Below are 208,630 nucleotides of genomic sequence, written 5' to 3' on the forward strand. Positions count from 1 at the left end.
GTCTCTGAAAGTCTTTTCTCAGATGTCCTCTAGGTGTAGTCGTAGAATGGAAGTCTTTTCAGGGGTTGATGTGTGGATGCTGGTAATCAGCCAGGAAAATTTCCTACAAAATTGAGCTTAACACAACTTTAAAATAGCTTTGTCAATAATCAAATCAAACAATGAAAGTTCTCAAAAACATGTCTAAGGGAATTCAGAATCTTAGTTGTTACACATGAAACATATAATAAAACAAAAATTGAACCATTCTTTAAAATTATAATATTACTATAGTCCCCCCCTTATGGAGGGTAATTGAGAAGACAATTGCTGCGATATTAATTATTAAAAATAATTTTTTATCTTTGTTTCATCACTTTTTGCATCATCTGCCTAATTATCCTCATGCCATTATGAGAAATTACAAATCTAATATAATTGGTAACAGATGTCAAGGCCAAATTCAACACTGTTATTTTTCATGACACCTGAGATAATTATGGGGGTTACCATAAAAGAACAGAGAAATGATGGGATATGAGCATTCCCACACTTAAGCAATATATACTGCCCATGCAGTATGCCAGGTTTAAAATAGGTGGATGGAATATATGTCCATGCCACCGAACATATTGGAGGAAACTGAGTCAGACTTAATCAGATGCATGGGATTGAGATGTCCATGGCATCAGGCATATAGGAGGGAGCATAGAAGCCAGGTGTAGAAGTGAGATGGGTGGGATGAATACTTCCAGCCATCTGTACAATATTGTGGGGAAAAAGAGAATAAAATATTAAACCAAGAGAATCCAACCTCAACATTTGTCAAAAGCCGTTCCCTCGGCCATACCTTGACTTCATGCATGTCTCCCCTCATGTGACAGTTCAGTGTCTGCTCTTGCATGTATTCCTCTTGTGATTGGATGGCATCTTGGCCAACTGGCATCTGATAACTCAGAATAAAGGCAATTAATGTCTTAAATGATAAGTTCCCATAATCCAAGTCTCATATGGATTTAAAATTGAGGATAATAAATGATTGCAAAAAATGTGAATACATCTTGACTCAAAATATAATATATAATTATGCAACAATTTCAAATAATACCCTTTTTTTTAACTTAGTATACAATTACTTTTTTGAAAAATCTGAACATATTTAAATACAAGTTAAAGCACAACACAATCTCAAAGAAAACTTTTACAAATGTTCCCCTCTTTTTTTTTTTGGAATATGCTTATCAAAAATAATACTTCTAGAATCAATTTACACTTGCCATGGCAACCAATTTGCCAGGGAAATGCTTTAAAGAGTTTGATCAAATAATCAGTTGAGAAAAAATAACAAAAACAAACAACTCAGAATATGGGAGCACAATACTCCTAGAATTAACATTGTATTATGAAATCAAAACCATGTTTCAAAATTAGATAGATGAATGAATAGAAGAAAATACACGTGGAATAATAAGACAATGAAATTCAAACTAGGGAAATCTAAATGAATATGAACTTAATATTAATAAGAGTATTATAAAATATAAACTTGATCACATGACTATAAAAAGCTTTTACAAATATTCTCCTTGTTTTAGAAACTAAGTATAAGACACAATCTCAAAAGCATGAAAATCTCTATGAAAATAAACCCATACCATTAATTTCAAAATGTATATATAATAGCATAGAAATCCTATGTAACCTCTGAACTGATACTAATACTCTGAGTGAATTCAGAACACTTTTGATTCCGATATCTAAAATCCCCAATACTCATATCAATACCTTGCTGCTTACTTCTACATTTCTGTAAAATATATACCCTTCCATGGCAAAAGAAGCAGAGTCTTGAACTATGTTGATTGTCATTCTTATTCAGCTTAAGTTTTTCTTCTTTAACCCCTCTATATTGTCTGTCGGGCTTTTCACCATACAAATGCTTTATAAGATTACTAATTAAAGACAAAAGCAGGTTAGCAAAATTATGAACAAAACGAGCATATCTGGAATTTAAAGAGTTTTCTAAGATTGTCTCAAAAGCACAGCCAGGCCAGGGAAGGGCTGAGCCTGAAGCTGCAAATGCAGGTAGAAAAAGTTGAGCATGCGCATCAGATCTCTGGACTTCCCAGGCAGGGGAAGCTATGGGCTTGGCCATAGGAGGAGTAGAGGGTGGGGTCTGGAGAGGAGGGGAGGGACCAGAGCAATTTGAATCAGACTTGATTTTGAACTCAGGCCTGGATTCCTCTTCCCCCACTTTGCCTCCAGGTGCTAGGGGATTAAAAGCTTCTAGAGGGTGGGTCATTGCCTCCAGGCATGCAAAATTAGAGCAACAATTAGTGTTGGAACTGGGAAAAGCAGCAGGAATCTCTTCAGGTTTCTCTGAAAAAGCATGGTTGGGAGAGGGAGAGATATTTCCTTGTGTGAGTAAGTTGCTGGCTCTTTTAACAAAAATAAAAAGAAAAATAGAAAATCCAGAAAAACAAAGCATTAACATGATCTTATCTCCCATTTGTCTGGTTAAACAGACTAAAATCAAAAATAGGGTAATTAGGGAGTTTAAAAGGTCCATTCGAAAAAATTTAAAGGGAAAACACAGCCAGTACGCCAGTACTTAGCAGTTAAAGGGAGAGCTTAGGGGAAATTTCTTACTCAACCAGATCAGAAGACTGAGGTTTAGCTTTCCTCTTTGTGGTCAGCCATCTGTTAAGGGCTAAAATTCTAGCTAAACTGTCTAAAATATCTAATGAGTGGTCGCCAATAAATTATAAGCTTTAGCAAGAGTTAGACTTTTAAGCATTTATTAAGGAGAATAAGAATTTGGTAAAGAGAGAGAAAAAGGCCTAGATTTCTATCTATTAAAGGGAGAGCACATTTCTAGCTCCCTTCTCCACCAGAGTCCAGAGGAAAAGAGAGTGAGACCGAGCGCCAGTCTCTTCCTTCCTCCTCCCACTCATCCGCGTCACTTCCTGATGCCTGGTCTTGCCCTCAAAGACCTTCGCTTCATGGGCAGAACTCTTCTACAGTAAGTATCCAGCAGGTGGCGTTATTCCAATCGTTACACTAGCTGTGTGACCCTGGGCAAGTCACTTAACCCCATTGCCCCCCCCACACAAAAAAATTCTACACAAGGGATTTGGGGGGCCCAGGTCAAAAATACCACTTTTCTAGATGTGAAGGGTGTGGGAGTTTTGCATCAGAGCCAAAGACTTGGGGAGATGGAGGGGGCACTGGCAGGGCCACTTTTTCTACTGCAAACACCCCAGACTATGGTTTTCAGACTTGGCCACTAACTTATCTTCAGCTCTCCTTTATTGCCAAACTTCTAGGAATAGTCACTACATTCCCTGATGCTTCTTCACTGCTCACTCACCACTCATTGCTGACCCTACCCCTTTACCAATACTGTTTTGGGGTTTTTTTGGTGGGGCAATGAGGGTTAAGTGACGTGCCCAGGGTCACACAGCTAGTAAGTGTCAAGTGTCTGAGGCTGGATTTGAACTCAGATCCTCCTGAATCCAGGGCCAGTACCTTTATCCACTGCACCACCTAACTGTCCCTATACTGTTCTTTTTTTAAAAAATTTTTAATATTGTATTTTTCCTCAATTGCCCAACAATGTTCTAAGTTAACCTATTACCTAATTCCAAAACCCATCTCTTCCCTGTCCTCATCCTCCATGATTTCTCGGCTTCACTGGACACTATTGACTCCCCTCCCCCTTTCTAGGTATTTTCATTTTCGTTTTCTCCTGAGACATGACTTTGTCTTAGTTCCGTTCCATCCTATCTGACTACTCCTCAGACCCCTTGTCCTCCCATCCCACCCCCACCCCTAATTGTGAGCAACCTCTGAGGTTCTCTCCTTGGCCTTCTCTTTTCTCTCTCCACTCTCTCCCTTGACAACTTCATTTATTTTGTATATAGGGAAGCTTGACCTTCCCCACCTAAGCCCCTCCCCCAACCAAAAAGAGACACAGACTAACCCTTACCCAGAGGTCCACACAGAACCCTGACCCTGGTCAGACAAGACCTTGATCCTGGCTGTGGACAAAGCTCCCTGCTCACAGTCAAAGGCTTAGCCCTGATCCCAAATGCTGAATAAGCCTTAAAAAGTACAAAATGAGATTAGCACTGCAAGAAGTAAAGGTGGTGAGTGAGAAAGAACAGTCAGTACATCAAACAGTGCTTTTGGTCACAGATCCAACCCCTCCCTATTGAACCCTATTGAAAAGACCAGTGCTGGACACTATGAGGAGATTCAGAGGAGAAGGCGGGCCCAAGGCCATCAGAGGAAGGGAGTGTATGGGAAAGGCACAGAAAGAAAGGGAACAGCCCCTGGAAGCTCTCAGAGGATCCAGGAAAAAAGAGAATTGTCTCTCATGATGGATGAGACTCTTTTTGGCACTGGGGAAATGGGAGGGGCAAGGAGGGAGCATGAGGGAATGGCAGAGCAGGGTCAGGGACGCATTAAGGAGAGGCTGAGGCGTTCGAGAGATTTGTCCCCTCTGGAGGAACCATTGCTGGACCTGCTGCCACAAGCAACTGCTACCCTCTACTGGCCAATGACCGCCTGTCCAGAAAAGCCAGTTCCAAGGTATGCCTGGGTGTCCACGGACACCCAATCCCACACTCCTCAGAGGCACGGAGGGGCTCGCAAGCCTTGTCAGCTAAGAACTCAGCCCGAGGAGGAGACATGGTACCTCTAAAGGAGCCGGCTGGAAAAGTGATTTGATTTAATCCTCATGCAGAATGCAACATGTGAAAGTAGGTGTGGGGAGGGGGCAGATACAGAGTCTTCATAGTACAGAGTCTCCAGCTTTTGGAGCTCAGTCTTTTTTTTTTTCTTTTGTGAGGCAATGAGGGTTAAGTGACTTGCCCAGGGTCCCACAGCTAGTAAGTGTTAAGTGTCTGAGGCTGGATTTGAACTCAGGTACTCCTGACTCCAGGGCCAGTGCTCTATCCACTTCGCCACCTAGCTGCCCCTCACATGTGGTTTAACGACACCCCCAGCAGCACCTTAGGTGACCCACTCACTTCCCTGCCAGCTGCTCGTTGCCTTGTGTGTCCCAGACTCTGCAGATGTAACTACAGGGCATCATGCATTTATAAGCTGGGGCTCAGAACCAAAACTCCAGGTTTACAGAATTGGTTTGATGTCAGGAACTCCTCAAAAATAATTTTAATCTGCACTGGGGGGAAGAAGAGTCCTCATCCAGGAGCTCCTGATACCGATGAAATCACAGGTCAATTTCTTATCAAATACTTGAAGACATCTATCAGGTCCTTCCTGAGGCTTCACCAAACTAAACATAATGATGATAACAGATTCTTTCATCACACTTTAAAGATCTACAAAGTGCTTTATGTGGATTGTTTCATTTTATCCTTACAACAGCCCTGTGAAGTAGGGACTACAGGTATTATTTTACAGATGAGGAAACTGAGGCTCAGAGAGGTTATAAGTGACTTGCCCAAGGTCACACAGCCTACCGTAAGTTCTGGAGGAAGGATTTGAACCATGTCTTCCTGATTGAGTCTAGCCTGCTAATACACAGGACTGCACCTCAGTTGCAACTTATCTTCAGGTAGCATGATCTCAAGGTCCCTCACCATCCTGGTCAACGTTCTTTCTAAAATGTAGTGCTTGACAAATCACACCTTCTGATTCCATGTTTGACCATCAGTGATCTAACCACTTCCTTGACCACTGCCTTTGTCTTGTTTGACCCAAATTCTGCAGCTGTGGCTTTGGAGGTAGGGTCAAAAGCCCTGAATTTGTCATTAGAGCTCTAGACTTTCACAGAGTAAATTTAATTTTGGGAACTTCTCAACAAAATCTCCTATTCTCTTATTTTGGCTTAAGGTTTTCCTAAGAATATCAAACATTTGGCTCATCTTCACAAAAAGAAAAGGACTCAGCAAGCACACAAACTAATAAAACATGGACTATAAGATAAGCTTTATTTAATAAATAGGAAAGGCAAAGGATTCACACCTAAGTCCACAAACAGTCAAAATAACTGGGATTTCCTCTCCAAAATCCTGCCTCTCCAGAGAGCTCTCCCTGACTGACTTGGGTGGGCACCCCTGCAAATGGGAAATGATTCCAGTTGCTTAAGAGTCAAGTAATACTCCCCCTGGTGAGTCCCACTTCTCCCAAGGATCTATTCGGGTTTTATAGACATAGAATACTACCCTAGGGCATACCCCACTCCCCAGGGGAAAAGCACTTAGAGTCATCTCCCTTCCCTGAATCTACAAAGTCCACATTAATTCACAATCCCAGTGGAAGACACAATGTAGGTTTGTGCCTCCCTACTGGGGCACTCCGTTGGAGCTCCCTCCTTCCTCATTGCTGGCTGATGTTCCTACCGTTTCCCTATCAACCCAGCAACTGCTCAGCACTCAGCCACTACCTCTGTTAACCATCCCTGAAACATATGGCTACTGGATGACCATGAGTCCTTAGAGTACTTGACTCCCTGAAGAGTTAGGGTGTGGCTATGCAGACTTCCTCCCCTCCTCCAGGAAACAGTCTATGTATCCAAATAGCTTTTCTTCTAGCTTTCCCTTTTAAAGACCAATTCCAAAGGTGCAGCCCATGTGTATAAAGTTGCAGAGCCATCTTCAATTGGGCAACCCAAGAACAAAGCAAGAAATTCCCATCTTGGGGGCAGCTAGGTGGTGCAGTGGATAAAGCACTGGCCCTGGATTCAGGAGGACCTGAGTTCAAATCTAGCCTCAGACACTTGACACTGTGTGACCCTGGGCAAGTCACTTAACCCTCATTGCCCCGCCCCCCCCAAAAAAAGAAATTCACATCTTGTCAAGGAAATTTCATACTGTATTAAGGAGATAGCATCAATGCCAAACTAAAGTCCTTATCATTTGGAAGCAATGAGGATTTTTGTGCTATTTATTGGGAGATAATGTCACCATTGCCAGAACTGCGTGACAAGCAGTGAGGGAGGGACCAGAACAATCACCCCTATGCGTGTGTTAAAATGAGGAACCATTCCCTTGTGGCCCTGGGGCAGAGAGCAGAACTCGGGGCAGAAGTGAGAGGAGAGGAAGATTCCACATAATACAAGTAACAACTTCCTGATAATAAGCACTGGCCAAAAGCGGAGTAGGCTACCTTGAGAAGTTATGAATTCCCCGTCACTGGAGACTTCCAAATGGAGACTGGATAGAGTCACTTTCCTGGAGTATTTTAGAGGAAATTCCTGCTCAGCTAAGGGATGGAATAGAAACATTCTGAGATTTCTTCTATCTCTGAGGTTTTGTGAAGAAACTATGTCCACATAAAGAATTAGAAATTGGGGGCACCTAGATGGCACAGTGTATAAAGCACCAGCCCTGGATTCAGGAAGACCTGAGTTCAGATCTGGCCTCAGACACTTGACACTTACTAGCTGTGTGACCCTGGGCAAGTCACTTAACCCTCATTGCCCCACCCCCCCAAAAAAAGAATTGAAACTGAGGGGATGCCCATCCATTGGGGAATGGCTGAACGAGTCATGGTATATGTTTGTGATGGAATACTATTGTACTAGAAGATGACAAGCAGGATGCTCTCAGAAAACCCTGGAAAGACTTACATGAATTGATGATGCAAAGTGAAGTGAGCAGGGTGTGGCTATGCAGAACAATGTACACAGGGCAAATTCACTGTCAGTGCCAGTCTGATGGCAGTTTATGCTTAACTGTTTTTCTTTATTACAAGGGAAAGTTCAGGGGTATGGAGCCTATTGGAAAGTAACTATGCTGTAAAAAACAAAAAGCATCACTAAAGTGTCTTTTAACCGGACACAAGACAAAAATAAACCGAGTGAGACAACAAAACTGTTTTTGCCTCAGTGGCCCTTGGTGGTCGGTACTTAGAGAGAGACTAGAGCAGGAATCTAAGGAACTGCGTCCCAGAGGTGCTGATGAAGCAAAATCCTGAGCCCACTTCTGCTTATCAGTGAGAGATAAGGAAGCCCATGGGAATTCCTGCTAGAACAAGAGCTGCCACCCCAGCTTCTGTGGCCCTCATATTTCCTTCCTCCTGGGCCTTCTACATATCCCATCTCAGCCTCCCCAGCCCTGCCCTCTGTCAGCCCCCACAAACATCCCTTGGTCTAGTCCCCAGCCAGACATCACACATCTCACCCTAGACTAAACAAGCCCCTCATTACCACCATTAACTCTTCATTCTAGGCCCAGTGAATCCCTGATACCAGACAAATACAAGTCTCCTGCCAGCCCCAAGATGTTCCCCGGCCCCTCCATGCTGTCCTACCCCACCTCCCACTCCCAATGTTCCCCCACCCTACCCCACACAGACATAAAGCAGGATATCCGGACAGCTAGATGGCACAGTGGATAAAGCACCAGGCATGGATTCAGGAGGACCTGAGTTCAAATCTGGCCTCAGACACTTGATACTTACTAGCTGTGTGACCCTGTGCAAGTCACTTAACCTCACTGCCCCGCCAAAAAAAAAAATCAAATAAAGCAGGATACCCTTGAAAACAGCAGCTTTAATGATTCCCAAACATACCCCAATCTGGGACCAAAGAGGCGGAGTGGAGCCAATGGGAGAGCTACCCCTTCCCCATGTCCCCTTGTCCTTGACCCGGGTCAGCACCATCAGAGCCAGCAGTGAAGCAGGGGCCAGACACCCAGACAGTCCATTGGAGGTCAGCTCTGTTAGCACCACCTGCCCTTGTCCCCTAAATCATCTGGACCTGGAGGACAGGGGCAGGAACTGAGGGGGGAGGCAGAATTCTGGAAGGAGGGGCACCAGGCAGACCCCTCGGCCCTTTTGCTGGATACAATTTCATGAAAATTGACAAACACACACACACACACACCCGTGTAGCACCAAGTTCCCATCCGGCCCCATCTGAGGGAGATACAGGGTCGGGGAGACGAGGAAGGGGAGGGGGAGGGTCCCAAGCCCTTCTGCAGCCCCCAGTGACTCCTCCAGGGGTCAGCACTCACTCCCCCTCAGCAGAGGGGCAGGCACTCTGTCCATTCTGACACCTCAACTCTGAGAGGCACGGGGAGCACCTAGGGAAGATGAGAATGAGGGTGACTGAGCTGTCCTCCCAAAATGCTCTGACACCTTCCTCTGTGTCAGGGAGCATCTCTCTGAAAACCCACCTCCTCTCCCAGAAAACTCCCTAAACAACCCCATCCAGCCACAACTAGGTCTTTACAGCTTGAAGATGGTCTCGCCCTACCTCCTGCCTCAGGCCAGGGCTCTGTGAGGTGAGGCAAGGGGCCCTGCCTGCCCTGACTCAGTCAAACATTTATTAATGTGCATAGTTGTTTGCCTGTGGTCTCCCCTGCCCCTCCATTGTCAGCCCTTAGGGGCAGGCACTGGCTTTTTTTTGGTTTTGTTTTTTTAATTTTTGCAGGGCAATGAGGGTTAAGTGACTTGCCCAGGGTCACACAGCTAGTAAGTGTCAAGTGTCTGAGGCCGGATTTGAACTCAGGTCGTTCTGAATCCTGGGCCAGTGCTTTAGCCACTGCGCCACCTAGCTGCCCCGGCACTGGCTTTTTAAAATCTTATTTGTCTTTTTTTGTATGCCCTGGGCTTAGTGCAGAGCTGGCACACAGTAGGAACTTAGTATTTATTAACTGACTCCTCCCTCAGAGTGGAGACTCCCCCAAAGTCAGGAAACATCACCCCCACAGGCCAGGGGCTCCCAAGGGCAGGGGCCAAGTCACCCCCTCAGATCATGGGCTCCCCTAGGGCAGGGGCCTTGGGGTAGAGCATACAGACATACCTGGGCCTCCATGGGGTAGACATTGTCGTTCACAGTCCTCACGGGAACTGAAGCGGTTGGCATTGCCCTCACAGCCACCAAATACAAAGGGATGACAGCCCCTGCCAGGGCGGTGATACCAGCGTAGGGTGTAGTTGGAGCAAGAGCCTTCATCCATTGGCAGAGAACACAAACCTGGGATGGAGGCCAGGGAGGAGGCGTTCAGGCACGGGGAGAGGAGGGGGTGCCTCTCAAGCAGGGGCTCTCCAGTGGATCTGGGAACGGTGTGGGTAGGGGGCAGGACAGGGGGAGAGGTCTCACCATCTCCATGAGTCCAGGGCTCCTCAGTAAGATCACCCTCCATGTCCTCATAATCTTCCAGGGAGTACTCATCATCTTCTGGAGGCCCCGGCCCTGGGGCAAGGAGGACCCAGAGCCAGACTTTAGGTCCTGGCTTCACCCAGCCCCCTCCAGAGCCCTGGCCACCTCCACTGACCATCCTGCACCTTTGGTCCCCCTGCTCCCACCCTGGGCCCAGGCCGGATGTGGCTCCTTGGCTCCTTCCTGAAGACTCACCTTCCTCTTCCGCGTGGGAGAGCCTCAGCACAGGTACCGGGTGGGGCCAGTGGCCAGCGGCTGGGGTGTCGGCAGAGTAACTGGGAAGGGGTCCTAGGAAGGAAGGCCACCAAGCCATCGTGGGCACAGGGACCCCGCCGGCCACTCTTCTGCCTTGGACAAAGGGTGAGGCCAGGGGCTCAAAGTGTTTGTGGGCTTTGGGGTCCTGGGCCAGAGCCAGGCTAGAGGGGAGAGCCAAGTTCAGAGGGAAGGCTGGTGTTAGAAGGTAAACAATGAGATGGGGGGAGTGAGGGGAAAAGGTTAAAAGTCAAAAGGAATGGCCAGGGGTTAGAAGTGAGGGATGAACCCAGACATGAGGCTTACTTGATCCTGATGAGATAAACTGACCCCCACAGGCTGGAGAAGAGAAAAAGAAGGCCACATGTTGGCTCCCGGAGGCAGGCCTTAGCTCCTAGCCCCCCACCCGACACATAGAGAACCCTGAGCTCCTGACCGGGGTTGGGGGCCCTCGTCACACCACCTGAGGGTTCCCCCCTTCTTCCTCTCCCTGCTCCTCCTCACCACAATGCTGACTCATCTCCTGCCGAATGAAGCTCCGGATGTCAGATTCCTGGAGGGACACAGAGGGAACACTGACTGTACCTCAAGGTGGGAGAGGCCCTGCCCTGCCCCCCTAGTTTCATCCTCTTGTCCCTCTCCCTCATGCCTCTCCTCCCCAAGTCTCTGAGAGTAGGGGGCTGCCGCTCACCGTCATAGATGCCTCCCCCTTCTCTCCTCGGGGGCCCACAGGACCTGCATTCCCCTGTGAGAGACAGGAATTCAATTCAGCTCTCCAGGCACTTAAGTGCTTACTGTATACAGAGCCCTCTGCTCAGCTGGGTGAGGCACCAAGCTTAGCTAGGTCCCCGCCCTCATGGAGTTTCAAGCCTTCTGATGCTATAATAAGACACCAACACATACACCCAATACAACCAAGTGCTCCAAGGACTGAGGGGGAAGGCTATTGACAAGAGGGGACAAATCAGTGCAGGCTTCCTGGAGAAGGTGGCACTTGAGGTGAGCCTTCAAGAGTGGCGAGCAATGTAGCAATTGTACAGGAGGAAGGAACGGGTCATGAAGGAGTGTCAGAGTGAGGGCAGAGAGGACAGAGAGGAGGGGGCACAGCTGAGATATCCTAGGAGATGGAAACCACAGGACTTAAAAACTGTCTGGGGGCAGCTAGGTGGCACAGTGGATAGAGCACCGGCCCTGGAGTCAGGAGGACCTGAGTTCAAATCAGACCTCAGACACTTAACACTTACTAGCTGTGTGACTAGCAAGTTACTTAACCCCAACTGACCCGCAAAAACAAAACAAAAACAAAAAAAAACCTGTCTGGAAGGGAGAGGGCACAGTCAAAGGTGACCCCAGGGTTCCAGACATGAGGAAATGGATAAATGAAGGGGCCGTATGCAAGAAAGAGCAAGTCTGGAAGGAAGCCCCTCCTTCCCTGGGTGCCCCAACAGGCCTGGCAGTCCCATGTTCCCCCGAGAAAGAATGAGATAGGAGTCTGACCCCACTCACCCCTGTGACCCAGATGCGGGCACCCCCCCCAGACTTGAGCAAGGCCCCTCCCCAGAGGGGAGCAAAGCCCCCTGGATGTAGTATGAATAATAAGTGGGCCACCCTTCCACTCCCAAGGAGATGCAGACCCAGGGACCACCCCAGGCCTTTGGGTGCCCCTGAAACTTTCCCAGCAACCCACAGCATTCCCTCAGAAGCCCAGACTCACCTGCTCCCCTCGCTCTCCTGGAATTCCGGGGGCCCCTCGGGCACCAACCACACTCTCCCCGGGGGGACCCCTCTCCCCCTGCAGGAGACAATGAAGGGGACAATGATGAGCCAGAGGCTCCACACCCCCTTCCTCCCTTCAAAAAGAAATGTCCCTTTCCTTTTACTGAGAGAAGAGGCCCTGCTAAGGGCAAGGCTGGTGTGCCCACAGCCAGGAACACCAAGATGGAGGGTAATTACTGAGGATTAGGGACACTGCCAAAGGCCCCCACAGGGTGATAAGAGGGACTGGGGAGTCACTCACCTTTTGCCCCTGAATACCTTCAGGACCTTTAGGGCCGATGCTGCCTGGAGGCCCAGGGGGTCCAGAGGCTCCATCATTGCCTCTGGGGCCTTGCATCCCCCCAACACCGGGAGCCCCCTGGGGGAGAAAGGGGTAATGACGATGAAGATGATGAAGATGAAGAATAATAACGACAGCAATTGACAACACTTGGAGAAGGTGGAGAACTGCCCCATGGGTCTGGAAGTCCAGGATTCAAATCCAGCCTCTGACACATACTGACTGTGTGGATGTGGACAAGTCACTTGATATCTTGGCGAACCAGGCACCTCTCCAAGACTAAAGTATAGAACAGTTGGCCAGCTGCACCAATGAAGTTAACAATCCCCCACTGGAGTGTAAGCTCCTTGAGGGCAAGGACTATCATTTCCTCCTTTTATATCCTGAATGCTTACCGCAATGGCTGGCACATAGTAGATACTTCAAAAATGTTTACAGATCAGGGGCAGCCAGGTGGTGCAGTGGATGAGCACTGGCCCTGGATTCAGGAGGACCTGAGTTCAAATCCAGCCTCAGACACTTAACACTTACTAGCTGTGTGACGCTGGGCAAGTCACTTAACCCCAATCGCCTCCCCCCCCCAAAAAAAATGTTTACAGATCACCATGGCTGGCACATAGTAGGTGCTTCAAAAATGTTTACAGATCGAATGGGGCAGCTAGCTGGCGCAGTGGATAGAACACTGGCCTTGGAGTCAGGAGGACCTGAGTTCAAATCCAGCCTCAGACACTTGACACTTACTAGCTATGTGACCCTGGGCAAGTCACTTAACCCCAATTGCCTCACAAAAAAAAAATAGTTTACAGATCTATTGAAGTCAAGATGAAAACAGAGACTGATACTTACATACCAAGGAAAAGTTTGCAAAGCCCTCAACATAAATTATCTCTAAGTTTCTCAATGACCCTGTCCCCATTTTACAGATGAGAAAAGACCTTGCCCAAAGTCCCACAGCTAGTGTCAGGGATGGGATTTGAACTCAGGGCTTCCAGAATCCCTCCCAAGCTCTATTAGGCCACACACATGTTAGACAAAGTAATAAGAGCACATTTCTATCACCCTTGAAAGTTGATGGAGTGTATCATCTCACCTGATTCTCACCCCCACCCTGTGAGGGAGATGCTATTATTAATCCCCATTTTAAAGTTGAGTAACTAGGCTCAGAAAGGTCAAGGTCAAGGCCAGCTAGAATCCCTTGCACTCATAATTGGGGGAATATATTATTTTTTTTAAAGAGAATCCCTTGCACCAGCTTTATCCAGAAGGTATATGGGCTGCTTTAATATGGAACTGCAACCTCTTCTCTTACTTACCCGCTCCCCTTTCTCACCCTGATCACCCTTGGGTCCTTGCTGGCCATCAAATCCTCGGTCACCCTAGGGGAGGGAATGGGAAGTCTCAGGGGGTCCCTATCCTCCTCTCTCCCCACTCCCAGACTCCTCCAGCTCCACCCACATCTCCTGCATCTCATCAGACTCCCACGCGCTCCAGTCCCCTCATTCCATCCCACTGCCCACCCACCCCACACACAGCAGCCTGGTGGGGTTTAGACTCAGATTCTAGCACCAAAGAGGGCAGAGAGGATCCCCCCTCCAACTTCATACCTTGGGGCCGATCAAACCCTCCTTTCCTGGGTGCCCCGACAGGCCTGGCAGCCCCATCTCCCCCTGAGAAAGAATGAGATATGAGACTAGTCCCATTCGCCCCCATGACCCAGATGTGAGCCCCCAGATGTGAGACTAGAGCAAGGCCCCTCCCCAGACAAAGGCAAACCCCCCAGATGTCTTGACTTTTCCCTTTAAATGTGTGCCCACTTCCTCCAGAGGTGACAGAGGGCCCTACCCCAGCTGTATTTGTCCCTGACTACTGCCATACCCCTCACCATGTCTCCTTTCCGTCCAGGGAGCCCAGGCCGTCCATGGAGACCTGCTTCCCCCTAAAGGTGGAAAAAGAACAAAGGGGGGAAAAAAGATGGAGGAGGAGAAGGTAATTCAATCAAAATCCATCACCCCATCCCCCAGTCCCTTCCCCAGGATGTCCCTTACCTTGTCTCCCTTCTCCCCGTCTTGGCCACAGGCCCCTTTCAGGCCCCGCTCTCCCTGCAGGACAGATGCTGATGAGACTCCAATCTTGATTCCCCTCATCATCAATCCCATCTCTCACCACCTCAACCCTGACCCACTAAATCATATCCTTTCCACCCCCTCCCAGGGCAATGAGGGCTAAGTGACTTGCCCAGGGTCACACAGCGAGTATCAAGTTTCTGAGGCTGGATTTGAACTCAGGTCCTCCTGAATCCAGGGCTAGTGCTTTTTCCACTGCACCACCTAGCTGCTCCTCAACCATATCCTTTTTGAGCTAAAAAGGACCCTAGACACTCATCTAGTTCCACACCCTTATTGGTCTGGGGAAAAAACTGAGGGCAAGAAGGAGGAAGTCACTAACCTGTAACCACAAAGCAAATTAATGGTGGAACCACAGGGCAGGTCTCCTAATTCTGGAGTTAGGGCCCTTTCCACCCAACTCGCTCCCATCACCTTGACCCACAACCCTAACTGCAAGCCCCTGCCCCCATCCTTCCTGGACACATCTCCCATGCCCTGTACCCACCTTGAGACCTCGGGGGCCCATAAAGCCTGGCTCCCCCTTCTCTCCGTGGGCACCAGGAATACCATCTTTTCCAGAGAGACCCTGAGGGGAGGACAGGAGGACCTCAAAGAGGGAAATGGAGGACAAAGAGGATGTGCATGGAGGGGCACTAGCAATCATATGGAAGGAGGGAGGTTGAGAACAGGGAAGGGTCATGGGTGGCATGAGCTATGGATGGGGGAGACATATAAAGAGGCTCAGAGGAAAGAATGTCTCACCGATGCCCCAGGGATCCCTGGCTCACCAGCCTCGCCCTGTGGGAGAAAGTCAATTAGAGTTGGGGGGAAGATTGGAGGGGGGTAGAAGCCCAGGAAGTTTCTGGGAATCAATACTGGGTATACAAGAAGCCATGGCACCACCCGCACTTGGCATATGGAAGCTATGAAGTTGGGGGCAATCAGGGTAAGACCACTGTGCCACACTCTACTACCATCTGCTAGGGATAGCCCAGAAAGGACGTTCATGTAACCCACACAGAGAGACACACACGATACACGCAGTTATGTGTAAAGGTGGCTCCCGTGAAGATGTAACAAACGCATAAGGCCAGTGGAACATTGACAAATACATGTGACCAAGAGGTGCCTTTGGGCTGTGTCCTCACCTTCTGCCCTATGGGGCCTCGAACACCCTGTGATCCAGGAGAGCCTTTGTCTCCTAGTTCTCCCTTCATGCCCTGCAGAGATTGGGGTAGAGAGAGTATCAGGAGAATACCGTCCTCAAGTCCAACCATCTTCCTCATCTTACAGATGAGGAAACTGAGGTACTTGCCTAGGGTCACTGAATTTGAAGACCAGAGGGTCTTCCTAAGGACAGTTCAGCATTCCATCCATTACACCAAGATGTTTATGGAGAATAGCACCATTCAGAGCAACTTGGAACCATAACCAAAAGGCTATGGGATTGTGCACACCGTTTAACCCAGCAATACCACTACTAGGTCTATATCCCAAAGAGATCACAAAAAAAGGCGAAAGGATCCATATGTACAAAAATATTTATAGCTACTCTTTTTTGTGGTGGCAAAGAATTGGAAATCAAGGGGAAGCCCATCAATTGGGGAATGACTGAACAAGTTGTGGTATATGAATGTAATGGAATACTATTGTGCTATAAGAAATGATGAGCAGGCAGATTTCAGAGAAACCTGGAAAAACTTAAGTGGACTGATGCTGAGTGAAATGAGCAGAACCAAGAGAACATTGTACACAGTATCAACAACATTGTGCAATGATCAACTGTGATAGATTTAACTCTTCTCAGCAATACAATGATCTAAGACAATGCCAAAAGACTCATGCTGGAAAATGCTCTCCACATTCAGAAAAAGAAGTAGGAATGCAGATTGAAGCATACTATTTTTAATTGTTTTGTTGTTGTTTCTACTTTCTTGGGTTTTTTCCCCTTTCGTTCTGATTCTTCTCTCACAACATGACTCATGTGGAAATATGTTTAACATGATTGTACTGTATAATCTATATCATATTGCTTTCTGGCTTCAGGAGCAGGGAGGGAAGGGAGGGTGGGACAAACATTTGGAACTCAAAGTCTTACAAAAATGAATGTTGAAAACTATCTTTACATATAATTGGGAAAAAATAAAATAAAATACTATTTTTTTTAAAGGGAGAGAGAATAGCATCATTCTACCCCCTGGGCTCCCATCCCACCTTCTGCACAACTTTCCATCCGAAACACTGTCCTCACCTTTTCCCCAGGAAGGCCAATGTCTCCTCTGGCACCTTTGTCACCATCTAAGCCTCTCAGGCCTCGGTCACCCTGAATTGGGAAAAGGAAGGGATAGTAATAGAAAAAAATATGTTTTTCCACTTGGGAAATGTTATTTTTCCCTAACTCTCTAGGTTCAATCCCAACAAATGGACAATTACTAAGTCCTTCCTTCTTGACCCAGAATGATAAGTTGGAACATTTGCTGCTTTCTTCATTCCTTAAATTCTCCAATAGGAGTTGGTCAGACCCTACCACTCACGAGTCCAACACCCTCCTTAGGGGACCCAGGTATCTGGGGACCACGGGGGGTTGGGGATAGGGCAGGGGTCTTCTAGGAAGCCTGCAACACAGAGAATCCCCTCCTCAGAGCCGCCCAAGCCTCTGCCACGCCATCTCTCCCCTTCCCAACTCACTGTCTCTCCCTTGGGGCCTCGAGGCCCAGGAGGTCCCTCGATCACAGCTGTATCACCCTAAGAGGGAAGGAGAGGGAGAGGGAGCTGTGAGTCACGGGTATCCCCCCACTTCCAGCCATGCTCCCCTTCCTTCCCCCACGGCCTCCTCCTTCCATACTCCCCTCCTCCCTTCCCCAACTTACCTTGTCACCCTTCAGTCCAGGGATTCCTGCGTCACCCTGACAGAGGAAAGGGAAAAAGGAGGGATGGGGGGGGGTGGCGCTGTTCACTCAGTCCAGGACCATTGACTTTCATGAAATCATAGCATTTGAAGCTGGACAAAAGCTTAGAGATCACCTAGTCTGACCCCTTCATTTTTCAATTGAGGAAATGAGAAATCTCCCCAAGATAACACAACTCTGGGAGGGAGGAGTGGGGTAGAGATCTCTCTTCCTTAGCACCCTGCACTGTCATACACCTCCCCACTTCACGGTCTCTAGACCCCAACCCTCATACACAGGTGCTCATGCAACACACATACATGTACATGTATACACACACGTACACATACATGCGCGCACACGTGCATGCATGTATACATGGTTATGATCCTCAGGGCCTGGTCCCGCCCTATCACAGACACTCACCTTGTCCCCTCGTTCCCCCCGATTCCCTGGAGGGCCCTATGAGAGGGGGAAAGGGAAGAAGAATTAATGAAGCCATCTGGGAAAGGGACCAGGGGTAATTCCTGGGGAAGAGGGGTGGAGGTACCCAGCCTGGGCTCTCTTGGAGACACGGGTGAACCACTTTAGTTCTCATGTCCCAGGGAAAACACTACATAAACAGTCCTGGGTGTGGCCACCGGAACCCACCAGTGGCACTAACCCAGACAGACCCTGCTTTCAAAGAGCTGCCGATCTAAGGAGAGAAAGGACAAGGACAGAGATAACTGAGGCCAGCCGGCGAGGCAAGGGAGGCTCAAGCGAAATGCTATGAGAACACAGAGCAAGAAATCCCTTCCATGGGATGTGTGCCGGCATCAAGGATGGGTCTCTACTCACTCTCCCCCAGCCCCCCACACAGCACTTATCTTGTAATATCGTGCATCATCTCCCTGCTAAACAGCAAGTTCTATGAAGGCAGAGACTGTGTCTGAGCCCCGCCCCTGCACTTAGTGCTGGATTCTGCACACAGCAGGTGCCTAATAAATGCTGAATAATGGAATGAAATATGCGCTAGGGTTCACAGCAGAACACTTACCGCGGGGCCTCTGTCTCCCTCCAGACCAGGACGGCCATTTTCACCCTGTAGGAGAAGTCGGGTCTCACGGGAAGGCAGGGGTCTCAGAGACAGGGCAGCAAGAGTTTGGGGGAATAAGGACTTGGAGTGCATGGAGTGACCTTCCCCACCTCCCAGGCCTGGTCAGTGCTATGGAGTGTCTCCCATAGCCAAAGGAATACATACCCGGATGCCTGGATCCCCTCTCTCTCCACGGGCTCCTGGCTGCCCCACTCCAGGATCTCCCTGATAAAGAGGCAGAGGATGCTAGGGAGGGGCTGGAGACCGGGGCTTCCCCCTCCTCCACACCGCTCTTCCCTACTTTCTCCAAGTCTCTCCCTCATCCTTCTCCTCCTACCTTGTCTCCTTTGGGTCCAAAGGCCCCAGGAGGTCCCTGTGAACAGACAGATAATGGAATTTGTTGGGGGGGGAGGGTTAGCCCTCCTGCCCTCTGGGGAAGGGTAATGTCCCTCAGCTGGTCAGCAAGGTCAGGAGGACCCCGAGAGATGACAGGGCCACACAGATGCTCTGAGCATTCAGACACGGACATGCAGATACATCGATGCTAGGACTCACCGCTGCCCCAGTCTGTCCTGGCAACCCAGAAGGCCCTGGGGCCCCTTCTTTCCCAGGGGGACCCATCAAACCCTGCAGGAAAAATGAGAGGGTGAGGGAGGGAGGTCCCCATAGAGAATAACATAAGGTTGGGGGGAGGTGAGAATCTCACCCTATTAGAAATTAGAATTTCCAGAGAGCCCTCTTATAAGCCCTCACATCCTTCCTAACCTGGCTTCCCCTCCTCCAGCAGCCACCATCTTCCTAATCACTCAGGATCCAAACCTCAATGTTATCTTTAGATACAGGGAGAGGAGAAGGAATAAAGTACTGGGGACAAAGTCCTGTCCATCCCACCTGCATTATCCATCTGAGTTCAAGCTCTAGTCACTTTTCATCTGAACTATTATAATAGATTCATATTTAATTTCAGACCATGGTTTCCAAGGAAGAGGCCTTAGAGATCAACTCCTTTATTTTACAAAAAGAAACTGAGGCCTAGGGATAGAAAAAGACTTGCCCAAGGCCATGAAAGCAGCAAAAAGCAAAGACAGAGTGGCACAGTAGAAAGGGTACTGGCTTTGGAGTCCAAAGATCTGGGTTCAAATCTTGCTCTGACATTGACTACCTGTGTGACCTTAGGTTTACTTAATCTCTCTCTGGACCTCAGTTTTTTCTATTCACAAAATGATAGAGTTGGCCTAGACATCCTCCAAGTTGCCGTCCAGCTGTAAAACTATCATATGCTATGATCTCCCAATACCCAAACCAATGGTACCAGTACTACACAACAGTTAATGCCGTGCTGCCCCAACTCAATAATCTGCAGTGGCTCCCTATTACCTCTGGGATAAATTCATCTCTTCTGTTTGGCTTTGAGAGCCCCCACCTATCTTTCTAAGCTCACTACACATCATCACTCCCCTAGCTGAACTTCATACAGAGCCTGTACAAACCAGCCTTCTCTCTGCTCCTCACACTCAACACTCCAGCTCCCTGCCTCCTCCAGGAATCCCTCACTTCCTTCAAGATTCAACTTAAGCACCACTTTCTACATGAAGCCTCCAAGTGCTCATGTCCTCTTTTCCTAACTACACTTTACATTTATTTTGTATTTTGGTGCAGTAGATAGAGACCTAGGCCTGGAGTCAGGAAGACCTGAATTCAAATCCACCCTCAGATACTGACTGTGTGACCCTGGGCAAGTCATTCAACCTCTGTTTGCCTGTAAAGTGGGGATGATAATAACACCCACTACCCAAGGTTGTGGTATCTAAGGGGATAATGTCTGTAAAGTGCTGACTGCTCCAGCCCAGAGGGACCTGTCTCAAACAAACAGCTGTTTGGGATACCTGATGCTGCCCAAAGAAGCCCCACCCCTCCACTCTCTCCCAGGACTAAGCATTTACATCCAGTCCTGAGTGTGCGATGATCTCTTTCCCCCCACACTGTGCTCTCTGAAGGCTGGGCCAGCTCTGCTTCTCTCAGCTGTCGCCCTTGGTCCACAGACTCTCTATACCAGGGCCTGTCTCGGCTTCTCTTCAGTCTCTCCGGAAAGGAGGGGCTCAATACAGATGTGCTGACTGTCTGGCTGGCTAGGTGGAGACCCTTCATCCCTGGGGAGCCTCCCCTGTTCCACCCAGCCCACGGTCCCCCTTACCCTCTCTCCACTAGGGCCCGGCTGCCCAGGCTCTCCTCTGGGGCCTGCATGGCCAGGGAATCCAACAACACCAGGCGTTCCTGGGGGTCCAGGAAGACCTGGAGGGCCCGAGTCTCCCTAGAATAGAGAGGCCCAGATGGAGTTCCCTTCATCCATCCTCCCTCCCCTTGATCCCTATTGATCCCCCAGGTCATAGGTCAGAGGATAGAAAGAGAAGGGACCCAAGAGATACTAGGCCAGTTCCCTCCTTCTACCAGGGAGGAAATTAAATCCCCAACAGGAGATGGGACTTGCCCAAATCACAGAGCTCAAAATCTGTTGCTGCTTTTCCACCCCCTGCCCCCACCTCCACCCTGCTTCAGCTTCTTAGGGTCCCCATCCTCATATGCCCAATTTCTCCTGCCTCCACCCCCCAACAAGGGCATCTTCTTCTCCATCCCAAAATGCTACCCCCTCAACAGCCAGCCCCAGCCAGGGAGGGGGGCACTCACCTTCAGGCCAGGGGGCCCATCTGATCCAGGAGGGCCCTGGATCCCCATCCCCATGGCACCCTGAAGAGAGAAGGGAAGGTTAACTCTGGGGCCTTGGGGAATCTAAGAGACCCTCATGACGCCCCACCCCCAACACCACCTCAGCAAAGACCACAGTAAGTGTTTGGGGAGCACAGAGTCCCAGGGGATGGGGGAGCCACAGCTTGACACGGGGGAGAGAGGAGGGGAGCCCAGCTGGAAAGACAGGAGAGAAATGGACGTGGTGGGGTGGGGCTAGAGGTTGGGCACTCTCACCTTTTCACCCCTGAGTCCTGGTGCACCTTTCCGGCCCTGAGAAAGAGGAACACATGAACTGGAGAGCTCCAGCACATGACCTGGGACACACGGATACAGGCTGCCTGTCTCAGACACACATGTGCGTGTGCATACGCTGTATAAACGCACACGTGTCCCCCAAGACGTGTCCAAGTACGAATGTCTTTCCACACCCCCGAACCAGTACAGGTGATGTGCTCTCTCCCCTCCTCGGTCCCAGCCCAACTTACATCTTCTCCAGGGTCTCCAGGTTCCCCGGGCTGTCCGGCCTCACCCTGCACAGAGGAAGGAGAGGAAATGGGGGCCCCATACCAAACATGGGCTCCCCCTCTTCTCCAGAGCTAGGCACCCTGCCCTTCTCCTCCCTCCCACCTTGGATTAGTGAGCTTGGAGAGGGGGTCCGGTCCTCACCTTCTCTCCTCGAGGCCCAGGAAGTCCTCTGTCCCCTTTGGATCCCTGCAGAGATGGGGTCAGGGAGCGGGGGTCAAGGGGATGAGATCATTGATTAGGGGTGGAGTAATGAAGGGTGAGAGGAGCATAACAGGGGAGGGTCACAATGCCTGCTCTGGGGTGGGCATGGGAGGCCACTGATCGCCATCCTTGGGGGATCACAGGGGTCAGTACAGACACTCTAGGGGAGCCACAGCCTGGGATCATGGGTCCATTCCAAGGGTCACCACAAGGACTATGATGATAGTTATCCAAGGAGGTTCTAGAGGTCACTAATTAAGGATTATGGAAATCCCAGGTACTGGGGAGACACTCACAGGTTCTCCTACTAGGTCCCCAGCAAGGCCTCCAGGGGCTCCCTGAGAATGAAGAGAATGGAATCAGGATTGGGGAAGGGGAGGCCCCGGAGAGAAGGGTCCTCTGCACCCCCCAGGACCCAGATTCACTTCCCTATCTGGACTTATTACCAGGCCCAAGTCTTTGTCCCATTCCCTGCCCTGGGACTCACCTTCTCACCCTTCATCCCAGGGGGCCCGACCACAGCCTGGGAAGAGAGAGAGACACACACAGTGAGTGAGGGTGTCACCTGGGAGGAGCTGCCACCTCCTCATCAAGGACACATTTGCATGGGACTGGGGGGGAGGACAATCTCAATGGTTTCCTACCTAAGAACAGAAGCTAACAAGGTAGCCTTAGCATATTTGTGTTGTTGTTGTGATCATGGGATTCAGAGTAAGAAGGGAGCATTTCCCCTTTATACAGATGGGGAAACTGAGGCCGAGAAAGGTGACTTAAGGTCGCATGTCCAGTAAATGTAAGAACCCAGATCTGCACCCACCTCCCCTGACTCCAAACCCGAGTCTCTCTAGAATCGTTTACGACATGCTTCCCATACATATTTTTCTCATTCGATCCTCACAAGAGCTCACGAGATTTTTGCTCGTACTCATTTTAGAGGAAGAAACTGAGGCCCAAAGAGGTAAATGACTTGCCCAAGGTTACCAGGTTAGTTACTGACCGCGCTGGAACGTGACCCCAGGTCTTCTGGCTCTTGATTCAGGGTCCTTTCCAAAACCCAGAGATGTGGGGCAGCTGGATTTTTGGGCTAAGAGCAATGACTGGGGTGGAGGGAGTGTAGGGGGAGGGCTGAGGGGTAAAGCGTTGGGGTCACACGGTCCAGTTACCTGTCCTGGGAGTCCTGCAGCTCCAGGCTCCCCCTTGGGTCCAACAGGGCCAGGCAGGCCAGGTGGACCCTGCACCGGAAGAACATTAGAGAGGCTGACCTCTGCCCCCCACCCCTCACTGCCTGTCCCTCCAGATCCCTCTCATCCCTTCCCTACCCCCACCCTTATTAACCCTCTTCCTCCAGCCCTTTCACCCCCTCCCTCTTGCCCCTCTTCCTTCTCCCTATGATGCCACCTTCCCAGCCTGCATACTTACAGGGACGCCAGGAGCCCCCCTTTCTCCATCTTTGCCGTCCCGGCCTGTCACTCCGGGCTTCCCTGTCTCCCCCTAAGAGCAGAGATGTCAGAAGTCACTGTCACCATCTTTTCCCATCCTTCCCTTTCAAACTCGTATCCCCATTTCTTGCCCAAAGACTCACCACTTGACCTGGTAGACCTGGTGCCCCCTGTGGGCCCTAGGGAAGTGGAGAGAGGAACACATCAAACATGATGGGAGGGAGGAAAGGAAGAGGCATAAAGGCCCTGAGACCAGACCAGGGATTGAAAAGGAGAAACACCCCCAGGGGAAGGGCTGGGGGTTAGACAGAGCCCAGGAAGCTGGTACAGAGACCCAAGGCAGACACAGCCACTCACCACAAGGCCAGAGGAACCTGGGGGGCCAGGAAGACCCACAGCTCCCGGGGGGCCAGGCAGGCCCTATGTGAAGACAGAGATGGATAAAAAAACTGAGGTCAAAGTTTCAGAGGGAATAACCTCCCCAACATCCCCACTCCCCCCAAGCAAAGTCTGAAGATCTAATGAGAGACCCCACCTTGGGGCCTCATCAGGAGACAGAAGACCAGGAAAAACAGTAACACCAGCCCCCTACCCACGATTCCCCTGCACTGACCCCAGGTGACCAACCCCTACGACCCCCTAAAAGTAGGAGTCACTCACCCGCCCTGGTGGTCCAGGCTCACCAGGCTCCCCCTGCAAATAATCCGAGTAATGCCATGAAACTATAAACCCAACCTGGGGGCCCCACAGACCAGAGCCTTCCTCTCCAAGTTCCCCTTTGCCCCAGAGGGGTCAATCTCCACATCCCTCCAGCTATCACCTGAATAATGTTTTCTTTGCATACAGTAGTACATGATGGCCCCCCCCTCCCACTCCTCTCACCCCAGATTCCTTTCTATTTCCTCTGGGGTACTCTGCCCTAGGACAGGACCCTGCCCTTCCCCACAGGGCCCCCTCAGCCAGACGACTGAGTCACACATGGCATGCAAAAACACCTTTCACTGACCTTCAAGCCGGATGGGCCCTGTGGTCCTGGGGGGCCGGCAAGTCCCTAGGGAGAAGGTTAAGGGTCAGAGGTCAAGGGATAGGTCAGGACAAGTCCAGAATAAGTTTAAGACAAATCAAATCTTGGGGCCTCCTCCCAGTACAAACTCAGAATAAGAGGCAGAGGCAGGGTTTGAAGTCTGGCCTGACTCCAAATGCGACTCTCTTAACCCCCTTCCATCCTCTGCTTTTTAAGACACAAGGCCCAGGAAAGAGAAGAGCCTTGTCCATGACCTTGGCTTTCCCCATGACAATCTCAGGTTCCCTTCCATATCATCTCAGGCCTTCAGCCCCTCTATAAGCCCTGGTCAGGCAGCCCCATGAGGCCTCCTTATGGCTTCTGGGGTATCTAGACCTATGACATCATTATAACATTAGCTGGGGACAGCCCTCCCTCCCCCCAGGGCCCAGGAATAGCCTCTCTGACCCAAAGCAACTATTCTCACTGACTCTTGGGCCCTCAGAGAGGATAAGGAGAGATGGGCAGAATTATCTGGAAGGGGGATACATAGTGGGTAGCTGAGAGCCCTGGACATGGCCTGGGGCTATAGGTGGGTCACCTACACACACCCCTCCACTCAGTGGGGTTACCAAGGAGTGCTACTAACTCATCTGGGCCCCCAGCTCCATCCTTGCAGCCCCAACCAGTTCTGCTGGTTTCTGGGCAGCCCCCATTGCCACCATAAACATCCTAGCCTCCTCCCTTCCCATTTCTCATAAAGAAGGAGAAAAAAGCCCATTTCCCAGGCATTGCCCCAGAGTCGTCCCACCCCCACTCACCGGGACACCATGTGGTCCTGGGTCCCCCTGGTTGCCCTGGGGGGAGGAAAGAAATCTGATGAGAAAGGCCTAGAGCCAATACCCCCACAGCCTCCTTACCCATGGTCCTGCCTGAACTCAAGATGGAGAAACTGAGGTATCCTGGTTTACAAGGCCAGGAAGATACTGGACTAAAAGAAGGATCCCAAGAAGGAGGGTGGGTACACAGGAGAGAGAGAGAGAGAGAGAGAGAGAGAGAGAGAGATCGAGAGAGATCGAGAGAGATCGAGAGAGATCGAGAGAGATCAAGGAGGTTCCCCAGGCTAGGAACAGAGGGGGCCTGGAATTGGGAAACAAGGGGGTTCTTTGGGGAAGCAGGAACAGAAAGGATCCCAGGGAACTTGGGGGAGCAATTGGGTCCCCAGAGTGAGAGAACAGGGGATCCCCTTGGAGGTGAAGAGGGGGCTCTCTGGAAAATGAAGATCAGGCAGCTGTGTAGGGGCTACTCACGGCTTGACCCGGGGCTCCTCTTGCACCCTGAGGACCCTAGATGGAGAACAGATTAGATCAGGGTTTCCTCTATAAGCCCATAAAGGACTTGGGGGAGACCGACCTATGACTCTTCAGGGGAAGTCAACCATGGCCGTAGCCACAGATCTTTGGAATTGTGAGAAAGGTCTGGCCAGCTAATGCCCGGGTGGAAGCAGCCCCTGGACCTGTGACAGTGAATATAGCACTGGACGTGGAGTCAGGAAGACCTGGGTCACAGCCTGCCTGTGACACTTACTAATCTTATGACTCTGAAACACTTAAACAATCTGGGCCTCAGTTTCTTCATCTGTAAAATGAGGCTCCCGGTCCTGATGACAGCCTAGGTCCCTTCTGGCTCTATATCCATCACTGATGATCCCATGGTTTATAATGAAAGGATATTCTAATCCTCCCTTGGACCCTCTCTTCTACCCCCGTCTTGTCTGCATCCTTAATTGCCTAACAATGAAGGAAAACCAGGGACCAGATATTCCAAAGGCTGAGTACTACTGCCCCTGGAAAGTATGCTGACTGCCCCCAGACCCAGCTTGCTTAGGTCCAAAGCTTGATGAGGGGCCTAGAGCTTGGCAGGGGAACAGAATTATTCACCCATTCCACCCTCAAGAGTTCATGGGGCGTTACTTTAGACATGTGACCTGATCCACCCTCTTTTCACCCAGGTCCCCACTCACCGGCTTTCCTTCTAGCCCTGGGGGACCCCGCTCTCCAGAAGGACCCTGGGGAGAACAATATTAACCCTGAAGAGCCTAGAGAGAAGCCTCTACCTCCCCCAAGCTCCAAGCTCCAGGGCATGGACCCTTTACCCCGTCTCCAAGACAGGTCTAGGTTGTCCTAAGAATGGATGCCAACATGTCCACCTCCACCATTGTCCCCCCAGGGACCAAGCCGGGGTTAGCCCCTGCCTAACAAGGTCTCTGTTACATGCAATCCCATGTGCATTTCCTCCCATGTGGCCCCTACGTACACACACACACACACACACACACACACACACACACACACAGAGATTAGCTTGCATACAGGCAGTCCTGCCTCCATGGCTTCATGACATAGGAATATATGCATACACATTCTTGTGTACACATGCACTCCCTGTGTGCTCCCACATAGGCAGAGCCTACCCACATAGTGCCAGCCAAGCCGTCAAGTTTCCCTCGCACAGCTCCTTCCCATGCTGCCCAGACACACTCTGCTCCTATGAAGGAGCAAGCTGAGCTCTCCATGCACAGACTCCCACCCATGCAGTCCAGGACCCAGGGAATCCAGGGCATGCTCACCGGGCTGCCATCTCGGCCCTTCTCCCCGACCTCTCCGCGGTCACCCTTGGCTCCATTCTCTCCCTGCAATTCAGACACCAGGAACTAAACCTTGACAGTCTTAGCTCCAGCCCAAGGTGCAGCCCTACACCCTTCAAGGGGGAGCCCAGGGAGATTTACTTATTGCATTTGATCCATCATAAGCACCTGATGAGCCCTGTGATGGCCAGGAAGTCTGGATCCCCTCTTGAGGAGGGGAGGGATGACAGGCTTGGGGGTGGGAGGGGATCCCTATAGTCTCTCAATACACCCCAAGGAACCAGAGAAGCAACTTTGGTTGGGTCCCCCTCAGTTTCTGGGGGGACCCCAGGGGCATCTCTCACCTTGTCACCTTTGGGGCCTCTGTCTCCATCTCTGCCTGGCTCGCCCTAATAGGGGAGAAGTCTCTGCATCAGACATCTGGATGACCTGACACCCAGCCTTCCCCATCTCCCTTCAGCCTTTTACAACCGCCGACCCAGTTCATCCCCAGTTCAAGGAGGGGTGAAGAGGAGGAGGAGGACAAAAGGGAGGAGGAAGAGGAAAAGAAGAAAAGGAAAAGGAGGAGGAAGAGAAAAGGATCTCATTTCCATTGTACCTTAAGATGTAGGAAAAGACACACATTTTTGGACACAGCTGCTGTGTGGATTTGCTTATTTGTTAATGAGAGAATTCTCCCCCTCTGTTTTTAAGGGGGGAAGATTGCAATAGTGATGCCAAAAGAAAAAGGCCACTGAAACAGCTTTAAATGCACAAAAGAGAGCAGAAGGAAGTTCAGAAGGAAGCAGAGAAAACCAGAACAGTTGGGAAAGTTACACGCTGAATTTACTGTATACTTCTTTTAAGGAGCAAGCAGTACAGAATGGAGATTGTGGTTTTATAGGGAATCCTCTATATGGAAATTCCCTATATAGGAACGCTCATTCTAAGGGGCATTTAAGAGCAGAATATAAAAAGAGCACAAATATCAATTGTACCTTAAGCTTTACAAAATGTTTTCCCCACAGCCACCCTGTGTACAAGTATTATCATCCCCATTTTACTGATGGGGAAAACTGAGGTTCAGAGAGCCTTAATCAGGATCACACATCTAGTAAATGGAAGGTCTGGGATTTGAACCAAGGGGAAGGGGAAGGGGAAGGGGAAGGGGAAGGGGAAGGGGAAGGGGAAGGGGAAGGGGAAGGGGAAGGGGAAGGGGAAGGGGAAGGGGACGGGCATGGGGAAAGCGGATGGGGAAGAAGAAGAGGAAGTGGAAGGACCAAAGGAAGGGGAAGGGGAAGAGGAGGGGAAAGGGGAGGAGAAAGGGGAGGGGGAGGGGGAAGGGTGCTCAGGCCCCAGATTGTCCATGTCCCCTAGAAACATCAGTTTAGGAAAGGTCGCAGTGAGCCTGTGTAGGGGAATGAGGGACTGATGAGCACCACTCCTGCCCAGACTGACCTTAGCCCCCCTGAGCCCAGGGACTCCAGGCTCTCCAGGGCCTCCGGGAATCGCCCCATCCACATCAACCTAGGAAGTGAGGAGATGAGTTGGGGAGGCACAAGTGAGAACAGGAGGGAGAAGCAGTCACCAACAAGGTAGCCTATACAGATAGCCCCATGCAGGGAGGGTCTCTGATGGACAGAATGGGTAATATCATCCATGCCCCCGATTAAGGGTGTCTGAAAGTTAATTAACAGTTGGCATTTCTACCCACTGTGTGGTCAAGAGTCTAAGAGCACCAGGCTGGGGCACCCAGAACAGAAATCCGTGAAACCCAGCCCTGTTGGTGGCAACCAGTGGCCATGCCCCAGGGCATGGACCCACAGGAAAATTCTGTGCTGGGGCACTGGGAATGAGAGTGTCACGGTAAGAGGCTTGTAATGGGCTTGAGAGCTGGAAGGGACATTGGCGCTCATCTGGTCTAGCCCCCTCCTTCTATGGAGAAGCCTGGCAGAGAAGGCCCCAGCCTTCCGGGTGCCACACAGACAGCAGGACCCGGAACAGAACTCAGGTCCTGTGATCCGTCTACCCTCGGGGTCAAGGACAAGTCTGGGGGCTCTCTCCTCCTGGGCAGGGGTGACTGACGGGTCAGTGGGACTGTGAGGATGTCAGAGGACATCTGGGGGCGCCTCACCTTTGGCCCGGGGGGACCAGGAGGACCCGGTAAGCCGTCTCTGCCCTGTGGATGAAATGAAGAGTCACTTCTCCATCCCCCCCTCTTCCCGGACAGAGCCTCCTGGGCGCTCCAGACACTCAGCCCTACTCACCTGTTCACCGCGCTCCCCCTTCTCTCCACGCTCCCCCTGAAAAAGCAAGTACTAGGGTGGGGATTGTGTCAAGCACTAGGCCTCCCCTCCCCACCCCTCCTGCCCCTGCTCTCATCTCTCAGTCCTCCCCACAGCATCCGGGCAATCAGGCTCGTCCCACCCCCATGCTTCCCTCCTCTATCCCCCCTCCCCACATGGACATGAGATGGGGCTGTCAGGGGTCAACCCTTCCCCACCCCACCCCTCCCTCCTGCCCCTGTTTTTGCTCCCTCCCCACTCCCCAGTGGAGACACCACACTCATCACCTCACCCCTCATCCTCACCCTCTCCCCTGGTCGTCCGGCCTCACCCAGCTCTCCTGCTCGGCCTGGAAGCCCAGGGATACCAGGTTTGCCTGGTTCCCCAGGCTGACCCGGGGGACCAGGCGATCCCCTCTCGATAAGAGAATGGCCTGGAGGTCCAGGGGGGCCCGTGTCTCCTCTGTCCCCCTTGGGGCCTCGCTCTCCGGTCAAGCCGACAGGCCCCTAGGGAAGAAGAATGACTCCATGAGCCCCCAAGGGGCCCCTGACCCCAGAACCCCTTGTAGGAAGGTCCAACACAACTAACTCCCCTGTGGCTGTGGCTGCACTTGCCACATTCCTGGAAGGGCCTAAATCACTGGTCCCTTGTGATAGTGGACCATGGATTCCAGCCCTGGAAAGGAAAGCAAAGTCTGACTCCCTCATTTTTCAGATGAGGAAAGAGAAGGCCAGAAAAATCATGTATTCAAGGTCACATAGAACTAGAATTCAAACTATGGACTGCTAACTCAAAATTCAATGCCCTTGGGATAGAACACCGGTTTGGGAGTCAGGAGGACCTGAGTTCAAATATGGCCTCAGACACTTACTAGCTGTGTGACCTTGGCCAAGTCAATTAACCCCGATTGTCTCCCTGCCCCCCCCCAAAAATCAATACCCTTATCACTATGCCACACTGCTCCCCTGCCATCAGCATCATCCCCACCTCTCCCACTTGCCTCCTTGCCCACTGGCCCACGCTCTCCAGGCTCCCCTTTGTGGCCTCGATCTGGGCCAGCGATGCCAAAGAAGCCCTCTGAGCTTTCTTTCACAATTTGTCGAAGTGTAGGCACCTTGGAAGGGATGAAGGGAATTGGAGAAGAGCCACCCACACAGGGATTGAATGGGAAATTAGGGCTGCCACACAGCCCCGGGTGTGTCACCAGGGGCCCCAAGTATTTACCACTCCCATAAGCACCCTTCTCCCACCAGAGGACTGCCCTGCCCTGCCCTACCCTGCGAGGAAACTTGTCATTTCACCTGTTCCCAGGGATATCAGTGTCTCTTATCCCCCTAAGGTGCCCCCTCCTCTCCCTCTGGGCACTCACTCCCTTGTCTGAGGTCCTTCCCTGCTGTGGATGGCTGACCCATCTATCCCATGGGCACTCGCTCTTCCCTCACAGTTTCCACCCCCCAACTCTCCCAACATCTTACCCTGAGGCCAAGGGACTCCAGGGATTGCTCTATGTTCTGAGGAGACACAGAAGATGGGAGGTTATGATCCCATGTCTTCCCCCTTCATTGGGGCCAACCCCATACACATCTACCACTTCCCCTTCTAGTGTCACACTTACTGTCACAGAGCCTGATTCTCCTTTCAGGCCACGCTCTCCAGGGAGTCCCTAAAAAAGGGGGAGAGTAGGGTAGGTGATGACCCCAGCAGCTTCCCTCTTTTCCCAAGCCCCTGCCATGGTCCACACAAAGCGGGGCTCCCAGCCATGCTGCCCTGCTATGATTGGTCCAAGAAAGGAGTTACTGTCAGACCAAGGCCTGGACTCCCGGAGACCAGGAGGCCGTAGACAGCCCCTTCCTTTCCCATCTCTTATTCCCAGGAATCTCCCCCTCTTGCCACTTTCCTAGGAAGCCAAGAGCAAACACAGAGAAGTCTTTGTGGGCCCCTGGAAGAGGGTGATTGTGTATAGGAGGAGGCAATGTGGGCCAGGTGGGCAGGAAGGAGCAGGTGTGCACATGGCCACACCCCTGTAGTGCTTTCTGCGACCACGGGGTGATGGGACTCTGTGTGTGTGTGTGTGTGTGTGTGTGTGTGTGTGTGTGTGTGTGCATGAGTGTGTGCACACACATCTGTGTAAGATGGGGGAATGTGTGGAGATGCTTGTCACGTTCCATCTGCACGGGTGCATGGGGCTCAGGCTCATGAGAGAGGGGGGGGGGGCCAGCCCACCTGGTAAGAAAGAGGCCCCAGAGAGGGCAGAGCAGGGACAGCTGGGAAAGGAAGGAGGAATTTCACCTGTTCACCTCTAGCTCCTGCTTCTCCTCGGTCACCCTGAGAATAAAAGGGGAAGAGTGTCAATTCAGCTAACAGAGAGCTATAGGGGAGAAGGCGGAAGGGAGAGAAGGCGTCAGCCTCCAAGGGGCCTCTCCCACTTAGGTGATCTCTTTCCCCTTCCCAGGAAAACTTACCTTGGGCCCTGGACTCCCAGCAACACCTGGAAAACCCTAAGACACATGGAGAAACTGAGTGATGTGGGAGGAGGGAGTTGTTTTATACCCCTCCCTTCCTGCCCCCACCCCACCTGAGAAAGAGCCTACAGGTTTTTTGGGGGGGATCTTTTCTTAGGCAATTAGGGTTAAGTGACATGCCCAGGGTCACAAAGCTAGTGCATGTCTAAGTTTTTGGGGGTTTTTTTTGCAAGGCAATGAGGGTTAAGTGACTTGTCTAGGGTCACGTAGCTAGTAAGTGTCAAGTGTCTTAGGCTGGATTTGAACTCAGGTCCTCCTGAATTCAGGGCCAGTGCTCTATCCACTGCACCACCTAGCTGCCCAGAGCCTCCAGGTCTTAGGAAAGGAGCCAGGATCCTGGATCTCCTCTCCAAACTCAGTTTCCCTGTGTGGTCCATCTTTTCCCTGATGCCCAGAATGGGCTCATATGTATACAGTAGATATAGAGAAAGTACCTGGCCTGGGGGGCCAACTGGGCCAGGCAGCCCAGGGGGACCCTGTAGTCCTGGGTTTCCTACATCCCCACGATCACCTTTGGAACCATCCCGACCCTGGAGATAACAAAGCACAGGTCACCGACAGTCCCCTCTATCCCCAAGTACTCCTACCTCACCCTCACATGCCCTCCCCCACCCAAGAAATGATGGAGCCCAAAAGGGACTGACTACTCAAGGGACTCAGAGAGTTCCAGGAAAGAGGCAAAGGTGGCCTAGGGAAAGGGGGGGGGGGGTCAAGGGGTCATGCACTGAGAGATTGGCAGGGGGAAGGATCATCTCAAAGGAGGGGCAACTCACATCTCTTCCAGGGGCTCCAGCTTCACCCTTGTCACCCTAATAGAGACAGACACCTCAGACCAGCAGCCCCCAGGCTCGGGTCCCACTGAGTGGAGATGGGGGTGGAGGGAAGGGGAATGATCAGGGCTGGTCCCCGGTGCTGGGTAAGGGGGGTGGGGCTCTTTACCTTCCTCCCATCTTCTCCAGGGTCTCCAGGTTCTCCCTGAGTGCAGGAAGAAGATATAACATCAGTCCAGGGTATGGGGTTCCCTACCCCCAGGTGCCTGGAGGCATGTTATAATATGACTCAGTGTGATGATGGAGAGCGACTACATGAGCCCATCTGACTGCATGCTCAGGAAGACTGCCCATACGTGGTTGTACATGCTATGAACCATTCTGGGTACAGAGTACCTCCTCCCAGGGTCACCCCAGACTCACGTTTTTCCCATTCAGCCCCGGTTTGCCATCATCTCCAGGTTTCCCCTGTGAGAGTGAAATCAGACAATGTTGGAAAATAAGGTTAGACATCCTTCAGGGACCAGGGTCAGATTCACAACCCATAATGCCCACCCGGCCAGGCTTAAAAATCCCAAGATTAGCCAAGGACTCCAACATCAGAGGGAACAGGAAGGGGATGAGGCCTCGAGCCCTGGATACTTACGGTCACTCCAGGAAGACCAGGAGGCCCAGAAGGTCCCTGTTCTCCTCTCAGGCCTGGGAGTCCCTGCAACAGTCCCTGGATGTTGATGTGGGGAGGGAGGGACCACCCCCTTCTCCAACCCCCCAAAGGGTCCCCTCCCCCAAGGACTGGACAGAGGCTTCCCCCAAAGGAGAGATGAGACCACACACACACACACACACACACACACACACACACACACACATGCACACACACCACTGAAAGGAAAGGGCTCCCCAGAGCTCCCTGACCCAAGAGAGACTTCCCTCCTCTCCCACACCCCTGCTCTCTTTTTCCCTTCTTGCCCCTTTCTGTTCTCTCTTCCCTCCTCTCCTAGGGGCCCCTAAACTGACCCATGGGCACACTGGGGACAAAGCCATGGACAGTACCCTGCCCCTAGGGCTAAACTCACATCTCTTCCAGGCTCCCCAGCTTTGCCAGTGTCACCCTGGGGAGAGAGAGGTGGAAGTGAGCGGTTTCCAGGGTCACTGTGCCCAGGGACGATAGGGTCAGTGTGCCTGGTAACCAGAGGGTCCTTGTGTCATGTGGCCAACATGTCCAGATTCTTGGTCACTATGTGGGTGGGTGTAGTGTGGGGGGACATCTTTTATCAGAGAAAGATGAGGGATCCGCTATGTGAAAGAGGAGAAGAAGCCTTGCAGATCAGATCCTGAGTCTGGGGTCTCTCTGAAATAGGGAAAACTGACTTGGGGCCTCTGGGTCTTCTTAGACTCCTCCCTCTATTTCCTCCATATGCTATGGGGAGAGGTAGGATGGAACTTCTTTACTGAAGCGGGGTGGGCCCTGAAGTCCAGCCTCGGGATGCCCAGTAGAACAGGGCCGGAAGGCCAAGTGCCCTTGGAAGGATGGGACCAAGTCAGACGGGGATGCCCAAGCCCACGTCCCCCATGACTCTCAGACTCACCCTCAGTCCAGGGGCTCCTACTGCTCCTGGTTTCCCATCCAGTCCATTCCGACCATCCAACCCAGGGGTTCCCCGCTCACCCTGGGGAGGGAAAAGAGCAGTGTGTGACAACCCGCCCCAACAGTCGTCCCCGACCTGCCTCTCAGAAGTAGGCAGATGAGAAGGAGTGAGGCGCCTCTCCCGCCACCACACCCCCCACCAGCCCTGGGGGAGAGGAGGCCCCAAGAGGCCATCTTCACCATCCCCTTGCACCCAGACGGGGGTGGGGCACGGCTCCTCACCTTCTCCCCAGCAGGGCCCCGGTCACCTGCATCTCCCTGAAAAAAACAAGCATAAGGTACTAGTCAGAAGACAGGAAAGTTGAGGAAGTAGGGAAAGAAAATGATGAGGATGAGGAGGATGCACTCACCCGGGATCCAGGGGGACCTCGCAAGCCTTCAGCCCCCTGTGAGGAAGAAGGGCAGAGGCGGATTCAAGAGGAAGCCATGAGCCTCTTGGCCAGCTCCCCAAGCCTCACTTCTTCTAGGATCCCTGATCACCTCCTCTCAGCCCTCCTTATTTCCTATAGCTCGCACTGTTCTCTATCCTCACTTCCAATTCCTGGCTTTTTCGGCTTCCTTCAAGTCCGTTCCCCCATGGCTCACACCTCCCCTCCGAGACCGCCTCCTGTTTACACTGAATCTATCTTCTCTGTACAGAGGCATTTACATTTTGCCTCCTCCATTAGAGTTTAAGTCCCTTGAAGGCAGCAACCATGTTTTTGCCTGTCTTTGGATTCCCAGCATTTATACAGTAATCGCTTAATAAATGTCTATTGATCTGAAGGACTTATGAAAAATGCAATCCAACTCCAGAGAAAGAATTGATGGTGTCTAAATACAGATTGAAGCGTAATTTTTTTAGTTCCTTTTTTCTAAAGTTTTTTTTTGTCTGTTTTCTTTCACAATCTGACTTATGTGGATATGTTTTGCCTGACTACACATGTATAACTTATATTGAATTGCTTGATTTCTTAAGGGGAGGGGAGGGAGGAAGGGAGGAAGATAATTTGGAACACAAAGTTTTTAAAATGGACATTAAAATTGCTTTTACATGTAATTGGGGGAAAAATAAAATTCTAAATAGAAATAAAATAAAATAAATGCCCATTGACTGACTAACCCCTCTATGAGATAAGGAGATAGTACAGGGATCTTTCCAAGAGCCCCAGTACCCACTCTCCCCACTCCCCAGAGATCCTCCTGATACAGACCCTCTCCCCAGGAGCTCCTGGGGGTCCAGCATCACCCTTGGGGCCCCGAGGCCCATCCTCTCCAGGGTCACCAGGATCCCCCTGGAACAAGAGAAGCATTGGTGTGAGGGTGGTCCACTGAGGCCCCATAATCAGTCAGGGAGCAGCAAATGCTGTAGGAAGAGGGAAACCCCTCCTTGGTGTCCATGGGCAAAGCCCCCCAGAGTCCTCCTGGGCCCTCCCCCATCACCACACACACACACACACACACACACACACACACACACACACACACACACACCAGGGACTGGTACCTTCAATCCTTTCTCTCCAACCCCTGGAATTCCAGTCTCTGGACCCACCTATAGGCAAGGGGGCAATGGAACAGAGGGTGAGAAAGGCATGGGAGGGACACAGGATACAGGAGCGTGAGGGAACATGGGAGGGGAAACAAGAAGTGTCATTGATAAGGAAGGGATCTTGGGGGAATACAGGGAGATATGGGGACATGCAGCGGATGCCTAGGGGAAACCAAGGGAGGTATTGATGGGTCAAAGGTCATGCAGTTTATTCACTTTGGGGGGATAGTTGCAAATTGCTTTCCAGAAGAGCTAGACTAATTTACAGATCCACTAACAGATGGAAGGGAGAGAAAATAAATGTTTGCTCACTGAAATTAACATTTTTGCTCATTTTAATTTGAAATGACAATTTTGCTAATTAAAATTTGTTCATTTTAATTAAAAAAGATACCATAGGATAAAGCAGGGCTCTGGAGGAAGTACAAACTCCCAACTTACCGATCTCCCAGGGGGTCCTGGCGGGCCCTATGGAAGCAATCAGTTGGGATCAGACAGGTCAGGGAGAGGGACTACTTGGGGGTGCTGCCTGGATTCCTTTACCTCAGCCCCTAGATGTGGCCCCAACTCTCTCCTCAGCTTCCTTCTGGACATTCCTCATCCCCCTTTATATACTCAGGGGATGAGAGCTCACCCCTGATAAGAGACCCCACTCCCTACCCCAATCCCCAGCACTCCACATACCCCAGGGGAGGATCACTCACCGGTTCTCCACGTTCACCTTTGAAACCCATTGGTCCTGGACTGCCCTGGTTGTGAAAAGAGGAGTGGGGAGGGGTCATGCAGGAGCAAAGGGAGGAATTTTAGAAGGTGGGGAACATGATGTAACGGAAAAAGAGATGACAAAGGCTGTGGTGGAAGACTTACATTTCGTCCATCCTCTCCAGGATCACCTTGGTCTCCCTTCTCACCTGGTGTGCCCCGAATGCCTGGGGGCCCCTGGATAGATATGAAAAAATAGGGTTCAGAGACCGCCCCCAAGACCCAAGGCACACCGCAAGAATGAAGCTCCCTCTCCCATCCTTAGCCTTCATGAGAATCTTGCCCTCCTTTCTAAGATCTCAAATTCTTGGAGAGACTCTGATCTCTCCCATCACACACACACACACACACACACACACACACACACACACACACACACTCACACTCCTCGGCCTGACATACTGGGGGAAACATCAAGGCTGGGAGAAAGCCCTACTTACCCGAAGACCCCGGTCTCCAGGCTTTCCAGGCAGACCTGTCTCACCCTGGAAACAAAAACACAGAATTACAGGAATAGAGACAGATAGAAACAAATGTAGAAAAGGGCTTTCCCCAGCTAGAGAGACACAGATAGACAGAGACAAACATAAAAATTAACAGAAAGTCACAGAGATCTAGAGAAACAGAGACCCAGGAGACAACAGAGTTTGAGGCCTGTGCTTCTGTCTTTGAGAAGAGGTCTCAGACTTTGCAGGGATGAGACAGGGAGCCCCACTCCGACCCTGAACTTGCTTGGCTAGAGGAAGGGAAAAAGGACAAAGTGACCTTGGGAGGGTTTTCCCCAGTCAAAGACTGGCCTATTTTGTAGCTTTAGCTGTAGTTGAGAGGTCAAAGATCAGTGCTGAGTGAAGAGCCCTATGGCTGGGCAGGAGTGAGAGTTGGGTGGGTGGGGAACATCTTACCACAGGGCCCTCATCCCCCTTCTCTCCAGGTTCACCCTGTGGGAGAAGACAGCAAATTCTTCCTTGGTCATGCTCCCCTTTCCCTCACCCTCATTGCTGACCCCATGGCTATATATACTTTTCCCACCAGCCCCCTCCAACCCCCCAACATTACCATCCTTCCAATTCCCAGTCATCTCCCAAGCTCCCCTCAGCCCACACAACCATGACCTCACTCCTGGAATTCCCTCCATCTTACATCTCTCCCTCGAGGGCCAATGGGTCCTGGGGGCCCTGCTCGTCCGGACTCCCCTTTCTCTCCTGAAGCCCCAGCATCGCCCTGCGGACAAGGCCAGAGTTAGGAGTCTCAGGCTTGAGAATCTCAGACACATAGACACATACAGACAAACACATGATGCTTTGCATTTAGTAGGTACTTAATAAATGTCTTTTGAACAGCCACAGTCACAGACATAGGCATGTACACTCACCTTGGGCCCAGCTCTGCCTGTGAGGCCAATGGCACCCTGTGAGGGTGGAGAGAGACAAAGTTGGAATGTGAGCATTGGAGTCTCCTTGGGAATCCTCTTTCTCCCCTTCTGCCCACAGCTCCTCATCCTCCCAGTCACTTACTCGCTCTCCAGGCTCCCCTTTGGGGCCAGGATCCCCAGGAATACCAACTCCAGGTAGACCCTAAAGGAAAAGAGATGAAGGCAAGAGGTGGGTTAGAGAAATCCAAGTGACCACATCTTCCAAATCCCTTCTCCCTTCCACCTACTCACCCGATCCCCTTTGGGTCCTGGGATTCCCCTGGGTCCCTCTGGTCCCAGATTTCCCTGCGGATGATAGAGATGTTAGACCAACTTCTACCCTCCGAGCTGTCTCAGTGCTATAAGCACCCCCAGCCCTGAAATTCCCTCATGGTCTTTAGATACCCCACAAGCCCCCGACATACCTCCCTGTAGCCTCGAACCCCACCCTTGGGCTCCCTTTATTCTCATTATTCCAAACATCCTCTCTTCGTTCTGCAGCCCTCTCCCAAGACAACCAACCCTCCTGACCCAGGGCCCTCTGACACCCCCTCCAGGATGTCAAGGAGTCAGACCCTCCAAAGCTCCCAATGACCCCAGGCCTTCCCCCACCTTCTCTCCTTTTACTCCAGTACCATCGAATCCCTGAAACCAAACAGAAATAAGGATGTTGGGACCCTTCAGGACACACTGATTAACAAGGAATGTTGGATTTCGGGGGTGGGGGTGGGGACGGCACATTCTGCTCTTTAAGGGGTAGCTGGGTGTGCCAGAAGAAGGGCCCTGGGTCATTACCTTACCCTCAGAGGTCCCCGCCCCCCAGCACCCTTACTCACCAAGATCTGCCCAGGTTTTCCAGGCTCCCCAGGTTCTCCCTAAAATGGGGGGAGGGATAGGATGAAGATGGGATTCCACTGGGACACGGTCCCTTCCCATATACATACAGGGAAACTGAGGCATGGGTAAGGAAGGAGCTCAGGCCTCCAAATGGGACATATTCCCCAACAGTCTAAAGATTTGGGGTACAGGATCAGTGTCTAAAGGGGCATGGGGGTCAGGGCCAGCCTTGTGGGACTTAGCCTGACTTGAACTCTGAGCTACCTTCTCTCCTCTTCGACCAGCTGGTCCTGGGGGTCCCTGTGAAAGCACAGAGCAGATCTTTTCAGGGAGAGGATGGGGAAAGGGGGATACAGCACCTATCTCCCATCTTCCTCTTCCCCCACCTCAACCACCCCTCTTTCCCCATCCCTTCTCACTCATTCCCCACACTCACCTCTTGGCCCTCAGCCCCAGGTCTCCCTGACAAGCCGGGCTCCCCCTGTTGAGAGACACAGACCCTAAGGAGGGGTGACTTCTTCCTAGGACACCCACTTTCCCCCTAGGGCAAGAGTCAATGAAGGGCAGGGCAGGAAAACCTCCTGTTCACAAGCTGCTCCCTTGAGTACACTCTGCACTCTGCACCTTCTCAAGTGTTCCAGGCACACTGTACCTCCCATAAGCCCCCTGCTCTTCAGTTCCAGCTTCTAGGGTCTGTCTGCCTATCTAGGTGCTCTGCTCAGTGTTCCTCCCAACACGTTCTAGCCTACATGGCCTACCATCATGCATGGCCTCCTCTTTAGAGCCTGCTCAGTGTGCTGTGTGCTATGGGCACATTCCAGATGGGCCGGATCTCCTCTGGTGTGCTCAGAAGGGGAATGCCCCCCCAAAAAAAGGATACACTTGGAGGAAGAAGGGGGCCTAGGAAGCAGCCCTCTCTGGGACCAGCCTAGTCATGAGGGCAGGACTGCAAGACATGGTGGGCACGGGGAGGGTGGGGTGGCAAATATCCTCAAAGACAGGATACTGCAATAATGGGGGTAATCCAAGGAACTTGGGGTGGGGTTCAGGGCAACAGGAAAGTGTTTGGGGGAACAAGGAGACCGTGAGGGGATTAGGAAAGGGGGCTTGGAAGAACTGAGAGAATTCTGGAGGTACAAGTTGGCTCTAACAGCGCCATTGTCTGCCGGGGAATCTGGGACCAGAGGACCCAAGGGGATTGGGAAAGGAGAAGGGAGGAGGGATTTGGAAGGGGAGACTGACTGGCAGATACCCTGCCCCCAACACAGAGGCTACCTTATCCGACCAATCTGAGAACCCCAACGTGCCTGAGTTAGAGGGATCTGAGAACTCCCCATCAACTCTCTCATTTGTGCCAGGAAAGAAATACAGACCAGGAAAGAGGAAGGGGCTTGGGAATTATAGGACTTGGCACCAGAAGAGACATTGGAGGTCTAAGTTCAACTCTCCCCTTTAGGAGGGAAGGGAAGTGACTTACCCAAGATGCCTTAGGGCCCGATTGCCACCCCTCTTCCATTCCCCCCACACTCAGATCTTTGGATCCAAACCCTGGGCTCCTTCCATGACATCACACTGCCTCTCCAACTCACACAGTGAGTCAAGGACTGAGCTGGGATCTGAACCCGGGCCAGAAGATTCCCCATTCAGGAACCTTCCCATCGTACCACCCTGGGACCTCCTGGGTCAAGAGATATTCCTTCAGGGGCAGCTTAGTAGTGCAGTGAATAAAGCACCAGCCCTGGATTCAGGAAGACCTGAGTTCAAATCCCGTCTCAGACAACTGACACTTACTAGCTGTGTGACCCTGGGTAAGTCACTTAACCCCCATTGCTTCACAAAGAAATAAAATAAAAAGAGATATTCCTTCAGCAGTTCCTGAAGCCCACCAGTAGGCAAGATGCCTGGGAAATGGTTCCCAAGCTCCCGGAGTGGGTGGGGAGTGAGAAAGGGGACCGGAGCAGCACAGAAGGGACCTACCTGCAGCCCTGGTGGACCCGGGGGGCCTCGATCACCCTGATGGCAGAGAAAAGATAGTCCACTTAGCTCTCAGGTTTATGGTGCTTTCCATGAGATAGCCCAGTGAGGTAGGAGGGTTAGAATTGAGTCCCCCAATTTAGAAGGGAGGTAACTCAGGCTCAAAGGAGTGAGAGTGACTTGCCCAAGCCCACACAGCCAGTAAAGGGGAAGGGAGAGGTGCAGACTTCCCCAAGCTGTTTCCTGGCTGGATCATGGGGACCACATATCCAGGGAAGCTCCAGCCTCACCACCCACGGGCTCTCTTCACGGATGCCCCTCACCACCATGTCCATCCCCAGTCTCCCAGAACCATTCCCCCAACCCAGCATATGGACTCACCTTCTCTCCAACCTCCCCAGAAAACCCTGGTAGGCCCGGGTCTCCCTGAAAGAGAGAATGGCTAAGGTCACGGGTGAACAGGTAGGGAAGCGCCAGCCCTTCGACTCAGCCTCAGATCCTTGGCCCAGCCCTCCTCCTGGACCACTTTTCACCCATCCCCTCTCATCCCACCCTCCCCCTCACACCATCCATGACTGGGCTCCCCACAGGGGTACTGACAGATGAAATAAATCCCAGTGTTTTGCCCCACCCCCACCACAGTTGCTTTCCCTACCCTCCCCCAACACTCACTTTGCTTCCAGGTTCTCCTGGTGGTCCTCGAGGACCCTAGAATGAGGGAGGGATCATGGGTTACTCAGACAGGGAGGAGGATACTGCAATAATGGGGGTAATCCAAGGAACTTGCATCCTTGCATGTCCCTCCCCAACACTCCGTGTCCCTGCACTGCTAAGATGCCAACCAAGGGAGCACCATCTCCACCCCCTCCTCCTCTCTCCAAGCCCTGACCAGGCACCACACCCCCAAATTTGGGGTCTGCCTTCCCCTCCCCACCCTTCTGCTCAGGGCCCCACTCACTCTGTCTCCTGGGTTCCCTTGTCGACCTGGGAGCCCCGGAAGTCCAGTTTCGCCTTCACCCTGAGGACCGGGAGTGTTGGGGTATGTCAGGGTGGGTATGAGAGACTCCCAGGAGGACACACGGAAGGGTGGGAAGAGCCCTTATTTCAGTTTTAGCCAATGGATACACAGGCCCAAGGGTCAGTGAAAAGGTCAGAGGGGAAAGTAAGAGAAGGTCAGTCCCACCTTCCCTCCCATTAGACTGTGAGTTCCAGAAGGGCAGGGGTCTTATCACAGCATCACAGATTTTCCAGTCCCCTCCCTTTGTCAGAGGAAAGTTGAGATCCAGAGGTGGAAATAAGTTAGCAGAATCAGGATTTGAACCCAGGTCCTATTGCCCCAAATCATGTGTTTTTTTCACTCTCTCAACCTGCCTCTCACACCACCTTGTATCTTCCCCAAGCCTTGAGGATAGTGCTTTGTATCCATTAGGTGTTTAATAAATGTTTCTTGACTTGAGCTGTGATGGTACCTACCAGGTAAAGTTTTAACTTCTCTATTTGGCATTCAAGACCCTATTATTTGGTGCTACCTCCTTTTCCAGCCTTGCCCCTCCAGTCTGTGCCAACAAGGTCCCCCACCCCATGATGAATCCCTGTCCATCATTTAAAGCCCAATTCAAACGCCATCTCCTCCAGGAAGCCTGCCCTGACGCAGCCCTGTCCATGACGGCCCGGGACCTCTACCTCCCCCAGCACTGTCCCTATCCAGTGAAATCTGCCATGTTCTAGGGCACTAGAATGATCTGTGTTTGTGTCTTATCCACCTATTAGACTGAGCTCCTGGTGGCTCCCTACCTTGTCCCTACATTATTTATCTCCCCTACTACCTAGCACAAGGACCTTTAGACAGTAAATACTTAAAAAATGATGGCTGAATTTTGATTTGAGGGTGGGAGAGGGGATCAGTGAGGGAAGTCACAGGGGGCAAAGTAGAGAAGGGTTGGGGATCACCGAGGAGCTTGTGTGCAGAATTATCCCGAGGGACATTTACCCAACTCCTTCCCCATTCTTACCTTGTCTCCTTTCTCCCCAGGGAGGCCAGGGGGGCCCATAGGACCTGGATTTCCTGGGAGGCCCTGAAAGGAGAAGGGTTATAACACAGGTATCACAGGGGGGAAAGTGGGTCAGACCCAGAACAACCCAAACCTACGAGGAAACAGCCCCCTGATAACTCGCCTCAGGAAATATGTCCCTTAACCCTTTCCCCCAGGAAAAGTCTATACAACTCCTTTCCATAGCCCCCCACTCACCGGCAGCCCTGGATCACCCCCTCCAACTCCTCCACCGCTTACTCCAGGAAGGCCCTGGGAAGAGAGAACGTTGTTAGGGTAAAGCGAAGGTGGAGCCCCCCCAGTTCTCATTCCCTCCTCCCAATGCCCTTTCATGCACCCCCTGCCCCCATTTACTCACCGGCTCTCCTCTATCACCCTTGTCACCCTGCAAAGCATATCATAAGTGACCATCTGGAACCCCAGCCCCTGGCCCTGAGATCCCTCTCTCTCCCCCACCCCTCAAGCCTCCCATTTCCCTCCTCACAAGTTTCAGGACCGCCTGTCCTCCACCCCATCCCCACCCCCGAGACCACTAGGGACTGTGGGGAGGGGGGAGGAGGGGACATGGGGGCAGGGAGGCAGCTGGAGAGAACTCGCTGGCAGGAAGGAGCTAGGAAAGGGGAATGTTCAGAGATGACACCTTTATCGATGTTCCTCGGGGTCCTGGCAAGCCTGGGTTCCCATCTGAGCCACGGGGGCCTGGAGGTCCCTATGGGTGAGACGGGATGGGGGGAGGAGAAGAGGAACAGGGCTATCAGGAGGCAAGCCCAGAGAATCTCCCCCTTCTGCCCCTCCCCACCCCCAGTCTGCTCTTCCGCCCTCCCTCACTGCGGCTGTCCCAGAGCCCCAACCTCCTACCTGGACACCTGGCTCCCCTTTCTTGCCCGGCTGTCCTGCTCCTCCTCCGATAACAGACCCAGGCTTCCCCTAGAGGAGCGAGCAGTGAGGAGAGATCATGGGTAGTGTTCACTACTCCCCGCAGCCCCCAGTAATGGCACTGCCCTCCATCCTTCCCAGAAATACCTACCGGTTCCCCCTTCTGCCCCGGCAGGCCTGGTTCCCCCTGAAGAGCAAAAGGAAACAGAGGAAGGGTCATGGGAAGTAGCCAGCTCCCCCCACAAATCAAAGTAAAACTCCTCTTTCATGAAGGTTTCCCAAATTGACAATGACTAGGAGTCATCTGACCAACCTGAGGTCACTAGCATCCCTTGTGTCCATCATCGGACATCAAATCCCTGGTCCCATTTAAAGGTGGGATATGGGTTTGGGGGGAGTAAATAAGGGATCAGACAAAGCTGAGGAGGGGCACAGGACGTCAAGGGGTCGAGGGAGTTCATGGTGGGGGGGAGCCATGCTCCTTACCGCTTCCCCTCGAGGGCCAGGTCGGCCAGGAGAGCCCTGTGAACAGAGACCAGAGATCAGTCTGTAAGCCAGGGGTATGAGCATGGGGAAGGGAACAAGCAGAACCATAACAAGGGTGGGCAAGCCAGCATTTTCTAGGGGACTCATCTCAAGGGCACTGAATGCAATTCCTCTCCACCGTCATCCCAGAGCTTTCTGGCCCATTGTGGGCCCTACACAGAAGGGCTCCCCCTCCCCCGGCCATCACCCTTCCCTACACAGTGTGGGCTACTCTACCCAACGGGACCAAGGAACTGTCCTTGAACCTGCAACCACCACCATCCCTCGGCATTTGCCCCAGGAACCAGAATTTCTAGTTAGGACACCGTGGAAGAAGTAACTGTGATGGGCACAAGCTTTACTCACTGTCAGACCAGGACTTCCAGGGTTACCAGGGCTGCCTGGTCGCCCATCCACTCCAGGGAACCCCTTTAGGGAACAAAAAGGTCAGGGTTCAGGGTGCAAGGAAATGGTCCAGAACTAAGGCTAGATAGAACATAGAGCAGTAAAGACAGGGCTGGAGATTGACTACTCCCTCCCTCCTGAGGACCTAGGAATGTGTTCCCCCTTGACATATCACAACTCATCAGCTCTCTGATACATTCATAATTCACATTCTACTCTCTAATAAAAACAATAATAACAACAGCTAACATTTATATAGTACCTGCTGGGCATTGCTAAGCACCTTCCAAATATCTCATTTGAGCCTCACAACCAGCCTGGGAGATGGGTGCTATTATTATCCCCATTTTACAAATAAGGAAACTGAGGCAAACAAAGGTTAAGTGATTTGTCAGGGGAAGTATCTGAGGCCAAATTTCAACTCAGGTCTTCCGGACTCCAGGCCCAGTGCTCTATCCATTGCACTACCTTGTAACTTGGACATTCATTTTCTGAAATCTCTCTCTCTCTCTCTCTCTCTCTCTCTCTCTCTCTCTCTCTCTCTCTCTCTCTCTCTCTCTCCCCTCTCTCCCTTCCTTACTTTTCTCCTACCCCCCATATGTGCTATCTCCCCTATTAGAATGTGAGCCCCTTCTCATTTCTCAAATATATAGGGAACTGAGCCAAATTCATAAAAATAAGAATCATTTCCCAATTGATAAATGGTCAAAGGATATGAACAGGCAATTTTCAGAAGAGGAAATCAAAGCTATCAGTAGTCACATGAAAAAAAATGCTCTAAATAATTATTGATTAGAAAAATGCAAATTAAAATTAAAACAATTCTGAGATACCACTTCACACCTATCAGATTGACTAACATGACAGAAAAAGAAAATGACAAATGCTAAAGAAGATGTGGAAAAATTGGGACACTAATGCACTGTTGATAGAGTTGTGAACTGGTCCAACCAACCTGGAGAACAATTTGGAACTATGCACAAATGCCTATAAAATTGTGCATACCCTTTGACTCAGTACTACCACTCCTAGGTCTGTAACCCAAAGAGATCAAATAAAACGGAAAAGGATCTATTGGTTTTATGTGTGTGTGTGTGTGTATACACACACATATATACATATATATACACATACATATATATAAAGCCAATATATCTATATCTACATCTATATATCAGGTTTTTTTGTGATGATGAAGAATAGGAAATTGAAGGGATGCCCATCAATTGGGGAATGGCTGAACAAGTTGTAGTATATGATTGTGATGGAATGCTATTGTCTTATAAGAAATGTCGGGGGTGGGGGGATAGTTTCAGAAAAACCTACAAAGATTTACATGAACTGATTGAAAGAAAAGTGAGCAGATTCAGAACATTGTACACAGTAACAGCAATATTGTATAATGATCAACTGTGAATGACTTAGCTACTCTGATCAAGACAATGATCTAAGCCTTGGGATGAAAAATTCTATCTGTTTCCAGAAAGACAACTGATGAACTCTGAAGACAGATTGAAACATATTCTTACTTTATTTTTCTGTGTATGTTTGCAATATGGCTAATATGTTTTGCATGACTTCACATGTATAATCAATGTGATATTATTGTTGCCTTCTCAATGGGTAAGGGATGACCAGAAAGGAGGGAGAGAATTTGGAATTCAAAAAAAAAATGTAAATAAATGTTTTTTTTAATTTTAATGCAATTGGGAAATATTTAACAAAATAAATTTTTAAAAATTTTTAAATAAAAAAAAAATGTGAGCCCCTTAAGAATAGGGACTGTCTCCATCTTACTTTTCTATTTGTATCTCCAGGTCTTTGTACATAGTAAGCACTTAATAAAAGCTTTATTCATTCATTCATTCATTTTGTGATCAATGTTTTATGTTTTTATCTATTTAAAAATTCCCTTATATTTACTTCACCCTTTTATTAAATCGTTTCTCAAATATCTGGCTTTTTCCTGTCATGTTTTTAATTTTCTTTTGAAAAATTTTATAGTATTATTTTACATGACCTTTCCATATATATACTTCCCTATTCTGCTACCTAAATAGCCATACCCTATAACAAAGAGAAAGAAAGGAAGGAAGGAAGGAAGGAAGGAAGGAAGGAAGGAAGGAAGGAAGGAAGGAAGGAAGGAAGGAAGGAAGGAAGGAAGGAGAAAGAAAGAAAGAAAGAAAGAAAGAGAGGCAGCTAGGTGGAACAGTGGATAAAGCACTGGCCCTAGATTCAGAAGGACCTGAGTTCAAATCCTGCCTCAGACACTTGATACTTACTAGCTGTGTGACCCTGGGCAAGTTACTTAACCCTCATTGCCCCGCAAAAAGAAGAAGAAGAAGGAAAGAAACAAAGAAAGAAAGAAAGAAAGAAAGAAAGAAAGAAAGAAAGAAAGAAAGAAAGAAAGAGGGAGGGAAGGAAGGAAAAAGAGAAGGAGGAAGAGAGAGAAGAACAGAGGAAAGAGGAGGAAACCAACAAAAGTAACATGTCAACCAAGTCTGACATTACTGCCAAGGTCCGCTCTCAGTAAAGAAGGCATATTTAGATAGTATTCAGTTGGGCTTTGTTTTCATTCTTTCTACAGGATATCCTGGCTGGGTGACCCAGGATAAGTCACCTCTCCTCTCAGGGTTCCAGGCCTCTCTCTGCAGCTATAAGTGCAGACCTACACTGATGGAGCTTACTCATCCACCAGTTTCAGATATGGAGGAACTCCCAGGTGGAGGCTCCATTGCTATTTGCACTGCTGTAGTCATTGTGTACGCTGTTTTGACTTTCTTTCTTAGCTCTGACCCCTCCCCCAGCTCAGGGGCCACCTCCTCCAGGAAGCCTTCCTTGACTTCTCCCAGCTGGAAGTGATCTCTCCCTCCTGAGTTTTCCTAGGGTACTTTCCCTGGGTCTCCTTTGCCTCTACCACCTCCTACCTTGTACAATAGGCTTCCCTGTGTAGCTATCTCATTCCCCACTAGTAAATCAAGAGCTCTTTGGGAGAGAAGCCAGAGGCATTTTTCATCTTCCCACCCTCAGTGCTCTACAGGCAGTAGTCACTGAATAAATGTTGGCGACTTCAAGTGATGTGAGCTTGAGTCCTCTCTGGCACATTCTCATCCAGCCTGGCTAGGCCAGTCCCGAGGTCTTTCCAGGGCATCAGGGGCAGAACACATGAGCCTGCTGAGAGCAGCTAGCAGTGACAGAGAGCTAGAGAATTGGGAGGGTGTCTCATCGGGGGTCCCCACGGTCAGGAGCATGACTCAGGGTCCATAGGACCTGAGCTGGAGCCTACCAGTGCTGGGCAGTCAGTCCTTACACATGCCCTGTACTCACCCTCTCGCCCTTCTCACCACCTCCAGGTAATCCCCGAGCTCCAGGGGGGCCACTACTGCCCTGAGAGAAAGAAGAGTGAGTGAGGGGATGAGGGGGCTAAAGAAGATGGGGTCTGGCAGACAAAGGAAAAGTGTGTAGGGAGGGGAGGAGATACAGGGAAAGGGCGTATAGGAGAGGGCAGTTACCGGCTCTCCAGGGGGGCCAGCTTGTCCTTTCTGGCCCTAAGAGGGTAAAAAGAACAGTAAGATCCAAGCCACTGACCACTCCCTCCCCAAGGCATCCCTCCTGAATCTCACCCACTGACTCCCATCCACAGAATCCCTCAATATCACTCTAATTGCCCCCCCACTGACCCTTCTCACTGATTCCCCCACACACAAACAAACACATTCTATCCCTCCTCCACTCCCCCACCTCCAACTTCCTACTCACAGTCTCTCCAGGTTCCCCTTTCTGGCCCTGAGGACAGACATGGAGGGCAGAGGTAAAGGTGGTCAGATCCAAGTACCATCTTCAAGCTCCCATCCTTTCATTCCCTTCATTCCCACTCCCTGTTCAAGAGCCCCTGGTCACTCACCCTCGGACACTGTGATGGGCAGGGCAGAGGCCTCGGCTGTGGACACAAACAAAGTCTCCTTGAAGTCTAAGCAACCCAAGCCCTCCCCCCAGAGACTCCTTCCAAAACCCATCCTTGGAGTCCTGGGCCCTTTCTGTCTGCCCACCCATGCATCTCTCACCTGGGTGCCAGAGGCTGCCTGGCAAAGAGCAGCGGCTAAGCCACCAACAGCCTGCTCCAGACCACGGGCATTGTCCACAGCAATAAAGACGGGGGCAGGATCCACCCCGGATACCAGACGCCTGAGCTGCTCCTGCTGAGCCCCAGGCAGCCCCAATGCAAGTACAGAGATCCCTGCAGGAGGCACTGCTCAGACTGAGGGGCCCCCAATGGTAGATGCCACCTCTCCCTCAGACTAAGATTTCTCCTAAAATGGGAACTATGTTTCCCCCACCAACACTTAAAGCCATGTGATCCTCACCAACCTAAGCCCCTCACCTGCAGCCTGGATCTCTCGAGCGGGACTGATGACATCGTCCCCAGAAGGACCATCGACCACCAGCACCAGCAAGCCAGGCACATGGGGGCGACGCCCACTGCTGTTGGGGGACAGCAGGTACCTGTATGCCATAGAGATGGCAACACCTATAGGGAAAAAGCACTTTAGGCTGGGGCCCCAAAGAGCCGATTCCTAAGCCCGTTAGCCCCAGGGCCACCCCTTCCTCAGCCATTTAAATCCAGATGCTTAGGGACAAATAGTGAGCCCACAAACCACCCCCTACAGCCAGAGAACCCAGGGAGCCGTGGGCAGAGGCCAAGCAGTGACTTGGTCTGTGTTGTCCCACCCCCGGGGACTGTCTTCCTGCCCTCCTGAACCCTCACCAAGGTTGTTCCCGCTTGGATCTGTGTAGGGAATGCCCTGGATCCGCTGAAGGATGGAGTTTCGATCATAGGAGCCATTCAGGGGGACCAGGGGAGAGGGCCGGTGGCTGTAGGTCATAAGCCCGACCTGTAAGGGAAGAGGTTTGAGATCTGAGGTGTCTGGTCAGGCTGGAGGCCTGGGAACACCTTGTCACTGGGCATGCTCCAATACAACCTTTAAAGCCTAATTTATAAGCCTATCACTTCCAGGAAGCCTTCCCTGATCCCTCTGGTAAGTATGAGCCTCCCCCTACCCTCCAAACCTCACCTAGCACTTCTGTTCACACTCGATGCAGAAAATGCTGTGTACTGGCTATTTGTGCTTGTGTCTTAGCCACCCATTAAACTGAGCTCCAGAGCCCAGCACAGGTGTCCATATACAGCAGGTGATTAATAAATGCTTGTTTAATAAATCTCAGAATGATGATTCTCAGCTAGACCTAGAGGAATGACACTGGCTTGGGATGAGGACTGGAGATAGGTCTGTCTGGTGGAGTAGCTATTGGGGGAGGGGAGGGAGCAGGGGAGGGGAGTTGTGGGGGGAGCTAGAGGGATCCCAGTAGAATGTGTTGACTGAGATGGAAGATAGCACCCCAGAGTTAAGACAGGTCATGTGTGAATAACCCCAGGAGGAATTCTATGCAGGGTGGGGAGAATTATGGGGGATGCTGAGTCAGGGTTCAGGACGCTATAAGAACATAGGATAATAAATTGTTAAAGTTGAGGGGGCAGGTGGGTAGCGCAGTAGACAGAGCACCGACCCTGGATTCAGGAGTGCCTGAGTTCAAGTCTGGCCTCAGACACTTGACACTTACTAGCCGTGTGACCCTGGGCAAGTCACTTAACCTTCATTGTCCCACAAAAAGAAACAAAAAAGAAGTTAATTGAGTGGCCCAAATTCACCCGACTAAGAAGCTCACTTGTACCCTTAAGGTAGTAGAAGTAGATTCTAACAGATGCTACCTGAACGAATGCAAGGAAGGAAATAAGCATTTATTAAGAACCTACTACATTCCAGGCACTGTGCTAAGTACTTTGCAAATATTATCTCCTTTGATAATGAGGCCTTATTTGAAAAGGGGCCCAGTCAGGAAGAAATACCAAGAAGGGGCTGAATACAAGAGTGCGGCCTAGGCCCAAGGGTAGACATAGGGTCAGTGAGCAATAACAGTAAAGTCAGGTAGGCGCGACACTGGGAACTTATGATTAGGAATGGGAACGACAACAGGGAATGCATGGAAGGAACAGTTTGGGGCTTTAAATCTATAACAAATTGTGGAATCAGAGAACCACAGAATCTTAGGACCAGATAGAATTTTAGAGAACATCATTTTACAGATAAAGAGACTGAGATTTAGGAAGGACAGAAATAAGCCAAGATGACTGTAAAACAGCAAGTCTAGGACTAGAACCCGGGTTCTGTGACCTGCAGGCCAGGACTCTCCAGGCCAGTTTTTTAAGTACTGTTGGACCATACTTGGAAATGAACTCCACTGGATGGAGTCTAACCAACAAAGGCATCATGGTGTGATGGGAGATCCAGGATCCCAGCTCTGCCACTCCCTAGCTGTGTGACTCTGGCACGCTCAGAGCCTCAGCTTCTCTATTTGTAACACAAGGAGAACAGACGTGATCCCTAGAAGATCCCTGTTAGACCCGAGATGTTATGTGTTCTGTGACTGTAAGGTTGGGAGTCAAGGACAGGAACAGAAAGAGCTGGCTAGAGGGCGAAAGGGGCAATGACTGAAAAGGGAGAGAAGCCAAAAGAGAGGGCAAGCATCCAGGTGTAGTGCCTCTCTACAGGTGAGACTTCAGCCTTTGGTAGCAGGAGAAAGGAGCCTTTCTCCAGAGAGGAAGAGGAAATACCTGCATAGCATCTGGCCCAAGTGGTCCCAGGGCAGACACTAGGCGGCTGAGGGCAGACTTCACAACACCGGAGTGATGCTCATTGTCCCTCGTGGCATGGATCAGGAACACGACATCTGCCTGGCCATGTGAGCATCCTGCAGGCAGGGGAGGGGAGAAGGTGTCTCCAGGGGTACTATGCTTGCCACGATCGATGGCTCCTCCTGGTGTCAACCACCTCTCACCCTGGCAGACCTGGGACGTCACCCCCTCTTGTGTCTCAGTGGCCACTGATACCCAGCTGCCCCGTCCTCCACCAATCCCCGTTAGCTCCAACACCCACCCCAAATGCTCGCCCTGTGACCTCTTTACCAGGATGCTGAATGAGTGAAGTCTCAGGACCTCGGCTGCTTCCCTGGACAGGGCTTAAGGAAAATGTGTAGGAGACACCAGGTTCCAGCCCTGACACCCTGTGGGAGTTCAAGGAGCCTGGAAGTGTCTGCTGAGCCCCAGTGGCAGCTACCAAGGAGGAAAAGAAAGAAGACACGCAATAAAGATCATCTAAGGATGAGGGACATGCCCCCACCCACATACAATGACCAGCACCGGCAGCTTGCCAAGGCTCCAAGGACTCCCCTGAAGGTCCCCTCCTAAAATCCCAGGTATACACACAGTATTCCAGTTTACAGATGTCCCAGATGGCCTCAGGATCCCCACATTACACAAACAGCCCTGGAGCCTCCCTCCCATATAGGACCCGGAGACTTCTTCCCAACCCTGTGTTGGGAACACTCTACCCAAGTGTGTAATCTCCCAAGAGACCCCACTGTGGGTGGGGCGAGGGGGAGGGGCAAAGTCTCTGCCCCCCTCCCCCACACCAACACTAAAGAGCCCGACCATCACCAGGCACTCTTACTGTGTCCAGAGCCTGGAAGTGGTCTCCAAGACAGAATGTAGCTGGATGTCCCTGGCACCGGGGTCCAGGCCAATGTCACTGAATCCAGTGAGGTCTCCACAATACGAAGGTCAGTGGTAAGGAGGGAGGGAAGCCCTGTGGGCAGGGCCAGGAGTCAGTGTACAGGGTCAGGGGAGGTGAATGGAGTTAGGGACAGTGTCTCTAAAGGGGAGATACAGGCCTTGAGTAGGATTGAGCATAAGGAAGTGTTCTAAGGGAGAGGGTGGGCTTTGAGTTAGGATGGGGGATAGAAGGGGGTGGGAGAGAATGAGGGGTGGGGAATGAATGGGTTGGAGAACTCTCACTAATGTGAGGAGAGGGGAGAGGGGAGAATCAGAGCATTTGGGGTGATCACACCTCCACTGAGGGCCAGAGCCAGGACATGACTTACTTAGGAAGAACTAAGACAAGAACCCAGGATCTCTGACTCCCCATACAGGTATCTTTCTACGACACCAGGTTGCCTGGGCTGGGAGGAGACTGCTCCAGAAGAGAGTGGGGGTGGGTGGGTGGTTCAGGGACAGCGGTGTGTTCTACAGAGAAGGGGGATGGCATAGAGACAAGAGTCCCACAAAGTGATCCCAGGTGTCAGGCTCTTACCAGTTTGGGCAGATAGGGTCACTGGTGGGCTCTCTCCTGATCCAGAAGGACCCAAGGTGCTCAGGGTCACATGGTATCGTGTCCCTGGCTCCAACCCTACCAGGTCATAGTGGCTGACTTCTGGACCCAGGACCCTGGACTGCTCTGGGCCTCCTAGAAGAGAATGGGGAAGAAAGGATGAGAAGTAGGAGATGGGGAGATGGGAGCAGATGGAGAAGATAATAATAATAATAATAACAACAACATTTATATAGCACCTACTGAGCACCAGGCATGATGCTAAGTTACAATTACTGTCTCATTTGATTTCCTCAACAACCCTAATATGTAGGTGGTATTATTATCCTCATTTTACTGAGATAACTGAGGCAAACGTAGGTTAAGTGACTTGCTCAGGGTCACACAGCTGGGAAGCATCTGAGGTCAAATTTGAACTCTGGTCCTCCTGACTCTCTTCACTGAGCCATCTATCTACCTAGAGAAAGTATGGAAATAGAGGACAGAGAGCCTAGGAGATGGGAAGAAGTAAAAGGAAGGAAGGAAGGAAGGAAGGAAGGAAGGAAGGAAGGAAGGAAGGAAGGAAGGAAGGAAGGAAGGAAGGAAGGAAGGAAGGAAGGAAGGAAGGAAGGAAGGAAGGGAGATAAAGGAGGGAGGAAGGAAAGAAGGAACAAAGAAAGGGAAAGGGAAGGAAGGAAGGAGAGAGAGAAGAATAAGAGAAGAAAGAGGTGGAAGATGCGGGAGATGGAAAATGAAAGATGGAGATGATGAGAGATGGGAAATGGAAGGAAGGACACACAGAAACGAGAAAGACAGATGGTGAGAGGACGGGAGAGGAGGAGAAAAGAAGGGAGATCAGGAGATGCCAAGGGAAGGGAGCTGCGGAGAGGGACAGATGGGAGATGGGGGAGATGATGAGAATTGGGAAATAGAACACAAAAATGGAAGATGGGCGATGGAAGGAAAAACTGGAGATGGGCAGAAAGATGGAAGATGATGGGAGATGCCGATGAGAGATGTGGAGGATGGAGATGAAGGAGGCTGGGCAGGGCTGCCGCTCCTAAGCCCTCTCCTTCCAGGGGCTTTTGAGGGGTGGTCCTGCCAGGCACCCCCCTCACCTTCGGGCCGCCAGCGGAGTCGGAAGCCGCCGGCCCCCGGCACAGGGTCCCAAGCCAGGCGGAGCGCCCGCTCCTCACTCTGCAGGAGCCTAAGTGAGCCTGGGGCAACAGGAGCCACGGGTGCTGCAGGGAAAGGGAGAAGGAGGGGGGAAGGTCAGCCAGCCCAGATTCAGGTCCCGCCCCCAGGACCCGCCCCTCTCCAGGAGGACCCGCCCCCTCCAGGGGGCGCTTCCAGGCCATACGTGTGGTCACTGTGAGGCTCACAGGCGCCCCCTCGCGGTTCCCGATCAGCGCAGTCACTCGGACTGTGTAACTGACGCCTCCCTCCAGGCCCCGAATCTCAGCCGAGTCTGTGTCTCCTGGGAGCATCCGGCTACTCTCCGGGCCACCTATGGAGGGGCAACGACAGAGGGGACAAAAATGGGAGGGGGAGAAACAGGGACATGGGGGACAAGGGCATGGGATGGAGCGGTGACGAGACACAAGGGATGGGACACGGATGGCCGAGAACAGGGAATGACAAAAACTGTTAGATACAGTCAGACCCTCCCCACGGCTCATTAAAGGGTGGGAGGGTTTGAGAGATGAGATCCCTTGGGAGGGGGGAGGTTCCAGGGTCAATGAAAGAGATCAGGGGTCAGTGAAACATTGGGTGCTGGAAACATTGGATGAAATAGTGGAGGGGTCGGGAGTTAGCAGAGACACAGGATCTGGGGGCAGGATGAGATGGCTAGCCAGAGGATTTGGGGTCATACCGTCTCTTCTTCCCCACACCAGCCTGTAGGATGTGGCCCCAGGGACTCCCACCCAGGTGACTCGAACAACATCACTGGATGAATCAAGGATCTGTAGCCTGGACACAGCACCTACTGGCTCTGGGGCTGGGGGACAAGGGACCCGAGTCACAGAGGGGACAGAATCACATGTTAGACTGGTGGTGTCAGGAGTAGGATTGGGGGCATGAGGGGACAGTTCAAAGGGGAGGGCTGGGTTGAGTAGAGACTAGGGGGTTTATGGATAATCAGTCCAGAAGCGACCAGTCTGAGCCGAGATATATTCAACCACTGAAAAGAATGTCAGTCAGTTTGGGGAGTGGCTGGTCAGTTTGGGATATAAGCAAATACTTACCAGTCCTCACAGCCACAGAAGCAGCTGCCCCTTCCAAGCTGCCCACCAAGGCTGTGACTCTCACTGTGTAGTCTGTGTTTGGCTCCAGCCCATCCAGTTTGGCTGTTGAAGCTTCCCCAGGGACTAGCTGGGATTGTTCTGGCCCTGGGAGACCAACAGCACATTCCATGACTGCTAGCTGGACAGTGACCCTCCGACCCTTACTATCCAGTGACCCCTCTCCATAAAGAACGATTCCCCCAGGGCAGCTAGGTGGCACAGTGAATAGAGCACCGGCCCTGGAATCAGGAGGACCTGAGTTCAAATCTGGCCTCAGACACTTGATACTTACTAGCTGTGTGACCTTGAGCAAGTCACTTAACCCCAAATGCCTCACCAAAAAACAAGACAAAACAAAAAAAAGAACAATTCTCCCCTCTCCAACCTTAATCAGACATCAAGGGGGCAGGACAGGGATCTCCATACTGTCTGGATAACTCCCATTATAGTAACCCTGATGGACACTCAGTGGTCCACAAATAGAAGGTCCAACAGTCCCTGCCCTAACCAAGCCTCCACCTCTGCCTGAGTGCCAAGAGATCCTGTAGCTAGTGGCTCCTGGGACGCCCGTCCAGGTGATCCTGACGGATGAGCTCCCGGTATGAGTCACACGAAGACCAGACACGGCTCCTGGAGAGTCTGGGGGAGACAATAGGGTGGACTGGGGAGTCTGGGGGAAGGCATTAGTGGTAGTTGAAAAGAGGAGGCTGGGGAAGCCCAGCAAGGGTTTTGAGTGGGAGGGAACCACTGGGGCACTTGGGGGAGGTGAGGAGGGACAGTTCAGGAAGAGAGGGGTCAGTGTCTTACCTGTGAGGATGGTGAGGACTGAGGGGGGACCCTGGTCAGCACCCCGTAGGGCAGACACTGAAATTTGATAAGTGGCCCCTGGCCGCAGTCCCCCAATGTCAAAGGATGTGGTGTCTGCTGGCAGGGTCCGGGAAGACTCCTGGCCTGGATCCAGAGGGAGAATCCAATTGGAGGGCCCGTTCCTGGTGTTCTGACCAAACCCCACCCCCACCCCCATGCCCACCATGGCCCCCTAAAAATGTCCAGGCTCTTTTACCACCCAAATCAAGACCCTCCCTCTCCCTGCCCCACCCACCTCAGACTGAGCCAATGCCCTCCCAGCCTGCCCTGCCCATGTGCCCCCTCATCCCACCCCCTCCCAACTTACCATCTCTCAGCCGCCAGCTCAACCGGTAACCGCTAGCTCCAGGCACCGTGCCCCAGGACACCTGGACCCGGCCTGGCTCTGACGCTACCACTCGAAGTCTGGGGACCCTGGGCACAGGCTCAGGGTCTGTATGAGCAAGGAAACGGCTGACCTGAGACCCTCCCTCACACTTCAATCTACCCCTCCCCACCTGTCACTGCTTCACATATTTGCCCACTTCCTGGTTGTAGCCAAACCCCCTCCCCCCAAGCCTATAAGGTTAACAGAGCCCTTCTCCCCCCACCAGGGGTACAGCTGCCCCAGGAGTCCGAGCACCCCTGGAGGGCACACATCCACACATCCCAGGCTCACCAAGCCGAATAGTGAGGATGCCAGGTGTGCCTTCTCGGTTTCCGGCCAGGGCTGACACACGCACTACATAGCTCACACCAGGCTGGACTCTGTCCAGCTCAAAGCTTGTCTGCTCAGCAGGAAGCCTCTGGGTCTTCTCAGAGCCATCTAAAGGACCAGAGGAAGTAAGGCATAGATACAGGGACGAGGGGACAGAGACAAAGGAATGGGGACAGAGACCCTCACTGGACAGAAATATGGACACAAGGACAAAGAACAAACAAGGGCCTACAGGCTTCATTCTGGATACCTGGGAACAGAGTGGGTGGGGTCATTCTGGGACGGCTTCCTAGAGGGAGAGGGCCAGTGGGAAGAAGGCTGGACTCGAAGGGAGACCACTGGCTGAGGAGAGAGTGAGCATCCAACTGTAGTCCCCGAGGTGGAGAAACATGTCCCCTGCTCACCTTGTGTATTGCGCACCACAAAACGATAGCCAGAGGCACCGGGCACAGAGCTCCAGACCACTCTGACCAGTCGCCTGGATGGTGACGTTTCAGCTACTCGTAAATCAGACACTGGGCCGGGGGCCGGTTCCAGCACTGGGTGGGAGTGGAGAAGTCTTTTGAAATCCAGAGCCCTTCCCACTGGACCCCTCCTGACTGCACCCTTACCCTGGGCCCACCCGGGGCCTCTCCCTGTAACTATCCGAGACCTTGCCCAGTGCCCACCAAGCTCACCAGTTTGAGAGATGGTGGCAGGCGTAGCAACTTCACGGCCCTCATACAGGGTGTAGAGTGTGATCCGGTACTCGGTGCCCGGCTGCAGCCCCTGAAGCTGGTAACTGGTCACATCCGAGGCCAGCACCACCGTCTGTGTTGGCTCTGAGCCTGGCAGGGTAGGTTCAAAGGCCTGAACACTTGAGCCAACCCCTGCTCATGAGCCCATGACAGGGACCCACTGCTGCAAATCTCCCCTTTGGGTTAGGAGCTCCCTTAAGACAGGGGACATGTCTCTTCCCCAGATCAGGGGCTCCTTGAAGATAATGGCTGGTCCCTGAGCCCCCTCAGAGAGAGTCCCCATAGGCAAGGACTGTGTCTCTCCTTCATACTCAGGACCAATCAAAACACACTGTGGGAAGGATGGGGGTCAGATGGGGTGAATGGAATGGTTATGTCCAGGCCCAGACCGCCCCCACTCTTCTTACCGCTCACTCGTCTCCACTCCAGCCTGTAGCGCTGGGCCTCAGGGATGTGAGTCCAGAATACATGGATGGATGTGGGGCCCAAGATGACCGTCTGTAAGCTCTGAACAATGCCCACTTCTGGCCAAGGACACAAGAGAGCTCAGCACCTCAGTGAACATCAGACCTCCCAACAAAAGTCTAGGTCCCCTCTCCCCTCAAAGGCTCCCTGGCCTAGCCAAGAGTAGATCCCCTGAACCCTGACCATAGACAGCTCTTCCCAACCTCACCCGTTCGGGCTGTCAGTGATGCAGAGGGCCCTGGTGTCCTGCCATGGATAGGGGTCACAGTCACCACGTATTCTGTGTCTGGGATCAGGCCCTTTAGAAGGGCAGAAGTTTGGCCCCGGCCAATGTCCAGCTGCTGGGAGGACCCACCTGGGGGAAGTATGGATATGTTCAAAGCAAGAAACCAAGGATAACAGAGAGTGAGGCTGAGACAGGTAACCATGGGGGAAGAAGATATTCATAGCACAGTATGGCAGGGATTCCCCAGTTTCCCCGATTCTTCCCCCGCCCCCATCTTACTCTCTAAACTCCTCCAGGTCACTCGATAACCACTGGCTCCAGCCACATCCCGCCAGGCCACGAGGAGAGTGTGGGCTGTGGCATTCTGGATGGAGATCATGGGCCCCTCCAGTGCAGCTGTGAGGGGAAGGTGGTAAAGGCAGGAGATCAGGGGGAGGCCACTCACAGGTCGGACTTGTGGGGGTGAGATCAGAAGCTAAGCAGCCCAACAGGAGCCCCCAGGGTGGCAGTGGGGGGGATCAGTGAGAGTATAGGAGTCCTGGGTGTGGCATGCTATGGGAATAAGGAGGAATATAGGAGTCAGTCATAGGTTCAGACTGAGGGAGGGGTTAGGAAGCCTCAGGAGACCCTCATGGGGAATCAATAAGAGGTATCACTCACAGGTCTGGGCAGTCCCACTGACAGCCTCCCCAACACTGTTGGCATACTGGGCAACCACTGTCACCAGGTACTTGGTCTGTGGCCGCAAACCTTGCAGCCGGACATGCGTCTCCCCTGCAGGCACAGTCACCTGCCCCAGGGGACACAGGACTCAGTGTTGGTTGTTCCTCTGCCTCTGGGCCCCCCTGGCTACTCCTCTTTGCTCCTCACCTCCTGCCGCTGGTCAGGCACAGGATGTCCTAGCCCAATGAGAGGGACATACTGCACCTTGTAGCTGACCACAGGACCACTAGCTGCTGTCCATTCAGCCAAGAGGGAGTCACTGCTTGCCTGTGATAGCACCAGATCTCGGGGACCAGAGGGGAGACCCTCTGCTGCAGGGAGACAAGGGATACCATCCGTGAGGACTACAGCAGACTACCCCCCTCCCCCCATTCCCCAGAGTGACTGGTAGGCATGCCCAAAGGTCAGTATCAAGGAGTAGGATGCCATGCAAACTCAGGAGAAAATGGTGGCTGCCACAGGTATGGGGGAAAGAGAGCTGGGCCTCAAGGGGTTATCAACCTGTGACCTTGACTCTGACACTTCTCTGTGACCTTGGGCAAGTCCCTAGCAGAGCTTCCATTGCCTCATCTGCAGAATGAGGAGACTGGATGATCGCCAAGGTCTAGCTCAGCTCTACATCCCCAAGTATCAGATTTGGGATTTGAACCCAGTTGTCCTAACTCCAGGTAAAGTGTTGTTTCTCATTATGCCACCCTTCCTCTCCTGGTTCAAGGCAGAAGTGCCACTCCTTGGAGTCAGGGGGAAAAGTTGTTCAGAGATTGCCTGTGGACAGAGCTCTGGGGTCCCACTAGCTATGCATGTGCATGACTCCGCAGTCCTCTCAAGTCACCATCCTCCATCTCCACTTCACGCTCCTAGGAAGAGTTATCAACTCGGCTTCCACCCTTTCTCAGCCATCTTTCTATCATTGTCAGTCACCCTCCCCTTCTTAATGCTCTGTCCTATTGGCTCCTGTGACACTCCTCTCTTGGAGGTCTTTTCCTATTTGCTTGACCCCTCTTCGGTTTCCTTCACTGCTTCTTCATCCTCTTCTCAACCATAAATGTCTGTCCTGTGGTGCCCGCTGCTATTCTCTATTCTCTTTCTCTCTCTCTCTCTCTCTCTCTCTCTCTCTCTCTCTCTCTCTCTCTCTCTCTCTCTCTCCCTCTCCCTCTCCCTCTCCCTCTCCCTCTCCCTCTCCCTCTCCCTCTCCCTCTCTCTCTTTCTCTTGCAGGACAATGAAGGTTAAGTGACTTGCCCAGGGTCACACAGCTGGTAAGTGTCAAGTGTCTGAGGCTGGACCTGGAACTCAGGTCCTCTTGAATCCAGGGTCAGTGCTTTAACCACTGCACCACCTAGCTGCCCCACCATTGTCTCTTGTGATTTCGTCTCCTTCTATGGGGTCAATCATCATCATACATACATACATATGACTCTCAAATATCCAGCTCCAATCTCTTTCCTGAATCAATCGATCAACAAGGACTGACAGCTATGTGTCAGGACCCTGCATTAGGCACTGGGACACGATCAAAAATGAAATAATCCCTGACTCCAAGGTGCTGACATTCCATGAGGGAGATGACATGAATAAGCACATAAGCCAGAGGGTGCTTTTTCGGGGGTGTGGGAGGGAGGGCACAAGCAGCTCAGGGAGTCGGCAAAGGCTCCAGGAGAAGGTATTTGATGATGAGCATTTGGAAAGAAACACGGGATTCTAAGAGGCAGAGGGAGGAGCACGTGTCAGCCCCAGAGGACTTCAGAGGAAGGGAGAAGGTGAGGACCAGTGAGAAAGCCAGAATGGCGGGACCAGAGGTTGAGCCATGGGGAAGGTCAATTGGGGCGAGTTTATGAAGGGCGGGACAGCCTCAGAGGCCTCCCGCCTCTGCCTTCTCCCCTCCCCTGCCTCCAATCCATCCTGCCCACGCTGCCTGATAATCTTCTGGCCGCAGAGATCTGAACATGTCACTTCTCTGCACAGAAATCTCCAGTGGCTCCAATTCCTCCTCCCCCTGCATTTGGAACCTTGCACAAGCTGATGCTCCTTGCCCTTTCTAACCTTACCTCCTATTACTGCCTCCATACACCATTTCCCAGAAAGACTGGACTGTTCACCACCCCTCATACACATCCTACCCGCGTGCCTGCGCCAAGGCTGTCCCTACGCCTGGAACACCCTTTGTTCCTTCTTCACCCCTTGAAATCTTTGTGTTTGTAGTTTAGTTGTTTCAGTCGTGTCTAATTCTCTGTGACCCCGTTTGGGTCACATTTTCTTGGCAAAGATCCTGAAGTGGTTTGCCATTTCCTTCTCCAGCTCATTTTACAGATGATGAAACTGAGGTGAACAGGGTGAAGTGACTTGTCCAGGCTCACACAGCTAGTAGGTGTCTGAAGCCAGATTTGAACTCAGGAAGATGAGTCTTCCTGACTCCAGGGCCGGCACTCTACCCACTCTGCCACCTCATTGTCCTTGAAATCTTAATTTTTCATTTAAGCGCCTTCGACCTAGAACTGGAAGGGATCTTAGAGACCTTTCAATCCAACCCTCTCATTTTACAAGAGAAGACTGAGGCCTGAGAGGCGATTTTCCCCAGGGTCCCATGGAGAGTTAAGTACCAGAGTTGATATTAGTCCAAATCAAATGAGGAAACAGGCCCAGAAGGGGGAAGGGTCCCCAAGGTGTGATGGAAAAGAATGGCGGATTTGAGGCACCTGGGCTCTAACTCCACCTCTGTGACTCAGCCACCTGTGTGACCTTGGCCAAGTCATTGTTCTCTGAGACTCTGTTTCCTCATCTGTAAAAGGACCAGAGGCCCTCAAAGGTCCCTTCCAGACTTAACTCTACGATCCTCAGAAAGACATACCAGTTCCCAGCCCTGAGAGGCAGGCACTGCAAACATCGTTCTTTTATAAGTGGATTTGCAAGTATGGGACAGAGTATTCTTTACTGTAGCTCTTCATGTTTGCAGATTCTCTCCCTACGAACCTTCAGCTTCCATCCCATCTCAACTTTGCACCTCCCCTGAGACTGAGTGAGCCCAGGGCTCTGCTCACCCTAGGCACTGAAGACGTTCAATTGGAAGAACAAGCCATGAAGCCTGGGGCCCTTCCAGATTCTCACACCAAGGCTCTCTCCATTTGAGTTAAGTGCAGGCTGTGTTTGGGGGCAGTGAGAAGAGGGTAATCCTGATGGTGGGGAGGAGAGGACCCCCGGGTGATTAAGGGAGCCCCTGGAGCATGGGGAGATCCTGGATGGGGGCACTCACGGGGCACAATCTGGGGGGTGCCCCCCGTGGTGGTGCAGACGCGACGGGACACGAGGGGCAGCAGGGTGCTGAGGATGCTAAAGTCATTGACGAAGTAGAAGAAGACATCCGGTGGCTCCGAGGCTGCCCTGCGAAGTTCTCCCTGGTCAGCATTCTTGATCCCTGGGCAGGGGAAGGTACAGGGCATCCAGAGGGAGAATTTCACTTCAGCTGCCCTATCCCCCTCCCTCTGCGCCCCCAGGGCCCCCATGGGCCTACTCACCCACTGCAAACACCTTCACCCCCTGTCCCTTCAGCCTCTGAGCTGCGGCATCCACCTGGTCTTGAGATTTCCCATCAGTGATGAGGATGCAGACCTAGTGAGGCAGGCAGGATCAGGGTTGGGGGTGGAGTCAGCCAGCTTCACAGGTAGGCAGGGTAAGGGGTGAAGGGTCAGTATATAGAGGCTAATGAGACCAGGGCTGGGTGGGGTCAGTCAGGGTCAAGGATTGGAGGAGGCCAGAGTCAGAGGTTGGGAAAATCAACTGATCAATGAGCATTTATTAAGCACCTACTATGTGCCAGGCACTGGGCTAGGCATGAGGTATTCAAAGACCAAAATGAAACAGTACTTGCCCTCAGAGAGCTTACGTTCTACTGAAGCAATAAACCAATAGTAAACATTTGCAAGGACGCACTAGCGTTTAGAGAGGCCAGGAAAGGTTGAAGAGAGAAGGTGACATGAGCTGAGGTTTAAAAGAAACCAGGCAGGGGGCATCCCAGGGCTGACTAGCCGGCAAGGGCACTAGGACGAGGGGTAGAGTTCGGTAAATAAGGAATGCAAGGAAACCACTTTGGCCAGACAAGAGAGTGACTGGGTAGGAGTGGAGGTGGGAAAGGTAGGTTGGGGCCAGACTCTGAAGGATTTTGGATGCTCAAGGGAGGAATTCATATTGGATCCTAGAAATGATAGAGGGCCTCAGGAGTTCATTGAGGAGGAGCATGTGATTTAGGAAAATCATGCTGGCATCTGTGCAGAGGATAGGTGAGAAGCAGGGAGACTAGTCAGGAGGCCTTTGTAATAATCTGGGAGAGAACGGGATGAGGGCCTGTACTGGGGTAGTGGCTACGGGAGCACTGTGACAAGGGATGTCGCAGGGTCAGAACTGACTAGGCTTGCCAACTGACTAGTTATGTGGGATGAGAGAGAGTGAGGGCTTCATGGTGACCCTGAGGCCTGGGACTTGAGTGACTGGAACAACGGTGACAGAAATAGTGAAACTGAGAAGAGCAGTGGGTTCGGGGGAGAGCAACGAGTTCTGTTTCTGGTACCTTTGGTATTTCCGCTTGGGAATATCTAATAGGTATTTGGTGATGTGGGACTGAAGCTCAAGAGAGAAATTGAGGCTGGATATATGGATCTGGAATCTACATCAATATCTACTGATTGATATTATTGATAGATGATAGATAGATGGATGCTAGGTAGGTAGGTAGATCGATAGATCGATAGATAGATATAGATAGGTAGATAGGTAGATAGATTGATCTATCATCTGTGTAGAGATGGTAACTAATCTTGTGAAAGCTGCCACAGTCACCAAGTGAGAGAATGTAGAGAGGGAAGAGGGCCTAGGAGTGAGCCTTGGGATAGACCACAGGTAGGGACATGATGTGGATAATGATCCTGCAAAGGAAATGGAGAAGTTGCCAGGTCGGAGGGAGAATCAAGAGAAAGCAGTGTCACAAAAACCCAGAGAGAAGAGAATGTTCATTCAGGAGGAAAGGGTGACCAAGTGCTAAATGTTACAGCAAGGCCAATGAGGAGGAGGCTTGAAAAAAATCCATCAGACTAGTCAGTTAAGGAACTGATGGTAATTTTGGAGAGAGCAGTTTCAGTCAAGTGATGAGGTCAGAAGCCAGGCTGTCAAGATAGCGCCAGGCAGGTTCAAGAGGGTCAACCTACATCAAGAGGTGAGACTCCCTTGGTAAGAGAGGGGGAAGGTAGGACTATGGACATCAAATACCAGGTTGTAATGTATGGGGAAGAAGTATGGGTCAAGGGCCAGGACAAGGTCAGGTTTGGGAGGATGGGAGGAATTCAATTCTAAAAGGAGAGAACAGGGATTGGAAGTAAAAAATTGGGGACTAGGGTAGGGCTCACCTTGGGGACACCAGGCCTGGCAAGCCGAGACAGAAAGATATGGTCTGCGACGTGTCGGAATCCAGCCCCAGTGCGAGTGTTTCCTCCCTTGTAGGAGAGCTCCCGCACTGCTTGGATCACATCATTACCAGAACCGTAGGTATCCAGGCCAAACTCAGTCCTTTGGGGCAGAGGGAAAGAAGGAGGCATTGAGGAAGGGGAGCTTCCATGAGTCTCTGAATGCTGCCTATCAGTTTGGGGTCTTAATATCTGGGAGTTCCTAAGAGTGTCAGATAGGTCTTGGAGAGTCTTAGGAGCCCTAGGAGATCTTGGGGGAACACTGAGTTTCTGGGGAATCTATGAGGGTCCTAAGTGGTCCGGCCCTCACCGTGGATCATCACTGTACTGCACCACACTGAAGCGGACACCAGAAGGCCCTATGACCTCAGTGAAAGGAAGCACCAGCCCCTCCATGAAGGCCCGGACTTCTCGAAAGTTGTTTCGACCAATGGAGGAGGATCCATCCAGCAGGAAGACGATGTCAGCGGCATAGAGGTTGGTGCAGGTCACTAGGGGTAGGGACATAAGCTCATAGGACTCAGGGGGTACCAATCAGTGGCTTCAGGAACACATGGGATGTGGGGAAGTAGGACAGAGAAGACGACTGGGGCCAGAGGATGTGGAGTACACAGGACATGAAAGAGCATAGAGAAACCTAAGGGGACCCGGGACCCAGGACCCAGGAATGTGGGACAGGGAGGATTTGGATCAGCGGAGCCATGGATCATGGAGGACACACGTGTCATAGGTCTTAATGGACACATAGAGGAACAGAGGTCACAGAACTTTGAAAGACAGGCATCGCAGTGGGCACAGGACACCGGGAAGAACAAAACAGGGGGGACACGGGTCCTAGCTAAGGAGATCCTTGGAGATACTCTTTCATTGGTGTCAGTCCCCCACCCCACCCCCAACTACCGGTACTCTGCCCCAATCCCATCCCATTGGAGGTCTCTCCCAGAGGGGACACGGATTCATCTACAAAATGAGGATATAAAAATATATACACACATATATCCTCATTTTGGAACAGAATAAGAGGGACCTGGGGCTAGGGCTGGGGCGGGGCTGGGCTGGATCCCTCACCTCCTCCCTGGCTTGTGGGGAAGGCAGAGTTTGAGGAGCCTCAAGTTCAAGAAAGGTTGAAGGGAATTTAGGTCGGAGTGGGGCTTGGGGACCCAAGTCTGGGATTCCGTCCATACCTCGACCTCTCTCTCCCTGGCCTTTTACTGGCTCGAACAGGACTCCTAAGACCTGGAGAGTGAGCAGGAGCCACAGCCTCATCCTGGGGAGGCAATATTGGAGCGGAGGGGTCAGGGGGCTTTCTAACAGACCCTCACCTCACCGGGAGAGAAACACTTCCTGTCTTGACCTTCAGTTTCTGCCTCTATGAAATGAGGGGATTGAACCAGATCGCCCCTAGAATCTCTTCCAGCTCCGATGTTCTTCCCAGCAGCCCCTGTCCCCGCCACATCTGGTTTGTGTCTGACGTGGGAGGGGAGGGAAGAGGGGGACAGGTAACGGCATGGGCCATCCCTCCCCTCAGATCCATAGTTAAAGGTTTGGGAGAGGGCTTCACGCCCCAGAAAAGCTAGCTAGCATCAAGGGGAAGAGGCGGGGAGGATGTGGACTGGACCTCGGGCCGCCCACTCATCCCAGACCGCAAAGTTAGGGGGGTTTCTTAAGGAGGGGGAGGAGGTTGGGAAGAGTCGGAGCATTCTTGGGAGGCTGGGGGTGCCAGGAGGAGCAGAAGAAGCAATAAGGAGGTGGGGGTAGGCTTCTGGGGGTTTCTCTCTGGCTGAGGAAGAAGGGGATTTCTAGGAGGGGGAGGTCTCTTCGAAATTTCTCAGTGAGACACATCTCTCAGGGGGCTTCTCTGAAAGGGTCTCTCTCTTTCTGTGGGGAAGTTTCCTGGGGTCTCTCCCTGGGAGTTCTCTCCAGGAGGATCATTGAAGGGGCGGCGGGGAAGGGGGGGGGGTCTCGGGAGTGAGGAGGCTAAGCAGCCCGAACTCTCTGCAGTCAAGTTCCGGGCGGCCGCCCGGGGAGTACAGAGAGGGAAACTGAGGTCCACTTTCTCCTCCACACCCACCCCCCGAGTCTGGGCTGTTACCTGGAGCTGTTCATCTGTCCAGGGCTCGGCAGGACCAGCTCCGTCCTGCGGCTGCCCCCGCCGCCCGTCTCTGCTGGAGAAAAGTCCCCGAGAACCCCACTGGGCGAGGGCGGGGGCGGGGAGAAGCGGGGCGGACCCAGGCAGGCCGGCCCCCCGCCCAACACCGCCCCGCTCCTTCCCTCGGACAAATCCCGTCCTAGCCACCGCCCGGGGAGGGAGCTGGGTCTCCCACTTCTCCACACCCCTTCCCGCCCCGGGCCGGCCTGGGCAGGGGAAGGAGGTCTGTCAGTGTCCCGAAAAGTGGGGCCCGAGGCTCTCCTCCCCAGACCGTAGAGATCACGCCCCCTCCCCTCCCCCTCCCCCACCGGGTCAGAAACTTGCTGCTCCGCAGCCAGAGATGAAGATCAAGAATGCTGCGCCTACCTGCGCTCCCCCCACCTCACCGCCCCATCCCCAAACTCTCCCTGCTGCGGACTCCAGCCCTGGTGCAATGAAGAGACGTGGAAGGGGGCTGGGGGGAGAGAGGAGGGTCAGAGGGCCTGGGTTCGAATCCTAGCTCCGAAATTTATTACCTGTGTGCTCTTAGGTGTAGCGAGTCTCACCTCTGGAAATGCAGTTTCCTTCCCAACAAAATGAGGGGGTTAGCCTAAGAGAGACTAAATTTAGTCTCTTCCAGATGCTAGGCTCCCTCCCTGTCGCAGAGATTAATATCCTGTTCAAGCATTTCAAGTCCCACCATCTCCAAGAAGCTTCCCTTGATTTTATTCTCATCCCCCTAAACCTCCCCCAGCCCAGGAACCTCTCCCTCCTCTGAGATCTTACACCTTCTCACCCTCACCTCCAATGAAGCAAAACCTTCCTGATGTCTGGCCCACTGATTGGGCAATGCCCCTTCCCCCAGAAACAGACCTCAGGGTCCCTGACTATGAAATGACTGAATGAGAAAACTAGACCTGTTCCTATCTCCTTTTCAGTCCAGCTGATCAGGAGGCTTGGGATCAAAAGACCTGGGTTCTAATTCTGACCCTAACCCTTATTAGCTAGGTTGCTTCACCTGATCATCAGTTTCCCTATCTGTAAAATGGAAAAATCACTTTATAGAAATGTCAGGCGGGAATGGAGGAGGAAGAGAAGTTGGAAGACAATTTTTTTAAATTGATGTTAAAATTTGTTTTTACATATATTTTGGAAAATAAAATTCTATTCAATAAAAATAAAGAAATGTCGGGGGCAGCTAGGTGGTGTAGTGGATAGAGCACTGGCCCTGGAGTCAGGAGGACCTGAGTTCAAATCTGACCTCGGACACTTGACATGGACTAGCTGTATGACTCTGGGCAAGTCACTTAACCCCAATTGCCTCACACACACACACAAAGCAAAAAAGGAATGTCAGGTATTATTGTTAACATTGTTCCTATTGTGACAGGGCATAGGGGAAGAGTAAATAATTGGAAGTTATGCAATGGCATAGTGGAGAATGACAGATTTCAGATCCGAGGACCTGTGTTCAAATCCCAGCTCTGCCCTCACTACTCACTTAACCTCTCTGGGCCTAGACGCCTCCACCGTAAATAAGGAGGTTGGACAAGATGGCCTCCAAACACCCTTTCCCTCTAAGACCTGTGGTCTTAGGGAAGGGCATGGGAAGGGGACCTTGGCTGCAACTGTTCAATGGCAGATGGACTGGGGGGCAGGTAGTTGTCCCAAAGACAGCCGGGCAGTTGGATCCTGTGGGATGCTTTCAGGAGGAAGGCTACAGCTGGAGGTGACTCACATCCAGTGCCCTCCTCCCCCTAGTCACAAAGAAACAACCGCAGACAAGGCCTAGGGGCAGGGAACCTTTTCCCTTCTCAGACACAGGAAGGGGGGTGGGGTAAGCCTTTGGGGGAGAGAGAAGGGAGGGAGGATTCCTAGCTAGAGCTTCAGTCCAATGATAAACTGTCTACATCCATTCTCTAGCAGTGAAGACTGAGGCTCTAGGCAAGCCAGAGCCTCTGACTCACCTTAGGAGCTGGCATTGATGGAGGTTAGGGGCAGAGTCTAGAAATCACCCTGGACACCTGGCAATCCTGCAGCCCCACCCTTCCCTGACAGACCTATGGCTATCTGCCCATCCTCAGATGGATAGAGAGAAGGGGAAAGTCAATGGCAGAACTGCACCAGGGATCCTCATGCTCAAGGCCCCCATGGAAGACAAGGCTCTCAGGAGCCAACTTCTCATGGGAAGGAAATGTATGAACAAAGCTGCATAAGTGAGTGTACACGTGCCCACACACATCAGCCATGTGCGTGCCAGTCCCCATCCCTTGGTTCCCTTCAGTCCTTTCCAGACAGGATGCCATCCAGCTGTGCCTATAGAGGAGGCAGGGGGACGAAGGAGGGAATCACCCTTCCCAGATGTAAAGGCGATGGACCACCCACAGGGACAGCTCACTGCAAAGGAATCTATCTACCCAGAAACAGCCCCTGTGGGGGTGGTGGCCCATATGGAGGGACGTCAGTGCAGGGAGCCCCAGACTACCCTTCAAAAGGCCTGATTCAAATCAAGTCAGTCCCAATCTCCCGGTCAGCCATAGGCTCATCTCTGTATCCTTCCGTGTCTCTACACAGAAGAGATTTTTTAGAAGGGATTCCACCTCTTCTCATTACCCTTTTTTTTTTTCACATATATCAGAACCGGGGGGGTCCTTGGAACATAGCCCATAAGTCAGAGCTGGGAGGAACCTTAGAATCGAGGTGGCAAGGGAAGTGGGAGGTCATCCAATCTAAACCCTTTCCTTTCATAAAGGGGAAAACTGAGATGGAGAGGAAGAGTCACGTGCCCAAGGTTATTCAGCCAACAGCCTGGATCACAAATCCCACTTCACACTTTTAACTGGTTGTCTGACCTTGGGTTAATTGCTTATCCTCCTGCTTGTTTCCTTGTCTATAGAAAATGGGAATATTAAGAGCACCACCTCACAGAATTGTCATGAAGACATAATAAGGGGATGTTTGTAAAGCACTTTGCAAAACTTAGCTATAATACATACATATATATATGTATATATAAACACGTATGTGCTGTTGATTATTATGATTCAGAGCAGAACTGGGACTAGGACCGAGGTATCCTGTTTCATAGCCTTTAGGCTCTTTCCACTCCATTATATATCGCGCCCTTCCCATCTATAGCTCTGGCCCCAAGATGTTAAATCTCTCCCCAGCCCTGATGTCTCACTAAGCTCTAGTCAAGGCTTCTCCAATTGCCTACTGGGTATCTTCTAGATGATCTACCAGCACCAATAACTGAACCAGTTTATTTACTATACATCTCTACTTCCAGGAAACCTGTCCACGGTGCCAACCATCCATCCAGGCTTGAAACCCCCAGATCTCTGCCTCCTCCCCTGCTGGTCTCAGGCATTGGATTACTTCCCTGGTCCCATTGGTTCTATCTAACCCAGGTTACATGAGTTACAGGGAGCAGATTCAAACCCAGGTTCTCTGACTCCAAATTCCTACACTCTTTTTCCACTACACAATACTGCCCTTCCCAGACCAGGGGAAGGAGTGGTGGGATACTCATGCCAAGGGAAGCTGCTTCTGTCTGGCAAAGGGCCTGCTCCAAGCCTGCTGGAGCAGGGGGAAAGGGTATTGGAGGGCTGGCCTCAGCTCCCCCACAATCCACAGTTTCTGGGGGACAGAGTTTGGGCTGGGGAAGCCACTGGAGCCTTCACTGCCAGGGAGCCCTCAGAGACAAGTCAGCACCTGCCCAGCTGCCACCTGGAGATGGCTGCTCCCCGCCTGCCATCACCTGCCCTGTGCCTCCCTATGCCTGGGCCTCCAACCCACACCTTCCAGACCCACACATACCTTCAGGGAAAAGGTAGGGGGGTAGTGGCACAGAGCCAGGTATGGGGCACAGAACCTCTCTGGTCGGAGAAGGGGGATGTTGGATCGTCCATTCGGTCCAGGCCCAAGCAAGGGGAGGTGGGCCGGGAATCCCTACTTCTTCCTCCTCCTGCCCAGGGGTGGGGTTAGGATGGTGATGTCAGGCAGGTGGTAGGGGTAGATGGGAGCGGAGCTGCTTTTGTTGACTTGGCTACCAACTCCTTCCCCTCCCCCAGTTTCCTTTTCTCTTGCAGTGCCTAAGCTATGTATAGGAAAGAAAGGCAATAGGACATGTAAGGACACACTCAGGGCCCGAATGCCCAGTCCTGTAGGACCTCAGTTTCAGAGTCTGGTCCAAGTCCAAAGCCCCACTACAGAATCACAGAGCCTGCAAAACAAACAGGACCAGAGCAGGCAGGAATCCCCTCTACATTGTTCCTGACACTCCCCAGAAGACCTTTCTGGACGGTTGGGATTGTGGGGAAGCTTCTCTTTATACAATAGTGCTGAAATCTTATGCCCGAGCAAACTGAATCCCTCTTTCACATAAATGCTTGAAGGCCACGGTCACGTCCTCTATGTCATCTCTTCTCCAAACCAAACATCCTCGGGCCTGACCTGGTCTCCGGGCCTATTCCACCAAACTAGGCCCACAGATGCTTGCGCTAACCGGAGTCCCGGCTGCCAGCTGTTGCCCAGCCCTGACACTGAGAGTTCTGATGCCAGCCCGTAGTCTTGGTGCGTCAGCAGCCCCGGGGCTGTGCTCCACAGAGGTCCTGGGAGCTTGACCTCAGAGGCTGAGACATCTGGCACCCCCTGTGGCCCAAGTCATCCGTGGAGCCTGAAGGGAAGTGCTACCCCCTCCCCCCAACCCACTCTGGCATCAAGTTCAAGGAGCAGATGTTCCGGAGAGTTGTAGGGACAGAATAGGCAGCTTCTTTCAGTAGCCTCTGAGGAGCTTCTGTGGGTCTCTCATTGCCCCTAACTCAAAACACTGGAGGAAGACAAGGCAACCGGGGGACACCCCATATGGGAGCATGTCTTTAAAACAGACTCCACCCCTAAAGCAGCACCAAGGTTTCCCAGGATTAAGTCCCCTTGAGCACCTCCTTTGAAAGACAACATAATATGGACAACAATAATAGTAACTGCTGTCATTTATACAGCACAATCAGCGCTTTGAAATATTTGAAAGGTTGCTCTATGGAAGAGGCTTGTTCTTGGCTCCGGAAAGCAAACCTAGGACCCATGTGATGGGAAGGTGGGGGGGAGAAAGGGGGGAAAGTAAGGAGGTTCAAGGAGACCTATTTCTGCTTGTTGTAAGGGAAAATGAATAAGCTGCCTTAGGACGTAGTGAGCTCCCCATCACTAGGGCCATCCTGAACTCTGCTCCTGGAACCCTGGACTTAGAGAGATGAGCAGTTACATTGGGTGTGATAGGAAGGTTCAAAAAGCTCAGAAGTAGCTGGGATGATGATAATGGATAAGAAAGGAAAGGCAGAACTACACAGATGATAATTATTTAGCTTGTCTTCCTCTTTCCCCATCCCCCTGCCACTAGAGATCATCACATTCACTTAGGTAGGACAGGACCAAAATGGTGAAATGAGTTAAACTCCGAGATTCACAATGAGGAGAAAAGAGAGCATCAAGCTGCCTGCTCTAAGTTAAAGCAGGTCTGAATGAATTATATCCTGGGAGACCCATCTTTGACCTTTGAGAACAGGCAAAAAGACAATAATAATTCATGACATGTTTATCATGCGTCAGGCACTGGACTAAGAGGTAGGAATACAAAGACAAGCAACGTGGGGGCAGCTAGGTGGCACAGTGGATAGAGCACTGGCCCTGGAGTCAGGAGGACCTGAGTTCAGATCCGGACTCAGACACATAACACTTACTAGCTGTGTGACCCTGGGCAAGTCACTTAACCCCCATTGCCTCACTAAAAAACAAAAACAAACAAACAACAAACAAAAAAAAAAAAGACAAGCAATATAAAGGTGCCACAGGACCAGAGATAGGTAAATGTCCTGACTCAAAGAGCTATGCTGCATGTGGAGCAGGAATCCACTTCCAGTTCAATCTCCAAATCTCCTAGTGAATTTGACAAGTGATTGTTCAGCACTTGCAAAAGAAAGCAGTGACCACTGGGACCCAACATAGGCTCACTAAGAATAAATCATGGGGCAGCTAGGTGGCGCAGTGGAGAAAGCATCGGCCTTGGATTCAGGAGTACCTGAGTTCAAATCCAGCCTCAGACACTTGACACTTACTAGCTGTGTGACCCTGGGCAAGTCACTTAACCCCCATTGCCCCGCAAAAAAAAAAAAAAAAAAAGAATAAATCATGCCTAGGGGCAGCTAGGTGGCGCAGTGGATAAAGTACCAGCCCTGGATTCAGGAGGACCTGAGTTCAAATCTGGCATCAGACACTTGACACTTACTAGCTGTGTGACCCTGGGCAAGTCACTTAACCCTCATTGCCCTGAAAAAAAAAGAACAAATCATGCCCCCTTAACTTTATCTCCTTTCTTGACAGGATTAATAGATTACTAAAGGAGGGGAATGTTACAAAGACAGGATACCTGGATTTCAAGAAGACATCAGACAAACCATAACTGTATTCTTATCACTGAATGGAGAGAAGTGGGCCAAAAAATTGTAAAGTTAGACAGATTCATAAGTGGCAAAATATTCGGTAATTGATTACCCAGAATGTTTATTAATTTACTAAGTCAACCTGGAGAGTGATCGCTAGTAAAATATCACAGGGTTCAGTTTTTGGCACTGTTCCTTTTTTTTTGGGGGGGGGCACTGTTCCTTTCAATGTTATTATTGTTGATTCAGGTGAAAACATAGTTCTAAGCTATACCAGTATAATTCATAAGCATATGTTGGATGATTGAGTCAGGCTCCAAATTGAAATGATGGAGTGAATTTAAAATAAATTAAATTTAGTGAGGATAACTCTAAAGCTAGGGAGAAAAGCTTTAAAGTTATCACACTTAGGTTAGAAAAAAATCAGCCACCTAAGTACTAGGTGAAGACCTGGTATTTTTAGATATGGCTAATGTGTCGATCTCTTCTATCTTACTATGCATATTTGTTACAAAGATTTTTTTCTTTTTTTTAAAGGGGGGAGGGGAAGGGAGAGAAAATAAATTTATTTCATTGAAAAAGTTTTTTGTTTGCTTGTTTTGGGTTTTTTTTTGTGAGGCAATTGGGGTTAAGTGACTTGCCCAGGGTCACAAAGCTAGTAAGTGTTAAGTGTCTGAGGCCGGATTTGAACTCAGGTACTCCTGACTCCAGGGCTGGTGTTCTATCCACTGAGCCATCTAGCTGCCCCAAAAACAGCTATTTTTTTTTAAATACCTGGCTAGAGGGCAGCTAATGCGAAAAGAGCCTGGGGCATGGAGTTAATGAACAAAAGCTCAGAGTCAACATGGTGATGTGGCAGCCAAAAATTCTTGTGTTGCTCTTAGGCTGCAAGGTTCTGGAGCAGGGAGGTGAGAGGCAGGCTGTTCTCTGCCCTAGTCAGACTACCTCTGGATCTGAGAACCACATTTTGGCAGGGACTTTTGACAACTGAAGTGTGTTTGGAGAGTCAGCCAGATGGAGAGGAGTATGAGCAATGTCTCATGAGGAAAGGCTGAATGAAGTGGTGATGAAGAGAAGACTTGGGGTAGTGAGGAAAACATGATGTCAGTCATCCAGGACTTAAGGGCTGTAATGTGGAAGAGGCTTGTCCTACTTGGTGTCAAAGGGAAGAACTCAGAACAATGAGGAGAAGCTTGAGAGAAGCAGATTTATGGAAATAATAACTTCCTAACCATCAGTTTTCCAAAAGCAGAATGGAGCTGCCTTGGGAAGCAGTGTTAAGATACTGGAAGGTCCAAGCTGAGTTTTGAAAGACCACTGGTCGGGGACGTCACAAAAGGAGTTTACACTTGCTGGATGGGTCAGGCTAGACCTACGGTGAGGTTCCTTCCAGCTCTGAGATTTTATGACTCAACTGTTATAGCCTTTATCTTCTTAAGAGAGCTATTCTACCCCAGGCCTGTTGGTCTCATCAGGATCCTGGCATGCTAATTTAGCTTGTTACTGGTTTCAGAGAGCATACCTAGGTCCTGCATTACTCATGTCGTGAAAGAAGAATCAGACCAAAAGGGAAACTCGAAAAAGAAAAGACAAAAAAAGTAGAAACAGTATGGTTCAATCTGCATTCAGAAACCACAGTTCTTTTTTCTGGATGTGGAGAACATTTTCTTTTTTTGTTTGTTTGGGTTTTTTGCAGGGCAATGAGGGTTAAATGACTTGCCCAGGGTCACACAGCTAGTGAGTGTCAAGTGTCTGAGGCCAGATTTGAACTCAGGTCCTCCTGAATCCAGGACTGGTGCTTTATCTGCTGTGCCACTGAGGTGCCCCCTGTGGAGAACATTTTCCATCATGAGTTCTTTGGAATTGTCTTGGGTCATTGCACTGCTGGGAAGAGCCGAGTATATCACAGTTTATCATCACACAATGTTGTTGTTACTGTGTACAATGTTCTCCTGGTTCTGCTCACTTCACTCAGCATCAGTCCACTTAAGTGTTTTGTTTTTGTTGTGTTTTTTTTGGTGAGGCAATTGGGATTAAGTGACTTGCCCAGGGTCACACAGCTACTAAGTGTAAAGTGTCTCAGGCCGGATTTGAACTCAGGTCCTCCTGAATCCAGGGTGAGTGCTCCATCCACTGTGCCACCTAGTTGCCCCTGGTCCACTTAAGTCTTTCCAGGTTTTTCTGAAATCTGCCTACTCATCATTTCTTACAGCACAATAATTTTCCATTACATTCATATACCACAACTTGTTCAACTATTCCCCAATTGATGGGCATTCCCTCAATTTACAATTCTTTGCCACTACAAAGAGAGCTGCTATAAATATTTTTGTACATGTGGATCCTTTTCCCTTTTCTATGATCTCTTTGGGATACAGACCTAGTAGTGGTATCATTGGGTCAAAGAGTATGCATAGTCCCATAGCCCTTTGGGCAAAGTTCCAAATTGCTCTCTAGAATGGTTGGATCAGTTTACAATTCAGTGGGGGAGGGGGGGCGGCGAGTTTCAAGAAGACATCTATTTAGTAAGGAAAATCTCCTAACAATTAGAGCTATTCTAAAGTGGAATAAGATGCCTTATTGCCTCATGCCATTCTCTCCACCTGGGATGCTCTCCCATCTGGCTGTTCAACTCCCACCTATCTTCCAAGGCACTACTGAGGTCTTATTCTAAGAATAAGCCACAAACTAGCTTAGGCTATACAAAGCTCTCCCAACTCAGAACTCCTCCGTCTGACACAATTAATTGTGTTCCCAGTGTGTGAGTTGTCTCCCCCATCACACTAAAAGCTCCCCAAGGTTCCCCTAACCATGAATAATCAGTAGAAGGGTACTGTAAGCCCATTCCAGAATGGTACTCACACACGAGAAAGGAACAAGGCACTCAATGTGATAAGTGAACCACTATTCTCCCTGTCTCCAAGTGGGGATTGATCAGACTGAAAGCCTACCCCCTATACTTGGAGAGGGTAGGCATTCTGGGGAAGGAAAGCTTAATATTCTGATATATATATATCAGATTACCTGCTGTCTAGGGGAAGGGGGAGGGAGGGGAGGGAGGGAGAAAAATCTGAAAGTGGAAAGCTTGTATAAACAAAAGTTGAGAACTATCTTTACATGTAACAGAAAAAATAAATAAATAAATAAATATTCTGATATATGAATATTTGGCATATGAATACACTGGACAGGTAGCACAGAGAATCCATCTTAATGAAGCTCAGAAGTTTGAGGACAAGACAGGAAAGAGCTGGGAATAAGGCTGAGGTCAGTCAGTGCCAGCACAAAGATCCTAGGATTTAGAGATGTAAAAGGTCTAGTCTAACACTCATTTAAACAAATGAGGAAACTTTGGCCTTGAAAAGAGGAATTGGCCTGCCCAAGGTCACACAGCCTTAAGCAGTAGAGCTAAGATTTTTTTTTTAAGTGAGGCAATTGGGGTTAAGTGACTTGCCCAGGGTCACACAGCTAGTAAGTGTTAAGTGTCTGAGGCCGGATTTGAACCCAGGTACTCCTGACTCCAGGACCGGTGCTCTATCCACTGCGCCACCTAGCTGCCCCTAGAGCTAAGATTTTAATCCAGGTCTCCTAACCCCAAATCCAGTTCCCAAGTCACTACACCAGGCTACCTGAACGCACCTGACAAAAACCTGCAAATAAGGAAGAGGCAAAAGAGAGTATCCCGGTCAGCATGGGAAGGAATGGGAGAAAGCACCAGGACCAAGACTCTCAAAAGGAGTTCAAAGGGCATCCTCTTCTCTCTTGTCTGTCAATGAACTGAGGAAACATCAGCTGAAGTGCCTCTCTGGGCATGGATTCAGAGAAGAGGCAAGTACTACCCTACATCCACGCTTCTTCCATTTGCCAGAACGGGGAGCCCCCACCACTCCAGCCTCCGCTTACTGGTTCCAAAGGGATTTAAAAAGTTAATGAAACCAAGGGCCCCAGCCCTGCAGCCTGACAGCTTCAAGTTCGGGGGATGACGTGACAGGCCGCACAACTCCTAACATGCCTCATACACGCAGGATGTTCAGACATGAACCCTGAGGGGAAAGGGGCTCAGAACCCCAGCCCTGCCCGGGCCCTGTTGAGCTCACCAGGGTGTTTCTGGGTGCTGTGACTCAGCTTCATTTGCTCTCACAGGAGATGGGCTTTTTTTTTATTCCCCTTGTCCAGACGATACTTGGAAACTAAGTGGAAAAACACAGCTTGGGGCTGTAGGATTCAAATTAAACTGGTAAAACTGAAAAGAAGCAGCAAGGAGAGGAAACCATCTTTACACCCCCTGGAGAAAACAATTCCCGTCTGATCTGCAGTCCCCTCTTCCTTAGGCAGCCCAAATGTAGATTTGGAGACCACTCCCAGGACCAGGCATGCGGGAAGAACTTCCCCAGGGTTTCTCTCGGAGCTCAGGAGCAGAGCTGACAGAAGGCCCATAAGCCTGGGGAGCCAGACCTCAGAGCCTTCCTTCCAGGTTTGGGGCAGCAAGGTCTGCTGTTCAAGGGATACAAAGCCAGAAACCAAAGCTGCCCACAGGAGGGGCCCCAAACCCCCAAACTGAGCATCAAGTGCCCAACCCACACTAACTGGCCACTACTTGCCAAAAGGCTAAGCAAGACTCATTCTGAATATAACTTGTCTTGGTTCCTGGACAAAATCTCATGCAACAATCTGCACCTCACCAGGGCCTCATTCAGCATCACAGAGATCTTAAGTAAACATAGAAACCTCAGACCCTATTCCCCACCCCACCCCCATCTTCCTGCAGCCCTCCCCCTGCCCAGAAGCCAAGGGGTCCCACAGCCACCCTCTTCTGTTTGTCCTTAAAGGAGAGCCCTTCTACCTGGTTCCAACACGGGGGACGTCCCCTCCCTCCCATGGAGTTAATGTTACTGAGACATTTCCCCCCCATGCCTCGGTAGGTCCCTGGCTGCTCCTCCATCCCAATTCTCTGCTCCATATCCCTTGGGCCGAGCCCAGCCAGCCAGCCAGCCATTCCCCTCCACCCCCTGCCCTTCCCTCCTCCCCCCCCCCCAAGTCCCAATGCTGAGGTGGAACATCTGTTCCAGCCACATCCAGAGATGAAAGGCTCCTGCTGAGCTCTGGTGTGATCCCACCCCCTCCACTAGTAGGAAGACAGATCCTAAAACCAAACAGCGGGGGCTCGGATAAAGAGTTTGGGAAACTTTCCACTTTGGGAGAAAACGCCTTGCTGCCCTGAGGTGTAGCACTTATGCTTTAAGAATCCCTGCATGATTTTGTCAGGGTAGATGTTTATCTGTGAGCTGTTGCAGACAAAGAGAATGCTTCTTACTGGAACAGTGACCAATCCTTTAGAGATAACTTTCTCTATCCTGAGCAACCAATTTCCTCCAAAAACAAAACAAGACAAAATCAATCCATCATTCAATCAATTTATTGGGTACCTATTACTGCCAGGCAATCTATTATGCCTCAGGATACAAGTAAAAAGGATGAACTACTCGCAGTAAGCATACATTCTCAGGAGGAAAACAAAGTTAATACAAACAGATCCAATAGTTAAATACAAGTCCTTTGGGAAGGAGGGCACCAGTAGTTGGGGAGGGAGGGCTGACAGGAAAGGCTTCATGTAGAAGGTGATTCATGAGCTGCACCACAAAGAAAGAAAGGATGAGGGGGAGAGTGCATCCCAGGCACAGGGGGATGACCAGTACAAAGCAAGACAAGAGACAGTGCAGTGTGTTGGGAACAGAGAGAGAACAGAGAAGGCCAGTTCGGCTTAATTTCCAAGTGCTAGATGGGAAGCAATGGCCAATGAGATCATTTGGAGGCTCGTAGTTTAAGGCTTTAAAAGTTAAACAGGGGCAGCTAGGTGGCATAGTGGATAAAGCACCAGTCCTGGATTCAGGAGGACCTGAGTTCAAATCCGACCTCAGACACTTAACACTAGCTGTGTGACCCTGGGCAAGTCACTTAACCCTCATTGCCCTGAAAGGAAAAAAAAAAAGTTAAACAAACAAGTTGATATCTTATCCTAAAGGAAATCAGAAGCCACTGGAAATAGTTGAAGGAGAGAGTCACATAGCCAGATCTGGACTTAGGGAAAATAACATTGGCAGCAGTGTGTAAGATGGGCAGGAGACCAGGAGACCCATTAGGAAGCTGAACTAAGGTGATGACTAGATGTTTTAAAGGAAAGAAATGCCAAAGTTTGGCAAATGATTGGATAAGTGATATGAGGGAAAGTGAAAAGCCCAGGATAATGCCAAGGTTACAAACCTGGGGAGACTGGAAGAATGGTGTTCTCTTCAATATAAATGGAGATGTTTGGAAGATGGGACAGTTTAGGGGGAAAGATAATGAGCTTAATTTGGGGGGGGGTTTGCAGGGCAATGAGGGTTAAATGACTTGCCCAAGGTCACACAACTAGTAAGTGTAAAGTGCTTGAGGCCACAATTTGAACTCAGGTCCTCCTGACTCCAGGGCCAGTGCTTTCTCCACTGTGCCAGCTAGCTGCCCAAACTCAATGTTAAACACCAAGTTTTCGATGCCTCTAGGACAATCTAGTTAGAAGTACCCAACAGGCAATAGGTGATGTGGGAATGAAATACAGGGGAATCACTGCGCCTGCCTATTATTGTTTGTGAGTCATCTGTATAGAGATGATAGGGAAACTCATAGGAGCAGGTGAGGTTACCAAGAGACTGTAGAGGAAGAAGAGAACCAAGGACAAGAAGGTTGATCTAGATGATTAGCCAGCAAAGTGGACTGAGGAGTCTTCATACAAGTAAGAGCCAAAGCAGGAGAGCAGTGTGGTCCCCAGTGTCCTATGCAAGGAGATAGGTCAAGAAATCCTGGGGCAGAGAAAAGACCATCAGATCTGGCAAATAAAAGATCATTGAGAGTTTCTGCCAAGATGATCCATCACCTGAATGAAAGGCAGGCTTCCCAGCTCCCCAAAACCTGAAGTTCACGTTAGACTGAATCCAGTAAGAAAGTTCTTTTGCCTTAGAACCACCAACATAGGGCGGCCTCCCAGCAGGACCGCAAACTACCAGAGGAAAACACAGCCTGCAAGGCTCTTTGTTTGGAGACTTCAAGAATGAGGACTCCCCTAAGGAAGACCCAGAGTGGAGACCTTGTGAGCTCCAGGGAGCAGAGCAGAAGCACTAGGGACCAGCACCATGTGGATCAGGTGCTGAATTGCTTAGATTAGGACAGCTCTGGCCCTGAGATTCCTGACACTGACCTGAGATGCCCTAAAGACCCACCACCTCTCAGAACCTCAAAAGACCAGGGAGGGTGGTGAGAACCCAGTGAGGTGGAGAGAAGTAGAGGAACTCAGGGGACACAGGGAGACACCAAGTAGGGTCATCTTCCTCACCCAAAAGCACAGGTGGGGAAGAGTGTGGCCCTGGAACAAAGATCTACTTCAGGAACTAAAACCAGAGGGATGAGTAAATCAAAGAAAACTCCATCCAGCATGCAAAATTACTGCTCACTGAGTGATTTCCTACTCAGGGGCAGTTTGGAGTAGGCAACCTGGGAAAAATCTAATTTATGAGACTCCCCGGCAGCATCTGTGGCCTGTCAGCATAGCCTCTGAGAACCAAAGGGCACTTCCATGACAGCAGGAGACACCACAAAAGACAGTGCCCTCAAAGTAGATCAACCTCAATTCCCTTTTCCTGTCATCTGCTGGGTAGGCCACCTATAGGAGTGGAGCTCAACCACCCCCTAGAGCTGGCCCACCAGAGGCCCTAAATTCTGAAATCCTGCTTTCCGATCACCCCTTCCTTCCTTTCTCCCTCTTCTAGTGCCACACCCCACCCCAAACCTGCTCTGTCTCAGTTCTCCTAATAACCTCATCTCTACTCATTCTCCACTTTGTCCCTTCAGTTTGGACCCGATGATTGGCTTGTTAAAAATTCCTGGATCCCTTGCCTATTTATGTTTCCACCGTTCACATCCTGTTAACCCTCAACCTCCCCCCACTCCTGAGATGCTGAACGATGAATGAAACTACCTGGACCGGACCCTCTATGGAGTAACGTAGCATCAAGTAGGACTTCCCATGTGCATGGCAATCCTTTTACTGATCTTTGGTTGTTTCCCACACTCCCCACAGGTTCTGCTCTAACCCTTCCACTCTCCTCCAGTCTCTGACCCCTGCCTTCCAAAGCCTTCTCTGTCAGACAACCTCACCTCCTACCCATCCTGAGAAGCTCCCAACACCCCCACCCCAACCCCCAGTCCAGATCTTCCCCCATTCAGGCATCCTTTAATCCAGTTTCAGAGGATACTTCTTCCTCCTCCCCCTTTTTTTTTGGGGGGGCAATGTGGGTTAAGTGACTTGCCCAGGGTCACACAGTTAGTGTCAAGTGTCTGAGTCTGGATCTGAACTCAGGTCCTCCTGAATCCAGGGCCAGTGCTTTATCCACTGCCTCCTCAGAAGGTACTTCTTGCTAAAATCAATAAGCTTTTCATAATCTGGTCCTATCCTCACACCTGCATTGACCGTTTCTCTACTCCACTCCTCTCCCCACATTCTGAGACCCAAGTAAACTGGCCTGTCTTCCATTCTTCCAGATTCTCTCTTCCTTTGACACATACATACAGTTCAAGCATCATTTTGTCCACATACTTTTCCTGATCCCAACTGCCAGTGCCCTGTCTCCCAAACTATCTTGTATTTAACTGCTTTGCAGACATTCGTATTTATTAACTTTTTATTTATGCTGTACCTGTCCTTGCTGTTTCCCCCCATTAGAATGTAAGGTCCTTATAAGAGATCCCCAGTGCATAGCAGAGTACCCAGCAGCCAGCAAGTGTTTCATCAGTGCTTATAGGCTGGCTGATTGATCCTATTGCACCAAATGTTCCACTCCCATTGTCTCACTTCTGCAATCTCTCCTGTCCACTGGCTCTTTCAGACTACCAAATGACGTCCTCAGATCTCTTCTATCCTTAAGAAAACATTTGGCTACCTATCCTTTTCTGGGAGAGCTTCCTGAGGCTTATCAAACTCAATGACTCCTTCCCACTCCGGGAAATCCATGTGGGGACCAAGAGTCTAGAAACCCCTGCTCAGTAGGAACATCAAGTCCTGGGCAAGAAATGAAGATTCTAGAAGTTTGGGTACCACAGAGAGTTCAATATACTAAAAAGCAGACCTTTCCCTCTCACTCCATCCCTATATCCAATTAGCCACTAATTCTTACTGATCCTATCTCTTTATCTTCTTTATCCATCCCCTTCTCCCTAACATCTACCTTGATTCCAGTTCTTAGTATCTCTCCCCTGGACTACTGCAATAACCTCCTAATTGGCTTGCTTACCTCCAGTCTTTCTTCATACCAATCCACCCTTCACACAGCTGCCAAACTGATATTCCAAAACACAGACTTGACTAAAAGGAGGTGACTGCGTTAGACAATGGTCTGTGTTACCATGACCTCTCTGGACCTCACTTACCCATCTGTATTTTGAAGAGGTTGGCCTATACAGTCCCCTGAGGTCTCTTTCAGTTCTAGATCCATGATCAAGTCACCCCCTTTCTCAAAAATCTTTTAGTGACTCCTTACTGACTCTAGAGCAAAATGCAAAATATTAAGCATAGCGTTTACGTCCTTCTATCATTTGGCTCTGACCAACTTTTGCAGTCTTATTGTACATTCCTCCCCTTCACACCCTCTGTTCTAATACACCAGCCAGATGACATGAAATCTGCCACCTTGGGGGCAGCTAGGTGGCAGCATGGATAAAGCACTGGCCCTGGATTCAGGAGGACCCGAGTTCAAATCTGGCCTTAGACACTTGACACTTACTAGCTGTGTGACCCTGGGCAAGTCACTTAACCCCAATTGCCTCACATTGCCCCCCCCCCAAAATGTATGCACAGAATGCTTTAAACTGCAACAACAACAATCTGCCACCTTGGTGCCTTGGCACAAGTGGTCTCCCATCCCCAGAATGCCTTCCCTCACCTACCCCAGGGCCTTCCCAAATTCCTCTTGAAATTACTCTATCTATTTGTTCACATGTTATGTCTTCCCACCCCCAAGAGAACAAAAGCTACCTGAGGGCTGGGACTCTACTTTTTTCTTCATATGCTCAGCATCTAGCATAGTGCCTTGCACATGGATTTTTAATTGAAAAAGCAGAGTATTAAATAAATCCTTTGTTTGCCTTAATGATAAATTTAGGCTAAACTGTGCCAAACCTTGTAAAATGAAATTTAATTGGGTCACCAATAGCCTCTAACATTGCTAAATCAAACGGCCTTCCCTATTTTCATTTTCTTTCCCAGCTTTTAACAACATTGGCCACTTTCCTAGATATTTTCTCACCCCTTAGCTTCAGTGACACAACTCTCTCGAGCTTCTTTTCCTGTTTTGACTTCTCAGTGTCCTTAACTGGTCCCCCCCACCCCCACGGCTCCATTTTAGGTCTTCTTTCCCTAACAAAAACTTCATCCACTCCCACAGGTTCAATGACAAATTGTACACAAACATCTTTTAAGTGCCCCCAGGTATCTTGCATGTCCAAGTGTCTGACAGACATCTCTAACTGAATGTCCAACACTAGGATTTCAGACTTGTACAAAGCTAAAACCATCACTTTTTCTCATGGATCTGCATCCCCCTGACTTCCATGGTGTTTCCATCCTCCTGAGTTATCTTTCTCTTATCACTCAACCTGTTGGCAAGTCCCATCCATACTTTCACAATCACCCTCTCATCCCTGACACTGTCACTGCCACAGTTCAGGAGGTAATGATCAGTCACTCTCCTGGATTACTACAACAGCTTCCTAACTGGTCTTGTCTCCAGTCTCTTCACTTTCCACTCCATTCTTCACAAAACCCCCAGTAATCTTCCTAATACTCAGGTGACTATCTTTGTCAAAAATATTTCATGTGTCCCTGTAGGCACTAATACAAAATGCAAGCTCCACAGGCCAGCTAAAAAAGCTCTCTACAATCTGACTCCAATAATCTTTCTAGCCTCAGGTTTCAGGGCACTTCCCTCCATGTACTACTCTCTTCTGGACTAAATCCCTGAGCCTGACAGTATGTCCCCAGCAGGCGCCCACTCACATGGAAATACCCAGGGCTTGGAACACAATCTCACTTATGCCATTCAGAATTCTTCTCTTCCTTCAAAGTTAGCTCAGGTACTAGCTCCTCTCATGAGCCATCTCCATATCCCTTCCCACACTTCTGTCCCCAGCTACTGTATTCCACAATAAATGCTCCTAGAGCATGCTGTCTGAACTACTTTTCACTCACCATCATAAGCTACCTTATAACATACTTAGCATGACCATATGACCCTAGAGATGTTCTAGAACTACCTGAGGTCAGGGACTTTTTTTTTTAACCTTTGAGTCCTCACTGTTAAGCACGGTGTCTTGCTTCCCTCAGGCATCTAATGTTGGTTGAGTGTTCTGCAGGAGGCCTTTCCTGGTCTGCCCTTCTCTCCCACTTCCCCTCTAAGGTTACTTTCATCCAATCTGTATATATCTTGTATATACCCACTCATGTACATGCCCCGCCCCATGAAAACATAAATTCCTTAAGGACAGGGACAATTTGTGCTTTTCCTTTGTATCCCACACAGGACTTTGGCACATAGTAGGCGTTTAATAAAAATGCAGAACTGACAGAGATGCAGCATAGCATTAAGAAAAACCCAAGCTTCAACTTAAATTACTTTTATTTAAACATGATCTGAGGCAGTACTGTTCACCCAGGAAGCTGGGTGGCTGTTACCAGACAGAAGGGTTTGGAGGGAGTCTTCCTGAGCAGAGTACCTCTAAGGACCTGGATCTCACAGCTCCCACCCTCGACTGGGTGTGGCCCCTAAAATCGAAGCCAGAACATGCCACTGCGGATCCGGTTGTAGTCAGGGAGCTGTTCGACGGGACCTGAGGGAGCAGAGCCGTTAGTTAGCCTAAGGCACTGTCTGCAGAGACCCACTGAAGGGCTTGTCACAGCTCTGCACCCTTCCCTCCCCACCCAGCACAGGACACCTGGCCTCAGGGATGATCAACAGGCCTTGGAAGGAGTGAATGAAGCGGGTGAGCTGCCTGAAACGTGAGCCAAGAGGGAAGAGAATGTTCAGCTGCAGGAGGCAACGAGCCTGTTCCTTCAAGCTCAGAGCTGGCACCACCCTGTTGTCCCCCATCCCCAACCATGACCTAATTCTCCACCCCTCTAAGACCCACAGTCCTATGTCCCTACCCAAGAGCCTTTCCCCTCTGCACAATGCATCAACCTCAGGGGCCTTCTTTACCTCAGTACAGTGGGAAAGACCAAAGTTACCCCTTAAAAAGAACCACGAGGGAAGGAAATCCACCACCTGATCAGTGGGAGAGGGAAGGGAGCTGCTGGGGCAGGTTTTCTGTTGGAACTCCCTTTGACTGACAAGCAAACATGTCAGAGCAGCATCCTGGAACTGAGTTGAACAGGGAGTGGCCAAGGCAATGGGAAGGGCAGGGATCCCTCCCTCCTTTACTTGAGGGCCCTATTTCCTCTGCCCAAGATATAGAACCTCCCGCAAGGAGGTGGCTTTTAGGCCCACGACTTCCAACAAGATTGCCTTTCTCTCTGTTTGAATCTGGAGAGGCAGAAATGTGCCTTGGTCCAAATGATGGAGAAAAGAAAGGAAGTCATTAATCTGACTTTGAAAACCTGGCAGAAATTCAAAGGGGAAAAAAAGCTAAGACAAATACCAGGCTCCTCCTCTTTGTAAACCCACACCCAAATGAAGGAAAAGAGCCTCCTTAACAAAAAAATTCCTAGTCCCAGCCCCAGTCAACTGCTTGCCTCACCTGAATGGAGATGAGAGCCTATAAACTACTTACCCACTGCAGCCACTGCGGGGCACTGGTCATACAGGTACTTGGAGCAGACTTCCCGTATAACACTGGCATCAATCTCCTAGGAGGAGCAAATGTCAGATGGGCAGGAAGTCAGCGCTGAGACACAAGAGACAGGGGTTCACCCACACAATAACAAGGTTTCAAAATCAACAACACATTTGACCCTGAAATTTTCTTTGCCAGTTTCTTTGCCAAGACAGTTTCTTCTCTTCACAGTAAATACCCCTGAGAGAGAAAGCAGAGGATGCTTTAAAACTGCCTAATTAGACTAATTGCTACCAAAAGAATTCCTGGTAAGCACACGATGAAGAAAGTGGAATTCAGCATGTCTAGATGAATACAACAGCAGAGACTACTCTAAACATGTTTCAATGCAGAGACAGTCGACTAGAGGTTAATGCATCAATTGTTCTACCACCCTCTGGTCTGCTCACTGTTTCCTAGCCTCTTGTGTCCACACAAATAGCTACCCCATGGACTCCCTGGGCCTCCTACAACCACTCACTCCCTCTGTTCTTCTCTCTTACTGGCCCCTCCATGCTATCAATTACTGAGGTGAGGAGTCAGGAAGTAGTAACTCACTTACCCAACCCCTCCCTGGCCTCCTGAGCACCTGAGGTAAGCTACCATTAGACACTTCTGAGTCCTGGGAAACCTTAAGGAAGGCTTGATTATAGAACAGAGGGGATACTAAAGTAGCAGCCTCACTTAGAACTGAAGCTCTCTCTCTCGACCCATGCATTCGAGCAACAGCAGCAGATTGGGAAACAAAGGAAAGTGGACAGCATGCTTCTCTAATGAACTCCGGAAGGCATAATTATGTCCAGAATTATCTACAGAACTCCAGTCCCTTCCCCCCACCCCCAAATAATTCAGCTGCTGTGGGTCCCAGCAAATCTGGCTTGCAGAGTTAGAGCTGACTGAAGTCCAATGAATCACAGGAACAAAGTGTTTATCTGTCCTTGGAAGAGGTGCCCACAAGGTTCCAGCTGGAACTTGCCCAACTGACCACCTCAAGGAAGAGTGGAAGAAATCTCATCTATGGTCACTGCAATATTAAGCAGGAAGAAAGGACTGCTAACTCCTTCAGTGACCTCAACTGAAAAGCAAAGCACAGGTAGTCAGTAAACTGGGCCAATTTCTGAGGAAGGTCTAATTCAAGTGCTTTTCTGGGCTCAGGTTCACAGGGTTCACTGCACAAAACCCACAGGCTTTTGAAGATTGGCCAAGATAGCATACCTCAGGCTGCCTGCAGTTCTTGGCAATAGGTCTTATGCCCAGAGAGAGAACAGGAATGCAAACTCCAAATCTGCACAGGCCCTGGAGTGCCTGCACGTGCCTATTCTGTGCCCACTAATGCAATGGTGCCAATTCTACCTTTACCCTCATCCTATTAGAGGCAAAGACTGATCTCTTCCACCCTGCTGGGCCAACAATCCATAGCCATAGAGATAAACAGAAGAAACACCCCCCCACCCCCCACCCCAATCCCAAAGCAGAGTTGTGATACTGGAAAGAAATCTGTCTCCAAAAGTAGCCCATAGTCCTCCCACCCCAGCCTTTACGTACCGAAATCCGGCTCTCCCATTCAGACAAAGGGATGCGGCGGCCATAAGTCAGAAGGCTACGTCCAATGTCTTCACACACAGGGGTGGTACCTGCAGAAAGATTTGTTTTAATGAAAAACTCACACCTTTACAAGGTAAAGAAGCACAATGGATTTCACAGCTAGAAAATGAAATTCTACATAAATCAGGGAGTGATTTAGCTAACATTCTCTCCCCTGGGGGAAAAAAAAAAACCTTAATATTTCAAAGGCAAGGATTATCCTGGGAGCACAATGGAAGAAGAATTGGAGAACATAAGGTTCTATCTAAATGTTTCTAGCATTCAAGAGCACACAGTATACTACATCAAAGCATTGTCCCAGGATTTTCCCAAAGGAAGGCAACTATCTCTTCTCTATGTATCCTACCGAAGATGGGAAGGAAAGGTATGACCTGCTTTTCATTAAACAGGGATAGCTCAATTTTCTAAGGGTTTATTCAGATCAAGTACTTTCAAAAAAGGCAACCTGTGGCCAGTACACCAACATGGCCCTGGAGGGAACAAGCAGTATGGTCTGGCAGTGTTGAATTTGGGATCAGAGGGGCCACTCAGAACCCCATCCAGGTCACTAAACCCTTTTGGGCCTCAGCTTAATCCAATTCAAAACGAGGCAGCTGCACTAGATGACCTCTATAGGCCTTCCTAACTCTTACATCTACCATCTACCATCTTAGAAAGGGTTTGTTCACATGGATACAATTTCATCATTTTAGAGGTACCAGTACAGAATGAAACTTCTCCTTGATTCTTTTTCTACCCACAACTACATGTATCAAGGCTTAGCATCGCTGCCTTGGATCTCCTCAGTCCTAAAGGAGACCCCAGCACTCATGTCTGCTTTCCCTTCTCCAACAGAATAAAGAAGGCATTTTGCCTATAACTTCTGTGAGCTCTTTGGTATATCTTTCTTCACATTAGCCTCATTAAGTGAGCAAGCATTATGATCCCCACTTTATGTATCAAGAAAAAGAGATTCAGAAAAGCTAATGATTTGCTGCCAATGGTCACACATCTAGAGCCAGAGCTCAAGCCCTGCTCTCTAGACTGCAGTACTCTCTTCATCATATTACACTTGAGAGATGGTCCATAAAATCTTGTGATCACAGCAGGGGCCAACCCTCTGAGCAGTGGAAAGAGTGCTGAACGTGGGAGTCAGAGGCCCTCATTTCCACAGCGTGTCTTCTTGTCTCCTTCTCATCCCCACCCCCTCTGAGATCACCCAAATTCAGACGCAGCAGCAAAGCTCTAGTCACCTTCTAACAGACCTACCATCCAGATGAGACACCAAAGCATTTCTCAGGATGTTTTTCCCCCTCATCACCTCACTTTCAGTGGCACTGGTACACAGACGCATCCTAGACAGGAAAGTTTCTGTCATTACCCATAATCAACTGCACACAGACTCTCAATCATCCAAATGATTAGCACCACTTTGAACTTTTAGATGGAAGGACTTCTATCCCTGCTCTGAGACAGTGTAGTGTACTAGAAAGAACACTGGCGTTGGACTAAGAAGACAAAGTTCAAATCCCACCCCATGATACTACCTTCAGCAAGTCATTTTACTACACTGGGCCTCAATTTCCTCATATGTAAAATGAGGGGTGGAGTGGGTAAAGAAGAGGGATTCTATGAATGAGAGCTATGCAGAGCTTTTTAAAAAGTCGTCTGCAAACCCTGAGGTCAATGATGAACTTGCAGCCAGAGGCAAGCTCTAAGAACTAGCCGCTTCTCAGAAGGGACTTACCACTGGCCCTGAAGGAAGAAGACCATATCGTCTATGTTCATTTTATCAGTGACAAGGTGGATACCAAACAGGCCAGTGTCTGAGTAGCAGATGTTGAAGGTCTGGAAACTCTGGCAGAGCTTGTTCGACACAGAAACAGATGCCAGGGGACTCGACTGGTGCTATAACCAAGGAAGATTGAGCATCACCTTCATGTTAGCCCATTCTTTAACCAGAAGTCACAAAGTCCAACCCCGTACACTAGAAGAACAGAAACACCACCCCGTGACAGCCAGAGCTCCCGGACAACTAGTGCTCACCACCCTCTGCCCCCTTCCCAGGACTAGCGTCTATAGGAAGGGCAGCCATAGCCCTTCCCAGTCCCTCCGGGCTCCCTAACCCTCTCTGGTAGCAGACCCAACAGAGAAGGGCCATTTTCAGTCACTGAAACCTGAAAAAGGGTCTCACCAAGAATGCCCAAGTCAGCATAAAAGCAACAGGCACTCGTGCCTACTCACACTTCCCAAATCAGAATACATCCTACACAGTTCCTTACATTCTTCCTTCCTAAGGAGGCTTTCTTGCTAGTTTTCCCACCCTCTGTAGCCCTCCCCACACCACCTGCCTCTCTTGGGGGTTCCATGTTCCCAAGCACCACACGGGCTTCTTAGGAGAAAACTTTATCCTTTTATATGCCACATTCTGAACCACATCCCCAAACAGGTTTTGATTGATAATCAAATTCAATACAAGCTCCATTTGTATGAAAAAAGTCAAAAGGGCCTAAGTAAATTAACAACAAAATTTCCCCTTTATACAGTATCTGCCCAGGAGCTCACACCTTTGTCCACTCTCCCCATTCCAAACACACACAAATCAACCCAGGATTATAGAAGGGAAGACCTTCTACACAAGCCCATCCTCGTGCTTATCCCCCCTTTCTCAAGCCCTTCATGGCACCCACTCCCTTGGGAGCCCTTGCCAAAAGCCAGGGCCTTACAAGCACTATCATCCCCCCCTCCCCCCATCCAGGTCCTTACCACGCCCCCTCCATAGGTACAGTCATAATGACCAATGATCGAATTGGCTACTGAGAGTGCAATATTATCAGGGTTGGCCCAGCCTGGGCCCTCAACTGCAAGAGCCACATGAGCTAGAGGCAAAGCATCATCCCGGTGACGGATCTGCAACAGAATGGAGGGGTCAAAAAGAGGTTCACAAAGAGATGTGGTCTCCAAAGCACATTCTGGAGTGATTATTTGAGTGTTCTCTGGGATGAGCAGGCACACAGCTTTATGTATTCATTCCACAAGCACTATCCCCTGTGCCAAGTCTTATCAGGGAAACACAGAAGAGAAGACGAAGGCCTTGCTCCCAAGGAATTCACAAGCAGGGTGGGCAATGAGGGATGAAGGAGGAAGAAGTCAAACCTGCCTTCCAGGAACTCAGTCTAGACTGAGGATCAGAAGACAGATCGGGGGAATGGGGAGAAATTAACTTAGGGGGGAAAATTCCATCTTCATTCCCCATTCTTTAACTGAAATTTAGGGTTTCTTTAATTATGGACATAAAAAACAAACATTATTCTGAGAAACGGTCCATAGGCTTCACTGCACTGCTAGGAGTTCCATGATACAAAAAAATTAAGAACCCTGGTCTGGAAGGAAGACTATCCCATCCAACTGGCTAGGGGATGGGTCTCTGGTTGCAGTCTTGCCCATGGTTACTGTGGCTATTCACAAACATGATCCCCAGTGGCAAAGGCAGAGCAATGATGGCCTTGTGCTGCTGCAGTCTGTGTCTGATAAATTTGAGCCTTTTGGTTTTCTTGCCAAATTCACTGTTTTTCAGCCTGAAGCCGCTGACCAAGGTCTATGTAGAAGTCACCTTTTAAGAACCACCTTGTTGTTCTCTGCCTCTGGGAGTTTAACAAGAGCCCCCCCCCCCCCGAATAATTAGCCAAATTTGGACACAGGCTTATCATAAGTGGTCTGGGGGGAAATAAATTGGGCAATATATTTCTGCAGTACTTCAAAAGACCCATGATGTCCTCAAGTGTGGCCGTTTATTTCCACAACATAGATCACAATCCCTCCATGGCACAGTAAATATCTTCGTAAATTAGTGTGGTCAAAACAATTCATGCCCTTGAGACCAACTTTGTGGTGATAAGCTTCTACCTTCAAGAACATCATATAATGGGGCAGCTAGGTGGCGCAGTGGATAGAGCACTGGCCCTGGAGTCAGGAGTACCTGAGTTCAAATCTGGCCTCATACACTTAACACTTACTAGCTGTGTGACCCTGGGCAAGTCACTTAACCCCAATTGCCTCACTAAAAAAAAAAAAAAAAGAACATCATATAATGAAGAAACAAAGGAAAACTCCAGTGGCATAGAACATATGGATAAAATAATGAATTAAATATCCCCCAATCCTTTTCTCTGAGCCTAGGAAGTGCCTGTTTGAAGGGCATACCTCACTGCCTGTGAAGCGGCAGGATGAAGGGAGAGGCACAGCATCATCAGTGTATGTCATGGGAACACTGCCAAAATGCTGCTGAGCAAGGTCCACTAGCTGCTTGTGCTCCACACCTGGTCAGGGAAGGCAGAAGAGGTAGCGTGATGTCCTCCTCAATGCTGTGATCCTTCAATGACCTTTGCTACATACCCAGACCCCCAGCCTATACCCCAGAGGAGACAATTTGGTATGAGTCACAGAGTCACAGACCCAGACAAGATATGGAAAGACACTGGCTAGAAAAGCACAAATTCCTCACATCAGGAAAGGCCACTTTCTATGTAAAGCTGACAGAAGATCAAGTCTTAAGAAAATCTCAGGCCTAGATTCCTTATGATATGCTCTTCTTCCACAGAACCAGGAGAAACCAAGCCCCTGAGAGCACAACCAAACTCCAGCACACATGTAGCTGGATGCTAGCTCTACTTCCAACCTTCATTCTTGAGTCCTCCTGCAAAGTGCCCTCAGCTAATCCACCTGAATGCTGCTGCTCTGTAGGTAAGCCTGAGAAAGGGACAAACTAAGGCATGATAGGGAAGAAGCAAAAAAACAGGGAAGAAAATGGGTACAGGCCATGAGGTGACTGAGGGTGAAGGACAGCAAAGAGTGTGATAAGGAGAAGGGAGGGGCTCCCAAAGAAAGGAAGAAAGGATGGGAGAAATAAGGTGGCAGAGTAGGACTGACAGGGGTAAGATGGAAGAAAGGATACAGGATAATGAGTGACCTCCTAGTCCTTTCCTTCCTAAGCACCACAGCCCTCACCAGCCTCCAGATAGAACTGCCTCACCAGCCTGGCAAGTGCTACAGATGCCTCTATCGGTGCCCTTTCCCTGGCCTTTGCTTTCTATCAGGCCTAGCTCCTGAGAAAAGGAGGAGGCCCGCTTTCACACTCACCTCCTGCAGCAGCCAGCACCATTCGAGGGGCCTTGTAGAAAGTGTCAATAAATTCAGCCAAGTCCTGCCTGGACAGTCTCCTGGAAGGACAACAACAAGTTCAACATGTGAGAACCATAGAAATCTAGAGCTGGGAGTGACCGCAGAGGCCATCTGGTACAACCTCATCAATTTACAGATAAGGAAACTGAGGCCCTGGGAGGTTCAGGGACTTGTCCAAGGTCACACAGGTAATTAAGTACCAGAAGTGGGATTTGAACACAAGTCTTCTGACTCCAGAGCCCATAGATACTCTTGGAAAAACATGCAGGATAGTCTGGGTAAATATGGGTACACAGTACTCTAATACTAATGCCAGGTTCAAAAGAGACCCGGGTAGAACCCTGACTCCAATGCTGGATGAAAGGGCCATATCATCTCCAAGAGTCTCAGTTTTCTCATTTATATAAGAGAGACAATAATAAGTGCACTATATATACCTTAGAGGGTTGTGTTGTGAGGAAAACATTGGATAACTATATATATGTAACTTTCTCCCCCAATTACACATTAAAACAACTTTTTAAACCTGTTTTTAAAGTTCTGAGTTCCAAATTCTATCCCTCCCTCCCCCCTCTCTGAGACAGTAAGCAATCAGATATAGGTTATGCACATGCAATCATATGGAAATACTGGCTAACTTTAAAGCCCAATATAAATGGTAGGGATGGGGGCAGCTAGCAGCTAGGTGGCACAGTGGACAGAGCACGGGCCCTGGATTCAGGAGGACCTGAGTTCAAATCCGACCTCAGACACTTGTCACTTACTAGCTGTGTGACCCTGGGCAAGTCACTTAACCCCAACTGCCTCGCCAAAAAAAAAAAAAATTAAATAGTAGGGATGGTGAGAAGCACATTACTACTACCATTATTATAAACTTGACTCAAGGCTGGCTAGGAAAGGGACAGACTGAAGCTGCCTGCTCCAGACCCATGCCCTCACAGGGTTCCAGATGGCAAAATTGAGCTCAGTGTAGCCCCAGGACACTCTCTCCAACCTATTTCCTCCTCCCAGGCCTTCCTCCAGCCTGATCACCAGGATTTAAACACTCACATCAGCAAATAACCGGCTACTAGTTCTACATAAGGTACACAGCCAACACATCAGAACTCGTACATCCTTATAGATGTCAGAGTAGTCACAGCATCAAAATCTGAATTGAAAGGGATCTCAGGGGCAGACTGGGAGGCTTCCCAGTCCAGTCTTTATATGTTACAGATAAGAGCAAGGTCGCCAGAAGGGAAGAGGCTTCCCTTTTGGAGGCCATCCACCTATTCTAAGGTCAATGCCCCTGTATAACATATGTGTGGACTCCTCTGAGCACTACCCTCAGAACGCAAACCTTTATCCCCCAGCCTTATTCACCAGACATGGCTCTGGACGACTTTGGCCGTTTGCAAATATCCAATCCACCTTTAAATGCCTAAGATTTGCTCCAACTGAGGATAATCAAAAGAAGGTGCCAAAGGCACTGAAGAAAGTTGCTCCAATGGCCCGGAACCATATTTCTGGACAATCGAAGCAGTTAGAATGAGTGCATTTCCCCCCCCAAAGGGAACCCTCATTTAGACATACATTGCTTCAGGCACATCTGCCATCTTTGCCTGGAAAAGGTTCCATGTGTGGTCCTACACTGTCCCCGCCACCCATGATAAAGTGCAGAGCTCTACACACAGCCCCTTTGCAGTGAATTCTCACCTGGCATTCTCACTGGGTCCTTCCACAGCCTGGGCAAGGGGAGTGCCTTGGTAAGCAGTGGCATGAAGATAGTCAAATACCACATCCCGCAAAGAGCTGTCATTTTCCTGCATTTCTTGGAGAATCACATTTCGCTCCTTCTCAATCTGTGAGTCCTCCAAGGTGCAGTTCTGCACAATGTCACCCAAGATTTCAACAGCTGTAAAACACACATTATGTAGAGTGAGTGGAGACATTCCTAGATTAGAGATCCTGTCAACCTGATGTTAGGTAATAGGTCAAAGAGCTAGTGTTATAGTACAGAAACACCTTGTGGTAATCACTACACATGGCACCTCCACCACCAACAGAGACATATGCACCTGATTCCCAGCCAGAACTAGATGCTGTCATCACCTATAGATATTATTTCTTTGTTTTCTTTGACATGAAAATAGATATCTATATATGCAAATTTATCTCTCATCCCCAATAATTTAGTTATAACACCGACATAAATTATCATGGGTGGAGACCCCCAAGGACAGAAAGGTACTTCAGCCACAGAAGGGCAGATGGCCCTTATAGCAACCAATGGACTAAGGAAACAATCTGAAGGAAGGTAGAGCAGAGATCCTTAGGAAAGATCACAGTTCATAACTGAAGACAGGCAAAAGGCTGGGGAGAGTCATGACAAGAAAACAAAAGATTGGTTTAGAATTAGAAAACTTAATACTGCTTCAGTTGTAATTTACAGGTAATTTCTAAATATCACAAATTCTTGTACAAATGGCAGATAACATCTTTTTTTTCCCCCTAACAAATATTCCTGATAAGAAACTTTCTTTGTGGCTTAGGTCTAGAAGGAGAAAAGGAAATAACCCAGAATATACACATTAAAGTGCTATCTAGTCCAACCCCCACATTTTACATGTGAGGAAATGGGCCCATGGTCAAATGATTTATCTAAAAGGTTATGAGTAGAACCTAAATGCTCTGACCCCTGATCCTTCTACATGCCACACTGAGAGGGTAAACTATCACTTTATTAGACTATAAACAGGGTTATTTTGTACTGTATGTGTATGTTATCGCTTTACTAAATTGTATGAAGGCTCTGTCCATGTTAACTGGACTTTGTTTCTCTTCTAATCCCAAAGACAATGTTCTAATTAAAAGAATTCAATTCAAGCAGGAATTTAATAATAAATATTTGATGAACTAAATTAAATTTTGTGGGATATAGGAAGGGAGGAAAGTGCTATGAATGATCAAGCTTGTTATAGGTTATCAATAGAAGAGAAGGGTAAAGAAGCTTGGGACAAGTTCTTCAGGCATAAAACAAGTTCTTCAAATGTTGGACTCTGGACAAATGGGGGAAATTCAGTCAGGCTCTATCAGGAAGCACCCACGGCCATGACACACAGACTCAGGGTGAGAAAGGATCTCAACAGGTCAGCTGGCTACCTCAGATCTGAAGCTTGACTCCCTGTCCCTCCCCGACTCAATTTCCCAGACAAGAGGTCCCACAGTCTTGGCTTTAATAACTGCATTAGCTGAGAAGTCACTACCTCCTTAGGCATCCCATTCTCCTTTTGGATAGTGGATTGTTGGGCATGACACCTCCCACTTCCTAAAGGGCCCCTGCCAAAGCTAGCGGTCTCTGGGATTCAACTCCTTCAAAACCTCACACACTAAACCACTCGTGCAACAAGAGACTGTCGTACGCTGCACTTCAAGTTCCCAGCCTTTGCCACGGACCTCATACTACTTCACCTCCATCATCAGTTATGCCATGATCCCCTGCAGCACTGAGATGCTGTTTGTAGATGTTTTCATGTCTCTTCCGTCTCATCTTCCTCTGAGGCAGCGTTAGGGAAGGAGGTGATCTGGAGCTCTCAAAGCACTTAGCACAGGGCCTGGCACACAGCAGGCACTTCCTAAGTCTTTACTAACGGCTGAGTAAAAGCCATGCTCAGGGAAGGGCACACTCTGGCAAGTCCAACCATGCTGCAGAGGCTTACGCATGGGCCTAATGATGAACAACATCTTTCACTGAAGGACCAGCCAACTAAACATGCACTGGTTAAGTGTGGAGAAGGTCAGCCACCAGGTGGTGAACTTTTCAGTCACAATCCCTCATCAAAAGGAAGCCAGAAGAACAGGACCTGCCTCTGATAGAGGGAATACCCATACCAGGAAAGCCATAGATTTCTGTAAGTGAATATATTATCAGTCACTGAAAGCTCCCACAGAACAGGAGATCACAGAACAGGAGATCTACACCTTCATTTGCTCGTATTTCTCCACAGTATCTAAGACAGTAGTCTAGACATTTAACCCTCAATAAATGTCTGACTGATTGCTATTAGTAACCAAGTATGTCTTTCCTGCTCCAAAAGTGGTCAAGGGGATAGCCAGCAAGAGCTCCAGATGATAGTTAGGAGATAATCAAGTTGCTTTAGACTCCTTTCACAGCACTGTAAATCTAGATCAGAAAGGACTTTAGGGGTCTAGAACAACTCCCTCATTGTACAGATAAGGAAACCATGGCCCAAAGAGGTTAAGTCACTCTCCTAAGTTTGTATAAATATTAAGTTCCAGAGGCAGTATTCAAACTGAGGCCTAAGTTGTAATTCCAAGTTTAACCTTCTTTGGACAACACCTCACTGCTCTTTATGGAGCCTTGTAGCTAGGGAGATCACAGGTTACAAATTCAGAGGTGAAATGCTCCTTGGTACAACTGAGTCTCCAAAAGACCACTGTTAAGTTGGTCTCACTGAGTGAAAAACAAACCACATCCATTCTTCCAATCCCACGCAGAGAACACAGAAGGCTGCCTACCTTTAGGAAGGTCTTTACTCATCGCTTTGATATAGTATGCGGTGTGTTCCCGAGTGGTGTAAGCATTTAGATGGGCACCCATCCTCTCTATTTCTTCTTCCAATGCTTTCCCAGGACGTTTCTTTGTACCCTGAAACAAACCAATGAGGAAGAAGAAAAGCCAAAGCATTTTAGACTGTACCACTTTAACAGCCAGAGGAGATAAGGTCCCCTGTGAAACAGCTCAGAGTAAACCATCTCCCAACTAATTTTCAAACATCAATACAAAGTCCTTTATTCCTTTTCTTCATAAAATACTGTAATACTATCTATGGCAGAAACTCAACCTGAGATCCATGAACTTGTTTTTAAATATTTTATAACTGTCTTCAATGTAAGTGATTTTATCTTGTAATCATATCTATTTTATTTTACACACTTAAAAACATTGTGTGGAGTCCAAAGGCTGTACCAGACTGACAAAGAGCTAAGTGAAATGGATGTTTAAATATATATTCTCCTTCCTCTGGTAAACAAACCATAGGAAATCCATTCTTAAGGTCTACGGTGTGTAGTAAACAGGGGTAATAAGGGAAAGAAGGTGATGCCAAATGTGGGCATCCAATTATAGTAGCAGCAGCAGAAGAGGGAAAAGGAAATTAGATTTGAAGCAGCAGATCTCTAAATCTAGGGAGACAAAGAGGCTCAAAGGAGTTGGTATCTTAAGCTGAAATTCTGTGATTGATCAGCAATGGTCAAGAGTAGTGAAAGCCCTAATAGCAAATCTTTGCTGAATATTTCCAAAGCAGAGCTGGAAGATGCAGAGAAGGTAAGCTAAATCCTGGCAGCTAGATCTCCTCTTCAGCAGAACTTCAGAATCTACCCCTAGAACTACCCTGGGCTCTGAGAGACCAGAGAAGAGCAGATTTATATGTCCTAAAAGCTACAAAATTTAAAGGTCTCTGGGGTCTATGGTTCTAGAGAACAGTGAAATAACCCATTCATACCTTGAATGCCAAGTGTTCCACAAAGTAGCCAGCACCATTGTTGGTTTCATTTTCATAGCGGCTGCCAACATCTATCCAGACTCCCACCTGGAAGAGGAATAGTAAAGAAAAACACCAGGAGCTTCACTAAAGTCTGTGGAGTTATACACAGACCTGTTCATTTCACCACTCTGTTAAAAACTCCAGTGAATAAAGTTTAAATGCTCTGCCTGGTATTTAAAGTCCCCCACAAACTGGTGTCACTAGACTCTTCAGTCTTATCTCTCACTACATTTCACATACTATTCACTAGGATCAAACTGTACTATACTCTGCTCCTTCACTGCCTCCCAGCCTTCTACCTTTTCTTACATTGCTCCCAATACCTAGAATGTCCTTTCTCCCCTCAACATATTAGGATTTCCACCCATCTTTAAAGCCCAACTCAAATTTCACCTTCTCTAGTATGCTTCCCACAATCTCTGCATTTAGCAATGATTGTTTTCCCCTCAAATCTCACATAAACTTTACTTGCACCCCAGGAGAACATGTCAAGATATTCATGGTTATCTATTATCTACTATGGAACTCAGGGTCTAGGAGGGCCTGATGACACATTATGTTCTATCCTACACATATATGTATACCCTCCTAGACCCTGAGTTCTAGGAGGATAGGAGCCATGCCTTGGCCAAACCTTTAACTTCTGCACTAAGTGCTTAGCAAATTTTTGCTGAATGCAGTTAAACTATATCAGGGTTTATACTTTGCTTGCATGGATGCCTAGGCAGGTTAACTTATTTTTCATAGGTCTGAAATTGGAACTTACTTCTATTTCAGAAAAATGAAATGTCGTGAGCTACAGAATAGATTACCACAAAAAGGCCTTTCACATACATATAAGTAACTTCTCCAGCTGAGCTGCAAGGAACTCTAAGTAACTGAGCACAAAATCTTGTACAGGGTACAGCCCTCAAATCTTTATTGATGGGGGCAGCTAGATGGCTCAGTGGATAGAGCACTGGCCCTGGATTCAGGAGGACCTGAGTTCAAATCCGGCCTCAGACACTTAACACTTACTAGTTGTGTGACCCTGGGCAAGTCACTTAATCCCAATTGCCTTACTAAAAAACAAACAAACAAACAAAAAAATCTTTATTGATGGACTGATCAAGGAAAACAAAGGTCATCAGTTGAAGAATTTTTCTCTCTTCAGTGACTCTCAGGTAGATCATCTGATTTTACATTAACAACCTAGTAAGAACTACAGGACTGATACTGGTGTCCCCATTTTACAGATGAGAAACTAGATGACTTGCCCAAGATGACAAAATGAGTCTGCAGCAAAGCCAGGACTAGAATTCAGACTTGACTCTCAACATAAGGAGTTTACCCCTTTAGTCCTATAAGGCCAATACTAGGTCAGGCACTGGCTCATCAATGATAAAGTGTAGAGGTCTTACTCACAAGCCAACCAGATGACCCATTCCTAGAGTGAGGATTTATAGGATTCCCTCTGTAACAGTAGGAAGTAATGATCCAATTTTCTAAGAAACCCATTTCAAACTTACTGTGCAAGTAGGTTGGCTGGAGTCCTCAGAAGCCACCCGGAGCCCATTGTCCAGCGTAGTGACCTGTGTTGCTGGAATGTTCTGGAGAGTCTGAACAAAGGTGGCCGCACTACGAGTTGTGGGAAGCTTTAATAGAGAAGGCTGAAAAAATAACCTGTCATTAGAACACAGGCAAAGCTGACAACATTGACCTCAGTCATTCTTAAGCCAACAAATACGACCCACTTTCTCTTCCTGCCTGACTCCAAAACCTAAGGAATGATTTGATAAATGTGTCTCTAATGCTATCATATTTTTTCTCTCTCCCATAATGAATGCCTTTGGGAAGACAGAGCCCGCATCCTTTAACAGCCTCTCCCCTGAGCTCTAAGCACAAGGATGTGTATCAAAATTTGATTGTTTGAACACCTCTCCCATGGCTCAGCAACCCAAAGCAGTCTCCAGGAAGTCCATTTGAGACAGTCTTGGCTTGAGTACAACAGAGTACAGAGAAAATGAAGAAAAGGGGCACATAATGACTTTCACAAAAATAATTCAAGAAGTCAGATCACTTACAAACAACTCTCAATTTGTTCTCACGATACTGAACAAACAATAGATTAAAATCTAGAGATAATTTAAAATAATTCATTGTAGACCAAACTTTAGCCTCCTCTTTTCCTACCTTAATTTTATTTTTTTTCCTTTCAGGGCAATGAGAGTTAAGTGACTTGCCCAGGGTCACACAGCTAGTAAGTGTCACTTGTCAGAGGGCTGATATGACCTCAGGTCCTTCTGAATCCAGGGCCAGTGTTTTATCCACTGCGCCACCTAGCTGCCCCCCCCACCTTAATTTTAACAGGGCTGCTAACAAGTAACAAACTAAAAGGCTCAAGCAACTATTCTCATAAAGATAGCATGATTCTTGGACTCAGAAATTCAAACTAGCCACAAGTCCATTCAAGAGGGTCTACACTGGCCACCCTCTGATCCACAGTCAACAAGTTTTTGGAAGAAAAAAAATCACAAAATTTGAGAGTTGTCAAATATCTCAGAGGCCATCTAATCCAACCTATACCCAACAGGAACCCCAACTCTAACATATCTAACAAATAATTATCCAGCCTCTGTTTAAAGACCTGCACTGAAGGCTAAATGCACCACCTATAGCGACAGTCCATTGCCATTTTTGGACAGGTCAAATTGTTAGTTTCTCCTAACATCAAACCTAAATATGCCTCTTTGTAGCAACTTCTACACGTCTTTCCTGGTTCTATCCTCTGGAGCCAAACAGCAAGTTTTATACTCCCTTCTCTACAAGATATATACTTCAAACACTAAGAGACACCTATGTCGAGGGCAGGGGTACAGTGGAAATGGGGTAGGGGTGCAGCTACATGGTAAAGTGGATAAAGTACTGGCCTTGGAATCAGGACTCATCTTGAGTTCAAATCTGGCCTCAGACATTTACTGAAGAAAATGACAGGCCACTACAGTATCTTTGCCAAGAAAACCGCAATAACTCAGTAACAAAAGGGAAGGGGCTGTCTCCATACATATATATATATATATATATATATATATATATATATATATATATATACACACACACACACACACACACACACACACACACACACACACACACACACACACACACACACACACTCTGATCGTTCTCTTCTACAGGTTAAAAATGTCTAATTCCAGGGGGGGCAACTAGGTGGCGCAGTGAATAAAGCCCGGGGCCCTGGCTTCAGGAGGACCCGAGTTCATATATGACCTCAACACTTGACACTAGCTGTGTGACCTTGGGCAAGTCATTTAACCTTCACTGCCCTGCCTAATTATAATAACAATAATAATTATGTCTAATTCCTTCAACTGATTCTCATGTCATGTACTCAAAGTTCTTCACTATCCTAGTTACCCTGTTCTGAATACCCTCATACTCCTTAGTTTATCCATGTCCTTCTTAGACTAACAAATCTGAAACACAATACTATATATGAAGTGTGCCTAAAGCAGGGTATAGAGTACCTCTCTATTCCCAGATTCTATGCCCTCTTAATGCAGACCAAGATCACGTTGTTATTTTTATTCCTATTGAACTTCATCATGTTAGATTTAGCCTGTAAAGATTTTTTTTGGATCCTGACTCTCTTGTCTAGTTTGTTAGCAATCCATCCCTGTGTTTCACCTGAAATTCTGATGAACATGTCACATATGCCTTTATCTTAAGTTATGATAAAAATGTTAAAACCAGGACAGCTAGGTGGCACAGTGGATAGAGCACCATCCCTGGATTCAGGAGTACCTGAGTTCAAATCTGACCTCAGACACTTGACACTTACTAGCTGTGTGACCCTGGGCAAGTCACTTAACCCCAATTGCCTCACCAAAAAAAAAAAAAGTTTAAAACCACAGGGCCCCCAAGTTCACAGGTGCTCAGTAACTATACTCTCTATGCACCACAGCACTGGTTTCCAAAGTAGAGCATAAGGCCTGGAAGGTGGACCCTTTGGTTGGATTTTTTAGTGAAGTCTTCATAATTATCTAAGGTGAGGGCTGATCTAAGGTGATAAGAGATTACCTTGTACAAATCCCTTATTTATAGATGAGAAAACTGAGGCTCAGAGAGGTCTAAGTTCACATATTATAGTTAGTAAATGGCAAAGAACCAAGGACTCCTACAATTCCTGTAGATTTCCTTCTACTACACTAAACTGCTTGTGTATTTTCAGGTTGCAGGCAAGTGTTTTGGCCTCAGTTTCTAGCCTGAATTAAGTACAGTTTGGTAATCCTCAAAACTGTTTCATTCAAAGGAATACCATGTACCTACTACTTTATGTAGGGGCTTGAAGTCTGGGTTTAAATGTGAAGGAGAATGGACTAGGTGGGTCAGGTAGCTCCCCAGGGTCACCAGTCCCTCCAATTAGGGATAAAAAATCTCAAATATCAACTCCAGTGACTGCCATTTTTTTACTCCATTCATGCCTTCCTCCTAGAGCTCGTGGGTCATAGGAGACAGTAGAGTGTGAGAGGTGTGTCTACTCTTCCTCCTAGGATAGGAATGGGAACATCAGAAAACTGTACTTCGAAAACCAATGCTTGTCCAAGGGTAAGAAGAACATCTCCCATTGCTATCGCAAGGTCATCATTGTCGGGATTTGAAGCCAGGCCTACTCCTGCCTCCAATGCAAATCCAACGCTCTTTGCATTACACCACACTACTAACGTCCATTTCAGGGTCATGACCCCTCAGGTTTCTACAGGCACTTTCTGGTGTGCAGCAGCACCTTTTCCCAGGTGGGGTGAACAGTGTCAGGATTAGTACACCCATCTGGAAGATGGGGAAACTGAAGCTCGGAAGGGGAGGGCGACAACTCGCCCAAGGCAAGGTCTGAACAGGCTCCAGACTCTGGCAAGAGCTCTGACCCTACTCGGCCCTGCGTTTCAGCGTAGAGATCCCTCCCCGAGCAGGGCCTGACCGCCTGGTCTCGGACACTGAGGGCTCCCTCTCTGAGCCTCCGGCCTACATCTCCAAGGTCACCCAGGCCTTTCTTTCCCAAGGCTCCCATACTCCTAACCCCTGCCGTGCCGGGCGCTAGCCCCGCGACCTCCTCCCGGAGCCGGCGCGAGGCCCACCCGCCCATGACCCTGTGACCTTCCCGCTAACCCAACTCCGGGAATGCTCCCGCCCCGCAGCACCCCCTTTCAAGTTCCCTTTATCCCCTCCCACACCGGAACGTCAGGCTTGAAAAGAGAAGGGTGAGGCCTCACCGAGCCTCGGGCGCGGAAAAGGGCCCGAGCCGCTGCGCCGCCGACCCGGCATACAGATGAGGCTGCCATCTTCTTCCCTTCCTTTCCTCAGGCTGGGCAGAGCATGCGCGAAGACCTCCGCGAGATGGCCTTCGGCTGGGACAGCGCATGCGCCTTCTTGCCCCGCCCCTTTTCCCTCTCTCGCTGTCTATCCCTTTCTCGCGCGTGTTCTTCTTCTCTTTCTCCCCCTCTCTCCCTCCCCCTTTTCTCTCCCCCCATTCCCTCTTCCCCCATTCTCTCTCGCTCTCTCGCTCCCTCGCTCTCGCTCTCCTTCCCTCCCTCGCTCTCCTTCCTTCCCTCCCTCTCCTTCCCTCCCCCCCACTCACCCCCACCCCCACCCCCACCCCCTCTCTCTTTCTCTCTCTCGCCGCCTGTCGAAGAACCCTGTGAAGTTCTCGGACGCTTCTGTCAATCACTGCCAGCACCTCCCTTCATTCATTCATTCATCCTCTGTTCCAAGCCTTCCGAGCTGGAAAGGACAGCAGAGGCCATCCAGCCCATCCAGTAGCCGACCAAGCATCCCCTTATCCCCCACCGAAGGCCCTCAAGCATTAGCTCGGAGAGTCCCTAGTTAGGGGAGCACTGGCAGCCCAATCCACGTGTTCACTTCTTTAGCAAACACTGATTAAGCCCCTGCTGCTTAAAGCGTCTGGATTGGGCGGGGCATCGGGGGTGAAAGAGAGTAAAGATTGAAAAAACAAAGAAAGAAACAACTCCTGCCCTCCCCGAGGGATGTAGTAGTGAGGGATGGAATCCTAACCTAGGTCACTTTCATATGTAATATGCCATGAGCGCACCTTGATCCTGCACCAGCAGGCGGCCCTTGCTACCGTCATTGAGGGGAGCAGCCCCCGTGGAGAAGGGGCCTGACATCTGCCAACACCAACAACAACCACAGAGGAGCTGCGCTTCCGGCAGGTAAGCAAGCCCCAGGGCCTAGGGCAGAAGGGACCACCTGCCCTGCCTCCAATCTGTCCCACCTCCCCCAGTCCATAGCATAGGGAAGCCACCGTTATGGACTTGTGGGGATGCCTCTACAGGTACCACAAGCAACCACAGCTACTGAAGGCCCAAAATAGAAAGCTCTCACCACCAAAACCCTTGGCCCTGTCTAATGGCTCAACATCAGAAATGAATCTTGTTTTATATATGAATAAATGAATTTGGTCTGAGGAAGCCTGTGGTTCCTGGCTCAGGATATCAAATTCCTAAGATAAAATACAAAAGATTACAGGGAAAATTAGATATGTTGAAATACAGTTATTTTATATATACATATATTTGCATATATGTGTATATAGATAAATATAGATACACAAGTCCATGGACCCCTGATCTTGAGAGCAAGGACTGTCTTGCTGTTCTATCCCCAGGGTTTAGCACAGTGCTTTGGCCTGTGGTCAGTCAATTAGTCAATAAACATTTATTAAGCACTTCATTTGTGCCATGCTAAGTAAGGTCTGGGGATACAAAGAAAGGCAAAAGACAGTCCCTTCTCTCAAGGAGTTCAATAGTACAATGAAAGAAACAATGTGTAAACAACAATGTACGAAAAACTATATATAAAATAAATTGGAAATAATGAACAGAGGGAAGGCACTAGAATTAAGAGGGATTGGGAAAAGCTTTCTGCTGAAGGTGGGATTTTAGCTAGGACCTGAAGAAAGCCAGGGAAGTCAGGAGATGGAGATGGAGATGTGGAGCATGTTCCAAGCATGAGGAACATCTAGTAAAATGCCCAGAGTTGGGAGATTGTTTAGGAATGACTAGGAGGCCAGTCTCACTGGGTCAGAGAGTTCACTATGGGACAGGGGAGAGGGGGACAATAATATGTAAGAGGTTTGGAAAGCAGGCTGGGGGGCAAGTTATGAAGGGCTTTAGAAGCCAAACAGAAGGCTTCATATTTAATCTTAGAGGTGATAGGGAGCCACTGGATTTATACTGTGTCCAGAGGGTGATATGGTCAGACTTGTACTTTGGGAAGATCACTTTGACAACTGAGTAGAGGATAGACTGGAGTGAGGAAAGGTTTGTGGCAGGGAGACAAACTAGCAAGCTATTATAATAATCCAGTTGTGAGGTGATGGAGGGCCTGCCTATTGTAATCCTTTGATAAATGCTTGGGGGCGGGGGACGGGGCAATGAGGGTTAAGTGACTTACCCAGGGTCACAGGTAGTAAGTGTCAAGTGTCTGAGGCCTGATTTGAACTCAGGTCCTCCTGAATCCAGGGTCAGTGCTTTATCCACTGCACCACCTAGCTGTTCCCTGATAAATGCTTTTTAAAAAAGAAAATTCAGTCAGGCACCAATTTATTATTAAGCTTTAAGTCCCTAGTATGTACATTAGAGAGATAGAAAATATTAAGTAAGGGCTGAGCAGCAAATAGGTTAGGGAGTATCAAATTGTGACTGGCAATGGGGTCTCCTACTCTATGCCTGTTTGGGTCACTTTTTTGGCAGGGGGGAGCGGTGAGGCAATTGGGATTAAGTGACTTGCCCAGGGTCACAGAGCTAGTAATTGTTAAGTGTCTGAGGCTGGATTTGAACTCAGGTCCTCCTGAATCTAGGGCCGGTGCTCTATCCACTGCACCACCTAGCTGCCCTTTGGATCACTTTTAGTGTGATGGACACAATGCTGCACCTGGAGGCAGGAAAACCTGGGTCTGAATCCTCTTTCAAACACATATTAGTTGTGTTGAACCTGAGCAAGTTACTTAACGCTTCTGAGCCTCAGTTTCTTGATCTGTAAAATGAGATGGTTGCACTAGATGACATCTAAGGTCTCTTTAGCTTCAATATATGATCCTATAAAGATTTGGCGATTACAAAGTCATTGGTGACTTTTGAAAAAGTCCTTTCCCCAGAGGAGAAAGGAGAGGGGTGGGTAGTAAAGTAGTAGAGACATTAACTTCATGAAACTTTTTCCAGTCCTTGTGCCGTAAAGGGGGGGGGGGGGGAAGTGTGGAAAGTGATGGGAAAGTTGCAGCATGGAGTAGAAGAGTCAAGGGTAGGTGGTTTTAGGATTAGAAAAATACTGTCTTCCCCCATCATTCATTACATTTTAGCAAGTGTAACATGTCCAGACCTGTACTCAATCAAAGAGGCAGGGAAAGAATTCAGGGGACCCTGTCTAAAGAGACCTCCCAATTCCTACAGTTACTTACTGCCCTGACTCTACCCCACTAACAGCTACTCCCAAAGATGGCCATCCCTTTGATCTCACCACCACCCACAAGTGTTCCACATATGGATTCATGATTTCCAAAATTCCTTTACCTGATCATAATCTGTGATCATTCCACCTCTTCTCAGTCTTGCAATTCTAAATCCTGTTTTTCACCCTTCCCATGACCCCCCACCCCACCACCCCCTCAGTTCTTTCCCAGGACATCATCCCTGCACTGGTTCTACTCTTTTCCCTTTCCTAGCTTGACCCCCTAGCAAATGAGTGTAAACTTCTCTCTGTCTTCTTCTTCTTTTTTTTTTTTTTGCAGGGCAATGAGGGTTAAGTGACTTGCCCAGGCTCACACAGCTAGTAAGTGTCAAGTGCCTGAGGTCAGATTTGAACTCAGGTCCTCCTGAATCCAGGGCCGGTCCTTTATCCACTATACCACCCAGCTGCCCCTTGTCCTCTTCTCTTGAGTCCCTTGCCCCTTTATTCTATCAAGGATCTTTCACTCCATACCTAAACCTTGGATTACTCCCACCATCCTCTACCTTAGCACCTATACACATGCTGCTGAACAAAAATGGAGAGAATAATGAAACCCTGCTGACTGGATTCACTTCAGGTTTATGGTACTGATCTCAACTGGACCCTCCCTGCAGCAAGGCAGTCTTTTTAAGCCTCCCTAATTGATTCACTGCCTCACCACAGCAGCTTTCTCAAATCTTTTCCTTCCTCCTCAGGCCTCCCATAGCTCCTCCTCCCCAACTCTCTCAGCTGAAAACCTTGAGAGAATCATATTTCACTGAAAAAATTGAGGCCATTCACAGAGCATTCCCTCTTGCCTTCTGCCACCATTTCCTCCTTTACTCACTTCACATAAAGAGGTGGCCTTTCTCCTTGCCAAGACAAACCCCTCTATATACACAAGGAAGCCCACTCTACCCTCTCTTCTTCAGTAGATTGCCACCCTCTATCATTCCTACTCTTCCACTAATCTTCAGACTCTCTTTCTACATGCTGCTTCCCAATGGCCCAAACATATGTCTGTATCTCCCCCATCCTCAACAAACTCTCACTTAATCCATTTATCTCCACTAGCCTTTGTCCCATCTTATCCCTCCTCCCTCACAAAAAAAAAAAAAATAGACATAATCACTTCCATTTATCTCACTCCAGCAGGCAGGTAGGTGTTGAAGTGGATAAAGTGCTGGGCCTGGAGTCTGGCTTCAAACACTTACTAGTTGTGTGACCCTGGAAAAGTCATTTAACCCCGTTTGCCTCAGTTTCCTCATTTGTAAAATGAGCTGGAGAAGGAAATGACAAACCACTCCAGTATCTCTGCCAAGAAAACCCCAAATGGGATCACAAAAAATCACTCAACAACAACATTGAAAAGGCCTTCTAAAATAGATGTGTCTACTTCCTTTTATCTCACCATCTTAATTTATTTTTTTTTTTTGGTGAGGCAATTGGGGTTAAGTGACTTGCCCAGGGTCACACAGCTAGTAAGTGTCAAGTGTCTGAGGCCAGATTTGAACTCAGGTCTTCTTGAATCCAGGCTCAGTGCTCTATCCACTACGACACCTAGCTGCCCCTATCTCACTATCTTGACACTTTGTAGTCTGGCTTCTGACCTCATCACTCAAATAAACTTCACCTTCCAAAGTTACCAATGATCTCTTAATTGCCAAATCTAAAGGCCTTTTCTCAAGCCTCATCCTGACCCTCTGCACCCTGCGACATTGTAATGTCGATCAACTTCTTCATACTCTCTTCTCTCCGGGTTTTTATGACAGTGTTCTCTCCTGGTTCTTGGCTGCTCCTTCTTGGTCTTCTTCAGTGGATCTTCATCCCTAGCATGCTCGATCACCCCGAAGATCCTTCAAGGCCTTGCCTGTGCCCTCTTCCCTTTTCCTTCTATACTATTTCACTCAGGGATTGTATCCACTCCCATAGTCTCAAGTATTATCTCTATGAAGATGACTCTCCTACCCACTTGACCACCCTTAAACTCCCTCCCAACTTCTAGTCTCGGATCTCCAGTTGCCTTTTAGACATCTCCAATTGGATGTCCTGTAGACACCTTAAACTCATTTATGTCCAAGACTGAACTTATTATTTTCCCTCTCAAACCCTTCTCTCTTCCTAACTTTCCTCCTACTGTCGGGGGTACTACAGTTCTCCCAGACAACTAGGCTTGCAACCTAGGCATCATTCTCTACTTTTCTCTCTCTTCTACCTCTCATATCCAACCAGTGGCCAAATACTGCCATTTCTACCTCCATAACATGTTTCAGGAGACACCCCCTTCTCTCCTCTACACTGCCACCTCCCTGGTACAAGCCCTCATCACCTCTTGCTTGGAGCAGGGCAATAGCCTTCTGACTCAGGTCCCTTCTTACTCCAAGCCACCATCCTCTCAGCTGTCAAACTGATCTTCCTGATAAAGCAGGTCTGACCACCCTAATCTATCAGCTCCCTGTTACCTCCAGGATCAAAAAGAAACCATAGCCTCTGTTTGGCTTCAGAACCTTTCTCCCCGCCATGACAGGGACACTGGCTTGCTGGCTATTCCTAAAACACAGCACACCCTCCATCTCCTCTCCTTTCCACGGGCTCTCCCCCATGGCTGGAATAGCCCCTCTTCTCCTTCTCTCTCTCTTAGCTGCCCTGGTCTCCTTCAGTCTCCCCTTCTTCAAGAAGCCTTTCCCAGTGCCTTCCCTCTGAGAGCACCTGTCTGGATCTTCTTTATACAGTTGTTGTCTCCCCCATTAGACTGTGAGCTCCTTGGGAGCTGATAGTGCTTTTTGCCTTTGCTTGTTTGTTGTTTCCTCTGTGCTTAGCATAGGCCCTGACACACAGTAGGAACTAAATAAATGCTCAATGACTAAGTATAAAAGACCTAACTCTCTGCTTGGCTTCTCTGGCCTACTTATGTGACTGAGAAAGTGACCACCTCTAAAGGCATCAGTTTCCTTGGCTACAAAATGGTAAAATGAGGAGTGTGGAAGTTTCTCTAAAATCTCCTCTCACACTAAATCCTATGAACCTAAACTGCTCCAATATGGGGGGGGGGGGGAGGCAGACAGCCCAAAGCCCAATCAGAAACTTCTCCACACCACTCACCTATTTCTGTTTCCTCTTAGCCAAAATGGAAGTAAAGGATCTGATTATAACCTGTGAAAATAAGATGCAGACAGAGCTTGACCCTATCTACCCCCAGCTGGTGAAACGGTGTAGCCTTCTATCCTCGATGGATCTTCCAGGTAAGAAACCTGAGACAGATCTAAATAATTGGAGATATATTAATTGCTCATGGGCAAACCAAGCCAATATGATTTTTTGAATGATAGTAATATCTAAAGTAATTTACTTATCTAGGACCACACCAATCAAAAACTACCATAGGATTACTTCTTATAGCTAGGAAAAAAAAAAAAATTAAATTCCTCTGGAAGAATAAAATGCCAAGAATTTCAAGGAAAATTGCAAATGGAAAAGAGTAGAAAAGAAGGAAGCCTAAAAGTACCAGATTTTAACCTATGCTACCAAGCAGTAATAATCAAAGTAATTTGATAATGAGTAAGAATAGAGCAGTCAGTCAGTGGAACACATTAGATACACAATATACAAGGGCAACCAGGCACAGTAGCCTATGCTTGGAAAACCCAGCTAATGGGGCAAGAACTCACTATTTGACAAAAACTGCTGGGAAACTTGGAGAGCAGTCTGACAGAAACTAGATAGAGACCAATAGCTTAGACCAAGACAAGCTTCAAATGAGGTCATGATTTATACATAAAGTTTGACATCATAAAAAAATTAGAGGAAGGAAGAAATCACCTGTCAACTAGATGGAGAAGAGTTCATGACCAAACAAGAGAAAGAGAGGATCATAGGAAGTAATGGACAGTTTCAGTAACAAAATGTAAAAATTTTTATACAAAGAAAATGAAAGCCATTAAATTTAGAAGAGAAGATATATGGAGAACGGATTCAAATTTATATGAATAAGAGCCATCCCCCAGTTTCTAAGTGGCTAAAGGATAGGAATAGGTAGTTTTCAGGGGAAGAAATTCAAGCTATCAATAGCCATGTTTTTACAACTCTAACTTACTAATAATTAGGAAATGCAAATTAAAACTACTCTGAGGTTCCATATCACACCCACCAATTTGGCAAAGTTGACCAAAAGGATGATGACAAATGCTGGAAGGGCTGTGGGAAAACAGATACATTAATACACTGTTGGTGAAGCTGTGGAAGAGTATAAACATTCTGGAAAGCAATTTGGAATTATGCCTAAAAAGTTATTAAAGTTCACCCATCCTGTGACCCAGCAAGACCACTACTAGATCTATGGGGGTTTTTTTGTTTTGTTTTGTTTTGTTTTGTTTTGTTTTGTTTTGTTTTGTTTTTTCAGGGCAATAGGGGTTAAGTGACTTGCCCAGGGTTACACAGCTAGTAAGTGCCTAAGGCTAGGTTTGAACTCAGGTCTTCCTGTTTTTAGGTCCAGTGCTCTATCTACTGAGCCACTGGGGAAAAAGACCAATATGTACAAAAATTTTTATGTCAGCACTTTTTTGAGGTAGCAAAGAATCGAAAACCAAGGTGGTACCCATCAATTGGAGGATGACTGAACATGATGAAATATTATTGTGCTATAAAGAAATGATGAAGGGGAATGGTTTCAGAGAAACTGGGAAAACTTGTATGAACTGATACAGAGTGAAGTGAGCAGACCAGGAGAAGAATTTATATCATAGCAATATTGTAAAGACAATCAACTTTGAACATCTTAAGAATTCTAATCAACACAGTGACCAAGCACTGGAACTCTCCTCATAATGAAATGTAATGAAACAAACCCCGAACCTCCTGATTGAGAAGTTATCAATTCAAAATGCAGATTGAGAAATTTTTACTGACATAGTCAATGAGGGAATCTATTTTGGGGGCAGCTAGGTGGCACAGTGGATAGAGCACCAGCCCTGGATTCAGGAGGACCTGAGTTCAAATCTGGCCTCAGACATTTGACACGTACTAGCTGTGTGACCCTGGGCAAGTCACTTAACCCTCATTGCCCTGAAGAAAAAAAAAAAAAAGAGGGAATCTATTTTGCTTAATTATACAAATATGTGTGTACTGTCGTACATGTGTATGTGAATTGTGTATCTAGGCAATATAATATCCATGTATACATGTAATATAATGTATGTGTCCATGTATACTACACATAACAGGAGTACATGGCGGGTTCAGGGAGGACTAGCCCCTCTGATGTGAGTCTCTGCTGAGCCCTTTTCAGGGCTGTCATCCACCTTTGGTGTTCACCTATCGCCCAATTCCAAGAAGCTATAGAATGGGAAGCAGCCACACAGAGGGTCCTGACAGATGGGCTAAACCAGGTTGAGGGTAACCCATAGGTCTCAAACCTAGTACAGGATGAGAACGATTTGTTCCACTGGCCACAAAGGCAACTGAAGCAGGTGCTGTGGAGCACTTAGAGCTTAATCAAACATCAAACACCACTGTTGTTCACTTTATCCAGGGCCATCAGTAGTCATCTTGACTTTTGTCCTGCCACTGGACTTGGAGGACTCTGGAAGAGAGAATGAGGCTGACAACTTTGCTTCACTTAAATTCAGTTCATCCTGTGATGTCACTGGTCCTCACTGAAAATGAAGGATGAGGGGCAAATAGGTGGCAAAGTAGATAAAGCATTGGCCCTGGATTCAGGAGAACCTGAGTTCAAATCTGGCCTCAGACACTTGACATTTACTAGCTGTGTGACCCTGGGCAAGTCACTTAACCCTCATTGACCTTCCAAAAAAAAAAAAAGAAAGAAAGAAAATGAAGGATGAACAACAACATGTAACATGTTTTTCTTACATTCTCAAGTTAGGGAGGGGGGCAAGAGGAAGGAGGAGAGAATGTGGACCTTTGAAAAAATATATAATTTAATTGTTTTAAGAAAGAAACCTTAGCACTTCTCCCAACCCTCCCCTCAACCTTCAACCCCACATCTATCTCTGCAAAAATATCCCTCCTTGGGGATGTTCACCAGCTAAAGGCATTCACCTGCAGGAGCAGGAGGTGTCCACTACCTTGTACCCCTAACAGGCAGCCACTCGAAGCCTTTGTGGGGGTTTCAATGACAGCAAGCCAAGTTAGGCCACATCTCAAGGTGTTAAAAACTGCCTGATAGGATTGCTGAGCCATTGTCACTGATCCTTGGGGAAAGGAGAGCTATCATAGAACTGGAGAGGAACATATTTCCTGCTTTTCTTTTTTTCTTTTGTTTTTTACAATTTTTATCAATTAATGAGCATTTCTTTTTTCATCCCTCCCAACCCTTCTTCCCCCAACCCAAGAAAAAAGCCCCTTATAACAAATATGCATAGTCAAGAAAAAAAAAAGTCCTAACTTTTCCATGGTCAAAAATGTACACATTCTACATTTTAAGTCTGTCATCTGTCTGTTGGGAGGTAGAGAACAATCTTCATCATCTTGTCAGTCCTCTTAAAATTGGGATCTTCATTCCATTAATGAGTGTGGTTAAGGTTTTCAAAGGATATTAATAGTTGTTACTGTCAGATAAATGAAGTTCCTGTTCTGCTCCTTTCACTCTGCATCAATTCATAAAAGTTTTCTCAGATTTCTCTGAAATGATTAATATCATCATTTCTTTTTTTTTTTCAGGGCAATGAGAGTTAAGTGACTTGCCCAGGGTCACACAGCTAGTATGTCTGAGGCTGGATTTGAACTTAGGTCCTTCTGAATCCAGGGCCAGTGCTTTATCCATTGTGCCACCTATCTGCCCCCAATATCATCATTTCTTATGGCACAGAAGTATTCCATTAAATTCATAGACCATTAAATTAATTCAGCACTTCCCCAATGGATAAGCATTCCCTTGGTTTCCAATACTTTGTCATTATGAGAAGAGTTGCTATCAATATTTTTTGTATATCAGTATCCTTTGTATATCAGTCTCTCTATCTTTGATCTCTTCAGAAAAGGCCTAGTGTCAAAGAGTATACACAGTGGGGCAGCTAGGTGGCGCAGTGGATAGAGTACTGGCCCTGGAGTCAGGAGTACCTGAGTTCAAATCCGGCCTCAGACACTTAACACTTAACTAGCTGTGTGACCCTGGGCAAGTCACTTAACTCCAATTGCCTCACTAAAAAAGAAAAAAGAGTATACACAGTGTAGTGACTTTTGGGAGTATCACTTCCAAATTACTTTCCCAAAATGGCTGAACCAATTCACAGGTCTACCAACACTGAATTATACCTGATTTCCTGCAGCTCCTCCAACATTTGTCAGTCCTTTTTTGTCAGATTTAACAACCTAATGGGGAGAAGCCACCAAGTTGTCTTAATTTGCATTTTTCTAATCATTAGTTATCCGAAGCAATTTTTTAAAATGTCTGTTGATAGTTTGAATTTCTTCCCCTGAAAAGTACCTATTAATATCCTTTGAATATTTATCAGTTGCCATTCACACAGAATAAATAAATAAAATTTTTAAAAAGGCATAATCTACAATATACATGTCACTGAAACTAATTTCAGTTCCTGACAACATTCTACAATATGTTATTGAAATAGTGGTAAGTAGGTATCTAAATAAGGAGGCTGGAATTACAAAGAGCCTGCAGGGCCCCATCCACAAACAGGTGAGAGCACACCAAGCAGACAGACGTCCTTTCTGACAAGGTTTATTAGTCTGTAAGATCAGGGAATGCTTCTGTTCAAACATCTGCCAAAGTCTGCTGCTCCAGCTTTGAACAAGATGGACAGTTTGGTTAAGCCCTGGGATATTTGTGTTCCTGTGGCCAATGTGTGTGGGGGGGTCTTGGTGAGAGCTGCTTTCAGGTTTCATTCAGGTTCTCCTTCCACAGGTGAAATGCCTCTTGATCTACTCACACAGGAGAAGGCCCCGATTTCCCCAAGGAGCTCCACCCGGCACTTCTCAGCTCAGAAGGATATAGATTATGCCCAGGTAAGTAAACCCTGCCACCTCTACTACCCCGGTATCCTTCTGTACTCTCCACAGGAAAACCCTGTGAAGGGCCTCTTACGAGTGACCTTCCACAGATATTGGGCTCACTCCAGCCCCCCTGGGAGATTGATAGGAATTTCTTGTGTTTTAAGTTAGGAGGCTCAAGAATGCTGGGACACAGCAATCCAAAACATGACCAGGATAAAAGGTGCTGCTTCTTCCCACAAAAAGGAAGGAAATCCTGGAGTTCAGCATGAGGACCCATAACCCTGCTTGAACCCTCTGACTCCTCCCTTCTCTTCTTCCCCTCACAGATGGCACAGAACTCTGAGAACAAGAAGTCAGACTCCCACTTGCAGTTGGGAGTATCCTTCTGGAACCAGGCCCCCCAGAGGCCCCCGGGGCCAGCCCAGGTTCACAGCATGCAGTGCTTACAGCCTGTGGAGGCAGGACTCAGTGCAGAAACTGAAGCAAGTTCTGGCTGCTCCAGTGGTCCACTCCTGCCTGACTCGGGGCCCAGACAGATGCAGGGGCCAGGAGCCTACGTCACTCCCAGTCAGATGATCGGACAGCCTCCAAACCAAAGATCATCGGCCTCCTACCCTCCTAGGCGCTCAGCCAGGCCTCATCCCAAGGCCAAGAGAAGACTCACCTACAACCCTTGATCAGCCCCTCCCCTGGTCCCTCCCAGGTGTGGTCCAATGCTGGCTACCTTTGCCTTACTGACCTGGTGACCCTGGCTTAGTCACTTCCCTTTCCTAGCCTCAGTTTTCTTTTAAAATGAGAGGCTTCTACTAAATGATCCTTGAGGTCTCTAACTGTTCACAATGTGTAATCCTTTGTATGCCTACCTTTTAAAATTGGAAAATAAAGGGATGTCCCCGTGGAAAATGTTGTATGTTTTTGTTGAATTGACAAGAGTCACTTGGTTGAGACCATCCTGTTCCCTGTTTCTGTGTTCCCCTTAACATCTGGGGTCTCTTACCTCCTCCCTACATGTAGCCACCTGCAGCAATCTCTCCCACTGTGTCCCTCGGGTTCCTTAAAGCTCTAATCATGTTACCTTTTTGAGGCAATTCTGACAATTACATCCCTTCTCAAAGTTTCCTTATCTGTAAGGCAGAGGGGATAATTCTCACCCACCACCCTGGTTTGTTGACACACTCTGAAGGATTGAGTTTTTCAATCAGTGGGAGCCAACTACCTTTCCAGCTCTCCTATGCATATAAAAAAGTCAACACGCACTTTTAAAGGGTTTGCCTGCAGGCTTTCATTTCTCCCTACTCACCCTCGGAGACATATGGGAGGTGCCTCTTGCTCTATCACCTCCAACATCCAAACTTATTTATTCAGTTTATCTCCACAACATCTCTCTAATCCATACATTTCTCTATCTCCCTGATAACTCCTCACTTCAGGATCTTACTCCCTCTTACAAAGAGTCTCCATCCTAAACTCCCTTCCCCCAGTGTCTCCCCCTGGAATCCACTTTGCACAGTCCTTTCTGAACCTCCCCACCTGCAGGATTGCTTACCCCACCCCATGCCTTCTATGTCTGCTTGTGGAAATCCCACCAGAGTTTCACTGTCCAGCTCAAAATCACCTCTTCTGTAAAGCAACCACTGCAGACCTGAGTCCCTACAACCCCAAGGTTGTACATCTCTTTTCTTTTTTCTTTTTTTTTTTTTTGGTGAGGCAATTGGGGTTAAGTGACTTGCTCAGGGTCACACAGCTAGTAAGTGTTAAGTGTCTGAGGTCAGATTTGAACTCAGGTCCTCCTGACTCCAGGTCTGGTGCTCTATCCATTGTGCCACCTAGCTACCCCTGGTTGTACATCTCTTAAACACCTGTCACACCATGTTCTCTGTGCTGCTTCAAGTTCTCCCTACCAGAATGAAGGCAGCACTGGGACCCTGAGTTCAGGAAGCTCCCAGGCTAGGGAGGACAAAGGAGAGGCACACCGAGTCCCAATGGTTGTCTGTACCCCTTCTCCTTCAGTCCAAGAAACCCCCACTCTTGGATGTTCATCAGACCTCAGGCCCTTTCCCAGCTGTAGTGAAAAGATCAATTCCCTTTGCCTTCCCCGAGTCTCTGGGTCACAGAGGGTGGGCCACAGGTTATTACTCATTCAAGTAACCCTGATTGGGAACTGGAGACTGCCAGGTGAGAAGTGACTGCTTGAGAGAGAAAGATTCACAAGTTTTTACTACCCAGGTCACTTAACAGGGGATTCAAGCTTTACAGGTAAGAACTTAGTGCCTGAGAGTTGTGTATTAAGAGGCTGTCATTCCTATTGGTTGACTTTACGAGGGCGTTAGCACTACTAAGTGACCATTCAGAAGGAGTTAGTACCTACTAAGTGACAGCTAAGAGGCTGGGGGCCTAACAAAAGACTGAAGCTCCGCCCCCCCCCCATTATATCCCAAAGCCAACAGGCTTGAAGGCTACACCAAGCATTTGAGAGCTCGGACGGGAGCTCCGTCCAAGCACTTGGGGGTCCCTGCCGATCAATCTGGAGGCCACCCGGGGCAGCCCAGAACTCATAACCAAGTGAAGTTTGTGCAGATTTGAGCCATTTTCACTACTTCTGTCCCACAAGTAAGTTAAAGCTTCAGGGGAATGGGAATTGTTCTTGATCTTAGCTAATTGAAGGAGGAAGAGGAGTAATTGAGGGATGAAGGCTGTCAACTTGAGTGGGGGGGTGGGGATAGAAACGGATGGGCAGAAATGAACCTGGGAATTTGGAGGAAGGTTTTTGGCCCTAGGCCTCCCACTCTAACCCCCAAGTTCATGCTGAATGTATTATACTGGGAGGGAGGGAGGGACAGAAACTAGGTATAATGGAAATAACCCTATATTTGGAAGGTAAAGATCTCAAAATGCCTGCTTTGCCAGTTACAACTCTCTACGACTTTGGGCAAGCCACCCCTCTTCTCAAAAATTAGAAGAGCCTGAAGGCCCCTGCCATCTTTTTTTTTTTTTTTGGTGAGGCAATTGGGGTTAAGTGACTTGCCCAGGGTCACACAACTAGTAAGTGTCAAGTGTCTGAGGCTGGTGCTCTATCCACTTCCGACATCTAGCTGCCCCCATCCCTGCCAATTTTTAATCCAGTAACATCTATGTCACTCTCATAGTCAAACCTGGAGAGGCAGTAAAGACAATGCCTTCTCAGAACAGCCTTCAATCCACTTACCTCTTTCGGTATTCCTTTCTTTTCAGCTAAAATGCAATCCAAGGAGAAGCCCAGAAGCTTGAAATCTCATCAAAAGCCAGGGAGGGAAGCCCTCCTTTGTACTTCAGTGTATACTTTTTACCCCTTTGTGTTTCCCCCAGGTAAGACATAATCAACTCCTCTTCCTAGGGGCCTACCCTGAGTCCCACTTTCCCTAGCCTGGATGCGCCTGCACCTCTAGGGCTCATCCCAGGGACTAGTGATAAGAGTTTCCCTCATTTACACAGCATTAGCTTACTTGTTTACTCTTTTACTCCCAAACATCTAAAGTCTCTGTTGAGGGCTTTAAAGAGATTGGGCCCTAAAGTGGATAGTTTGAAGTTTGGCTGAAAAGGGCCTGCAATATCTGTATCCCAGGTCTTTTTAACCACACCCCCAGCACCCACAGAGGAGTTAGATAGAAATATCAAGCTTGTATTAAGAGTGCTGGAGGAGGGGCCCTTGAAAACATAAGCTTCTTCGGCTAAGATCAAAACCCTGCTCTTGTAGAAGGCATCCATAGTGTTCAGTCTGGTGACTTTGCTGGGATCCTTTCATAGGCTGCTTTATAAACATTCCTCCTCATCCCCCTTTAGTGTCTGTCCTTTACTCCATTCTCATATTGCCTGCTCAATGCATGGGGTCTATACTCTTTCAGCTCTTCCAGCAAGAAAGGCCCACATTCTCCCAAGAAACCACTTCCCAGCCCAGAGGCATGCCTGTCACGTTCAGGTAAGTATATCCCACCCCTACTTACCACCCCAATCCCGTTCCTCCATAGGAGAGTACTTCCCAGCCCAGAGGCTACTATCCACCACCCAAATCCCCACCCTTTCTGCTCTGAGGGGGGCGGGGAAGGGGGAGTGACCTTCCCTACAAATTACTACACCACCCCAAAGATATTGATAGGAATCTCCTGTGTTTTAGTTTGGGGAAGGGCAGGAGAACATTCAATAATCCCAGGATACTTTTCCAGGACAATTGTGATGCTTCCTCCAACCTGGAAGAAGTCCTGCCAATAAGAAGACAGACCCAAGAATACGAGTATAAGAAGCTGGACACCCACCAGAGATTCGGAGTGTCTATTTGGAACTATGTTCCAGCAGGGCCAGCCCAGGCTGACCTTGTGCAGTGGTTTAGACCCTGGGAGACAGGACCAAGGACAGCAGCTGATGAAGAATTCAGCTGGAGCACAGGTCAGCTTCTGTTTCCATTGTCCGCATCAGGGCAGATTCAGAAGGCAGGAGCCCACATCCCATCTAAACATACAGCCCAACGGTTCCAAATCAAAAGATCTGCCTCCTGTCCTCTGAAGAATTCATCCAGGACCCACCCCAGGGTCAGGCAAAGACACATCTCCGATCCTCTACCACCCACTCACCTATCTCCTAAGCTCCACTCCCAACCCCAACCAGGGGTCTAATCTCTTGCTGGCAGTCTAATCTTTTGCTGGCTCTCTCTCTCTTGCCAGCTCTGCCACCTTGGATAAGTCATTCCCACTTTAGGGGGAGAGGGTTCCCTTGCCTTCTCTCTCAAATCAAGACCTGCTGTGCAGTGTTCTCTATAAAAGTCCTTTACCCCTATTTATCTGAAGTTTGACAATAAAGGTACTTTTTTGTTGTTTTGGGGTTTTTTTCTGGTGCAATGAGGGTTAAGTGACTTGCCCAGAATCACACAGCTAGTAAGTGTTAAGTGTCTGAGGTCGAATTTGAACTCAGGTTCTCCTGAATCCAGGGCTGGTGCTTCATCCACTGTGCCATCTAGCTGCCCTCAATAAAGGTACTGTTTAAAAGTACTGTGTCTTTGGTGGATTTTTGGCAAAGCTGTTAATGAAATATCTTATTCTTGTGGGGAAGATGGAACATGTGGAATGAATAATCATTTTCAGAGTTTTTTGGATGACAAAACACTCAAGGTATATTTGGTAATGGTTCAATGTCAGCTTGGCAGGAAGCCTCCAATAGAGTATCTCAGTGACCTTTTTTCTTTTTTTTTTAGTGACCTTTTTAATAAAATTTTTTTTCAAATAAGATCTTTGTCTTCTTTCCACCTCCCCCATTTGTTGAGAAATCAAGAAAAATAAAAACAATGTTAGTAGGAACATGTGTAGAGAAACAAAAAATGTCTGCATTGATCACATCCAAAGGGGAAAAAAAGGTCTCAGTTTGTCCATCACCTCCCTTTTAGGAAGTGGGTGGCAGGTTTCATTGTGAATCTTCTGCGGTTGTGGTTTGTTATTGTGTTCAAAGTTCCTAAGAACCTCCAAGTTGATTGTCTTTACAATATCGTTATTATAAAAATTGTTTTCCTGGTTCTGCTCACTTCCCTCTGTATCAGTTCATACAAGTCTTGCCAAAGTTTCCCTAAAACCTTTCCCTTCTTCATTTTTTGCATCACTGTAGTATTTCTATCATATTTATATACTTGTTCAGCCATTCCCCAATTGATGGTTACTACCTCAGTTTCCAATTCTCTGTCACATCAAAAAGAATTGCTATAAATATCTTTTTGGGGGGGTTGGGCCAATGAGGGTTAAGTGACTTGCCCAAGGTCACACAGCTAGTAAGTGTCAAGTGTCTGAGGCTGGATTTGAGCTCAGGTCCTCCTGAATCTGGGGCCAGTGCTTTATCTACTGCACCACCTAGCTGCCCCTATCAATATCTTTATACATGTTTCCTTTCCCTCCTTTGATATCTTGGGGGTATCAACCTAGTAGTGATATCAAAGAATCAAAAAAAGGGCAAAGTTTAATAACTTTTGGAACACACTTCCAAATTGCTTTTCAGAATGGTTGGACCAGTTCATAGCTATGCCAACAGTGCATTAGTGTATCTGTTTAGTCACAAGCCCTCAAACATTTGTCATTTTCCTTTTTTTTTTTTCAGGGCAATGAGGGTTAAGTGACTTGCCCAAGGTCACACAGCTAGTAAGTATCAAATGTCTGAGGCCTGATTTGAACTCAGGTCCTCCTGAATCCAGGGCCAGTGCTTTATCCACTGGGCCACTTAGCTACCCCATCATTTTCCTTTTTTGGTCAACTTTGACCATGAGGTGGAACTTCAGAGTTGTTTTGTTTTATATTTTCTCACTATTAGTGATTTGGAGAATTTTTTGCATATGGCCATAGATAGCTTATCTTTCTTCCTCTGAAAACTTTCTGCTCATATCCTCATATCCACATTTATCAATCAGGCAATGGCTACATTCAAGATTTCAGGGAACTTCCCCTTGGCTAAGACCTAGGAGCAAGTGAGCATGTGTGTGTGAGATTCATTCATGTAGAAAATGTCACTTATTCTTGTGACACACTTCAGTGATCAGCATTTCCATTTAACCACTTGACTAAATTTACTACAAATGCATGTTTTCTAATCTAAACTGAGGTGCCTAACCTAAACTATGTGCCTGTGACCAAATGTCCTGACTTACTCTCCCCTCTTCTCCAAACAAGAAGACAGAGGCCAAAATTTGCCTGAGATACACAGCAAGGTACTTCCCTGCCCAGGAAGACAGAGATTCTTTCCAAGTAAATGAGTCTCCCCACTCAGCACCAAATCCTCCCAGTGTTCTGTGCCACTTCCTGTCCCTTCAGTAAGACCCTGAAGAGGGGTTGTGGCATTCCCCACATATTGCCTCCCACCCTACCCCAGGAAGAATTTAATAGAAAGGGATGAATTCTGTGTGTTTCATTAAGTTGAGGGGTGGAGATGGGGTGTTGTCAAGAGTCCAGCCACTGGCCAGTTGTGGCCCATAGTTACCTGGCACTGTTATAGGACAACGTGATACTTTCTCTCACCATGGGGATATTCCATAGCGGGAGGAAGGGATAACCAGCTCAACTTGGCACTATTCTTTCCTCTCAAATACTTTGTTCCTTTCTTCTATCAACAATCACATCATGTCAAACTCCAAAATCTGGGCAACTCCTGACATATTCCTCCTTCCTTATAATTCATGGGATACTGAATGGAACTGATGGAAATTGTAAAACTGTGATGTGGCTGTCTCATTAGTCAATAGCTTTAGACTACATTCCAGTGTGTTCTCCCCACTAGCCTCCAGTGATCAGCATTTCCATTTAACCACTTGACTAGGTTCACTACAAATTTATGTTATCTAAACTGAGCCCTAATTGATTGTTGTTGGTTTTTTTTTAACAGAGCAATGAGGGTTAAGTGACTTGCCCAGGGTCACACAGCTAGTAAGTGTCAAGTGTCTGAGGCCTGATTTGAACTCAGGTCCTAAATCCAGGGCTGGTGTTTTATCCACTGCACCACCTAGCTGCCCCCTATCTGAGCCCTAATTGAAGCAAGCGTGATCATTCCACTTCTCAAATGATCCTCTATCTCATTCTTCTGCCCCGACTTTAAATTCTTAACTTAAAACAGACTAAATAAAAGAATTGAAAATTGAGGTGATGCTCAGCGATTGAGGGATGGCTGAACAAGCTTGTGGTATATGGTTGTAATGCAATATTATTATGCTACAAAAATGAACAACTTTTTCTGGTGGCTAAGAACTGGAAATCAAAGGAATGCCCATCAACTAGGGAATGGCTAAGCAAGCTGTGGTATATGATGGTGATGGAATAATATTGTGCCACAAGAAATGACAAACAGGATGATTTCAGAAAGTCCTGGAAAGACATGTATGAAATGATGTATAATGAAGTGAGCAGAACCAGGAGAACATTGTGCACAGTGACAGCATTATTGTTGGATAAAGAACTGTGAATGACTTGACTATTCTCAGCAATACAATGATCCAAGACAATTCCAAAGGATTCATAATAAATAATGATATCTCCCTCCAGAGGAAGAACTGATGGAGTCTGAATATAGACAGAGGCACACTATATTCATTTTCTTCTTTCTGTCCTTCCTTTCTTTATTTTTTGTTTGAGTTTTTTTCCATAAAATTACTAATATGGAAATGTTTTACATAATTGCACATATATATATATATATCAGATTGCTTACCATATTAGGTGGGGAGAGGTGGGAAGGAAGGACAGAATTTAGATCTCAAAACTTAAAAAAAAGAGAGAACAAATGATAAAAATTGTTTTTAGATGGAATTTGGAGGAATAAAATATTACTTTAAACAAGATATACTAGATAAAATGAGCATTTCCATACATTGGGTTTTGTGTGTGTGTGGTTTTTTTTCGGGGCAATGGGGGTTAAGTGACTTGCCCAGGGTCACACAGCTAGTAAGTGTCAAGTGTCTGAGGCCGGATTTGAACTCAGGTACTCCTGAATCCAGGGCCGGTGCTTTATCCACTTCATCACCTAGCTGCCCGGCCCCCCATATACATTGTTAAATAGAAGCAGAGAATCACACCTAAAACTGTGAATCTTTATTCTATGGATCTTTTTTTTTCTTTTTTAAGTATATAAATAACTGTCCTGCTTGTTTCAGAATCTTTCTGGTCTTCTCATCTTTTTTTTTTTTTTTTTTGAGCAGGAGAGAAGGGAGCTGATCCCAACTCCAAATCTGAAAAACAAAAACAAACCCTAGTAACAAATGGGTATAGTCTATCTAGCAAAGCAAATTTCCCCATTGGCCATAACAATAAACGTGTGTTTCATCCTGCATCTTGATTTCTTTTTTTTTTCTGGGGCAATGAGGATTAAGTGACTTGCCCAGGGTCACACAGCTAGTAAGTGTCAAGTGTCTGAGGCTTGATTTGAACTCAGGTCTTCCTAAATCCAAGGCTGGTGCTTTATCCACTGTGCCACCTGGCTGCCCCCTGCATCTTTATTTCTGTCAACTCGAGGCCAAAAGGTGACTTCCCAGTCCTTACAGCATCAGTTCCAAGACTCATGTTTCCTCAAACCTCCAGGGCACCCCTACTTCCCAAGCCCTTCTGAACATTTCTGGAACAAAATTGAAGTCATTCATCTAGATAATGTCTTAAATTAAATGTCTCTCCTCCCTCTTCCTGATCTCTTGACAACCCAATCCTTACCTTTCTTGACCTCTCTTGGACACTGGACAGAGCTGATTACCTCTTCCTGGATAGGTATAGGGACATTCAGGGCTCATTCTCACACATGGAAGCTGGTTTTATCTCCCCTTGAAGATTCTCTGGGTATTGATGAGGGGGAGTGTGGCAGACTCTACTGCCAAAGGGTTTGGCCCCATTTCTGTGTGTCCAATCCCAATGTTAACTATTAATGATTAGTACTTCAGTTTCATTTAACCAAGTCACATCAATTAGCTTTTATTAATGTTTATTTACTGGGAAGATAAAGCAATAAGTGAAAAAAAATTCTGCCCAATATCTAGGTGTGTGGGAAACTCTAGGCTCTACAATTTCACACCTTGGGGGGACTAGACTCCTTAAAGTCGTTTCAGTGTAGCATTGGCCCCATCAATCACTTCCAAAGATTAAAGATCTGTTGGATAAAACTGTCTCAGCTCCTGCTAGATTGTGTCAGACAAGGAGTTCAGTGCTTTCCTTCTCATCTGGCTTCTGACAAATTCAAAGGGCAGGGAAAATAGATGCAACTGGTACAAGCAACAGCTCGGCCATACAGTCTTGGGCCATACAATCTCTGTGGAGACCTCACAGAAAAACAATCCTTGCCTCTTCATTTGAGCTTTTCTAGTTTGGAATTAGTACCAGGCCTCATTTTAGCCAATTGGTATTTTTTGAACGACCCCAGTTCCAGCCAATCAACAGTTTGTCTCTATCATCTGGTTGGCAGACTGGAAACAGAAAATGTCTGCACATGCTCCTCCAGATCTCCAAGCCGGCACTTTTATTACACATCATCACACTTTCTCAAAGCAGCCACTTCCATGATGGGATTGCATCAGTTTAGTGTTCTGCACATGCTCATACCAATTCTCCCTCCATCTTCCCCATCATACTCAGTCCCTAGTGCTTATCACTAAGCACTTAATAAGGTGCTTGCAGTTGTTCCCAGTTGTCATTACTCATTCATTATAAGCACCACTGTACCACTGTCTTTTTTTAAAGCTATGCCTTTATTGGATTTTGAAACCCCAGTAAAGACCTATCTGTCCTTAACTTTAGGTCCGATTATACTCAGCTAAATGTTAAATGTATTTACCAAAATATATGGTTTTTTTTTTATTTTGGTCAGTAGATTAGAAGCTTTTGATAATGGAAGGTAATGATAAAGAGAGCAAGTGTTTTCAAAGGAGCTACACCAAATAATTTGTTCAATTTACTCATTTTGTTAGTTTCAGGTCAGTTTGAATTTCGTGTTCACACACACAAAAAAACTTGTAACAAAGGGTATATAGATATGTGCAATAAAAAATTAAAAACAGAATGATAGTCAATTATACTACACGAGCTTAGCTCCAAAGAAGAGGTAAGAGGATGCTCCTCTGTCACCTCTTTGCAGAGGGGGAGGATTATGGGTGTGTTCAGAACACCCCATATCCGGTCTGAATTGGTAGATCTATTGGCTGGATTGGCTGAAATATTTGTTCTTTCTTTTCATTCTTTGTAAAAACAAAGACTGTCTGAGAGGTGGAGGGGGGAAGGGATGCCTTGGGTGATGTAAAAACAAAAGATATGTATACACTTTTCAAGAGAAAAAAATCATTCTTCCTTTATGCATAATTACGAAAGCGACCTCCATCCATTTTTTCTTCAAAAAATTATTTTATTTTTCAATCATCAAGCATTTTTTTCTCCCTCCCACCTGGCCCCCCATTAAAACACAACGCCCCCTCCCCATAACCGGTGTGCATAGTCAAGCAAAACATTTCCACATTATTCCTGTCCAGAAATGTACATTCTCTGCAGTTGCGGCGGCGGCGGCGGCGGCAGAGACAGAGGCGGCAGCAGCAGGAGCCCCTGCAACAGCCCCAGCAGCAGCCCCAGCAACAGAAGCGGCCCCAGCCCCGGCAACAGCCCCATCAACAGCAGCAGCCACATCAACAACGGCCCCGGTACCGCAGCGAAGGCAGAATCGGCTCCAGCGGCACCAGAGGCTCCCGCCGGAGGAAGAAAGCCCGGGCTCCGGGGATCGAGCTCCGACGGGGCCTGAAGACCTCCAGGGACCACCCGGCAGGGTAGGGCGCGCGGACCCCCGAGGCCCGCGGCGGGCTAAGAGCGACCGGCTGGGCGGCGCAGCGGCCTAGCCCGGGCCGCGGAAGGCGGGGGGCCTCGGGAGGAGGCCGCGAGTCCGCCAGCGGGCCCCCCCACCCAACCTCAGCGCGCCACCCCCCACCCAGCCGAGCCCGCGGGCGCGCGAGCGGCGCAGCCCCCTCCCTTCCCCCCTCCTCCTCCTCCCCCGCCCGCAGAGAAGCCGAGCCGAGCCCGCCGAGCCCCGGAGCAGCAGCAGCGGCGGCGGCGGCGGCGGCGTCAGCAGCGTCCGTCCCGGGCCCTCCGCGGACGAGGGCAGCGGCGCGGGGGGATGGACCATTGCGGCCCCGGAGGGGAGCTCCTGGCGGCCATCGGCGAGCGGTGCCTGGGGCCCGACGAGGAGGCTCACGTGAAGGCGTCTCTGGGGAGCGGCGGCAGCGGCGGCGGCGGCGGCGGCGAGATGGGCGTGTCCGCCCACTTGCAGTCGTCCAAGGCCGGCACGACCCGGTTCTTCCGCAGCAACACGCACAGCTCGGTGGTGCTGCGAGGCTTCGATCAGCTGCGCGGGGAGGGCTTGCTGTGCGACGTGAGCCTGGTGCCGGGCGACGGCGATGAAGCGTTCCCCGTGCACCGGGCCATGATGGCCTCGGCCAGCGACTACTTCAAGGCCATGTTCACGGGGGGCATGAAAGAGCAGGACCTCAAGTGCATCAAGCTGCACGGCGTGAACAAGGTGGGCCTGAAGAAGATCATCGACTTCATCTACACGGCCAAGCTGTCGCTGACCATGGACAACCTGCAGGACACGCTGGAGGCGGCCAGCTTCCTGCAGGTGCTGCCGGCCCTGGACTTCTGCAAGGTCTTCCTCATCTCGGGCGTGTCGCTGGAGAACTGCGTGGAGGTGGGGCGGCTGGCCAACACCTACAACCTGACGGAGGTGGACAAGTACGTGAACAACTTCATCCTGCGCAACTTCCCCGCGCTGCTGCACAGCGGCGAGTTCGAGAAGCTGCCCTTCGAGCGGCTGGCCGCGGCGCTGGCCAGCAACAGCCTCAAGCACTGCGGCGAGCTGGAGCTCTTCAAGGCCGCGTGCCGCTGGCTGCGCCACGAGGAGCCGCGCATGGAGCTGGCGCCCAAGCTCATGAAGAACATCCGCTTCCCGCTCATGTCGCCGCAGGACCTGATCAACTACGTGCAGACGGTGGACTTCATGCGGGCCGACAACACCTGCGTGAACCTGCTGCTCGAGGCCAGCAACTACCAGATGATGCCCTACATGCAGCCCGTCATGCAGTCGGAGCGCACGGCCATCCGCTCCGACAGCACGCACCTGGTCACGCTGGGCGGGGTGCTGCGGCAGCAGCTGGTGGTCAGCAAGGAGCTGAGGATGTACGACGAGAAGGCCAACGAGTGGAAGGCCCTGGCGCCCATGGACGCCCCTCGCTACCAGCACGGCATCGCCGTCATTGGCAACTTCCTCTACGTGGTGGGGGGCCAGAGCAACTACGACACCAAGGGCAAGACCGCCGTGGACACGGTCTTCCGCTTCGACCCCCGCTCCAACAGGTGGATCCAGGTGGCGCCCCTCAACGAGAAGCGCACCTTCTTCCACCTGAGCGCCCTCAAGGGCCACCTGTACGCCGTGGGCGGCCGCAACGCGGCCGGCGAGCTGGCCACGGTCGAGTGCTACAGCCCGCGCCTCAACGAGTGGAGCTACGTGGCCAAGATGAGCGAGCCCCACTACGGCCACGCGGGCACGGTCTATGGGGGGCTGATGTATATCTCGGGGGGGATCACTCACGACACTTTCCAGAAGGAGCTCATGTGTTTTGACCCGGACACGGACAAGTGGACCCAGAAGGCCCCCATGACCACGGTCAGGGGGCTGCACTGCATGTGTACTGTCGGAGAGAAGCTGTACGTGATCGGGGGGAACCACTTCAGGGGGACCAGCGATTACGACGACGTCCTCAGCTGTGAATACTACCTGCCGGCCCTCGACCAGTGGACCCCCATCGCCGCCATGCTGAGGGGTCAGAGTGATGTGGGGGTGGCCGTGTTCGAAGATAAGATCTATGTGGTGGGGGGGTACTCTTGGAATAACCGCTGTATGGTGGAAATCGTCCAGAAATATGATCCCGAGAAGGATGAGTGGCACAAAGTCTTTGACCTGCCCGAATCCCTGGGGGGTATCCGGGCCTGCACCCTGACGGTTTTTCCTCCGGAGGAAAACACCGGCTCCCCTTCCCGAGAGTCGCCTCTTTCGGCCCCTTAAAAGCCGGGGCTCTGCTTTCACTTCACGTGGGCCTCCCCGGCTCTGGGAGGTGGGGGTGCGGGGGGTGGGGTGGGGTGGGGTGGGGCGTGGGATGCCCCTTTAACGTCGATGTTGTTCTTTACTAGTTCTTAGCTTAGCTTACTGTAATTGGTACAGTGACCGAAAATGGCGTCATTTGTGATGTTTTGCGTGTTGTAGAATGCTTATCTGTGCTGAACAAAAGCATCCTAAATGTCTCTTCTCCAGGGCTGAATGTCTAGCCGATGAAAAAGCAAGGTATTGTCTCTAGCAGATGTTTCATTTGTGTGCACCCCGACTTTGTATGACTGTGTGTTGGGTGGGAGGCTTATAGGTGGGTCCAGCTTATAGCAGGAGGAAGCCCAGAGAGTCACCTTGACAGTGGGGTGTGGTTTATGTGTGGCCATGTTGTGTGTGCTTGTGGGGGGTGGTGGGGGGAAGCCTCCCCTTTGTTTTGTGACTGCTAGTTGTTCAAAGGAGGCAGTTTGGGATCACCTGCTTCCCTCTGTTCATTCCAGTCTTTTGGCCTTCTCTCTCAGCCCACCTGACTAGGTAGGTGAGATACATTCCAAGCAGAGGAAGTTGCTCAGACAAGAAAATGTCATTGCAGCAATAGTAATATCAGAAAAAAAAATGCATGGCTTCATCCCTATGCCCAGTTTCTGGGCTTTGATTATTGGTGTTACTGCTTTTGACTTTTTTTTTAATGTAGGCACAGTCATAAAAATACTGAATTTTTAAAAATTGATGGTACTTCCATGAATTAGGAAATGTTAAAGCTTTTCCCAAGAAGTAATGCCCAATAATACCAGCTGTTAATCTGTGGAATTCAGTCTAGCTCTACTGAATTTAGGGGAATAAGAGCTAGAAGCATCTTCAATGTGTCTAGATTTTACATGGCCCCATTTTTCTTTCAGTCCCCATAAATTATCCCTGTTTCTCTTGGCTGTTGAGAAAACTTACACATTCCATGCCTTCTCCATGGTTGATGTTAAATAAGGTTACATAGCACAAGATTCACTTTAAGCGGGAGAACTGCTTTGCTCTGTGAACTCCAAATTCCATGTTTTATTTTTTGTTCAATAAAACTTTAAATGTGAAAGAAAAGTGTGTATCCTTGTGAATCTTAAATTTATTGCCTCTTTTCCAGGAGTTGTGTAACTTATTTCATTATTGGTCTTCTAGAATCATGATTGGTCATTACACTGAAGAGAGTTCATAAGTCTTTCAAAGTGCTTTTGTTTTGCTTTGTTTTAACATGTTATTGAATAAATTGCTTTCATGGTTCTAGTCACTTTAATTTTTAATTTTAAGTTTCTTGTTTGGTTGTTTTTGCAGGGCATTGAGGGTTAAGTGACTTGCCCAAGGTCACACAGCTAGTAAGTGTCAAGTGTCTGAGGCCAGATTTGAACTCAGGTCCTCCTGAATCCAGGGGCAGTGCTTTATCCACTGTGCTACCTAGCTTCCCCTTGGGGCTAATCACTTTAGTCTGCACCATTCACACAAGTCTTCCCAGGATTCTCTGAAACCACCCCTATTGCCACACATCACAATAATATTGCATTATGTTAATATGTCATAATTTGCTCAGCCATTATCCAATTGATAAGCCCTCTCCCCTCTTTAGATTCCAGTTCTTTTTTTTCTTCAAAAATTGCTATTGTAAATCTTTTTATAAATATGAGTCCTTTTCTTCTTTAGGGTTTTGGCCTAGTAGAGGTATAGATGGGTCAGAGGGCTTGCACAGTTTAGGTACTTTGAGGTTACAGTTCCGGATTGCTTTCCACAGTGGTTGGACCAGTTCACAGCTCCATCAACAGAGCATCCATGTGCATGTTGTAATCATGAATTTCTAACTTTTATAATTTTCCCTTTTTTTTTTGTTTTTTTTTTTTGGAGGGGTCAACTTTGGCAATCTGATGGGTATGAACTGAAACCTCAGAGCTAGCTGCTTTAACTTTCTCTCTCTCTCTCTCTCTCTCTCTCTCTCTCTCTCTCTCTCTCTCTCTCTCTCTCTCCTATTATTGATGTAGTTTGGCTTTTCTCTGGAGAGAAAAGCCTGTTTATATCCTTTGACCATTAGGAATTCAAGGATGAATTTTAGTCTTATAAATTTCAATCCTTTCCTCATATGTTTTTTGTTTGTTTGTTTTGCAGGGCAACGAGGGTTAAGTGACTTGCCCAGGGTCACACAGCTAGTAAGTGTCAAGGGTCTGAGGGTGGATTTGAACTCAGGTCCTCCTGAATCCAGGGCCAGTGCCTTTATCCCCTGTCCACCAAGCTGCCACCAATAGATAATATATTTCAAGTACTCATTCTATTTGCTTGTCTTACATATAAGGAATAAATATTTCTCCAATTAGTTAAATCTGTTTTATTTCCAAAAAGAGTATTTTATAGTTGTATTTATATAATTCCTGTGTCATAGGAGGAAGATTCCAAAGTATCTTATACATTCAATAATTGTTTTAAGTGCAATTTCTCTACCTCTTCCTGCTGAGTTTCACTGGTAATAGAAATGCTGGGACTATGGGACCCTCACTTAGTCACTTCTTCTTAGGTCTCTGTTTCCCTTCTCTATAAATGCTGGATTAATTACTGAACTTTATTCTGTGGCTTTGTTGAAGTTATTTCAAATAAATTTTAGTTAGCTCTTGGATTCTCCAAGTAAATTCTCATAACACCTGTACAAAATGATAAATTTTGGGCCTATATTTATTCCCTAAATTTCTTTTTGTTTCCTTGTTAGCATTTCTAGCACTATATAAAATAGTAGTGAATAATGGGTATCTTTGATTTATCTCTGATATTCATCCACTATCCTACAAATTTTAAAAAAGGGCATTTCATATATGTCCAGTATCCAATTACAACTTATTGTGGGTATGTGGATTAAGATCCTGGTCTATATGTATTGCATCTCAAACATTTCTGTTTTTCCCTTTAGCTCTTGTCCTATAAGGGGTTCTTTCCAAAGGGGTTTATCTTCCCAGGTTATGGAATTCCAATGTTCCCAGTTCTTGCTTGGGGGGGATTTTTTGAAGGTGGATTATTTTTGACAACTAATATGTGAGTCCAGCTATGGGTGGTGGGGGATGTGTGGTGTTTGTCCAGCAGAGTACAGGGAGTTGGAAAGCAGATAGGAAAGTGTCTGAGGATGGTAGTAGAATGAGAAGGCAAGGAGAGAAGAAGAAGTATGAAAAGTAGCCTCCGTGAGCAGTTGGTTCTGAAGATGAAGGAGGCCAAGTCAGATGAAAAGACTTACAAGTAAGGAGAGGCTATTGAGTGAAGATGGGAAATGGAGGACCATGCCCACTATTGCTGCTGGGTCTGTGGGATGACTGGTGCAGGTGGGAGGGCTGAGGAGCAGCAGCCAGAGCTGGAAGGGGCAAGCAAGCTTCTGTTGCTGTAGGCACCTAATCCTTTACAGAGCATGTGGCTCTCACAAGAAACAATGTGGACACTTCATGAGTTAACATCACCCCTGCCTTACAAATGAGGAAGCTGAGGCTCTGGTGGATGATGGGACAGAACCACAGCACAGAAGGTACATCATCAGGGCTTTAAGAGTCCCAAGGACACTGTGCTTTGGGGACTTGTAACAGAGAGAGGCCCCCTGTGGAATGCAGCATGTGGCAAAGCTTTTGAAGTCCCCCAACTAGCTAAGGGGACCTACAGGAGCCGGGACATGTCAGGATGTAGCTAAGCAACTCTATCAATTCACCAAACCAGCACTAAGTTTGCCATGAGGATATTGATTTATTGTGCAATGTTCAATTGTGGGCATACAAAGAATCAGGGGTTGAGAACAGTTTGGTAGCACATTGAGGGGAAACTCTTTATTTTAGAGAAAGGGAACAGAGACCTGGGAAGAGGAAGTGAGGAAGTGAGGGTCCCAGAGTCAGTACTGGTCAGAGGCAGCCAGCATTGGGCCAGGCCTCTTTGGGGTTAGCTGGGGAGGGCTGGATCAAGAGTTGAACAGGAGCCTTCTCCTGGCTTTGCATGGGAGCTTGTTGAAGCGCCTCCTTCGCCTTTGTATCAAGGAGGCAAATCTTTGGTTTAAGTTCCAGAAGACCTTCTGGCTTGAGTCCAGTTCATTGTTCTGAGAAGCTTGCCTCATCTGTGAAGGGAAGAGAAGAAAGAAGGAGTCAGAGGACCAGGGAGGGACATGGGTCTTCCCTCTGAGTCCCAGCACTTCCTCCTAGATGAAGGAAGAACCACATTGATCCTGGCCAAGTGAAAGATTCCTGTGTGTTGGGACCTAGGAGCTCCCCACTGCAACTGACAACACAGAGGAGACAGTTATCACTTCCTCTGGGACAGGGGGCACATGGCCCCATATGTGGGCAAGGCCATCCACTATTCTGCTGGAGGGTTCTTCACTTTGGACCCATTTGGCAGACTGGTAAAGATTCCTCCAGAGAATAATGTTTTTAAATGCATACACACACAATACATGGGATTACAGATGAAATCAATTATTTGGAAATACTTATTAAAATCATAATTTTTTCATTAAATTTTTTCAATTAAATGAAAAAACAATTTTAAAAATTGCTTTTTATAACTGAGTTCCAAATTTTCTCTCTGCTTCACTCCTTCCCCCTTTCTGAGATGACAAGCAATTTGATATAGGTTATATATGTGCAGTCATGCAAAAGATATTTATATATTAGTTGTGTTGTGAAAGAAAACACAGATAAAAATGCACCAAAAATAAAGTGAAAAAAAGTATGCTTTGATCTGCATTCAGACTCCATGAGTTCTTTTTCTGGAGGTGGATATCACTTTTTAATCAAAGGTCCTGTAGAATTGTCTTGGATCTTTGTATTGCTGAGAATAGCTAAGTCATTCACAGTTGATCATTGTACAGTATTGCTGTTACTGTGTACAATGTTCTCCTGGCTCTGCTCATTTCACTTTGCATCTGTTCATGTAAGGTAAAATCATAATTTTTTTTAAAGTTCACAGACCCCCAAGTTAGGCATGGTTACTCTGTGGAGTCTTACTCTGGGAACTGCAGGAATCAAAAGAGGGAGGGTATGGAGCAGGAGGTGGGGAAGGAAGGGATATGGTGGTGATGAATTCTTTAAGAATATACTTACTGGAACATGATCTGTACATGTCCCGGCTGGCAAGTGCCTGCTGTGGTCTGCTGGAGGAATCAGGACATTATCTTCATGGAGTATCAGAAAGGGTTTTTCACCTATGGATGGAGAGAGCAGAATGAGTTTGGCCTGAGGTCAGAGACTGGCACGAGGCAATGAGACAGAAAGATGAACAAAAACTCTCTGAAAGGGTCCCAGCAGAGCCCAAAGACTCTGACCTGTCTGAAGGCAGGGTTTTTTCCTTTGGCACAGAGCAGCCATCAATGCTGTGAATAGGAAAGGCTCTGGATACAAACTCATGTTTCTTTTTGACCCCTGAGTCGGGTTGGGGGTGGCACACTAAGGTAGGAGGTCTTGTAGGGAGGGTCCCTAGAGGAAGAGGCTCTTCTTGGCAGTGGAGCTCCAAGCAGGGGAGAGTTGAGGCTCAGGGGATGCTGAAAGTATCTCTTTCCCAGGGTTCTAGGACCCCCATTAATCCCAGGGACACCAATACCCCAGGCCTTTTTCAGACACACTTCAGTCTAGTTTGGTGTCATTGAAGACCCTAGAAGGAAGAGGGTATACCTGGGTATAAAGAAGTAGATCAAAACTTCCTGTGGCATGAATGAGGAAAGCTGGGACCCATGTCTGAAACAGTGTGCCTGGAGTACAGAAAGACGAAGACTGGGAGTAGGAGACTCAAGGTGGCATCTCTGGGGGACCAGAGGCAAGGTTTCTTAACTGGAGGACACACCCAGAGCATCTGGTGGCTCCTTTCAGCTGACTGACTATAGACAAGTAACATCTCTGGGTCTTCTTGATTCTCCCAGCTTCTGGCCAGATTGATGAGTTGTATTTGACTTGCTAGGAAGAAGAGGTGCCAAATGGTTTGGAGGTGGCTCTGGCTGAGGCCTGGGCTTCTCAGCAGGCTGTGGGGTGGGTCTCTGAGGAGTGTGTGGATGCAGAGTAGGGAAAGGGAAGGTGATGGTGAGTCTCCTGGGAGAGGAATTGGGGTTTCTTACCTAAGGATTGCATCTGGCCCTGGAGGTCCGAGGAAGGTTCAGTAACACAGAAGAATTCTGGATGGTCTTCAATGATGATAACTGTTTATGAAGGGAAATGGAGAGAGCCAGAAGTTAAAGAATTTGGATGTGGCTCTTACTGGGCCCTGGGCTTCTCAGCAGGATCTGGGGTGGGTCTCTGAGGTGCACATGGATGCAGAGTGGGGAAAGGAAAGCTGTGGCTGAGTCTCCTGGAAGAAGAGTTGGGATTTCTTACCTAAGGGTTGCATCTGGCCCTGGAGGTCTGAGGAAGGTTCAGTAACACAGAAGAATTCTGGATGGTCTTCGATGATAATAATCTCAGGATTCACTGTTTATGAAGCAAAATGGAGAAAACAGGAGGGTAAGGGGTTAGCATAAGGTTCTGGCTGGGACCTAGGTTTGTCAGCGGCCCACCCCATGGGCATACATGGCTTTGAGATAGGGTGAAGATGGAGGGATGGCAAAGGTTAGGGTGGGGAAGAGGAAAAAAACACAATTTATGAATTAGTATGAGGAAAGTCAGTCAGCAGAAGGCAGGACCTTACTCTGGGGATAACCTGAAGTCTGCTTTCGCTGTCCAAGGGTCTCCCACAAGGACCCCAGTGACAAGGTCATCAGATATTTTTTACTCTAGCCAAGGTTAGCCAGGTATCATTGAATATCCCTAATTGGAAGTTTGGGTATCTGAGTGTAAAGGGTGAAGCATAGTAAATTATTATAATAGTATAAATGAGGAGAGCTTCAAAAGCAGGCCCTGGGATGGGTTTCCGAAGTGGGGATGGATACATAGTGGGGAAGGGGAGGCTGATCTTAGCTCTCCTGGGAGAGTAATTGGGGTTTCATACCTGAGGGATGCATCTGATCCTGGAAGGCTGTGGAAATGTCAATATCATAGAAGAGTTGTGGCTGGTCTTCAATAATGATCATCTCAGGATTCACTGTTTCTGAAGGGAAATGGATAAGGAAGAGGTTAAGGGGTTTGCATGTGGCTCTGGCTGGGCCCTGGGCTTCTCTGGCATAGGCCTCTGGATGCAGAGTGGGGAAAGGGAGGCTGATGGTGGTTCCCTTGGGAGACACTTGGTGTTTCTTACCTGATGAATAAAAGTGGTCCAGGTAGTCTGAGGGAGTTTCATCATGAGATTTGGAGAATTCTGGCTGGTCTTCAGAGATGATGACCTCAGGATTCATTATATCTGAGGGGAAAGAGAGGCACTAAGAGGTCAGTGGTTTGGATGTGGTTCTGGCTAGGCCCTGTGCTTCTCAGAATCCCCCCAACCCTTGGCTGTGAGCAAGACTTAAAGATATTGCAGTGGTTCAGAATTATAGTATTATACAACATGGCAAATTTGGAAATACATTTAATGTGATTGTATATAGATAACCTACAACAGATTACTTGCTGTCCTGGGGAGAAGAGAAGGAAGGAAGGGAGGGAAAACAACTTAGAACTCAAAATCTTATAAAAATGAATGCCGGGGCAGCTAGGTGGCGCAGTGGATAGAGCACCGGCCCTGGAGTCAGGAGTACCTGAGTTCAAATCCGGCCTCAGACATTTAACACTTACTAGCTGTGTGACCCTGGGCAAGTCACTAAACCCCAATTGCCTCACTAAAAAACAACAACAACAACAACAACAACAACAAAAATGAATGCCGAAAACATCTAATTGGGAAAAAATAAAATACTATTAAGTGAAAATCAAATCAAATCACAAAAAAATAGAAAAATTTAAAAAGAAGGATAGAATTAAAAGTTGGAAGGACCCTTAGAGAGACCTCAGCTCTGGTCCCCTCCTCCTAGAGGGCACGTAGCTGAGACCTCCAGAGGTACAATGATTTGCCCAAGGTCACACAGAGAGTTGGAAATGGCAGAGCAAGGACTTTCCACCATGCCACCCTCCCAGCCTTTGAGGCCCCCTTAGGGCCTCCTTCCTGACTCCCCTCCCCAACTCCTTCCAGCACAAGGAGGATCTGAGCAGTCACCCAAGGGGAGCAAGTCACTCCCAAAGCATCCAGCAAAGTCTTAATGTCAGCCCAAGCTGAGATTTTGCTCCACAGTCCCAGATTCTTTTCGATCCCTCAGTTTTCTTCTACATGTAAGATTCCCTCCATCATCCCTCAGAAACCTCTGGTTCTTCCAATTCAACAAAAGAATTCCATTCCCCTGAAAGCCTTGACTTACTTGTGGGAGCAGTGAGTCCAAAGAACTCCATTGTGTTGTCAAGGTATGGGGCTGCCTGGACTTCCAGATTTTAGACAATTCTAAGAGATTTCTCTAGTCTAAGACTTCTCTGCTGCTCACTGTAATCTTCAGCCTGTTGACTGTAGGGAATGAGCTCTGCTGCCTGAGTTGGTCTTTTATAGAAGGCTTAGGGGGTGGAGCCTCAGTCTAGGCAGGAATACTCAACCTCTGAGTTAACACCTTGTTGTGGTTGTTAAGCCCTTTCATTCTAAATCCCATTTGGGGTTTTCTTGGCAAAGATGCTAGAGTGCTTTGCCATTCCCATCTCTAGCTCTTTTTACAGATGAGGAAACTGAGGCAAGGAGGGCTAAGTGACTTGCTCAGGGTCACACAGCTAGTGAGTGAGTCTAGATTTGAACTCAGGAAGATGACTCCATCTTTCTGACTCCAGGTTCAGCAAGCACTCTCTCCACTTTGCCGCCTAGAGTTCTCACCTAGCAGGTGTTAATTCCTTCCCAGAGTTGACTAGCAGGAATGACAACTGCTGAATACACACTTCTTTTTTTTTTTTTTTTTAAAGTGAGGCAATTGGGGTTAAGTGACTTGCCCAGGGTCACACAGCTAGTAAGTGTTAAGTGTCTGAGGCCAGATTTGAACTCAGGTACTCCTGACTCCAGGGCCAGTGCTCTATCCACTGGGCCACCTAGCTGCCCCTGAATATACACTTCTCATGTACTGAGTTCTCACCTGTCAAGGGTGAATTCCCTTGCTGGAAGGACCCAAGCAGTAACAGCTTATAGCAGACCTGGCAATCTCCATTCTCAGTCATTTGAATGGCTCCTAGGAACCTCAGCATCTCTAAGCCAGGGCCTAGGAGAAGGCCAAGCAAGTGGCTCTTTCCTTGGAAGATCACTGGGGGGAAGGGGCAGCAGTTTACCTCCAGCTGTGGAATGGACAGGACACTTGCTGGCACCCTGAAAAGTCGGCCCTTTTCTGAGGGAAGGACAACAGTCAAGCTTCCCGACTGCAAAGGTCCTCTCTTCTCTGGCTCCTGTCTCAGTGGCTCCAACCGTCTCCTCTCCTTTGGTGACTGTAAGAAATCTGGCATGGAGGGTGCCTTGTGTTGGGAAGATGGCTGCCCTCCCAAAGCTCCTTCTCTAGAGCAAGGCTTCTGAGACTTTTCCCATTCCCTTGAGACACTTGTATACCAGCCTGGGCATAGAAGTATATGAGAGAGGCATACAGATCCAACATTTACTGCCACCACCCCCTCATTCAGTTACCCAGCCCCAAGTGGGGTCTCCCTCCAGAGTATAAGAAGCTTTGCTCCAGATGTTTCTTCTCCTCTCACAAGCCAGTCTGCAGAAGGCAGGACCTTACTCTGGGATCACCTGAAGGCTGCTTTCTCTGCCCAAGGGTCTCCCACAAGGACCCCAGTGATAGTCATCAGATATTTTCTTACTCTAGCCAAGGTTGGCCTGGTATCATTGAATATCCCTAATTGGAAGTTTGGGTATCTGAGTGTAAAGGGTGAAGCATAGTAAACTATGATAGTATAAATGAGGAGCAGGCCCTGGGGTGGGCCTTTGAGGTGGCTGCAGAGTGGGGAAAGGGAGGCTCAGTGTGCTTCCCATAGGACAGGGCTTATTGTTTCTTACTTGAGTGGTACAACTAGTCCAGGAGGTCTGAGAGAGCTTCACTACCTCACAGTTGTTTGTGTGTCTTAAGTTGAACTTATGTATCTGTCAAATGTTGTATGTGTGCAATCCACGGAAATTTTTGAATATAACCCATAAAGCTAATTCTAAACCCCTTAGCTTGGGAAGGTGGGGAAAGCTCAGAGTTTTAATTTGGCATTGGAATGCAAATTTTCTGGTAGGCATTCATAGCCTTAGATGAACACTGTAAAAGCTTGCTTTAAAAAAAAAAGTAATTTATGTTGGCAAAGGATCTCTTAGTTTGGAAATTAACCCTTCAGATTCTACAAGGAAGTTCTTCTGAAGTACTATGATTATGAACTTATACTATTAACTAAGCTATCAGGAGCTCCATAGGTTGTTTTTTGGTTGTTTGTTTTGTGAGGCAATTGGGGTTAAGTGACTTGCCCAGGGTCACACAGCTAGTAAGTGTTAAGTGTCTGAGACTGGATTTGAACTCTGGTCCTCCTGACTCCAGGGCCAGTGCTCTATCCACTCTGCTACCTAGCTGCCCTGGATATTTTTAAAAAGGGAAACAAAGAGTGCTTTTCTCTTAATTTTTCTCCCTCTTCCCTTCTCTAATGCTGGCTGCAGTGGTATCAGGGATGTGGGTGAGAGAGAATAAGTCCAGAGAATTTTTTATGATTGATAAAAGCAAGCAAGTAGAAAAAAGTTGTACCCTGTTTGCACTGATAGTGAACAGAAAATCTGAAAATAAAGTTTGGAGACTTTTGTGGGGAGACAAAAGAGCATACTATCACTTTAAGTGCTTACCTGCAATTAAAATGTCTGGGAATCTGGGAGGAACCAAAAAGGAGTTAACATCTAGGTGGATATTTGCAGTCTTGCAAACTAAAGTACTGGTCAATTTTTTTTTAATTAATTTAATTTATTTATTTTTGCAGGGCAATGAGGGTTAAGTGACTTGCCCAGGGTCACACAGCTAGTGTCTAGTATCTGAAGCCGAATTTGAACCCAGGTTCTCCTGAACCCAGGGCCGGTGCTTTATTCACTGCACCACCTAGCTGACCGCAGTACTGGTCAATTTTAAAGTAACTTTTCAATTAAAATGTGTGTGTGTGTGTGTGTGTGTGTGTTAAAATTAAAAACAACTGTAAATTATGTGATCCTCCTACCCATTTTTCTTATAGGTTATATTGATTATGAAATTCCTAGAGAAGGAATAGTCTTACTGAGAATTTAATTTGCTTATTATATAGAAGCAACTTCTAATGATTGATCTTTACCCCAGGATAAGTTTAAGCTCAAGAAGAAGGAGGAGGGGACAGCTAGGTGGTGCAGTGGATAAAGCACTAGCCCTGGATTCAGGATGACCTGAGTTCAAATCTGACCTCACACACTTGACACTTACTAGCTGTGTGACCCTGGGCAAATCAATTAACCTGCATTTCCCCACAAAAAAAAGAAGGGGAAAAAAACAACTGAACTATACTATGTGAAACCTTTTACCTGTGTGTCCTGGTAAACTTTTTTGCTGATTACAACTGCATGAGAGTAGAAATTTGCTATTTAAGTTAAAATATTGTGGGATTGTAATTGATATTATGTTGAGTTTTGAATCCAGTTACACTTGTCTGATGGCTCATTAAGTCAATAATCTGAAGAGAATGCCACAAGTTACTCAGAGAGAATGTGGTCTATCTGGCAAAAAGCTGAGAGGACTATCTTGGTCTCACATAAAATAGGATACTTCTGGCTCAGTTTCCTTATTGTGTTCCTGTTAAACAGGAAATGATTCCCACCTGGCTATTCATGAAATCTGAAGACTTCATTGAAGACCAGCCAGAGATGAGCTCCTTCTCCTTTGAAGAGGAAACAGTCTCTCACCTCCAGCCCCACATTCACCCATCAGGTAAGAAACCCTAACCCCTCTCCTAGGAGACCCACATTCAGTCTACCTTTCCCCACTCTGCTTCCATCTGCACCTCAGAGGCCCCAACCCCCAGCACCTGCTGAGAAGCCCAGGGCCCAGCCAGAGCCACATCCAGACCACTGATTTCTTGGTGACTCTTTCTCCTCAGATAATGAATCCTGAGATTATCATTTCTGAAGAACAGCCAGAATTCTTCATCTCTCATGATGATGCTCTCTCAGACTTCCTGGACCACGTGTGTCCCTCAGGTAAGAAACACCAAGCCTCTCCCAAGGGAACCACCCTCAGCCTCCCTTCCCCCACTCTGCATCCATCTGCACCTCAGAGGCCCACCCCAGGACCTGCTTATGGAGCTGAATTCCTCATCTATGCTACAGTGCCTTAACCTAAACCACACTGACCTCCATCTGCAGAAGTAAAGCCTCCTCCCAACCTCCCTGGATCTGCCAAGGTAAGAAAACCTAATCCTTTTCTGAATTTCCTCCTTCCTCCATACCTAATTTGGGGGCTGTGAACTTCTTTTTGAATTATGGTCTTACCTGGAAAGACTTACATGAATTGATGCAAAATGAAATGAGCAGAGCCAGGAGAACACTGCACAGTAAAAGCATTGTTCAATGATCAACAGAAAATAATAAATAAAAAATGCTTTCCACCTCCAGAGGAAGAACTGATGGAGTCTGAATGCAGATCAAAGCATACTATTTTTACTTTCTTTGTTTTTTCATGATTTTTTCATTTTATTCTGTTTCTTCTTTCACAACATGACTGATAATGGAAATATGTTTTACATGATTGCACATGTATAACCTGTGAATTTAAAGTTAGCTTAGTTAACAAGATTATTTCTTTTTTTTTAAATAAACTTATTTACTTATAGTCTTGGGTTCCAATTTTTATCCTTCTTTCCCTTCCTCCCCTGTCCCCTCTCTTAGGCAGCAAACAATCAGATATGGGTTATCCATGTACGATTATGTAAAACATTGCCACATTTGTCATTTTGCCCAAGAAAACTTGATTAAAAGAAAAAAATGAAAGAAAGTGAAAAATAGCATGCTTTAGTCTGTCCCATCAATATCAGTTCTTTCTTTGAAGGTGGATAGTATATTTCATCAATAGTCCTTTGGGATTGTCTTGGATCATTGTATTGTTGAGGATAGTTAAGTCATTCACAGTTCTTTATCAAACAATATTGCTGTCTCTTTGCATGATGTTCTCTTAGTTCTGCTCACTTCACTATATATCAGTTCATACAAATCTTTCCAGGCCTGTGTGAAGTCATCCTGGTGTCATGTCTTATAGCACAATAATATTTCTTTTTTTTTTAAGTGAGGCAATTGGGGTTAAGTGACTTGCCCAGGGTCACACAGCTAGTAAGTGTTAAGTGTCTGAGACCGGATTTGAACTCAGGTATTCCTGACTCCAGGGCCGGTGCTCTATCCACTTCACCACCTAGTTGCCCCCCCCATATATTTTTAAATGAGTTTTTATTATAGAAGTTTGCTGGAAATTTTTTCCCAGTTGACTTTCTCTCTTAGCTCCATTTGTTTTGTTTGTGGGATATTTTTTTTAATGTAATAAAATATGTCCCATTTTCTTCAATCTACTCTATTCCTTGTTTGGTTACAATCTCTCCCCCTTGCCATATGTCAAAAAGGGAACTTCTTCCTTGCTTCTCTAATTTATTTTAGATGAGTACTCTCCATTTGAAGATAATCTTGAAATGTCATTTGAGATATTACTCTAAATAAAACTTCAACCATATTGCTGAAGTTTTCCCAGGAGTTTTTGTGCAATTGGGAGTCATTACCCTAGTAGTTGGGGTCTTTGTGCTTATTGACAAGTAGGGTGGCTAGGTCTATCTGTTTCTGTCTATTGTATACTTAATCTGCTCCACTGATAGGCCTTTCCATTTTTAAATCAATACCAAATAATTATGAGAGTTCTTATTGTTATGGGGCTGCCGTACCTCAGAAGTTTTCTGGGGGAACTCAGAGAACCTTCTCCTTGAGATGCTGACCAAAAGACAGACGCACCTAAAGTCCAGTCTCCCCCACCCCTGGGAAGATTAGTCTTAGATTAGATTGGCCATTAGGCTTGACTGCTGCCTGAGTGGTGCCAAGGGGACAGAGATAACTCCAGAAGTCCTCATTCAAGCCTTCACTCAAGCTTTCTCCACCCCCAAAGGGAACTTTCCATTGTCAGGTGGTGATGACCTCATCTGCCATCTATAAAAGTTTTTTACTTTCTCCTGTTCAGAGAGATAGGTTAACTCAGAGAACCATATCTCTGGAACTGTCTCCCCTTGAGACTCCTCTCCAGGTATCCTTTCTCTAGCACTCAAATCAAATATTCTTTTATTCGAATTGGATTTGCGTGCAAGGGGGTGTAATTCTTTTTTAAAATTTTATTTTTAGTGAAGGGTGTAATTCTTTAAAGAGGAATACCTCAAGACCCCCAGACCAAACAATTTCCCAGTGAAGAATAGATGTGGTACTTCTAGACCCCTCATCTTGTCATTATTTCTCTTCATTTCCCTTAAGATTCTCGACTTTTTGGGACAGCTAGATGATGCAGTACATAAAGCACCCCCTGGATTCAGGAGGACCTGATTTCAAATCAGGCTTCAGACACCTGACACTTACTAGCTGTGTTACCCTGGTCAAGTCACTTAAACCTCATTGCCCCACCCAAAAGATTCTTGACTTTTTGGTCATCCAGATAAATTTCATTCTTTTTTCCCCCTAATGCTATAAAACAACCCTCTGATAGTTTGATTATTATGGCACTGAATATATAATTTAATCCAAGCATTCCTGATATTTTATTATATTTGGTTGCCATACTTGAGGGATAAGTAATTCTCCAACAGATGGAAGTTTTATTTCCATAAGGAGTATTTTGTAGCTGTAGTCTTATAATTCCTGTGTCTTGTGGTAAGGAGATTCTCAAGTATTTTATACACTCAGTAATTATTTTAAATGCAATTTATCTACCTCTTCCTGCTGAATTTCACTAGTAATAGATATGCTGGGACTACGGAATTCTCACATAGTCACTTCTTCTTCTCAGGCCTCTGTTTCCTTTCTTTCTAAATGCTGAAGTGAATTAATTACTGAAATTCATTCTGTAGCTTTGCTGAAGTTATTTCTGGCCTTTTTTTTTTTTTTTTTGCAGGGCAGTGAGGGTTAAGTGACGTGCCTGGGGTCACACAGCTAGTAAGTGTCAAGTGTCTGAGGCCTGATTTGAACTCAGGTCTTCCTGAATCCAGGGCTGGTGCTCTATCCACTATGCCACCTAGCTGACCCCCTCAGTTATTTCAATGTAATTTTAGTTAGCTCTTGGATTCTCCTAGGAAATTCTCATATCCCCTGTACAAAATGATAAATTTTGAGCCTATGATTATACCCTCGATTTCCTTTTCTTTCTTTGTGGCTATAGTTAGCATTTCCAGCCCAATATAAATTAGTAGTGGATAATGGACATCTTTGATTTATCCCTGAGCTTCATCCACTTTTCTCCAATTAAAGAAAATCAGCATTTCATATATGCACAATATCTATTTAGAACTTATTGTGGGCATGTGGAATGAGATACTGGTCTATATTCATTGCATCTCAAACAGATTTCTGTTTTTTCCTTTAGCTCTTGTCCTATCAAGGGTTCTTTCCAAAGGAGTTTACAGCCTCAGGGAATGGAAATCTAATGTTCCCAGATCTTCTGGGTGGGGAATTTTTTGAAGGTGGACTATTTTTTTAAATGTTTGTTTGTTTGTTTTTTTGAGGGGCAATGAGGGTTAAGTGACATGCCCAGGATCTCATAGCTAGTGAGTGCCAAGTGTTTGAGGCTGGATTTGAACTCAGGTCCTCCTGAATGCAGGGTCAGTGTTTTATCCACTGTGCCACCTAGCTACCCTGAAGGTGGATTATTTTTGACGACTACTGTGTGTGTGGGTCCAGCTATGGGAGGTGGAAAAAAGGAGAGGGATGTGTGGTGTTTGTCCAGCAGAGTACAGGGAGTTGGAAAGCAGATAGGAAAGTGTCTGAGGATGGTAGTAGAATGAGAAGGCAAGGAGAGAAGAGGAAGTATGAAAAGTAGCCTCCATGAGCAGTTGGTTCTGAAGATGAAGGAGGCCAAGTCAGATGAAAAGACTTACAAGTAAGGAGAGGCTATTGAGTGAAGATGGGAAATGGAGGACCATGCCCACTATTGCTGCTGGGTCTGTGGGATGACTGGTGCAGGTGGGAGGGCTGAGGAGCAGCAAGCTTCTGTTGCTGTAGGCACCTAATCCTTTACAGAGCATGTGGCTCTCACAAGAAACAATGTGGACACTTCATGAGTTAACATCACCCCTGCCTTACAAATGAGGAAACTGAGGCTCTGGTGGATGATGGGACAGAACCACAGCACAGAAGGTACATCATCAGGGCTTTAAGAGTCCCAAGGACACTGTGCTTTGGGGACTTGTAACAGAGAGAGGCCCCCTGTGGAATGCAGCATGTGGCAAAGCTTTTGAAGTCCCCCAACTAGCTAAGGGGACCTACAGGAGCCGGGACATGTCAGGATGTAGCTAAGCAACTCTATCAATTCACCAAACCAGCACTAAGTTTGCCATGAGGATATTGATTTATTGTGCAATGTTCAATTGTGGGCATACAAAGAATCAGGGGTTGAGAACAGTTTGGTAGCACATTGAGGGGAAACTCTTTATTTTAGAGAAAGGGAACAGAGACCTGGGAAGAGGAAGTGAGGAAGTGAGGGTCCCAGAGTCAGTACTGGTCAGAGGCAGCCAGCATTGGGCCAGGCCTCTTTGGGGTTAGCTGGGGAGGGCTGGATCAAGAGTTGAACAGGAGCCTTCTCCTGGCTTTGCATGGGAGCTTGTTGAAGCGCCTCCTTCGCCTTTGTATCAAGGAGGCAAATCTTTGGTTTAAGTTCCAGAAGACCTTCTGGCTTGAGTCCAGTTCATTGTTCTGAGAAGCTTGCCTCATCTGTGAAGGGAAGAGAAGAAAGAAGGAGTCAGAGGACCAGGGAGGGACATGGGTCTTCCCTCTGAGTCCCAGCACTTCCTCCTAGATGAAGGAAGAACCACATTGATCCTGGCCAAGTGAAAGATTCCTGTGTGTTGGGACCTAGGAGCTCCCCACTGCAACTGACAACACAGAGGAGACAGCTATCACTTCTTCTGGGACAGGGGGCACATGGCCCCATATGTGGGCAAGGCCATCCACCATTCTGCTGGAGGGTTCTTCACTTTGGACCCATTTGGCAGACTGGTAGATTCCTCCAGAGAATAATGTTTTTAAATGCATACACACACAATACATGGGATTACAGAAGAAATCAATTATTTGAAAATACTTATTAAAATCACAATTTTTTCATTAAATTTTTTCAATTAAATGAAAAACATTTTAATTGCTTTTTATAATTTTGAGTTCCAAATTTTCTCTCTGCTTCACTCCTTCCCCCTTTCTGAGATGACAAGCAATTTGATATAGGTTATACATGTGCAGTCATGCAAAAGATATTTATATATTAGTTGTGTTGTGAAAGAAAACACAGATAAAAATGCACCAAAAATAAAGTGAAAAAAGTATGCTTTGATCTGCATTCAGACTCCATGAGTTCTTTTTCTGGAGGTGGATATCACTTTTTAATCAAAGGTCCTGTAGAATTGTCTTGGATCTTTGTATTGCTGAGAATAGCTAAGTCATTCACAGTTGATCATTGTACAGTATTGCTGTTACTGTGTACAATGTTCTCCTGGCTCTGCTCATTTCACTTTGCATCTGTTCATGTAAGTCTTTTAGGTAAAATCATACTTTAAAAAAAGGTTCACAGACCCCCAAGTTAGGCATGGTTACTCTGTGGAGTCTTACTCTGGGAACTCCAGGAATCAAAGCAGTGGGAGGTTTTGGGGCAGGGGGTGGGGAAGAACGGATATGGTGGTGATGAATTCTTTAAGAATATACTTACTGGAGGGGCGGCTAGGTGGCGCAGTGGATAAAGCACCGGCCCTGGATTCAGGAGTTCCTGAGTTCAAATTTGGCCTCAGACACTTGACACTTACTGGCTGTGTGACCCGCAAGTCACTTAACCCCCATTGCCCCACCAAAAAAAAAAAAAAGAGAATATACTTACTGGAATATGATCTGTGCATGTTCTGGCTGGGAAGTGCCTGCTGTGGTCTGTTGGGGGAATTGAGATATTATCCTTATGGAGAGCCAGAAAGGGTGCTTTACCTGTGGATGGAGAGAGCAGAATGAGAATGGGTTTCTCCCAGGCCCTAGGGTGGGTCTGTAAGGTGCAGTTGATGCAGAGTGGGGAAAGGGAAACTCAAGGTGGGTCTCCTGGGAGAGGGGTGGGTTTTCTTACCTGAGGGGTGCACGTGAGGCTGGCGGTCAGAGACTGCTTGGTCTTGAAAGCTCAACCCTGGCTGGTCTTCAAAGATGGTGCTTTCCGGATTCACTGTTTTTGAAGGGAAATGAAGAGAGCAAGAGGTTAAGGGGGTTCCATGAGGTTCTACCTGGGACTTGGGTTTATCAGCTGCCCACTCCATGGCCAAACATGGCTTTGAGATAGGTTGAGGATGGAGGGACGACAGAGGTTAGGGTGGGGAGGAGGCAAACACACAATCTATGAATGGGCATCAGGAAAGTCAGTCAGCACAAGGCCGGGCCTTACTCTAGGGGTAACCTGAAGGCTGCTTTCTCTGTCCAAGTGTTTCCCACAACAACCACAATGAAAAGGTCATCAGATTGGTTTTTTTTACCCTAGCCAAGGTTGGCCAGGTATCATTGAATATCCCTAATTGGAATTTTGGGTATCTAAGTGTAAAGGGTGAGGCATAGTAAACTACCCCAGGATAAATGAGGAGAACTTCATAAGCAGGCCCTGGGGTGTGCCTCTGAGGTGCAGATGGATGCAGAATGGGGAAAAGAAGGCTGAGGGTGGTTGCTTTGGAGAGGCTTGGAGTTTCTTACCTGATAGGGATAACTCATCCAGGAGCTTTGAGACAGCTTCATAATGAGAGATGGAGAATCCTGGCTGGTCTGCAGAGATGATAACCTCAGGATTCATTATATCTGAGGGGAAAGAGAGGCACCAAGAGGTCAGTGGTTTGGGTGTGGCTCTGGCTAGGCCCTGGGCTTAAGGCTTAGGGTGGCTCTGTTGGAAGAGGCTTGGAGTGTCTTACCTGATAGGGATAACTCATCCAGGAGCTTTGAGACAGCTTCATAATGAGAGATGGAGAATCCTGGCTGGTCTGCAGAGATGATAACCTCAGGATTCATTATATCTGAGGGGAAAGAGAGGCACCAAGAGGTCAGTGGTTTGGGTGTGGCTCTGGCTGGGCCCTGGGCTTAAGGCTTAGGGTGGCTCTGTTGGAAGAGGCTTGGAGTGTCTTACCTGATAGGGATAACTCATCCAGGAGCTTTGAGACAGCTTCATCATGAGAGATGGAGAATCCTGGCTGGTCTGCAGAGATGATAACCTCAGGATTCATTATATCTGAGGGGAAAGAGAGGCACCAAGAGGTCAGTGGTTTGGATGTGGCTCTGGCTAAGCCCTGGGCTTAAGGCTGAGTGTGGTTCCCTTTGGAGAGGGTTGGAGTTTCTTACCTGATATGGATAACTCATTCAGGAGCTTTGAGAGAGCTTCATAATAAAAGATGAAGAATTCTGGCTGTTTTTCTGAGATGATGACCTCAGGATTCATTATATCTGAGGGGAAAGAGAGGCACCAAGAGGTCAGTGGTTTGGATGTGGCTCTGGCTGAGTCCTGGGCTTCTCAGCTGATGAGCAAGACTTACAGATATTGCAGTGGTTAAAAATGATTGAATTAAAAATTGGAAGGAGCCTTAGAGAACCTCTGCTCTAGTCCCCTCCTCCTAGAGGGCATGTAGCTGAGACCTCCAGAGGTACAGTGATTTGCCCAAGGTCACACAGAGAGTTGGAAATGGCAGAGCAGGGACTTTCCACCATGCCACCCTCCCAACCTTTGAATCCCCTTTAGGGACTTCTTCTTGCCCCCCATTCCCCACTCCTTCCAGTACAAGGAGGATCCGGAGCAGTCACCCAGGGGGAGCAGTCACCCAGGGGGAGCAGTCACCCAGGGGGAGCAGTCACCCAGGGGGAGCAAGTCACCCCCAAGGCATCCAGCAAAGGCTTAATGTCAGCCCAAGCTGAGATTTTGCTCCACAGTCCCAGATTCTTTTTGATCCCTCAGTTTTCTTCTCCATGCAAGTCTCCCTCCATCATCCCTCAGAAACCTCTGGTTCTTCCAACTCAACAAAAAATCCCATTCCCCTGAAAGCCTTGACTTACTTGTGGGAGCAGTGAGTCCAAAGAACTCCATTGTGTTGTCAAGGTATGGGGCTGCCTGGACTTCCAGATTTTAGACAATTCTAAGAGATTTCTCTAGTCTAAGACTTCTCTGCTGCTCACTGTAATCTTCAGCCTGTTGACTGTAGGGAATGAGCTCTGCTGCCTGAGTTGGTCTTTTATTGAAGGCTTAGGGGGTGGAGCCTCAGTCTAGGCAGGAATGCTCAACCTCTGAGTTAACACCTTGTTGTGGTTGTTAAGCCCTTTCATTCTAAATCCCATTTGGGGTTTTCTTGGCAAAGATGCTAGAGTGCTTTGCCATTCCCATCCCTAGCTCTTTTTACAGATGAGGAAACTGAGGCAAGGAGGGCTAAGTGACTTGCTCAGGGTCACACAGCTAGTGAGTGAGTCTAGATTTGAACTCAGGAAGATGACTCCATCTTTCTGACTCCAGGCTCAGCCCTCTCTCCACTTTGCCGCCTAGAGTTCTCACCTAGCAGGTGTTAATTCCTTCCCAGAGTTGACTAGCAGGAATGACAACTGCTGAATACACACTTCTCATGTACTGAGTTCTCACCTGTCAAGGGTGAATTCCCTTGCTGGAAGGACCCAAGCAGTAACAGCTTATAGCAGACCTGGCAATCTCCATTCCCAGTCATTTGAATGGCTCCTAGGAACCTCAGCATCTCTAAGCCAGGGCCTAAGAGAAGGCCAAGCAAGTGGCTCTTTCCTTGGAAGATCACTGGGGGGGGGGGGAGGGGCAGCAGTTTACCTCCAGCTGTGGAATGGACAGGACACTTGCTGGCACCCTGAAAAGTCGGCCCTTTTCTGAGGGAAGGACAACAGTCAAGCTTCCCGACTGCAAAGGTCCTCTCTTCTCTGGCTCCTGTCTCAGTGGCTCCAACCGTCTCCTCTCCTTTGGTGACTGTAAGAAATCTGGCATGGAGGGTGCCTTGTGTTGGGAAGATGGCTGCCCTCCCAAAGCTCCTTCTCTAGAGCAAGGCTTCTGAGACTTTTCCCATTCCCTTGAGACACTTGTATACCAGCCTGGGCATAGAAGTATATGAGAGAGGCATACAGATCCAACATTTACTGCCACCACCCCCTCATTCAGTTACCCAGCCCCAAGTGGGGTCTCCACCCAGAGTATAAGAAGCTTTGCTCCAGATGTTTCTTCTCCTCTCACAAGCCTGGCTTCATGGTTGAACAGGGCCCTGAATGACTGAAGTATACCCCAACATTTAGCAAAATTGAGGATGGACTTTTCCCACTAAAATACCAAGACTTAGTGATCCAGCATGGACATCTCTCCTTAGGGTAGTGTCTCGATTTGAATTTTCTCTCTCCCAAACTTAGCCCAGTGACTGTCACTTAAATGTTGGTGGATGGATTGTTTGAAAGTTGGTAAAGCTGTGGAAGTGCCTACAAAAAGAAGGCTCAGGCTCAGAGCCTTTCCTGACTTTAGGGGGTGGGGGGAGTGTTGTTGTTGGGAGTTGTGAGAGCCATCAGCTCCCATGGAGGGAAGCACTTAACTAACCCTTGACAGAGAAGGCCCCTCTCATGCATCTTGCCTGTGGTTGCCTGATCAGTAGGAAGGACCCCCTGGCCTTACAGATGGAGAATTTGAGGCTCTTGAGGGGGTATGACTGAGAATGAGAGAGAGAGAGAGAGAGAGAGAGAGAGAGAGAGAGAGAGAGAGAGAGAGAGAGAGAGAGAGAATGAGAATCATCTAGCTCTGTCTTTCAGAGCCAAACCAGCTCTATCTGTTGCTCAGTGTTCTCAATGGTAACCCTGAGGAGTTGGGGAGTTTCTTCTCTATTGTCATCAATTGGAGCCTCATTTTAGGGAACAATGTGTAATGCCCCATTTCTAATATTAATCACCCCTTACAAAAGAGATATTTATCCAGACAGAGCAAGAACAAAGTACAAACATTCTCCCCACCATCTCAGCTAACATCTTTAGCTCTGTTTCTACATAATATTTGGTGCCATCACATTCCTGTACAGATAGGACCTGATATTTGAATGAAACCTCCTGTTACCTATGGCAGCTCTCCTTCCAGAAATTCATTTTCTAAGGTTATTTACTCCCCAGGGAATCAATTCTGGGCTATCTGCAAAACCTGGCCTGGATTCCTATAGCTTTCTCTCCTAACCTCCAGGGAATCACTAGACACTGTGAAAAAAAGAACAACCAAAATCAGAGCATCCTAAAAGACTGAGGCAAGATAAATTGCTGAAGCTTCTGGAGCCAATTTAATAATTTTCTATTCAACACATGGTTATCCATCTGGAATTAGTTATATAATGTCTATCCATACTCCACAATCTCTCCAAGGTATATCCAATCCAAGGTATATCCTTCTCCAGGAAGTAGGCTGCTTAATTTCTCTAGGTAGGGAGATCCCATCCTAGGCACATGTGCCAAACCATGGTTACACTATTTTTTCAAGAAGGCTGATAATTGGTTGAAATGTACCATTTTCAGCTCTAAGCTATTTTTTCCAATTCTTTCTTCGAGTTTTTATTTCATTATTTTTGTCTTGCTTCATTTTTTCTAGGTATTCTGTAGTCATTAAGGAAAATCCATTTTTTTCTTTGAGTCTCTACTTGATAATGCTAGACCTTCATGACCCTTTATGTTATCTCAGGGCAGAATTGTAGGGACCTTGGAGCACTGAGACATCTTGTTCAAAACTGTTTAGATTGGTCACTAGAAAAAACAAGGGCACATAGTTTAAGCGTAGTTTGGTTTGATTTACCTAAGTCATTGTTATTGTTTGTCCTTCATTCTCCAAGAGGACCATGAATGACATCAAGGTAATGTGTTGACTTGCAGTGAATTGGATTTAAGTGAGGCAGAACTGTCTTCTCCAGAGCCAGCTGGGTCCAGTGGCAATATGTGTGTATGTATATATATGTGTGTGTGTATATATATGTGTGTGTGTGTACGCGCTCGCGCGTGTGCGTGCACACATATATGCATGTGCATGTGTATATTTGTATATGTATATGTGTGAATGTGTATGTGTGTATCTGAATTTAGGTGTGCATGTATGTATATGCATGTGTATGTGTGTGTGCATGTATGTGCGTGTGTGTGTGTGTGTGTGTGTGTGTGTGTGTGTGTGTGTGTGTGTGTACATCAGTATGACTGGAGATGACCCCAGATGTTTTAAGGCAGGTGGGGTTGAGTGCTTTGCCCAGGGTCACAGAGCTAGTGAGTGTCTGAGGTGAGATTTGAACTGAGGTCCTCACAACTTCAGGGCTGGTGCTCTATCCATTGAGCCACCCAGCTGCCCACCCAAGTCATAGCATTTCCTGAATCTATCCTTTGTCAAACCATCTTGATTTTGTGCTCACTATCTTCTACTCTTGAATCAGTTGCTCCTTTCTTCCATCAACAATACCTTGCCAAGCCCCAAGTCTAGTCTACTCCCAACATATTCCTCTTTCCCTCTTGAATAGGGCTTGAGTCACCATTCTAGTGTGTTATCTACATTCTCAGCCCCCAGTGATCAGCATTTCTACCTAATCTATTAACTGGGTTCACTACAAATCCATATTATGTAATTTCAACTGAGTATACCTTCAAGCAAGACAATCATTCTACTTCATAACTGTTTCATTACCCTACTCTTATTTTCTACTTTTTAAAAATAATAATTTTAAAAGTACCAGTTCAAAAGAGCATTTCAAAAATATACTTTTAAAGAAAGGGAGAAGATTGTACATGAAACTAGGAATATTCTATTTAGCTTGCCTTTCTTTATAAGTATTTAAATAGCTGTCTTGCTGTTCTCAAGATCATTCTGGGATTCCTTCTGTTCTATCATTTGGGGGAGAGGAAAGAAGAACATTGATACTATTTTAATCCCCCTCAACCTCCTTGTCCCTCCATGCAAAGTGAAAAAGAAACATTTATATATATATATATATATATATATATATATATATGCATGCACACACATACTCACCCATTGATGATACCTCCCAAAAAAGGAAATTTCATTCTGCCCCTTGATTCAATCACCTCTCTGCAAGGAAGTGACTTCCCAGTCCCCTCAGCAACAGTTTCAAACCTCTTATTTCTTCAAGGTTCCTTGGCATCCTATTTCTCACATTTCTACTGAACATTTTGCTTTGTAGGTAGTTAACTTTTTAAAAATTGAGACTAGAAAGATTAAACTGAAACTGATAACATGATAATCAATAGAAATATCAGTAAATCTTAAATGTGGATTCTAACAATCATCTTCACAAGGTCAAGGACTGAAGGAAAGAAGAGATTTCAGTTTGGCTGAAAAAAGAGCAGGCATATTCATGTCCCTGTGGCCAGTATACAGGACCTCACACAGAGATGCCTTCAGGTCGCACACAGCTCAAGCTCCCACTTGCTCTAAGCCTCCTATAATTTTCCAGTGTTGAAGAGGATTCTCCTCTTTCTTCAAGGTCAATTAGTCTAACATCTTATAGCCAAGCCTTGGGTGATGGGTAAGGCAGGTGGTAAGCCCAAGGTCCACTTCAAACCCTCCACGCTTCTGAATGTGATGAAATAATGGGATTTAGCAGATACTCAAAGACCCACCTGGAGATTAATCAAGACTGATTGAATCAAGTGAGAGTGATTGACTGCTGATTAAGCCTACTTCAAGTTAATTGGATTGTGATCACACCTGGCTATCCCTTAAGAAGGTATAATTCTCAGAAACTAGACTATGAAACTCAACTTGAGAACACCTTCAAAGACAATGGATTTGGATGACGCCAACCAATCACCTTGAAGCAGGGTGTAAGGACCACCTCTGTTCCAGATGTATAAAAAAGCTTCCACAAACAGCTTGGGGAGGATTGCTGATTAAACCAGGCTGGAAAAGGGTGTTCCTGATTAAAGCAGGCTCGTGGAGGAGGACTTCAGGAAGAACCCAACCAGGCTGGAACTCTAGGCTAGGTAGGACTTCTTTTTCATAACCTTCTGAACTCTTTGTAAATATCTGTATGCTCTAATAAATGTTTAATGCCCAAAGACTGGTACTGAAGCCTTTTAAATTTTGGTGACCACAATTAAGATTTTAAACATCACATGACCTACTCGTATTTCTGTTCTCCCCACCTTTCTCCCAACCAAAACAGAAGTCAAGAATATGAAGAGAATCAATGAAAATCAAATGCAAAAAGAGCTTGATTACATTTGCCTCTATCTGAAGAAATAAAGCCCCCTCCTGTTCTCCCTGGATCCCCCAGGTAAGAAAACTCCTCCCCAGAGACCTTCCTTGCCTCAGTGTCCCATGTCCCTATTCCAGGTCCATCTGCTCATAAATGGCTGTTCTTAGAAGTTGGTCACCAACAACATTCATCACCACTGCAGGGGCTTAAGGTGTTTCTTCTCTTACCTCCAACATGTATAGGCAAAATACACATAGTTCTTATTCAGGAGCCCTGTGTAGAACCTTTTTCTGCGTGTGTGTGTGTGTGTGTGTGTGTGTGTGTGTGTGTGTGTGTGTGTGTGTGTTTGTGTTTGTGTTTTGCAGGAAAATGAGGGTTAAGTGACTTGCCCAGGGTCACACAGCTACTAAGTGTCAAGTGTCTGAGGCTGGATTTGAACTCAGATCCTCCTGAATCCAGGGGCAGTGCTTTATCCTCTAAGTTTTCAATGTAAAAGAAGATGCTTTTTAAAATGCAGCCAGCTGGGAAGATCTGGCCTGTGAGCCATCCTCACTTTTTTAACCCTTTCCCAAGACTGCTGAAGGGGCAAAAAGAAGCATTTAAGAAAAAGGTCTACAGCTTATAGAGTTCACAGACTCCTAGTTTTTCTGCATGGGACTCTTTCATAGGTTGGTTTTTTTCCCTTCCCCTACACTATTCCCTGACCTCAAATTTTCCTAACCAGTTACCCTCCCCATGCACAGGTGAAATGCCCCTTGATCTACTCAAGGAGGAAAAAGCCCAGATTCCTCCAACTGGCCCCAACACATGGGTTCCAGCCCAGAAACATATAGATTATGCCCAGGGAAATAAATCTTGCCTTTCACACCGCCCCCCCTCACCGCAACTGTGTTTTGTTCTGCTCCCTCAGGTCACTACAGTAAGACTTTTTAGTGGGAATATAAACTGTAGCCTGCCCCACAAATAAGGATTCCTATTAACAGTCCTGGGGGCAGTAGCCTAAGTTTTAAACTGGGGTGGGAATTCAAGAGCATTGGCATAAAAGTATGAATGCAGTGCCAGTATGAATCTGGAGCTTCCTTCCACTGAGAAGAAATGTTGGGGCTCAGAGGAAGAACACATGTCCCTCCCTGAGCCCTGTGACTCCTGTCTCCTCTCTCCTTCACAGAATCTAAGAACAAGGAACTAGACTCCTAGTTGCAACCAGGCACTCCAGAGGCCCCTATACCAGCTGAGGCTACCATTGTATCCTACTCCCAGCACTGGAAGAGAACAGAGTTCAAGAAAGGAACTGGAGACAGCTCTGGTGGGCCTGGAGGGTTTGCCCGATTTGGGGCTCATACAGATCCAGGAACCCACATCCCTCCCAACCAGATGTGCCTACCCACCCTAAACCAAAGATGTGCCTCCTGGCCATACAGGCACTCAGCCTGGCCCCAAACCAAGTGCAGGCTAGTGAAGACTAACCTATAACCCTACATCGGCCCCCCTTACCCAACTGCCCCCTAAGAGGCCGGCCCTAGTGCAACCTGTTTGCCTCTGCTCATTACTGACTATGGAAATTGACTTAGTCACATCCCATGTGTAAGCATGTTTCCTTCTCTCTAAAATGAGGGGCAGAGTAGAAAATTGGTGTAAAAATTTTATAGACAATAAAGGCCTCATATATCAAATATATAGAGTACTTGGTCAAATTTATAAGAATATGAGTCATTCTCCAATTGATAATGGTCAAAGGATAGGAACAGGTAGTTTTTGAAAGAAGAAATCAAAGGTATACATACTCACATAGGAATGCTCTAAATCATGATTGATTAGAGAAATGCAATTTTGAGATACAATTTTACACCTATCAGATTGGTGAAAATGATAAAAGGGGAAAGTGACAAATGTTGGAAGGGATATGGAAAAAGTAGGACACTGATACAGTGTTGTTGGAACTGGCAAATGATTTAACCATTTTGGAGAGCAATGTGGAATTATATTCAAAGAGTTATAAAACTGTGTGTAACCCTTGACCTAGCAACCACTATTAGGTTGGTTTCCCAAGGTGATCAGAGAAAAAAGAAAAGAACCTATATATTCTAAATGACTAATAGCAGTTCTCTTTGTGGTGGCAAAGAATTGGAAAATGAGGGGATGCCAATCAGTTGGGGAATGTCTGATGTTGTTGTGGCATAGAATTGTGATGGAATACTACTAGGCTATGAGAAATGATGGGCAGGTTGATTTTAGTAAAACATGGAAAGACTGGCATGAATTAATGAAGAGTGAAATGGGCAGAACCAAGAGAATGTTGTATACAGTAATAACAATATTGTTTGAAGAGTAACTGTGAATGACTGAGCTATTCTGAGCAAAATGGATGTTCAAATCAGCCACAAAGGATTTATGAAGGAAGATGCTTCCCGCCTCCAGAGAAAGAACTAATATATGGAAGTATGTAGTATATGGTTTCACATATCTCTCTGTGTCAAATATTGGTCTTCTCTAGTGCAGGGCTGGGAAGAAGGGAAGGGAAGGAGACTACTCAGAACACCTAACATAACAAAAAATCCAAACAAACATGTAAGCTCTCAATTAAAAAAAAAAAGGAGAGACTTTTACTAAGTGATCCTCAAGCTCCCAAACTGCTCTCAACCAAATAGGTCCATATGTGAAAACTGTAAAATAAACAGATGTCCTCATTGGTGGGTGAATTCACAAGAGACACTTGGCTCCATCTTGGTATCATCCAGCTCTCAACATTTTTGACCACCTAGCCTTTCTTCATGACCCATCTTCCAAGGGCCTCTCCCTCCTAGAAGACCCCAACACTCTACCTTCTTTGCAGCTTTCCTATTGCTATCCAGACTAGGTGTCTGGCACATAGTATGGGGCTTAATCAATAGCTGTTGACTCACTAAGAGGCATCACTATTCTCCAAGTCAGCCAGACTAGCAAATTCAGTCATTCTGGACTCCCCATTGTCACTCATCACACACAGACAATCGGTTGGTAAATCTTGTACTTTCTCCCTTCAACACATCACTGTTCCATGTCCTAGGCTCTCTACCCACACAGCTGCCTCCCCATTTCAAGACCTGATCACCTCTCAGCTGACTGATTACAATTGTCTTTTTGGCAGCTAGTTGGCACAGTGGATAGAGCACTGGCCCTGGAGCCAGAAGGACCTGAGTTCAAACCTGGCCTCAGACACTTGACACTTACTAGCTGTGTGACCCTGGGCAAGTCACTTAACCCCTGTAACATTGGAATGACGCCATCTGCTGGAGACTTACTGTAGAAGAGCTCTGCCCATGAGGTGAAGGTCTTTAAGGGCAAGACCATGCATCTTTTCTTTGGCTTCAGGAAGTGATGTTTGCTTGTGGGAGGAAGAAGGGGGAGCCTGGTGCTCTGACTCGAGCTTTTTCCTGAGGACTCTGGTGGAGAAGGGAGCTAGAAATGCACTCTCCCTTTAATAGATAGATGAATGTAGGCCTCTCTCTTTACCAAATTCTTATTCTCCTTAATAAATGCTTAATATTCTCCTTAATAAATGCTTTACCCTTTAACACCCCAATTGCCTCACACACACACAAAAACCAATTGTCTTCTTTTATGCCAAATTTATATCTCTTGTTTTTACTTGGCCTAAATTTCACAGGTACCTCTCCTGTTCCATGTCACAGAAAATCCAAGTAACAAATGATTTTTTGTTTTGTTTTGTTTTGTTTTTTGTTTTTTGCAGGCAGGGTCACACACCTAGTAAGTGTCAAGTGTCTGAGGCCGGATTTAAACTCAGGTACTCCTGAATCCAGGGCACTGTGCCATCTAGCTGCCCCTAACAAATTATTTTTTAAAATAAAAAGCAAAACCAACAAAAAATGACATATAACATTGAAAAACATGTGTAAAAAATATAATTTATTGAACTTGGATTTCTTGGTAAAACTCTGTCAGTCAATTTGCAGGATGGAGTAGAATCAGGCCTTCTTTTTGTAGGCACTTCCACAGCTTTACCAACTTTCAAACAATCCATCCACCAACATTTAAGTAACAGTCACTGGGCTAAGTTTGGGAGAGAGAAAATTCAAATCGAGACACTACCCTAAGGAGAGATGTCCATGCTGGATCACTAAGCCTTGGTATTTTAGTGGGAAAAGCCCATCCTCAATTTTGCTAAATGTTGGGGTACACTTCGGTCATTCAGGGCCCTGTTCAACCATGAAGCCAGGCTTGTGAGAGGAGAAGAAACATCTGGAGCAAAGCTTCTTATACTCTGGGTGGAGACCCCACTTGGGGCTGGGTAACTGAATGAGGGGGTGGTGGCAGTAAATGTTGGATCTGTATGCCTCTCTCATATACTTCTATGCCCAGGCTGGTATACAAGTGTCTCAAGGGAATGGGAAAAGTCTCAGAAGCCTTGCTCTAGAGAAGGAGCTTTGGGAGGGCAGCCATCTTCCCAACACAAGGCACCCTCCATGCCAGATTTCTTACAGTCACCAAAGGAGAGGAGACGGTTGGAGCCACTGAGACAGGAGCCAGAGAAGAGAGGACCTTTGCAGTCGGGAAGCTTGACTGTTGTCCTTCCCTCAGAAAAGGGCCGACTTTTCAGGGTGCCAGCAAGTGTCCTGTCCATTCCACAGCTGGAGGTAAACTGCTGCCCCTCCCCCCCCCCCCCAGTGATCTTCCAAGGAAAGAGCCACTTGCTTGGCCTTCTCTTAGGCCCTGGCTTAGAGATGCTGAGGTTCCTAGGAGCCATTCAAATGACTGGGAATGGAGATTGCCAGGTCTGCTATAAGCTGTTACTGCTTGGGTCCTTCCAGCAAGGGAATTCACCCTTGACAGGTGAGAACTCAGTACATGAGAAGTGTGTATTCAGCAGTTGTCATTCCTGCTAGTCAACTCTGGGAAGGAATTAACACCTGCTAGGTGAGAACTCTAGGCGGCAAAGTGGAGAGAGGGCTGAGCCTGGAGTCAGAAAGATGGAGTCATCTTCCTGAGTTCAAATCTAGACTCACTCACTAGCTGTGTGACCCTGAGCAAGTCACTTAGCCCTCCTTGCCTCAGTTTCCTCATCTGTAAAAAGAGCTAGGGATGGGAATGGCAAAGCACTCTAGCATCTTTGCCAAGAAAACCCCAAATGGGATTTAGAATGAAAGGGCTTAACAACCACAACAAGGTGTTAACTCAGAGGTTGAGCATTCCTGCCTAGACTGAGGCTCCACCCCCTAAGCCTTCAATAAAAGACCAACTCAGGCAGCAGAGCTCATTCCCTACAGTCAACAGGCTGAAGATTACAGTGAGCAGCAGAGAAGTCTTAGACTAGAGAAATCTCTTAGAATTGTCTAAAATCTGGAAGTCCAGGCAGCCCCATACCTTGACAACACAATGGAGTTCTTTGGACTCACTGCTCCCACAAGTAAGTCAAGGCTTTCAGGGGAATGGGATTTTTTGTTGAGTTGGAAGAACCAGAGGTTTCTGAGGGATGATGGAGGGAGACTTGCATGGAGAAGAAAACTGAGGGATCAAAAAGAATCTGGGACTGTGGAGCAAAATCTCAGCTTGGGCTGACATTAAGCCTTTGCTGGATGCCTTGGGGGTGACTTGCTCCCCCTGGGTGACTGCTCCCCCTGGGTGACTGCTCCCCCTGGGTGACTGCTCCCCCTGGGTGACTGCTCCCCCTGGGTGACTGCTCCGGATCCTCCTTGTACTGGAAGGAGTGGGGAATGGGGGGCAAGAAGAGGTCCCTAAAAGGGATTCGAAGGTTGGGAGGGTGGCATGGTGGAAAGTCCCTGCTCTGCCATTTCCAACTCTCTGTGTGACCTTGGGCAAATCACTGTACCTCTGGAGGTCTCAGCTACATGCCCTCTAGGAGGAGGGGACTAGAGCAGAGGTTCTCTAAGGCTCCTTCCAATTTTTAATTCAATCATTTTTAACCACTGCAATATCTGTAAGTCTTGCTCATCAGCTGAGAAGCCCAGGACTCAGCCAGAGCCACATCCAAACCACTGACCTCTTGGTGCCTCTCTTTCCCCTCAGATACAATGAATCCTGAGATTATGGTCTCTGCAGACCAGCCAGAATACTCCATCTCTCATAATGAAGCATTCTTAAAGCTCCTGGATGAGTTAAATCTATTAGGTAAGAAACTCCAAGCCTCTCCCAAGGAACCACCCTCAGCCTTCTTTTCCCCATTCCATCTGCACCTCAGAAGTGGACCCTGGGACCTGCTTATGAAGTTCTCCCAGGAGACCCATCTTCAGCTGCCCTTTCCCTACTCTGCATCCACTCAAACCTCAGAGACCCACCCCACAGCCTGCTGAGAAGCCCAGGGCCCAGCCAGAGCCACCTCCAAACCACTGACCTCTTGGTGCCTCTCTTTCTCCTTAGATATACTGAATCCTGAGGTTATCATCTGTGCAGACCGGCCAGGATTCTTCATGTCTCATTATGAAGCTCTCTCAAAGCTCCTGGATGAGTTATATCTGTTAGGTAAGAAACTCCAAGCCTCTCCCAAGGGAACCACCCTCAGCCTTCTTTTCCCCATTCCGCATCCATCTGCACCTCAGAGGCGCACCCCAGGGCCTGCTTATGAAGTTCTCCTCACCCTTTACACCCAGATACCCAAAATTCCAGTTAGGAATATTCAATGATATTTGCCAGCCTTGGCTAGAGTAAGAAAAATATCTGATGACCTTTTCACTGTGGTCATTGTGGGAAAGTCTTGGACAGAGAAAGCAGCCTTCCAGTTACCCCTAGAGTAAGGCCCAGCCTTGTGCTGATTGACTTTCCTGATGCCCATTCATAGATTGTATATTTGCCTCCTCCCCATGCTAGCCTCTGCCATCCCTCCATCCTCACCCTATCTGAAAGTCATGTTTGGCCATGGAGTGGGCAGCTGATAAGCCCAAGGCCCAGCTAGAATCTCATGCTACCCCCTTAACCTCTTGCTGTCTCCATTTCCCTTCACAAACAGTGAATCCAGGAAGCATCATCTATGAAGACTAGCCAGGGATGAGCTTTCACGATCAAATAGTCTCTCACCTCCAGCCCCACCCCTCTCCCAGGAGACCCCCATTATGTCTCCCTTTCCTCACTCTGCATCAACTACTCCTCAGAGACCGACCATGGGTCTTGGCAGAAGCCCAGTCCCCGGTCTGAGCCACATCCAAATGCCTTAACCTCTTGCTCTCTCCATTTCCTTTCATAAACAGTGCATCCAGAAAGCATGATCTTTAAAGACCAGCCAAGGATAAGCTTTCAAGATCAAACAGTCTCTGACTGCCAGCCTCACGTGCACCCCTCAGGTAAGAAAACCCACCCCTCTCCCAGGAGACCCACACTGAGTCTCCCTTTCCCCACTCTGCATCAACTGCACCTCACAGACCCACCCCAGGGCCTGGGAGAAACCCATTCTCATTCTGCTCTCTCCATCTACAGGTAAAGCACCCTTTCTGGCTCTCCATAAGGATAATATCTCAATTCCCCCAACAGACCACAGCAGGCACTTCCCAGCCAGGACATGCACAGATCATGTTCCAGTAAGTATATTCTTAAAGAATTCATCACCACCATATCCGTTCTTCCCCACCCCCTGCCCCAAAACCTCCCACTGCTTTGATCCTGGAGTTCCCAGAGTAAGACTCCACAGAGTAACCATGCCTAACTTGGGGGTCTGTGAACCTTTTTTTAAAGTATGATTTTACCTAAAAGACTTACATGAACAGATGCAAAGTGAAATGAGCAGAGCCAGGAGAACATTGTACACAGTAACAGCAATACTGTACAATGATCAACTGTGAATGACTTAGCTATTCTCAGCAATACAAAGATCCAAGACAATTCTACAGGACCTTTGATTAAAAAGTGATATCCACCTCCAGAAAAAGAACTCATGGAGTCTGAATGCAGATCAAAGCATACTTTTTTCACTTTATTTTTGGTGCATTTTTATCTGTGTTTTCTTTCACAACACAACTAATATATAAATATCTTTTGCATGACTGCACATGTATAACCTATATCAAATTGCTTGTCATCTCAGAAAGGGGGAAGGAGTGAAGCAGAGAGAAAATTTGGAACTCAAAATTATAAAAAGCAATTTTAAAAATTTGTTTTTCATTTAATTGAAAAAATTTAATTAAAAAATTATGATTTTAATAAGTATTTTCAAATAATTGATTTCTTCTGTAATCCCATGTATTGTGTGTGTATGCATTTAAAAACATTATTCTCTGGAGGAATCTACCAGTCTGCCAAATGGGTCCAAAGTGAAGAACCCTCCAGCAGAATGGTGGATGGCCTTGCCCACATATGGGGCCATGTGCCCCCTGTCCCAGAGGAAGTGACAACTGTCTCCTCTGTGTTGTCAGTTGCAGTGGGGAGCTCCTAGGTCCCAACACACAGGAATCTTTCACTTGGTCAGGATCAGTGTGGTTCTTCCTTCATCTAGGAGGAAGTGCTGGGACTCAGAGGGAAGACCCATGTCCCTCCCTGGTCCTCTGACTCCTTCTTTCTTCTCTTCCCTTCACAGATGAGGCAAGCTTCTCAGAACAATGAACTGGACTCAAGCCAGAAGGTCTTCTGGAACTTAAACCAAAGATTTGCCTCCTTGATACAAAGGCGAAGGAGGCGCTTCAACAAGCTCCCATGCAAAGCCAGGAGAAGGCTCCTGTTCAACTCTTGATCCAGCCCTCCCCAGCTAACCCCAAAGAGGCCTGGCCCAATGCTGCCTCTGACCAGTACTGACTCTGGGACCCTCACTTCCTCACTTCCTCTTCCCAGGTCTCTGTTCCCCTTCTCCAACATGCTATCAAACTGTTCTCAACCCCTGATTCTTTGTATGCTCACAATTGAACATTGCACAATAAATCAATATCCTCATGGCAAACTTAGTGCTGGTTTGGTGAATTGATAGAGTTGCTTAGCTACATCCTGACATGTCCCGGCTCCTGTAGGGTCCCCTTAGCTAGCTGGGGGACTTCAAAAGCTTTGCCACATGCTGCATTCCACAGGGGGCCTCTCTCTGTTACAAGTCCCCAAAGCACAGTGTCCTTGGGACTCTTAAAGCCCTGATGATGTACCTTCTGTGCTGTGGTTCTGTCCCATCATCCACCAGAGCCTCAGCTTCCTCATTTGTAAGGCAGGGGTGATGTTAACTCATGAAGTGTCCACATTGTTTCTTGTGAGAGCCACATGCTCTGTAAAGGATTAGGTGCCTACAGCAACAGAAGCTTGCTGCTCCTCAGCCCTCCCACCTGCACCAGTCATCCCACAGACCCAGCAGCAATAGTGGGCATGGTCCTCCATTTCCCATCTTCACTCAATAGCCTCTCCTTACTTGTAAGTCTTTTCATCTGACTTGGCCTCCTTCATCTTCAGAACCAACTGCTCATGGAGGCTACTTTTCATACTTCCTCTTCTCTCCTTGCCTTCTCATTCTACTACCATCCTCAGACACTTTCCTATCTGCTTTCCAACTCCCTGTACTCTGCTGGACAAACACCACACATCCCTCTCCTTTTTTCCACCTCCCATAGCTGGACCCACACAGTAGTCGTCAAAAATAATCCACCTTCAGGGTAGCTAGGTGGCACAGTGGATAAAACACTGACCCTGCATTCAGGAGGACCTGAGTTCAAATCCAGCCTCAAACACTTGGCACTCACTAGCTATGAGATCCTGGGCATGTCACTTAACCCTCATTGCCCCTCAAAAAAACAAACAAACAAACATTTAAAAAAATAGTCCACCTTCAAAAAATTCCCCACCCAGAAGATCTGGGAACATTAGATTTCCATTCCCTGAGGCTGTAAACTCCTTTGGAAAGAACCCTTGATAGGACAAGAGGTAAAGAGAAAAACAGAAACCTCTTTGAGATGCAATGCATATAGGCCATGATTGAAAAAGAACTGGGATATGTGTGTCATTGTGGTCAATATGGGAGGGTGTCAGTGGGAGCTGCCAGCTGGTTACATGCAGGATGAGGTCCCAACTGCTCTGAGCATCTTCTAAGTTTTCAATGTAAAAGAAAATGCTTTTTAAAACGTAGGGGGTGGGGCAGCTAGGTGGTACAGTGGATAAAGCACAGGCCTTGGATTCAGGAGTACCTGAGTTCAAATCTGACCTCAAACACTTTACACTTACTAGCTGTGTGACCCTGGGCAAGTCACTTAACCCCCATTGCCCCGGGAAAAAAAAACAACATAGCCACGGGCAGCTATGTTGCACAGTGGATAAAGCACCAGCCCCGGGTTCAGGAGGATCTGAATTAAGATTCGGCCTCAGACACTTGACTCTTGCTAGCTGTGTGACCCTGGGCAAGTCACTTAACCCTCATTGCTCTGCAAAAAATAAAAATAATAATAAAAATAAAAAATAAAATGCAGCCAGCAGAGAAGGTCTGGCCTGTGAGCCAACCTCACCTTTTTAACCCTTTCCCAAGACTGCTGAAGGGACAAAAAGAAACATTTAAGAAATAGTTCTTGAGCTTATAGAGTTCACAGACTCCTGGTTTTGCTGCATGGGACTCTTTCATAGGTTGGTTTTTTTTCTTTCCCCTACACTATTCCCTGACCTCAAATTTTCCTAACCAGTTACCCTCCCCATGCGCAGGTAAAATGCCCCTTGATCTACTCAAGGAGGAAAAAGTCCAGATTCCCCCAACTGACCCCACCACATGGGTCCCAGCCCAGAAACATACAGATTATGTCCAGGTAAATAAATCTTCCCTCTCATACCCCTGTCTTTTGCTCTGTTCCCTCAGGTCACTACAGTAAGACTTTTTAGTGGATATATAAACTGTTGCCTTTCCCACAAATAGGCTCCTGACCCCAAGACTATTGATAGGGATCCCTAAATCTTAAACTGTGGTGGGAACTCAAGAGTATTAGCATAAAAGAATGGATGCTATGCCAGGATAAGCTTCCTTCCACTAAGAGGAAATGGGGCTAAGGAAGAATACATGTCCCTCCCTGAGCCCTGTGAGTCCTGTCTCCTCTCTCCTTCACAGATATTGCAAGAATCTAAGAACAAGGAACTAGGCTTCCAGTTAGGACTAAAATTTGAAGAAAATTTTGCTGATAAAGGCCTCATTTCTCAAATATATAGAGAACTGAGTCAAACTTATAAAAATACAAGTTATTCCCCATTTGAGAAATGCTCAAAGGATATGAACAGGCAGTTTTCAGACAAAGAAATCAAAGTTATCTATAATCATATAAAAATTATATGATCTCGTTGGGTGGCTAGGTGGCTCAGTGGATAGAGCACCGGCTCTGGATTCAGGAGGACCTGAGTTCAAATCCGGCCTCAGGCACTTGACACTTACTAGCTGTGTGACTCTGAGCAAGTCATTTAACCCCAGTTGCCTCATCAAAAAAAAATTATATGATCTCTAGATCACTATTGATCAGAGAAACACAAATTAAAACAACTCTGAGGTATCACCTCACACCTATCAGAGTGGCAAATATAACAAAAAAGGAAAATATTGAATGTTGGAGAGGATTAAGAAAACTGGGATGCTAATCCACTGTTGGTGAAGTTGTGAAAAGATCCAACCTTTCTGGAGAGCAATTTGGAACTATGACCAAAGGGCTATGGAACTGTGTTTATGAATGTAATGGAATACTATTGTGCTATAAGAAATAATGAGCAGGCAGATTTCAGAAAAAAACTGGAAAGACAAGTGGATTAGGACATTATACATAGTAATAGCAACATTCTGTGATGACAGTCTGTGTGACAGACTTTGCTCTTCTCAGCAAGACAATTCTGTGATGTTTAACATCTAAATGTGTGGTCGCCTTAAATTAGAAGCTTTAGCACCAGTCTTTGGGCATTAAGCATTTATTAAAGCATACCAGGTATTAGAAAAAAGAGAACACATGGAGTTTAGGAAAGGCCTATCTAGCCTAGAGTTCCAGCCTGGTTTGGTTCTTCCTCAAGTCCTCCGCCACAAGCCTGCTTCAATCATGAACTCCCCAGCAAACTGACTGTGGAAGCTTTTCATAGGTCTGGAGCATGGGCAGTCCTTAAACACTGCTTCAAGCTGATTCGCAGGTGTCATTCAAATCCATTGGTTCACTGGATTTAAAAAGTGGTCTTGAGTTGAGTTCAAAGTCCTTAGCTCCTGCGAATAATACCTTCTTAAGGGCTAGCCAGGTGTGATTACAATCTAGTTAACCTGAAGTAGGCTAATCAGTAGTCAATCACTCTTACTTAATTCAATCAGTTTAGAGTTCTTTCCAGGTGGGCCTTTGAGTATCTGCTGAATCCCATTATTTTATCACAATTCCAAAGGACTCATGATGGAAAATGCTCTCCACATCCAGAAAAAAGAACCGTGGAATCTAAATGCATATTGAACCATATCCTGTTTCTTCTTTTTGTTTGTTTGGGTTTTTTTTTTCTTTTTTGAGTGTTTTCCCTTTTGTTTTGTTTCCCTTCTTTCACAACTTGACTAATGCAGAAATATGTTTAATGTGATTGTACATATGTAACCTATATCAGATTGCTTTCTTTCTTGGGGAGGGGAGAGGGAAGGGAGGGAGAAAAATTTGGAACTCAAAATCTTATAAAAACAGGGCAGCTAGGTGGCACAGTGAATAGAGCACTGGCCCTGGAGTCAGGAGGACCTGAGTTCAAATCCGGCCTCAGACACTTAACACTTACTAGCTGTGTGACCCTAGGCAAGTCACTTAACCCCAATTGCCTCACAAAAAAAAATTTTGTTATAATCTTATAAAAACAAATGATGAAAACTATCTTTACATGTAATTGGAAAATAATAAAGTACTTTTATTATTTAAATTTTTTAAATAAAAAGAATGAATGGATATTGATTGAACACAGACTAAAGCATGTTATTTTTCACTTTCATTTTTTCTTTTATTAAATTTTTCTTATACAAATGACTAATATGGTAATGTTTTATATAATTGCACATGTATAACATATATCTGATTGCTTACTGCCCCAAGGAGGGAAGGAGGGATAAAATTCAGAACTCAAAATTTAAAAACAACAACACTATAGAGCATAGGAATAAACTGATCTTTCCTTAAGATGATAAACAGTATCTAACACCACCAGCAAGCATTATATGTGATGTGGATAAGTCAGAAGCGTTCCCAATAATATCAGGGGTGAAACAAGGATGTCTATTATCACCACTATTATTCAATATTCTACTAGAAATGTTATCTATAGCAATGAGAAGAAAAAGAAATAGAAGGAATTAGAATAGTCAAGGAGGAAACAAAAATATCACTCTGCAGATGATATGATGGTATACTTAAAGAATCCTAAAGAATCTACCAAAAAACTACTTGAAACAATTAACAACTTTAGCAAAGTTGCTGGATATAAAATAAACCCACAGAAATCATCAGCATTTCTTTTTTTTTGGTGAGGCAATTGGAGTTAAGTGACTTGCCCAGGGTCAGACAGCTAGTAAGTGGTAAGTGTCTGAGGCCAGCTTTGAACTCAGGTCCTCCTGAATCCAGGGCAGGTGCTCTATCCACTGCACCACCTAGCTGCCCCTACCTGGGCAAGTCACTTAACCCCAATTGCCTCACAAAAAAAAATTGGGGTACATGATCTAAACATAAAGGGTGATACCATAAGCAAATTAGAAAAGGAAGGAATAGTTTACTTGTCAGATCTATGGAGAGGGGGAGAATTTATAACCAAAGATGAGATAGAGAACATTATGAAATGCAAAATGGATCATTTTGATTACATTAAATTAAAAAGATTTTGCACAAACAAAACCAATGCAACCAAGATTAGAAGGAAAGCAGAAAGATGGGAAACATTTTTTATAGACAGTGTTTCTGATAAAGGCCTTGTTTGTTTGTTTGTTTTTAAAATTTTTTTGCAGGGCAATGAGGGTTAAGTGACTTGCCCAGGGTCACACAAATAGTAAGTGTCAAGTGTCTGAGTCTGGATTTGAACTCAGGTCTTCCTGAATCCAAGTAATTTATCCACTGTGCCACCTAGCTGCCCCCTAAAGGCCTCATTTCTAAACTATATAGACAATTGAATCAAATTTATAAGAATGCAAGTCATTCCCCAGTTGAGAAATGGTCAAAAGATATGAACAGGCAGTTTTCAGATGAAGAAATTAAAGCTATCTACGGCCATATAAAAAAATGTTCTCAATCACTACCGATTAGAGAAATGCAAATTAAAACTACTCTGAGGTACCACCTTACACCTATCTAGTTGGCTAATATGACCAAAAAATGATAAATGTTGGAAAAGATGTGGGAAAAATGGAACACTACTGCATTGTTGGTGGAGTTGTGAATTGATCCAACCATTCTCGAGAGTAATTTGGAACCATGTTCAAAAGGCTATAAAACTGTGTATACCCTTTGATCCAGCAATACCACTACTATGTCTATATCCCAAAGAGATAATTAAAAAGGGGAAAGGACCCACATGTACACAAATATTTATAGCTGCTCTTTTTGTGGTTGCAAAGAATTAGAAATCGAGGGAATGCCCATCAATTGGGGAGTGGTTGAACAAGTTGTGGCATATGAATGTAATGGAATACTATTGTGCTATAAGAAATGATGAACAGGCCGATTTCAGAAAAACCTGGAAAGACTTACATGAATTGATGCTGAGTCAAGTGAGCAGAACCAAGAGAACATTGTACACAGGAACAGCAACATTGTGTGATGATCAAGTGTGATAGACTCTTCTCAGTAAGACAATGATCCAAGACAATGTCAAAAGACTCATGATGGAAAATGTTTTCCTCATCCAGAAAAAGAACCATGAAGTCTGAATGCATATTGAAGCATACTATTTTCACTTTTGTTGTTGTTTTTGTTTCTTTTTTCTTGTGGTTTTCCCCTTTTATTCTTATTCTTCTCTTACAACATGACTAATGTGAAAATATGTTTAATATAATTGTAATGTATACCCTGTATCAGACTGCTTGCTGTCTTGGGGAGTGGGGAGGAAAGGGAGGGAGGGAGAAAAATTTGGAACTAGAAATCGTATAAAAACAAATGTAACTAGAAAATAATAAAATACTTTTTTGATAAAAATAAAAAAATTTTTAAAGATAATTTGCAAAAAAGTTGAAAACTATCTTTACATGTAATTGGAAAAATTAAAATAAAATACTATTGAAAAGTGTTTTTTTTTGTTTTTTTTTGCAGGGCAATGGGGGTTAAGTGACTTGCCCAGGGTCACACAGCTAGTAAGTGTCAAGTGTCTGAGGCCGGATTTGAACTCAGGTACTCCTGAATCCAGGGCCGGTGCTTTATCCACTGCGCCACCTAGCCGCCCCTGAAAAGTGTTTTAAACTAAGGTATGTACATTTTTAGATATAATACTATTACACATTTAATACACTATAGTATAGAGTAAATATAATTTTTATATGCACTAGGAAACCAAAATATTTTTACTCACTTCATTTTGATATTTGCTTTATTGTGGTAGTCTGGAACCAAACCTGCAATATTCCTAAGGTATGCCTGTATATGCTTTCAAAATAAACTATAGGACATAGACATTCAGGATTTCATATACAATTTTCTTTTTGTGTTCTGCTATGTATATGGAAATGCTATTTTTTGGTGTTTGTATTAAAATTTTTAAATATTTTGAAAAAAATTAGAAATTTTCATTTAGTTAGAGAGAGAGTAGAAGAGAGAGAATCTGTCTTTTTTGGTCTCTCTCCAAGCAGGAATGCTCGTAGAATAATAAATTGTGTCTGAGGTGGCTAGTTAGCACAGTGGCCCTAGAGTCAGGAAAATGGAGCACTGTTACACAGCTGTGTAACCCTGGGCAAGACACTTAACTGTTATCTGCCTCACTTTTCCCAACTGTAAAGTGGAGACAATTATAGCACCAGCCTCTCAGGGTTGTTGTGGATATGATGAGAGTACTTAGTACAATTCTTAGCACATAGTAGGCACTAAATAAATGGGTTGTAATTTAATCCTTTTGCAGTTTGATTGGTATAGAACTTAACTTGTAAATTAATTTAGGTAGTGTGGTCATTTTATTATATTGGCATGGGAGAGGACAGCACAAAATAAAACACAAACTGAAAAGTGGGTGGGTGGGTTAGGGGGTGAGGGTTGGGGTGGAGCCCGATGAAGTCCAGTGAAACAAGGAGTCTGATATTTGGGAGGGGTTCTCCATTATCCACTCTCCATTCATTCAACAGAGGAGGAGATGGGGGAAGGAGGAATGAGGAAAGAGAGAGGGGGGTGAGGGAGGAGCTCTATGGGGTAAGAAGTACTGAGGAGATGTATAAGATCATGAGATTTCTAATGAAATCCAGTAGTGAAGGCAGGAATACAGCTCCCCATTGTCTACCTTTCCAATTAGAGAGTGGGTGGGACTCCATGGGTGGAGGGTACTATCTATGGAAGTGTGAGTTTCAGGGTTGATGATACTCTATCTTAAATTATACTATAAAGCAGAAATCATAAAAATTATCTGGTACTGGCTAAAAAACACAAAATTTCATCAAAGGAACAGATTAGGTACACAAGACCCCAAAAAGTTCCATAGTGTTTGATAAACCCAAGGATTCCATCTACTAGGATAAGCCTTCACTCTTCAACAAATACTGTTGGGCAAGCAAGAAAGGAGGCTAAGAGTCTGGCAAAAATTGGGTTTAGGACAACATCTCATAGCATATACCACAAGAAACTCAAAATGGATATGAGACTTATCTAGATATAAAAGGTCATATCATTAACAAACTCAAGGAAGAGGGATAAGGGAAAAGTTCTCTATCAAACACTATAAAAAGAGATAACTTCATCTTTTATCTTATTTTTTTAAGTTTTTGCACAAACAAATGAATGCAATTAGGAAGGGAGGACCAACGATATAGTAGAGTAGGAGGAAGCAGCAAAGCCCAGGTCCCCTTACAATTACTCCAACAAAGTTCTAAGAAGAATACCTTATTGATGGTGATCAGGAAATTGAAAAAGAAAACTACAATAGGTCATCTTTCTAGCCCAAGATCCCAGATTTGACCTGCATACAAGTGACTAGGGCAGGAAATGACCATATTTACCATAGAGATATTTTATGGGACTGTTCCAGGGCTAGACCAGCTGCATCTATCCCTTGAGTATATTCTCCCTACCACCTTAAGGATACATCCTTCGCTTAGTTTTTATATGGCATGTATAGATGGGGCCTGATATTTGGACGATTCCTAATCTCAGCTATCCCAGGGAGTAGGTCCAGAAAGTCACTTTCTAAATTCAGTCTGAGCTACTCAGGGCATCAATGCTGGGCTGTATGTAAAACATGGCCTGGCTAATAAGAATTGGATTCCTGCAGCTTGCTCTCTTCCCCTTTAGGGCATCACCGGACAGTATGATAAAGGCTAAGGTCTGAGGCAAGATGCATTTCAGAAGCCATTCTAAGAGATTTCTGTTTGCCATATGGTTATCAAATAATTGTAGTTATATATGAACCCATGGTCCATAATTCCTCTTCATCCATTCCTGGTTATAGCAACTCCCCAGGAACAGGCTCCTTAGTTTCTCTAGGTGGAGAGATACCAGCCCAGGCACTTGGGCCAGATGCAGGTTACAAAGGGCTTCTTAAACTTTTTCCATTCGAGACACCTTTCCGCCCAAGAAATTTTTATGAGATCCCGGGTATATAAGTATATAAAATAGGTATACGTAAACGTTTACTGTTGCCAGCTTTTCTTGATCCCCACATTCAGTTTCGCGACCTCATATGCGGTCGCGACCCACAGTTTAAGAAACTAGGCATTAGATTTTAGGAAATCCGTTAGTTGATTAAGACGTTCCATTTTCTATTCTGAACAAAAGAGTCCCAGTGGATCTCCGTAGCCCTTCTCCTTCAATCTGAGAAACCCTCACTCTTGGATGTTCATCAACCAACCTGCCCCTCCCCAAGCTTTGGTTAAACCTGTTGCCAGTGCTCTCCGATGACCTTCCAGAGAAAGATCAACTCCCTTTGCCCTCCCCAGTGCCTAGGTCACAGATGGTGGGTCACAGGTTATTACTTATTCAAATAACCCTGACTGGAAGCTGGAGACTGCCAGGTGAGAACTCACTGCTGTAGGGAGAACTAACCACAGGTTCTTACTACCCAGGTCACTTAAGAGGAATTGAAGTTTGACAGATGACAACTTAGTGCCAGAGAAGTGTGTATTGGTGGTTGTCATTCATGTTGGTTGATTTTATGGAAGAGTTAGCACCTGCTAAGTGACAATTCAGAGGGTGGGGCCTAACTCAAGATATTAAAGACATTTTCTAGGCACCAGGATCCATTTCCCAAAGCCAACAGGCTAAAGGCTACACCACGCATGTGAGATCCAAGACTCTGACAAAGCACTTGGAGATCCCTGAAGATCGAGCAGCCAAGGCAGTTCCAGAACTCTGACAATGTATTGGATTTGAGGAGGATGGGACCCAAGTCAGTGTTTCAGGGGAATGAGAGTACTTGGTATGGAGTGGGAAGAATGGTTATTATGGGATAAAGGTTCTGGATTTGGAAAGGGAAAAAGATAGAACCCAGTGGGCAGAAATGAGTCTAGGGGTGTGAGGGGCGAGACCTTTCACTGCCCAGTCTATCCCTAGGTCCCTCATGAGTCCTCCCCGTACATACTAATTTCCCTGGTCTATTGATCAGAAGAATCCACTTCCAATCCTTCAGAGGGGAAGAGCCCAGCGGCTCAGGAGGGCTGCTCACCTGGTGAAACAGAAATCACCTAAATTTGGAATCAGAAGATTCCAAACTCCCTGTTCTGCAATCTACAAGTTCATTTGGGACCTTTGTAAATCATCTCACTTCTTAGGGCCTCATCTTTTTTTTTAATATCTAAAATGAGAGGACTTTTCACCAACTTTTCACCCTGTAATCTGAAACCACTCTCATATCTGTAACTTACTTTTCATAGAAGATGACATCTAAAAACCCAAGACCCACTCAAGAACTCCCTGTAATCTCTTCTCATCAGATGGAATCCCAAGATGTATCCAGAAACTGGGAGTCTAGAAAAGAGGAAGTGGTGGGCTCCTTCTCCTTTCAAACTGGAACACTCTGTGGCCTCCAACCTTTACTGCTCCCTTTAGGTAAAAACCACCAACCCCCCTCCCAAGGGCATACCTGAGCCCCACTTTCCCCATCCTGCTGGCATCTGCACCTCAGGCACTCAACCAAGGAACTGGTCATTGAGTTTTCTCAATTATACTGCAGGAGTGGGTTTTGTGTACTCTTTTACCCCCAAACATCCAAATTCCTTGTTGAGGTCTTCAAAGACACTAGAACCAACAGTAGTTGGATTGATGTTTGGCTGAAAAAAGACAGTGGTATCTGTTTCCCTGAACTGAGATATATACTACTTTCTTAACCACACCCTCTGACGCCCCACAGAGGGGTCAAAAAGAAGTATCAAATTCTTGTATTGAGTCTATTCATTGCAGAGGAGTGAGGGAGGGAGGAAAGGAAAGGAAGGAAAGAAAAAAGAGGGAGGGAGGAAGGGAAAGGAAGGAAAGAAAAAAGAGGGAGAAAAGAAGGGAGGGAGGAAGGGAAAGGAAGGAAAGAAAAAAGAGGGAGAAAAGAAGGGAGGGAGGAAGGGAGGGAGAAAGGGAGGAAGAAAGAGAGGAAGGGAGAGAGGGAGGGAGGGAGGGAAGGAGGAAGGAAAAGACGGAGGAAAAGACGGAGGAAAAGACGGAGGAAAAGACGGAGGAAAAGACGGAGGAAAAGACGGAGGAAAAGACGGAGGAAAAGACGGAGGAAAAGACGGGAGGGAGGAAAGGAAAGAAGGAAAAGAAGGAAGGAAGGAAAGGAAAGAAGGAAAAGGAAAGGAAAGGAAGGAAAGAAGAAAAGGAGGAAAGGAAGAAAAGGAAGGAAGGAAAGAAGGGAGGGAGGGAGAGAGGGAGAGAGGGAGGGGGCAGAATCCAGGGGGCCTGGAAAACATACAATCTCCACCTAAGACAAAAGCTTTGCTCTCATATAGTTCATAATCTGGTGTTTTTTGATGGGATCCTTTCATATGCTCCGGATATGGGGGAACTGACCCTCCCCCCACTCTCAATCTCTTTCTTTAGTCCATTCTCACTCTGCTCTATCCATCCACAGGCAAGCTACCCATTCATCCTCTCCAGCAGGACAATCCCACAAGAGCTCAGGTAAGTATATTCCACCCAACTCCCCACCCTCTGCCCAAATCCCTACCCTCTCAGCTCTGGTCCCTCCAGTCTCAACAGTAAATCCCCATGGAGTGGGGAAGAGGTCAGTGGGTAGCTTTCCCTACATATTACCACCACCACTCCAGGGGTATTGATAGGAATCCCTGGTATCTTAAATTAGGAAGGCAGGGGAGCACTCAATAATCCTGGGACTCAGGGAGGTTATATTTTTCCAAGGCAGAAGAAGTGCTTCCTCCCAGCCAGGAGGAAGTCCTAGACTTAAGAGGAAGGACACTGGTGTTTTTATGTCTTTTTCCTTCCTAGGTGATCCCAGACTCTGAGTACAAGAAGCTGGATACCCATTTGAGATTTGGAGTGTCCATGTGGAACTATGTTCCTGCAGGGCCAGCCCAGACTGACCTCGTGCAGTGGTTTAAGCCCTGGGAGACAGGACCAATGTCAGCAGCTGAAGAAGAAGTCAGCTGGACCACAGGTCACCTCCCATTGTCCTCTATAGCCAGGGAGGTCCAGAAGGCAATTAGAGGTCAGCTCCCAAAGGCAGTAAGTGTTCATTTCCAGGAGGCAATCAATCTTATTCATGAGATTGAGGAGGCAGGAGGCCAAGTACCTCCAGCAAAGGTGATCCTAGAGCTCACAAGCCAAAGATTGGCCTCTAGGCCACCCAAGGATCACCCAGGTTTACAGCCCAGAAGACTCAACTTTGACTCTTGATTAGCTCCCAAGAATGCTGTTCTTGAGGCAGCTGGGTGGTAAAGTGAATAGAGCACTGGCCCTGGAGTCAGGAGGACCTGAGTTCAAATCTAGCCTCAGATGCTTACTAGTTGTATGACCCCCAGGACAAGTCACAACCTCAATTGCTTCCCCCAATCCCCCAAAATAGTCTCATCCTATGTTGGCTAGGATAGCCCTTAATGACTTGGTGACCTTGACTTCACTTCTTCTTACTAGGGCTCAGTTTCCATTTCTTTCTTTCTTTTTGTTTTTTTTGAGGCAATTGGGGTTAAGTGACTTGCCCAGGGTCACACAGCTAGTAAGTGTTAAGTGTCCGAGGCCGGATCTGAACTCAAGTCCTCCTGAATCCAGGGCTGGTGCTCTATCCACTGCGCCACCTAGCTGCCCTTCCATTTCTTTCTAATGAGGGGTTTCTACTAAATGACCCTTGAGGTTCTCAATCTCTCTAAATCTATTATTCTCTTCTATTGTCCTTTTTGAAATTTTGAAAATAAAGGATTATGCCCATGGAAAATACGGAGTGTTCAGTTAATTTATTTTCCACATCTTGCTGCTTCCTTCCTCTGTGGTCAACTTAGCATTCCAAAAGCCACCTCTTCCCCACATATTCTCACATATTCTCCAGTCTCAATGATGTCTCCCCTTCTCCAATCTCCCACAGTGCAGTGTCCTTAGGTCCTTTAAGTTCCTAAACATGTGACCTCAAATCATCTCCACTACTTTTGTTCCACAAATAGGTGGCACAGTGGATAGAGCACTGGGTCTAAAGACAGGGAGACCTGAGTTCAAATCTGCACTCAGCTCACTATAGCTCTATGACCTGGGGCAAGGTCCTTGGGTCTGCCAAAGTTTCTTTACCTGTGAAATGGGAATAATAATAACACCTACCTCTCAGGATAAAATGAGATAAATAGTTTTAAAGTGCTTTTCAAACCTTAAAGGGCAATATAAACGGTAGTTATTACTCATGTTCAGCCTATTTCCTGACTAAAGTGAAACACAGTCCCCCTCAACCCCCTGAATGAAATTGTCTTGAACCATTGCATTGCTGAGAAGAGCTAAGTCCATCATAGTTGATCATTCAACATTTTTGTTATTCTGTAAAATTAAGAACATGACCACTTCTAAGAGTATTTTTTCCTTGGCTAAAGGGGATTGGAATAGAGGTCCTCCCAAATTCCCTTGAACACCCAATCCTATGAACCTAAGCTGGGGGGGGGGTTCAGTGGGGGCAGACAGGCAAACAAGCCCAAACTCCAATCAGAAGCACCTTCACACCACTGACCTACTTCTGTTTCCCCTCAGTCAATGGGAGCCCTCCTGCTCCCTGCTTTATGGTCCTTTTTGCAGCTGGGGTTTGTCATCTCCTCCCCCAAAAGCTTTCACATATGCTGCAGCAGCCCTCAGACCTCTGAGGCCCCACAGCCTGCTGTCCATGGGTCCTTAATGTCACTCAACCTGTCACCTTTTAGAACCTATTCTGACAGTTTCAGACCTGCTCAGAACCTCGATTTCCTTGTCTGTAAGGCAAGGGTGATCATAATTCACATGCACCCAACACACTGATTTCTCAGGCACACTCTGTGAAGGATTGAGTGTATCTATCAATAGGAACCAACGATCTTTCCAACTCTGGTTGCTGTCTCTCCCCTCCTTCTCACCAGCCTCCCAACATATCCAAGAGCAGGGTTGGGTGTGTTCTGTGCTTCCCATCTCCACTTCTAGACCCTTCCTTTACTCAATTCCCTCAACGACCTCTCCTCCTTTCAATGGCATGGCGTCTAACACTGCCCCCTTCTCCCTAGCCTTCTCACTGACAATGGCTGACCTCTAGGACATGATGATCAAGGACTCTATCAGCTGATTCACAGAATTCTTCATCCTACTTTTCCAGACACCATCCTCAGAGACTGCAAGGTTCTATCTCTATGACCTTCCTTAAGTCGCTGGACTCACAGTTGTGTCAACTCAACTCCCTGAACATTCTTTCTCAGTTACTAAGGTTTCTAAGGTTCCGACCTTAGATCTTCAAAATTATTCACTCCACAGAGCCTGAACTTCTTTTTTTTTTTTAATTAATGTATTTATTTTGGTGAGGCAATTGGGGTTAAGTGACTTGCCCAGGGTCACACAGCTAGTAAGTGTTAAGTGTCTGAGGCCAGATTTGAACTCAGGTCCTCCTGAATCCAGGGCCAGTGCTTTATCCATTGCGTCATCTAGCTGCCCCAGAGCCTGGACTTCTGACCCCCTAACATGGCCATTTCAATAACACCTTCCCTTCCATTCTAGAATCTCTCCAATTTCCAGCATTTTACTGGTCTTGTCTCATTACTCCCCACATCTGGGTTACCCTCCCTTCCCCCTAAGCTCCTGCTCTCAGAGGGTCTTCTTCTCTAGCATCAGGCCTCCACTTTTATTTTTCTAACATTAAGATGTCTCCTAAATCTAAATCTCCAGTCCCACCTTCTCTGGGGGGAAAAAAAGTCTTGAATGTCCCTCTGCCATTAGGACGACTCTGGGTGAATGTCCCACTAACCCCTCCAAGCTGAGGTGTCCAAAGTTATATACTTTCCTAATGAACCCCTCCCCAACCACCTTCTCTATGTCTGGACAGAAAATAATCTGGGATTGTGGAACAAGGTCCTGACATAGGTTGCCACTAGGCCTCTGGTATGTTCCCATGGCTCCTGCTGATCTTCCTGGTCTCAGGACCAGGCTTCTCATTGAGGAGCTAATGAGGTCAGCCAAATGAAAACCCCCCAAGAAATATTATAGCTAAATTCCAGAACTCCCAGGTCAAGGAGAAAATATTGCAAGCAACCAGAAAGAAACAATTCAAGTACTGTGGAGCCATAGTCAGGATAACACAAGATTTAGCAGCTTCTACATTAAAGGATCTCAGGGCTTGGGATATGATATTCCAGAGGGCAAAGAAGCTAAGATCACAACCAAGAATCACCTACCTAGCAAAACTGGGGAAAAAACAGGGGGAAAAATGGAAATTCGATGAAAAAGAGGACTTTTTTGAGAACTTTTTTTGAGGCAATCAGGGTTAAGTGACTTGCCCAGGGTCACACAGTGTCTGAGGCCAGATTTTAACTCACATCATTTTAACTCTAGGGCAGGTGCTCTATCCACTGGGCCTCCTACTTGCCCCCAAATAGAAGACTTTCAAGCATTTTTGATGAAAAGACCAGAGCTGAATAGAAAATCTGACTTTCAAATACAAAACTCAAGAGAAGCATAAAAAGGTAAGCAAGAAAAGGAAATCATAAGGGACTTAATAAGGTTAAATGGTTTACATTTCTTTTTTTTTTTTTTAGTGAGGCAATTGGGGTTAAGTGACTTGCCCAGGGTCACACAGCTAGTAAGTATTAAATGTCCGAGGCCGGATTTGAACTCAGGTACTCCTGACTCCAGGGCCAATGCTCTATCCACTATACCACCTAGCTGCCCCTAATGGTTTACATTTCTACATGGGAAGATGATATTTTTAACTCATAAGAACTTTCTCATTATTAGAGCAGTTAGAAGGTGTATATACAGACAGAGGGCACAGGTGTGAGTTGAATATGGAGAGATTAGGGGGCAGCTAGGTGGTGCAGTGGATAAAGCACCAGCCCTGGATTCAGGAGTACCTGAGTTCAAATCCGGCCTCAGACACTTGACACTTACTAGCTGTGTGACCCTGGGCAAGTCACTTAACCCTCATTGCCCCGCAAAAAAAGAATATGGAGGGATGATATCTAAAAAAATAAAATTAAGGGGTGAAAGTGGAATGTACTAGGAGAAAGGGAAAGGTAGAATGGGGTAAATTATCTCACATAAAAGAGACAAGAAAAAACTTTTACAGTGGAGGGGAAGCTGGAGCAGGTGGCAAGAATGTTTGAACCTTATTCTCATCAGAACTGACTCAAAGAGGGAATGATATACACACTCAATTGTGTATAGAAATCTATCTTACCCTACAAGAAAGTAGGATTCAAAGGGGAGAAGAAAAGGGAGGCAGGAGTTAGAAGCAAAACACTTATGAGGAGGGACAGGGTGAAAGAAGAGAGAGAATAGACTAAAGGGGAGAAATGGGATAGAGGGAAGTACAGTTAGCAATCATAACTGTGAAAAAATTTGAAGCAAGTTTATCTAATAAAGGCCCCATTTCTCAAATATATAGAGAACTGAGTCAAATTTCTAGAAATAAGAGCCATTCTCCAATTGATGAGTGATCAAAAGATATGAATAGGGGCAGCTAGGTGGCACAGTGGATAGAGCACTGGCCCTGGAGTCAGGAGGACCTGAGTTCAAAGCTGGCCTCAGACACTTAACACTTACTAGCTGTGTGACCCTGGGCAAGTCACTTAACCCCAATTGCCTCACTAAAAAAAAAAAAAAAAAGGATATGAATAGTTAGTTTTCAGATGAAGTAATCAAAGCTACCTATAGTCATATTTTTTAAATGCTCTAAATCACTATTGGATTGGAAAAATGTAAATTAAAGCAATTCTGAGGTACCTATTAGATTGGCTAACAGGACATAAAAAGGTGACAAATGTTGGTAGGAGATGTGGGGAAATTGACACATTTATATATTGTTGGTGGAGTTGTGAACTGATTCAATCATTCTTTAGAGCAATTTGGAACTATGCCCAAAGGGCTATAAAACCATGCATACCTTTGACCCAGCAATACCACTACTAGGTCTGTATCCCAAAAGAGAAAAAAAAGGAAACAAAAAGGAAAAGGACCTATATGTACACAAATATTTTATAGAAGCTCTTTTCTGGTGGTAAAGAATGGAAATTGAGGGGATGCCCATCAATTGGGGAATGGCTGAACAAATTGCGGTATATGATTGGGATGGAATACTATTGCACTCTAAGAAATGATGAGCAGCATGCTCTCAGAAAAACCTAAAAAGATTTATATGAACTGATGCAAAGTGTAATGAGGAGAACCAAAGGGTAATGAGGAGAACCAGGAGATCATTGTACAGAAATATTGTAAGATGATCAACTGTGAATGACTTAGCTATTCTTAGCCATACAATGATCCAGGACTAAAGGACTTATGATGAAAAATACTATCCATACCTAGAGAAAGAACTGATGGAGTCTGAATACAGGTCAAAGCATACTTTTAAAAAATTTTCTTTATTTTTCTTGTTTTTGGGGGGTGGGGTCTATGTTTTGTTTTACAACATGACTGATATGGAAATATATTTTGCATGACTACATATATATAACCTATATCAAATTACTTGCCTTCTGCAATTGGGGAGGGAGTGACGGAGAGAATTTGGAACTCAACATTTTAAAAACAAATGTTGGGGGGCAGCTAGGTGGTGCAGTGGTTAAAGCACGGGCCCTGGATTCAGGAGGACCTGAGTTCAAATCCGGCCTCAGACACTTGACACTTGCTAGCTGTGTGACCCTGGGCAAGTCACTTGGCCCCCATTGCCCCACCAAAAAAAACCAAAATCAAAACAAAACAAAAAACAAAAGTTAAAATTTGTTTGTTGGGGCAGCTAGATGGCGCAGTGGTTAAAGCACGGGCCCTGGATTCAGGAGTACCTGAGTTCAAATCTGGCCTCAGACACTTAACACTTACTAGCTGTGTGACCCTGGGCAAGTCACTTAACCCCCATTGCCTGCAAAAACAAACAAACAAAAAATTTGTTTGTATATGTACTTGGAGAAAAATAAAATACTATTAAATAAAACTAAAAAGAAAAAAAAAGATTTCTAAATTTTGGATCAGAAGAGACCAAACTCCCTATATTCACATTTATAACTACCTATGTGACTGATCTTGAGGCAAATCAGGATACTTCTCATCTCTGAAATGAGAAGATTTCTAAGGTACATTCTAACTTTTAATCCTAAAATTCTAAATCACTCCCATATCTTTAAGAAACTCCCATGGCTAAGGGCTTAGGGTAGGTACTACAAGGAATGGTTGGCAAGCCCAAAACCCACTTGAAACCACTTACCTCTCTCTGTCTTCCTTCTTGTCTCAGCCAAAATGAATCCAAGGATGTTTTCAGGAGCCAGTGGTGGGATCCTTCTTCTATTCTGAGAGCTTTCAGCAAGAAACATTAACCCCTCTTCCAAGGGGCCCAACCCGAGGCATCAACTTTCTCCAAAGTGCATCTGTCTGTACTTGCAGGGTCTATTTTAGTGGCTGGTCAGAGCTCTCTTCATTTATATTGTACGAGGTTACTGTGTCCTTTACTACCAAATACAATTAAGTTGTTCAAAGCAATTCAGCCAACAGTGGCTGGGTTGAAGTTTTGGCTGAAAAAGACCCAGGCCATCTTTTTTTTAAATTTTTTTTTTAGTGAGGCAATTGGGGTTAAGTGACTTGCCCAGGGTCACACAGCTAGTAAGTGTTAAGTGTCTGAGGCCGGATTGGAACTCAGATCCTCCTGAATCCAGGGCCGGTTCTCTATCCACTGAGCCACCTAGCCGCCCTGCAGGCCATCTTTTTAATCTTCTTTCATTTCTTCCAACCGAGTGGTCAAAAAGAAACTGCAGAGAGGGCAGCTAGGTGGCACAGTGGATAAAGCACTGGCCCTGGATTCAGGAGGACCTGAGTTCAAATCCAGACTCAGACACTTTACACTTACTAGCTGTGTGACCCTGGACAAGTCACTTAACCCTCATTGCCCCACCGGAAAAAAAAAAGAAAGAAAAGAAAAGAAAAAAAGAAACTGCAGTCTACTATGTACAGAGTCCTGAAGCTAAGGCAGATCCTGAAAAACAGATACCTGAGACAAAAGTCCAGGCCTCACAGAATTCTTGGTCTGCTGGCTTTGGTGAGACCCTTCCTCCTCTGACCCCTCAAATAGTCTCTGACCACAATCATTTTCATCCCACTTTTTCCATTTTCATTTTCTCCAGCAGGAAAAGGCCCCCATTCTCCCAAGAGGTCCCACCAGGCACTTCCAGGCTCAGAGGCAATCCTATTATGCCCACATAAGTAAATTCCACCCTACCCCCCCACACACAACCCAAATCCCCACCCTGTCTGTTCTGATCCCTCCAGCCTCAACACTAAGTTCTTATGGGGGGGTGGGGTGGGGAGTGGGTGATCTTTCCCACATATTACTACCACCACCCTAGATGTAGTGATAGGAATCCTCTGTGTCTTTATATTGGAGGGACAAGGGAACACGGAATAATCCAGGAATATGGGGAGATGACTCTTTTCTAGGACAAATGCAGTGCTTCTTCCAACCAGAAAGAAGTGCTGTACCAAGACGAAGGACACTGGTGTTCCTCTGCCTCCTCCTCCCAAATGACCCAAGGCTATGAGTACAAAAAGCTGGATGTGTACTTGAGATTTGGAGTATCCAGTTGGAACTATGTTCCTTCAAGGCCAGCCCAGGCTCATTTTGTGCAGTGTTTTAGGGGCTGGGAGACAGGACTCATACAGTGGCTGACAAAGAATTCAGCTGGACCACGTGTCAGCTCCTGTTTCCCTTGGCAACCAGACAGATCCAGGAAGCAGGAGCCTGCATCTCTCCCAACCAAGTGGCCCTCCGGCTCCCAAATGAACGACCTGCCATCCGTCCTCTGAAGCATTCAGCCAGAACCCACCCTAAAGCAAGGTGAAGACACATCTCTGACTTACTACCAGCCACCCACACCTGTTTCTCACTTCCACCTCCAGCGGGAGGTTTAACCCCTGCTGGTTCTCTCTCTTGCCAGCTCTGCCACCCTGGATAAGTCACTCCCACTTGGGGGGTGTCCCTTGATTTCTTTCTCAAATCAAGACCTTTTATTCAATGTTCTAGATGGTCCCTAACTCATCCCAATCTATTTGAAGTTGGAAAATAAAGGGCTATTACTTTTTTTGTTGTTTTTTGTTTTTTTTGTGGGGCAATGGGGGTAAAGTGACTTGCCCAGGGTCACACAGCTAGTGTCAAGTATCTGAGACCGGATTTGAACTCAGGTACTCCTGAATTCAGGGCCGGTGCTTTATCCACTGCGCCACCTAGCCGCCCCCGGGCTATTACTTTTTAAAGTAACCTATCTTTGGTGGGTTTTTGACAAAGCTGTTGTTCTTGTGGAAAAGATGGAGATATAGACTAAATGATAATATAATTTTCAGATCTAGTTGGATGACAAGGCAATTAAAGTGTGCTCATTAAGGGTTAAATGTTAGCTTGATAGGAAGTCTCCAGTGGAGTACCCTAGTGATCTTTGTATTTCATCTTTTCCAATGACTTGGATAAAAATATACCTGGCATGCTTATCTATATTGAAGATGAAACAAACCTGGAAGGGATAGCTAACACCCTGGACGGCAGAGCCAGGATCATGACAGGCTAGACCACTTGTCTGAATTTAGTACAGTTGGATTCATTAGGGGCAAACTGAAAACGTTACACTCAGGTACAGCTTCACAGGGAGGAGTTTCAGTAGTTACTCTAAAAAAGGAAGATTTGCAAGAAAGCAGTTACTCTAAAAAAAAAGTTCTGAAAGTTTTAGTGCTCTGCAGTAATTCTTACTCTCAATCTCTACTCCTATGGAATATAATTTTTTGGAAGTGTACAACAGGTCTCTCTATGGGACATCTCTATAGAAAATGCTGTGTGTTTCACCTCTATTATTCTTTTTTTGTTGTTTTGGTTTTGGTGAGGCAATTGGGGTTAAGTGACTTGCCCAAGGTCACACAGCTAGTAAATGTCAAGGGTATGAGGCTGGATTTGAACTCAGGTCCTCCTGAATCCAGGGCCAGTGCTCTATCCACTGTACCACCTCACTGCCCCTCACCTCTACTATTCTTATGATTCCCTCCACAGACCCAGAAGAAGCAGAGGGCATATTCCTTTTTCATGGCCACTCCTACAACTTCCTTTTGTCCACCTTCACCCAACACTTCCTCCTTCTTTGAAAGTCAGGCCATCTGAACTTGCTACCCTTTCCCTGTCCTTCTCACTGATATAGACTCTGATATGCCTAAGTATGTAAAATATATGGGATAGCTATTTGGCACAGAAAAGTACAAACCAGCATCTTTTGCCACATGCCCATGAAAAGTTCCCAATGGACACCTGACATATGAGTATAATCTTTAAAAAAATAACTTGAGGAAAATGGATAAAGATCATGGATAAAGCAAGGATCTCCACCATTGCTGCCACTACCACTGGATATATTTGCTTTAGCAAGAAGACATGAAAGAGAAATAGAAGGAATAAACACAGACAAAGAGGATACAAAATGATCACTTTTCACACATTATATATTGATTTACTTGAAGAAACCTAGAGAACTTAAAAAATTAATGGAAACAATAACATTGGCAAAGTTGCACCAGATAAAATCAATTCACACAAATGATCAACATTTCAGCATATTACCAACAAAATCCAGCAGGCAGGTATAGAAAGAAAAATTCTATTTAAAATAACTGCTTAAATTTATAAAATACTTGCTAGTCTACCTACTAAGATACATAGGAGCTATGTGAATGACTACAAAATATTCTTTAAGGAAACGAAGACAGATTTTAATAATTGGTTAAGTCAAGCCAATATAATGAAAATGACAAAATTACCTAAATGACTTGTTTAGTGCTATAGCAAAGTACCAAAGGATTACTTTATAGAACTAATAATAACAATAATAATAACATTATTATGGAGGAACAAAAGATCTAGAATCTTAAGGGAAGTAATATGAAATATGAAAATGAGTGGCAATTAGGAAGGAAATCATTCAAACAATTTGACACTGGTTAAAAAAGAGATCAATCAGTGTAATAAATTAGGTTGGAAACATACAGAAGCATAGAAATGTAGTAGTTTAGTGTTTGGTGAACTTAAAGAAGCCAGCTACATAAGTGAGGACTCACAAATGGACAAAAACTGTTGGGGAAAATTGTATAGCAGCCTGGAAGAATTAAATTTAGACTAACACCTCATAATATACACTAGGATTATCCAAATGTCTATATGACTTAAAAATAAAGGTCATATCATTAAAAAAAATAGAACAAGGAAGCAATTTTCTTTCTGACTTATGGATAGGGGAACAGTTCTTGACCAAACAAGGGATAAAAAAGATAAAAATGAACATTCTGATTGCATAAAATAAAAAAGGTTTTGTACAATCAAAACCAAGTCAGCTAAGATTAGAAGGGGAATAGTTAGCTAGGGGGAAAAAATCTTCATAGGAATTTTCTCTGATAAAGGTCTCATTTCAAAGATATATAAGAAATTGATTCTAATTTACAAAAATAAGTGCCACCCCCTCCCCACCCCAATTCATAAGATGTCAATTTATGGTCAAAGGATATAACAGGCAGTTCTTGAGGGAAGAAACAGCCATGTTGGGAGGGAGAGAGCTCAAAATTACTGATATTGAGAGAAATTAAAGCAACTCTGAGGTTCTGCCTCACACTCATCAGATTGGCACAGAGGACAAAAAAAAGGAAAATGACAAATGATGCAGGTGCTTTGGGGAAACAGGCACATTAGCCCATTATTTGGTGGAGCTGTGAACTGGTCTAGCCATTCTGGAAATCACTTTGGAACAACACCCCCAAAGTACCTAAACTGTGCATAACCTTTGACCATCCAAACTTCTACTAGACCCATATTCAAAGATCAAAGAAAGAGGAAAAGGACCCAAATGTATAAAAAATACTTATAGCAACACTTTTTTATAGTGGCAAAGAACTGGAACCTAAAGAGATGACCATCAGTGGAAGAATGGCTGAAAAAGTATGGCATATGAATATAATGGAATGTTATATTGAAATTAATGATGAGAAACACTGTCAGAAAAACCTGGGAATACTTGTATGAACTGATATACAGTAAAGTGAACAGAACCAAGAGAAAATTCATACTATAACAACATTGTAAAGGCAAACAATTTAAAAAACCACATTAACACTTATCAATGCAATGACCAATTAGGATTCCAGAGGATCTGTGATGAAGCAGGCTTCCTAACTCTGGAAAGAGAAGTGACAAACTCAAGATGCATAATGAGGCATACTTTTTTTTCTGTTAAAAGTTTTATTGAACAAAAGATAAAACATGAGTTCATGAAGCAAAGACACTTTCTTGATGAAGGTGCATCTTGTGCTAAGAAACCTCATGAACAGCAACTCTGGAGAGGACATGACATGTATTAAGTTACATCACTAGCCAAGGAGAACAGGGAGAATTCATGGGGACTGAAGAAACAATGGGGCTAGGTCAAATCTAGTATCTCAGGCTGAAGTTGCTCTTTGCCTCATCCCCCTAAATTCAGTAATAACTAATCCTATCAATTAATCATTTGTATTAATGAAAACTTTGTTGGAAAAGGATTTTTAAATTTTTTTCCTATTTGTTGTAACTATCAAATTTTTAAGACATACTATTTCTCTTGTATGTGGCTACATGAGAAAAGGAACAAACCAAAAACAATGATACCAATGATGGCAGGCCCTGGGCAGAGAAATAAGGCTTGCCTTTTATACTGACATCACTATTTCTGCAATTCACCATTTCTGGTCTGAGCAACTTCCTCTGCTTGGAATGTATCTCACCTACCTAGTCAGGTGGGCTGAGAGAGAAGGCCAAAAGACTGAAATGAACAGAGGGAAGCAGGTGATCCCAAACTGCCTCCTTTGAACAACTAGCAGTCACAAAACAAAGGGGAGGCTTCCCCCCACCACCCCCCACAAGCACACACAACATGGCCACACATAAACCACACCCCACTGTCAAGGTGACTCTCTGGGCTTCCTCCTGCTATAAGCTGGACCCACCTATAAGCCTCCCACCCAACACACAGTCATACAAAGTCGGGGTGCACACAAATGAAACATCTGCTAGAGACAATACCTTGCTTTTTCATCGGCTAGACATTCAGCCCTGGAGAAGAGACATTTAGGATGCTTTTGTTCAGCACAGATAAGCATTCTACAACACGCAAAACATCACAAATGACGCCATTTTCGGTCACTGTACCAATTACAGTAAGCTAAGCTAAGAACTAGTAAAGAACAACATCGACGTTAAAGGGGCATCCCACGCCCCACCCCACCCCACCCCACCCCCCGCACCCCCACCTCCCAGAGCCGGGGAGGCCCACGTGAAGTGAAAGCAGAGCCCCGGCTTTTAAGGGGCCGAAAGAGGCGACTCTCGGGAAGGGGAGCCGGTGTTTTCCTCCGGAGGAAAAACCGTCAGGGTGCAGGCCCGGATACCCCCCAGGGATTCGGGCAGGTCAAAGACTTTGTGCCACTCATCCTTCTCGGGATCATATTTCTGGACGATTTCCACCATACAGCGGTTATTCCAAGAGTACCCCCCCACCACATAGATCTTATCTTCGAACACGGCCACCCCCACATCACTCTGACCCCTCAGCATGGCGGCGATGGGGGTCCACTGGTCGAGGGCCGGCAGGTAGTATTCACAGCTGAGGACGTCGTCGTAATCGCTGGTCCCCCTGAAGTGGTTCCCCCCGATCACGTACAGCTTCTCTCCGACAGTACACATGCAGTGCAGCCCCCTGACCGTGGTCATGGGGGCCTTCTGGGTCCACTTGTCCGTGTCCGGGTCAAAACACATGAGCTCCTTCTGGAAAGTGTCGTGAGTGATCCCCCCCGAGATATACATCAGCCCCCCATAGACCGTGCCCGCGTGGCCGTAGTGGGGCTCGCTCATCTTGGCCACGTAGCTCCACTCGTTGAGGCGCGGGCTGTAGCACTCGACCGTGGCCAGCTCGCCGGCCGCGTTGCGGCCGCCCACGGCGTACAGGTGGCCCTTGAGGGCGCTCAGGTGGAAGAAGGTGCGCTTCTCGTTGAGGGGCGCCACCTGGATCCACCTGTTGGAGCGGGGGTCGAAGCGGAAGACCGTGTCCACGGCGGTCTTGCCCTTGGTGTCGTAGTTGCTCTGGCCCCCCACCACGTAGAGGAAGTTGCCAATGACGGCGATGCCGTGCTGGTAGCGAGGGGCGTCCATGGGCGCCAGGGCCTTCCACTCGTTGGCCTTCTCGTCGTACATCCTCAGCTCCTTGCTGACCACCAGCTGCTGCCGCAGCACCCCGCCCAGCGTGACCAGGTGCGTGCTGTCGGAGCGGATGGCCGTGCGCTCCGACTGCATGACGGGCTGCATGTAGGGCATCATCTGGTAGTTGCTGGCCTCGAGCAGCAGGTTCACGCAGGTGTTGTCGGCCCGCATGAAGTCCACCGTCTGCACGTAGTTGATCAGGTCCTGCGGCGACATGAGCGGGAAGCGGATGTTCTTCATGAGCTTGGGCGCCAGCTCCATGCGCGGCTCCTCGTGGCGCAGCCAGCGGCACGCGGCCTTGAAGAGCTCCAGCTCGCCGCAGTGCTTGAGGCTGTTGCTGGCCAGCGCCGCGGCCAGCCGCTCGAAGGGCAGCTTCTCGAACTCGCCGCTGTGCAGCAGCGCGGGGAAGTTGCGCAGGATGAAGTTGTTCACGTACTTGTCCACCTCCGTCAGGTTGTAGGTGTTGGCCAGCCGCCCCACCTCCACGCAGTTCTCCAGCGACACGCCCGAGATGAGGAAGACCTTGCAGAAGTCCAGGGCCGGCAGCACCTGCAGGAAGCTGGCCGCCTCCAGCGTGTCCTGCAGGTTGTCCATGGTCAGCGACAGCTTGGCCGTGTAGATGAAGTCGATGATCTTCTTCAGGCCCACCTTGTTCACGCCGTGCAGCTTGATGCACTTGAGGTCCTGCTCTTTCATGCCCCCCGTGAACATGGCCTTGAAGTAGTCGCTGGCCGAGGCCATCATGGCCCGGTGCACGGGGAACGCTTCATCGCCGTCGCCCGGCACCAGGCTCACGTCGCACAGCAAGCCCTCCCCGCGCAGCTGATCGAAGCCCCGCAGCACCACCGAGCTGTGCGTGTTGCTGCGGAAGAACCGGGTCGTGCCGGCCTTGGACGACTGCAAGTGGGCGGACACGCCCATCTCGCCGCCGCCGCCGCCGCCGCCGCCGCTGCCGCCGCTGCCGCCGCTCCCCAGAGACGCCTTCACGTGAGCCTCCTCGTCGGGCCCCAGGCACCGCTCGCCGATGGCCGCCAGGAGCTCCCCTCCGGGGCCGCAATGGTCCATCCCCCCGCGCCGCTGCCCTCGTCCGCGGAGGGCCCGGGACGGACGCTGCTGACGCCGCCGCCGCCGCCGCCGCTGCTGCTGCTGCTGCTCCGGGGCTCGGCGGGCTCGGCTCGGCTTCTCTGCGGGCGGGGGAGGAGGAGGAGGGGGGAAGGGAGGGGGCTGCGCCGCTCGCGCGCCCGCGGGCTCGGCTATGGGGGGGCGCGCTGAGGTTTGGGGGGGGGCTGGCGGGCTAGCGGCCTCCTCCCGAGGCCCCCCGCCTTCCGCGGCCCGGGCTAGGCCGCTGCGCCGCCCAGCCGGTCGCTCTTAGCCCGCCGCGGGCCTCGGGGGTCCGCGCGCCCTACCCTGCCGGGCGGTCCCTGGAGGTCTTCAGGCCCCGCCGGAGCTCGGCCCCCGGAACCCGGGTTTTCCTCCTCCGGCAGAGATCCCGGCCCTGGGCCCCCAGCCTGGGAGCCTCTGGTGCCGCTGGAGCCGACTCTGCCTCCGCTGCCGCTGCCAGGGCCGCAGCCGGGGCCGCTGTTGCTGGGGTTGTTGCCGGGGCTGGGGCCGCTGCTCTTGCTGGGGCGGCTGCGGCTCTGGCTGCTAGGGCGGTTGCGGCTGTGGCTGGGGCTGTTGTTGCTTCTGGGCTGCTGCTGTAGCTGGGGCTGTCGCTGGGACTGCTGCTGCTGCCGCTGCCGCTACCGCCTCTGCTTCTGCCGCTGCTGCAACTGCAGAGACTTAGATTTCTGGACGGGGACAACATGGAAATTTGTTTTGCTTGACTATGCACATCGGTTAAGGAGGGGAGGGGGAAGGGAGCGTAGTGTTTTAATTGGGGGGGAGGGCAGGTGGGAGGGAGAAAAAAATGCTTGGTCATTGAAAAATAAAATAATTTTTAAAAGAAAAATGGATGGAGATTCCTTTCGTAATTATGCATCAGGGATGAATGTTTTTTTTCTTTTAAAAAGTGTATCAGAATCTTATTTTTATATTACTTACATTCCCCAAGGTATCTTTTTCACCCTCCAGCTCTCAGCGTCTTTGTCTTTACAAAGAATGAAAAGAAAGAACAAATATTTATGTAAAACTAGCCAATACATCTACCTATTCATACCGGATACGGAGTGTTCTGAACACACCCATAACCCCCCCCTTCCCCCCCCAAAGAGGTAGCATCCTCCTACCTCTTCTTCCGAGCTAACCTTGTTCAAAAGAACTGCCTAGCATTACGGTGTTTTTAAATTGGGGGGGGGGTGTATCTTTACTGCACATACCTATTTCCCCTTTGTTACAAGCTTTTTTTTGTGAACACGAGTTCAAACTGACCAGAAACTGACAAAATGAGCAAATTATTTGGTGTGCAGCTCCTTTGAAAACACTTGCTATCTTTATCATTTCCCTTCCATTACCAAAAGCCACAATAATCCGAAATTTTTTTGTAAATATATTTAACATTTAGCTAGTGTAATCAAATCTAAAGTCAAGGACTGATAGATATCTCACAAGAATTTCTTAATCCAACAAAGGCAAAGTTTAAAGAAAAGATAGTGGTGTGTATAATGAATGAGTAGGGACAGCAGCGACAACCACAAGCATGTATTAAGGATTTATCATGTGTAAGGTAGTGTGCTAATTGCTGCGGATGTGAAGGTGGCTCTGAGGCTGTGAGCTCTTTTGAGCATGTGCAGCTTTCGAAGGTGATGTCATCCCCACCAGGAAGAGACTGTAGTGCTTGTTTGCAGAAAAGCATGGTGATGTGTAACAAGAGTGATCGGCTCCCTGATTTGGAGCATACACAGACATTCTCTAACTGTTTCCTGTCTGCTTACCACATGGGGAAGAGAAGCACTGTACTGGTTGACTGCAAAGCTGGAATTGGGGTTCATTCAAAAGACACTAAGTAGATAAAGAGAAGCCTAGTGCTCAGACCTGCCTGGCTGTGTTTAAGTGAGTGAGAGGCCTCAGGCTTTTGTGTTTCTGCACTAAGGTTTTACGGCCTATTCTCTTCCTTCTGTCTCTGTTGTGTCTAAGAGTGGGGGTGGAGAAGACACACTGGTACAGGAGTTTGAATCAATGCCACTAAAATTACCCTACTACCTCTCAGGGAGTAGGGGCAGATACAGCTGGCCGCTGGCAGAATGAGCCCAGAGTATCCCTACACATGTCTGGGAAGATGTAGCCAAATGTCAAAAGCTGCAGAGAAGTCAAGAGGGATAAAGATGGAGAATTATTAGATCTGACAATTAAAAGATCAAGGAGAGGAGATAAGACAGCTAACAAGGATGGTTTTTCAAGGATGAAGGAGACCCAATTGCCTCACAAAAAAAAAAAAAAGGACGAAGGAGACATGGGTGTGTTTATGGGCAACAGGAAAGGCGCTAGGATATGGGGAGTGATTGAAGATGAGAGAGAGAGATAGTGGAGGCAATCTGCTGAAGAAAGCTAGAAGAGAATATGAGAAATGATTTTTTTTTATTTTTTTGTTTAGTGAGGCAATTGGGGTTAAGTGACTTGCCCAGGTCACACAGCTAGTAAGTGTTAGATGTCCGAGGCCGGATTTGAACTCAGGTACTCCTAACTCCAGGGCCTGTGCTCTATCCACTGCACCACCTAGCTGCCTCCCTTTCACTGTTTCTTATGGAATAATATTATTTTATTACATTTATAAACTATAATTTGGGTCCTTTTCTCATTTTGTTTTTTTTTCTATTTCTCTAGGATAGAGGACTAGTAGTGGCAGTGCCTTGGGGCAGAGGCTATTCACAATTTGGTGATTTTAGGGGGCATAATTCTAAAGTGCCTTCCAGAATGTTGGGACCAATTCAGAGCACCAGTTCACTAATAGTTCACTACTAAGCCTACCTGTTACTCCACCTCCAACTCCTACCACCACCAAAGTCCTTCTAATATTTATCATTCTCTCTCCCTTTTTAATCTATGCCAGTCTAAGGAGTAAGAGCTGTAACCTCAGAATTGCTTTCATTTGCATTTCTCTATTTAATAGGGATTTGGGTCTTTATCCATATAACGACTATTTTTTTTTTCCTTTGAGAACAGCCTGTACGTTTCCTTTGACTAGAAGTTGAAGAATGGCTCTTATTCTTATAAATATGAATAAATTCCTTGTATATCTAACAGTGACTTCCCTGGTTCCCACTTCCTGAGGGCCAGGTATGTTACATTTCACTCCTCACCCAGGGTTTTCTGGTACCCTTAAGGATATCTGGGAATGTCTAGTCTTTCTGCCACTGGCTTAGACCCCTACCAATTGTGTTCCCTCAATTCAAGGGGTCTACTGTACCCCAGATCCTTTTAACCACTTAACACTCAGGTTAGCTTTTATGAAGGAATATTTATTTCAAAGGTATAGCAAGTATGATGGTATAAACATTACACACACACACACACACACACACACACACACACACACCCCACCCCCCAACACCTGAGGGAAGACATAATCCATCTTAACACCACCTTAGTGTCTGGGGAAGGGAGAGGTATTAAGGGAGAGGTATTAGGTTCACAGTTTAATTCAGTTCCTAAATAGCATAGTCCCACCCAATTCCAAGTCCAAAGCCACTGTCTCAGTACCCTGGCTCCTCAGGGCTTGATGCTGGACTAGCAGCAGCATTCAGCCCCTAATTCTGACTCCAAAGTCACTGTGGCCCATGAGACCTTGAGCTCATTACTCTGGGTCCAGAGATTCCACCGCCTACACCTAGAACTACAAAGGACAAAACAAAACAGACGCAACCCCCCAGCCCATTTGGGGTCCACAGGGCCCCACCCAGCATAGTCCCTGGTATACTGTCCCATTTGGGCCATTTTAAAGATGCAACCTGTTTTGCCTCTGCAGCCAATGGTAAGAGGCTGCTCTGTAGTATCTCCCAGGTGGGTGCCTCCCTTTCGGGCAGTAGTGTGCACTTAGTAATTGTTAAGAGCCAGCTCTGGGAAATAAATGCACACATGTTCGCATATATGTGTGCTACATATATGTGTATGCACATATATTATTGTTGGCTATAAATTCTACAGATATAAAGGATGTGTGGCACATAGTTTACAGATATTAACAAAATATATAATCTCTTTATTATGAATTCTATATAGCCAATTGATTCTCACAGAATACTTCATTGATTTTTGCTGACCTTTTGTATCTCTAGCCAATCTAAGGTTGCAATTCAACCACGATGTGAGAAATGGAGTTGCTTCCCAGTTAATTAACTGTTTTCCTAATAAAGTTATTAAAATTAATTTTGATATGGGAATCTACTATCAAACTATTTTTCATCCTTGTACAAATTATAGTAATTAAACTGAAACTTCTTGCAACTTCAGAACTGCCGAATATAATAGTACTATCTCTTCATCTTTTTGTATGGTGGTAGAGATTGGAACATTATTTGATTCAACATTCTTTTTTTTTTTTTAGGTGAGACAATTGGGGTTAAGTGACTTGCCCAAGGTCACACAGCGTGTCAAGTGTCTGAGGCCATATTTGAACTCAGGTCCTCCTGACTCCAGGGTTGTTGCTCTATCTACTGAGCCACCTAGCTGCCCTTTAACATTCTTATCTGTAAAATGCTAAAAATCGTTTAAATCAGTTTCATGTTTTAAAATTTCACCTAACACAGTGATCAACTGTGATGGACTTGGCTCTTTTCAGCAGTGCAATGATCCAAGACAATTCCAAAGAACTCGGTGGAAAATGTTCTTCATATCCAGTAAAAAGAACTGTGGGTGGCAGCTAGGTGGCTCAGTGGATAAAGCACCGGCCCTGGATTCAGGAGGACCTGAGTTCAAATTTGACCTCAGACACTTTACACTTACTAGCTGTGTGACCCTGGGCACATCACTTAATCCTCATTGCCCTGAAAAAAAAAGAAAAGAAAAGAAAAAGAAAAAGAAAAAGAACTGTGGATTCTGAATGCAGATTGAACTATACTGTTTCTACTTTTTGGTTGTTGTTTTTTTTCTTTTTTGAGGTTTTTTCCCTTGTGTTCTGATTCTTCTTTCACAACATGACTAATGCAAAAATGTGTTTGATGTGATTGTGCATATATAACCCATATCAGATTGTTTTCTGTCTTGGGGAGGGGGGAGGGAAGGGAGGGAGGGAGGGAGAAAAATTTGGAACTAAAAATCTTATGAAAACAAATGTTGAAAACTATCTTTACGTGTAACTGGAAAATGATAAAGTATTTTTATAATAAAAATAACAATAAAATAAAATTTCACCTAAATTATACAATTTTTTTCACCAAATCTTTATGGTGGTTAGTTCTTCATACAGCCAAGTAGATGGTTCTAATAAATCAAAATAATTTTAAAATGGTTTCTTCATGGTCTCTAGGGGGTGAAATGGATAGAGTGCCAGAGAGTCAGGAAGAACTGAGTTCAAATTCAGCCTTAGACACTTATTAGCTGTGTGACCCTGGGCAAGTCTCACTCAGCCTCAGTTTCCTCATCTGTAAAATAAGGATAATAATAGCACCTACCTCCCAAAGGTTGTTGTGAGGACCAGATGAGATGGTAATTGTAAAGTTCTTAGCATACTGCCGGGCACACCATAAATACTATATAAATGTTAGTTATTATTATCAGCAGCAGCAGCATTGTTTCTATCTGGTAAATGACATGTTTGCATATTGAATTATATATTCTAGTAATGAATTCCTTGGAAGAACATTAGTCATTTTAATTAAACGAAATGTCTTAAAATGCATCTGATTTAATCAGATCTTCATTTGGAGATTCATGCTTTCCAGTACCAATCTTTACATTTTCCAAAGCTTGTATGGTACATTTGCTTAATTTGTTGGTTTCTGAATGTTGGTGATCTTGGCTGCAATGCAGCTGAAAGTAACCAAAATTCTTCAAGAGTGCCCATCCTTAAAGCAAGGTCATACTGGAAATTAACATGCTCTGATGTCTTTGCCAAACCAGGGTAAAAAGGAGAATGAGGAAAATGCAGATATTATGTAGGATATGCAGCAGACAGATGGCAACAGCAGGTTGTAAAATATACACTGCCCATCTCAGTCCCAGTACTTGACCAGCTTTAATAATTTCAGGTTACAGTTTTTAGCTTGGTTTGAGTTTTATGAAATTGGTGATAACGACTTTGAAACTACTCCACAAATCCAGCCTCAGACACTTGACACTAGCTGTGTGACCCTGGGCAAGTCACTTAACCCTCAATGCCCCACAAAAAATCAAACAAACAAAAAACTGAAACTACTCCAGCCCTCCCCCCCCCAGCATTATATTAGCACCATCAGAACACAATGAAATTAAGTTCAATTTCAAAATGTTTATTATTAGAGCCACAATCATTTAAAGTAGACGATAATGTATTGAAAATGTGCTCTGCTGTGGTTGACACTAGTTCTCTTAATGCAGCTAATAATGTTGCTGGTGCAGGAGTTGATTAAAGTTGAAACTGGTTCCACTGAACAACGTGCTTAAAGAGTTCCTGAAAATTTAACAATTGGCTCCCTAAAAACTATACCAGCCAACTCCAACACACCACTGTTTGTTATCTATATGGAGACCTACCTGAATGAAACCTTGTGGAACACTAAGACTGATGAAGCCCATTCCACAGGTACATTCTTGAACTATGCATGGTAACCAATTAACCATATATAGGCAGCTAAGCAAGGAATCTTGCTAACACAGACAGAGGTGCATTCACCCTAGAGCAATTCCCCCAAATGTATCACATTCCTAGGTCACATGTGCAGGTCACATCCCCAGGAACACAACCAACATACTCTTTTTTTGTTGTTTTGTTTTGTTTTAGTGAGGCAATTGGGGTTAAGTGACTTGCCCAGGGTCACACAGCTAGTAAGTGTGTCAAGTGTCTGAGGCTGGATTTGAACTCAGGTACTCCTGACTCCAGGGCTGGTGCTTTATCCACTGCGCCACCTAGCTGCCCCCCAATATGTTCTTAAAGCAATTGACACTCATGTTGAATATGGAATAGCTGTTGCATTGAGATGTCCCACTGTCAAAAGTCATTGTCAAAGCCCTTAAGACCTACCACTTTGGGGAGCTTGGATATCCAAATTAGCTCTCTACTAAGAATAGAACTTCATTTTGTGCCACCTGTACACAGCAACGGGTTTAAGAATAAGACATCAGGGGCAGCTAGGTGGCGCAGTGGATAGAGCACCGGCCCTGGATTCAGGAGGACCTGAGTTCAAATCCAGCCTCAGACACTTAACACTTACTAGTTGTGTGACCCTAGGCACGTCACTTAACCCCAATTGCCTCACCCCCCCAAAAAAAAAGACATCATATGATACACCCTCAGGCAGCTGGGATAATTGAACAATGGAATGGACAGTAGCCAAATGGTCCAATTCAATGACCCCACTTTCAATAACCTGTGGAAGGGATCAGTAGATCATTTTCCTTTTCATTGTTCACCTTAACTCCTACATGCCTCAAAAGGGATCTCCTCCTTTAGCCCTTCTGTTGAAAACACATTTATCAGGGAGTGAAGAAGAGGGATTTCAACCAATTTCAACAGTGAGTGATCTCTCAGGGTCAAGATGGAGGAATAGAGGCAGCCAACCAGCTGAACCCTCCCAATGTTCCCCTCTAAACAATACAAGATTTAATGGCTTCCACACTGATTGGGCAAGATAGATTTCTATACACAACTGAGCATTCATGTATGTTCTAGAAGTCAGAGGAACTAGGATTATGACAAGAATGACATACCCACAAAAATTAATTATAATCCTTCAGGGGGAAAAACAGACATTTAATGAAAAAGAGGACTTTCAAGCATTCCTGATAAAAAGACCAGAATCGAATAAAAGGTTTGACTTTAAACACAAGACTCAAGAGAAGCATAAAAAGGTAAACATGAGGTAGCAGCTAGGTGGCACAGTGGATAGAGCACTGGCCCTGGATTCAGGAGGACCTGAGTTCAAACCTGGCCTCAGACACTTGACACTTACTAGCTGTGTGACCCTGGGCAAGTCACGTAACCCCAATTACCTCAACAAAACAAAAAAAGGTAAACATGAAAGAGAAATCATAAAGGATTCACTAAGTTAAGCTATTTACATTTCTATAGGGGAATATGATTCATGTAACTCCTAAGAACTTTGTCATTATTGGGGAAGTTACAAGGAGTTTACAAAAACAGAGAGCATGGGTGTGTGTTGATTATGTTGGTTTTGGGGGTAATTGTATCAGGAGCTCTGCTCGTTTAATGTCATTTTTCCTCTTGTTGATTATGTTGGAATGATCTCAAAAAATGGAGGGGTGAGAAAGAGGGAGAAGGGGGAAGAGAGAAGTACAATAAGGAAATTTTTCTCACATAAAAGAGGTGTGTGAGAGAGTTTGGAGGGGAAAATGTAGGGTTGGTAGACAATGCTTGAACCTGACTCTCATCAGAATTGGTTCAAAGAAGGAAGAGTATACAAAAATGTTCAGTTGTGTATAGAAATCTATCTTTCCCAAAAGGTAAATTGGAGGGGAAAGGGATAAAAGGGAAGGAGGGGGTTGGAAGAGGAAGGTAGCAAAACAAACATTTAAAGAAGGACAGGATTAAAAAGAGAAAGGAAGAAAGAAAAAAATGAGATGAAGGAAAACACAATTTGTAATCATAATTGTGAATGTGAATGGGATGAGCTTCTGCTTTAAGAAGCAGAAAGCAGAATGGATTAGAAACCAAAATCCAACAATATGTTATTTACAAGGGACACACTTGAAACAGAAAGACACACACAAAGTTAAAATAAAGGGCTGGAGCAGAATCTAATATGCTTCAGCTGAAATAAAAAAGGCAAGGGTAGAAATCATGATCTCAGACAAAGCAAAAGCAAAATTAGATCTAATTAAAAGAGACAATCAAGGAAATGACATTTTGCTTAAAAGTACCATAAACTGAAGTAATATAAAAAATTTTAGGGGCAGCTAGGTGGCGCAGTGGATAGAGCACCGGCCCTGGAGTCAGGAATACCTGAGTTCAAATCCAGCCTCAGACACTTAACACTTACTAGCTGTGTGACCCTGGGCAAGTCACTTAACCCCAATTGCCTCACTTAAAAAAAAAAAATTTAAGGGCAAACCTTTCTGTCAAAATCCTCATTTATCACATATATAGGGAATTGTCAAATTTGTAAAAATAACAAGCCATTCTCCAATTGATAAATGATCAAAGAATATAAATAGGCAGTTTTCAGAAGAAGAAATCAAAGATATCAATAGTAATATAAAAATTCTCTAAATCAATATTGATTAGAGAAATGCAAAGTAAAATAACTCTAAGGTACACCTCACACCTTTCAGAAATGACAAATGCTGGAAGAGATGAGGAAAAATAGGTACACTAATGAATTGTTGGTGGAGTAGGGAACTGGTCCAGTCTTTCTGGAGAACAATTTGGAAATATGCCCAAAGGGCTAGAAAACTACTCATGCCCTTTGACCCAGAAATGCCACTACTAGGTCTGTATCCCAAAGAGATTTTTTAAAAAAGAAAAGGATCTAAATGTATAAAAAATATGTATAGCAGCTCTTTGTAGTGGCAAAGAATTAGAAACTGAGGAGATGCCCATCAATCAAAGAATGGCTAAATAAGTTGTGGTATATGATTGTGATGGAATACTATTATGTTATAAGAAATGATCAGTTGGGGTGGCTAGGTGGGGCAGTGGATAAAGCACCAGCCCTGGATTCAGGAGTTCCTGAGTTCAAATCCGGCCTCAGACATTTGACACTTACTAGCTGTGTGACCCTAGGCAAGTCACTTAACCCCCATTGCCCCACAAAAACCAGCAACAACAACAAGAAATGATCAGGGGGCAGCTAGGTGGCTCAGTGGATTAAGCACTCGCCCTGAATTCAGGAGAACCTGAGTTCAAATCCAGTCTCAGACACTTGACACTTACTAGCTGTGTGACGCTGGACAAGTCACTTAACCCTCATTGCCCCACCCCCAAAAAGAAAGAAAGAAAGAGAAAAGAAATAAATGATCCGGGGGCAGTTTCAGTAAAACTTGTCAAGACCATATGAACCTATGCAAAGTGAAGGGAGAAGAATCAGGAGATCATTGTGCACAGTAACAGTAATGTTGTAATGATCATCAGCTGTGAAAGACTTCGCTACTCTGATCAATAAATACAATGACCCAAGACAGTTCCAAAAGACCCATGATAAAAAAAATTCTATCCACCTCCAGAGAGAGAACTAATGAACTCTGAGTGTAAATTGAAGCATATTTTTCTTTCTTTCTTTCTTTTCTTTCTTTCTTTCTTTCTTTCTTTCTTTCTTTCTTTCTTTCTTTCTTTCTTTCTTTCTTTCTTTCTTTCTTTCTTTCCTTTCCTTTCCTTTCCTTTCATTCTCTCTTTTTTTTGTTGCAATAAGGCTAATATGGAAATGTTTTGCATGATTTCACATGTGTAATTGATATCATATTGCTTGCTTTCTCAGTGGGTGGGGGAAGGAGTGGGAGGGAAGGAGGAAGTGAATTTGAAACTCAAAAATTGAAAAGACTGTTGAAAACAAATAAATAAATTAGTTTTTAGCAGTGATTGATACAGTCACAGCTGAACATCTCTTTTTCTTCCCATGTTAGGCCTGAGTGGGGCTTGGTTTCTTCCCTTAGCCTGCCCTGGATAGGTCAGAAAGACACAGGCATCAGTCTCATAGACATTTTCCCCTACCTCCTGTTTTAGCTCCTATTTTACTCTCTTGGCAAGAGAAAACAGCTTTCTCAGGTCACCCATTCCCCTCCATTTTTGCTGTCCACAAAAGAGAAAGCCTAGTTAAGATTATGTAACATAAAGTTGTAGTGTGTCCAATCAGCACAAATTTCATGATTTTTTCCAGCTTCGTTCAGGAGCATATGTGTAAGATCAAAGTCAGTGGGATGTGGGAGTGATGCAAGGCTGAGACTTAACAGGAAATGGATAAAGGGGAAAGGAACTTAAAAGAAAAAAAAAAGACAGTATAGAGTTAAGAGGGTTAAAAAAAAAATCTACACTAGAGGCCTCCACTTTCTCTCCGATCATTCTTCTTAACCTTCTGCAATCTGCCTTGTGACCCCAATCATTCAATTAAAACTTCCCTCTCCAAAGTTACCAGTGATCTCTTCATTGCCCTGTTCTTGGCCCTCATCTCTTTTTCCCCTCTGTGCTAACAGTGTTCTCATTAGTTCCCGTGCGTTCAATCTCTGTACATGATTCCCCAATCTATATATCTAACACTATATGTCTCTCCTGAACTCTAATTTCCCATCACTGACTGCATTTTGACATTTAGAACTGAATATCCCAGAGGCATCTAAAACTCAACATGTTCAAGACAGAATTCATTATCTTTCTTCCCAAAATACTTCCTTCTTTCTAACTTTCCAATTAATGTTCTGGCTCAGTGTCTGGCACATAGTAGGTGCTTAATAAATAGTTCTTGACTCACTAAGAGGCATCACTATTCTCCAAGTCAGCCAGACTAGCAAACTCACTGTCATTCTGGACTGCCTATTGTCACTCACCCCACATAGACAATCTGTTGGTAAATCTTGTACTTTTTGCCTTCACTGTTCCATGTCCTAGACTCTCTACCTATACAGCTGCCTCCCCACTTTAAGACTTGATCACCTCTAGACTTGAGTGATTGCAATTGTCTTCTTTTATGCCAAATTTATACCTCTTGTTTTTACTTGGCCTATATTCTTCAGGTACCTCTTCTGTTCCATGCCCCAGAGAACTCATATAACAAATAATTTTTTAAAAGGGGATGAGAAAAAAATCAGCAAATTTGAACTATACGGGGCAGCTAGGTGACGCAATGGATAGAGCACCGGTCCTGGAGTCAGGAGTACCCCAGTGCAAATCCAGCCTCAGACGCTTGACACTTACTAGCTGTGTGACCCTGGGTAAGTCACTTATCCTCAAATGTCTCACCAAAAAAAACCTATTTTTAAAAAAAATTATCTGTACACATTGAAAAACATCTGAAAAAATATTAGTAATTTATTGAACCTGTGAACTGGAGTCCTATCTGGATAACAGGGTGGAAAGAGGCTGCCTTCTCATATTTCTTCTCTGAGGTCATGCTCGTTCTTTATAATTTTGAAATGTACATTTTTCAATCATGTTGTGGTTGCTACATTTTTCACAGTACTGCCCTTATACCTGGATAAGTGGGCACCTGCCCAGGGATCAGTGCTTTGGAGGAAAGCAGCCACAGCTACTATGAAATCCAGTGACTGACCCACCGCCAGCCTCCAGTTTTAGAATTGGCTGTGCCCTTGACCTAACCCTAGAATCCATGCCCCTGGTGCCCATCTGGTGACTGAGAGAGGAGAATCCTAGATATCCAGGTTACCCTGCTGGGGGCTGGCTATAGGAGCTGCCTCCAGGGTCCTCACTGGCTTCCACCACCTTTCAAGGGCCCTGCCTCAGGGAAGGAGCTCTTTAGCTACACCTGGCCCATCTCCCACAAAGATTTCCACTGGAGGTACCATAGAAATGCCCACCTGCTGACACCAATCCTGGGATCCTGACCCAGCATCTGGGAGCCCTCTCCACAAGCTGAGGCAAAGCTAAGGTACCCCCATCACCCTGCTGAGCTACCCTGCCCTTCCCCTGCCCCCAGAAGCAGCTCAAAGTCCATCCAAGCCCACCTGGACACTTCCAAGAATCTTCCAATGCCCTGAGTGGACAATAGAAGTACCTCTCCTCTATTATTCTAAATCTTCATCCATAAATTAGTATATCTCACATGAGCCCATGAATTTCATAATATATTTTTAAATCAAATTGGGTTTTTGGGGTTGTTCTTTTTTTTGTTGTTGTTGTTTTTGTTTTATTACAGGGCAACGAGGGTTAAGTGACTTACCTAGGGTCACACAACTAGTAAGTGTCAAGCATCTGAGGCCAAATTTGAACTCAAATCCTCCTGAATCCAGGACCAGTGCTTTCACCACTGTACCACCTAACTGCCCCCCAAATTGGTTTTTATAGCCAGGAGTTACCACAAAAAATATTTCCCTGTCCTCACACTCTCACTAGGGTAAGCTCTGACTTTCCATTAGCATTATTGTATTCATTGTACATATTGTTTTATTGTCTCCACTTCCCTCACTCTGGATCAGCTCATGAAAACTGTTCCAGGCTCCCTTGTGATCAACATATTCATCATTTCTTACAGCACAGTAATCTTACATTTGTACCACAATTTATTTAGGCATTTTCCAATCAATGGGTATCTACCTTGTTTCCAGTTCTTTGCCACCACAAAAAGGCAAGCTACAAATATTTTGGTGAATATGAGAAGTTTAGTTTGGAGGGTTTTTTTTTAACTGTTGGCCTCCATGGGGCATATGCATAACAATAGCTCATATGAGTCAAACTATGGGGACTTTATATAAAGACTTTCTAAGCAGAATTTCATAGATCAGTTTGCAGAATGGTCGGAATGGAATGGAATAAAATTGGAAAATATTTATTAAGCACATATTTTGTGCCAAGCAGTTTATATGAGGACTGTGAACTCAAAGTTACATAACAGTGTGAGATTATGGCCCACAGAACCACTGTGCTTTGAGGTTGCCTAAAAACCCACAGATTATCTGGGATTTCAGGAAGTGATAGTTCCACCTTACCTTGTATATTATCAGCAGTTCTGGGCACTACATTTTACTAAGTACCTGGATAAGCTAGAAAGTTCCCAGAGGAACAGGATTTGGAGAAGCCTCAAGCTCTTCCCATGAAGGCAATTCTTTTTTTTTTTTTTCATGAAGGCAATTCTATGAGAGGACTCAACATGTTTAGCCTGGAGAAGAAAGGACTGAAGGGAGCATGATCTAACTGGATTTTTAAAAATATTTATTTTTAACATTAAAAAAAATGAGTTCCAAATTTTCTTTCTTCCTTCAATTTATCAGCTATACATGTGGAGTCATGCAAAACATTTCCATATTGCCATATTGCAATTTTTTTTTTTTGGTGAGGCAATTGGGGTTAAGTGACTTGCCCAGGGTCACACAGCTAGTAAGTGTTAAGTGTCTGAGGCCAGATTTGAACTCAGATCCTCCTGAATCTAGAGCCGGTGCTCTATCCACTGTGCCACCTAGCTGCCCCCATATTGCAATTTTTAAAAGTCTGCTTCTATCTGTATGCAGAGTTCATCAGTTCTCTCTCAGACCATAGCATTTTTCATCATGAACTCTTTTGAATTGCTTAGATCATTATATTGCTTAGAATAGCTAAGTCTAGGGGCAGCTAGGTGGCACAGTGGATAAAACACTGACCCTGGATGCAGGAGGACCTGAGTTCAAATTTTACCCCAGACGCTTGACACTTACTAGCTGTGTGACCCTGGGCAAGTCACTTAAGCCTCATTGCCCCTCAAAAAAAAAAAAGAATAGCTAAGTCTTTCACACATGATCATCGTTACAATATTGCTGTTGTTGTGTACAGTTGGTTTTTCTCACCTCACTTCAGCATCAATTCATGTAAGTCTTCCTAGTTTTTTTGTTTTTTCTTTTTTTTAATGGGGAAATGAGTGTTAAGTGACTTGCCCAGGGTCACACAGATAGTAAGTGTCAAGTGTCTGATGTCGGATTTGAACTCAGGTCCTCCTGCATCTAGGACCAGTGCTTTATCCACTGTGCCACCTAGCTGCCACCCCACCCCCGTTTTTCTGAAACCATTCTGCTCATAATTTTTTATAGCACAGTAGTATTCCTTCGCAATCATATGCTACTTGTTCAACCACTCTCCAATCGATAGGCATCCTCTCAATTTCCAATTATTTTCCACCACAAAAATGTTGGTATAAATAATTTTATACAACTAACTCCTTTCCCATTTTCTTTGATCTCTTTGGAATACCAACCTAGGAGTGGTACTGCTGGGTCAAAGATTGTGCAGAGTTTTCTAGCCCTTTGGTCATAGTTCAAAATTGTCCGCCAGAATGGCTGAAACAGTTCACAATTTCACCAGTGGTGGATTAGTGCACCTATTTTTTCCAAATCATCTTCCTTTTCTGATATTAGCCAATCTGTTAGGTGTGTCTGAGGTGTTGGTACCTAAGAGTTGTTTTAATTTGCATTTCTCTAATTAATAGTGATTTAGGGTATTTTTGTGTGACGATTGATAGATTTGATTTTTTCTTCTGAAAACTTCAAATCCTTTGATCACTTATCAATTGGGGAGTGGCTCTTATTTTTATAAATTTAATTCTTGTGGGGACCAATTTTTAATTGGAGAGTGTTAGCTAAGTGGCTCGCCGCAATATTGGGGCAAGGAAGGAGACCAGCAGCCTCCCTCAAAACAGAACAAGATTTATTTTAACAAAAATGAACTTAAAAAAAAAAAACACAAACAGGATCAGTAGGATCAAGGGAAAGGAAATAAAATGGGGAAAGGGAAATTATACAGCCTGAAAAATACCACCGCCTAGGAATCAGCTGAGAATACACAGCAGAGAACCTGTCGCCTTCCAGTTTCTAGCTAGAATGGCGACTTCTCCCCATTCCCAGAAACCCCACACAGCCTCCAACCAATTGTCTGGCTGCTCTGACAGTCACATGACTGCCCTCACTAGGCTTCCAATCATTATAATTTTGCCAGGCCCATGTAGGCATCGGCGAGTGGTGATGACATGAGGTGCCAGCGCCATGGCAACGGCTACAACCAGTGGGTAGAGCACCGTGCAGTTTGTGGAGCCCTAGGCCAGTGCGCACCAAGGCATAAAAACCTCAAATAACAATTAATTCTTTACATTCTCTACACATTGGAGAAATGAAATCTTTATCAGAGAAATTGGCTGTAAAATTCACACACACACACTCTTTCCTGTTTTCATTCTAATTTTGGCTTCGTTGGTTTTATTGGTGCAAACAAACATGGTCTAGACTGAGTCTCCTTTTTAATTTCATGTAATCAAAATTATCAGTTTTACTTTCCATAATCTTCTCTATCTCTTGTTTGATCAATCAGATCAATTTTTCTATGTTCTTCTAATTTACTTATGATATTACTTTTATGTCTAAATCATATACCAATTTTGACTTTATCTTGGCATATGGTGTGAGATGTTGGTCTATGCCTAATTTTTGCTTTCTAGATTTCCCAGCAATTTTTGTCAAATTCTTGCCTCCCAAAGCCTGGATCTTTGGGTTTATTGAATACTAGGTTACTATGGTCATTTTCAACTATAAATGTAAAAAATGGATTCCTTTATTCCATCTGTTCCACCGATCTGCCACTCTATTTCTTAGCCAGTTCCAGATTATTTTGATGATGACCACTGTCAACCAGATCAGAACCGGCCTCTGGAACCAAACAGAGAAGGCCAGAGACAGGAGAGTCAGGAATTAAATAAAGTTTTATTTTCAGAGTGAGGGAAAAGGCTTGCAAGTAAGGAGGAGCTATAGACACATGTACTGGGGCCCCACCCCTAGTAGGGGGGCCTGAGGTAGTGTGAGGAGATCTCAGTACTTATACTAGTGGCTGCCCTGTGAGTTGTAGCCCTGACAATGAGGGAGCAGCAAGTTTGTCCAGTGTTTGTCTTTGAGCAGAGAACACCTGGTGAATTATTTGACTAGCCCAGAAGGTAAGATCATCCAGATATTGATATTATTGACATTATACTATTGTTTTTTCTAGCTCTATAAAATAATTTTGGCAGTTTGGTTGGTATGGTACAGAATAAGTAAATTAATTTAGGTGGAACTGTAATTTTTATATTATATTGGCTTGGCTTATCCATGAGCAATTAATATTTTTCCAACTGTTTAGATCTGTATTTGTTTGTCTGAAAAATGTTTTGTAATTCTGTTCTTATAGTCCCTGGGTTTGTCTTGACAGATAGACTCCCAAGTCTTTTAAAATGTCTGCAGTGTTTGTTTGGGGTTTTGGGGGGGGGTTTGCAGGGCAATGGGGGTTAAGTGACTTGCCTAGGGTCACACAGCTAGTAAGTGTCAAGTGTTTGAGGCCGGATTTGAACTCAGGTACTCCTGAATCCAGGGCCGGTGCTCCATCCACTGCGCCACCTAGCTGCCCCGTGCAGTGTTTTTTAAATGAAATTTCTCTCTCTCTCTCTCTCTCTCTCTCTCTCTCTCTCTCTCTCTCTCTCTCTCTCTCTCTCTCTCTCATTTTTTTTTTTAAGTGAGGCAATTGGGGTTAAGTGACTTGCCCAGGGTCACACAGCTAGTAAGTGTTAAGTGTCTGAGGCCGGATTTGAACTCAGGTACTCCTGACTCCAGGGCCGGTGCTCTATCCACTGCGCCATCTAGCTGCCCCTCTCTCTCCCTCTCCCTCTCTCTCTCTCTCTCTCTCTCTCTTGCTAGGTTGTGCTGGTTTTATATAAATATATATGAATGAGAGTACATGTATACATATATATTTTTATATGTATGTGTATGTATATGTATATGTGTCTATATAGGTAATATTGCTAATATATAACATATATAATATATATAAATGCTGATGGTTTATGTGGGTTCATTTTCTATCCTGCAACTTTTCTAAAGTTGTTTGTTTCAACTAGTTTTTAGTTGATTCTCTAGGGTTCTCCAAGTATACCATCATATCATCTGCAATGAATGATAGTTTTATTCCCTCATTCATTATTTTTATTCCTTCAATTTCTTTTTCTTGACTTATTTCTATAGCTAATGTCTAGTGCAATATTAGAAAATAGTGGGAATAATGGACAGCCTTGCTCCACCTCCAATCTTATTAGGAAGGCTTCTAGTTTATCACCCTTATCTCAGAGAATGCTTGCTGATGGTTTTAGATAGCTATTACTTATCATTTTAAGGAAAATTCCATTTATTCCTATGTTTTCTAGTGGTTTTAATAGTAATAGGTATTATATTTAGTCAAGCCTTTTCTGTATCTATTAATATAATAGTGATTTTTGTTGTTTTTGTTATTGATATGGTCAATTATGCTCATAGTTTTCCTAATATTGAAACATCTTTTCATTCCTGGTATGAAATTTATTGGGCTTGTATTTTATATTTTATTTCACTATAACTGATTATATTCTGGTTTTTTGGAGGGGTTTTGGTGAGGCAGTTGTGGTTAAGTGACTTGCCCAGGGTCACACAGCTAGTAAATGTCAAGTGTCTGAGACTGGATTTGAACTCAGATCTTCCTGACTCCAGAGCTAGTGCTCTATCCACCGTGCCACCTAGCTGATCCAACTGATTATATTCTGTAACCATATTCTGCATTTTATGTAATAAATCTAAGCCTCTTCTTTGTTCTTGAGTGAAGAAGCTCATGAGTTCAGAAGTTGAGTCTTTCACAAATCAGATGCTACAGTTTAGTTTTCCTATCAATCACTTTTAAAGAAAAATTCTGAGCTAAAGTTAAAGGTTCAATACTCTCATAAAATACTCCATTCCCAAGGAAACTGTTATCCTAATGCAACCTGCAAATCACTTTGTGCCAAGGAAGCTTATTAGCCTTTATAACTGCAGCTCTCAAAAAAAACTCTGTGCACACAAGCTGACCTGGTTGAATCCTTTGCTTTTCCTTGTCCAATTAAAAGTGGTCTTGTCTCATTCCCAGGCACTAGTGAATCAGCTCTCCCTGGTCCACTATCAATAGCCTAAGGATGCAGTTGGGTTCCATAAATCCATAAAGCATTCTGCTAATATAGAGAGGGGTGGGCCTGATCCCGTGTGTGTGTATGCCTACTTGCCTTAATGTAACCAATCATGTTGCCCCCAACCCTATGATGTCACCCACCCCATAACTAATTGTATTCTTTCTCTGCATACAAAGTCCTGTTCTTTGTTCTATATTCCCCCAAAACTATAAAGGGGCAGCTGTCCTTCTGCTCAGGGTCTTTTGGCTAACTGAGGCAGAACCACTGACCCATTCTATTGGTAGAATAAAATGTTAATAAAATGTTACCTTCTGATTCAACCATTCTGGAGAGCAATTTGGAATTATGCCCAAAGGGCGATAAAGCTGTGCATACCCTTTGACCCAGCAATCCCACTTTTAGGTCTTTTTCCCAAAGAAATCATGGAAAGGGGAAAGGGACCCACATGTACAAAAATATTTACAGTTGCTCTTTATGTGGTGGCAAAGAATTGGAAGTTGAGGGGGTGCCCATCAATTGGGGAATGGCTGGACAAGTTGTGGTATATGAATACAATGGAATACTATTGTGCTGTAAGAAATGATGAGTAGGAGGAGTTCAGAGAAACCTGGAGGGTCTTGCATGAGCTGATGATGAGTGAGATGAGCAGAACCAGAAGAACATTGTACACAGTATCATCAACATTGAGTGTTGACCTACTGTGATGGACTATATTCTTCTCACCAATGCAATGGTACAGAAGAGTTCCAGGGAACTCATGATAGAAGAGGATCTCCAAATCCAAGAAAAAAAAAGAAAGAAAGAACTGTGGAGTATAGATGCTTAATGAACCATACTATTTAAAAAAATAGTAAAATAAAATAAAATAAAATGTTACCTTACTCAGAATGTACCTCAGTCAACCTTTGTTGAATTTCATTTGTGATACTGGTAAAAATCCTATTTGATCAAAATGTATGATCTTGGTGATATATGGCTGTAATCTCCTGGCTTTTTTTTTTCTTGGCAAGACAATTGGGGTTAAGTGACTTGCCCAGGGGCACACAGCTAGTAAGTGTCAGGTGTCTGAGGCTGGATTTGAACTCAGGTACTCCTGAATCCAGGGCCAGTGCTCTATCCACTGCGCCACCTAGCTGCCCCTGGCTAATATTTTATTTTAAAATTTTACACCAGTATTTATTAGGGAAATTTTCCTATACTATATAAACTATTTGAAAAATGCATAAAGAAGGAGTCCTACCAATTTTTTTTTAAAACATAGGTTGTAGGGAGCGGCTAGGTGGCGCAGTGGATAAAGCACCAGCCCTGGATTCAGGAGGACCTGAGTTCAAATCTGGCCTCAGACACTTGACATTTTTATTTGGTTGTTTGTTTTGGGAGGGTTTTCTGGGCAATGGGGTTCAAGTGACTTTCCCAGGGTCACACAGCTAGTAAGTGTCAAGTGTCTGAGGTCGGATTTGAACTCAGGTCTTCCTGAATCCAGGGCCGGTGCTTTATCCACTGCGCCACCTAGCTGCCCCAGACACTTGACATTTACTAGCTGTGTGACCCTGGGCAAGTCACT

The 208,630-nt window shown here is 46.7% G+C and overlaps 5 protein-coding genes and 1 long non-coding RNA gene across 6 annotated transcripts; 2 read left to right on the forward strand and 4 right to left on the reverse strand.

Annotated features, from left to right (window-relative positions):
• Positions 1 to 8,507: 8,507 nt before the first annotated feature.
• On the reverse strand, positions 8,508 to 66,459 carry COL7A1 (collagen type VII alpha 1 chain). The gene is made up of 119 exons (XM_043977187.1): positions 66,374 to 66,459; positions 65,466 to 65,548; positions 64,592 to 64,772; positions 64,225 to 64,384; positions 62,344 to 62,437; positions 62,082 to 62,243; positions 58,981 to 59,144; positions 58,771 to 58,900; positions 58,390 to 58,506; positions 58,093 to 58,239; positions 57,827 to 57,943; positions 57,360 to 57,509; positions 57,087 to 57,221; positions 56,644 to 56,790; positions 56,293 to 56,418; positions 55,926 to 56,069; positions 55,638 to 55,757; positions 55,080 to 55,223; positions 54,707 to 54,832; positions 54,194 to 54,340; positions 53,952 to 54,074; positions 52,837 to 52,989; positions 52,198 to 52,332; positions 51,654 to 51,800; positions 51,303 to 51,439; positions 49,398 to 49,524; positions 49,014 to 49,160; positions 48,697 to 48,869; positions 48,537 to 48,572; positions 48,392 to 48,418; positions 48,145 to 48,180; positions 47,960 to 48,019; positions 44,594 to 44,656; positions 44,189 to 44,224; positions 43,854 to 43,889; positions 43,685 to 43,753; positions 43,467 to 43,535; positions 43,185 to 43,211; positions 43,025 to 43,078; positions 42,788 to 42,850; positions 41,734 to 41,793; positions 41,448 to 41,483; positions 41,157 to 41,201; positions 40,779 to 40,814; positions 39,238 to 39,282; positions 39,066 to 39,101; positions 38,801 to 38,839; positions 38,577 to 38,609; positions 38,217 to 38,270; positions 38,068 to 38,127; positions 37,926 to 37,961; positions 37,694 to 37,774; positions 37,456 to 37,491; positions 36,994 to 37,038; positions 36,659 to 36,730; positions 36,496 to 36,540; positions 36,233 to 36,259; positions 35,747 to 35,794; positions 35,454 to 35,534; positions 34,611 to 34,646; positions 34,483 to 34,518; positions 34,202 to 34,282; positions 33,689 to 33,724; positions 33,259 to 33,321; positions 33,036 to 33,080; positions 32,782 to 32,817; positions 32,616 to 32,651; positions 32,277 to 32,372; positions 31,783 to 31,818; positions 31,610 to 31,645; positions 30,936 to 30,983; positions 30,796 to 30,831; positions 30,321 to 30,434; positions 29,626 to 29,826; positions 29,303 to 29,338; positions 29,170 to 29,214; positions 28,494 to 28,562; positions 27,401 to 27,445; positions 27,039 to 27,101; positions 26,433 to 26,477; positions 25,720 to 25,755; positions 25,231 to 25,266; positions 24,413 to 24,457; positions 24,067 to 24,099; positions 23,764 to 23,826; positions 23,550 to 23,585; positions 23,387 to 23,458; positions 23,131 to 23,199; positions 22,455 to 22,490; positions 22,264 to 22,305; positions 21,908 to 21,952; positions 21,727 to 21,771; positions 21,476 to 21,511; positions 21,182 to 21,241; positions 20,691 to 20,807; positions 19,052 to 19,123; positions 18,834 to 18,869; positions 18,662 to 18,721; positions 18,458 to 18,502; positions 17,845 to 17,880; positions 17,401 to 17,436; positions 17,219 to 17,275; positions 16,782 to 16,853; positions 15,679 to 15,750; positions 15,293 to 15,328; positions 15,036 to 15,116; positions 14,471 to 14,524; positions 14,308 to 14,361; positions 14,030 to 14,092; positions 13,739 to 13,801; positions 12,387 to 12,503; positions 12,084 to 12,161; positions 11,061 to 11,114; positions 10,874 to 10,922; positions 10,676 to 10,708; positions 10,313 to 10,405; positions 10,058 to 10,150; positions 9,758 to 9,931; positions 8,508 to 9,035 (listed from the first exon to the last, which is right to left on the reverse strand). The coding sequence occupies exons 1-119, from the start codon at positions 66,385 to 66,387 to the stop codon at positions 9,010 to 9,012; spliced, it is 8,805 nt and encodes a 2,934-aa protein (XP_043833122.1). The 5' UTR covers positions 66,388 to 66,459; the 3' UTR covers positions 8,508 to 9,009.
• An 18,068-nt stretch (positions 66,460 to 84,527) lies between these two features.
• Positions 84,528 to 103,477, reverse strand: LOC122735755 (cytochrome b-c1 complex subunit 1, mitochondrial). Its single transcript, XM_043977508.1, has 13 exons — positions 103,319 to 103,477; positions 99,557 to 99,697; positions 98,007 to 98,093; positions 97,021 to 97,150; positions 94,198 to 94,396; positions 92,461 to 92,540; positions 91,525 to 91,640; positions 90,088 to 90,231; positions 89,069 to 89,229; positions 88,591 to 88,676; positions 87,283 to 87,371; positions 85,696 to 85,771; positions 84,528 to 84,756 (listed from the first exon to the last, which is right to left on the reverse strand). The coding sequence occupies exons 1-13, from the start codon at positions 103,385 to 103,387 to the stop codon at positions 84,692 to 84,694; spliced, it is 1,443 nt and encodes a 480-aa protein (XP_043833443.1). The 5' UTR covers positions 103,388 to 103,477; the 3' UTR covers positions 84,528 to 84,691.
• A 226-nt stretch (positions 103,478 to 103,703) lies between these two features.
• Positions 103,704 to 114,453, forward strand: LOC122735084. Its single transcript, XR_006354100.1, has 3 exons — positions 103,704 to 104,275; positions 109,673 to 109,792; positions 114,433 to 114,453. It is a non-coding gene; the product is annotated as an uncharacterized LOC122735084 (long non-coding RNA).
• An 11,574-nt stretch (positions 114,454 to 126,027) lies between these two features.
• On the forward strand, positions 126,028 to 128,147 carry LOC122735787 (kelch-like protein 9). The gene has a single exon (XM_043977569.1). It carries the CDS (start codon positions 126,147 to 126,149, stop codon positions 128,088 to 128,090), a length of 1,944 nt encoding a protein of 647 aa, XP_043833504.1. The 5' UTR covers positions 126,028 to 126,146; the 3' UTR covers positions 128,091 to 128,147.
• A 58,322-nt stretch (positions 128,148 to 186,469) lies between these two features.
• Positions 186,470 to 188,622, reverse strand: LOC122734394 (kelch-like protein 9). The gene has a single exon (XM_043975197.1). It carries the CDS (start codon positions 188,483 to 188,485, stop codon positions 186,527 to 186,529), a length of 1,959 nt encoding a protein of 652 aa, XP_043831132.1. The 5' UTR covers positions 188,486 to 188,622; the 3' UTR covers positions 186,470 to 186,526.
• A 98-nt stretch (positions 188,623 to 188,720) lies between these two features.
• Positions 188,721 to 189,592, reverse strand: LOC122734395 (testis-specific gene A8 protein-like). The gene is made up of 2 exons (XM_043975198.1): positions 189,461 to 189,592; positions 188,721 to 189,207 (listed from the first exon to the last, which is right to left on the reverse strand). Exons 1-2 carry the CDS (start codon positions 189,559 to 189,561, stop codon positions 188,823 to 188,825), a joined length of 486 nt encoding a protein of 161 aa, XP_043831133.1. The 5' UTR covers positions 189,562 to 189,592; the 3' UTR covers positions 188,721 to 188,822.
• Positions 189,593 to 208,630: the final 19,038 nt, after the last annotated feature.

This window comes from Dromiciops gliroides, chromosome 1, assembly GCF_019393635.1.
Source record: "Dromiciops gliroides isolate mDroGli1 chromosome 1, mDroGli1.pri, whole genome shotgun sequence".
NCBI lineage: Eukaryota > Metazoa > Chordata > Mammalia > Microbiotheria > Microbiotheriidae > Dromiciops > Dromiciops gliroides.

Coding starts and splice junctions, on each gene's coding strand:
- LOC122735787 (XM_043977569.1), top strand. CDS start 126,147: ATGGACCATTGCGGCCCCGGAGGGGAGCTCCTGGCGGCCATCGGCGAG.
- LOC122734395 (XM_043975198.1), bottom strand. CDS start 189,561: ATGTATTGGCTAGTTTTACATAAATATTTGTTCTTTCTTTTCATTCTT. Junction 189,208..189,460: donor AAAAAGATACCTTGGGGAAT/GTAAGTAATATA, acceptor GTCCCCGTCCAG/AAATCTAAGTCTCTGCAGTT.
- COL7A1 (XM_043977187.1), bottom strand. Junction 48,020..48,144: donor CTGGCCCCCCTGGAGAGCCG/GTAACTGCCCTC, acceptor TCTTTCTCTCAG/GGCAGTAGTGGCCCCCCTGG. Junction 9,036..9,757: donor TCTACCCCATGGAGGCCCAG/GTATGTCTGTAT, acceptor CATCTTCCCTAG/GTGCTCCCCGTGCCTCTCAG.
- LOC122735755 (XM_043977508.1), bottom strand. CDS start 103,387: ATGGCAGCCTCATCTGTATGCCGGGTCGGCGGCGCAGCGGCTCGGGCC. Junction 91,641..92,460: donor GGTGCTGGCTGCTGCAGGAG/GTGAGTGTGAAA, acceptor TTCCCTGACCAG/GTGTGGAGCACAAGCAGCTA. Junction 85,772..87,282: donor AATGGGAGAGCCGGATTTCG/GTACGTAAAGGC, acceptor TGCTCCTCCTAG/GAGATTGATGCCAGTGTTAT.
- LOC122734394 (XM_043975197.1), bottom strand. CDS start 188,485: ATGGACCATTGCGGCCCCGGAGGGGAGCTCCTGGCGGCCATCGGCGAG.